Below are 288,358 nucleotides of genomic sequence, written 5' to 3'. Positions count from 1 at the left end.
CTTGGCCCATTTAATCCTCACGGCCACTCTTCAAAATAAGTTTTGACGAGTCCTTTGAGTGAGCAAGGAAACCGGGGTGCAGAGAGGTGGAGTAACTTGCCAAAAATGACACAGCAAATAGCAGAACTGTGACTTGAATGCAGGCCAGCTGCAGTTCCAGGCCAAGATCCTAAGCCCTCTGCTCCTGGGACACAGACAGCCCTGCTGTTTTGCCAGGAGCAGCGTCGTACAGCTCCCTCTGCTCACCTACCCCCTCCTGCACACTCGGGATCAAGGTTGACAGGATCCAGATGGCACAGGCAGGTCTAATGAGATGTGAAGGGTATTCCTCAAGGGGAGCCCAGAGTGGCTGGGAGAGAATCCCAGATTCTCATCCCCTACCCACTTGAGATGTCAAGAGCAAATGTTGTAGCCATGCATTAAAAACAGCGATGACAACAACAAAGCCAGCATTATTACTGACCTCTCCAATTCCAGTCCATATGTTGCTTAGACTAGAGTGACCTCAGGCCCCCTGGGTATGGCATGGGACTCTCCTGTGTATGCTCCCGATACACACAGTCAGAGCCCCCCATAAGCCATCCCCAGCGTCCATACAGCCAGCGTAACCTATAGGACCATCTTTCATGGATACTACTTGCTGTTTCCTCCAAAGCTGTCAGGAAGCATCTGTCAAGGCATTGAGTTTCACCTAGGAATTTCCATTTCCATTTGAAGAAATAATTCTTGAAATAAGACATGGACGCCATGGGGGGGCCTCCTGGAGTTTGGGCACAAGTGTGTGTTGCTTGTTAGAAAAGATTAAAAAAGAGCCAGGCCGTATCTCTGCACAAAACCAACCTTGCCTAGGCTGTTGCTCTATGAAGTTCAGGTATATTTATTTTTATTTTTATTTATTTTCCCTGCTTCTCTTTCCCTCTGTGCCTGATGCTAATATGAACATCTCTAACCCCCAAATCGAAAAGCTCCAGAATCTGAAACTTCTTGATGGCTAGCATAATGCCACAAGTGGAAAATTCCACATCTCACCTCACTGGGACAGGTTATAGTCAAAATGCAGATACACTGAAAATATTGTGTAAAATTACCTTCAGGTTCTATGTGTGTTTACAAAACAAATGAATTCTGTGTTTAGACTTGGCTTCTGCCTCTAGGATATCTCATTATATCTCATTATGCAGAGGCAGATATTCTAAAATCCAAAATCCAAAAGGCTTCTGGTCTTAAGCACTTTGGATAAGGGAGACACTGCCTAAGAAGACTTCAGGTTGGTGACAGTCCTGGAAGTCTCCCTGAGGCAGAAAGTTTTACAGTAAATGAGGAACAGCCACCTTTATCAGATATCTATTTCTGAAAGCCTGACATTGGCAGGAGAACTCGACAAAGGCAAAGACCTGTGTTGGCTCTGACAGAAGTACGTTCTGAAAAGTTAATATCACACCAGAGACAGTTTATTTTAAAGGCAAGTTGAAACAGACCTGCTACCCTGCAGACTTGAATGCAACAAATGAAATGCAAACTAAGCTCAGCTCCTGCAAGACCCATTGAAACTGCCCTCCTATAAAGGTGAGCTGTGTCCCAGCCTTCAAGGGTGGGTTTTTGTTTGTCTGATTGTTTGTAGTACTGAGGGTTGAAACCAGGGCTTTGAGCATACTTTAAGCTCTACTATTGCGCTACATCACCAGCCCTTTTTAAATTTTATTTTAAGACAGGGTCTCACTAAGTTGTCCATGCTGGCCTCAAACTTGAGATTCTCCTGCCTCAGCCTCCCCAGTAACTACAATTATAGGCATATGCCATGCACCAGGCTTCAAGGGTAAGTTTTGAAGAGAAAGTATTTTAAAGAATTGCAGAACATTACTGTGACTTTGAGTCAGGTTGGATATTAGGACATATCAATTAAATAAAATAACATCAACACTAGAGCTAAATTGAAATGCAAATTCCATTGTGTTATCAACCATTGCAATGACTCATCCTACATGTCTTCAAAAAAGTTATATTTAAATAAAACTGCATATTTCATTTTATTTCTTAGGTATTTTTTATTTTTAGTTGATCTGTAGTTTTACATATTTATGGAGTACAGTGTATTTCAATACATGTATATAACGTGCAATAATCAAATCAGGGTAATTAGCTTATCCATCATCTCAAACATTTATCATTTCTTTGTATTGAGAATATTCAAAATCCTCTCCACTAGCTATTTTGAAATGTACAAATTAATTGTTGTCAGCCATAGTTAGCTTACTGTGCTATAAAACATTTTCTCCTATCCAATTGCATTCTTGTACCTATTAACCATCTTCTCTCCATCCTCCTCCCCACACTCTTCCCAGAAAATTGAATGTTTTAAAACCACAAGATGAAGGGTTTGACTTTCTTGTTCAGTCACCCAAAATGTATTACAACACTATCTCAGAATAATGAAATAGCATTTCAGAAGTGTAACGTAATAGTGTTAAAGTTAGTGGGGTATGCAGGTTTTTGTGTCTCCTTAGGATTTGTTCTTCCTCAAAACTACTGCCAATAAGCTACTCCTAGAGGTGTCTGAGAGATAACTTTTCTATTTTTAAAAAAGAAATAACATGTTTCATAAGGTATTATTATGATTATTTGCAAGGAGACTCTATTGATGATCACCATCTCTTTTTCCTCTCATTTTCCCCAGCCAAAAAAAAGAAAAAATGAAAATTTTAAATTCAAGATTTAGTCACAGGAACTTAAGATCTTATGCCAGCAAAAAGGCAAATAGAAAGAATGTTCCTTTGCCTTCCTTCGTTCAATTAAAGAAAACAACTGTTGTGAAATATTCACAGGATACTTACAGTGTGATTAAGCCATGATTTCTAAGTGAGTCTAATATTTTAGAAAAAAAATTAAAACAAGATAAAAGAAATCCTGCGTAGCTGCCTACTATTTCCCCCATGGGTCACTTTATTATGAAAGAAAGGATGGCTCATTTTTCAGGCTGACTACAGCTAAAAAACACACCTGGTCAGAGTGCACCTGGACAAAGCCAAATCCATGAGTTTTGCTTTGTTTTGATTTCATTGAAGATAACATGCAAACCAAAAAAAAACCCAAAAAACAAAACAAAAAAAACCGCACACATCACAGGTGCCCAGCTGAATGAATTTTCACAGACTGAATCTACCCATTTAACCAGGACATAACCAGCATCCTAAAAGGTCCTCACTCTACCTTCCAGTCACTGCCCATCTCCTGGGATAACCAATATCCTATTTGTATAAGTGAAATCACAGAGTACATTGTGTCTGGCTTTTCCATGCAATGTTATGTCTGCGAGATTCGTCTATATTGTTGTGTGTACTTATAGACGGTTGATTCTCTCTGTTGGCTGGTATTCCATGGGGTGAATATCCCACAATTTATTTATCCATTCTCCGGCTGATAGACATTTGGTCAGCTTCCAGCGTGAAGCTGTTATAAAGAGCCAGCTGCTTGAGTGTTGTACATTGGTTCCAGTGTCCTGGGGCCCAGGGTTGCTAATTTGCGTGAATGCATTATGAAGCTGTTTGAAACAGCATCGGCTCTTTAGGTCTGGATGGCTTTGTCATCTTGTTCTTCTGCCGACAGATGCAGAGCTTACATGCAAAAGCCACAGCTCTCCACCTGTGAAAACTGACTCATGTTTTCATGGGGGAAAAAAAAAAGAAGTGTTTTTTTTTTTTTTTTTTTTTTTTAAAGATCAGCAACTGAGAACAGAAGTTAGTATTGTTTGCATTATCTTGGAGATGTGAGCAGCTGACCACAGGGAATTTGGATCAGAGATAATAAGGTAACTTATTTTATTGAAGCAGGGCACAGCCCAACAGCACTTGAACAAGGAACAGGCCTTGCCTGGGGAAGTTGAAGAAAGCAAGAGCAGAGAGGTGACATGGTATTGGAAGAAACTGACCTGGAGGAAATCCATCCCACCCAGGATGCAAATTATCCTTCAATGGGCTGTGGGTTCAAAACGAGGGCAAAAAGCCAAGATTCTTCATAAACAAAAATCACCAGCTTAATTTTTCCCTGCAAAAAAGTATTCTCCTCCTTGGGCCCCCACGGGGATGCTGCCTGCTGGGGTTTTCCGTTAGTTCTCCTTCTCGTCTGTGAAACGGGGTGATTGTCATACCCTAGCAGGGCCAAAAGTATTGGGAACACGGATCAAAAGTTGTACCCCTCTCGGCCACCAAGTGCTATGCTTTAGCCATGAACTATATAACATGGAACTGAGGGCTCAAATGCTTCAGTGGTTTAGAACGTGAGGAGTCGGAGGAAAGTCAGAATATCGACAGATTATTCCTTTGGAAAATCCAAATGAAAAGTAAGTGACATGGGACAGAGCAGGAGAATGAGTGGGGGAGAGAACAGGGTGCTCTGAGGACCGTGGGGGGCAAGATCAAAGGCAGACAGAGCTGTGCACAGAGCTGTCCACCTCTGTCTTCTGCTGGCTCCGTTCCATGTGTATCAGACTCTGGTTACCAAGGGGAAGGCTCTGTCCTGGAATATCCTTGCCTGCCCAGATAAACCCATCCGCCGAGGCGCTCCACCACTTGTCTGGGTTAGCAAAGTGGGGCCTGGGGTCTCAGGATGTGGGTGCCCTAAGACAGTCACTGCAGGTGGGGATAATAAGTGTGGACAGAAGACAAAGGACAATATTATCCTTGGGAATAGATGACAGGTCACACAATGAAGCTTTGAGTTCCAGGAACTTAAGCTTTGTGGCTGCAGCTGCAGCGCCTGGGGAGGGAGGCAGCCCCAACCCCATAAGAGGCTGCAGGAAACAGGGAAAGATCGAGAATACTTGAGCAGAAAAGAAAAAAAACCACCCCAGCTCAGCTGGTCTCTCCACTTCAGTAGGAGCCTGCAGCTCTTCTGCCTGTTGGAATCCCATCCCCAGTCCTAGTAATACTTCACACTTCCTCATGCATGATGTTTTCTGGTCCAATACAACTTACTTCATCCCAATGTTAAAGAGATAAGGGGACTGTCATCAGACCTATCACCAAAGAGCTATAGCAAGCCTGGAGTATTCAATGACTGGCTGATGGGTGAAGAGTCACAGTCCAAGGTCCAGGCTGCATGGCCGTGCTCATCAGGCCACACCTTCCAGAAGAATGAACTTGAGCTCCTGACTCAGACAAGTGTGGATGCCGGTCAAGTTCTGCACAGCCTGATCCTGGATTTAGAGGACACAAGCAGTGGCGACTCAGTCACAGTGTGGGAGGTTCGTCTCGTTATTTCCAGTCTGAGAATGCCAGGTGAACAGACTTGAGAGATGGTTAGGTGCTAGAATGAACAGGATTTGGTGACATGACACTCAGGAAACAGAAAAGTCAAGATGCCCTGGATTTCTGGTCTGTGGGTCTGCATGGATGGCCACACAATCACTGGCCAGTTGGCTTTGGAAGTCATCCTTAGTTATGGAGACTAACAAACCAGATTTCAGGAGTCATCATCCACTTATTTTGTGAACAAACATTGCATTAGCTTTCCATCACTGTAACAAAATACCCGAGATGATCAACTTATAAAGAGAAAAGGGTTGTTTTGGCTCATGGGTTTTGGAGGTTTCAGTCCATGATTCACCAACTCCCTCGTTCTGAGCTTGTGTTAAGGCAGATATCATGGCGGCTTGCATGGCATTGTAAATTCTCAGTAGATATATTTTGAATCAAGATACAAAGTCATTATTTCTTGTAAACGTTAGTAATCAAAACATGTCACTCCTCTGCTTGAAAGCCACTGATGCTTTTCCATTGCATTTTGAGTTAAATTTGAACCCCCCTTGAGGCCTCCAGAACTACACAGGAGCAGGCCTCTGTGACCTTCACCTCCTTGTGACCTACTCATCCTCTTATCTCCAGCCTGTAACCACTCCACCTCTTGAACCCTTCAAGCTTGTTCCCATTGCAGGATCTGCACATTCCAGACAGACCTGAAATCCTCTTCCTCAAATGTCTCCTCTGCAGGGAGGGCCGTCCCCCAGCCCCCTGGCTGTCACTCTCTCACTGATTACCCTGGTGTGTTTTTCTTTGTTGTACTTATTATCTACAAACGACCTGATTAATTTGCCAGTGCTTGTTAACCATTCTCCTGGCCACATTTTATGTTGATTGTACAGGTAGATAAGTTATAAGGTCACAGCTGGGCCAGAGAACCGGCCAAGGGCCACTGAGTGAGGCGGGAGAGCAATGAACAGGTTTGTTTAGGAAATACTGGAGTACAGCCAACAGTCTGTGGGTAAACTGGGTAGGGAAGAGGACGACAGTGAAGGTGCGATCCAGGTCCTCATGGATGGCTGGGCCAATCACAACCAGAGAGGGCCCCAGGTGGACACAAGAATATAGCTCAGGCTTTCCACTTGCTGGGCTGGGGTGCATCTGAGGCAGGTAAGACAACCTGCCAAGCGTGCAGACAAAACCCGGGTTGGGCTCAGCAGAGGTGTGGGCTGCAGGAGGAATGTTGTGTACCCCTGTGTGGTACTGCCCCGTGGACATGGATGAGACAGAAGGCAGCATGGGGTGGCCCACGAGGAGATCCCCAAGGGAAGAACTGGGCAGGGATCCTGGTGGAATGAGGTCAACGCAGAATCAGAAGAGTAGAGAAAGAAAGTCAGGAATGTATAGGTCACAGTAGCCAAAGGCAAAGAGGAATTGTGTGGTGTGGGTGCTTGGCTCCCAAGATAGACTCTTTTGAGAGGTCCCACCAGCTCAGCCAGCCAGTGACCAACATAGAGATACGTGTTGGTCGGACTGCACAGAGACCCTTGGGCTCTTCAAGGGACCTCTTCCATAGACTTTCAAAGTATTTACTCACTTAGGGCTCACAAGACTCACATTACTTCCCCCTGCCCATTCTTCCAAGGAAGATACCAAGGCACAGAGAGAATTGACCATCTCACACAGCCATCAAGTAGAGGAACTAGAATTCAAGCCCAGGCAGTTTTGCCCCAGGGTCATAGTCTTTACCACCACACTGTGCCAACATTTCCACCCCTTTTAACCGGCTTCTTTTTTGATAGCAGGAAATTTGCAATTGCAAATTTTCATCATCAAAATGCCAACTTTCACAAATAAACATTTGTTTAAATGCTAGCTTTCCATGTAAACACAAGATATGAGGCAATCTCCTCTTTTTGACCATTTGGTTAAGATAATGATGTAGCCGGGCAGGGTGGCACACGCCTGTAATCCCAATGGCTCCAGAGGCTGAGGCTGGAGGATCGTGAGTTCAAAGCTTGTCTTAGCAAAAAGCGAGGCGCTAAGCCACTCAGTGAGACCCTGTCTCTAAATAAAATACAAAAAAAGGGCTGGGGATGTGGCTCAGTGGTCAAGTGCTCCTGAATTCAATCACTGGTACCAAAAACAAAAATAATGATGTAATTATTTTTAATTTTTTTGGTACCAGGGATTAATCTCAGGGGCACTTGACCACTGAGCCACATCCCCAGCCTTTTGTTTTTTGTGCCACCGTGCCCTGTGATAATGATGTAATTTATTTTTTTTAATTTTTTATTCTAGTTTGTTATATATGACAGCAGAATGCATTACAATTCATACGACACTTACAGAGCACAATTTCTCATATCTCTGGTTGTATACAAAGTATAGTCACACCATTCATGTCTTCATACATGTACTTAGGGTAATGATGTCCATCTCATTCCACCATCTTTTTACACCCCTTGCCTCAACCTCCTCTTCCCTCAACCTCCCCTGCCCACCCCTCTGCCCTATCTACAGTTCATCTAATCTTTCCATGCTCTCCCTCCCAACCCCACTATGAATCAGCCTCCTTTTATCAGAGAAAACATTCAGCAATTGGTTTTTTGGGATTGGCTGACTTCACTTAGCATTATCTTCTCCAACTCCATCCATTTACCTGCAAATGCCATGATTTTATTCTCTTTAATTGCTGAGTAATATTCCATTGTGTATATATACCACATTTTCTTTTAATGATGTAATTTTGATTCATTTTCACTTTCTTCCATCTTCCCAGAGAATTGCTTTATCACAGAATGGGGGAGTCCTTCAGCTCTGGGAGGCTTCATTGCAGCTTCTAAGGTAGGGATCCCTGCCTAGAAGATACTGGCCATTCAAGCCTTCTCCCCTCCCCAGCAGGGACAAGGATCCTGTAACCAGAGCACACTGGGACCATTCCTGGGGACATCACCTGCTCAGCAGCCTTCTCTGCCACAAGCATTTACACAGGCTGTCTGTCTCTCCAGACACAAACTTCTTGACTGGAGTCTAATCTGAGCCGGTTTCATTCTGAGCTGAGGGAGACAACACCCTAAATCAGAGAGTCACTCTGAGCTTTTCCTATGACCTTGAGAGTTTCTCCATGTGATTCCTTTTGGCATTTTTCAAACCATGCTTGCTTTCCAGTAATGTTGGTAAGCAACATTTCTTTGTTACCTTTCCCCCTTACAATTTCAGATGAGTTTTTTAGAAGTTGAAAACCTAGCCAGGCATGGTGGCACACACCTGTGATCCTAGTGCCTTGGGAGCCTGAGGCAGGAGGATCCCAAGTTCAAAGCCAGCCTCAGCAACTCAGGGAGGCTCTAAGCAATTTAGCGAGACCCTGTCTCAAAATAAAACATAAAGAGGGCTGGGGATGTGGCTAAGTGGTAAAGCACCCCTGGGTTCAATCCCTGGTACCAAAAAAAAAAAAAAAGGGTTGAAAGCCTGCATTTAAAATTTTGAAATCATCCTGACATGCAACCAATTCTTTCACAAAACTAAAGAGGAGTTTTTCTTTGGCCTTATAAAAACTCAGAGCAGCCAGCCTTGGAGTATATTTAGTAACTTTACATTCAAAGAATACTGCAGGAGTTGGCAAAAAGTCGTGTGTTTACTATGATGAACTATAAATGTGTTAAAAACATCAAATTGCTATTGTGCAGGCTTTCTTATAGTTTATAGGGACTTCCCTCGCTTTAGAAATGACACAGTTCATGGTAGAACTTCCTGTTTTAAAAACCACACAAACTCCCCACCCATTCCCCTTCCAACATTTCAACAATGTGATTACATAGTATTTTTATTTTCCTACTGTGATTGCCATTTGACGTTAACATTACCAAACTCTGACAAAGTCACAGGAATGCAGTCACACTGAGAGATACACACACTCAGGTTGTTTTTCCTTGCTTTGAAGTTCATAATTCAGTATTTTCAGTTGGGTTCATTGCATTCAGGATCTATATGGAAAATATACTCTCGTCCCATGATAAAAACCAAAGAGAAATATGTTTACCTTTTCAATATTTTGTGGGGTTTGCAAAAATGAAAGCAACTCCATTCTGCAACTGCATTCTGCACAGAAATCTGAATTTTGGTTGAGCTGACTAATTTCATCCCACACAGATTACTCCGCCATGTATTCTCAGCCACAAGCAAAACTGGCATGAAGAATGACGAATTCCCTCACATGAGGTGCGGCTGGGGCTTCACACACTTCCTTTGGGTCTATGTCCCAGATGATTCAGAACCACAACTCTGATTAGATGGCCCTTCCTCTGTGCGATTGCACCGAAGGCCCCAGAGGCAGAAAGACCTGGGTGCAAATTCTCATGCTATAGTTGACCCCTCTGAGCAGAAACTTTGTGAAGGGGCTTCTTTGTCTTTTTCCTCTTCTTCATCCCCCAGAGACAATCAACAAGCCATGCCAATGCTAGTATCACTCAGCTTTTCGCTGTCCTCAGGGCACATTCCGACTTGGCATCCACCATCCTTAGCCTCATCATAGACTACTATGTGATCTCCCTGCCTGCATATGAGTCTTTTTTAAAAAGCACAAGTGCTACAAAGCATGTTCTCACTTAAAGTCTCTCCGTGGCTGCCCATCACTAATAAGGTAGGACTGAGGGACCCCTTTATTGTCCTGAAGTGCCCCTCCATGACCTGGCCCTGCCTACTTTCCCAAGCTCCCCAACTGCACCAGCCACATCCAGAGATCACTCACAGCTTGAGACCAGCACATACAGACTTGTGCACTCTTCCTTGACTTGGCCCTCTGCACTCCTTCTAAGGAATTCCTCCTCTCTGTACGCTTGTCCCCCGATTCCTGAGTACAGTAGCCCCCTCCCACATTCTGCAGTTTCACCTTCCATGGTTTCAGTCATCCCGTCAACCAGGGTCTGAAAATATTAAATAGAATATTCTAGAAACACACAGATGATGAGTTTTAAATAACTATTATTACAATTTATGATTAAAACGGTTCTTTTTTATTAGTAGTTATTGTTGCCTAACTTATAAGTTAAACTGTATCATAGGTATATATGTCTAGGGGGAAAAAAAATAAACAGTTTTATACAGGATTCAGTACAATCTGTGGCTTCAAGCATCTGCACAGTGTCCTGAAATGTAAGTGGGGAACTACTGCATCACCAGGCCAGAGAGACCTGCTCTGCATCCTAGCCCTGCACAACCACCCCACTTTCCCCACCCCAGTGTCCCCAATTAACTACTTGCCGAGCTCTAAGAACATCATGCGAATGATACACTTGATGGAATTTTTCTCTGATTCTACTTATCTTCCAGGCCAAAATCCTTGCGGGTGAGGACAAGCCATATTTTTTTTTTCTACATCTTCAGCCCCTCCCCCTCACAGAATCTGTCACAACGTAGGTCTTTGGAGAATATTAGTTGGTGACCAGGTTGGGGCTCAAGGTGATTCTCAGCATACTGGATCTCAATCCACATCCTATAAGAACACCACTCAAGTTTCCACAAATATTTGATTCCAATTCCATTTTTTTTTAATTGCTAAATTACTTTGTATACTGTACTATAATAGATTCAAAATATGTTATTCACAACCATAGAATACACTGCATATCAGCAGGTTAAGTGTGTTGCAAAGATAAGTTATTTTTTGAAGATTTCTAAATAAACCTCCTATCATTTGCTGTTTACTTAAAGAGTATCCCAAGGTTGCAAGGCCAGTTGATTTTTTTTTTTTTTTTTTAGAAAAACAGTTAATTTATAATCCTTTATCTGTGCAAATTAAGAATTTCTCCTTACAATGTGACAAAAGCAAACTTCAGAAATAAACTGAGCCCTGAGGCTGGTGGCTTCTAGATAAAAACGTTTTTCCCATCACCCCAGTTTCTATTTTTTTTTTTCCATTTATTAAAACAGCCTGTAATTCACGTTGCTTGGCTTTATGATGTGTGAATACAGTAAGTTTGACTTTATAATGGGAATGTATACTAATAAAATGCACCTTTAGCCATTTGATACTTTAAGGATTTCTGTGTTATTTGAAAGATGGGTTTAGCCATTTCATTAAAAGTTTGAAAACTATTAGCCAAGAGGAAGGAGGGTCCTAGAGCTAAGACTGCCCGGAAATTTAACATTCATCGCCCAAGAAAACAAGGAAACTGCCTGGGGATTGGGCCCAGGAGCCAGGATGAGGAGCAGAAGAGAGCAGGAAGCAGCCCAGAGTCCCCTCTGAACATCCAGGATTCCTGACCTCAGAGGTCTGTAGGCAAGTGTTGTCACCTACCTCAAAGACTCTGCTCTGCAGCTGGGTAAGCCCTGAGTGACAGGTGCTGGAAGATGGGAAGACAGTCGGCAACCATCTCTCCAAATTCAGCAAGGGGGGTTGCAAAAGGACAGAGATCAGAGGAAACCAGGCGGAGCTCAGCAAGGAGGGGCAGTCCAGTGGCTGGGCCCCTCTGTCCTGAATTAGGAGACAGCACAGCGATCGCTTCCTTCAGTGGATGCAGTGCCAAACTGTCCCACTGAACTTTGTGACCTTCCCCCTGATACTTCTCGCTCATTTAACAAACAAAGAGGAGGCACCATGAACCTGGCTGGGCTCCCTCCTTGGGGGTTCTCCAGCCGTGCTTACCCAGGGATTCCCCTGCCCTAAAAAAGTCCTTCCCTTGATTCTGCTTTCCCCTCATGTTTCTGCCCCATCTTGTCCCTGAGCTTCATATGGAAACTTCTTGAAGGTAAGGGTACACTGGCCCTGGAGCCTCGTGTCACTTCCCCTCCTAACCTAAAGCACCTGGACTTCCCCTGCTGGACCAGTGACATGGTCCCGTCAAAGGTCAGGGCAACTTCCTGATGGAAAGCTCTGCAGCTTTCTGGAAGCCGAGCCCTCACTGCTCCCTCATCCCCATCTGCACCAGCAACAATCCCCCATCCTCCAGAGGCTCTCTGCTTTTTGACTTCATCTCTTTCTTCATCTACCTCTTCTGACCATCTCTGGGCTGTCTAAGGAGACTTTCCTACCTCTTCCTGTTCTCCGGAAGAAAGTGGCTGTATTAGTCGGCTAGGGCTGCTGTAACACAAGGTACCACAGACTTGGAGGCTTAAACGATTTCCTTTCTGACAATTGTGAAGAGGAAAGTCCAAGATCAAGGTGTCAGCTGGTTTGGTCTATTCGTTTATTTTCCATTGCTATAACAGAATACCCAAGACTGGGTAATTAGGAAAGAAAAGAGTTTAATTTAGCTCACAGATCTGGAGGTCCAAAAGCCTGACTCGGGCTTTTCTGCTTGTATCTGGTGAAGGTCTCATGGCAGATTGCGCCACAGTGGCCAGAGTACATGAGGAACAATAGGCATGACAAGATAGGAAGACAGAGAAATTCAAGGACCAGGCTTGGGCTTTTTCTAAGAACTCCCTCTCTCAGGAACTGACCAGAGTCCCAGGAGAACTACATGAATCCTTTCCCTGCTGAGCACCCCCAGTGACTTAGCCTCTCTCGTGAGGCCCCACCTCTTGAAGGTAGCACCACAACACCATCACACTTGGGATCAAGTGCTGGCAGCTTTTTGAAAAAAAAAAAAAAAAAACAGTCCCCCAATGAGCAGCTCCGTGGTCTGAAAGGGCCGGGAAACAGCCCAATGAGCATCACCGCAGAGGAGCCAATCAGTTGGCAGCTAGAAGTTTGCTGGGGCCGCTGTGAGCCAATCATCAGCTGGCAGCTGGAAGTTTGCTGGGGCCCATTCGGCTGTGGCTCTCAACAATCAAGCTTCCACGACTCTGGGGGTTCACTCACCACATCCACACCGGGGCAGTTGTTTCCTTCTGCGGTCTCTCTAATCGCCTTGTAGATGGCCCTCTTGTCCCCGTGTCCTCACAGAGTCCCACTATGTGTGCCAATCTCCTCTTCTTCTAAGGACATATTGGATTAGGACCCCCTAATAACCTTGTTATAACTTAATTACACCCCATAAAACCTTGTTTTTCTTTCCCAAATTAAAGTCACTTTCTGGGATACCTGGGGGTGAGGACTTCAGCATGTGAACTTTTGGGGTGCAGAAAAAACACGATTTAGTGCACAACCGTGGTTCTTCAGATTCAGTTCTTGACCCATTTTAAAGATTCTTCTTAGATGGGCACAGTGGCTCAAGCCTGGAATCCAGTGACTCAGGAAGCAGGGGAAATCTCAAATTTGAGACCAGACTGGGCAACTTAATAAAACCCTTTCTCAAAATGAAATAATAAGGGATAGGGAAGTAGCTCAACGGAAGAGCATTGGGTTCAATCCTCAGTACAGCAAAAAATGTAAATAAAGTTTCTTTCCTATACCTACTTCTAAAGCTGCATGTATATTATTATCAAATAAATGATTTTAGTGATTTTGTTTCTAATTATAAAAGTAATTGCAACTCATTAAAACCAAACAAAACACAATCCAAAGGTGTTTGAAGAAAAGGTTAATGAGATGATATGAATTCCCAACAACTAAGTATAGCTCAAAGTACTTGACTGAGCTCTCAGACCAAATTCCCAAGGCATTCTCAAGCATCTCCCCATGGCTGGCATTTCATAGGGCCCTCTCCCAAAACACCACTCTGCTTCTCATTTTCCATTCACCTAAATCCCCTACTACACTTTCAGTTTCCTCTCTCCTCTGTACAAGTCCAAGGTCAAATATTTTGTGGGTCCCCATCCAAGACTGACTAGTAACTTGTGAGACTTTGCTCAAAATTTGTGGGATTTCTTGTTCAAAATATATTTAGAGGGTCAAGAAAGTGACAGTAGAACATTAAACCAAGTGAGGGGCGCTTGTGTTGCGTGGCCCTCAAAGCCATCCCCATCCCCTTGGGATTAGGTAATACCCCCCATTCTCTGCGCCCCTTCTCCCAACCCTCCTGCCTCCCATTACTTTCCTCCCACCTCCATTCCTCATGCTCCGGGCTCTACAAGCCTGGATTTCCATGACAGCCTCCTGTGACCCCATGTCCGGCTCATCTTCCCCCTCCTACTCCATCCTACCCATCTGTGCCCCTGGGCCTCTGCTGAAAGCCCTTGGCATTTCCTCATTTCTTCCCAAACTGGGCACCTTCTCTGCAGCCAGCCTCCGAGGCTCCGGTTTCCTGCTTTGACTCCCACTCACTCCTCAACAGAACACAAAGCTCGTACTCCCTGACTATTGGCTTTCCCCGACTGGCCTCCACGCGACCCAATCTCCATCCTTTGAAGCCCTCCCCACCCCTGCTGTGTCATCAGAACCTCTCCAAGCCCTGCCTCTTCTGAGAAGTGTGTCCTGGTCTCTAACCTGGGTCTTCTATTAGGTCAGCCCCAGACATTCAGGGACCACGTGGAGCCATCCTTTCTCCATGCCAAACACCTGCTCAGGGATTATGTAGGTTCCATCATTTGTACCTTTAACACCCCACCAGGAAGGTCCCATCGCTGTCCCCCTGGGGGTTTAAAGGGGCTGTGTGAGTTGTGCAAGCCAAATGTATTGGCAAGTGATGAATGAGGGTTCAGACCCAGAAGTCTGGCTCAGTCTACGCCTGCTTTCTCTGTCTCCGCGTTCAGCCTTATTGTTGATATGCTGGAACCGAAAAGTCTGGAAACACAGAGTTAGCCCAGAAGATCCAACAACCAACAATATTATCTTATTTTTTTCCAGTACTGTGACCTTAGTATGACAATGACCTCTTTCTAAAGCAACAGACACTGGCTGGAGGTGTAGCTTAGTGCTAGAGTGCTTGCCTAGCGTGGACAAAGCCCTGGATTCCATCCCCAGCTCAAGGAAGGAAAGAAAGAAGCGAGGGAGGGAGGAAGGAAGGAAGGAGTCCTTAAATTCATATGTTAATAGATTTGGAGGTGGGGCCTCTGGGAAGTCAAACTGATTAGATGAGGTTATGAGGACAGCTTTGTAAGAAGAGGAAGAAAGAATGGAACTAGTAAGCTTGCTCCATCTCACCATGTGATACCCTCCACCAGGGCATGATACAGCAAAAGGCCTTTATCAGGTGCCAAGCAGATGCCATGACCCAAATCTTGGACTTGCCAACCTCAGAACCATGAGCAAAATGATTTCTATTCTTTATAAATTACCTGTCCTCAGGTATTTTGTTATTGCAATAGGAAACCATTTTTAAGACAGGACCCAGATGCAAATAGTTCTTATCTCTTAAACCCTTTCCTACCCAAGGAAGTAGTTCCCTGGTGATGCAGAGAGGAAACCAAGGGAGGTGCACCCAATCAATAAAAAAGAGAATGTAGATATTAAAGGGGCTGAGGTTGTGGCTCAGTGGCAGAGCGCTCGCCTAGCACCCATGAGGCCCTGGGTTTGACCCTCAGCACCACATAAAAAGATAAATAAATAAGGGGCTGGGGTTGTGGCTCAGCAGTAGAGCTCTTGCCTAGCACATGCGAGGTCCTGGGTTCAATCCTCAGCACCACTTAAAAATAAAAATAAAATAAAGGTGTTGTGTCCAACCAACTACAACTAAAAATAAATATTTTTTAAAAAGATAAATAAATAAAATAAAGGTATTGTGTCTATCTACAACTAAAAAATATATATCACAAAACGATCTTGTTAAAAATAATTTCAGTGTCAGGAAAATGTTCATTATACATTATCAAGCAAGGGAAAAGCAGATTTCAGAGCAGTATGTATAATAGGATCCCAGTCTTATATTTTTATAACTAAATAAATGAGTGCATTGTTTTACATAGAGAAACTTAAAAAAATGTATATTGTAAAAAGGAATACATACTTTTCCAAAGATATTCACCAAAATGTTTCCCATAGTTGGATGTAGGTGGCATTATTTGGGATGAAATTGCCTTATACACTCTAAAATGTATTTCAAGTAATTTTTAATTTGTCCTACAGTTAAGGCACATTACAGTTACAGGCACAATTAACAACATTAAGATATACTTCTTGGGGACATGTGCGTGAGTTGGAACCTCAGAGGCAAATCTACATGTGACCTGCAGGTCTCACTTCACATAGTTCCCACCCGTGGCAGCTGTTGGGAGCAACAGAAGAAAGAAGATGCCACCAACGGTCCCTCTCCTGTGGTCTGCAGGCATGTGAGCATCTCCTCTTGGTGGGAACTTGGTCAGGAGGGTACCACTTCCCCTTGGCCGGGAATTCCAGGGCTGATGTGGTGATGTGATTTGACATAAGAGGTTGTGATCCACGCAGAAGAAAACTGGGAATAGAGCAGAGTTCGGATGACTCACAGTCTTGTGCTCTCGCCACACTGCCCATGACAGAGGCAGGGGAAGGTGGCTCAGACGGGTCCTCCTGCCCCACTGGCTGGTGCCCCTCTCTCTGCGCTTCTTGCTCCTCCACTCCAAAGGTGCCTGATCCTAACCTCGTTTCAGCCCACTGCACTGCACCCTGGTAAGTTGGCGTGTCACTGGTATTCTGGAAATGCTGATTGAGTGCACCCATCTTCCCACTCTCCTTCTCCACCACCCTGATTCTCGGCACATCCCTGCTTAACAACTCCAGCCCCCTCCTATCCCGTGCTCGAAATCCAACCTCAGGGAATTAGAAGGATTCTGCCAAAAAGAACGCCATATTCCCACTCCTCCGGTGCTGGTTCCACACCCATTGCCACCAAAATACAAAACCACAAGTATCCAAAAAAAGTTCTTCAGCTTCAGATAAACAGAATGGGTGAGAAAAAGGCATGGACACAATGAAAGAAGACAGGAGGAAAGATATTGAGTCCATTTGCCCCGAAAACTGTGTCCCACTTGGCCCTGACCCTACCATCAGAATAGACACTTTTTCCTGTGCCCCAGCTGCTCATGAGCCTGGACTGCTCTCGTTCCTCCGTCTTCTTCTGGCCCATCCTTTCCCACAAAGCCTCCAAAGCTGCTCATGACAGAGTTTGTATTATGATTTCACTGCTCCTCTGTACGTATCTTATCTTCTCCCTGTTATGAAACTCTCTGAGAACTGAGACCACATTCCTGAATGTATCCAAGCATATCAGGTTTGGGACTGAGACCTGGGAAACATGCCCAGATCAACCCTTTGGTGCTGATATGACGATGGTTAAGGCCAATAATAATCTCTATCCTATAGGACTACCAGGAATAGTAAATGAGTCAATATATGTAATTAGTTATTTCTCAACCACTAACATCCCATCCTTCACAATACCTATCATGAGGCCTTTCATGTCATAGATATTCAATAAATATTTGTTGTCTGATTGATTGGGTTCCACTCTATTCCTCTCCAATTTCTCATCTCTGTGTCTCAGGTCAGTCCTTAGAAATATATTATGGAAGGTTTTAGATGTCATCCCTGATAGCCACAGTACATTAGAGATCAATATTACTAATTGTTTTTTAACAATCCATCTACCAAGAAGTCTAAATTTTTTTTTGTTGTTGTTGTTCCATAAGTTCCTGTTCCCAGAAAAAACTAACATGCCTTTTGATTTATTCAAAATTTCTCTCTCATTAAGACTCATATAGAGCCAGGTGAAGTGGTGCACACCTGTAATCCCAGACTCTCCAAGGATAAGGCAGGAGGATGGCAAATTCCAAGCCAGACTCAGCAACTCAGCGAGACCTTGTCTCAAAATAAAAAATAAAAAGGGATGGGATGTGGCTAAGTGGTTAAGTGGTTCAATTCCCAGTACCAAAAAAAAAAAAAAAGACTCCTACAGGACATGGTCACCCTCATTAGCCTAACACCCATTTCTTTCATTGCAAGGATTATTAATAAAATGTAATTGCATAAAGGTTATACAGGGTTTGAGAAAAGTCCATACCAACAAGTTTTCATGGAGAAGGATTATGCAAGCAACTTGTAGTCTCTTCCACAAAAGAGATTTAAGAGAATGCAGCTCTAGAATACTAAAACTAATAATTGAAAACTCCACACATTGGCCTGATGTGGTGGTACATGCCTGTAATCCCAGCAACTCAAGAGGCTGAGGCAGAAGGATCATGAGTTCAAAGCCAGCCACCAGCCTCAGCAACTTAGCAAGGCCCTAAGCAATTCAGTGAGACCCTATGTCTAAATAAAATACAAAACAGGGCTGGGGATGTGGCTCAGTGGTTAAGTAACCCCGGGGTTCAACCCCTAGTACCAAAAAAAAAAAAAAAAGAAAGAAAAGAAAAGAAAGAAAGAATAAAATGCTAACACCAACTCTTTGGAATACACCTGATGGAGTACTTATGGTAAAATTAGAGCCTTAATTATATGTACAAGAAAATGAAATAGTCTACAAATTAATGAGCTAGGAATTTAACTCACAAAGTTAGGGAAAAACAATGGTTATTTTAATGTTTGTGTTATGAATGTGACACTCATTGGGATCACACCCACATATACACAGGTATGTTTTCAGCTGCTGTGCAGACAATTTACAAGGAGCCTTCTGAGTTTTGCTGCAATTTTGCTGACTCAGCACTTGGCACCTGTTAGGTGTTCAGTAAATTCCCAATAAATGAATGAAAGAGTGAATGCCCAGAATCACATTTAAAAATGGATAAAATGATTTTTAAAAAACCACAAAATGAATAAAATGAATTTTCATATTGCATTTTGTTTAAATCAAATACTATTTGAAGTACTATCATTTCAAAATATAATCAACATGAACATCATTGAGCTATTTTACATTTTTTTTCATACTATGCCATTCAAGTATATTTTACACTCAAAGACATTTCACTTTGAATGATAAATTTTCATCAGACACACTTGAGCAGATTTTAGTTTTCATGAAATTTTAGCATTGAAAAGTATTTTCATGTACCCAACTTGTTGAAATTACTTAAAAGTTTTCCAATACTATAACTGAACTGAGTGTCAGTTTTTTTTAATTTAAATCTTTTAAATACCAAAGTTAACTAAAATTAAAAATTCAGTGCTTCAAGCATGCTAGCTATATTTTAAGTGTTCAATAGCCACAAGTGGCTGGATAATATCAGACAGTGTGGTCTAGTCCATATAAATATCATGCAGTTAGCCACAGTAGCACACACCTATAATCATAGCTACTGGGGAAGTTGAGACAGGAGGATTGCAAGTTCAAGGCCAGCCTTAGCAAATCAGTGAGACCCTGTCTCAAAATAAAAAGGACACAGAATCTAGCTTAGTGGTAGAAAGCCCTGGGTGCATTTCTGACTACCGCAAAAATAAACAAATAAAATTAATACATAAATATACATAAATAAATAAATATTCATGTAACCAGTCACTGTCCCTTCCAAAGTGTTCCACCTTGCCTCAGCTGTCATCTGGCCTATGTTAGGATATGGTACTTTCTATTTTGATTTCAATATAAAGCCACTTTCCTGCCTGATCTACTTACCGTTTGCAGAAGCAAAGTAGCCTCAGATTATCAAAGCACTCTCTCCCCTAAATAGTTTATGTTAGTTTCTACGTAACAATAACATTGGGCGTCCTATTTTCAAGAATTAGTAAACTACACTTCAGAAAATAATGGTAGCCCAATGTAGCTAAAACAGTAGGATAGTTTGCAAATAAATTCGCAGCACTGGACTTCGGAGAACACTAGCAAGACAGTGGGGAGAGTTCCCTGGTCAGTCCTCTCCCCAGCCTCCACATGGGATGTTAGGAAGGACAGCATTGCTCACTGAGTCGAGCAGCCCACCTCCCACCCACCCAGAACTTCCTGACAGGCCGGATGTCAACACACTAAGCCACCTGTCTCCGCCCTCCTCCACTTGGCTTGGTAAGAAAGGAGAGCTTCTTTTAGCTAAAGAAATTGAACACCCCAACAGGGCTTCTTCTTTTTTTTTTTTTTTTCTGCTCTAGCATAAAATCAAGAATTGCTGAGCCCCCAGGGGCTCCTCCTCAGACCTACCAGCTTGGGCAAAAAAAAAAAAAAAAACTCAAGAGAAATAGTTTAAAGGCCCCACTTCCGGTTTTGACACTGACTTGTTGGGTAAGTCTTCGTGGCTAAAATTCCAAAACAGAAACAATAAGGCCTCCCTACTTATCCCACCAACTATTTGTGAAGGCCAAAGAATACACATTCTATGTTAAAAAAAAAAAAAAAAAAAAAAAAACCTGGAAAAGCCAGCAGTACCTTACATACCTAAAGTATCATGTAAAATATACGAGTTTTTCAACACATGCCAGTAAAGACTGCAAAGGTAGGGAAGCCCAGAAGGCCTTCTTAATTCGTGTTGGGGATATAGATCGGAAAAACAAAAACTTTTTGGAGGGAAATTTGGCAGAATCTATCAAAATGTTAAATGTTTATACCCTTCAACGCGTAAATTCCATGTCTGAAGGTAACCCGAGAAATACTCACATGCCAAAAAAGATTTATGGGCCAGAATTTCTCTGCAGTGTGGTTTTAATAGCAAAAATTGAAACCTGCCTAGAGTTCTAAAGAGGTAATAAAGAGAACTGTGTGGCTGCTAGGGAGTGAGGGAGATCTACTTGCATCTATGTGAAAGGAGGCCATGGTATTGCATAGCTTTTTAAAAAGCAGATTACAGATAGAATAGATGAAAGAGGATAAATATACCACTTACTTGCATTAAAACTGTGGAAAAACATTAGTGAATATCTTCTTTCCACATGGACCTATGGTGTACTTGATACTTTTTACTTTACATTTCTACATTGTTTAAATTTTTACATCAAACATGTGTCATTCTTTAATAGGTAAAACAGTAAAAAAAAAAATATTTCCATCTTTAAAAGAAACAGGAAAGAAAAAAATATGCTAAATATGTGCTAGTTAATGGGAATTGGAAAGGATTGAAAAATTGGGTCTATTCCTTGAGGGTGTCACACAATAGACAAGTATGTTTAAAAGAACAAAGACTTTTCCTGTCCTCAAAAGAATTATCTTAGTTTTCTAAATCACTTGATAATTTTATCTTTAAATAATTAGATGAGACTTTCCACTATTTTAAAAGTTTTTGTAGTTTTTGAAGTCTCATCGTAGGTTTTACTTCAGTTTTTCCATTGCTCATTCAAGAAATATTTACCATACACCCCACAGCCGAGGCACGGTGCTATGTGTCATGAGGAAATAAGGGGATTTTTATCCAAATGGGAGTTTGCAGGGCAGTCTGATGGAAAAACACAAAAGTTGGTTTTGTTTGTTTTTGTTTTTAATGATACCTAGGATTAAACCCAGGTGTGCTTAACCGTCAAGCCACATCCCCAGCCCTATTTTTCCTTTTGAGACAGGGTCTAAGTTGCTCAGGGCCTCACTTGGTTGCTGAGACTGGCTTTGAACTTGTGATCCTCCTACCTCAGCCTCCTGGGTTTGGGGATCACAGGCATACACCACTGAACCCAGCAAGAGATTTTATAATTAACAATAATGCAAAAGAGAAAAAAATAATAATGCAAAAGAGAAATGACAGCACTTACCGTCAGAGATGGGCCAGATACAGGGATCTAGGGTTTCAGAGAGCATGCTCAGGAGACCAAAAACAGGCCAGAGGATGGAGCGTGTTGTGAAACAGATGCTTGGCCTGTTTTTGTGAAGGAATGGGTGAGATTTGGAAAGGCAAACATCACTTTCCAAAGTTAGAAATTAAATGAGAAATTAAGCAGCTCAGGCAAACTCTAAAGCTTATGGCTCTTGTTATTCTAGTGACCAAACCAACCTTTGCCACACACCACTTCTTTCTGTTGTTTCACCCAGGGGTGAGCACATGGACTTGATGTTCTTGGTGGCCTGACCCAAGGGTGGAACTTTGGAGCCCTTGGCTGATTTTCTGCAGTTACCCTAGCCCCTCACACCATAAAAGCTGTCACGGGATAAATTTTTCTGGTAATTGGAAACCTCTCAGCAAACCTGATCTCTGAACTGAATCAAAAGTCACTTTTGTGTGCAACCCACATGTGCCTCTGCACAATGGGGATGGGGGGGCAGCTCATGTTCACAAGGCCCAGACCCACAGCCAGGGTGACTAGTATGTGAGGAGCCACGGCTACCACCCAGCTGGACAGAATCAGCCCTTGAGCAAAAGTGTGCTGTGACCAGCAATTCTAACCATTTCATCCTAAATCCTTATTCTGACATTCTAGAATGTTCTTCAATAAAGACATTCATTTTCTCCCCTTTTTATTTATTCTTTAAACAATTTAAGGAAAGCTCGTGTGAAGGTCACCCTTTCCTCGGGTAATAAGGTGGAGTCCTGGTGAACAAGAGGAGCCAGTCAGAAGGCTGGCATCTTTGGCTGGGTAAAGCATCCTTCTAGCGAACAGTCTGGAAACCACCAGGACTGTGAGCAGCAGATGCTCATAGACACAATCAGCCAGGATGGTTCTCTTTCATTCTGTTCTGTAGACATTTATTAAGCAGTTAATAGGTACCAGACACAGGGATACAGAGATGAATGACCTGGTTCCTTAACCTCTAGGAGTCTGCAATCGGTGGAGGAGACACCACTGCAAATCATATTAATAGCTACCATTATAGGAGGCCTCCTTTGGGATAGGCACTGTGCTAGTGTGATTTTAATCATACGCTCTAAACCCTGCAAGACAGACTTTCTTGCTTCTTTCCAAACATGTAGAAGCAGAGGTCCAGGGCCGGCAGCCCCAGGGAGCACAGAGCAGGAGAGAACCCAGGTGGGGGTGGGAGGGGATCGGTCCCACAGGGGAGCAGGAAGAGCTGTGCAAGGCTTGCAGAGCAGCCAGGGAGCATACAGAAGCTGGGAATGCTGGGAGCCCAGGAAAGACAGCAGGAGGAGGCAGGTGGACAGGCAAGGAGCCTGGGGCTGAGAGATCTTAGGAACTGCAGCTTCAAGAAAATGACAGCACAGTGACTAAGAAAGGTTCCAGAGCGGCTTCCAGAGCCAAGATGGTTCGACTGCTGTCTTATTCAGCTCCTCCCTTCCCCTCTGTAGCTAACTGCACCTAAGTCAGCCATGTTGAAGCTTCAAGGGGACAGGCACCCGAAAGATGCAGAAGGAGCATGGCTCATTTATTTTCCTGGAAGGGTGATGCTTCAGATCCCCTAGGAGTGACCTGGCAGCATGAGTTCATATCATCAGAGTCCACGGTGTGTCTACTACACACCCAATAATACTCCAGGGGGAGAGTGTGGGTCTGTGAGCGGGTTGAATCTGCACTGGTCCAAGAAGTTTATTTACCTTTCCTTCCATTTCCTGAAAGTTATGCAGGTAGCCGCCAAACTGAACCTGCAACGGCGGACAAAGCACATTTCCTGTAGAGACCTATTTACTCATCTGTGTAATGTGCAGGGTTGGACTTGGTGATTTCCAAGGTGCCTCCCTGTTGTAAATATCCACAAGCCTATGTCAGCATTTCAAGAAGCAAGATGAATTTCTAAGTTCCTTTAACCCTTGCTTGATGGGCTACTTTTATTGCCATAGTCAAACTTTACAGGTGATAAAAAAAAAATTTATCCTAAGTCCTAAGGGTATTGACAGAATATGGACATAAGGACTTTTTAAAGATCTGAAGAGTAGTTGGTGTCAGAAGATCCAGGTTTTAATCCAGGTCCCATCCCTTTATCAGAACCATCTACATTTATCAATTGTAGGGAAACATCTTCCCATGTAAGGCTGTTGGAAGAATCATATAAGACGATAGATATAAAAGAATATTTTAAAAAGATAAGAAACCAGGCAAGTGTCCGTTAGGAATAGGATTTCCATTATTAAATTCTTATTGGGCCAAGATTTGGCAGATAGACCAAAAGAAAGAAATTATGGGTGAACACAGAGAAACCATAGATCATATAGATCAGGGCCTGATTATAGGTCAGAGCCCATCAATAGAGTCTGGGGAAGAGCTTGCTGATAAAATAAGAATCAATGAAAGGGAGCTTTGATTCACTCAAGGAGAAGGGAGGGAGCATCTGAGAGCAGCACCAAGGACTTCAGCTTTCTGGAAAGAAACCCATCAAGCAGGTTCTTCTTTTTTTATTATTATTTATGAGTGCATTGTGGTTATACACAATATTGGGGTTCATTTGGACATGGTTTTATAAGCATGGAATATAATTTGCTCCCTTTCAGTCTCCCCATACTCTCCCATGTCCTCTTCTTCTCCATCTCCCTGTTCCCTTTTTTCTATTCTATTGATCTTTCTTCTGTTTATCTACAGTTTTTTAAATTAGTGCATTTATGAATACAGGTAAAGGTGGAGTTCGCTGTGGTATATTCCTGTAGAAGTTCGGTCAGGTTCCCTCTTTAGGTAAAGGAATCTCTCCCTGCTGGAAACCGAGCACTGGTCAGCCAGTCTTGGAGTTCATGCTCCTTCTCAAGTTGCGCCCTTTGGGATCATCTGGCTGCCCCAGTCATGACATTTAAGGATGAGGAAACAGGCCAAGGAAGGTGAGATGACTAACCTGGGGTGTCAGGAATGAAAGCATACACAGGGGACCTTGGGAAGGGAGTCCCACCAGAGAGGGAGGGAGAGAATCAGAGGCATCTTCTGAGTTGGGACCTGGCACTGTGCAGAAGATCTCACTGAATTCTAAAGGGGCTGACTGGATCCCACCAGGAAAGGATTTTTACCGCAAAGATTAGATTACAAGGCAAATTGCTCTTACATAAGAAGCAGGCTGGAGCCAACAGGATATGTAGCTTAAATTGTGTCAAGCTAGGTTCAATGATATAGATAGGACTTTAGGCATTACCTACATTTATACCGCACCCATAGATACCTTATGTTATGGTGAAGCAACTTCTTACTCTAAGTGGTTTCCCCGGGTGTAGGATATGCAAGGCAGCCACTAACAACTGATTTGGTGTAGTCATGCCCATTAGAGTAGTGGAAATCATTATTGTTGTTGTTATGTCATTATGGCCATTATTTATACAGGAACTTCCAAGGGTTGCACTTTGTGCTATTATCTACGTGACCTCCCATCTACACAATAGCCCAGTCATGTACATATTTGCAGATAAGTCTACTGAGGCTCAGCCTGGTTAGGTAATTTGCCTGAGGTCACACAGCTGTTAAGTGTCTGAGCCAAGACTTAATCCCAATTATGCCTGATTCCAAAGTCCAGACAATGCTCCTCTCACTTCTTCATGCTGTTCTGGGCCACAGTGACAGCAGAAAAGCAACTGCAAGAGCCAGAACCCTGGACAATCCCTGTATCAAAATCATTAAATCAATCAAAAGTTTAAACTTACACTCAGCAAGCAAAGTCATCGTTTCTGCAATGTACCTAACCACTGTTCCGTTTAGTTTAAGACACCACTTACTACATTCACCACAGAGAACGCATGTGCCAAGGAAGAAAGAATCCCTTTAGCCCAGGAACTCATAGTTCAGGAGGATGCATGTGTGTAGGGTAGAGAGCACGCCACAGAAATATATTTGTTCTCAGGCAACATTGGCTGAGTCGATTCAATCTGCACTTTTGAGCATCAACACATACTAAATTCTGTATACACTACCTGGGAATGAGTGATTTCTTCACGAGACCTATGGGTGACATGTGAAAAGGCAGTGTCATTAAACATGACTAATGCTTATTAAGTGTCTTGGGACTCCTTTTAAAGATAATCTCTATTAGCTGACTTAATAATCTCATCCAGCTGGACTGTTCAGAGAAATGACTCAAACAAGCCCTATTTTTATAATATAACTTAGGGGTCTCAAAGAGAAGTAAAGAAATAAAAGAACTCAAGTGATAAGCTTGGAGACACAAATCAGTTTTTAGGTAAAGTGAAAAGGAATTTACTGGCCCAAGACACAGCAGTCAAAGCTGTCTCCCTGTTGCTACCATAAGGAGGCCAGAGGCACGTGCCATGGGTGGTGGCTTCTCTTTTTGTTTCCAATGGCCCTTCCATTGTCCCTTCACAAATACCAGGGATCTGGGAAGATGGGGAAGTTCTCAGAGAGGTGGCCAGCAAGCTAAATTGGAAACATCTAGTGAGAAAGGCCTGTAGGGTATATTGAATCTTAGAGTCACTCGCCCTATTTTGGGGAACTCTGCCTTTCCAAAATATCCATCAAGATACCATCTCACTCCAGTAAGATTGGCAGCCATTATGAAGTCAAACAACAACAAGTGCTGGAGAGGATGTGGGGAAAGGGTACACTTGTACATTGCTGGTGGGACTGCAAACTAGTGCGGCCAATCTGGAAAGCAGTATGGAGATTCCTGGGAAAGCTGGGAATGGAACCACCATTTGACCCAGCTATTGCCCTTCTTGGACTATTCCCTGAAGACCTTAAAAGAGCGTACTACAGGGATACTGCTACATCCATGTTCACAATTGCTAGACTGTGGAACCAACCCAGATGCCCTTCAATAGATGAATGGATAAAAAAAAATGTGGCATTTATACACCATGGAGTATTACACAGCACTAAAAAATGACAAAATCATAGAACTTGCAGGGAAATGGATGGCACTAGAGCAGATTATGCTTAGTGAAGCTAGCCAATCCCTAGAAAACAAATGCCAAATGTCTTCTTTGATATAATGAGAGCAACTAAGAACAGGGCAGGGAGGAAGAGCAGGAAGAAAAGATTAACATTAAACAGATACATGAGGTGGGATGGAAAGGGAGAGAAAAGGGAAATTGCATGGTAATGGAGGGAGAACCTCATTGTTATACAAAATTACATATAAGAGGTTGTGAGGGGAATGGGAAAATAAACAAGGAGAGAAATGAATTACAGTGGATGGGGTAGAGAGAGAAGATGGGAGGGGAGGGGAGGGGAGGGAGGGGGGATAGTAGAGGATAGGAAAGGTAGCAGAATACAACAGTTACTAATAGGGCATTATGTAAAAACGTGGATGTGTAACCGATGTGATTCTGCAATCTGTATTTGGGGTAAAATTGGGAGTTCATAACCAACTTGAATCTAATGTATGAAATATGATATGTCAAGAGCTTTATAATGTTTTGAACAACCAATAAAAAAAAATTAAAAAAAAAGAAAAGAAATGCTGGGCGCAGGGGCACATGCCTGTAATCCCAGCAACTTGGGAGGCTGAGGTAGAAGGATTGTAAGTTCAAAATCAGACTCAGCAACGGTGAGGTGCTAAGCAACTCAGTGAGACCCTGTGTCTAAATAAAATATAAAACAAGGCTGGGGATGTGGCTCAGTGGTCGAGTGCCCCTGTGTTCAACCCCTGGTTCCCCCCACAACCACCAAAAAGAAAGAAAGAAAGAAAGAAAAATGATAACTATCATCTGTTACTTACTACTATGGTTCAGAAGTAGTTTGTTCCCCAGGGATTCATGTATTGGAAACTTGGTCCCAGTGTGGCAATATTGAGAGGTGATGGAACACTTAAGAGGTGGGGCCTAGTGGGAGACATTGAGGTCATTGGGAGCATCACCTCAGAAGGGATTAATGCTGGTCTTGAGGAATGATTTAGTTCTCATGAGAGTGATTTTTTTTTTTTTTTAGGTAAGACTGACAGCTCCTGGCTCAGGCTTCCTATCTCACCACATGATCTCATCTGTATTGTGCTCTCGTCTTCCTTGAGGCCCTATCAGTCAAGCAGACCCTGGTGCCATACTCTTGAACCTCCAGAGCTTTGAGCTAAACAACTCTTTTTCTTTATAAAGTTCCAACCTCAGCTATTTTGTCATAACAACAGAAAATGTACTAATACACCTACTTCCTCTATTTGCAACACATTGAGTCAATGAATGTCGGGTATGGTAGATGTATGTGCTGATAGTTGCAATACTTGGGAGGCTGAAGCAGGACGGTCACGTGAGCCTAGAAGTTGGAGGCCAGGCTGGGTAACACAACAAGATTCCAGGAAAAAAAAATTTTTTAAAAAGCCAGTGAGGTTTAAAAACTATTAATAAGAAGAAATTCGACCCGGAATCTGGACTGTTTGTTTACATTTACCACTTCAGTTTTCCCTCTTTATTCCCCAAACCCAGCCCTAGAAAATGTTCTGCAAATGGCAAACCCTCTGAAAGTGCTGAGAACTGACTGCTTTGCAATGAGGTCATCATCTACCCTTCAGTCACTCACATCCTAGATGGCTTCCTGTCATCCAACTTCCATGTTTAAAGACCTTCCTCATCATCAGAACTTCAGATTCACTTAGAAAGTCCTCTAGAAGGACATCTAGTTAAATATGGTAAAGCAAGTCCTGTATTTACCTCTACTGCCTCCAAAAGCTTCACTAGAATACCAGACATGGAATTTAAACAGGTGGGTAAAAGGTCACAGAACACGAGAGGAAAGGACAGCAACAGAGTTTGAAACCTAGAAATCACAGGGGTTTGTGCTAATGGCTCTGTACCCTTGAGAAAGATGAAATCTCAACTGGCCAAGGAGTAATTTTAGAAGTAGGTGGATTTGTGCAGAATAAAATCAGAAAGTCTCAAGAATTAGAGGAACTAGGTGCCTTTAAGAGTAGAAGTCCATGCCAGCCACGGTGGTGCCTGGCAGCTCTTAACTGTGAGATCCTCAACAACTTAAAGAGGCCATGTCTCAAAATAAAATAGAAAGGACTCTGGCTGTAACTCAGTAGTAAAGTACTATTGGATTTGATCACACACACACACACACACACACACACACACACACACGTAGAGGTCCAAGTGAGACTGAAAACAGATATATTGAACTGGGAACAGTGGTGCAGCACACCTGTAATCCCAGCAGCTCAGGAGGCTGAGACAGTAGGGTTGTGAGTTCAAAGGCAGCTTCAGCAACATAGAGAGGCCCTAAGCTACTCAGCAAGACCCTGTCTATAAATAAAATGTTTTAAAAAGGGTTGGGGATGTGACTCAGTGGTTAAGTGCCCCCTGGGTTCAAACCCCAGTACCAAAACAAACAACAAAAGAAAAAAAAGACCCAGATATATTGTTTCAAGGTCATTTAAAGAATCAGTTATATCTGAATTTCACATCTACCCTCATACTGTGGGTAACTACCCCACCACACTGAAAGAAGAGACTGGGCCAGAAAAGAAATGCATGACGATCCTCAGCTACCGGTTCAGATTATAGCCCAAAGGACAGCAGGAACAGTTAAGAATGGTGTTGTCAGGGCTGAGGCTGCAGCTCAGTGGTAAAGTGCTTGCCTTGTATGTGTGAGGCACTGGGTTCAATCCCCGGCACCACATAAATATAAATAAAGATACTATGTGTTCATCCACAACTAAATAAACATTTAAAAAATCTAGAGACTAGTATCAACATTTAAAAAAAAAGAAGAATGGAAAAAGAATGGTGTCACAACAGACACTAGTATGGCAATATGTAAATCAATGGATGTGTAACTGATGTGATTCTGCAATCTGTGTATGGGGTGAAGGTGGGAGTTCATAACCCACTTGAATCAAAGTGTGGAATATGATATGTCAAGAAATTTGTAATGTTTTGAACAACCCACAATAAAAAATAAAAAAAAAAAAAGAATGGTGTCGTCATACCAAATACAGGGTGAAGGTCAACCCTTGGGAGAGTGACATCTCTCATCTCTCCCCAGTCTGGTTCCAGAAACACAAATAACCAGCAAATAGGCACTGCCTCCCTAACAGAAACAACCTGCCTGAGCGAAAACACCTACCTCACTGAATGGCAGCTCTTAACTGTGAATGGGTAGCTGAGGATCACCATGCGTTTCATTTGAGACAGGCTCTGATAAACCACAAGGGTTAAAGTAAAAGAAACATGGGGGTTTGCAGGGGGAGAGAAAAATAGGCAAAGAGCAGAAGAAAACAAATACAGTTAATATCCTTAGAGAGATAAGGAAAGATATTGCATCCAAGAGACGAGAATAAGAGGTTATAAATGAAATTTTGACAAGGGACCTCTTAGGAATTAAGAACATGAGACCAGATCTATGGAAGTCCATAAAAGAAGAAAAAAAGCTGGAAAAAGATTTCTAAAATATTAGTGAATCAATCCAGATGCTCTGATATCTGGAAGAGAATTCAAGAATGAAAGAACAGAGAAGCCAAGAAAGGAAATAAAACAAACCATCTGCATACAAGACAATTTCCTGGGAAGGAAGGATGTGCATTTGTACGTGGAGAGGGCTCACCAAGTGCCCAGAGACATGGAAAGAACCATTCCAGGTCACAAGAAATTTCAGAACACCAATGACAAACAGAAGAGAAAAGAAAGGATTGGCATTGTGGCTCAGTGGTAGAGCACTTGCCTCGCGTGTGTGAGGTACTGGGTTCAATCCTCAGCACCACATTAAAAAAAAAAAAAAAAAAAATATATATATATATATATATATATATATGTATATGTATATTATATATATATATGTATATGTATATTATATATATATATGTATATGGAAAAAAGAATGGTGTTGTCATATGAAAATATATATATATATATATATATATATATTTAAAAAATAAGACACAAAGCTTTGAGGAAAGACTAGGAATACGGGTGGATCAAATTGATTGTAAGTGAACACTAGAAGACAATAATCATACACCTTTAACCAGCTGTGGGAAATGATTTCAAAACTAAAATTCTACGACCAACAAAACATCAGTCACGGTGAGGGTAAAACAGAATTCCAAAAACTTTATCTTACTTTCTCTCTATTTTTCTTAAAATAGAGAGAGGTGGTCTCTATTTGGATGAGGGAATGGTCCAAGCAGAGGCAAGCCTGGCATCCAAGAACAGCTCCCAGCTGTGGATGGGGCTGTCCTGGGTGACAGTGAGCACAGGCTGAAACAGGAGCACAGAGGGTTACAGGAAGAGTGGCCCCAAGAGGAGGAGCAATTTACATTTGGGGAGATTTAAAAGAATGGAGATAAATTAGCAATTGGCACATAAAAACATAAATAGAAAAATTAAGATGGTTATTATTCTGATAGAAAAGCAAAAAAAAAAAAAGTCCAGTGAGAAAGAAAATGTAGTTAATTACAGTATTCCACATGGCTAAGCTTTTAATAATATTTCCATAGTCAAAGTAATACAAATATTATTGACTAAAAGTAGAATAGACTTAGATTAGAAGGGAAATTGTGATGTATGAGAGCAATTGTTTTCTTATGCAGAAGGAAGAGAAAAGATTAAAGTAGAAAAAATAAAGAAAATAGCAACATAAGCAAGTTCTTGAAACAATATGAAAGCAAAAATCAAAATAAACTCAAAATAAACTGTTAACCTCGTGGGAACTGGGTACTTTCTAAGAGGGAATCAGGAGTGGAAAGGCTAGCACAGGGCTGCTACTTTTTGTTACAAATTTGGAAAACAACTGCACATTTTTATGTGTATGTACAATCCTAAAAATTAAGAACTTCTGAAAGAAGATAAGGCTTCCGGCCATGTTCAGGTGCCTGGAGATACGAGCCCATTGAGCAATAATGCAGGATCTGACGCATATCCAAATCCCCCATCCCTCCGGACACAGCCACCCACAAGTCCCCAGGGTGGAGCTTTAGGTCTCTTTGGGGACTCCAGCCTGCCTGGTTCCTCCTACAAAATTGTTCTAGAGGTCACTAGGGATAGATTGATTTTTCTTTGGTGGTTTATTCCCAGTGACCAAAATACAAACTACAGCTACAGTACTATCTTGTTCAGCATGTGAGAGCCATGCATAGGTTGCCAGGCTAATTAACTAAATGTTATATTTAGCTGGGAAGATAACATAGCCCTAATGTTTAGATTTATCAAAACAAATTCCAGATGGCACACAAGCCATAGAAAAAGGGACCATCTGGTAAGCAAAAGCAGGGTTCTTTTTTTTTTTTTTTTTTCAGGTGAAAGGTAATAAATGTCACAACTTCCTAAGGTGAAAATATATTTTATTTGCTGCTGCAACTGAAAAAGCAATCCTGAGCCTCACATCTTATCTATGCCAATTTAAATACCTGTGCCATTATGCTCTTTCAAGTAACTGAATGTTAAATATATATGTATATATGAGTATATATTATATATAAGTATATATATATACATATATATATAAGTATATATATATTAAATTCATATATATATATATATATATATATATATATATATTGTAAGGTTTCAGTGTATTCCTGTTAAAAGTATATTGTGTAGTGACAGCTGTAGGCATTAATAAAAACCATTTAACAGACTCTACAATTACACAATTCCTTGAGCATATAAACCAATAAAAATGGAAATGATTTTTTCCAAAATGATTTAAGATATTGCTGCCATTTTTTATTTAGCTCAGCAGTGGTATTTATAGTGCATTTTCTGTTTGACAGGATGTTTCTTACACATATTTTCTTCTCTCCCCATTCCCACTGCTCCCTCTGAGACAAATCATTCCATGCCTGTATTTATTCACTAGATTCCCACCCTCCCCCGCCCCCACCCCCTGGCCCCACTTGCACACAACTGCCAGCTTAATCTTCTTTAAACATTGCTCTGTTTATATAACTTTGCAGCTTAAAAAACAGTCAATACCTCTCCAATGTCCAGAAGATAATGTGCAGGCTTCCTCTCACTGACATCCCCACTTTCTCACCTTGGCTTCTCAATGTGACACCCCCTCCTCCCATCCCCCCCACCCCCCCACCCCCCGCCGCCCCATTTTAGGCTGCAGCCAGGCTACCATCCCCAGGAACTGGAGGTGGAGTTTCTCTCTGCTGGGTCTAACAATCTTTTCCCCAAGGATCTGGACCCTGCTCTGTCGACTCTGCTGTGCTGAATTCAAGATGCCTCACTTAGCAGTGCTGTGTCCACACGGAGGTTTCCTGGTTGGGGCCACCTCCAGGTCAGCTTCTGGCAGTGATCATCAGCCCAGATTTTATGTGATGAGGAAGGCTGGTCACCCTGGGTGGTAGGCTAAATAATGCCCCTCCCACGGCCATCAAAAGTAGGCCCACGTCTGAATCCCCTGAATATGTTACCTTAGAAGTCAAGAGGCATTGTGCTAAAATTAAGATCTTGAGATGGAGAGTATCTGGATTATTCTGGTGGCCTCAAAGGAATCATAAGAGTCCTTTTGAGAGGGAGGCATGAAGGTTAGAGTCAGAGAAGGTGATTTGAAGACAGAAGCAGAGTTCAGAGAGAGAGAGATTTTGGAAATGCTAACCTGCAGGCTTGAGGAAAAGGTGCATGAATTCAGGCAGCCTCTAGAAGCTGGGAAAATCAAGAAACAAATCCTCCTCTACAACCTTGAAAGGAACTAGCTCTTCCCACACCTTAACTTAAGCCTAAACTCCTGACCTCCAGAAGTGTAAGGGAGTTCATTTGTGTTGTTTTTAAGCCATTGAATTTGTGTACCAGTAGGAAACTAACACAATTTCTTTGCATACGCTCCTGGTTCCTTGCCTAGCAATCCTAATTTATGTCCTCTGTGGGCTCACGATGAACTTCCACCAGGCTTTGAGGCTGAGACAGGTAAAAGTTAAAACCTGTCCATCCAACACATTCACCACAGTCACATGTGACCATTTATACTTTAATTGGACTATAATAAAGCATTAAGTTCCTCTGTTATACCAACCACATTTTAAGTGTCAACAAACACACGTGGCTAGTGGCTACTGAACTTGACAGTGAAGATACAGGATAACCCCACCATCATGGAAAGTTCTATTGGACAGCGCTGGTTAGAATGAAATGCTGTGTACCATCAGTTTTTATAAACTATGAGCCCATTCAAATGTGTTAAATGAAATCTCTAGCGGAAGTCAAGTGTGTTGTAGAAATTCAGAAGAGCTTTGTATGTCTTACTCTCGTGGGGGGAGTGCATGGTGATGTTTTGGGGTCTTTAGTATGGGTTAGCTCAGGAGTGGCATTTTAAAGCCCTTGAAACATCTGGCTTGCTTGCTCCCTAGTGTGGTAGATCCGGGCTCACTAAACAGGGCTTTGTGTGACTGATGTGAGCACGTGTGAGCGACTGAGCACCCTGGAACGCTCACTGTCCCTGGATGGTTCTCATCTGAGGTAGGGAGGGGCCTCCTAGGCAGCCTGCAGGGCTTGGATTTGGCCCTTGGTTGGACTGCATGCAGCCTGGCCTCAGAGAGCCCTTCTGGAGTGTAGTATTGCTCAGGAAGTCTTCCCTGTCAGTAAGAGGTTACATTCTTCACTATGTTCTTCTATGTCCCAAAGTTTTTATTTAAAAAATTCTTTAATTCAACAAGAAATCTGTTGGTGTATGGGATGTGAGGTAGGAATCTAGTTCTGCATTGAATAGCAAATGTCCTATCATTCCCCCCCCCCCAACTAATTTGAAATGCCACTTGGGTGACATAATAAATTTCTCCACATAAATGGATGTTTTTCCACTTATCTCTCCCTACATAGCCATTACCCTGCTTTAATTGCGACAGCCTTGCAGTTTATTTTGTTATCAAGCAGGGCAGTACCTCTCTCATTATCCTTATTTTTCAATCTTTTATCTGTTCTTGTTCATTTCCTCTTACTGGTGCACTGTAGAATTAGTTTATTAAGTTTTCCTAAATGTCCAAATGGAATTTGCATGGGAATTCACAGGCTAATGAGACAATTGACATTTTAACAATATTGGGTCTCTTGGTTTATGAACAAGGTTCTCTGTTCCATTTATCTAGCTTACGCTTCTTTAAAGTTTAATATTTGTCTTTATTTCATTGTGAGTCAATTTAAAAGTATTTGTTGTGGCAGATGTGAAAGTGTCCATTTTTCCCATGAAGTCTTAAAGTACTTAATGCTAGTATAAGGGAAAACTACCATTTGTCTGAGTGTGTGTTTCAGTTAGATTTTTAGTTGCGGTGACCAAATTATCTGCCAAGAACAACTTGGAGGTGGGAAAGTTTATTAGAAGCTCATGATTTCAGAGGTCTCAGTCCACAGAGAGCTGACTCTGTCGCTCTGGGCCAGAGGAGAGGGGAGGGGCCCAGCAGAGGAAAAGTGCTCAGCTCCAGGCAGAGTCCAGAAGCAAAGACTGGAGGGATGGGGGGAGGGACCAGAGGGAAGATGCATCTTCCAGAGCACCTCCAGCGACCTGCCTCCTGCCTACAGCTACCACCCAGTTAACACAGGAGCTTTTGCAGGGACACCTCAATCCAAACCATAACAGGATTGGTCTTACTGAAACTTCTCTTTTTATGGTGTTTTTGTTTTGTTTTGTTTCTGTAAACTCTCTCGGATTTTTCTAGAATGTCATACCACCTACAAATCAAGACAGCTTTTCCTTTTTTTATTCCTGGTGTCTTCACCTCCTCTCTCTGCTTGCATTGCTTTAACTTTCTCGAGTATCCAACATGATTTATGTAATAGTGGCAAAAACAAGTCTTCTTGACACTTAATAGGAACACTTCCATTAACTCACCATTAAGGATAATGTTTATTGAAGGATATTCATTTCTTTTTTAAATTTGCTCAGAGAGGTTGAAATTTAGTCAGAATATTGTTTTACACTTGAGATAATTTTATTGCTTTTCTTCTTTAAATTGTAAATTTTGAATTACAGTAAGATATTTCGTATCATTGAACAACTTAAAATCCTGGAACAAACCTTACTTGGCCAGTTATATTAGAATTAGTGTTTAAACATGCAGATAAATTCCATTTGTCAGTATTTCATTTGAACTCCCATTTTAGGATTTTTGCGTCTATTTATTTGTCCAACTACAACTTTTTAAGTTATAGCTGGACACAATACCTTTATTTTATTTATTTTTATGTGGTGCTGAGAATTGAACCCAGCGACTGACATATGCTAGGCGAGTGCCCTACTCCTGAGCCACAACTCCAGCCCTGCATCTGTATTTTTAAGTGATGTTTCTTCATAGGTTTCTTTTTAGCCCATTTATTTTGAGTTTTGTCTCGTCAGGGTTATGCTAGCCTTATAGAATGACGAGGGAAGTTACCACACTTTTCAGGTCTGGAATCTTTATATATCCTGAGGGTCCGGAGGAACTTTCCTGTAGCTGAGACAAAGAGCTTTTTAAACATAGATTTTTTTCACTAATTTTAGTAGTAGTTTGTCTATTGTGGTTTTCTACTTCTTTAAGTCACTTTTGGCTCCATTGTTCGGAGCAGCATTAGTCACAATGGCCAAAAGATGGAAACAATCCAGATGTCCATCAACAGAAGAATGGAAAACAAAACGTAGGATAGACACACAATGGGACTTATTTATCCATAAAAAGGAATGAGGTTCTGCTACATGCTATGACATGAATAAACTGTGAGGACATGCTTACTGAAATAAGGCAGTCACAAAAATACAAATGAGTATATAGGTCTATATATTTGAAATAACTAGAACAGGCGAATATGTGGAGATAGAAAGTAGATTAGAGGTAACAAGAGTCTGGGAAGACAGGAATGGAGGATTATTGCTTAATGGTTACAGAATTTCTGTTGGGGATGATGGAAAGGTTGGGAAATAGTGGTGATGGTTGCACAATAGTGTGAATTAATGCTACCAAATTGTACACTTAAAGTAGTTAAAATGGCACATTTTATATTGTGCCTATTTTATCACAGTAAAAAATTTAGATCCACATAAAGTAGTTTTTGTTTTTGAAAAGGTCACTTTCAGTAATGTACATCTTCCATTTCATCTACAAGTTTAAAATTATTGGTATGAATTTATAGTTTATCCCTTTTCTTAATTTTATGTATTTGCATATCATTTCTTTTTGGTCATTCAGGTCACCAAAAGCAAGTTTATCCCCATTTTTCACCTCAAGAAACAGTTTTTGATTTTATTGATTAAATATTCTAATTTCTTTCTTTTTAATTAATTCCTCCTAATAACTGTATACATTTCTTTTTCAAGAATTATTCCATTGTATTCTTAGTTCCTTTTTTTTCGGTGTGTGTGTGGGGGTCCTATTACCTTCACTGTCCTTCTTTTCAAAAGAGTTAATGATTTTAGTTAAAATTTCATTTTTAATTGTGGAAAGTAAGCATGACTTTTTTAAATTTACAGGCTGATTGTTTGCTTGTTTTCTTTTTGGCTGCCACTTTGCTATTTCTCCTTTCTAACTTTACTACCTTGTGGCCAGAGACTATACAGCAATGTGTGTCATATGTGATTTGTACTTTGGCAACTATACTGAAATTTTCTATGTGGCCTAATGAATAGAATCTTTTATGAGTGTTCTGAGGTCAACTGAAAAGAATGTATGTGATGTATATGTATGAACATGCAAATATTTATATGGATGTGCATAAATAAATAAATAAATAAATGCATTCTAACAGTTACTAATGTTATTCAAATATTCCATATACATACAAAAATTCTCTTTTTAATCTGTAAATTTCTAAGAAAGATCTGGGTTAAAGGGTTCCAGTAACATTTTTTAATTATCAATGTTTTTTGCATATTTGTATATTAAAGGTACATAGAGGACAAAGGTTTATAACAATGACCTTTTATGAAGTATCTTTTCTCATTTTATCTAATGCTTCTAATTTAAATCCTATTTTTTCCTGACTTTAAGAGTGCCATCCTAATCGTCTTTATTTTAGATCTTTATTAATTTTAAGGTACGTGGATTTAAAAATCAAATAATTTTATGAGAGTTAAAACAAAATAAACTCTTGACCTTGCCCCTTCCACCGTTGATTTCCTCTCCCTAGAAGCAATCGCCTACTACCTTGTTTTTTCCAATAATTGCATCCATATTTCTAAATGATAATTTTTCCCACTACTATCTCTCAGTTCTCAATTTTAGATTTCATCTATTTCCTGTTGTGGAATATTATTATTTCTCTCTCCCTCTCTTTAAATTTTTTAGTTATAGGTGGACACAATGTCTTTGTTTTACTTTATGTGGTACTGAGGATCAAACCCAGTGCCTCACACGTGTTAGGCGAGCGCTCTACCTCTGAGCCCCAACCCGGCCCTATTTCTCTCTATTATGTGATCCCACCTCAGGGCCTCCTGCATTGCTGTCCTCCTCGGATTCAATTCTGTTACCCTCATCCTGGGTGTCCCCTTGATCTATCTCCTGTGTTGGATTCTGTAGTTGATCCCATACCTTTCTTTTTCTTGGTTTACTCTCTTGTTTTGGTAGGTGGTGTCCAACTTTCTCAGGACAGGATAGATGAGGGTGACCTGTCTGAAAATGTCTTTTTTCTACTCTTCATTTGAATGGTAGTTTGCAGGTGTCTGTAGATTTCTATGTTGGAAATCATGTTGCCACAGGATTTGGAAGGCAATGCCAGTTCTGGTCTTGTTCTTAAGACACTAATGACAATCGGACTCCTGTTACTTTGTCTATGACTTGTTGGTTTCCAGGAGGCTTTCAGGATCTTCTCTCCTGAGAGCTATGAAACCTCAAAGTGAGTTGCCTCAGTACGGATTTCTTTCCAGGCATTATTCTGGGCCTTATTGGACTCTCCATTTAGAAACTTGTGTATTTTATGGCTTGGAGATCTGTTCAATTGTGGACTTGATAATGTCTTCTCCTTTGTTCTTTCTGGAACCCACTAAACTGATGCTCTATTATTTCTAATCCATTTAAAATTTTTAAAAACTTTTTTTTCAGTTGTTGATGGACCTTTATTATTCATTTATTTATATCTTGTGCTGAGAATCAAACCCAGTGTCTCACACACATGAGGTAAGTGTTCTACCACTGAGCCACAACCCCAGCCTTCTTTTTAGTCTATTTTCATCTTTCTTTTATATATATGTAAATGTATATGCATATATTTAAACATATATACATTTGTATATATGTGTGTATACACACACGCAGGTGTATATAAAAGGACATTTTAATTCTTATCCTTAGAAACTATAAAGACTATACAAGATTTAGAAATGAGACTGGCCAAAGAAGAATCATGCATTCTTATGCCTTTTCTTTTGTCTGATCACTCACAAATATAATGTTATCAGCTATGAATGTCAGTGCTTGTTGCCTCACATTATTTTTATCCATACATTCTCTGTAGTCTACTTTCTCTTCCACTTGAATCCATTCTATCCTCCACATTCACTTGAATGCAAGACCCCTTTTTTTCACATACTGATATGCCACTTCTCTAAGGCCTGGCTGGAACACTGTTACTCTGTGCAATGTTTTTTTTGTTTTTTTTTTTTTTTTCCATTAAGTACCAAGGATCTTTATTCTCAGTTCTGAAATGAAGTCCATGACTCAGATAATATGCCACTGTTTGAAAAAAAGAGATCCCACCAACTTCACTGTATCATTAGTTATTAGAGAAAATAGCCTGACTGAATTTTTCCCTTCCACCTGTCTCATGACAGGGTCCTGACCCACTTGCTCAAGTAACTGCACATAATTCAAAGATCTTTCAAGAACCACACTGTTGACTATTTCTGACTTGTATCTATAACACAGATCTTGGAAACCTGGCTTCTATTTTTTTTTTCTTACAATCTTTTCGTTTTGAGGCTTTTCCTTATATGCTTACTCACGTATATGATTGCACTTTTAAATTAATTAAATCATGTGTATTATCACATTTTTAATTCCTGAGGCCATTTTTGAATATTCCTAATCTTTATTCATAGACACAATTATCTTCTCTCTTTTACTTTTTTGGTCCTGGGGATTGAACCCGGAGTCTCATTCACGTTAAACATGAGTTCTACCACTAGTTCTACCAGTTATATGCCTAGCCATCTTTTCATTCTCCAAATTTCATTTTCTCTTTTGTTATTTTTTTGATTACTGCTTTTATGTGGAAACTTTCCTCAATTACCTGTCAATCCTTAGATGACCCTTTATAATTAGGAGTAAGTCACTTAAAGCATAAGGGGGGAAAACCTTATTGGAAGCTGCTTTCTGAGGGGTGTGGCTTGTTCCCTAGTGAATTTACTGTAAGGAGGTCTGGCTGGGCAGTGTAGTTGGGGAAAGCCAACCATCAATGTTTGAATGTCTTTGCTCTTAAGTTACTAAGATACTTTAGAAAAGGGGCTCTCTATTGCCTGGAAGTAACAGTGCAGACTAGCAGCATTCTTGGAGTCACGTGAAGGGAAAGGACCTGGAATCTCATAGTTCCTAATATGCGGCATTTCCTTTAACTCTACTATGTTCACTATAGTCCTTCATTCCTGTCCTGAGGCTGGAGTCCAATGTTGCTCTAGTTCCTTCTCTCCCTGGTCTTTTGTGCTCCCATTAGAGCTTAAACTCGTCATATATGGACTTTCCAACAATAATCCCATTTTTAGCTTCACATCCACTCTATCCTCCATATTCAGAATGCTTCCCATGCTGAGTCTTTCTGGTGGATTGTGCCACAAGGCTGCCTACTTCTACTTCCACCACTGCCAAACAGGTATCAGTATTTTCCGGTCATTTAATCATTCACCAAATAGATTACTTTCCCCAGCTAGTGTAGATTTTCCAAGATATATATATATATATATATACATATATATTAGTTGTAGGTGGACACGATACCTTTATTTTATTTATTTATTTTTTAATGCGGTGCTGAGGATTAAACCAAGTGCCTCACGCCTGCTAGGCAAGCACTCTACCACTGAGCCACAACCCCAGCCCCCTTTTTCCAAGATTTTGTTGCAGTTCTTTGTCCTGATGAGTTTATGCCTATTAAAAAAAATCCCATTACTGTATCATTAGTGGGTGGGGAGGGAGTGGGAACATCTTCAATCCATCATGTTTAACTCAGTGTTCTGTGCTTATTTTCATTAGTATTTTCTTATTCTACCTTTACTTGTTCCTGCATTTGGAAACTTTAAACCATAATTTTGTTTCAGGTGTTTTACATACTAATAATAATAGCTAACATTAAGCACCATTTGCTAGGCACTTACCACATTATATATATATTTTCACACACACACACACATGTATTGGAGAACAGGTACTATACATGCATTATATGATTTATTACTCACAACAACAGTATTAAAAAGGTAGCAAATACTATTAATATGCTTTCTTAAAAATCCTTAATAGGGGAACTGGGGTTGTAGCTTAGAGGTAGAGTGCTCGTCTAGCATGTGTGAGGTGCTGGGTTTGGTCCTCAGCACCATATAAAAATAAAGGTATTGTGTCTACCTATAACTAAATAATAAATATTTTTAAAAATCCTTAATAGGTGGTGGACCCAAGAGGGAGAGCCAGAATCTGTTCTACTGTACTAATGACTGTACTACTAGTAATGGCAACTTAATTTTTTCTTTAATCCTGTAGACTCTTTGTCCTCTAATAGGAGAATTTCAGCCCTTCATACTCAATGGGATCAATAACATGCACGAATGTGTTCTTACTAACTATGGCAAATTGTACTATTTCTAGCAATCATTCACTCTTTTCTAATGTGAATTGAGCTGCTATTTATAGCATTGATGTGGCCATATCATTATCTTATGTTGATTTTAAGCCCTTTGGATATATACCAAGGAAGTGGTTCCATTCCAAGTTTTCTGAGGAATCTCTATACTGCTTTCTGCTTTCCATAGTGGTTGTTCAAATTTGCAGTCCCACCAGTAAGATATGAGTGTATTGAATTGCTTTTGTGACCCTGAATTTAAACAGAAGTTTTCTTGTTCTAGTTTTGCCAACAATGCAATCCTTTTTTTTTTTAAAGAGGGAGTGAGAGAGAGAATTTTAATATTTATTTTTTAGTATTTGGCGGACACAACATCTTTGTTTGTATGTGGTGCTGAGGATCGAACCCGGGCCGCACACATGCCAGGCGAGCGCGCTACCGCTTGAGCCACATCCCCAGCCCACCAACAATGCAATCCTATCCACTTTCTATCTTCTAAGAATCCCTCAAATTTCTGGACTATGGAAGCTTCTTTCTTATTTGCTTTGTTATCTTATGTTTTAATTATTCCTGTAATAAAGAGCAGGATAAAAATTTGTCTTCAGTTCTTCCATGAGCCAACTTCATTCAGCTCTCTCTACTTCATCTTAAAAACACATTGTCTCTAAAACAAAGTGGGGAAAGAGAACAAGTATCTTTGTGGAGAAAATTGCTTCCTCAAAGTCACTTCTGATTGCTTCCCGGAGGATACTTTAACATCTGTCTCACAGTCCACTTCTAGTGAAGACTGATGCTTGGCCAAACCAGCTAATTCCATTTTTTGAGTTATTTTCACATTTTTCATTTTAGTATTGCTTTTCACTTGTCCCCCTTCCCCAACCCATCTATCCCTTATTTCAAAAGTGCAGAATTGCCACATAGTCTAATTTCTCTTATATAGAAAATTGTCTAAGAAACTTATTGCATTAAAATGTTAGGAATTTAATATATTTAATAATATAGTTTCCATACCAGTAATATATAAGTAGTTCCCTCTAGGGGGAGATATATTCTAAGACCCTCAACGAATGCCTGAAACCTCACATAGTACAAGGCCTTTATATACTGTATTTTTCATCTATATCTATATATCTACATATCTATATACCTACATATAGAATTACATATATAGATATATACATATATAGATACACAGATATACATATACAGGTATACACATATATTAAAAAGCTTAATTCATCAATTAGGCCCAGTAAGAGATTAACAACAATAACAATAGAACAGTTACAGCAGTATAATAATAAAGGTTATGTGATTGTGGTTTCTCTCTTGGAAGTGTCAAGACAATTATTAATATTTTTCAACTGTTGTTTACCATGGATAACTACAATTGTGGAAAGCAATACTGGGGATAAGGGAGTATACTTTGTATACTTTGGAAGATGATGAATGAAGGTAAACAGTGCTCATTCTAAAGGGCCAATCAGTAATGGTGGCATTCCAGATATTTCAGAGAGAGAGGTCTTCAATGTACAATTGCAGACTATTTGCAAAGCCACTTTGCTTATTCATAAAATTAGCATTGCCTTCTACAGACAGAATTCTTTAGCAGCTCTGACCAAGTCTGCAAGGTGAGCTATTGACAATCACCTTTGTTTTCTGCTTAGTCCTTTGTAGTTAATGATAATGATGATTATGATTTTTGAGTAAAAGTCAGTGCATCCCTCTGGAGATTTCTTGGGGGTGGCACCTTTGGGATGGTGGAAGTCTTCGTGAGTGGGTGTGCAAAAGAGGTATTTTGAATACACTTTGGACTTTTCTCCAGAAATGGCACAAAGACAAGCTCAGTTTCCACAAATCTCATTCCCTGCTCAGTGACCCGCCCTCATAGGAATTTACTTGGTTTAGGGGAAGGAAATAATCCCACTCTGCACAGCTGTGTCTGGGAGAATTCATTAGCATGGAAATGTTCAACTCACTAAGCAGTGTCAACTCACCAGGTGTGCACCTGACACGGGTTAATTATTTCAAATTATGCCTCCCAATTATTGGATCCCCCTCCTTTACCCTGGATGGCATTATCTTAACAACTTGTCCAGATTCCACATCTTCCCTGCAACTTTTGACTTTTTAGCTACTCACTCCTACACTTAAGCCCATCCTGTCCATTTCAAAAATTTGTTCTTCAACTCAAGTCAGTCTTCTCATCTTCACTTCCCAGGGGTAGGGTGAAAGAGTGCCCTCATTTGCCCAAGACCTTCCCAATTTATGCCAGTTTTTCTGAGGTCAAATCTGATTTATCTTTTGGTCTAGACTTCATTTTTTAACTAAATACTGTTATTAAGCTAGGTTGGGTCTGCTATAACTGTGCCTTGTACTTCTAGCTGCATAGGGTGTGAACCTATGTGCAGTGAACAGAGCTCTCATCTTATCATGTGCTTAAGTCTGGCGGATGACCCTGTGCTGACGGGCTGTATTTAATGCCTCATTTTCAAGGATGGTTTATAGGCCAGCATCCTGAAAACACAAAGTGTACAGAGAAAAAAAAAATGGCTGGGGACAGCTAATTTCTCCTAATCTTGGAGACAGTGGGGAACATATCCAGTGTTCTTGCCCTTGCCATTCACTGCGTCCCAGCCAGGTTTGTTGTGGCCCATAATGATCACTGAGATATCATTGTCAGGGTCAATGGAAAATTATAGCATAGATGTATGTCAATATGTACAGGATCTAGAGGTCGAACAGTCCTCCAGAGGGTTAAGAAAATATTTTGAACACTTGCATAGTGGACTTGTGATTTATAGTGTAAATATATACAGAAATATTTCTACCCCTTTATATCAGTTTATCTATAAATCTACAACTATTTATTTTGAGAAATACAATGAGCATTTGCACTGCATTTGGCGGGGTTAAGGAAGAAAACATGTATGTATAATGAAAAGGAAATACCAGGCTTCCATTGTTCTGAATGTTGATGTTGGATCTATAACACCACACTAAATACGTGTTGACATTTACCAACCACCATAGGGATCCTACTGATTTCACTAATCAGATAATAACCAAATGACATATGTCTGCTGAGGAAGCATCAGCACCTACTTGGAAAGGAGTAGATACTTTAAAGATCACTATGCCCCAAAACAACGATTGACCCTGTGAAATGCAGAAGATATACATTACCTATGACCTTAAAAACCCATGAGTTTTCACTTAGATCCAATAACTGTTCTAAGTTCATTTCATGAGTGAAAAGTGACAAATAATTGTTAACAGATTGACTTCATTCATTGAAGAAACCTTTTAATATTTTTAAATGATTCCAGTTAATATCTACAAATAAGACTTAAATATAGAAAAAACCCATACTCTAGTAATGATTGTCTTTGTTTGTCCCAACTAATTGAACCAATGAAATCAAAATATGGTTTTTGAAAGTTCATTATGTCAAGAGTGAAAAATCTGCCGTTGTTCATGCACTGTGAATTCAGATTAAAATTTTAGCATTGAGATAAAAATACTTGTAGTGAGATTTTTGTGGTTAGAAATAATACTCTGATAGCTTGGAGCACAAATATATAGCATAACTGTCTCCAAACAAACTGTGATATTCTACCAATAGAAATGAAGCTATAGTATAGTTTAGTAAAGTAGCTATATTTCAGAGTACAGAAATATTCTCCTATGTGGACAGTTAGAAGAAATAAATTACAGTTCTTTGTGTCATGACACTGACATTGGAGGAAATCCATTTGCATGGAATAACATTTATTCCTTTATTATTAGTGCTAGGCATTGAACCCATGGACTTATACATGCCAAGTATGAGCTTTACCATGCATAGAGGAATTTTGAGAAAGCCTATGATTTCCTATCATCTAAATTTGGTGAAACATTTAAAACGACCATAAATACAGACAACTTTATTGACAAATGTAATCTTATTAAAATATTTATTGAAAAAAGTGCTCTGGGGGCTGGGGTTGTGGCTCAGTGGTAGAGCATTTGCCTAGCATGTGCGAGGCCCTGGGTTCGATCCTCAGGACCACATAAAAACAAATAAAGAAAATAAAGGTATTGTGTTCAACTACAACTAAAAATTAAATATTTAAAAAAAAAGAAAAAAGTTCTCTGAATGAAGCAAAAGAATATTAAATGGGAGATTATTTAATGCCTATCTGTTTCATTGTGGGAAAAAAAAAGTGGACTTGGGAATATTCTCCATTAATATATATTTTTGTGCTCATCAAATCTCCCAGTTCTCTCCCTGAGAAATCCACCCTCAGTTCAACCTCTCTCCTCTCTCCAGTCCTCAGTTCTTACCAGCCACACGCAATCAGTCCATTTTGCTCTTGGGTCCCCTCTGCTGAACATGGCCTCTTGCGCTGATAAACTAGCAAGATGTCTGAAGACCAGGTACCTTCTTTAGTGTTCACTAGATCCTTGGGGGAGTCAAATGATGCATGTATAGTTCACTTAGTCCATTTTCTGTTGCTATATCAGACCACCACAAACTGGTTAATTCATGAAGAATGGAGGTTTATTTAGTCAGTAGAGGCTAGCAGGTCCAAGCTAACGGCTTGGCTTCTAGTGAGCACCATTTTGCTGTATTATGACAGGGTAGAGGACATCAAGTGGCCAGACAGAACAAGCTTGCTAGAGAAAGCTCACTTTTAAAACAAAACCACTCCTGTGATTACCCATTCATTCATTAATGGGTCAATTCATTCATTAGCCAGGCCTGATGACCCAATCACCTCACAAACACTCCACCTTTCAAATATCATGAACATATGACTTTGGGGATGACACTTACAGAACATGAAATCTGAGGACTATATTCAAACCATAGTAGTTGCTCTGCTGTTGCTTCCCTCTCGGACCTATCACTCCTTCATCTTTTCTTCTACTGGGACACTGGGTCAGATCAGTATGGCTACTGGCTAAGCAAAGCAAATGTCCAATGAAGAAGCAAACTGTCCCTACCTCCTTCCTTGAAGGCACTTCAAACACTATAAGTGGATTTCTTGGAGAGCCTCCCCTTCCCCTTAGCTTTGGGAGGGGAAAGGGCTCCTTCCTCCAGCCCAACACAGACATACCCCATGAAAAAAAAAGAAATAGTATTTATTCATAAACACCACTCCTGCATGTCTGCTTGAGTCAGGGTAGGGAAGGCGGTCAGCCCTGTAAGAAGATGGGGGCCCCGACTGCTGAAGTCTATCGGAGGCTCCTGAACTCACGATGTTCCTTGGTCCTCAGCCTGGGGACCTTGCCTGTAATTCTGGATAACAGGAAACATTTCAAGAAAATTCCACTAATAAGCTACATGATATTTTTCCTGAAAATAAGTTGCCTTATTCATGAGCTGCTGGTAGATCTTACTCTTCTTGCTTGTCAACTCCAAGCATTTCTCCTGTTAGCCCTAGCCGTGGCATGGGTTTAAATTTCCAAGCACATGAGCTGTATCTTAGACCCTGTTCTGCAATGTGTTATGCTTGGGCCAATTACTTGACTACTTTCAACCTATTTCCCCATTTGTAAAATAGGCATTATAATAGTTCTACCTGATAGGATCATTTATCAATCAAATAGTGCCTTTCATGCCAAAGACTTAGCAGAACATCTTGCATGAGAGGTTGTGTTTGGGCAAAGAGTGGGGAGCCAAGAGTGGAAGGTAGGGGTTTCCCTTCTTCCAAGCTCATTTGCTCCAAGTTGGACTTAATCAGTAGTTTTTTGTGTTTGTTGTTATATTTCGAATTTTTAAGATAATAGATGCCCAGTTATCACGACCATGGTTAGGGTATCATAAAAATGTACAAGAGAAGGAAAGAACGCTGTGAAAGGAGTGCTAACCTGTTCAAGATGCTGATGTGACGTGGAAGGTAATATGAACATGGTATCTCTCTCAATTGGCAGCCTCCTTGCCATGTAGGGGCAGAACCTGTTTCTTTTCTTTTTTAAAAAAAAACATTTTTGTTTTTTAGTTGTAGTTGGACACAATTATTTTATTTTATTTTTTTGTGGTGCTGAGGATTGAACCCAGTGCCCTGCACATGCTAGGTGAGCGCTCTACTACTGAACCACAACCTCAGCCCCCCCAGAACTTGTTTCTTTACTCATCCTTCTAAGGTCATAGACTGACCATGCTTCTGCTTTGGCACTCATTGTGCTGAGTTATTACTAATATTTATTTATATTAACAGCAGATCTAGAAAAGATCTCAAACAATATTTAGAGTTAATAAGAATTAATTGATAAGAATCATTTAAATTATTTGATTCAATTAAACTAGGTCTGATCTCCTTTATGGTTTCCTAATATTCTTTTAGGGAAACTTTTAAACCTACAGAAAACTTGAAAGCATGGTACAATATGCACTCATATAATTTGCTTATTTCTTTGTCCACATGTATGGTTTTGGAAGAGCCACCTGAAAACCGTGAACATTGTGACTCTTAACCATACTTTAATTACTTAAGAAGGACTTTCTCATACATGTTGTGCATCTCTCATTCAAAATCCAAAATATGAAATACTCCAAAATCTGAAACATTTTGAGTGCTAACATGATGCCAGAAGTAGAAAATTCCATGTGATAAAATTTTGTTTCATGCACAGAATTATTTAAAATATTGCATAAAAATTTCCTTCAGGCTATGTGTATAAGATGTAAATGAAACATACATGAATTTCATGTTTGGACTTGGAACTCATGCATAAGATATCTTGTTATATACATGCAAATATTCCAAAATCCAAAACAATTTAAAATGCTTCTGGCCCCAAGTGTTGTGAATGAGGGAAACCCATTGTACTGTTATTTCACTACAGAAAATTAACAATAGTTCCATACTATCATCTACAGTGTGATTTTCTCATGTCCCAGTTGTCTTGACAATGGCTTTTTTTCTTTTTCTTTTGGTACCAGGGATTGAACCCAGAGGCACTTAACCACTTGAGCTACATCCCCAGCCCTTTTTAACATTTTATTTAGAGACAGGGTCTCGTTGAGCTGCTTAGGACCTCACTAACTTGCTGAGGCTGGCTTTGAACTCCCAATCTTCCTGCCTCCACTTCCCAAGCCACTGGGATTATAGGCATGTGCCACAGCACCTGGCGACAATGGCTTTGATAGCTGTAATATTTCAAACAGGGTCTAATTAAGGTTCCAAAATTTTACTTGGTCATTACCTCTCTTTAGTCTTTTTATCTAGAATATTTCCCATAGTTTTTTTTTTTTTTAATTATCTGGAGAGATCCAGCCACTGGTAGGCATATCTGTTCATATCCCAGATTCTGGATTTATTTCCTCATGTAATCATTTAACTTTTTCCTCTATCCCCTATATTTCTTGTAAACTGGAGGCTCAGTTTTACATGCATGATTGGTTCATGATGTTTCCTTTTCTTTTTTCCTTCAAGAAGACCTCAATCCCCTCTTTTTATTGGCCAAGAAATGAAGGTGCAAGCAAGAATTTGGAAACAGGCTGTGTACACGTTTTTGGGTTTTATTTATTTTTATTTTTATTTTTTTGATTCTTTTATCTTTTTTATTGATTTTTTTAAAAAAATAAATGACAGCAGGCTGTGTACACGTTTTTGGGTTTTAAAGTCAGAAGATCTGAATTGAAAATAAGTCCTACTTGAATATTTGTTCAATTGGCTTTATCTTGTTGAAGTTTATTTTCCTCTGGCGGGGGGAAAGTTAGAGGGCTGAGGACATAGCTCAGTTGGTGGAGTGCTTGCCTTGCATGCACAAGGCACTGGGTTCAATCCCCACTGCCACACACACACAAAGTTAGAAATGATGCTCCCTAGAATGTTTTTGGTTCAGGTTTAAATATCCATTTTTACATTATTAATGCGGTGATCTTGGACTTAGGAATTCCAATCTCCTTTCTCTTAATTTGGGGTTCTTCGAAATTACTATCTTTGAATTTACTATATTGATTCCTATCAAACACTTAACAGTGCTTGTTCTCCTTCCTTCCTTTTTTTTTTTTTTTTTTTTTTTTTTTTGTTGTTGTTGTGCTGGGGATTGAACTCAGGGCCTGGTGTGTTTGTTTTAATTGATATAATACTTTAAAGTATATATTATGATAAATTTTATATTTGTATATAACCCACCAGCCAAATGAAGCTGTGGAACACATTAGCAGGGTCTAGCTAACCCAATGACTTTACTATTGCTAAATTTAGATTGAAAAAGCACACCTCTATAGTGTCACCTGATATGTAAAATGAAAGGCAGTTCCAAAGTTCCATCACACTGTAGAATTAGAAAAGTCAGCAAAACAGTGTTGCTATAATATTGCTATTTTGGCATGCTCTTCTCTGGAGCCATCTATGTAGGAACACCATGCAAACATTTTAATGTTAATTAAGCATGTTTTATTATGTACAAATTTCAAAATAAAATATGAAAGTGCCTGTGTTCCTGCACTTTATCACTCACCCCTCTGAGTCAGCTTCATGGTCCAACATAACATTCTCTTCTGGGTGCCAATTGTAGTCACTTTTTAGGCACAGAAAGCACCAAATTCCAATAGCAGCCATGTCCCCAGAGACCTTGGCTGTAAACTTACTTCTTTTAGGAATTGTCTTGTGCTTCTTATTTCTCCCCTGCTTGAATATTGCGCAAAATAAAGTGGGTATTTGGTAAAGTTTAAGTTGTCTGTGAATGTGTGTAACATACGATAACACATCTGAAATGAACAGGCATATCTGGAAATACTCTTTATTTTGTTCTCCATCTTCAGCAGAGTAATTGCACCTCACACCCTGCAACCCTCCCTGCCTTTCTTTTTTCAACACTGCAGAAGGTTCATGAACCACGCCTGGGGTTGGACCTTGTTTGCCTTTGTTCAGACCAACAAACTGGGCATTGTCTTTGCACAGTCAGTCAGAGCTCTAAATAGTGGTCAAGAATGTGTAACCAGACATGTAATTACCAAGAGTGCCCTTTTCCAGACCCCATTTCAACTAAGTGCATTCCCCTCATTTCTCAAATTTGCCAGGCTTGTCGGTTTCTCAAGATTTCAGGCCCAAAGGCTTGGGACCATCTGTGTCTGGGATAGTATCTATTATGTGACTGGAATTCAGCAAATGTTGAAAAATAATTTCTTGTTGAGCAAGTTCAGAGGATCCTTAATATAATGCTGAGTATTTCCACTTGTCAAGCGGGAGGATCTCTGACAGAAAGTCTCTGTTCTTCAGAAGAGAGCCTGAAGGACAGTAGACCGTGCTTGGGGCTTCTCTGCATGGAGGGATGCGGGCTTGAGTGAGTCACTTTGCTTAAATCTGAGACTCTCTCTCTGCAAAATGCTGATGGTTATGAAGCTGCACCATTCCAAGGCTTTGATGAGGATTAGAGGAAGCAATGGGCAGAAAAACACCTATCAAAACTGTCCTGTCATGTCATGGCATTTCCACTGCTATGGTTCCTCGTGCTTCTCAGGGGCCATGGACCTACAGTTGTGAGCTGGGCAGGCAGTGCAGAGCACTGATGTGGTCTCTTCTGTTCTAACACCTTCTCTACCAGACTGAGGGTCCTCCCTGGACCCCAGTGGGAGACATCAGGTTGCTGCCTCTAAGGTATGTCTTAAGAAGTGACAAATGTTCTACATTCCCCAGGACATCTCCCTTGAGAGCTGCACTGGAGCCTGGAGTCCCCACCTTTAAACCTTCTCTACTTATAACTTAGCAGAACTTTTTGGAAGGAGTTTGACAAAATATACTAGGAATGTTACAAATGTTCATAGTCTTTGTTATGGTTTATAGATATATGGTGTCCCCCAAAAGGTCATATGTGAGGCAATGAAGGAAAGTTTAGAATTGAAATGATTGGGTGAAGAGAGTTTAACCCAGACAGTGAATTAATGATCTGATAGGGATTACCTGAGTGGTAACTGAAGGTGGGTAGGGTATGGCTGGGTGCATGCCTTGAAGATCTATATTTTATCCCTGGTGAGTACAGTATCTCTCTTTCTCTGCTTCTTGGTGCAATGTCCGGAGCTACTCTCCCCCATCACACTTTTCTGTCATGGTGTCTGTGCCTTGCATTGAGCTTCAAGGAATGGAGTTGGCCATTTATGGAGTGAGACTTCTGAAACTGTGAGGTTTGTGGAAACAAACCTTTCCTCTTCTAATTGTACTTGTGATGTCTTTTGGTTCACAGCACCAAAAAAGCTGACTAAAAAAATCTTTGAATCTACAATTTTAAAAAATATTTATTTATTTTTTTAGTTGTAGTTGGATACAATACCTTTATTTTACTTATTTATTTTTTATTTTTTTATTAATTGTTCAAAACATTACAAAGATCTTGACATATACTTATTTATTTTTTATGTAGTGCTGAGGATGGAACCCAGGGCCTCGCCCATGCTAGGTAAGCACTCTACTGCTGAGCCACAACCCCAGCCCTGAACCTACAATTTTATTTCAAGAATTTATTTTAGGAAATTACCATACTTCCCTCTCTTGCCTTTGGAGAATACATTCCAAGACCCCTCAGTGGATGCCTGCAGTGCTGGATAGTACTGAACCGTATGTATGCTAAGTTCTTCCCATACTACATGGCTAATGAATGGGCAGTATCTAGAGTGTGGTTTGCTGGTTGAAGGAATGATTTGTGTCCCAAGTGGGACTCATGGCAATAGCAGAATATTTTATTATGCTATTCAGAATAGCAAAATTTTAAATTTATGAATTATTTATTTCTAGAATTTTCCATTTAACATTTTTGAATTTCGGTTGACTGCAGGTAACTGAAACTCATGAAATTAATGGGTAGGTAAGGGGAGGCTACTACAATAACCTGTATGCTGATTAGAAACAACCTACTACCCAAAGCCACAGGACTGGTAAAATACGATATAGTCAATCAACCTATTAAAAATTAGGTTGTGGGCTGGAGTTGTTGCTCAGTGGTAGAGCGCTTACCTTGCATGCGTAAAGAACTGGGTTTGATCCTCAACACCACATAAAAATAAATAAATAAAATAAAGATATTATGTCCATCTATAATTAAAAAATATTTTAAAAATTAGGTTGTACATGTACAATCAGAAAAATGAGAAATTATACTCCATTTATGTATATCAAAGTGCATAAATGTATTCTACTAACATGTATAACTAATTAAAACAAATTAAAAAAATTTTAAATGCTTTTTGAAACCTTCACATTTGTGTAATTGTTAAAAAATGGTAAGATTACTTCCACTTTTCTTTTTTCTAATGGAAAATGTAATTATATATTTTATTTGAAAAACCTTAAATATCGAAAACAATAAAAGAAGTGGAAGAAAAAAATTAGGTTGTAACAGGTTATTTAATGATGTAGAATGTTAGCAAATATGAAGTGAAAAAGAAGCAGGCCACCAAATCAAACAATTTCTGTTACATTTATAAATAAATAAATAAGCATGCTTAGGGGAAAAACTGAAAATGTATTAAATGTTAGTGATTGTTAGTAAGGATTATAGGTGAGTTTTATTTTTATTTTATGTTTTTCTGCATTTTGTTTAATAATGTGTATTATTTTTATAATCAGAAGGATTTTTTTTAATATGCCTCCTTCAAGTTAAGGAATTGAATCTTTTCACCAAGGCTTAGTTAAAATGCACAAGTTACCTAAAACTTAACAGTTAAAAGCATGGGTTGCCCAAATGGATCTGGTCTTTAATCCCAGATTTGCTATTATTTAAGGTGCAATCAGAGCCAAATTACTTAATGTCTCTAAGCCTTGGTTTTTCTCCTCCACGAAACAGTAATTATGGAAGTATTTGTTACACAGTGTGAGATAAAATGCTTGGTACAATCCCCAGCACGTGGTAAGCACCCAATAAATGGGAACAGCTACCACATTCTTCTATGAGTACCTCATGGATGTCAGTGTAGGTGGTGTGTCAGTTGACAGTCATCCTTGATGTATACAGGGATTAGTTCCACGACACCCTCCCTTAGCATACCAAAATCCGCAGATGCTCAAGTTTGTGTATAAAACAGCTAAGGATTTGTAAAGAATTTATGCACATCCTCCAATGTACTTTATTTTTTATTTTTTTGAGAGAGAGAGTTTCCCAATATTTTTATTTTTTAGTTTTTGGCGGACACAACATCCCTGTATGTGGTGCTGAGATTTGAACCCGGGCCGCACACATACCAGGCAAGCGCGCTACCGCTTGAGCCACATCCCCAGCCCCTCCAATGTACTTTAAATCATCTCTAGATTACTTTTACCTAATAGAACATGCGTGCTATGTAAATAGGTGTTATATTGTATCATGTAGGGAATAATGATAAGAAAAGTCTATTCTTTCCATATAGATGCAATCCTTTCCCCACCCCAAATGCTTTCAATCCACAGTTGTATCCACAGATATGGCTGAAGATAGGAGGGGCTGACTATAATTTCTGGCTGCCTTCTTATAAGACAGATGAGGAGTTGGGAGTGGGAGAGGGTGGGGATTCTACAAGACCCTGGGCTGGTGAGCATCCTCTCTCCTGGTTGAGTCAATTCTGCTCAAAGTCTTGTGCACTAAGTTGGGGAGATGAGATACTTTTGTATCCCAACAAAATTCCTGTAAGGAAAAACTGCCCCACTTTAAGTTTTCTGACATATAATGTTCAGAGTAGCCAAATATCAGTGGCTAGAAGAACAACAAATTCTAATTTCCTGACTTGTAAGCAGTAAAGTTTCATAGTATTAACATAGCTTTGCATTTAATTTCCTTAGCTTTTTGACACAAACAAAGCATTCCCAACAAGAAAATAAAAGGGGGGATAAAAGCACAATGGAATATGCATGCCAATCTGAAGATATCACTGACATTCTCATTAAAAAAAATGAATGCATGTAACAAGAGAAATAAATATTTTCACTTGCAAAGCATGCAGCAGTAATATAGCCATATTCAGGGATTATAAAGACAGTCAAGCTTGCTTTATCTTTGTCATGCCATAGTTCTTTTTTTTATATTATTATGTTAAGCATTTCTGTCAAATTTAGCAAAAGGCATCATTCTTCCAAAAAATAAAATAAACATACTTAGGTCTCAATATTAAAACAAAAACAAAACCAAAAAAACCTATTTCTAGCTTTTCCATGAGAAATAGTCACAAAACATAGTTCAGAGCCAGACATCATTTTAAAACATTAGCTAATTCACAAATACCCCAATCATACTGGAGATTACTCAATGCTGAAAAAATATTCCTTTTGGCAAAATCAACTTCTATTTCAATCCATTTCTACCTTAGTCTTCTTTTTCCCATATTAGTCTCTTCCCTGTCATGTTATGTCTGTAAAAAGATCTAAGAAATTTTTTACAATTTAATTTTAAAGACACTCTTTATAAATGACTTGCAGACTGTAGTTACTTATTTAAAAAGTCAATCTAGTTGGGATATGGCTCTTTCCTGGTATGTAAAATACACTTTCCTGGTTTTTTTAATATACTTTCCTGGTATGTAAAAAAAAGAAAGAAAGAAAAAGAAAAAGAAAGATTTGTAAGTTTTGTTGGGTGTGGTGGCATATGCCTGTAATACTAGCAGGAGGATCAAAGTTCCAGGTCGGCCTCATCAACTTAATGAGGCCCTAAGCAACTCAAGAGACCCTGTATCCAAAAGAAAAAGAAAATGCAAAAAGTGTTTTTGGGGATGTAGCTCAACAGTAAAGTGCCCCAAAAACAGAAACAAAAAGTCATTTCAATGTAAATAGAAGCAACTTGCAACTCATACTTAGAAGAGAGTTTGTGTAATTTTTTTTTTATTTTGATAGATTAACAACAAATATATGTGTCTAAGAAATACACCTTAGATAACAAGGAGGGTGACAGGACAGGAGGTGAGGGGGATCATAGCAAAAACTACAAAACTGACACTTTCCTAAACTACCCATGTGCTAAAATGTTGAAACCACTACATTAGGGCAAGAAAGACTAATGGTCTGCAACTTCTGTAAGAAACATCAAAACTGTTAAATTACTCTTACAAGTTGACTTGTGGCTTCTCTACCCTCTCAAAAAAGATATGGAGAAATCCTAACCCCCAGGATCTCAGAATGTGACCTCACCTGGAAACAGAGTTGTTGTAGATGTACCTGGTAAAGATGTCCTCATGCTGGAATAGGGGCCCTCCCTCCAGGATGCCTGGAGCCCTCACATGGAGCCTTGCAGGAAGACGCAGACACACAGGGGGGACATCAGAGCATGAGTAAGGCTGAGACTGGCGTGAACAGCTGCAAGCCAAGGGACAGCAGAGACTGTCCCAAACACCAGAAGGGGGAAGAGGCAGGGCAGCCTCCCCATCTTGACCCCAGCCTTCCGGTCCCAGGATAGTGAGACAATCCAGTTGTTGGCTGAAGTCCCCAGTTCATGGTGCTTTGTTAGAGTAGCCCTAGAAAATGGTGATTATTCAATTTCTTATTTTATTTTTAAATTAATTTTTTAATATCACAAGATATGTTCATAGAGAAAATTCCCAGGACCCATATCTTAAAAGGAGGAAAAAAAAACTTGAAATTTTGTTAGCCAACACCTACTAAAATTTGCTGTAATTCTTCCCATTATTTTTCCTATGACTAGTTTTTAAGTTTTAAATAACTATGTCATAATTTCAGATAAATTTCATATAGTGACATTTTAAATTGATATCATAATACACATTTTCTATGTGACTACAAACTTTTTAGACATCTTTTTAACTTTTCAGTGAAATCAGTGTTGCCAAGATTATTGTCTGGCAATTTTATTTTATAATTCTACTAAATCTAAGGAATTTAAAAATGCTTTTGATTATCTGATCAATTCTCTAAATTGTGCTTCGTGAGAAACAAGAGGTAGACTATTTTATTTAAAAAAAAATGTTCATAGACCCTATGACTTAGTCCATTTTTTATTGCTGTAACAGAATGCCTGGACCTAGGTAATTTACAAACAAGAGAGGCTGATTTAGCTCACAGTTCTGGAGGCTGGAAGTCCAAAACCAGGTGGCTACATCTGCTCAGCTTTTGATGAGGGCCTTGTGCTGCTTTAAAGCCATGGCAGAAAAGCTCATGGACAAGTGGGTATACAAGAGGATCAAAGGGGGCTGGATGCTTCACAGCTACTCACTCTTGCCACAACCAACCTACTCTCTTGGGAACTACATTCATCCTTTCATAAGGGTGAACCCCCCAGGGGCTGGGGATGTGGCTCAAGCAGTAGCGGGCTCGCCTGGCATGCGTGCAGCCCGGGTTCGATCCTCAGCACCACATACAAACAAAGATGTTGTATCTGCTGAAAACTAAGAAATAAATATTTTTAAAAATTCTCTCTCTCCCCCCTCTCTCTTTTTTTTTCTTTAAAAAAAAATTCTCTCTCAAAGAAAAAAAAAGGGTGAAGCCCCCATAGCCCCAATGACTCCTTAAGGCCCCACCATCTCTCAAAACCGTTACATTGGCAATGAAATAGCAACATGAGTTTTGATAGGGACAAACATAGACTGAGGTCACAGCTCACTTCAGATCTATGCATTACATGAGAGTAAAGAACCAGATAATCAACACATAGTTAGTCTCATGAAAACAGACTGGGTGATCTAACCATTCTGACAGTTTAGTTTCTGGTAAAACCAAATCCAGAGCTCAGCCCAGGTTCCCTGATTGCCACTTCTGAATCATTTCTTTTTTTCTTCTTCTTCAATATTTTCAGTTGTAAGACGTAATATCTTTATTATTTTTATGTGGTGCTGAGAATTGAACCCAGTGCCTCATACGTGTGAGGCTAGCACTCCACCGCTGAGCTACAAGTGGAGCCCTACATCATTTCTTTATCTCTGCTTAAGTCATAGCAGTGATCCCAAAAGTGTTTATAAAGTGCAGCCTAGTTTTGAACTGAGAAATACATTTAATAAATAGCTGTGTCATGTGATTATGGAAATCTTTGATGTCAAGTGTACTTTAACTCAGGATTTCCCAACTTCTCTTGGCAGTGGAAATCTCATCTTAGAAACATATTACTCATATTCCTAACTTATACAACACGTAAAAGCAGAACTTGTGTGGTGGAAGGAGGGAGGTACAGGCAGTGAGCTTAGCAGTACTAACTTCCCAGAAATCCCTTGGAATAGTCAGGAAGCCATGAACCATCTCCAGGGAACCTAGAGCTCTAAGGAACACAGTTTTCATCCACTCTGCATAGAATGGAGGTGCAGAAAAGGACTTTCTCAGAGGTCTGACATGTTGAAAGGATGGTTTTAAAAATTGTTCTGAACTTTTTTTTTCTCCAGGCTACTGGTTCTCTCTTTCTTTCGATCACCTGCCCTGTTCCTTATTCCTGGAAATAGTAAAATAAGTGGTGACAATTACAAGTGGCCCATGTTGAATCCATATCCAGATCTTCAATCTTCAGTTCTTCTTCCTGTCAGCTAGCACCCCACTTCTCTGCATTTTCTTCTTTCTATAGAACTAAAGAGCTAAGCTTTGATTCTAAAGATTATGCTTGTGTAGTGCTTCTCCACAAGGACCATTTCATATCTAAATACATTCTTTTTTTCTTAAGCTACACAGCTAATAGTGATAAGTTCTAATGCAATAAAAGATGGAATTTGGTGAGAATGAGTGGCCCTTCCTTTTGTGATTCTAAGTGCATTTCTGGGAGACTTGTCTCCATCCATTTATACTTACTTGTCTCACACCACCCTTTCCCAAAATCTTCCCCCCCTCAACTCCCAAATAACCCCAGGACCTATCTGAAGCCAAGAATAGACAAGGCCAGGTGATCTAAGTCAGTCATAGCTGGCATCTTGACCTGATTCTGACTATGTTTTTAAGCTAGTTGGTCACAGAATGTAGATATGGAAAAGAAGATAAAAATGATACTTGTGTTTATTCAAAATAACAGGAAATTCACAAATACAACATTTATAGTTCATTGTTTATTATTGGTATGTCACTACTTAATCTTTTGATATAGGACATATTTTAGAAGGTTTGAGACTGGAATCATTCTAATTACCTGAGAAGTGCAAATCGATAGCACTAGTGAGCTTGTAGTAATGCTAATGGAGCCTTGTGGTTCATTCATTTTTAAAGGGATAAACTTGATTATGATTAAATCTCCTCTTCAATGATGCATATGGGCCAGGATCTGATACTTTGCATTTGAACTCATGATTCTACTTCAGTTGTGACATATTAAATGCTGGAGCATAAGAGAGGTACCCTGTCCCTCTACTTCCTGGGATGTATCTACACAGGCTGAGGATATAAATATCTGAGGAAGTATAAATAAAAGTCTACATCTTCTCAGCTAACAGGTCTGAGCTCCTGATTCCTTTCACTTAACCACTTACCAACACCAGACATCCCTGACAACTCTTAGCATCCCCACCCAGCTTTTCCCAACCACTTTCTATGGCTGCCATCTTGGTTTCTAAAGCTAGGGTTATCTCTGACCCAAATTTTGAAGCCCCAAGAGGATCTTGCAAATAAAGGACTTTTTTGCAATTCAACTTCACTTAAGCAATCCTGACATAGAAATATAAAGGGGCACTGATGCCCTAAAAGGTTTAAAATAGTTATTATTCTGTATTTTTAAAAAATGTTTACAAAAACCTTTTCTACAAAAAAAGATACTATGGATTGAAATTTGATTGTTATTGTGGCTTTCTTGGAAGGTAGGTCCTCATTAGGAGGGATTTAAGGCCTTTCTAGAGTTCACTCTTCTTCAGTTTGGATTAGTAAGCCTGAGGACTGGTTGTTATAAAGTGAGACAACCTCTTGTGTTTTGTCCCTTCTGTATACATTTGCTTGCGCTTCTGCTTTCAGGCAGGAGTTGAAATAGCATGAGGTCCTTGCTGGTGCCAAGCTCTTAGGACTTCCCAGTGTCTAGAACTGTGAGCCAATATATCTCTTTTCTTTAAAAATTACCCAGCCTCTAGTAACAAAAATGGCATGGTATTGGCACCAAAATAGACTTGTAGACCAATAGTACAGAATAGAGGACAGAGAGACAATCTCCCATAAACACAGTTATCTCATACTAGACAAAGGCCCCAAAAACATACATTGGAGAAAAGATAGCCTCTTCAACAAACGGTGCTGGGAAAGCTGGAAATCTATATGCAGCAAAATGAAATTAAACCCTTGTCTCTCACCATGCACAAAACTCAACTCAAAGTGGATCAAGGACCTAGGCATTAGACCAGAGATCCTGCGCCTAATAGAAGAAAAAGTAGGCCAAAATCTTCATCATGTTGGATTAAGCCCCAACTTCCTTAACAAGATTCCTAAAGCATAAGAAATAAAATCAAGAATCAATAAATGGGATGGATTTAAACTAAAAAGCTTCTTCTCAGCAAAAGAAACAATCAATTAGGTGATAGCCTATAGAATGGGAGCAAATTTTTACCCCCAGAGCACTAATCTCTAGGGTACATAAAGAACTCAAAAAACTTAACACCAAAAAACCAAGTAACCCAATCAATCATTGGGCTAAGGAACTGAAATGACACTTCTAAGAAGAAGCTATACAATCAATCAATAAACATATGAAAAAATGCTCAACATCTCTAGTAATTAGAGAAATGCAAATCAAAACTACTCTGATTCCATCTCATACAAGTCAGAATGGCAGTTATTAAGAATACAAACAACAATAAGCATTGGCAAGGATGTGGGGGAAAAGGCACACTCATACATTGCTGGTGGAACTGCAAATTGGTGCAACCAATCTGGAAAGCAGTATGGAGATTCCTTAGCAAACTTAGAACTACCGTTTGACCCTGGTATCCCACTTCTTGGTCTATACCCAAAGGACTTACAAACAGCATACTACAGGGACACAGCCACATCAATGTTTATAGCAGCACAATTCACAGTAGCTATACTGTGGAACCAACCTAGATGCTCTTCAATAGATAAATGTATAAAGGAACTGTGGTATATATACACAATGGGATATTGCTCAGCATTAAAAGAAAATAAAATTATGGCATTTGCAAGTAAATGGATGGAATTGGAGAATATCATGCTAATCGAAGTAAGCCATTCCCCAAAATACCAAAGGCTGAATGTTTTCTCTGATAAGTGAATGCTGATCCATAATGGATGGGGGCATGGAATGAGTGGAGAAACTTTAGATTGGGCAAAGGGAGGGAGTGGAGGGGAGGGGAAATAGAGGTAGGAAAGATGGTGGAATGAGGCAGACATCACTACCCTAGGTACATGTATGATTGACTCTACTTTGTGTACAACCAGAGAAGTAAAAAATTGTGCTCCATTTGTATACTATGAATCAAAATGCATTCTTTTGTCATGTATGACTAATTAAAATAAATAAATAAATTACCCAGTTTTAAGTATTTTGTTACAGTAAAGGAAAACAAACTGAGATAACAAACAGGTCCACATAAAATGTATCTATAAGTAAGCTAGGACTTCTAGCCCTACTGCCCACAGTAATAACCTACTGATTAACATATTCATTAGCACATCTCTGTTCCATTTTTCACTTTCCTCCCTTCTTCACTGTGCTTTCAGGGATGATCTCTCAAATAAACTATCAAAACCAAATTATTATCTTAGGATCTGCCTTTGAGAGACCTGAGCTCAGATAACTTCCTCATCAGAGATGTGGCAACACCCACAGTTTTGAACCGGTAGCAAGGATCTTGCTCCTGGGCCACTTCTTCTTTTTTTGCCCTTTGATCTGCCTTCTGCATCCCCCGCCTTCTACCATGTTAGGCACTAGAGAAGTTGCTTCCTTTTAATTCAACTGGTATACTAGTTTAAAAGATTTTTATACTCTCCTCCAAAGCTCAAAGATGGCTTTGAAAGTGTGGAAGCCTGCTGCCCAATATATAGTATTCCCCTTGTGCCATTAATAATCTCCATCCCTCATCCACCCTAGCTAAGAGGTATACATGATTATAGGGCTGAGACCAGGGTGATATAAATTAGTGTCTGCAAGGCTCTAAGAGGATCTGCCAATCATTTCATCCAATCCCTAATCTCACTTTAGAAAACTGAGGGGCCAAGAGAGTTAGCATTTGTTCAACACCTTGTCCATCAGAGAATGAGAACTCAGAGGTCTGACTCTTAAGCCTATGCTTCTCCTCTCTGAGCTTTTTCACATCAACCATCTCTCCCCTTGTTTAATTAATTCCCCTTGCTCACTAATACTTTGATCACTTACTTCCAGTTTGCCTAGTCCTTAATGACCCCGAACATTCAAGTCATATCCGTGCAGTCCTCTGCTCTCCTTATCCTCTGTTTTGTGGTTAAAAATCCATTTCCCCAAATATTATTGTAACAAAGAAAAAAACTAGGAAACAAATGATGAACAAGGGTCATCACTGTCAACCTTACATTCCTGTGTCATTAAGCTCCCTCTAGAACTCCTATGCCTGAGTGTAAGAGGACTGCCAGCCCTTCCTACCCCTACAAGATAGGCATTCATTTCCTTGGCTTCCTCAGCTCAGGGGCAGCATAACTGTTGCTGTGGTTGAATACATCCTCCACAATTCGTGTTGGAAATGAAATTCCCAACCAAGAATGTTAAGAGGTGGGTCCTTTAAGAGGTGATTACATCTTGAGAGCTCTGTCTTCGTGAATGGGCTAATGTGGGGAGCCTCTCTGAATGACCCATACCTTCCATCCTGAAGCAAGAGGCTCTGCCCATCACTACATTTCGTGGTGACTTGGGCGTTGTTCCAGCCCAGGAAGTAGAAGGCATGTCTTCAGGAGCTACATTCACCTATTTCTTTGTACTACTTACTACCCCTTTGCCCTGTTTGGGATAGAATGTTCCATGGAAACGCCCTTTGTGTGTCCCCTTCTCTCACTTGGCCTTTGGGTGTGGCCTTCCTAGCTGTTAGTCAACCTGCTGACAGCAGACATCACAAAGCTAGACTCAACCCCCTGAAACTTGACCCCTGGCTTCATTTGAATGGCTTCTCCTCATGGGCTCATGGGCTCTCTCTCTCTTTCTGCGAACCCTTAAGGTCAGGAGAGCCTTCATAGGACCCAAAGAAAAAGGCATCTCTGTCTCTAGTGTGATTATTTCGTGCAGCCCAGTTCACCTGGAGTGACCCTGAGTGTTTTAGTCGTGAGGAACACAACAGGCTGATATCACAGGAGTGGATTGTTACTGTGGGAGTGGGTTCCTGATAAAAGTTATGTGTTTGGACCCTTCTTCCCATCTCTGTTTCTCTCTGCCATACACTTGTGGGTGTACACAGAAACACACACACACACTCTCTCTCTCTCCTTTCTGCCTTCTACTATCAGATGATATAGTAAGAAGGTCCTTGCCAGATGAGGGCCCCTTGAACTTGGGGTTTTGTCCTCTACAACTGAAAGAAATGTCTCTGTTCTTTATTGGTGACCCAGTCTCGGGTATTCTATTATGGTAGTACAAAATAAACCACGACAAATGCTACTCTAGTCCTTAGTGACCAGAGAACTTGTTGATGTGACTGATAGTCTGGATTCTGTTTTCAACCCCTGACCTCAGTTTGTCTCCACTTAAACTGTCTCAATTATGTTACAGTTTGGATCTTAAGTGTCCCTCAAAGACCCATATGTTAAGGATCCCAGGGTGTGCCATTCAGAAGTGGTAGAAACTGTAAGAGGTGGGGTCTAGTGTCAACTCTTATGGCATTGGGGTGTCCCTTGTTCCAGTCAGCTTTTTTGATGCTAAGACTAAAAGACATGACAAGAAATATCAGAGGAAGAAAAGTCTAGGGGCTCACAGCTTCAGAAGTTCCAGTCCATAGAGAACCAATTTCATAGCTATGGGCCCAAGGTGAGGCAGAATATCATGGCAGAAGCGTGTGGTAGAGGAAAGCAGCCCAGGACATGGCCAGCAGGAATCAGAGAGGGGGTGGGGTGGGGGAGACTGGGAGAGGGAGAGGGAGAGATCAGGTAGGGGGGGGGGGGTGAGAGTGTTCCGATTACCCTGGACAAAATATAAACCCTTAAAGCAAACCCCCAGTGACCGACTTCTTGCAGTCACACCCTATCTGCCTATAATTACCACCCAGTTAATCAATATCAGTGGATGAATGCTCTGATGATGTTAAGGCTCTCATAACCCAATTATTTCACTTCTGAAAATTCTTAATTGTTTCACACATTAACTTTTGGGGAATACCTTGTATCTAAACATATGTACCAGCCCTTGAAGGGGATAGTGGAATCCTACTCCTCAGCTTCCAGCTGCCATGAGATGAATGATTTTGCTCCAATCATGTGTTTGCTTGCCACAGGCCCAAAAGAAACAGGACCAAACAATCATGTACTCAAACCTCCACATCTCTGAGCCAGAAATAAGCCTTTTCGTTTTAAAAGCCAAGTATTTCAGGGACTTGTTACAGTGAAAGAAAGTTGAGTAACACACACTGTCTTTCAGGGTTCTCTGAACTGAGTCCTCTGTCCAGGGTGGGCAGTCTTTTCATTCCTTTTCTATTTTTTTCATTCTTTGCCCAAGCAAGCTATTCCCCACTCCTCTCCCCTGGTCTAAAATGCCAAATTAGTATTTATTTTCCAATATATCAACTACCTTGATTATCTTTTTGGATGGCTTTGTGTCCTCAAATAGATTCTTAAGAACAAGGTCCTTTCTGGCATTGTGTACCACAGGCTTGTTACACACTGAGTTTGTCCCTGCAACCCCACTGTGCATGTGTTGAAGCTCTAACCTCTCATGTGATTATCTGGAGACAGGGCCTTTAAGGAAGTAATAAAGGCTGGACTAGGTCATAAGGATAAAGCCACTACGGATAGCATTGGTACCCTTATAGGAAGAGATACCAGCAAGTGCATCCCTGTCTCCTTGAGTATGCACCAAGGAAAAGTCATATATGTATGTAGGGAGCAGGTGGCTGTGTGCAAGCCAGGAAGAGAACTTTCATCCAAAACGGAATGGTACATAGCTTTGATCTTGAACTTTTAAACTCCAGAACTGCAAGAAAATAAATATCTGTTACAGCAGCCCCCCTTATCTGTATCTGGGATACTTTCTAAGATTCCCGGTGAACTCCTGAAACCATATGTACATATGTACATGTTAGTACATATGTACTAACCCTACATATACTATGTTCTTACCCTAAACACACATACTTATGATAAAGTTTAATTTATAAGTTAAGCACAATAAGAAATTAATAACAACAATAAAGGAGAACAATTATAACAAGTAAGATTTATAAAATTTATTTCTGGAGTTTTCCATTTAATATATTCAGACCACAGTTGAGCTCAGATAACTGAACCTCAGAAAGTGAAATCATGAATAAGGTGGAGGGGGGTACTATATTTAAGCCACCCAGAATATGGTATTTTGCTATGGCAGCCTGATCTAATACATGGCTGTTCACTGAAAACACAGACCCTACCCTTGGAGCTGGAGTGGACTTTCAAGGTGGGCAGGTATCTACTATTCTACTGTGAAAAGTGTACTACCTTTAGTTTGCTGTTCAAACCTTCCTTCTTCACTACTTCTCAGCAATCCCCATCTTTACCCCTGCTGAGAACAACATCTTGCAATTGTGAACAAGTCTTTCACCTCCTTGTCTGTGCCACCTTCTGGCACACCATCAGAGATCAAGTCTTAGAGAATCCACCATCCCCAGACCTCTTGCATTCCCTGTCACCAGGTCTTATTACCTTGGCCTAAGTTCTTATTTCTGACTTGTTCTTATCTCTAGTTTTCATCTAGTATACAGAAGAGGAAATAGATGCTCAGAAATTAAGCAACATGAGCAAGGTTGCACAACTGACAAATAATAGAATGAGCATTCAAATCCAGTTCAGTTTTGCCCCACATCCAGCATACTTAACATCAGACCTGTTTAGTGTTCTTTCCATCTTGCTCAGATTTACAGTGTTTGGCCTTGTTGTCTGGCTATTTATGAAACTGCTGTATGCTCATTATCAGAGTGCAAGCTCTCTGAGGACAGACTTGTGTTGTTCTTCCTAATATCCTGGGCAATGGCTAAGCCAAAGGCTTGTACTGTTCTTTGAGACCAGTTTCTGACTCAAAAGTGAGAAATAAGTGTTTCAGTGATTATATGGGAAAAAGATACTTGAGGGCAGGGTGATTTAGAGAAACTCTATAGAAGAGATAGTTCTGAGCTGGGCTTGAGGTGACAGAACTTGAGAGAAAGAGGGGTGGTCTGAGGTGGGTCATGCCATGGGTTTAGTGTTGACCCAGTAGAAGGAGCTCCCTGGGGGGGGGGGGGCGTGGGGCTGGCACTTCTGTATGGGGACCCACTGTGCACAATGAGCAAGTTACTTAATTTTTTTAGATATTGGTTTTCTAACGTGTAAAGTGAGAAAGATAAGAGTACCAGTAGATTAATGTGAAAAATAATGAGGTAATATGTGTACCTAGTATTAACAGTAAACACTATTAAAATATTAATAATATGGTCTGAAAGTTCATAAGTGCACCAGTCTAGTTCTCTAAGTAAATTATTTAACCTGTATTCATAGTCAATTTCATTGCTGTTGATGGATAAAAATAAAAATTACTTGGAAGCATTAATAAATATATAGAAACATTCTGGTTACAGCGATTTTCCTAATCTGTGACTAGTAGGAGTCTTACAAGAGAGTCTCATGTCAAAAATCCTAGGAACTAAACTGTCAGGAAGAAGGAGAGTGCAACACATATTTTGGGTAGAGCAGATTAACATGGCTATATCAGACTTAGATTTTGGAAACAGATGGCCAAGACGCAATGCCTGCTCCCCTTCCAGGTTATGCTTTTAAGGATTTGGGTTCATTCTTTTATCTTCCAGTAGTACTTTAGTTTCCTTATCCCAGCGCAGTAAATTGGATGATGTACAAAAAAACCCCTCAAGAATTGGCAGTTAATAATGACAATGAAAGTGTGATCTTTGTGAAACCCAGTTATGAAAGGCCTTGGCTTTTCATCCCGGTGGGACCCCGTACTCAGCCTATGTTCCTGTAACAGCAAGGTTAGTTTCCTTTGCGAACTTGTCAGAAATGCACGTTCTCAGGCCCATTCAAGACCTCCAGAATCTGAGCCTGGGGGTGGGACTGCTTTTACAAAACCTCCTGGTGATTCTTCTTTAACACCTGCTGTCAAGTCATAGGCAGCCAATGGAAATTTTTGGCTGATGCAGGAATGTGATAGAGAAGACTCTGATTAAACAGATTGCCCAGGTACTGACTAGCTTCCCAGGTTGCCGGAAGAAGCCTGTTTGTTGACCCTTAGTGACCTCCAGGTACAAAACACGGGTTAGTGCTTGCGACCCCAAACACAGTGCTCACGCTCTGAACGCTGTCAGAAACGGCCGGGCAGCCAAGCGACACTCAGCGAAGCCCGGGTAACTACAACCCTGTCACAAACGTAGCCTGGAAAAGAGAAAGGAAGAGAAAACGGTGTAGGCAAACCGGAAACGGGGGTCTTCAGGGCACTCCGCCTGGAGGTGGTGGGGGATGGGGAGAGGTGGTGTGGGGAGGGAGGGAACACCCGGCTCGCCCCCTCCGCGGCCGGGCAGGGCGCGACACACCCCTCCCGGCGGGGGGGGGGAACCCCAGGGGCCGTCGCCTCCAGCTTTGGGGTCCGGCTCAACGTTCTCGCATTCATTGTTAGTGCGAGCCTGGGCGTTTCCTCAGCCCGAGCACCTCCCTGGGGGAAATCCCGCCCGCCGTACCCCGGGCCCGGCGTCTCGGGAGCGCGGAGCGGGCCGGGCGCCGAGGCCCCACCCCGGGCGCCGGGCGTCGAGTCCCGGCCGCTGCCCGCCGCCCGGCCATTGTTCGGGCCCCACCCCTGATGAATATTCACGCCGCGCGGGCGCCTCGCCCCGCGCCTCCCCGCCGGGGCTTCGGGGCGTGAGTGCGTTTCCGCCCGTTTTTCCTGCCGGAGAAGGAAAGGGGGAGCTGTTTTCTCTCTCCTCAGAATATATTTTTGGTGTCCCGTTTCTCCTCCTCCCGCGCCGCCGCCGCCCCCTCCCTCCCCGCCTCCCCGCCCGCCTCCGCCTCCGCCTCCCGGGTTATCTTTGTCTCGCTGCCTCGCGCTCACTCGCTCAACTCTCGGCGGCGCCGCGGCCCCTCGCTCCGGGCCCGTCCTCGAGGCGCGCGGGGCGCGGGCGCCGGGGCCTGAGGCGGCGGGCGACGCCCGGGGGGCCTACCGGCCCGCGCCATGGTGTGAGCGCCGTCGCCGCGCACGCTCCGCCCGCCCTCCGCGCGGCCCGGCGGCCGAGAGCCGCGAGCGGCCGAGAGCGCGGCCGTCCCGCCGCCGCCGCCCCCGGCCCCGCGAGGAGAGTCCCGGCCGGCCCGGCTGCGCGCGAGCAGCGCCGTCGGCGGCCTGGCCCCGGCCGACTCCGCAGGGCCACAGAGAGATTTATCGTTAGCATTTGTTTTGGGGGTAGCCAACAGGAAAAATGGCGAACGACTCCCCTGCAAAAAGTCTGGTGGACATCGACCTCTCCTCCCTGCGGGTGAGTGGGCCCGCGCGGGCAGCGGGCAGCGGGACCGCGCCCTGGCTGGCCGGGCGCTCGGGCGGCGCCGTGGGCAGAGCCGCGGGCGCGGCGGCCCTTTGTCTGCCGTTCGGCGAGTGCGGGGACCCGGGCGCGACCCTCGGCGCGGCCGCCGCCCCCGCGCACGGGGGCCGAGTGGGGCGAAGCCCACCTCTTTTGTCACCGCCCTTTCTCTCCAATTGCCCCGTCTATTGATTCATTTTGGGTCTCTTATAAATGCTATCCTCTCCCCTCCTTTCTCTCCAGGACCCTGCTGGGATTTTTGAGCTGGTGGAAGTGGTTGGAAATGGCACCTATGGACAAGTCTATAAGGTCGGTGTGGGGCGCCTTCTTTGTTTCCCGTGGCATGTTGAAACTTCTTGTTGGGGGACGAGGGAGAGGGTGAGAAATCCGCTGCTGACTGGAGGCCACGCCACTTGGCTGAAGTTGGGAAAGGGGTTTCGCCTTGCATCCCCTTGCTTTTTAAACATCGAGTTTGTATTCACACTGGCCTTAAAAGACCTCATTTCCTGGCTTTGAGATAAGGAAATAAGCTACACAGTTAGGCATGCAGTTTAATTCAGCAAAATGGAAAAGGATTCCCCCCCCCCACCCCAAGACAACCTGATTTTTTTTTTTTTTTCTTTTGCTCCAAATCTGACTTCCTGAGTTGTGTGTCAATTAAAATTCAGGATAGGCAGGCCTTGTCTATGATTATCCTAAACCACTGTCTTGGCTTCCTTGAAAATTGTCAAGAAAATTGTCGTGTTTCTTCGTTTTGAGTGCTTGCCAAGTGCTCAAGGTGGGGAGTTTGGTGTTACCTGGGACTACTTCATAACAACTTTGGCTATCTTACCTTCTACTGATGGAAACATATTTTGGGGAAGCAGGGAGGAGTGTATGTTTGGGCAACAGGAGCAGGAAGAATTACAGTGTGGGGATTATAAAGTATGAATTCCAGGAATAACCTGTTTGACAGCTGTGTAATTGAAACAGAGATGAGGGAGAGCGGGGAGGAGAGAGGATGCCCTGGTTTCACACCCACCCCAGGTCTTTCTCTTTCTTTACATACATTCTTTGTATTTATATTTTATCACCCCCCCCCCCCCCATGAAACTAGAATCTGGACACTGTGAGTCTGCACTGAGTAGCTGACACCTGATGTGACTAACAGTGTGTTGTTCATTTTTATCCAGTGCACATTCTGGAGATTATGAAAGAGCTGTAGGTGAGGCAGGCACAGGCCTTGAAAATTCAAAACAATGTTAAATTCTCTCTGTCTCGGTTTATTTTCTTATTGCTAAACGTTTTCTGAAAGTTATCTGCACTGGGGGAGTTTTCTAGCTGTTAAGAGTGGGTACAAGGTTGGGCTTGAGAAAAATTATCTTATGAAGCAGGGCTTTGTGGTTCATTGAAGAATTGTCATTGTCTCATTCAAAAGGGGGGGAGTTGGAGGGCTTACTGTATACTTTGTCTTAGGCCAAGTGAAGTGTGGATCTTATTGTCTCCTTTCTGCTTTATGAATAGGCCTTATCTATCACTTGAACATTTCTCCCCAGCCCCAACTTCCCCTGGTCTGGGCAACTACTGACTGGCCTGTGGTCTGAACTTGAGTCCGTATTCTTAGGTGATCTCAAGTGAATTAGCATGTGTTTTGTTGGTTAACTGTTGGGGCTGGGGCCAGATTTTTGAATTTGAAAAGAAGCCCTGTTAGCTCTTCCTGCTGGGCTCAACAGAATTTGGAAGGCTTTGGAAAATTTTGGAAAAGATTGTGTTGCAACTCACTGAGTGACTGGTAACTGGCTTAAAGACATTTTCCCCAGCCCCAATGTTTGCCTAACCACCAGGCAGTTTTTTTTTTTTTTTTTTTTTTTCCCTAACCCAGTTTTTCTGGCCAAATCTAAGTGGTGAGTATACTCTTCCAAGTGAGTTAGCCAAAGCTTGTTTTTGACCTGGTTACACAGTAGTTGGATTGTTTGTATATTCCTCGGTCAGCATATGTGTTAAGGGCAGTGAAGTAAGTTAGAAGGCTGGAGCCCTTTTTGAAACCATAAGAAAAAGGAAAGAATAAAACCCCAGTGTGGATTAATTGGTTTTAAGAGATGGGTGCTCTTTATGGTAACAGCTTGGGCAGGTTCATTGTTGTTTCCCCTTCTCATTTCCTCTTTCCTTCCTTGTCCTTTACTGCTCAGGCTATTGAAAGAGATTTACTGAGACTACATTTGGGAAGTATTTGGGATAGTGACAATGACAATAGTGCTCTGACTACAAAGTCTGCACATTTGAGTAGAAATTCTTTAATTATGCAAACCTCCAAGGAGTTATAAAAATCTGTGCAGTTGCATATAATCCAGAATAAAGTAGTACTTGAGATTTTGCTGGTTAATTTTACCATTTTGGAAATTTTCAGATATGCACAAAGAGAATTACAGTTCAGTTTAGCGGTTATCAATCCATGACTGACCTGTTTCATCTGTATCTTCCTCCCCTCCTTTATTCATTTGTTTATTTTTGTGGTGCTGGGGATTGAACCCAGGGCCTGTGCATGAAAGGCAAGCACTTTACCAACTGATCTATATCCCCAGCCCTCCTCCCCTCCTTTATTTTAAGGTCAACCGCAGGTACTATTTTACCCTTAAATACTTCAGTTCATTTATTTTTTTCTTTTAACATAACCACAATGTCATTATCACATTTAGAAAATATCAAATATCCAGCATTAATATTTTCCTAATTGTCTTAAACATGTCCTGGTACTTGTTAATATCACAAGAAGTTCTTCGATGATTATGAACTGGTACATGGAACTTTAATCTACTGTCTTCAGTAGAGACAAACATCTCTGATTTCTTTTTAAATGTATAATTTCTAGAGTCATTTACCATTATGCATAGGGGTTTATTTAGGATTTTTGTTGGCTGATTGGTTTGGGAATTAGATTTTTAACACTTGAGTTAACTTATAGCATTTAATTTATTACTAAATTTTTTTTCAGAAAAACATTGTCAGGTAAAACACCTGTAAGCTGAACAACCTGTAGTACTGATGTATTTCAGTGTTAAAGTTTCTACATTTTTGTTTTTTTCAGTGATGGGTTGCTTATTTTGAGGGGACTGTAATTTATATGGAGTAAATGAGTCGAGAGTTTCTGAGTTTTGATATGTTCTATGAAAAGTACATTTTGGGGGGTTAGTGTCTAGTTTTTAAATTACCTCTGAAAAAATGGTAAATGGTTGGGTGTATTTAATGGCATAAAACTTTTATCTTAAAAAATAGTCGAAAAGCATTATATTCTGTTCAGAGAGGTTTATTTCTAGCTTTATGTTTTTAAGGGCTCATAGGAAAGGATACTCAAAAATTAAAAAAAATTTATGGGTTTGAGAGTATAGCTCAGTGGTAGACAACTTGCCTAGCACTTCCTAGGTCCTGGGTTGATCCCCAGTACAAATATCCCCCAATTTTTTTTGTGAATTTATGTCAGAATATTACATTCAGAGTATCATATAAAAGAAGTGTCTGTGGCACAGTGGTCTGTATGTCTGTTTACTGATTCCCCAGGTTGAATAAATAGAATTTCATTTTTTTTATGAGTGATGACATGACAAATTAAAGCCAGAAATAAATCAAATTTGTTTTCATGTTGTTTGGATTTTATTGTTTAAGTATTTGTTTCACCATTTTTTGGTTTTCTTGGTAATTACTGCTATTTTGTGTTTTGTGGGCATATGGCCAGACTTGGAAGGAAAATTCTGAATCTTGAAAGGACTGCAGTGAGGGGTCAAGGGGGAAATCCATTAATAGTAGTTGTTACAGAGTTTAGAATTCAGCACGTGAAGTGTCTGAAATCAGGGCTTGTTCAAGGAAGGGATGATAGATTTTATGTATGTAAGATGGAACATGTCTGACCCTATCTGTCCTTGGAGGAAAGGTACTGGTAGACCTTGGAGGTTGAGCAGTAGGGTACTCTCAACCCAGAGACCTTGGTGGTAAGGGGAGCTAACTGTGAGAGCCTCGTCCTCCAGCCACTGTGCTAATGCTGTACTCCTCAGTTAAGAAAGGCAGGGAGGGGAGGGTGTGCCTGAGAAGGCCTGAGTTACCTTTGGGAATGGCAGGAGGTTTAAGGAGTAGGGGGAGTCTCAAGAAGGCATTATTTGTGCTGGAGTTGAGGAGGACATCATTCTTTAAACACCGAGGAGCTACTGAAAGGTTTCATTGTTTTTGAGCCAGACCCAGTGGCAGTGGAGCAGTCTGTAATCCCAGCTCCTCAGGAGGGTGAGGCAGGAGGATTTCAAGTTTAAGGCCAGCATGGGAATTTAGGGAGCACCTCTCTCAAGATGATGATAATGATGACGATTAATAAAAGGGTTGGGGATGTAGTTCAGAGGTAGAGGACTTGCCTAGCATGCCTGAGACCCCAGGTTTAGTCCCTAGCACCACTGGAGGTAAGAAAGGGTATGTTAGAATTGGAAATCCCTGGGAGTAGGGGATTTGAGTAGATGATGTTTTGGAAGGAGCAGGTAAGGTAGCTGGCAATGGTCCAGAAAGAGGAGGTGAAGGTTGAGTTAGGGTAGTAGTGGCTGTGATGGTAAAGAGGAGGTGAGGTTGTGGCAGATACTTGGGAAACCCTCTTTGTTAGATTTAAGTTGCTGAATCCCCTTATTCTCTGCAGGCTTTGGTATGTCTCTTCAATGAGTACACTGCTCACTAGATAGGAGGAACCTTGTGATTAGCAAGGTGAAAGTGCTAAAATTTGATTGCTCAGTGGTATAATGCCATATAAACTATCTGGCTTTTAAAAATCATTACTTTTAACATTTTGGAGCAAGCACTTGAACCTTTGTGAGGGATTCTCTAAATATTATCTTTTAAATGTAGCATCTCTTGTGTTTAATTGGAGGTGAGGACATCCATTGGAGCAATGTGAATTCTGTAGAACTAGATGTTTTCATTAGAAGGAGGGTTGTGTCAGCTGATCTGCTGCTGAGTGGCATGTTCAGACTTGTTCTGATATCTGGATTTCCTTCACGCTAGAAAGATCCTGGACTTCGGTAAGGTGGGAGAAAGCCACCCTGTTGAACAAGTATTGATGTGAAGCTATTAAAGATTATCAAACTCACACTTCCCAAAGCTGTTTTCACTAAATCAGGAAGCTTTTACAGAAAATCCAACCACCCCTGCTGATATTGGGTTTTATTGCTTGAAACTTTGTAATAAATATGTATTCATTTGCATACCTGTAAGTATTATATAGATGTGTATTTTTACTTATTATAATCCAGAAATATTATCCACATACTTGTGGTACAGTGTATGTGTTCACAGGTTCACAGATTGAGCCTTGAGGAGTAGAGAGACATTTTTGAAATTTTTTGAAATAATGCATCCTACTTTTTTTTTTTTTTGGCACTGGTAATCAAACCCAGGGGAACTTTACTACCTAGCTACATTTTCAGTTCTTTAAAAAAATTGTTTTTGTTTCAAGATAGGGTTTCATGAAGTTGCTGAGGCTGGCCTGGAACTTGAGAGGTCTTCCTGCCTCAGCCTTCTGAGTTGATGTGATTACAGGTGTGTATCACCACACCCAGCTTGCATATTACTTTTGAAATAATATATCACTGAACAGGTGTGTTGAGCTAAAGAATAAGGAGTTTTATTCCCAGGAAACTAAATATTGTAAGTTGAGTATGTTTTACCTTATGGAGAGATATTTTAATATATAAATTTCACATATGCTCTTTTATTTTGTTTCTTTGCTTTTATTAGCAAATACTTGCCTAACAGATACGAGCAAGTACCTGCTTGCCACTCTTAATATCAAATATTTCCATCTCTTTCTCAGTTGTATTAAGTTTATGATGCCTGGGCTTCCTATTATTACTATCAGCGCTTTAATCTTTTCAATTATTTAAAAAAATTGGCAGATTGCAATAGAATATTTAAATAATTGCCAAATATCCTCCTTTTCAGAAATATAGGATGTCCAGGCATTGAGGTCAGAACTGTGATGAGAAGTGAGCCACAACCATGGGGTTACCTGGCAGGTTCATTCCTAGGTATTGGGTAAAGTGTATTAGGACATTCAAGGTGAAATGTACGAAAGTGCAGACTGCTAAAATTCTCAAAATCCCACTATTCATTTAGAATATGTAATAATTTTAAGGATTGAGACAATTTTAGGTCATTTCTTTAGCTTTTGAGTCAGTATTTAAATTTTTTTTTCTATCATAAATAGATGGATAGTGGGTGATCATGGTTCATTATATAATGAGTATTTGCAAGTAGGTATTTTGAAAATTTATTATAAATAGATTTTTCACTAATTGAGTTTGGCTAGTTTGAATTATCAGTGTTAAAGTATTGTGCCACTTTAATATCTAATTTGGGGACTGTTCCTTGATTATCAGTGTAGAAATTCCCAAGTACTTATTTAACTTGTAGAAGTTGACAGTTGATTGACTTTAATATGATATTACAAGATATGAGTCCAAGTAATTGTTTTGTATGTATGGAAGGATGGCTAGGAAGAGAATGGAGGATAGGGTAATGTGTTATCAGTGGCAGTGTGGCAGCAATATGTTCTTGGTCTGTATAATGTTATATCATGACTTTTCAAACATAGTATCTTTTGTTATGAGACTGATCTAGGGATAAAGACTACTGGCATTATGCAGAAGAATAGCTACCTTTTAGGTTAAATAATAAAGCAATGTAGGTTGGGAGGTACTTGTAAGAATTTCAGAGGAAAAGGTGAGAATGGTAAGTTTTAGGACTTTTCAAATTCAAAAACTGGGAACTTAAAAACCTTGGTAGCATTATAAGGAATTTAGAAAACTAAATTGGGGGAGGCAGTGAAAAACAACCATTTGGGCTGGCTTCATCTAACAAGTACTAACTGTGTGTTACCAATGCTAGGCCTGTTGTGAGTATTTGTATGTCATGATGAACAAAACAGGTGAAAATCTACGCTCATGGAATGCTAGAAATTCAGGGGAATGGACACAAAATGCCAAAAATGTAGTATCAACTGTAAATCCTGTGTTGTCTACATTTCCCAGGTCCTCCACTCAGCCCACTTAAAATCAGACACAAAGAATTCTCCAGCACATCAAATGGCATGCTGCATGTGCTCTTTTTAAGTCTGAGTGACTCAGCCTCAGCAGAGTTTTCTTTATGTTAAAATTTAGTGAAACAAAGCACAAGAAAATTTAAATGAAAAAGTAGACATACAGAATACTAGCTTAAATTTTTTTTTTTATCATTAGAGCTAAAAGGTACAATGTTATCCTGTCAGTTTGCTATAAAAGTTTTTACACATTTAACTCTTAATTTCTGAAATGATCTCGCTGTGTAACCCAGTCAGTAGACCACACTCTGAGATGCTCTGAACTGGCAAGATTGATTTGGATTGCTTAGTAAGCTTGAGTTGGTGCAATAGCAAGCTGGAGAATTTGGGGCTCTTGTCCATGCCCATCACTTGATTCATCTACCATTGAGAAGCAGGGAGACAGAGCAGGTGTGCTTAGTGGCCAAATGTCTTTGACTCTGGACGGTATAACTGGGCTAAATGTGGACAAGTTATGCTATTTCAAGTAATTAAAAGAAAAAAAAACCTACCCTTTTACATTGTAATTTAAAAACCTCTTATTTTAGCTAAATGATGAGTACAGCCTTAAAAAACTTAACTGAAGTTATGCATGCACATACTTAACAGGTGATACCAAAATGCTCATTTCAGAACTTGAATTTATCCTATTCCCCAGAGGCATCTATTTTTGATGCTTTTAGCTGCCACATCTTATTTTTACTGCCATATATCTACATTATGAGCTTATATCACTATTTTTCAATTTATCAGTTTTGTACATTTATTGACTTTCTGCAGCAGTAGTTAATTCTTGTTGAACTACTGTAGTTCAATAGTAGTTGGATATTTGGCTTCTATACTTCCCTTAAATGAGTTTGTCATAATTTTGGGTTAATATAATAGTTGTTTATATTATCATAACTATGGAGATACCATTTATATGAGCCAAACAGTTGAATATTATTACATTTCCTTATTTAAATAGCACCCCTTCTCATTATTTTACGTTTGTGTTTGCTTGTTTTTGCCTCTTAGATGCCCTAGAAGATAAATCAAATGGCTAGCAAAATTCAGCCTCTCTTAACAATTTTTCCTAATGCTAAATATGTCAGATAATTTATTGTTTCTGATACCATGTTGATTTGAATTTTTCCACCCTGGAGATAACCTTACAACTGGGTAGGTGTGATTACCCTGGACCTGGTGTATAGTTGTTGTCATGGAACTTCACTGTTCTTGGATACCACAGTTTTTTTTTTTTTTTTTTTTTATCAATAGCACATCCTCCAGTAGCTTTTTTTTTTTGGGTGGGGGGTACCAGGGATTGAACTCAGGGGCACTCTACCACTGAGCCACATCCCCAGCCCTATTTTATATTTCATTTAGAGATAGGGTCTCACTGAGTTGTTTAGCCTCACTTTTTGCTGAGGCTGATTTTGAACTCATAATCCTCCTGTCTCAGCCTCCCATGCCCAGCCTCCAGTAGCTTTTTAAGAAAATTATGGGATGTGAAGGTTTTAGGTCCTTTGTAAATCCTAAAAACAGGCCGTAAATCCCTGTTTTTTAATCTTGTATTCAACACTTTGCTCCATGTCTTCTCATCTAGAGCATCACTTCTTTCATCTCTACAGGGACTAAAGTTCTGAATTCCCAGGGATGTAGAGTGATGTGGGATAGTCACTAGATTGAGATAGAGAAAGGGGTGCAAACTTGTACCAATTCTCCTGATTTTAGCCTTCAACCTCACTTGATATTGGTTGTTTCCAAATGATGATTTTCTCATCATTCTAGGGGCAAACTGCCTCACTCTTTGGTGGTGTTCTCAGTAGCACTTAGATTGTAACATTTTCTTCTTTACTAAGTCACTTACTGCTCTGTCTACATTTTAGCTGTTCAACCTGGTAAAAATGATCTCTGCTGCCATCTTTTTTTATCTGTTTTTTGGTTTACCTTATAGTTTTTATGGGAATTAAATCCCATGACCAATGTGATCAGTCCATCATGTTTAACTAGAAGTTGTATCTTTTTAAACTTATGGTTTTACTTAGACATTTTTCTTTTCATCCAGGACAATAATAATAGAAACAACATCAACAACAAAAATGGAACAGATCATCACCTTTGTGCTGACTCTTAATTTGGGATTTGCAGGCCCAGGAGATAAGATGAGGGAGGAGAGAGGCAAGAGATAAAGTGGTGTTGTGCTATATTACTTTAAAGACACAAAGGAATTTGGCAGGTTTTTTTTTTAAATATAAGGCAGCTTATATTATTGATATATATATATATATATATATATATATATATATATATATATATATATATATATATTATATGCCATGAAATTCACCATTCACCACAAAGCATTCTTAGAACATTTTGATCATCTCAGTAGGATCCTCCTACCCATTTACAGTTAATCCCCATTGTAACCTGAAGCCCCAGGCAATCACTAATTATTCTGTTTCTAGAAAGTTACCTTTTCTGAACATTTTATTTAAATGGAATTAGTGTAGTCTCTCCCATGTAATTTTTTTTTTCACTTCATACATTGTAATATTCATCCATGTAGCAGTGTGGAGGTTTGTTTCTGTTACATAGTAGTGTTACAGGTATGAGTGTGCCACATTTTGTCTGTATGTTTACCAGTTGATGGGCATTGGAGTTGTTTCTACTATTTGTCTTTTGTGAATTCAAAAGGTGTTTTTAAGTTTTTTAAATTTTATTTTACTAGAACATTATAATTATACATACTTTTGGGGTTCCTTTTGGTATAATTATACATATAAGAATTTGATTTCAGTCCTAATTCCCGTTCCCTTTTCCTCTCTTCCTCCCTCCTCCTTTTCTCCCCATTCTACTTATTTTCCTTTCTTTGATTGGTATTTTTACATACATATACAAGTGAAATTCCTTTTGGTTTTTTGTACATTTCTATATGTTATATAACATGATTCAGTTAGATTCATTCTGTATTTCTTTCCCCTCCCTCCCTTTTCATTCTTTTTCATTGATCTTCCCTATGTCTTTTATGAAATCTGATCCCCTTCCCAACTGCCTTCTTTCCCTTATTTTTCCCTAGTTTCTTCATATGAGAGAAAACATTTGACTCCTGATTTTCTAAGTCTGGCTTATTTCACTTAGCATGATTTTCTTTATTTCCATCCGATTACCAGGAGAATCCATTATTTCTTCTTTATGGATGAGTAAAACTCCATTGTGTGTGTGTGTGTGTGTGTGTGTGTGTGTGTGTGTATGTATGTATGTATCAGATTTTCGTAATCCATATACCAAGGAGTAGGATAGCTGGGTTGTATGGTAGTTCCATTTCTAGTTTTTTGAGGAGCCTCCATACTACTTTCCAAAGTGGTTGTAATAATTTACAGTCTTACCAGCAGTGTATGATGTGGCTCAGTGGTAGAGTGCTCACCTAGCATGCATGAAGCCCTGGGTTCGATCCTCAGCACCACATAAATGTAAAATAAAAATATTGTGTCCACCTAAAACTTAAGAATAAATATTTCCTAGCCAGAATTTATTTTTCATATTCTTCATTTTTAAAATTTTATTTTTATGTGGTGCTGGGGATAGAACCCAGTACCTCATGCATGCTAGGCGAGCACTCTACCACTGAGCCACAACCCCAGCCCTATTTTTCATATTCTTAATAATTGCCATTTTGGCTAGAGTGAGATGAAATCTTAATGTAGTTTTGATTTGCATTTCTCTGATTGCTAGAGATGTTGAACATTTTTTTACTATATTTATTGGTTATTAATTAGTTATTTCCTTTGAGAAATTTCTGTTTAGTTGTTTTTCCCACTTATTGATTGGGTGTTTTTTTTTTTTTTGTTATTGAGATTTTTCTGAAGGTGTTTTTGCCTTGCATCACAGTCTTGTTCAGAAAAGCTACCTGATGGTGCTGTGTGCTGGAGCAAAGACCAGGAATTTATCTGCCTGTGTCTTCTCATTTCTCATCAGTTTAACCAAACATCTAGTTCTGGTGGCTGTTTGGATCAGAGCTTTACCTTCCCTATTCTGGCTGTTTTTCATCACTATGAGCTTAAGTCATTTCTTTAAATATGAGTCCATTTTCTTTCTTATCATCATAAAGACAGTTTACTATTAGTGAGGTTACTGATATTAGTAACTGGGTCAAATTAGTTTTTCCTTCTCACTAATTGTTGGGGATTCCATTATGTGATAGCTATATGTGATATGCCATGTGAGTTTCCCTTTATCCCCAGCAGAAGCTTTTGAAACACCAGAATTTAAAAATACAACAAGGGCTGGGGTTGTGGCTCAGCGGTAGAGCGCTCGCCTAGCATGCATGAGGCACTGGGTTCGATCCTCAACACCATATAAAAATAAAAAATAAAGATATTGTATCCACCTACAACTAAAAAAATAAATATTAAAAAATAAAAACACAACAAAACAAAATCTATTCTCTTTGGTCAGAGAATGTATTCCAAGTTAAATAAATGCCTTGCCGTGTTACATGGGGAAATGAGTTTACTCATATTAATTTGCTTAAAGTGTATCTTCAAAATATTTTTGTCATATTTTCTAAAATCCTTCTATGATTTTTTTTCAAGTAGTAAATTAACATTCAGATAATATCTAGTTAAGTTTAATAATTGTTTACTTTTTGCGAATTCTTGAGCTTGAGAGTATTCTTACCTGCTTATGACAGTAAAAGAATACCAATTGACTACCAGATCCCTGCTTCAGTTTTTGGGATTGTCTTTGTGTAATTGATGTGTAATTTTATGACTTCAATTTTGAGATCTCCAGTCAAAGGGTGCATTATCTGAATTAAGGTTTTGCATTAAGGCAAATACAGTTTATTGGGGATCCCCAGTTAGACACAGAGTATTGCCTGAAATTGTGCATTCAAGTGGCAACATAATTCTTTGGGTGTATTCATTCACTTAATAGGACTTGTTTCAAATTCTAGGGCCTTTCTTTTTTTTTTTTTTAATATTTATTCTTAAGTTTTAGGTGGACACAATATCTTTATTTTACATTTATGTGGTGCTGAGGATCGAACCCAGGGCTTCATGCATGCTAGGTGAGCACTCTACCACTGAGCCACAATCCTAGCCCCTAGGCCCTTTCTGGTTTGAATTTGGTGTATTAGAGCATCACAATTCTCTGGCTCTATGTGCATGTGTTCTCATTCATTCTTTTTTTAAAATTTTTAATTTTAGTTGTCCATGGACCTTTATTTTATTTTATATGAGGTGCTGAGAATCGAACCCAGTACCTCACACATGCTAGGCAGGTGCTCTACCACTGAGCTACAGCCCCAGCCCTCTCATTCATTCTATGTGTGTGTGTGTGTGTGTGTGTGTGTGTGTGTATATATATATATATATATATATATATATATATATATATATATATATATATATATATATATAAATCCCTTATCATATATATGGTTCACACACTTATTTTCTTAATCCATGGGCTGATTTTTCATTTTGTTAACTCTTTTTGAGAGAGAGAGAGAGAGAGAGAGAGAATTTTAATATTTATTTTTTAGTTTTCTGCGGACACAACATCTTTGTATGTGGTGCTGAGGATCGAACCCGGCCGCACGCATGCCAGGCGAGCGCACTACCGCTTGAGCCACATCCCCAGCCCCTCTCATTCATTCTTATTGGTCCCTCCTTTGATTTTCAGAAGGAAAAAATGAAAACAAAACTTTTGGGTATATAGTCCTTTTACTCAGCAGTATTTGAGGGCTTAGTATCTGGTTTTTTGATTCATTGTCAGCAGCTGCTTTAAGCCTATTTGGTAGGCAAGATTTCTCTTATTCGTTTATTACTGAACTACTTAATGCATGTGTAATGTGTGCCAGGCACCATTTGGTGACAATGGACAAGAAAGGCAGTCAGCTTGTGCCTTTGTGTAGCATAAGCCCAATGTGTAAGGCAGAAAACGAACAAACAGTTTAAGAGGATGGTATTGCAGATGGGGAAGAGCTGGGGCCTGTGTGGGCATACAACATGATAGCTAAACAGATCTGATAAAGAAGATGAGATGGCACACAACTTTGATGTGCTGGGAGGCATAGATGTGTGAGGAGAAACAGTCTCTTCAGTTTTAGAAGAAGCCATTGATCCTATGACTCATCATCTTGGTTAATACAAGATGGGGGAGGTTTGTTCCATTGATTATGGTGATTGACTGAATTTAGTTTGCCTTGATACAGCTGTGTGCCTTGCCTCCAACATCTGCTGTTTTGAATCTCCTGTATCACTTGAGAGTTACCAGCTTATTCATTTAGCAAAATATGTCTGTCAGAGGAAAGTGGAGGAGGAGCCCTCATGTCCCAGACCTCAGAAAGTCCTTTGAACAGTGTCTGAAATGATACCTGGTGAATGGATGGCCTCAAGTAGATCATATCTGCCCTATAAATGGGAGTTTGCTTTGTTCAGCTCCTGGTCCCCATGACCTTAGGGCTGGAAAGGACCTCTGTAAAATGGAAACATTGGTGTACAGGTTTGTGATATTCAGGTAGTTTTTAGACATTTCTATACTTCGAGTTTTGGAAGGAAATGATTAAAAGATTATTTGCTCTGTATAGTAGGGGCATCACTTGATGGGGACACTAGAAGTGTGTCATTAGTCAATATCATCAATTATATGAACATCATAGAGTGTTTACACAAACTAAGATAGCTGCAGTGTCAGTAGGTGATAGAACTTACAGAACTACCTTTATACGTGTGGTCCTTTATTGACTGAAATGTTATGCAGTGCATGACTATATTTGCTTTATGAAGATGTGAACAAAAGAGCTGTCACATTTTATCTTTAAAATACGGTAGCTTTTAAATTTTCTTTTTCTGAACCTACTAATTAAAGTGGTTTTGTGGGCCTTTTTAAAAAGAAAAAATTGAAAATAATTAGAGTAAATATTTTTAATCCTTCTCTAATCTTAATGGAAAACAGGATTTTTTAATTTTGAGTGCTATCCTTCAAAGTATAAAATTCTTTTTGGTTTATTTTGCTTAAATAGGACTGTTTTAGTCATTAACTTCCAAGATTGAATTAGACATTTCATATTAGTTTACTACTCAACTAGCTGAAAATATATTCATTCTTATTGTTACATGAAAATTTTAATGCTAAATTTTATACAGGACATGTTTTTCTGGCTCTGTGAGGAGTTGCTCTCATTGGCAGTCTTCCTTTTTACACTTCTTTGTGATTGAATTTTTTCTCATTTTATTTGATCCCTTTTACTGACTTGTGTATAACTTACTTGGTAGGTTTCTTTAGGTTTTGTAGTACACATCTTTAAGTTATGGTCTACCTTCAAATGATACATACTTCATGTGTAAGAAACTTACAGTAGTATTCTTCTATTTGTACCCATTTGACTGTGTATTTTGGCATATAGTTTTACTTTCATATGTGCTCTAACTCCCAAAATATATTTGTTTCAACAGTCAACAATTTTTTTAAAAACAATTTGAACAGTAAATTAAAGAAAGCTAATATTTGTATTCATATGATCAGCATTTCTAGTGCTTCTCATTTTTTGTATAGATCCATATTTCTTCTTCCTTTAGGTCTTTTGGCAATTTAGGTCTGCTGGCAACAAATTCTTTCAGCTTTGGTATATCTGAAAATATCCCCTTCCCCCGCTATCATTTTTGAAAGACATTTTTGTTGGGTGTAGAATTCTAGGCTAACATTTTTTTCTTTTGGTATTTTGGTTATTCTACTTTATTCTCACTTGTTTTGCTGCTATTGAGAAGACTCCTGTTAATCCTTGTTTTGTTCCTTTGTATGTACATGTCATTATTTTCTGACTGCTTTTAGGACTTCCTTTATCCTTGATTTTGAGTGATTTGATTATGCCATACTTTGTACTTTTTCCCCCATTTTTTAAATTTAGTTTTTAGTGGACACAGTATCTTTATTTTATTTTTATGTGGTGCTGAGGATTGAACCCAGTGCCTCATGCATGCTAGGTGAGCACTCTACCAGTGAGCCACAACCCCAGCCCTCCCCCGGTTTTTTTGTGCTTGTGGTTTCTGAGCTTCTTGGATCTGTGGATTCACTGGTTTCATCAAGATTTTCCCCCTACCCCATATTCCCTCTGCCTAGGCTTTGGGACTCCCATTATGTACATATGTGTTAGACCCCTTGAAGTTGTGAGCCCCTCACAGCTCACTGATAACACTTTTGGGGGAAAAAAAACCTCTTTGAGCTTCATTTTGGATAGTTTCTATTGCTCCTCATTTGTTTTTTCTTCAGTGCTGACTTTGCCAAGTAATCCCATCCTGCATATTTTTCTTCTCAGTGTATTTTTATCTCTAGAAATCTGATTTGGGTCTTTAAAAATATTTTTCCAGGATTTACATTTTCTTTCTACTTAGCTTTTTGAAAATATGGAATATGTTACAATAGCTGCTTTAATGTCCTTGTCTGTAATGCTAATGTGTCAATTTTGCATTGTTTCAGCTAATTGTTCTCATTATTGGTTATGCATCTCCGTGTAGTAATCCTTTAAAGGATGCCATTTATTATTAATTTTACCTTGTTTAGATTCCATACTTTTTTTTTTTTTGGTACCGGGATTGAACTCAGGGGCAATCAACCACTGAGCCACATCCTCATCCTATTTTGTATTTTATTTAGAAAAGGGTCTCATTAGTTGTGATTTACATTTCTCTGGTAACTAATGATGCTGAGCGCCTTTCTCCTTGCTGAGGCTGGTTTTGAACTCAGGGTCCTCCTGTCTCTGCCTTCCAAGACACTGGGATTATAGGCGTGAACCACTGTGCCCGTCCCAGTACATATTTTTGAGCTTTGTTCTGGGATGCATTTAAGTTACACAGAAATAATTTGTTTCTTTCAGGTCTTTTATGATTTTTGTTAAGTAGATCTGAAGCAGTCCGTGGTCAGTCTACCATGAACTGTTCCCCATTGCTCATGCAAGACCTTTCTGACTATTCTTAATTTCCTGGCTCTTATGAGTTATTACAGTTGGTCTGGTTTGAACAGGCACTGTTTGCTTCCTTGTGTGAACACCAGCTCTGCTCTATCTAGTCCTTTTGAATGTGTAGTTTTTCTTCAGACTTGGGTATTTTTCTTACATGTGTGTACTGACCAGCGCTTTGGCTGAGTACACAGGGGCTTCTCTTCAGAGTTCCAGATTTCTTTTCTGTGCCACTTTTGTCTCTTGACTGAAACTCTTAACTGCCTTGATCTACCCAGACTCTCAGCTGCTTCTCCTTAGCTAAGGGAGTCTGCTGGGTTCTATGTTTCTTCTTCCTGTGCCATGACCTGAGAACTCTGTAAAGTGCTTAAGTTTAGGCAGGTTATGTTTCAGGGGTCACTATCTTTTCATTGCTTGATGTCGAGTTTCTTGAACACCACCCATTCATCAATTTGTGTGGGTTTGTTTTGGTTGTTTCAAGTGGAAAGGTGAATCAGTCCCTGTTAACTACATCCTGACTGGAAGTGCAGGCCCAGTGCCAATAGCAGTCTGTTTCTAATTTACCACTCATTAACAATGACAAACTGTAAAATTAGCCCTCCCCTTTTTAAGTGGGGGTTATGAGAATGTAAGAGAGCAACCATAGCTTTTAAAGGAAACATTAAAAAAAATTTATTGATTTTTTTTTTTTTTAATTAAGATTTCAAACACCACAATATTCACCAATTTAAAGCATACAATTCAGTTGTTTTTAGTGTATTCACAGAGTTGTGCAACCATAGCAGCAGTTTTAAATTTTTTTATCCCCAAGCTTCAATCCTCCTATCACTCTTTTCTCTCCTCTTCCTGCCCCAGTTATGGGCTACCACTAATCTGCTTTCTGTCTTTGTAGAAATATCTGCTTATTATAGATATTTGTAGTTATTGTAGATATTTCACATAAAAGTTTTGTGATTGGCTTCTTTTACTTAGTGTAATTTTTTTTTTTTTTTTTTTGGTACCAGGGATTGAACTCAGGGGCACTTGACCACTGAACCACATCCCAGCCCTTTTTTGTATTTTATTTAGAGAAAGGGTTTCACTGAGTTGCTAAGCACCTTGCCATTGCTGAGGCTGGTTTTGAACTCTTGATTCTCCTGTCTCAGCCTCCTGAGCTGCTGGGATTACAGGCGTGTGCAACCACGTTTTATTTTTATCATTGAATAATATTCTGTTGTGTGTTTAAATAGTACATTATATTGATTCATTAGTTGATGGACATGAGGGTCATGTTGACTTTGGATCTGTTTGGCATAGTGCTGCTATGAAACTTTGCATAAAAGTTTTTGTGTGGGCTATGTTGGGTTTATATGTAGGAGTGGGATTGCTGAGTTATATGATAACTCTGACCTTTTGAGGAGCTATTAGAGTGTATTTCAAAGTGGTAGTACTATATACATTCCCACCAGCAGTAAATGAAATTTTAAATTTCTTTACATCTTGCCAACACTTGTAATTATCTGTCATTTTCATTATAGCCTTGTAGTGGGTGTGGAGTGTTCTCTCATTTTAGTGTTTGTGATTTGCATTTAACTAATGATGTAACTAATGATGCTGAGAATCTTTTTATTTGCTTGTTTCAAACTTGGTTTGGAATCTTGGAATCTTTGGTTCCAAGATTCAAATCTTGGAACACTAAGATTTGAATCTTTTCTTTGGGACTCCCCCCCTCCCCATTTTTTTACCCATTATTTAAATAGGGTGAAATTGGGAGTGGTAGTACATACCTGTAATCCCAGCTATTGTTTTTTTTTTTTGTTTGTTTGTTTGTTTTTGGGGGGGGGTGTGGGAATTGAACTCAGGGGCACTCAACCATTGAGCCACATCCCCAGCTCTATTTTGTATTTTATTTAGAGACAGGGTCTCACTGAATTGCTTAGCACCTCACTTTTGCAGAGGCTGGCTTTAAATTGGTGATCCTCCTGTCTCAGCCTCCTGAGCCGCTGGGATTATAGTCATGTGCCACTGTGCCTGGCTAATCCCAGCTACTGGGGAGGCTGAGACAGGAGGATCTCTAGTGTGAGGCCAGCCTGGGTATTTGAGGTTTTGATTTGCAAAACTTTCCTCCCATTCTGTTACTTTTTTTTTTTTTTCACTTTCTTCATGGTATAATTTCAAGCACAAACATTTTTAATTTTGATATTCAATTTATCTTTCTTTTGTTTGTGCATTTGGTGTCATATCTAAGAAACTACTTCCTGATCCAAGGTTATGAAAATTTAGTCCTGTTTTCTAGTTTTAGCTTTTACATTTAGTCCTTCTATCCTTTTTTTTTTTGTTTTAGTACTGGCAATTGAACCCAGCGACACTTGACCGCTGAGTCACATTCTCAGCCCTTTTTTAAATATATTTTTTAGAGATAGGGTCTCACTGAGTTCATGCTAAGTTGCTGAGGCTGGCTTCTTGTTGAATTGCTTTAGCATACTTGTCAAAAACCAATTAAGTTTGAATGTGAAGGTTTCTGGATTCCTTAGTTTTTGAAGTTTTTATACTCTTCTATTCCATAGGTCTCTATGTCTATCCTATGCCATTATCACACTATCTTAATTATCACACTATCTTAATTTAACTAATGATGTAACTAATGATGCTGTAAGTTTGAAGTTAGGAAGTTTGAGCTTTCCCGTGAGGTTCTTCAAAACAACTTGTTGATTTTGCTCATCTTGATACTAAAGGCTGACATTAATATATACTTTCAAGGACCAGTATTTTTGCAGTTGCCCTAAGTTTTATGAACTGATACTTAGACTCCTTTTGCAATTAAAATTTTTACTGTTTTGCAAACTAATGTCTGTTTATACTTATGTACATATCATGCATAGGAAAGGTTCCCATATATTTGTAAGGGAGCATCTAAAGACATTCCCAAATCCTCTTCTCTCTGCAGATGGGTCAAGGAATAATTTAATAATATGATGTTTTCAGAGTCTTAGTGATCCTAACAGTTAAGGACCATATGATACAGAGGAAGAAAAAATAAAAGATCTAAAGAATGGAAACCACACCAAGATATCTACATGCAAAAAAAATCTGTCTAAATGATTTTATGATTTCTTATGAAAGTAGCATGGTAAAAAAAAATGTCTCCAGGATATGTACAAATTATATACCAAGATAACAAACCTGTCATTATCACAGAATACAGTGAATTTTAAGGAAGATGGAAGATTCTGGCCTTGGAATATTAAGAAATTGCTTTGAATTTCAAGAGCTGATTAATCAAAAATTTTTGTTTAAACAAAATCTTTATTTTGCTTGAAACATTTTAGCTCAGAGGAAGAATGAATTTTTTGCATTTTCAGTATTCCAGTTTAACAGTGATAAATGAAAAAGTTCTTAATCACCTATCATCTGACCCTACCAAAAATAAAACTCAAGGTGCTTTCCATTTCATTTACAATCCTGAAACTCAGCTGGCCTTAGGACAAGAATAAGTTGTATAGTATCTTTGTCTTGGAACCTCATTCATACAATATAGATAAACCTCAAATCCAATCCAGAGCATTACTTCAAGGAACAGTGTGATTTTAATACACTTTCAATGTGTGATAGTGCTACATCAAACTCTGGCAAAAAAATGTATCTGCTATTTGTTCTAGAGACTATAAGCCCCACCTATAGAATTCTTTAGTCACAGAAATGGGACTGAAATCCCCCCATTCCTAGCTAATTAAAAAAAAAAATGACTTGCCACTCAATACTTCTATAAATTCCTTAAACTTTTTGCTCTTCAGAGAATGTGATGAAAATATGTAGCCTCAAGAACAACAAGTGATGTGAACTCTATGCCTATACATTTGTGCTTGGGCTACCATAATGGAATGGCGCAGACTGAGGACCTTCAACAACAGATTTCATTTTCTTACATTTATAGAGGCTGGAAATCAAGGTTGAGGCCACGGCAGGTTTGGTTTCTCCTGAGGCCACTATCTTGGACTTGTGGAGAGCCACCTTCTTGTTTTGTATGGCATGGGTTTTGCTCTTCACATGCCTCCACAGTATCTTTCAGGATGATTCAGATTTCCTTCTCCTATAGGGACACTAGTCAAAATGGATTAGGTCCCTTGTTTTAATAATAGAGTCCCATGCATGCCAGGCATGTGCTTTGTCCCTGAGCTATACCCTAGCTCCCAGACCCTCATTTTAACTTAGTCACCTTTTTAAAAAGCCCTGTCTCTTAAGTACTGCCACATTCTGAGGTACTTGGGGCTAGAACTTCCACATATGAATTTTGGAAGCTTTAGTCCATAACATACAAAATATTTTTCCTACTGAAGATATAGAAAATGATTATGCTCTAGAGTATTAATGATTTTAACACTTGATAAATCTGGAACTTTATTTTTAAGAAATAAAAAAATACAGAGAGTCTTCTAACCAAATGCATGTTCATTCAACACAAAATACTGTTATAGATGATAGAGATAACAAAATTGGCGCGCACACACATACACAAAGGGTTAAACTCCGTATTTTCATGTGGTTGAGGAACACCAGAAAATAAATGCATTAGATGGGGATAGTTGCCTATTTCAGTCATCTTTTGCTGAGTAACAGATCCACCCCCCTCCCCAACTTAGTGGCTGAATACAGGCTTTATTTTGTTTGCTGATGATTTTGTAGGTCAACACTTGGATTGGGGCTGTTCTCAGCATGGTGGTTCTGGTGTCTCCTAGGGCCCCTCAAACAGCTGACTTCATCTGGTAGTTAACTGGGGGTTGCATAGTGTAAGGGGCTGGTAAACTTCTTAGGCACCTTGGCCGGCCTTTCTTTGTCTTGTCATAATTTTCTCTTTCTGGCCTTTCTTCCTTTTATTCTTTTAGAATTTATTCTATTTTAGTTTTTTTGTGGTAATGGAGATCAAACTCAGGTTTCTCACATGCCAGGCAACTAAGTGCTCTACTGCTGAGCCACATCTCATATCTTTCTTTTGTCCTTTATTTAGGAGTTTTAAAGGGGTTTTGAATATTGTGGGAGATTCCATTTTGGGGGATAGAATTTGAGACACAATGTTGACCTTTTAAAATACCTTTATATTACAAAAAGTTCTAGTTACCAAATGCATTCACTATTACCAAGTGTTCTGTTTTAGGGCTGGAGTTAGGATTTTTCACCCATTAATTTGGATAGGGTAATAATAGCAGAATGGTTAAGTACATCATAAACTTTGCCTTGGCTTTAGGATTGTCTCAGTTCTCTTCTGGCAGTGCTAGACCTGCTTTTCTTAGCTCAACAGGAAATGAGAGTAGGGCTGGGCAGGGGAAATCATGCATATCCAACTTTCAGTGTGCAGGCTTCTCATTGGTTTTCTAGGACAGTAAATCAAGTTTGTCTTCTTCCCCAAAATGTTGATTACTAAGGGGAAATGAGATATAGCTACAGGTAAACTAACTAGTTTGTGCCTGCTGCTTATGTGTCAGAAAATGAAGTGTAAAGATGTTTGATTTCTTAGGATGAATAAAATAAGTGATGATTTGAGGTTCAAGTGCCTCAGCTTAAGGCTGTCATAGAATAACTAACTCTTAATTTCTTTATTGTAGGGGAAAGAACAAACTCTTGGCTTGGATCAGCCAGTTATTTTGAAAACTCATAACCTTCTCTCATTAGAGGAGAAGTTGACTGGGACTCCATTGCAGGTGGATTTTCAGTGTCAGTGGGTGGCATGTGAAAGTGTCTGGTGTTCCATGTGCAGTGCACAAGACACAGGTTTGCAAATGGAAGGTGTTCCACAGCAATAATTTTGATGAGTTTAGAAAAGAATCAAGATATGTAGTAAGTGCAGTGAGGACTCAGCAGCCTTTGGTAATGTGTTTAGATGAATTAACAAGAGTTGGAGAGATGAAGACTTAGAAGAGAAAAATGCTAATACTGGAGGCTAGACTGATTTGTAGGAGTTTGGGAATCTATATGCTTTATTTGAATTACTGAAGAAGATATTAGTAGGAAGGGAGAAATCAGGAGAGCTTCAGGCCCAGGATGACAAAGGAAAGAGGAGAGCCAGGGCACTAAGGATGGATGAGAGGCAGAGGAGGTGATGGGAGGAGCACATGTTGCTACCATGAAGCTTTCCTTTTGCTCTAGTTTTGAGTCAACTTTCAAGTTTATCACACTTTAGTGTGCACTTGAATCAACTGGAGAGCTTGTTAAAATGCAGATTCTGATTCAGCATGTCTACAGTGGGGTCTGGGATTCTGAATTTCTAATATTCTTCAGGGTGATGTTAAAGTAATTCCACACTTTGAATACTAAGAGTGTAGTGGGGCCAAGAAGTTAGAGAAGGAAAGAGTATTGGTAGTTTGCAGCTGACTGAGGTGTTTCATTAGAACACAGCTGTTAGGGTGTCTTATTTGGACTAGGATTATGTTATCTCTTTAAAGTGTCTTGTGTATCTGTACAGTCAAGATGATGATTTTGTGAACAGATTGTAACTTTCAGATTACTAGAATCTGGAATACAGATTCTAGTCTTTCTGGGAATCACAGGGTAAATTTATGTAGGTTAGGGTGTTAGGAAGTTGACAGATGGGGAAAGAGAGACTTTGTGGTTTGGTCAGGACTAGGGTCACAGACATGTGGGATCTCCCTTTGGCCCTTGTATGCTCTGTCTCTGTCTTTCTCACTGTCTGGGTTGAAAGGCAGTACAATGAAGTACTGCTACCTCCTTGCCATCCAGTTTGATGATTTGGTGACATGACAATATCATATACTGATGATGATCCTCATGATCCTTTTTGGTGTGTTGTGCATATGCTGGCATAGAACTAAAGTGTTTGAGAGAGTAGTAGGTCAGGTGCCAGGGTGGCCTAAGCTGTGGCAGTAAGTTTCTAGTAAAAACAGATGAGGCCATTGTGGTGTTGTGGAGAAGACTATAGACTCACACAGCAGGCTGTCAGACAACAGCTGTGTTTTGAGTCAGGAGAGGGGAAAAGTGGGCAGGTGTAAATGTAATCAAGTGGGTAACTTGGGAAAGACTCTTAGGCATGTTTTCTGGTTCTTGATTACATGCTCTCTCTTGCATCTAGCAAAAGAAGCAATAAAAAATGTCATTGTTGGAATAGAAAATTCAAAGCCAGACTGAGGAGTTCTGAAAAAGAGAGCAAGGAATGGAAGGTAGGAAGAGCTTAAAGAGCTGAAGTAGTTGAGAAGGAAGCAAGTTAAAAATCAGTCTTGGAGGAGATCTGCACAATGCAGTTGTGTTTAAGTGTATGTGTCTTTTGGGGATGGAGGGTAAGGCCATTTGTTTTTAAGTTAAATTGCTGGAACTGTAGAATGATAATTCTGGAAGAAACTCCAGAAAGCCTTTATTCACCCCCTCATTTGGCTAGAAAAGAGCCCCAAAAACCTAGTGAGGTGGAGGGACTGATTGAAGATATTTGCAGCTATACAGTGAACTATGGACTTTCACATTTTTGCCTCAAATGACTTGATGTCTACCCTGGCTTTCTCTCATTCATTTTTAAAAAATATACTTTCCTTGAGTTTCTTTCATGTGCAGGCACAGTAATAAACTTAAAAAAAAAACAACAACATCATTTTCCTTTTATTTTTTAGATTGTGCTTTCTGAAAGTTTAATTAATCTTTTTGTTCCTTTTTTTTTTTGATGGGGGAATAATTACTAGATTTATCTTTTGTAGACCTTAATTTAACTTTAAAAACAAGTTCAAGTATGGCTGATTTTGGGCCAAGTTGATACTACCAGTCTTTAAAGAATAAATTTTTTAATACTCCATTTTCCTATAATTCACGTTTTATAATTTGGCTTTTAAAACATTGTACTCTAGCTGAATTGCATTTAGACTCATAGAATTTTTACTAGCATTAATTTCTATGGTAGAATATGTAAGTAGTCTCTGACATTTGAAAACGAGAGAGGATTAAAACTTGATTGATACTAGAATTTGTCAGTATCTCACGGAAGACAGTGATATGGAGGTATTTTGAGAATTCAAAATATACTTCTGAATGACTTTGGAGAGATGCAGGTTTTTCCTCTAGACCTCTGTTTAAAAAAAAATTCCGGAGAGGAAATTGCCCAGACTTTGTGAACTCTAGGGATGGCTGATTGGGCAGGGAAAGAAGACTCTGGCAGAGATAATGTATGGAATATCTGAATATTGCGTTAAGGGTGGTGTGTTGACTTTTTAAAAAAAAATTTAGTTGACCCACTGGTTCAGAGGAGGTGGTAATTGATACTGAATTCAAGAATTGTCATAAAGATAAGGTAACTATCCTTCCACTTTCTCTAGTAAATTGTAGATATTTAGAGCAGAATCCTCACTACTCCCCACAAAACCCCCAAATCCAATAAAAGTTAGACACAGTGATCTTGCTATCAGCTGATAGCAACTTTCTGGCTTAATTTTATTCCCTCTTTCTGCACCTGGTCAACAGAGTTCCTGCTGTGACCTTCCTGTGGACTTTGAGGCTGTTAACTGTTGTGAGGGAGATAGAAGTGGTGGGAAATCTGAAGGAAAAATCATGGCAGAAGTTCTCAACTGGGTATACTTTAGAATCTTCTCAAGGAGCCTGAAATCTTCTTAAGGAGCCTGAAATCTTCAGCCTAAAGTAGCAAGTCCCAGCCTTGCATGCACATCACAGTCATCTGAGAGATAAGAGAGAAATTGATGCCTATGCTATAACCCCAGGAAATCAGACTTGATTATTCTAGGGTGCTACCCAGGCATTGGGATTTTTTTTTTTGGGGGGGGGGGTACTAGGGAGGGGCACTCAGCCAGTGAGCCACATCTCCAGTCCTATTTTTTATTTTATTTAGAGACAGGGTCTCATTGAGTTGCTGAGGCTGGCTTTGAGCTTTTGATCCTCCTGCCTTAGCTTCCTGAGCCCCTGGGATTACAGGTGTGTGCCACTGTGCTCCTCTGCATTAGGATTTTTAAAAGGTGCTTGCTCTGTGGTGCATGCAAGCTTCAAAACCATTGAGTTTTGGATGACAGCTGTCCAGTTAATACCTGAAACTGATGGTATTGAATTTGGAAGTTCTTTTGCACTATTTCCTCTCCTTTTCTTTTACCTTTATTTATTTTTTTATATTTATTATTTTTTACTTGTAGTTGGACACATTATCTTTTTCATTCTTATGTGGTGCTGAGGATCGAACCCAGGGCCTCACACATGCTAGGTGAGCGCTCTACCGCCGAGCCACAATCCCAGTCCCTTACCTTTATTTTTTATAACCCAGTTTTGGAAAACACAACATTTAGTACATTGTGGGAATTTATCTCTTGAGAAAGAGGTAAATATAGGTCTGCTCCACTCCCCATCCCTGTCCTCAAATGGAAAGGTTATGAATTACTGTTGATTTTCTATCTGACTTAAAGTTTTCAACTAGGTGTTTTATTGGAGGTTCTTCCTTTGTATTTTGTTAATTTTCAGAGTTTGTAAAGATTTCATCTCACATATACAACTTTGTATGTAATTTTATTGGAGAGTATTTCCCAGAGGATATCTGTTACTTTTGGAGGAAGAGGAGAAGAAACCTAAGAAAAATGGGCTTTAGATAAGCACAGAAGGTAGATAAAGTAGGTTCTCATTTTTTTTAAGTTTTTGCATAGTATCTGGAGAACTGTCAGAATCACTGTATTCTGTTGGAATTGACTTGAGAAGTCTGTTCCCTGCTTGTGTGCCTCTAGTGGTTGAGCCCCTGGCCAGAACCCAGATGAATTCTCAGTGAGGATGAGCAAAGCTGGAGGTTTCACCTTACACGTGGCAATGATTTTTTCCAAAATTTGAAGAATTAACCATTTATTTTTAAACTTTTTATTGCCAGCTTTTTTTTTCCCCCCTTGGAGAGAAATTGAGAAGAAAATGTAAATTGGCCTGGTGGAGTTAAGAAATTGTAACTGGAGAAGGAGTATGTGGGTTAATTTATTCTGACTTCCTGCCCAGGCTCAGAAAGCCCTCTCACAGCATCTCTGGCCAGTCATTTGTCCTTTTCCTAGGGACAGGAGCTAATGGTCACTATTAGGTACATCACTCAAAGCAGTGTTGTCTGACATTTTCTTCCCTGTAACTTCTGCCCTAGTTAAGTAATGACTAGCCAGATTATGAAGACATTGGTCATGATACCCTAAGTCTTCTTAGCATTAACTGAGTATCTTTAGTTTTTTATTTCGAATATTTGACACATCTCATTGTGTCTTATATTATACCTTTGGAAGTGCCCCAGTTTGATAATGATGCATTCAGAAACCTGTGGTACTTGGGATGGACATAGTGTTCCAGCTCTCCATCTAGTATGTGATGTCTTGTATACTTGCTTGACAGATTACAGATTCTGGATCAGTCCAAGAAAATAGGTAACAGGCTGAGCCATCAGGTTAGTGAGTGGTGTAGCATCAAGGGCTGGGAGGGGCTCCCTCATTGGAACATTGGCAGATCAATTATCTTGAACCAATCTGCTTATCTCTTTGGACTCAGTTTTCTTCTCTGCAAAAGGAAGGATGGACCAGTCTGAGCCCGTTCATTTCTCAAGTGTTGAGTGCATTCAAAAGGTTTTTGAAACCTCTAGTACAGGATTTCATTAGAAGGCAATTAATATTTACAGAGCACCTGGTTTCACTCACAGGCTAACCCTAGACAGTGTTTTAGGTCTTCACTGGTTTCTTAGTTTTTGGTATTTTTCCACATTCAAAAAGATGCTGTTTGGAGGGAATGAAAACAATATCAGTTTTGAGCTTAGGACTTAAGGAATAGTTCTTTCACAGCTGTGGGAGATTGGCTCAGAGAGCAAATTTGTTACAAACAAATTGATCCCAGTACTCTACTCAGGCCTATGGATGAGGCCTAGAAATCTTTTTTTTTTTTTTAAAACCTTTGAAAATAATTAGCAATGTTTGGGAAGTACTAGTTTCAATAGTGTTCATTTCTATAGAGTGAAGTCTTTTTATGTAACATGGCATGTACCTGGGATTTACTTCAAAATAGCTTCATTTCAGAATAGCATAAGGGAGGAGGTAGGTCAGAGTAAGGATGAAATAGGACTGTCCATGCATTGATAATTATTCAAGCTGGTGATAATAATTTAAGCTAGTACTTCTTCACTACCGTGAATTATTACCATTCTGCCACCTTTTCCATCTTTGTGGTGTGTTTGAAGTTTTCCAGACTAAAAAGATAGGCCAAAAAAAGTGGTATTTTGAAACATTTTACTTCTGCCTAATGTTTTTATTTTGTAGACATAAAATAGTCAGTGATAAGGTATGGAGGAGCATGCTCATCTCATTTAAAACAGACTCAAATCAGATCCCTCACATGAATAAGCCTCTACCTCAGTCTCTACCTCAGCATCTGCTGTGTTAAGTGTAGGGCTGGTCATCACCCTTTTGGCTTCAGGTCTATAAGATACCATGAAAAGAGGGATTCTCTCATACAATGCCCTTTTCCTGAATCAGCATCTCAACACACTTAGGGTATGAAAGGAAAACTCTGGTGGGTGGTGATTGTGGTTGAAGATTTAGGGAGGAGCCAGGATGCCTGTGTAATATTCACACATGGCATGTAGCATTCTTTAGGACCTAAATAGTTGTAGAGTCTCTTTCTTCAGTCTCATCTTCCCCCTATAACATATTTGTTTGTGGCCACCTCATATTTCTTTGGTGGAAGTCTAGATAAAAGCTGGAGTTCACTGAATTTCTGGTGACCTGTGTGTGGGATCTTTGATGTGTAGTGGTTTTTTTTTTTTAGCTTGTGAAGATGAAGTAGTCAGATCAATTTAATATTAGAGTGGCAACTTTGAGAGTTTTGAAACCGTACTAACTTCAGGGATTCAGCATTATAAAAGGTCTTTAGGCTTATGTTTATTTCTAGTGATTCAAGGACTTTGGAGGAATTATGATGACTACTTTTGAATATGTGTAGGGTTTAAAAACCCATGAAAGCATCTCTTTATGGTCACGGGTTATGTGGGTAGGCAGGTGGATGTGGACATTATGCCACAGAAAACTTTTGCTACTTAATTGAATTTATGAGCCTTTCTCCTTGAGTATTTTTTATTTTAAATATTTTTTTAGTTGTAGATGAACACAGTATCTTTATTTTAATTTATTTTATGTAGTGCTGAGGATCAAACCCAGGGCCTTATGTGTGCAAGGCAAACAGTCTACCACTGAGCTTCAGCCCCAGCACTCCCCTTTATTAGTATTTTAGTTTTGATTTTTATTGTTGACAAAAACCACTTAATATTAGTTAAGCATCAGCTGATATTAGCTACTCATCTTGGAGTTTATCACAGGCCTTTTCAGGTTCTTAGTCACTTTTCCACTCCTGCAGCTGGCGTAGGTCAACTGATACTTTCTATGCCATCACGAAGACCTCAAGCTTTACTTAGAACATAAACGACTTTATGTTGGAGTTAAAGAGCCTTAGTTGTCAGAATTATAGATTATGTTTCTTTTTTTTTCTTTTAAATTTTTTTTAATATTTTCTAAGTTGTCAATGGATCTTTTATTTTATTTATTTATAAGTGGTGCTGAGGATCAGACACAGGGCCTCACACATCTCAGGCAAGTGTTCTACCACTGAGCCACAACTCCAGCTCCTTATGTTTCTTTAACTACATAGGAAAGAGGAAGATGTTTTTGAATGGTTTGGCTGGATTGTTTCATGTGAGATGGAAGAGGAATTCAGTTTGACTTCATAACTTTTTAATGATGTGTGTTAGGGTAGTCTACAAATGATCTGTAGAAATACACACTTAAGACAGTTAGCATTTACTCTTGTACCAACCATCTTCTAAAAGAAAAAGATCTACTTCTGTAAAACTCAGTGGACCTTTATTTTAAAGGTCCTATGACAGTTTACTCCCCCCAGGAAATCCAAGAAATTAATACATGCTTTTTTTTTTTTATCTTTTATCTAGCAGTATAAAGAACCTTGTATAGTCACTAGATTGTCTCTTAATTGTAAATGCAGAACTCCTTAAAGATAAATCCAAATGCTATAAAGGAAGCAATAGATGAAAGCAGAGCAGCTGAAAGAGTTAAAGCTGAGTTGTGTGTGTGTGTGTATGTGTGTGTGTGTGTGTGTATGTATGTCCCTCCCTCTATATCCTTTTCTTCCCTTCCAGGTCTTCCCTAAAAATATGCTTGGTGTTGTGGAAGATATTATATTCAGGAAATATATTTTTTGTTTATTATTATGTGTACAATATCTTGTCCTCAAATTTTTCATAAAACTATTTTTGTCAGACATAACTTAGCAATAGCAAATACATAGCTGCGAGTCTATTTTAGACTCTAAATTTTTTTTTTTTTGCAAATACATATAAGTCAGTTTGCACGAAAGAGAGACAGGAGATGCCCAGTTGTCTCTTGGTTTGGCATTTGGTGCTAGTGTTAAAATTGTAAAATAGGAATGGGGGTGTAGCTCCGTGGTAGAGCATTTAGTTAGCATGGACAATGGACAAAGTCCAGGGTTCCATCCCAGCACCACCAAAAAAGGGGGGGGGGGACAATGAAGACACCAAATAAGGAGCGCATTTAGCACTCCAGGTAGGAATGTGTGGAAGTAGAAAGGTAGAAGTTTGTTACACTGCGTCCCCCCCCACACACATAAATAACTAAGGGAATAACCAGAGTTGGTAACATTAAGATTATAGCTCAAATAATCTGATGCTGAAACTGCACACTTAGAAGTAATGACTGTGAGTGATGCTGAGTTCAATCTCTGGTACCCAAGGTGGGGAAAAAGAGTCTTAGAGAAGTAATGGCTGTATATTGTAATAACCTAGGGAGCTTTCATCCCAAAATTCAAATCAATAGGGAAGGTTAGGGGTATATTCATGTATCACCACTTAAATTTTATAGTTAACATTTTAATAGTTTATTTTCTCACCTAAGTATCTGCCTATCAGTCTGTCTTGTTTTTTTTAAAAGGCATTTTAAAATAAGTTGTGGAAATCAGTACTCTTTACCTTGAAATGTTTCAACTTTAATGTTATCAAATAGAGTACAGTGTTTATTAGAACATTTTCTTTTAGGGGAAAAATGTACATGTAATGAAATATACAAATCTTAATGAGTTTTGACAGTGCAAACACTTGTGTAACTCGAACCCTCATTAGAATATAGAACATCACCATCACATCTGGGAACTTTAAAAAACTTAATTTAATCTTTGGTCCCCAATGATTAATCTGGGATGAGGTCCAGGGATGGCATTTTAAAAGTGAATCCTTCATTTGATATTAATGTGCAACTGTGTTTGGATACTGTTGCTCTAGATACTCCTGAATCTTGTAGTATGTGAAATAAATTGATTTATATTTGGAAACTTGGAAAAATTAAGAACTGAATCATTCTATAACATGAAAAACTGGTGAATATTTCACAAAAGTTAAACTTTTAGGAATTTAAAGATGCTATAAAGGAAGCAACAGATGAAAGCAGAGCAGGTTAAAGAGTTAAAGCTGAATTATGTGTGTGTGTGTGTGTGTGTGTGTGTGTGTGTGTGTGTGTCTCCCTCCCTCTCTGTACTTTTCTTTCCTTCCAGGTCTTCCCTAAAAATGTGCTTGATATTGTAGAAGACATTATATTGAGGAAATATATTTTTTGTTTACTATTATGTTTACAATCTCTTGTCCTCAAATTTTTCATAAAGTAACCAAGCAAGTAGCATTTCTCCATTTGTGGGGTGCAGTTGACCAGTGGGTAGTATAACCCAACTATTGGGTAATTAATTGAACAGGAAATAAAGGGCATCACATGTACTATGAAACCTTTATTTACACGTATGTATATTGGGTAGTGTTTTTAATTGTACTATCTTAAGTTACAATAAAGATAGTTTGAAAACTCCTTATCTGGGAGATTCTAGGTTTGCTTTAGTGAAAGTTAGGAATGGTTAATAAATAAACTAAATTTTTAGGTATTTCTTTTGAAATTAACATTTCATTAGTTTTTTTAGCTTTATTGTACACTGATATCTGTGGTGTTGTTTTTAGTTGTATTCTGTTAGTGTTAGGTCTCGCGGTGGCTACACCCATCAAGGTAATTCTTCCTGCCCACCTTTGACTAGCAAGTCTTCTTCTGTCTGACTTTTTCTCTGTTGGCAAAGTGTTTCCTGTCTTGTGGGTAATTTAAACTAGTTTTGAGGAAAGGTTTAGTTCTTGGCACCTCCTACAGCCTGTAGCTGGCACAGCATCAGATGGCATACAGAGAACAGATGATCTGAGGTGGCGAGAAACTGTTCTCATTTCTCTTCCAGCAGCTCCCTGGGGCCCTTGTGAGTATGTCTTCTCTGGAGAGACATGGACTGTGTTCAGGGGACCTTCCTTTAAAATTTGTCTGGCCCTAGAACACTTGCAAAGGGGGACTTTTAATACGTTTGGATTCTCTTCTGAAACCCCTTTTTCCCCATGTTTTTAAAATTGTTTTTATCATTTGAAATGCCCATATTTTCTTTCAGATTTAAAGAATAGTGTGATAGATGGTCCATTTGGGGATTATATTCATGGCTTAAAATTACTTTTCCTGTTTTTCTCCTGTTGTGAGAGATTTTGTGGTATATTTATGAATCTGAGATAGAAAGGTGTGTTGAATTGAATGGTAGTTGTCTTAAGTTTGTTTTTTGCTGCTATAATAGAGTACCTGAGACTGGGTAATTTATAAAGAATAGAAATTTATTTGTTTGGCTCAAAGTCCTGGAAGCTAGAAGTTCAGGAGCATGGCACTGGTATCTGGTGAGGACCTTTGTATTATATTATCCCATTGGAAAAGGGCAAGCAAATCCAGAAGACAAGAGAATGGGGCCCTTATTGTTGGAATGTGGTTTTTCCCTAAGGGTTTGTGTGTTTGGAAGCATGGTATGATGTTGAGAGGTGGTGGAATCTGTAAGAGGTGGAATCTAGTGGAAGCTGGTCCCATCATTGAGGAAACTGCCCTTGAAAGGACTTAATTTAGTTCTCTTGAGACTCTGCTTAGTTTTTTGCAAGAAGTTTATTATAAAAAAAAGCCAGACCGCCCCCTCCCTTCTGTTTGGCTTGGTGTATCACCATGTGATTTTTCCCCTTTCATATATTCCCACCATGATACCATCCATATGATGAAGTTGGGGGGCTCTTTCTAGAGCTGAACAGGTCATCAGTGTGAAGTTCTTCAACCTTTAGTATTGTGAACTAAAATATTACACCCCCCCACCCCCACCCCTGCTGCTTTTGAAACAAATTATCCAGCCTCAGGTATATTGTTTTAGCAGTGGACTAATATAAGGGACTCAACATACCCTTTTATCAGGAACCCACTCTTGCAATAATGACATTAATCCATTCTAGAGAGTAGAACTCTTAAGATCTAATCACCTGTCCCAGCTCTCAAAACTGTTGCTGAAATACTTGCTCTTCTTTTCACTTCCCCTCCCTCCTTTTTTTGGATGGTGATTGGGAACAGTTTTTCAGTTTGTGTAGGCTACAGCATAAGTCAATCCTGGCTGGTTAGCACAACTGCAAAGAGACACCTGACTAATAAGGGAGAGTGGTAGAAGGAGCTGACTGCTCACTCACCCACTGTGGTTTGGTGCTCTTGCTTATTATTGACTCCAGAACTCTGACTGCCGAATGTGTAGTGGTTATCCAGAACCCCAAAACACAGTGAAATGATTTTTACTAGGGTTGAGGATACTTTCTGGATTTTTATTTTGAGACTACCATAATTTTTTTCATACTGGGGACTGAACCCAGGGACACTTTCCCACTGAGCTACATCCCCAGCAATTTTTAATTTATTTTGAAACTGGGTCTCAGCAAGTTATTTAGCCCTTGCTGAGTTCCTAAGGCTGACTTCAGATCCTCCTGCCTCAGCCTCCCAGTTTTTGGGATTGCAGGCATGTGCTGCCAAACCTGGCTTGAGACCACCATCAATTCTTATATGTCAATTTCTATCAAATTACTTCAGCTCAATAGCATATAATAGGAATTTTACTTTAATTTGAATTGGACAGTAGTTTTTGTTGTTGTTTTTTAATTTCAAAGCAAAGAACAGAAAATAACGTCTTCTAAAAACAAAATGATATGATACCCAAGGGGGCAGGGTGAAGGGAAAGGAGTTTCAAAATGAAATGTTCCTGATTTTTATTCACTCTAGATTCCTTTTAAATGCAAAAGTTTTGGTTCCTGGTAGTGGATTTTACCTCACCTACACTTCTACAAATGACTAGGAAAATTATTAAAAATCCCATAATTTTGTTTGGATTTATAATATCATGATGCTTTCTGTAATTTTAACTGTTCTTTAGAACTGAGGAGGGAAAGCTGGTTCTGTAGTTTTCTGTGGTAATTATACTAAAACCGGCATTGAATGAGTAGATGCAGATTTTAATATAATTTATTATTATTTTTAAACTCAGAGGTGAAATAGGCTCAGTGAACCCACAAAAAGTAGCTGCTATATGATTTAGCATGGCTCTAGGGCTGAAGTAACCCATGCACTGTTCCTTCATAAACTTTCAGAACGTGTTTATGTTGACTTTATTTCTTTGAGAACTGATTACCTCTTGAGAGTGTAATCTAGATTGGTTTGTGTGGACTGGGGCTGCAGAAAAACAGCAGGTGACCTTCTCAGAGAAAGTGGCTTTACCATCTTGAGGAGAATAAGATGTAGCTGTTCAGAAAATGGGATATTATAAAATTCAGAGGCACTTTTGACTTTGCCTGTTCATCTCCCACATGCAGCTGCATCTCCCCTCTTCTGCTGTGCTGACAGAAAGGAAAGGCAGCTTTGCTAGTCATCTGCCTGCATCCAGCCAAATGTTATATGCTGGTGGACTTGGAAGGATGAAAGTATAGCCGTCGTCCCTCATGTGTTTAGGGTTTAGCGGCTGTCCTCTCACTCTGAGTCCGTGACACTTGACCTCTATTCCTTTGTTACATCTTAAAAAGTCTTTTAGGTGTCTTTTCAGACAGTTGAAACCAACAATTTATCTGTGTCATGAAATGACTAATGAGCTACCATGAACTAAAAAGCCAACCTCTGTCCTTTGCATGCTCTTGGATTCCCTGGCCTGGGCCTGTGTCTGCAGGAGTAGGAAAGCAGCCAAGAACAGATTTGTAGTTTGCACCTGCACCTCTGTGACTGAAGAGGGATGTGAGGCTGTTGCTGATGGGGTGCAAGAGTGGTAAGAAAAGACCCAACTTTTTAGGGAAATGAGGAAAGGGAAGGGGATGTTAAGAAACCACTGAGCCCAAGGCATATAAGACCCACTGCTCCATTATCCTCTTGGGGCCCAGAGAGGGTCAAGGTCTTAGCAAGTTGGTGTCAAGTCCAGAATGAGAATTTGGGTCTTTTTGAAGGCTGACAACTTGACTGTTAGGTGCAGCACTTGATGTTGAGGGAGTAGAGGAGTTAAGAGGAAGTGAGGTGATTGGCTTGAAAGGCCAGAAGGCCAAGTGTATGGAGCCTGCATGGGGCAGTGGGACAAAAACGAATTTTGGAACCAGACAGATCCATCCTGCTTTACTTTGAAGATAAACTGCCATGTGTGCAGATAGCCTTGTATAATGCTAGCCCAGGGTTTCCTTCTTTTGGGCTCTCTAGCTCTGGAACATCTGTTCTGTTGGAGGAGAGACCTCATTGTTAGAGGAAGAACACAGATTTGGCTTCTGAGTTTCTAATCCAATTCCACTTTCACATACTGGCCATGCGACTTTGAAATGTCATGGACTTTGCTCCCTGAGCCACCCAGTGGGCTCAGCAATCTTGACCTCAAAAGCTGAGGGCAGGGTGGGGTTGTGTTAGTGCATACATCTAGCAGAGTATGTGGCAGCTGGTCCACACTGTATACATGTGATGAAGTATCTGATAAGAATTCTTCATTTTCTTTCTATTATTATTTAGATTATTGATAGAAAAAAAATCCTCAGAGTGGGTAGAGATTATTGTCCATCATAGAGGGTCATAGAGGGTATCATGGTGTAGTTTCTGTGATAGGAAGAAAGATTGATGTTGTGAAATGATTTTTAGTTGAAAATCTTCAAATTTAAATATTAAAGAAAATAGTGACTTGGTTAAATGTTTCGGGGGACCCCCATTTTTTCTTTACATTGTATAGGTAATAATCAACTTCTACAAAGTTTACTATTATATTAAAAAAAAAAACTGGGCGAAAAACTTCACAGATAAATCTGAGGCACATTATTATCTATATTGTTGTGTTGAGTATAATTTAGTATGAACATCAGGTAGTTTACTTAAGGTTGTAATCAGCTTTATTACATAACAAACCTAAATTTTAATACACTCACTTTTCATTTCCATTCTTTAGTATCTGCAGTGACATGCTGGTTCAGCAGCATTAGTTTACATACAGTGTTTGGTTGTTACCCATTCATTCATGCACACCCTGGAGACCTCATGCTCCTGGGCTGCTCTCTGAGAACTACTCTTGTCTTCCCCACACTTCTGCCTGTGTATGTCTGGGAGGCCTTTGGCTGACTGCTTTGTCTTGCAGCCAGCTCTTCTCCCCTGCCTGCCTTCTGTTGCTACTTCGTATGAGAGAGGTTCAGGCGACAGAAGTTCTGGATCTGTCTGTGCCATGTATGTGCTGTCCAGCAGCATGATCTCCTTTGCTGTTTTCTGATTGAAGCTTTAGCCTGCATGGGGGAGGGGTTGTGAAGGAGAAAAGGCTCCTGAGAAAAGGGCTCAGAGGTCCTCAGCATCTTGGACTCTTAGAGAATTGCTGAGAGTAGTTGAGTTTATTTGGTAGATGTGTTGGGGCTAGGAGTCAGGAAAGAGCTAAGCTCAGTTAGCAAACATTTGGGCTTATGGACTAGATGTTAAATTTCCTTTGTCCAGCACCAAAGCTCTTTGTTTTCCCTTGGTAGAAGGCTTAACATGTAGATGTACAGTATAGTGACTTGAGTTTTAGTTGCTCAGACCCCTGTTGTGATGGCAAGCATGAGTTAGACTAGAAAGAAGCAAAGCTCTAACTCTAGAGCAGAAAGGAAGGTAGAGCGTACATGAGGGGCAATCTTGCAAGGGCAAATGGCATTACATACAGCAAACTTCTGGACTAGTTATTTTTGCCAAGGCTAGCCCTGTTTTTATTCATCCCTGTACAAAACAGGCAGAAGTTATCAGAGAACAAAGGTCTTCTTTTTTTGGATGGTATCTGAGCAGCGTGCTTCTTGAACAGCTCAGTCAGGGCACCAAGTAGATGCCACCTGCTTTCATTTGATCTCAAGAGGGTTTCCTGTTGAGATCAAATGAAAAAGTCTGTGGGTTTTGGAGTAAACACTTCTCAGAATATCCCAAGTCATTTCAGTCATTTGTTGGGGTAAGCCAAGCCCAAGAGCCAGTGAGGCCAGAGATTCTCTGTCAAACTAAGGAATTCAGCCTTCCTCCTGAAGCTGCAGGGTGAAAGGTGTGAAGCAGGAGAGAGGGAGATAACTTGGTAGTTGGAAAGACCAATCCAGCAGAGTGGGGAGGGTGGTGTGGAACAGTGTGACTGAAGACAAGTTTGGTTGCTGCTGGAATAGGAGCCAGAAATTGAAATAGGCATGGAAGTGGACCAAGGATGTAAATGAGAGTGGTGATAAAATCTGCTGTTCACAGGTGTTTTATTCTACAAAAACAAATTGAACCAAATACTTTGAAAGCTAAAATGGTAGACTTGCTGCCACTGCTGCTGTGTGCAGGATCCATTCCCATTTGTTTTCTCACGGTTCGCTATAGTAGCCTTCATTCTTCCTAGCTTCCACTTTTCTTTTCTTTTTTTTTTTTTTTAAGAGAGAGAGAATTTTTTTTTAAAATATTTATTTTTTAGTTTTTCGGCAGACACAACATCTTTGTTTGTATGTGGTGCTGAGGATCGAACCCAGGCCGCATGCATGCCAGGCGTTCACGCTACCGCTTGAGCCACATCCCCAGCCCCTAGCTTCCACTTCTGATATGTCCCCTACCATAAGCTCTAGGATCTATTCAGAACAGTAACCTGATCATGTCACTCCTTCAGCAGTCACCCACTACTCATATGACAAAGGTCAAACTCTTTTAACACTCTTGTAGTTTAGGCCCACCTGTCATGTGGTCCCCTTTTCTCTCTTGCTGCTGCCTTTTTGACCTTTTGTCAGGTCTGCTTGCCTAGCTCCTGCCTGCCAGGAACTTAAGGTTTCTGTAGAGCCCTCCCTGACTTGTCAGGTGGGTCTGGTTGTGAATACAAGCCCTTTTACCACTTTGTTTCTTCTTGTCTTATCACTTGGTACACAGTTGCCTTTGTGCAATCTCTGAGGGCTCACTACCCTGTCCTCTGACTTATCACAGTTCCTGGCATACAGATGAATTCAGTTTAGCCTATTATAACAATTCACTCTGTTGCTGAGTTTCACTCATCCAAAAATGTTTTATTTAGTATATCTTTGTTTCACATACTTGAGTCCCTTTTCAATGTGCCCTCTAGTTCCCTGTTTTAACTTTGTAATACTCCTCACAGTTTTCTGTTAATTTCTTAATCCTTCCTGCTGGAAAATAATTTCTAGGGATTCAGTTGGTGCTCCTGATACATATTGTACTTTGTACTTCGTGGATAATTAACCGTTTGTTGACTGAAAGCATTTGAGAATGATATTCATTAAATTAAAATAATTGAAACCCTGGTGGAAAAGAGTTCATCAGTTTGTCTCCTTCCTTATTTCTTTTTTGCCGTCTTTGAACAGGCCATTTCTACTATCACCGTATTGCATGCTTGCTATGCTATCATGAGCTGTCCACACACAGGAAAGAGGGGGCTGTTGGGCAATTTGGAGTTTTGATTACGAACAATTAGTCATTATGACAAATTAGTGAAATGCAGATGATAAAGCTGCTAGTAAAATTTAATCTGGTAAAATTATTTGTCATCTGAAAGAGCTGCCATTCTGACATTTAAAATATCTGTTATATTTCTGTTGGGGCTAGAGCTTTGGTTTCTGCGTCAGTAATAAGCAGCCACCCTTACTTCTGTAATGAGGCTTATGTCCCCTTTTTAATTTTTAAAAATATATCTTATTTTAGTTGTAGATGAACACAGTATCTTTATTTTTATTTATTTATTTTTTAATGTGGTGTTGAGGATCGAACCCAGGGCCTCATGCATGTGAGGCAAGTGCTCTACCACTGAACTACAAACTCAAGCCCCTTTTTAAATTTTTTTAAAATTACATCATGTTGTTTATATGGTTCCAAAGAACTTTTGAATGCACGTTATCTCTTCAGATACTTAAATTAGTTAGAACTTAATGTTTTTTTTTTTTTTTTTTTTGCTATTACTAATTGTTGTCTCATTTGATGGGTCACAGTGTAAGATTGGGAGAAGAGACAGGCCTGGAGTGGTCTGGAGGTAAGACTGGGGAGTGTTTCATTAAACCTGCTGATGATTGCACACAGTAGAGAGATAATATGCATTTCCTTTCTCTGCCACTCCTTTGAATTGCTCAAGGCCAGGATTCTGTCTGGAACAGGTGACTCAGATGAAAGTAAGTTTGAAAAGGAAAAGAGCTATCATTTTCTGGTTGCTCATTGTTATTCAGGGCCCAAATGATACCCCTTCCCCTTTCCCCCAGTTCTCTTCTTCCTTCTTGCTCTCTCATGTGAACTCCTGACTCCTTTAACTTTCTTGCTGCACTTTTTTAGTTTGCCAGGAATGAATGAAAAGGAAAGGAATGTCAGGAATTAATATTTGATGGTCACTTGCTCTATGACAGGCTCTGCAGTTATTATTTTGAACTTCAGAGAGGTTATCTAACATGCTAGCATCATCCTGCTAGTAGATGGCAGTGCTGTGGTTGAACTAGGAGAAATTGTCTTAAAAGACAGCAACAGTTACACACCTCTTCCTCCTACCCAAAGAGGATGCTCCTTTTACTTCTTTGAAATCACTAAAATACATTTCTAGGTAAAGGCTGGCGTGCGTCAAACAATAAGGATCTTTATAAATCTTGATTTTTCTTTCAATCCATCAAATGAGAAAATCAGGAAACTAGTTTCTGAGTAGAAACTGACTTTAACTTCTTCTTTTTTTTTTTTTTTTCTTGTGTGGTGCTGGGGATTGAACCCAAAGTCTCCACATGCTAGGCAAATGCCATTCTGGATGAACACTGAGCCTAGTCTGAAAGATAGTACTGCCTTAGGCATGATATGTTGAGAAAGAAATTCCTTTAGTCAGTACTAGAATTAACACAAAAAAGCATGAGGATGTCTTTTTAAATATGGGGCAATTAAAGTCAGTTTGGGTTGAACAAAATTCATAATAGTTGCTTCTTAGAGCAATATAGTGTTTTGAGATTTGTAGAATGAAAGAAATAGGGTAATGATCAACAGAAGAGTTTTTGTCTCAGTTGGTTTTGTTGTTGATGGTGTTTGTTTGTTTTAAGCATGTTGAATCTTATTCCCTCATCATTCTTGTGCTTTGTAGTGCTCTAACCAGACTCAGGTGTAGCCCCCTTTGTAGCTGGTGATCACATTTTTTGCCCTCCTTGCTTTCTGGGTTCCTGTGCTTTGATCTCTGAAGCTTAGGAAAAATATAGTGGAGATATAGATCACTGTCTCATTGTCACCAAATTGTTGGCAACCTTGGGAAAGAGACTGGTTCTGAGAGTTCATTTTTTTTGAGCTGCCAATTACAGTAGTGCTTATTTCATGAGGTGATTGTGAGTTAAATAAAATAGTGTTGGTAAAGACAAATGGTACAGTAAATGCCATTATTGCTAGCCATCATTATTTCTTGGTTGCTCTGGTAGGGTAATTTGCTTTATTCTTCTATTCAGCATTTGAGAATGATATTCATATTCTTTTCAGCATGTGTGTCTATGGTTTCATTGTAATTCTTGTAAAGCAGAATCCATGACTTAAGAGATAGGACAGGAGTTGAAATCACTGATAGTTTCATGACTTGTTCCATGAATAGCTCTGCTGTGGACTCCTCAAAATTGTCAGGCGGAGCTTTCCTTCCTTGCATGTGCAATAAGAGAGAGAAGTAGTTCCTGAAGGTGTTATTTTTGTTGTCTTCAGGTTACAGTATGGATGACCCCAAAAGTAAAAGCCTTTATGAAGATGTTTTAAATAGTATATAAATGTAAATACCAATCTCCATGTGTAGGAGTCCTGAAGAATTTTTTTCCTGAAATATCACTTGATTCTAAGGGTTTAAAAATTCTTTTTGGTGATAATTCAGTGTAATTTAAACAGAACATTTATTTCTATAATAGTTGGTATGTTGTGGCTCTGGGGTATTGGTAGTTGTAATATACATTTCTTGGAGGTGGCTGCTGCTTTTTCAATCTGCTCTCTTGGTGTCTTATAGAACCAGGACTTATTGTACATACTTACTTTTTAAATTTTGTTGATTAAAGGTTGAAAAAAAATTAGCCCTACTCTGGAAACTTGTTTCCTTTACAGTTGGTAGATAAGAAAATTTTCAGTGATCTCTAAGCCCTGGAAATTAATTCAGAATTTACTCAGGTTAGAGATAATTATTTCTTAGTTCAGCTCACTTTGATAAGTCAGCTGTCTTGGGGCAGCCAGCCTTGGGGCCACCAGAAGGGCTCCTGCCTGTTAATCTGAAAATGAAGAAGACCATGTAAATGTTTTGTTAAAGTAGTCAACCCTCCTCCCTCCTTATATGTGAGACTGTGACCCTTCCTATGCTGTTGGGGAGGCTTCCCATTATTTTATACTAAGGGGAAGTATAAGGAGGAAGAGTTGAAGCTTTTGAGCATTTGGATTATAAGCTAAAGGCCCATGCATGCAGATTTCGAGTATTCTGGCAGGCTGGAAATTCCTATTGAACCTCCAGTAAAACATCTGCTTTCTTTGGATTCAAGATGATTTATATGTTTGTCTCCTCCCCTATCATAATTTAATCGCCCATATTGTATAGTTGTGCCTCTAAATTATTACATAAACCTGGAGCCCTCTACAAATAAGGGCATATACTATCTGCAGTAGAGTCAAACTTGAAGCAGTGCTTTTAAAAAAAAAAAAGTTATTTTTTAGTTGTAGTTTGACACAATACCTTTATTTTGTTTACTTATTTTTATGTGGTGCTGAGAAGGGAACCCAGGGCCTCCCATATGCTAGGTGAGCAAGCTACCGCTGAGCCACAACTCCAGCCAGAAGCAGTGTTTTTTGACCTTGATGTTTGCAGTTACTATTCTTTTCAAGCACACTAAAAGACAGAAAGGAATGTTGACATTCAGATGGGCAAAATAAATATTTGAAAGGTAGGTTTTAGTCTTCTTAATTTGCACTGGCAGCATAAGCAAAGCTCTTCCGTAATCTCTTTGAAAAGAACCTTATTTTTAGAGTAAGGGAAGGAAACAAGTCTGTTCAGAAAACCTTGCTAAGTTTTGTGGAAGTATCTCCTTTTCTGTAGCTAATATTAATAGCAGCACTGGTTACAGTCAACATTTGGGAGTTTGTAAGCCAGATTTTGTACCTTAAAGTTCCTCCATTAATCATTCCCATTGTTAGTATGATGAGACTGAAGCTTATAGAGGTCATTTTTCTCACTTAGGCCATAAAGAATTAAGAAGTGGATCTGAGAGTCAAATCCAGCTTTGAGCTGTTTCAGGACTCATTTAACACTAACATATTATAAACAGGTAATTTTGACTTTGTAACAGGTATTTTTCTCCCTTAGGGATATCATAGACTGTCTTAATGAGGGGTTCCTTGCCCATGCTAAATTAAATCAAGGGCATTTTACTCTGTGCCTTCCTCCCCCTTCCATTACTCAGTTTTAGTTTTTAATGAGATCAATTTTGATATGATTGACCTAAACAAAAGTTCTATGGACTTTTCAATTTTTATGAGTGTGAGAAGGTGTACTGGGACTAAATAGTTCAGAACTGCTGACCTAGGCTTTGGTGTTAGCAAGTCCTGGCTTTAAGTCCCTATTCTAGTTTTAGCTATGGGCTCTTGTGAGGATTATTTTTTTGATCCTCAGTGCCCTTATTTAAAAAATGGAATTAGTAGTAGTAACTAACAGTGTTGTGAGGATTAGGATTAAATAAAACAGTACATGCCAAGTGTTTCTCTAAGGGCTGGACACTATAAATGCGATTGCTACTGTGCTAGGTGGTGGGGATGCACAGATGAGTATTGTTCTACCAATCTTCAAAGAGTTTACATCATTTTGATAATAGTCAGACATGTCAACAGTTAGGGGTTTGTAGAGGAAATGAAGAGCCCTCACTAGTGTAGAAGTTCTAAGAAGAGGGCTTAGCTTGGAAAAGGTTGTCACCAAAGGCATTGGAGAATTGTGGGAACTGGCCCTGGGCCTCACATGCTCCAGTGGGTCTTGCCATCTGAGCAAGAGGAAGAATTGAAAGGGACCCTTCAAAGTACCGTGCTTTTGGGTTGGGTCCAGCCTGACTTTAGAGGAGGAGTGTCATTCTGCAGTGAATCTGAGACTACTCTGAGACCTCAAGTCACTTGTGATATCTTTTAGAGGCCTCCTAGGCAGGTACCAGCAGGTTCTGACCTTGATTTATTCAGGCATATTGAGGAGGCAGCAGCACAAACTGATTGGTAACCTAGGGAGTGTCTCTTCTCATCAGTGACCTCTTTGGTGTTGTTTTCTTTAAGCCTTTTAAAATAAATTGCTTCTTTCATCCTCCTCAGCTTCCTGTGCCACACTGCCTGCCATCCTCCCTTTACTTTCTTCTCTTTAGCACTCTTTACTACTTTGTCATCCAACTTGAGGAGGTTTCTTAAAAGTAAGTGTGTGCCAAAGAACCTGAAGCCCCTTTAATTTAATGCTAACTTTGGCCTGAATGCAGTAAGTAAAAACTAAAGCTAGTTAGTGCTCCTTTCCTGCTTTCTCTGGTCTACCTTCATTGCACAGAAAAACTCCTGTTGCTGGTTGTTTTTCAGCAGGTAGAGCTGAGCACTCCAGAGGCCTTGCTTAGTAGCCTTCTTTCTGCAATGCATGGTAGGAGGGGCTAGCAGATAGGGGAACAGGATCATTTACTATTCTGCATGTGGATGTATCAGTCCTAATTGCATTTTCTGGAGAAAGAAGGGTGATGATTCATATTGCCCTGATGAAAGAGAGGGGTAAGAGCTAGTTTTCACCTTTTCCCCAAATGTCAGTTATAATTTAGAATATATTGTCCTCTGAAAGGACAAACCAATTTTTTTTTTAAAAAGAATTTAAATTCTAAAGTGAAGTGAACAATCTAACAAGCAGCCCTCTCCCCTTATAAATGAGGGTTTCTTTACTTTAGAGATTATTATAAATACTGTGTACATTCAAGTTTTTACTTAGCCTCAAGTTTTCTGCTTGGGGGCTGGTGAGGTTAATCCAGTCATTCTGAAATGAGAATGTTTGGGCTGAGTGAGCTGTGAAAACCCCATGTGGAGTTGCACGTGCCTAATAATCCCAGTGGCTCCTCCTATAATCCCAGTGGCTCAGGAATTTGATATTGGAGGATCAGGAGTTCAAAGCCAGCCTCAACAATTTAGCAAGACCCTGACTTAAAATAAGATACAAAAAGGTTTTGGAATGTGGCTCAGTGGTTAAGTGCCCCTGGGTTTGATCCTTAGTACCAAAAAAAAAAAAAAAAAAGAAAAAAAAAAATCCATGTGAGCATATTTTGGGGGAGGTTTGGAAGGGGGTGCTCACTGCCTCAGTTTTCATTTGCTTGTACAATGTGCATACTGATCATTTATGTTGATAAATGCTTCTCTTTTCTTTATTTGGGGTCTTTTTTTTTTTTCTTTTTAGGGCTTACATGTCATAAGTAATATTTCTAACATGGTGAAAATAACAGAAAAGTTTTTCTGTCAGAACTGTGACCCTTGTCTCAGTGACTGACTTACAGAGAAGAAGAATATTTATTTGTTACTACTTTTTGGATCAAGTGTTTATTAAGGTCCCCATTCTTAACAATAATAACTCTTTCCCATAAATATGTTACGTGTTCCTTATCATTTAACAGGGCTACCTAGAGCTCTTCAGGTGGCCTTGAATTTCGCTGACATGATGTTGCTTTTTCTGTTCTGTCCTCTTTACCTCAGACATGATAGTCATGTCTCACATTTTAAACCAACCCCAGAAGCAGTTAATATTTGAAGGAAGGAAAATGTGTTGAAGGTAGAGATTACCTGGTTTTCTTAAGATTCTAGTTTTTTTTTTTCTGCCTTAACTCTGAGAAATCTGTTAGAAGACCGAGTTTAAAACTTAATGAAATTTGTCTTAGCATGGTAAGACATTATAGAGTCTCGAGCAGCACTGTCCAGTAGAACTATGGTGAAAGGCCACATGTAATGTAAACTTTTCTATTGTATGTATATAAATATGAAAAGAAACAGTTGAAATTAATTTTAATATATATTTAGCTCATAGCCAAACTATTACTACTTCGTCATATCATTTAACAAATACATTAATCAGGCATTTACATTCTTTGCTATCTCTGTTGGGACTTGCCACCTTCCAAGTACCCAGTAGCCACATGTAGACTCACCAGATTTAGAGTTTGATTTTTTTTTCTGTCTCCAAAGTATATATTTTTATTTTTATTTTATTTTTTTTGTTTTAATTAGTTACACATGACAGTACAGTACAGTGATCTTGACATATCATGCATTTGAATCAGATGGGGTATAATTTCTCATTTTTTTGAGTGTATAGGTTGCAGAATCACATTGGTCATGCAGTCACGTATATACATATAGCAATAATAAAGTCTGTTTTATTCTGTTGTCCTTCCTTTCCCCCCTTTAGGCTTGTACAGCAGAGGCAGAATGCTCAGTAGTTCCAGCCGGTGATTGTGAAAACAGTTTAGTAGCCCCTTGAGTCTGAAGTGTTATGTAGGACTCAGACAAGAATGGGTAATTTCTTAAGGATCCTTTGTTAGTTTGGCAGATATTTATTGGGCACCTTTCCAGGAATTCAAATCCATGAAATAAATGGCCTCTGCCTTCCCTCATTGAACAGATAGTATGGTGGGGAAAATGGATGCAAAACAGATAACTCCTCAATAGGTGTTTTATTGGACATGTCTTGTGAGAAATGGTTAGGAGGAGCTGTCTCTGTGTGATTGTCCTAGTTTGATGTCGTGGGTTTGAAGTTTCTGTGTATGGTACTGTCAAATGAAGATGTTTCTGGGATTCCTTTAAAATAGGTTAGGAGGGAGCTGGGTGAAACTAGGAGAATGAGTAGGAGAGAAGGGAAGTAGGAGGAAGAGACATAGAGAGGAGGGTGGTAAGAGAGAAGGGGAGGAGAGAGACGAGGTTAACACACTTACAACTGACTCAGATCCCTTTACACTTAATACCATGTACTGGGTTTGTTGTACCTACAGTGAGTCTTTATTATTGTCTTAGACAGTACGTGTTACATTTACTTACAAATTGGAGTTGCTGTTCTAATTTATTTTTGCTTCAGTTTGGTCCCAGAGGAGCTAGCACAGTGCTCATTAGCCAGAAGGAAGTGTCAGCTGCCATTCCACTGCTTTCTTATCAACCAATATTTTATATTTTAGTTCTTATCTGCGTAGGACAGGTGACCTCAGTGGCTGCAGAATGAGCCATGAGAGAATGTTCCCTAAGAGTGCTGTAGAGCAGTGCTTTACAAAAGCTTGTGGCCTTTCAGTTTCCTATTTGATTTTGTTATGTTTTCCTTCTGAACCTCCTCTTCTTTCTAGGATTTGTAAAGTGGATTAGAACTAATTTTATATTGATATTAGAAGTTTTATGACATATACATGGATAAATGAAGTCCAAGTACCAAAAACACAGTCTGTGAATGAAAGATTTCTTGAAATTTAGTGAAAACAGCATAGGAATACACTTGACCTCACAGTTTTAAATTTCTCAGATTGTATTCACAGTGTGCCAGCTTGTCTCTTATTGAACAGTTCGTTTCTCAGTGATTCATGTTCTTATCTGAAAGGTGTCATTATCTCATTAGTCCAACTTCATGTTGGTTCATTCTTGGCTGGGGAGAGGTTGTCACTCCCTATATTAATCTGCATTTTCTCATGTTCTTATTCACTTATCACCTAGCCTGTTTTCTGTTGATCACAGTTGACAGGCTTGTGCCTTCTGCCCAATGTCACTTGAAATTAAGAAGTTTCAGGGTGAAGGAGGAGGAAAAGAAGATGATTTAGACAGTGCATGGAGCCAGGCACTATGCTAGTATTTTCATGGGCAAAGATTTGTTTGAGGTAATGTCATATTCCCATTGAGCTGAAGAGAACACTGGAAGTTTAGCAAGGTTAAACTACCTGCCTGTGGTCATATAGCTGGAAGGTGCTAGGTTGAAGTTCAGGTTCATTCCACTGTACTGTACCAAGAGTTTTTACTAGCCTTATCCATATTTCACTTCATTATCACTGCTGGCTCATCCCGTTTGTGCTCACAAACGGGGCTCAGAGGACTGCTGTGTTTCTCCTGGTGCCAGGCACTGACTGCAGGGAACATTGGCACCCTTATGCAGATGGAGTCATGGCATTCCAGGGCAGACTCAGACCGCAGGACAATGCCAGTTCTGTTTTCATTGCAGATTCAATAATAGTAACAATAGCCAGCATGCCATGAGTTGTGGAGCATAACTGTATGCACACTATTTCATTTAATCCTTCGAATTAACGCAGTCAAGGCAAGTGGTATTTTGATGTCCATTTTTTAGGTAATGAATCAGAGGCCTAGAGGTTTTTGTGCAAGTTGCCTGAGACTATGTAGAACCTAGTCTACATTCGACTTTAACTTATTCTCAAGTTTGCCTGTGGTTAAATCACTTTCACTCTTGTCCCCTCAAATGCCCACACCCATCCCTCTTCTCTTCCCTCCTCAATAGAACCTTTTTCAAAGAAAATCTTTGTTTGAAATAAAACCTTTTGAAATTGCCTTTGGCATTTTGAACATAAACATTCTCATTGTGCTGTTGGAGGAGGCTGTGGAAATGCATTCCTGGGAGGTCTTAGCAGCCTTTTTTATTTTTTATTTGGTTGAGGTGCTAGAATATGAGAAATCAAGTTAATAATATCCCAAGGCCTCAAAGCCCCATCTAGCTCCAATTTATGAAACATAGCAATAAGGATTTCAACAAGTCCACTTTTAGCACTTTTGTGATACTCTTCCAAACCATTTTTGTCTGCAAATATTCACTGAATTTTGTTTAGCCCAATAAGAACATTTTCAACCTCTAGTCTTATATAGAAGACAATTTCCAGCAATATTCATAATAGATATTGCCAGCATACTAAAAGGTTTTGGTGATTGCTTTTAGTTATTTATGCCCTTTTTACAAAGTTACCTCAATCTTGTGGCTGAAAAAGTTAAACCTCCTTGGTATGAGAGACTTTTTAGTGTTGGCTTCTTTGCTCATGCTACTTGGGGTTTTCTTTTTATTCTTTTAAAATATTTTTAGTTATAGATGAACACAATAACTTTATTTTGTTTATTTTTTTTAATGTGGTTCTGAGGACTGAACTCAGTGCCTCACACGTGTGAGGTAAGTGCTCTACCACTGAGCCACAAACTCAGCCCCCTACTTGGGGTTTTCTGCTTGAGCTTTGGAGGAGCCACTTAAAGCATAGCTCTCTCCATTACGTCTGTCTAGAAGGTTGAAACACCAGCCCTTGGGGTTTGGATTATTACTGACTATTTCCAGTAACAGTGAAGCAGACAGATTCCCAGTATGATTGACCAGCCCAGCCAGCATGGCATTGCGTTTGTTTTTCAGTGTGAGATGTTTATCCATGCTGTCTTCATCTTCTCTTTGTGTTAATGTGAAATGCTTTCAAGGGAGGGAGACTTCATCTGCAGGATGTCCTCTTAATGGTGAATATGTTTTCATATTTCACATTGCTGATAAGATTTGAAGCTGGTTGCTGGCCTTTTCTGTGGGAAATCACTATCTAGGTGTGAGTTGTGTCATTCTTTTTTCACTATATGTTTGTGGTTGTTGATGTAACTTCATTAAGCCGAGTGAAGTAAATTGAAGCCCTGGGAAAATGCTGCCAGGGAATGTACTTGCCGTATTGATGGTGCTAAAAGCAACAACTTCTCAGTCCTCAGCAGCTTCATGTTGGAAAGGGAGGTAGAAGGGGAGGAAGGAGTATGAGGCTGAGGGGAAGGGCCCTGTAGTGCCAGCAGTGACCACAGAAGCCCAGTGAGTTTTGCTGTCTCACTAGAGGGAATTAACAGGGTGTGATTAAGGGTATTTGTTTTTATTTATTTGTGCCTTGTTCTAGGAAGAATTTAAAACAAATATTATCCAGTATAACATATTGAAGTAATGAAATAATTTTAAGTGCCTGGGCAGCTGCTTTTACATTTCATATGCACGGCTAAGCAAAGTTAATGAGGAATTGTCCTGGTGCTAGATTTTGGAATTTTGTCCAAGAATGACAAAATTTGTCATTTTGGTACCCTCCCCCTTTCTTTGTTAGATCAGAGTGAAAATGTCTTGTATTCTGGGCTAAAATTTCTTAAAGATTTTTTTTTTTTTGATTTCCTAGTAAAGAGCCTTTGTCTATTTTGCAGGCTTTGAATTCACATGACCAGTGCTAGAGAATAAATAGCTGCTTAAACACAGCAAAAGGGAAGCCTGGTCCATCTTCTTGATCCTTTTGTACTATTTACTTTCCACCTCAGTCTCTTCCATTATTTCCAACCCCAGGATGAACTCTTAAGGAATAAAAGTTCATGCAAATTAGTGCAAGGCTTGAGATATCCATTTAAAAGGACAGAAATTCCAGAAAAGGATGCCTCTAGTATCATCTCTGAGTGAGAGTTTCTGGTCTTTCTGTAGTTTTGTATCCTCCTTCCCTCCCTTGCCCTGCCCTGCCCTGCCTTGCCTTGCCCTGCCTTGCCCTGCCCTGCCCCTTTTATTATATGGAGTAGACTATTGAAATTGGTAGCTGAATTAGGCCAGACCCTTCCCCCTGTCAAATACACCTGGGGTTGCTGTACAGGGCAGTTTGTACTTTGTTTTTATCTCCTGCCTTTGTTTTCACTAGTAAGTGCATGTCTATATGTCTTTTAACCAGAATTTTGGTGCAGACAGGGAAACTAGTCGTAGCCTGAATCCTCGCTTACAAATTTCTCTGAGTTCTTTTGCTTTCTTTATTGGCCACTCTTCTGGAAGTTGTGTATTAGCAGTCAGTATGTCCAGTTTTCCAGACACATTTTCTCTGCATTGGCCTTCTCTTTTTCTTTTCAAGCGGTTTTAGATATTTATTTCATATATAGACTCTCATATACAGTTTGCATTTTTGACAGTGAATTTTTTTTCAATCAAAATAATATGAAAGGTCTTAAACTGAGTTGTATAGCTTAAGCTAGGTAGTGAATCTCTGCTTTGTCATCAGTCTTTGAGAAATATTTGATTACAGCACATTCTTAGTTTATATTCCTTTTCTATAGTAGGAAAAAGGTATTAAAATACAATTTGACATTTTTCTTGGGAGGGAAAATATTTGCCATTATGAATAATTTGAACCATAAATATATGCACAAGGTGACCACTCCTGGCACTTTTTCTTATTTTACTTGGGTAGGCACGAGCAAATCCAAGTAGTACTACTTTTCTCTTTGCTTCATTTGGTAGCTATTTTTATATCCTTTATTTGTGGTTATGAAGCTTCTTTATATTCTTTAATTGAAAAAAGATGATACAGACAGATTTAAGGACACTTCACCAATGGCATCTTACTCTACATTTAAATGTTTATGTTGACCAGTTGCAGTAAAGCATACAGTCCCAGGTTTTAGGAGTGCAGCCACTCTCCTTTGATGACCCTGGATGATTCCATAGCATTGCTTTAGACATTTTCTGTCTTAGGAGAAAGGATGCATCTAGTCTAAAGAAGAAAATAAGATTTTTGAGAAATTTGTCAGAAATCAGGAATATAGGCATTAAAAATAATCAAACACTGGGCAGCATGTTCTCGGAATTAAGCAGAAATTGATCTCTTGGGTACTTGACACTATTTAAGAAGGGTTACCTTTTCACTTTAGGTTCTTGTTTTAGTTTTCAATAGACTACAGAGGCTCATTAAATTAGGTTAGATTTCTATATGAAAAAGTTTGCTTCCTTTGGTTTCCTTTGGCATTTTTCTCCTAGAAAGAGCTCTTACCAGTTTTCCTTTTCTTGAAGGAGTCTTGCATGACACCATCTCCTTGGCATTTCCTCTGAATTTGTGAGCAAAAGGAAGGGATTATTTCATAATATAAGAGAAAGTTAATGGAGCTATTTCTTTAACTGTACCTCCTCCTTTTTTATTTTATTTTTTTAAGATTTAGGCTATATTTCAGTGTCTTTCATAGTCTCATACTATTTAGGTTCTGAAGCTGGATCTTAGATATACTGAGACATTTATATATAAATTAGATACAGTGTTTTACTTAAAAAATGAAGTGGTGGGAGAAATAGAAGTAAGATACTGTTTCTTAAAATAATATGAAAATTTTTTTATTTTAGCTAGAAGTGGAATGTTTAAACATGTTAGCAGTTAGATAAAGAAGACTAGACCGAATCCAAAGAACCAACTTTTATCTTTAGAACTTTAACTCCTGGGAACAAAATGTTTAGGCAACAATAGCTAGACTTTTAAATAGAACATTTGTGTTTTATGAACTTGCTATAGAGGTTAAATGTACTATATGGAGGCACTCTGGGTTTTACATAAAGGAAATACTTCATATTTAAGATTATATAGATTAGGGTTTTAGGGTTTGTTGTTATTAGATATATTTTTTCCTCATGGCTTTTTGTTTTTATGATTTTGTAGATTGTGCTGACAATGGCATTTGACCTTTTCCAGTGGCTTGGACCCTGTCTATCACTTCTAGATGTGTGTGTGCTGGCCTCATACTAGGTGCTAGGGATATAGGAAGGAGTCGGGCCCTGCCCTGAGGATCCTCTCACTTTGTAGACAGGTAATTAAATTACAGTGAGAATGGGCATCCTGAAGAGAAAGCACTTAATTTTCACTTGGCCACCTCTGCTTCCTGAACTGAGTTCAAGTAGCACTGGTACCGACTCTGAGCATCCAGAGTCTGGGCAGCTGTGGCTGGAGACTGATTGATAGAACCTGATGGAATCTCAGGTCAGTGCCTCAACAGGTCTGTAAGCTTGGGCAACTTATTTAACCCTTCTCAGTTAATTTCCTTGTTTGGAAAAAATAGTACTAGGAACACCTGCGTATCAGGCTTGTTTTCTGTATTAGAAAACATATGATGGAAAGTGAATTGACTTTTAGCTAAGCATTCTGTACGTGGTGTTATGATCCTGTTGATAACCTCTGGCATCAGGAATTGTGTACCAAACATTTAAAGATACCTCACTTTAAATACCTTGAAGAACTTCTTACTGTGAGTATAGAATCTGGCAAATTGCCAAGCCATGATAAGCTGCTCATTCCACCTTGGCTTCACCTTGGCAACAAATCCATGGCTGGCACAGGTAGTGTAGTTGTCCCCTTCCCTGCTCACCTCTGGGCAATGAAGTTTTTCCCTTACAGTGTCTTAAAATTCCTGGGATTTAGAATGCCAGAGGAGTTTTCAAAGGAGACGCTTCTGAATAGAACCTCTGTCCAGCCCAGGCCCTCATACTCCCATTCAACCCTGAGTACAGAAGTACTTTTGATACCATCTGCTGAGTTGTCAGCTCTTGTGGAGGTAAAACGGCTAAAGTGGCACGGGGGGATTATTAAGGGCACAAACATCTAAATGGGAGCTCTTTAACAAAAGTCTGGCACTGAACAGAGTTTCCTCATTCTAAATTACTGTGAAGGTTCCCCCACCCCCAAGCATGTGTTGCACAAAGCTGTACTGTTGTCTCACTGGGGCTAGCAGAGGGCTGTGAGGCTCTCTGACTTTATACAGTCCCCTCCTCCTTCGCTTTTTAGTGCTTGGCCCTCCCTGTGTGGGTGTAATTGGAACTGGGAGAGGAAAGGATTATAGAAAGCAATAGTATGCTTTTTGCTAGTTGCCAGCAGCTGTTTTGGACCAGTGGGGGGCTGGGATGTTGTGTGTGCCATTTGAATGGCACCCTTTTTAGAACGGTGACATCTGATTATTGGTTGATAAGTAACTAGATAATAGGAATGCATGGCCAAGTAGCATACAGGCAAAAGGTCTAGACCACAGCCTCACTCTTCTTCCTTACTTGCCCCTTCTCTGACCTGTGGTGTGGCATCTGTGTAGGGAGCATAAATCTACTTCGCATTACCACACAGCTCTAGGAAAGAATCCTATAGGAAGACAAGAAGCAGAATTTCTGTCACGCTTACTCTTACTTTCTACTCTAGTCAGTGGATAAGGCTCTCAGGCTGCTGTAAAGTTGGATGGAAATGGTTCACTTGGCCAAGAGTAAAAGCACAACTCGGTTATGACCACTTTACAAGTCACCACCACAGTATCAGGTAACTTCTTATACTGTTACACATATACTTGTATCATTTTATTTTGTGCTTTGTCTTGGTGACTGTGATTTTTCTAGTGCTTTGGAGGCCACTTTGGCCAGTTAATTTCTTTTCGATTGCAGAATAACCAGAATTGTTATGAGAATGTGAAAAAAAATGTGTACAAGTCCTCCAAAGGAAATAAGAGTAAAGTAAGGTTTTCAAAAGATTTTAAATCTACCAGTACTTCTGGTGCAGAACTCCTTAGCATTCATGGGTTCTAGACTATACAACACTTCAGTGAGAGAGAGAGAGAGAGAGAGAGAGAGAGAGAGAGGGAGGAACCAATGTGAAAAGTGTCTTGTCAAGAGTTTTTGGGAGAAGTAGTTAATAGAATTCTAGTGTAAATGCTTCTGTAAAATAGGGTTATTTTCTAATTTTGGAAACTTACTTTAACCTGAAAAGAACTCTCTTGATGCATTTAGAACATAATCTGACTTAAAGAAAAACAAACAAAAATCCAATGTGCCAGCACAAGGCTGAGAATGGAGAGAGGGCAGGTGAGGAAGAGAAGGGCTAGGCTGCATGCCTCTGAGGTGTGCTGTTAACAAAAGGTGCTGCTTTGCCTGAGCAGATGGGAATTGATTCTGGTTCTGTTACATTTTTTTGTTCTGTAGGGTGGAGCAGTTAATGACATGACTTTACTATGTGGGAAGTCTGTGTGGGTTTACTGTTCATTAAAGAGGGTTTATTTAACACATTTACAGATGTTTAGTCAAATAAGAGAACATGTAGGATTTTAAAAAATTTGTGTGTGTGTGTGTAGTGTAAACCTATGCATATAAAATATGAGTGTTGTGCATATATAGCTTTGTACTGCAGTATCATGAATACAGATGTTTCTGAAAAATTGTACACAAATTGAACCTTATTTTTAAATTTGTAATTCATCTTATTAGAATGGCCATCATACTTGTCAGATGACTTGGATTTAACCCTAGTTTTGATACTTACTGTTTCTGAATCTTTGCCTTTGAGCTCAAATTCCCATTTGTAAACTGAGAAGGAGAACATTTTAGTCCTGCCTGTGTCCCAGGAGTTGTTAACAGTGATCTACTGTGTGAATATATATGGAAAAGCCTATTTACAAAGTATATAATGGCTTACAAGATGGCATACTATGTATTTTGCATTTTTAAATGCATTTTAATGGAGTCCAAAGAATTAGTTATAGGGAAAGTTTTGTAGTGTTATTTATCTGAATAATTGTATCTGCTTTAAAACTCCTAGATTTTTCTAAAGCATACTCTGTACCTGAATTACTGTAGACTTCTCACTTTCTGGTTACATTTGTCACTCATAATCTAGGCTAATATAACTAAGACCCTGACCTCTTCCTCATTCTGTGGTTCCTCTGACCTCCCCGCCTCTCCCCCCAATTCATATTGCCCTTTTTTTTTTTTCTTGCATTCTTTTTTTATTTATAAATGTATCTGCAGGAATCCTAAATACTTTAAAGTAAAATAATTTAGATTTAAATACTTATTTTCCCACTTAAGTTTAGGACCACTAAAGTTGGATCACTGAAGTTTCCCACTTAAGTTGGACCACCTGACATGAAACCCATTGCAGTACTGTGAAGGCATAAACCATAATCCATGAAATGGTTCAAATAAACGTTAATCAGAATAACTAAGGTAACTTGTGGCTAAGAGAAACAAATTACAACACAGGTAGCACAAATGAATAATCAGATAAATACAAAATATACTGGGAAGGTTTGTTGTAGAAAAAGTTAATTTTTTTTTTTTTTAAAGTAAGTATGTGAATGTAGTCTGAGTATTGGATAATATGGGGGTTGTTATTTTCTTTTAGCTATGATATAGGCTTGGGTATACTGCCATCTATATTTAGAAAGAAGGTATTAAGATGTCTATATTTTGAAATATTCATTCTTTGTAGGAGAAACATTTAAATAATGTCAGAATGATAACAAATATTGAATCTAGGCATTAGCTACTCAGATACTTACTCTATTTAGGATCATTCCTTTCACTCCTCTGTGCACTTTGAAATTTCAGTTAAAAATAAACGAAAGTTATCTTCGTTTCTGAAATAATTGCTCAATGAGTAAAGATCCAGGGCTGGGGTTGTGGCTCAGTGGTAGAGAGCTTGACTAGCATGTGTGAGGCACTGGGTTCGAACCTCAGCACCACATAAAAATAAATAAATAAAACAATATAAAGGTATTGTGTCCATAAACAACTAAATATATATATATATATATATATATATATATATATATATATATATATTATATATATAAAATGTAGATCCATATGAATTTCTATTTCTCAAAAGATATTTCTTTGTACTACTGATTTTTTTTTTTTGTTACTGGGAATTGAACCCCAGGGGTGCTCTGTCACTGGGCTATATCTCCAGCTCTGTCCCTTGAGACAGGGTTTCCTAAGTTGTCTAGGCTGGCCTTGTGCACCTTCCTATCCTTCTTCCTCCCGAATAGCTGAGATTATAGTCCTGTACCTCTGGGGCCTGATGCCATACTGATATTTTGCCTCTTTTCAGCTTTCTTGTTGAGTCTTTAATAACAAAAAGTTACATGCTGCACTCTGAGACCAAGGTAGTTGGGAAGTGCTTGATGGCTCTTGTTGGCCCTGGCTGTCTCACAGATGCACTTTTTTGTTTACCACATTTAATGGACCCTTATCCTTAACAGCTTCTGGGAAAACTTTCTTCCTCACCTGGTAAATTGTACTGGTGAGGCTATCCACTCTTTCTGTTATATAAGAATCTTTGAAATTATGGAAAAATAAACTTACTGGAATGATTTCCTCTCTTTCAGAGAGAGGCCTGGACAGGGGAAAGCTGGGTGATCATGAGGTTTAGTGGGAAAGTTGCCATTGCTCTAGAAGTTATGTCACTTAGCCAGATGGATTTGATTTTTGCCTGTGACAGGTTCAATCTTAAATGCCTTAAAGTGCACTGTGGAAGGACTCTGAAGCAGCCCCTGGTTCACAGTCTTTGTGGCATGACCTGGGTCTCTTTAAAGTGACTTTATGAAAGTTTGAATTACATATGTAACTTGAATCAATTGGGTAGTTTTGAAGGAAATAAAACTTAGGCCTCCATTTTTCAGCCATATGCAAATTTATTGCCTTGTTGTCTAAGAGTTGTTCCCCCCACCCCCTCCTGTTTCCCCCCTCATCCCCCCTCCCATCTCCCCCCTCATCCCCCCTCCCATCTCCCCCCCTCAGCACCCCCTCTCTCCCTACCCCGTCTCCTCCCATTTCCCCCTCCCTGTTTCCACCATCCCCCCCCATTCCCCCTTCCTTTCATACTTTTTTTTTTTTTAATATTTATTTTTCAGTTTTTTGGCGGACACAACATCTTTGTTTGTATGTGGTGCTGAGGATCGACCCGGGCCGCACACATGCCAGGCCAGCGCGCTACCACTTGAGCCACATCCCCAGCCCTCTCCTCATGGTTTTCTTAAAAAAAGAAAAATTGGGTGTTTTTCCTAACTTGTTTCTAGCTTTGATGTCTTTATGCTCATTTTCTTTTTTTTTTTTATTATAACATTACAAAGCTCTTGACATATCATATTTCATACATTTGATTCAAGTGGTTTACGAACTCCCATTTTTACCCCTTATACAGATTGCAGAATCACATCGGTTACACATCCACGTTTTTACATAGTGCCATATTAGTGACTGTTGTATTCTGCTGCCTTTCCTATCCTCTACTATCCCCCCTCCCCTCCCCTCCCATCTTCTCTCTCTACCCCATCTACTGTAATTCATTTCTCTCTCTTGTTTTTTTTCCCCCTTTCCTCTCACTTCCTCTTATATGTAATTTTGTATAACAATGAGGGTCTCCTTCCATTTCCATGCAGTTTCCCTTCTCTCTCCCTTTCCCTCCCACCTCTCATCCCTGTTTAATGTTAATCTTTTTCTCACGCTCTTCCTCCCTGCTCTGTTCTTAGTTGCTCTCCTTATATCAAAGACATTTGGCATTTGTTTTTTAGGGATTGGCTAGCTTCACTTAGCATAATCTGCTCTAATGCCATCCATTTCCCTGCAAATGCCATGATTTTGTCATTTTTTAGTGCTGAGTAATACTCCATTGTGTATAAATGCCACATTTTTTAATCCATTCATCTATTGAAGGGCATCTAGGTTGGTTCCACAGTCTAGTTATTGTGAATTGTACTGCTATGAACATTGATGTAGCAGTATCCCTATAGTATGCTCTTTTAAGGTCTTCAGGGAATAGTCCGAGAAGGGCAATAGCTGGGTCAAATGGTGGTTCCATTCCCAGCTTTCCCAGGAATCTCCATACTGCTTTCCAAATTGGCTGTACCAATTTGCAGTCCCACCAGCAATGTACAAGTGTATCCTTTTCCCCACATCCTCGCCAGCACTTGTTGTTATTTGACTTCATAATGGCTGCCAATCTTACTGGAGTGAGATGGTATCTTAGGGTGGTTTTGATTTGCATTTCTCTGACTGCTAGAGATGGTGAGCATTTTTTCATGTACTTGTTGATTGATTGTATGTCCTCCTCTGAGAAGTGTCTGTTCAGGTCCTTGGCCCATTTGTTGATTGGGTTATTTGTTCTCTTATTGTCTAATTTTTTGAGTTCTTTGTATACTCTGGATATTAGGGCTCTGTCTGAAGTGTGAGGAGTAAAAATTTGTTCCCAGGATGTAGGCTCCCTATTTACCTCTCTCATTGTTTCTCTTGCTGAGAAAAAACTTAGTAAACTAGTTTGAGTAAGTCCCATTTGTTGATTCTTGTTTTTAACTCTTGTGCTGTGGGTGTCCTATTAAGGAATTTGGAGCCCGACCCCACAATATGTAGATTGGAGCGAACTTTTTCTTGTATCAGACACAGAGTCTCTGTTTTGATATCAAGCTCCTTGATCCATTTTGGGTTAACTTTTGTGCATGGTGAGAGAAAGGGATTCAGATTCATTTTGTTGCATATGGATTTCCAGTTTTCCCAGCACCATTTGTTGAAGATGCTGGGAAAACTTTCTCCATTGCATGCTTTTAGCCCCTTTGTCAAATATAAGATAATTGTAATTTTGTGGATTGGTCTCTGTGTCCTCTATTCTGTATCACTGGTCCACCCGCCTGTTTTGGTACCAGTACTATGCTGTTTTTGTTACTATTGCTCTATAGTATAGTTTGAAGTCTGGTATCGCTATACTGCCTGAATCACTCTTCCTGCTTAGAATTGCTTTTGCTATTCTGGGTCTTTTATTTTTCCATATGAATTTCATGATTGCTTTATCTATTTCTACAAGAAATGCCGTTGGGATTTTGATTGGCATTGCATTAAACCTATAGAGAACTTTTGGTAATGTCGCCATTTTGATATGATGTTAGTTCTGCCTATCTTCTAAGATCTTCTTCTATTTCTCTCTTTAGGATTCTGTAGTTTTCATTGTATAAATCTTTCACCTCTTTTGTTAGATTAATTCCCAAGTATTTTATTTTTTTTGAGGATATTGTGAATGGGGTGGTTTTCCTCATTTCCATTTCAGAAGATTTGTTGCTGATATACAGGAATGCCTTTGATTTATGAGTGTTGATTTTATATCCTGCCACTTTGCTGAATTCATTTATTAGCTCTAGTAGTTTCTTTGTAGACCCTTTTGGGTCTGCTAGGTATAGAATCATGTCACTGCAAATAGTGATAATTTAAGTTCTTCTTTTCCTATCTTTATGCCTTTAATTTCTTTCGTCTGTCTAATTGCTCTGGCCAGTATTTCGAGAACTATATTGAATAGAAGTGGTGAGAGAGGGCATCCCTGTCTTGTTCCAGATTTTAGAGGGAATGCCTTCAATTTTTCTCCATTTGGAATGATGCTAGCCTGAGGCTTAGCATAGATAGCTTTTACAATGTTGAGGTAAGTTCCTGTTATCCCTAGTTTTTCTAATGTTTTGAACATAAAGGGATGCTGTACTTTGTCGAATGTTTTTCTGTGTCTATCGAAATGATCATATGGTTCTTATCTTTAAGTCTGTTGATGTGGTGAATAACATTTATTGATTTCCGTATATTGAACCAGCCTTGCATCCCAGGGATGAATCCTACTTGATCATGGTGCACAATTTTTTTGATATGTTTTTTTATCTGATTCATCAGAATTTTATTGAGGATTTTTGCATCTAGGTGCATTAGAGATATTGGTCTGTAGTTTTCTTTCTTTGAAGTGTCTTTGTCTGGTTTCAGGATCAGGGTGATGTTGGCCTCATAGAATGAATTTGGAAGAGCTCCCTCTTTTTCTGTTTCCTGAAATAACTTGAAAGTATTGGTATTAATTCTTCTTTAAAGGTTTTGTAAAACTCCGCTGTATACCCATCCGGTCCTGGGCTTTTCTTGGTAGTCTTTTGATGGCTTCTTCTATTTCCTCCATTGTTATTGGTCTGTTTAAATTGTGTGTATCCTCCTGACTCAATCTGCGCAAACCATATGATTTAAGAAATTTATCGATGTCTTCACTATCTTCTATTTTATTGGAATATAGAGTTTCAAAATAATTTCTAATTATCTTCTGTATTTCTGTAGTGTCTGTTGTGATATTGCCTTTTTCATCCTGTATGTTAGTAATTTGAGTTCTCTCTCTTCTTCTCTCCCTTAGCATGGCTAAGGGTCTGTCGATCTTATTTATTTTTTTAAAGAACCAACTTTTAGTTTTGTCAATTTATTCAATAATTTCTTTTGTTTCAATTTCGTTGATTTCCACTCTGATTTTAATTATTTCTTGCCTTCTGCTACATTAGCTGTTGTTTTGCTCTTCCTTTTCTAGGGTTTTGAGATGAAATGTGAGCTCATTTATTTGTTGGTTTTTTATTTTTTGGAGGAATGAACTCCAGGCAATAAATTTCCCTCTTAAAACTGCTTTCATTGTGTCCCATAGATTCTGATATGTTGTGTCTGTATTTTCATTTATCTCTAAGAATTTTTTGATTTCCTCCTTTATGTCTTCTGTAACCCATTGATCATTCAGTAACATATTGTTCATTTTCCAGGTGATGCAGGATTTTTCCTTCCATCTTTTATCATTGATTTCCAGTTTCATTCCATTATGATCAGATAAGATGCATGGTATTATCTCCACACCTTTATATTTACTAAGGGTTGCCCTATGGCATAATATATGGTCTATCTTTGAGAAGGATCCATGTGCTGCTGAGAAAAACGTATATCCACCTGATGATGGTTGATATATTCTATATATGTCGGTTAAGTCTAGGTTATTGATTGTGTTATTGAGTTCTATAGTTTCTTTATTCAACTTTTGTTTGGAGGATCTGTCCAGTGGTGAGAGAGGTGTGTTGAAGTCACCCATAATTATTGTGTTGTGGTCTATTTGATTCTTGAACTTGAGGAGAATTTGTTTTATGAACGTTGCAGCACCATTATTTGGTGCATACATATTGATAATTGTTATGTCTTGTTGGTGAATGGTTCCTTTTAACAGTATATAGTGTCCTTCTTTATCCCTTTTGATTAACTTAGGTTTGAAGTTGATTTTATTCGATATAGCTATGGCCACTCCCGCTTGCTTCTGAGGACCATGTAAGTGGTATGATTTTTCCCAACCTTTCACCTTCAGCCTGTGTATGTCTTTTCCTATCATATGAGTCTCCTGAAGGCAGCATATTGTTGGATCTGTTTTTTTAATCCAAGTTTCTAGCCTATGTCGCTTGATTGGTGAGTTTAAGCCATTAACGTTTAGGGTTACTATTGACATATGGTTTGTACTTCCAGTCATGTTTATTTATTTATTTTAATTTGGCTTGTTTTTCCTCTTTGATTATTTTTCCCCCCTGTACTGAGTTACCTCCCACTGTTGGTTTTGTGTGCTGTTTTTCATTTCCTCCTCTTGTAATGTTTTGCTCAAAATGCTTTGCAGTACTGGTTTTCTGGCTGCGAATTCTTTTAACTTTTGTTTATCATGAAATATTTTAATTTCATTGTCAAACCTGAAGCTTAATTTTGCTGGATACAATATTCTTGGTTGGAATCCATTATCTTTCAGCATTTGAAATACATTGTTCCAGGATCTTCTCGCTTTCAACGTCTGTGATGAAAAATCAGCTGTTAACCTAATTGGTTTACCCCTGAATGTAATCTGCCTCCTTTGTCTGGTAGCTTTTAATATTCTCTCCTTATTCTGTATGTTGGATATCTTCATAATAATGTGTCTTGGAGTTGGTCTATTACGGTTTTGTATGTTTGGGGTCCTGTAGGCTTCCAGGATTTGGCAATCCATTCCATCTTTCGTGTCTGGAAAGTTTTCTAAAATTATTTCATTCAACAGATTGCACATTCCTTTGGTTTGGACCTCTATACCTTCCTCTATCCCAATGACTCTTAAGTTTGTTTTTTTTATGACATCCCATATCTCTTGGATGTTTTGCTCGTGGTTTCTTACCAGCCTTTCTGCATTGAGTATACTCTTTTCGAGTTGACATACTTTGTCTTCATTATCTGATGTTCTGACTTCTACTTGATCTAGTCTACTTGTAATATTCTCATTTGAGTTTTTGATTTGGTTTATGATTTCCTGCATTTCTAGGATTACTGTTTGTTTTCTTTTTTAAATCTCTATCTCCTGGTAGAGTTGATTTTTTGCTTCTTGAATCTGTTTATGTAATTCATTTTCAAAGTATTCTTTCATTGTTTGGACTTGCTGTCTAATGAATTCTTTAAGATTTCATTCCATCTGAGTCACGTATGCCTTGAGTTCTTTATCTGTCTAGTTTTCTGATATCTCTAGGTTCTCCTGTTCTATCGCTGAACTTGCTGCGATGGGGTCTGATCTGTCAGAAGCTGGTGATGGTGACGTCAGCTCACCAATATGGTGGCCGCTGGCTTCCTCAGTGGGGTATCTGGTGTGGAGGGCCAATCTGGACTGTTTCTCTCCCCCGTCTCAAATCCAGAACTCAGCCTGGAGCACTGTGAGGGCACAGTTGGCAGGACCCCACAGAATCTGTAGCACCATTTCTCTGCGTTGCTGGCCCGTCGGCTCTCAGGCTCCGGCTGCGGGGCGGGCCGCTGATCAATCAGCCTGAATCTCCTGGCGCACGGTTCACTCATGATTGAGCGGCAGTAACTGATCCTCAGGTGTTGAAATTCTTCCTCTAGGTTTTAGTGCACCCCAATTTTGCTGGACATTCCTAACAAGATAGCTTCTGGCCGTTCTAAACTCGCTAATCACCTGCGCGGTGACGCGGTACACGGGGGTGTCGCACTCTATTCGCTGCCATCCGCTCATTATCCTTTATGTTTCCTCTACTAGGAAATAATTTTTTTCAAACTCTGTTGGGTTGCATAGGTTGAGACAACTTTCTACTATTGAGAGATTTATTAACAATAAAAAGGGGACAATGGGCAAATGGTCCAGTTTAGTGAAAAAGCTGCAATGATTTATTTTGGACTCGCCTTAGGAAGGGTAAATGAAGAGCCAGGCATGCTTTGCAAATATGTTATCTCCCTGGAAGTCATCATTTAACCTGGTTTTTATTAGAATTTTTTCCATTAGTTCAAAATTGTAAAGTTTATCACTTTTCCCTTAAATGGGATTTCCCCAAGCTATTCAGTTGTAATTGAGTTTCAGAGGGAGCCTTTAAACATTAAGGCTCTCCCTGTGGCAGCTTGTTTTGGTGTCTTTGTGCTGTGATATGTTATCTCCAGAATGGCTGTGACTTTTAACTTTCAACCCTAATCTTTTCTTATGAACCTCTGTCTCACCTTTGGTGAAGTGTCTGTCTCTTTAATCTACCCCAGTACCCTCAGGGGCAAAGAGAAGTTCTCATACTTGGCTCCAGATTGCTCTCCTCTGAAAGAGGGATGTTTCTCTATAACTTGCATTGAAGTGGCATGTATGGTAGGTTAGTGGTCTCAATCTTCAATTAAGCAGGAAATTTGCTTTAATAATTGCTGTGACAGCTTGGCTTGGTAATGCCTGGCTTACAGTGAGGTGAAATGCACTGTTACTTAGACCAGTTATTTTTTTTTCACTTGTCCACAAATAAAACCGATTTTTAGTTTTGGTGGCTTAGTATCAGTTGGCACGGTTGTTCTTAATTGTTTGTATACTTCCTCTTTACATGTGGCTTATTACTATCATTTACTTAAGCTGCATTATGATTATCTTGCACCTTAATCATAGTAGTATTTTAATACTATAAAGAGTAGGGAGCCTGTAGTGACCTTTTGGATTTCTCATCCAGTTACGGGTTGTACTTTGTCCCTTTCCGAAAGATTTTGATCTGTTTCCTTTATATTTGACTCCATTGGGCTTGGGAGTTATCTGATCATCACCATGGATGTTTTTTCTTTTAATAGTAGTCATTGCTTTTAGCAAAGAATACAGTGTTGGGTTAGAAAAGACAAAGTTAGCCTTTCAAGGAGAAAGAGTCCTTGGGCGGTTTATAACTGTCTTTAGTGTTAATATTTGGCTTAGGTTTGTGCATTTTAGATATAGTCCTGATATTTTAATTTTGCACATTTTCTCCTAACTTTAGTATAAACCACATAATCCATTTCTTTTCTGTGCAGAATTTGAGGTAGTGCTGCGCACCTCTGTTGTTTGCCCCCATTGCCCTCAATCTGTGGAATGGGTTTTTCCTGTTAGTGGACCAGCAGAAGGTAGGGTTGGATTAGGTGATCACATAGAATTGTTCCATGGCAAAAGGGTGTTTCCAGTCAGTGTCATTGATGTTGGTGCTTCTCAGCCTAAGGGTTTAAGAGCTACTAGTTAGTGTTGGGTGGGAAGATACCCTCTTTTGGCCCTTTCTTGCAGTGTTGCTACTGCTTTGCAACAGACGGCACAAATGTTTAATTTGCTCTCATGTTCTAGTTCTCAGTGAACATAGGATGTCTGTGGCCACAGTTGGTTTAAGTGTGTTCAAATTCTTCTAATTTAAAGCCATAATGTGATTTGATTGTAAAGGTAAAAGGGAGAAGAATCTGTGAGGGTCTAACATTTTATTTATGTACTCATTTTTTGATTTTAAGATGAGCAAGAAAATCTTTGTCTTTTGCTTTTACCAAAATCTTGTGCTCATATTTGTTATATAGTTTCTGAATCTTAAAGCATTAAGTTACTTTCTTCAGAGAGGTAGAATGTGTTTCAGCTCCTTTCATAATACTTGTACATCTCTGCTGCAAGAATTAGAAGTCATCAGAACAGGTCCCTGCCTCCTGTTGCTTAGAGACCTTAGTGGTTGTTAAATGAAGGCACAGAGGGGTGACCATGGCAGGTAGAATTTTAGAAAGAAATAAGGATAAGTTAATGGGAATGGTAGAGAATGGGACAGTTATTTACACTTTTGTGGCTTGTACTTTCATAGTTTATTTGAAATGAACTGGGTTCTCATATGTTTGTTATTGTGATTCTCATCACATACGTTTGCAGTCATGATTTTGAGCTTCATGTTGGGTGTTGTGCATCTAAAATGAAGAAGTCTCGTGGAAATTGGGGATGAACAACAACCCTATTAGCTGATTCATTTCAGTGAGATAGTATTGTTTTTTATTAATTGGTTATATCAGCAAAATAATATTTCATAAACATTTAATAGGAGGATAAACTCATCACTCATATCCTCAGTTACTAAGTTTTGGAAAAAATATATTAATATACTGTGTAGCTTGAACCTTCAAATAATATAATTTAAAATAGTACTAGGTTTAAATTTCACAGAACATTACATTTTTGTTCACTCTAATTTTTTATAGAATGATAACATCACGTAAAACTCTGTGGTAGTGCATATGATGTGATCAACTACAGCTTGTCTTCCACCTCGCCTCATTTCTAAAATAAATGGGTCTTCATGTTCCAGTATTCTTCTTGCCTAATTTCTGTTGGATTGAATTGAGAAGCCAACCTGAGATTCTTGGAATTACTGCTGTTGTCTTGTATGGCAGCCTGCTGAAGGACCCACAGTTACCCCAACAGATAGCTGGGTAGACAACTGTCACCATGTGGAACCAGATTGTGGTCAGGATCCAGCTGAACTTGAGTTGCAGAAATAGTTCCCATGCTGTCCCCCTCACCCCACTTGCTAGGTTTTAGGCTTTCCCTGATCAGTTCCTTCAATTACCCTTAAAACTTAAAAAAACACTTTGGACCTACTTACAGCACCATGGCACCTTTCCTCTATCCGTTTTTCTTAGGCCCAGGTCTTTTAAGTGTACCAACTACCTTCCCTTTTGTCATTGCTTATTTACATATCTCCCTGTGAGCCAAATTCCCTGGTTGATTTCATGACTTCCACTATATTTTTAACTGTGTGGACCACGCAGAATGTAGATAAGTAGTTGAGTTGTACAGGACTGCCAGCAGTTAAAGCACCACTGCTTTCTCCTCATTCACATGCTGAGTTGAGCTGCATGTGCTTCAGAATTGTCAAATCATTCAAAGAAGTGGAGACTATAGTGAGAAGATTCCCAGTCTACCCTGCTCACGGTTTATTTTTTAGATAGAAGCAAAATCCCTACACCGTTTTAGAGTAAGCTTGTTTACTTAAAATTGATGGTTGAAATATAACTGCTGATGGCCTGGATGCTGAAGTCCATGTTGGGTTAGCCAGGTTTCTCTGGGCCTTTCATGTCTCCCTCAGAATATCAAGTTTTCCTGTCTCTGTGCTGAGATTGCTATGTTAGGATTTAAAAGTCTGTGGGCTCAGTATGCATTGAAAGGATGTGCCTATATAAACATTGTTGCCCTTGGCCTCTACTTGGGCATGACCCCAGATGAAGAGGATTGGAGGTCTGTGGACTTGAAACCACCTAAAATCATTCAGAAACAAATTCTTTGTATTTTATTCCCTGGAAGAGCAAATTGTCTCCCTTGGGCTGACAGTCTTGTGTCCCCCATTTTAAACAAACCTTGTCTCTGAAGTTGGAGTTCACACACGTGAAAAAAGATATTTAATAAAATTTCTTTAGACTGTGTGAACTTTAGTTAACGTTATCAAAATTCTTCAAGTATCAACTTAGGAACACAACTACTGATTTAAAGGAGATATAGCTATTGAAATGTTTATCTGAACATAAATTTTGTTCCTTTTTCAATTGTGAACCGTTGTGATGTCCGTTTCAAAGACCTGAATGAGATTATTTTGCGTGTGCATTCAAGAAAGTATTATTATTTTTTAAATGTTGCTACTGATTTTTCTGTTATCCACCTAATCAGTAATAATAGTGTGCTTCACTTTCAGCATTAAATGGGACAAGTAGTGAATAAATCAAATCTTAATGAGGTCCTGTTTGGCAATCATGTTGCCTAGTGTTTTCATCTGTTTTACATAATGTGAAGAATTGTTTCTGCAGTCACAGTAATTATCTCACCTTGTACTGTCCACTGCACTAGATTCCTCACACATGGAGTGTCAGTCCTCATCTTCATTGAGGCTCAGGTGTCTAGGAGGAGAAGGTGTTACTACCATCCCTGGATTCCAGCCCAGGTGATTTACCACTTTATGTGAATACTCTGCTTTGATTTATCTGACTGAATAGTTTCTTTGCATTGGGTTTTCATAAAGTGTCTTAGAATACACCTGTATGTTGGTATAGGGTAGTGCTTGTGAATGTCATCAACTTTGAGACCCTTTATAGTTCTTTGCTGCACACCTTCCACCATCTAGCACTTCCTCCTTGACTGTAGCACCATGTAGGGATTATGCTTATCCTGGCTTTGATATTTTCCCAATTGAAGATCCCAAATCTATTGGAGACTCTGAATTACAAGTGTCTTGAATGACAGTGTGATAAGAATAGGAAATTAGAGGGCAGCAGGCGGGGGCAGGGAAGGAAGATAATGCTAACAAAGCAAAATCCCTAAGAGGATGTGTCTGTCTGAGGGGCCCCTCACTGAGCAAACAGAAAAAGTCTCAAGGGCCCAGGCACCTCCTAGGTTTTTGAATCACTGCTGCTTCCCTTTAGTTTTTTATTTTTATTTTATTAAAAATTATTGTAAAATTGACCTGAGTTTTCTTTTTATTACAGTCTGTATGGAGTTTTAACACATGTTTACAGATTGATGAAACCATAGAATACCAAATAGTCCATTACCCAAACACATCTATGTGTGCTTTCCTGGAGTTCAGATTTGGAAGGAATGTCTTGAGTGTGGGAGAGGCTTGGGCTCCCTGTAGGTGGGACTATTTCAAGACCCAGAAAGAGCTTTGGAGGAGCTGAGGCATGGTGGAATATGGGCAACCCCTCAGAACTTCTCCAGAGGCCTGTAGTTCACTCCCAGACAGGCTTCAGATCTTTCCAGCTAGGTGTTCTTATTTACTTTATCATATTTCTATTTTGCTTATTTATCATTTTAATGGAGAACTTACTAATGAACTAACTTAACTTCCTTTCTGTTGGTTGAAGGCATTCATGGGTTTTGTAATAGTATTTTAGGACTTCACAATTAATCTTAACCCCCCAGGTTTTCTGTGTATTGTTGACTCAGTGGTTTTGCAGGGCCACACTATACAGTGTAGCAGGTTGAGTTACTGGGGAACTTTGGCCTGTACCCATAAGGAATAATAAGAGTGTCTGGCTCTGGAGAGGAGAAGCCCTATTCACCCTAGAGGCAAGTGAATCAATTCTTGGGTCATTTTTGGCCACCTTCATTTTATTGTGTTTCTTATAAAGAATATGTACCTCACTAAGTTTATACTTGAATGGTCTGTTGAAGTTGGAGAACTGCCTAGGTGGACTTGCCTGGAAGCCTCTGAGAAGTTAAGATCACCTGGGAGGTTGTAAGATTGTGCCTCCTATTTGAGATTGTTTGTCTGTATTTACAAATTGCTGAATAGATTATTCAAACAAGCACCGATTGGCTCCTTGATTATTCATTGAAAAACCATTTGCTGATTACATACTGCTTGCAGGCCTGGGCTAGTGCTGGGGCTGGGAACTTAGAAGCTAGTAATTAGTGATTTGCCATCTGGGGTGTTTTTTTTTTTTTTTTTCCCCTTCTTCCTTCTTAAAAAAGAAAAAGAAAAAAATCTTGCTGCTTGATGAAGAGAGGATGACCATACCTCCTTTTGCCCAAGGAAGCCTTGGTTCACAACCGCTGTCCTTGTGTACTTATTATTAGTGCCATTTGCTTTCAAACATTCTGTTTGCATGGTGGATTAGTGTGGCCACCCCAAGGGGTAAAGAGATTGAGTACTTGTTTGGCATTTACCAGTCATTGTTTATGTTGGAGTATTCTGGCCTCTGCTCCTTGGGCTTCTCCGAGAACACAGTCAGGGCAACACCTGTTTGTTTTCACAAGTCCAGGAGATAACCATACATTTTATTAGCTGCAGTATAATGCTGAACTTACTGTAACATGTGATCCACAGTAGTGTTGTTTTGGGGGGCTTGCAATTTTTTTTGGAGGAATTTGGGTTTGTGTTATGTATCCTGAAGCCTATGACGTTATTCCCCATGGGGCTAGGGTTACAGATATTTTGAATTATTCGTGGGGGAAATTAAGATGCCCAATCCCCACTTCTAGGGATTTTGATCCAGTAGACCTGGGTGAGACCCAAGCATATTTAATTTGAGACAAAGAAAAATCACCCAACAACAACAACAAAAATCTCTTCCAGTGTCTGTCAGTTGTGGTTTGAAGAACCATAGTTATTCTCCAGTGGAGAACACTGGGCCTGTGCCTGGCAAGTGCATATGCCAGCATTCTGATGGAGTTGTGGGGTAGTGCTGAGATCTGCTGTCACCTCAAGGTGAGTGACTGTCCATCTTGGCTCTACACGTTGTTTTTTTGGGCCTAGCCTGGAGATGTAGCTTTAACAAGTTCGTTTTTTAAGAGAAATTAGAAATCTGGATTTTAAAAATGTGCAACTTCCAGATTTTTGGAATATTCAATTAAAAAAAAAAAGGCAGAATGCAGCCTCCACCCTTATAAAAAGTACTATGGGAACTCTGATGTCCAATTTAGTCAGTGTATTACCAGGGAGAATAACCCTGTTTTTAGTGTCTAGAGAGTGGTTTCTGACTGTAGAACTCAAAGAAAGTATCTTAATAAGATGCCACAGTAATTTGAAATGGGAGAACTGCAACCTATAACAAACTGATAGAGGCCATTTTTAATATGGCTCTATTAATAGTTTTTGTTAGTATTATTCAGTAGTTGAAATGTGTAACCTCATAGCCTTCGTAAATTGTAATATACAACGATGTGCACTATAAATTAAGAATTTTATTGTTAAGTTAACCATCCCCCCTCCCCACTTTCTTTTTCTATTGTCTGTTTCTATTGTCTGTACAGGATGAAGGGAGATACTGCTTTCTTTGCAGTTAGAAAATGCTCTGTCAGTATGGAATTCAGATCTTAACCTTGAGTGTGAATTTTACTTGATAGATGACTACTGAAGAACAAATATATAGTCAGGCTGTGGATTGGAGAAATGGGGCAGATCCTTTTTTTTTTTTTTTAAAACCTGTGCTTTTTGCCTTTTGTAGCCTTTTCTGTATAACCCAACATTGAGCTTTGCCAGAGGTGGTAGCCAGTGTTGGCTGGACATGTCTGGAGACGGACCCAGCCTGTTTGCACAGCTGCCTGCAGCGCTGGGTTGTCCTTTGGGCTCTGTCTACTGCTGACGAGAGAATGGAGCCACATCACCATAGTTGAAACTTTTTTTTCTCTAAGCCAGAGAGTTGAGTTCTCTTGAGTGCATTTGTGATGATTAAAGTGATGTTTCAATATTGGGATTATGCTATGGATATAATTCCAAAACAGATGTACCTGTGAAGTTACAAGGGAGAAATGTAGAGAAACTTCTTGGGTGAAGAGAGGGGAACTCTACAGAATAGTTTTGTCTTTCATTCTGAGTCAGTGGTTGCCATTATGATGAAGGTTTTTATTCAAATTCACTGAATCATTTTTTTTTTCTTTGTCGAATGCCTTCTGAGGTCATGTGCTCTGGCTGGCTTCATGATTGTTGGCATGGTATAGCTGTGTCTGTTACTTTTTTGTTGCATCTTGGGTTCCATAGCTGATCAGTAGGGAAGCCCATCCACATTGGCATCCCGAGCAGTTCCTTCCCATTGGTCAGTTAGTTACCTTTTATTTGGTGTTAATTAAGTTAGCTTCAGGAGTATTGTGACAGTCATAATGACTGAATTTCAGATTTATCATGATCAGATTTACTAGGTAAGTACTTATCTGTTGAGTGTCACATGCTGTGTCTCATAGTATCTAAAATATAAGAACTTTATAATAAGTTTGCATAAAGAATGGTGAGGGTTTTTTTTTTTTTTTTTCATGCTGTTAAGTGTTCTTTTGCTGTTTTAAACTAAAATTGCTGAACCTGCGGTCAGTTGGGCTTTTCAAGTGAGGGGAAGGAAAGATGATTGCATGTAGGCAGTAAATGTTAGTGATAGCTGCTGTAGGATGTGACATTTCCACTGTTTTAGATTTAATAAGAATACTTTCCAGTGCCTTCTTTTTCTCTATTGAAAGAATGTACACACTAATAAACCTTTTTTCTTTCCTTGTATTTTTCTGGACCCTTTACCATTGTTGCTTTTAGATTTGCCAGTCTTCTGCTTCAAACATAGTTCCTCATACTTGATATTATAGGTCAGACTGCAGGGCTATTGCCTCCCTTGAAAAGCACACTGATCTTTTTCAGGCAGCTTTACCAGGTATCTTTAAAAAGTAGCTGCCCTTTCCTCTCACCTAACCCATTGCAAAGCCAAATCTACTCTTACCCCGCTTCAAGGAATTACTCATAAATGCTTGGGACAGTATTTCTTCTCTTGCACCCTTTCATTGTGTGTTCATCCTAACTCTCTACACTTCTATAATACAGAGGTGATTTTTGATTCAGTGATAGCTCATTTAACTGAGTCTTAGCTTGCTGCCTGCTCCCTCCCTCCATCAGTTCTAGAACACAGTTCTGTAAATGACAGAACAAGCAGGCAGAGCCCAGATGACAGGACCCTTTGTACTGCGTGGTGTAATATTCCCTGAGGCTGTCACTTAATTGCAAGGATTGAAATTGATGTTCATAGTGATTTTTTTTGAGCCATTAAGAAAAGCATCTTTAATGTATTCAAGATTTTAGGGTTTAGAAAGATTTTTATCTAGATTGGCTCCTTAAAAAGGAAAAGAAAGATTTGTTGCATAATTTACTTATCTGCTCATTCATCTGTGCAAAATGATGACTCATTTATTGGGGACTGGGTGGTAGCATTAGGTTAACTCATCATATTGTCCATTTTTGACTTTTCCTTTTTATCATTAGTCTACCCATTCACTGTGATTGAGGCATAGTTTTCCAGATGTAGCTCCAACCCAAGGAAGGTATAGTTTTGTATCAAGGCTATTAATTTTAAACTCTTGAGGGAATAAAGCTCTGTCTTATTAAATCACAAGTCCTGACTGATTTTATAACACATATTCCTGTTCTTTATTTATCTACCTGCTGATCCATGACCCTGGTCAGGGAAGGGAGGGCCAGTAGATAAGTAGATGTTGATTTTAATAAGAAGTAGTAGTCACAAGGATGAACTGTGTAAAATATGACCTTACTTCAGACATGTTCTGCATTTTGGAGGCCAGTGATTAGAACAGCACAGGGATCAGTGGGCTCATCTTGCCTTATTCCTGATTTGTTGCAGGGAGATGTTTAGAAAACCAAGCTCTTTCCCCAAGTGCTCTAAGCAGACTCTCTCCTATGTTAATGACATGGATCCTTATCTTAGACAGCTCATGGAGTGCTGTCTGGATAATATGTCTTCCCCCTTCAGTAATTTTGGATTTTTCATAGACTCTTCCTGGAAAACAGCACTCATGAGTGAGGCTTGTGGTTTTGGTGTTTACAATTCAGAACCAGTTAAGCAGGTCTTTGCCCCTTTGGGGTCGATGGAAAGAGTGGTCAGCAGATTGCCTGGTATTGAACTCATGCCATTTACCACATGCTTATGGAGGTTCCATATTTGCTATAAAAATAAGGAAATTCAGAAGGGGGAGTGGATTGGAATTTTCAAGTTGAGCTATGAGTATTCTGGGTAAAGAATTAATAGGCCAGTTTTGGTTTAACTATGAGGTATGAATTATGGTAGCTTTCTGGGTTTGCATTCTCATGTGTAAAATCACCTTTTTATTGAACCATACTTGCCTATATTTTGAACTCCTGAAGTCCTGTAACTTCAGGGAAAGAGTTAGGTGTTTTTCCAGATCCCATAGTTGTCCTTCTTTAGAATTTACCTGGTATGAATCTAACATTCACATACCCCAAATCCCCAGATTATATTTAAAAATTGGATATATTGTTGTATTGTTTTTTTTTGTACCAGGGGTAGAACCCAGGGATTCTTAACTACTGAACAACACCCCCAGCTCTTATTTGTATTTTATTTAGAGACAGGGTTTCACTGAGTTGCTTAGAGCCTTGATAAGTTTCTGAGGCTAGGTTTTGAACTCGCGATCCTCCTGCCTCAACCTCTTGAGCTGCTAGGATTATAGGCATGCTCCACTGTGCTTGGCCTGCATATTTTGTTTTAATTAATACTCCATAGTCTGAAGGGGAGATGAGAATTTGTATTTGGCCATTTTCATTCAGTCTTGAGGAAGTAATTCCCAAACCTAGAGTACATGTGAAATTACTAGACTCTGATTTTTAAAAGTCTGGATTTCTGTATTCTACTTACATAATACTTAGATTGGGTCTAGAATGGAAGTTTGCAACATGGATGAAAGTAAGTGATTTTGGTATTGGACTTGACTTGTTCACTAGAGAAAGTTAACCACCACTCCTGTAAACTTCTTCCTTCTAAAATACAAACACCCCTAAATCAACAAAACACCACTAAAAAGTTAAGGAACAATGATCAAGAAACATATTTTCCAAGTTGGATGAGAATGAGAAGCAACCAGGCTAATTCCCCTCTTGAAACAGGTGCACACCCTACACACTAGGTAGAATCTCTTCTTCCAGTGTTGTGAGAGATAGTATCTTCTTGGTTAAGTGTAGTGTATGAGAACCTCCACATGTCCCTCCTTGTCCTCAGAGAGGTGATTTGGTTGTGTTACACTTCTAGTTAGCATCTTTAATGTATTCATTGTATTCTCCCTTTTTCTCCTGGCCTGTTGCTTCCTGCATTACTGTCCTCTTCTAGAAATTAGGAAGGACTGCAAATTTTGAGGGATCCATGTCCTGTCCTTTGATGATCTTCAAGTAATGTCTCCTTAATAGTCCCTTTGGCCCTTCCTGTCAAAATAGCACTGTCATGTTTCCTAGGTGTTTCTGTGCCTGGACACATAGTGTGTTTCTTCAGATAATGTCCTTTGTATGTGTGCTTGCACTTAAACACTCCTCCAAATTACAAGCTCCTTGAAGGCTGGTGCCTTGTTTTATCACCTTGCAAATGTAGGGCATATCCTTTGCATTGGTGAAATGCAGTTGGTTTTCAGCTTGATGAGATTTGCATTAGTAGGTTTTGCTGGTAAGCAAACATAAAGCCAATTTCAGGAAGTTAATCTCTGAAGTTTTTTGTTTCTGATTAAATTCAGCAAAAAAGCAGTTTGATCTCTAGTACTCATTGAAGAACAATTTATGATGGGCTAAAGGTGGGAGCAAACAAAAGCCCCTTATCAGTTTTAGAAAGCCATGGATGTGTGACTCTGAATGTACTCATATATGTCTTTGGGTTCCCTGAGGAATTCCTGTGGGGTGTTTCTTTATCATAGAAGGTTCAGGCCAGGGGTTGAAAATATATTTATATTGTTGGTTAAGATAATGTCATGTTGATAAAATATTTGTAGAATAGTTTACTTGGCAGTTCCTATATAAGTTGGTTAAATAGGACATTGTGCCATTTCTATGTAAGAGCCTAGTATAGGGAATAGATCTGGGTATGAATCTTGGGTTGGTTAACCTAACCCTCTCCAAGCTTTGGTTTCTCCATTTTATAAGATGAAGACAGTGATAACTTATTGAGTTGTGTGAAGAGTACAGATTTTACATGGAGAATGTTTGCTCATTAAATGTCACAAGTGGGCCTTCGTGGTGCCTGTATTCTATTCTTCCAGCTCTGTCTCAGTATGTAGTGCTTTCAGGTAACAAGGCCAGGCCCACTTGTCATTTAGGCTTAAATGTGCCTCCCTCTGGGCTGTTGAGGGAGGAAGACATTTTTATTCCTAAGTTATGTGTTCACTTACCTTACATAGTGTCATAGTAGAATTTCCTTCTGTATTATCCTATTCCATTTTCTCTCTGCTAAATGAGCCACCAGAGCTTTATGATTTATGAGGAAGGACTAGCTTTAGGTAGAAAGCACTTTGAACAGAAACAGTGCTACATTGCAGTGCACTTCCTTGTTAAGGTGTGAGGGGAGGATACTTGAGGGAAGGCTGAAGGATGAGTGCTAAAACTACTTGATGGAGTAGTTAGTATGGGACTGTTGGCGGGATCATCCTTTAGGATTGGAGTCCTAAATGAAGGGCTTTCATTCTTGGGTTCAGTAACATCTTCTTTATGTTTCCTCTTAGTGTGAACGAAACCTCCAGCATTTGCTTCTTTTTTTTTTTTTTATAATTTTTTATTGTTGGCTGTTCAAAACATTACATAGTTCTTGATATATCATATTTCACACTTTGATTCAAGTGGGTTATGAGATCCCATTTTTACCCCATATACAGATTGCAGAATCACATCAGTTACACATCCATTGATTTACATATTGCCATACTAGTGTCTGTTGTGTTCTGCTGCCTTTCCTATCCTCTACTATCCCCCCTCCCCTCCCCTCCCCTCCCCTCTTCTCTCTCTGCCCCCTCTACTGACATTCATTTGTCCCCCTTGTATTATTTTTCCCTTTCCCCTCACTTCCTCTTGTATGTACTTTTGTATAACTCTGAGGGTCTCCTTCCATTTCCATGCAATTTCCCTTCTCTCTCCCTTTCCTTCCCACCTCTCATCCCTGTTTAATGTTAATCTTCTTCTCATGCTCTTTGACCCTACTCTGTTCTTAGTTACTCTCCTTATATCAAAGAAGACATTTGGCATTTGTTTTTTAGGGATTGGCTAGCTTCACTTAGCATAATCTGCTCTAATGCCATCCATTTCCCTGTAAATTCTATGATTTTGTCATTTTTTAATGCAGAGTAATACTCCATTGTGTATAAATGCCACATTTTTTTTATCCATTCATCTATTGAAGGGCATCTAGGTTGGTTCCACAGTCTTGCTATTGTGAATTGTGAATTGTGCTGCTATGAACATCGATGTAGCAGTGTTCCTGTAGCATGCTCTTTTTAGGTCTTTAGGGAATAGACCGAGAAGGGGAATAGCTGGGTCAAATGGTGGCTCCATTCCCAGCTTTCCAAGAAATCTCCATACTGCTTTCCAAATTGGCTGCACCAATTTGCAGTCCCACCAGCTGTGTACAAGTGTACCCTTTTCCCCACATCCTCGCCAGCACTTGTTGTTGTTTGACTTCATAATGGCTGCCAATCTAACTGGAGTGAGATGGTATCTTAGGGTGGTTTTGATTTGCATTTCTCTGACTGCTAGAGATGGTGAGCATTTTTTCATGTACTTGTTGATTGATTGTATGTCCTCCTCTGAGAAGTGTCTGTTCAGGTCCTTGGCCCATTTGTTGATTGTCCAGCATTTGCTTCTTGATGGACATATTTAATCATCATATATATTTTAATGGAGTTATCTAATACTTGGTGAATTAGAGGATTTAAGAAGATGGGGACATTGCTATGTTTTTCTCTTGAGATTTAAAAGCTTCTCTTAAATGCTGTTCCCTCTGCCTGTAGGCTCCTTTGAGGGCCTGGGACAGACTTCAGTGGAGGCAGAAAAGCTGCCACAGTGCCTGCATGTTAAAACCACGTGGCATTATTTATCCTGGAACATGTGTATTTGCAAGTGCAAGGTGGCAATTTTGACTTGGTTAGAAATACTAAGAAGAGTTGAAAAATATACCATTTTCTTTAGTTTGGAACTCTGCCAAAAAGTTTTCTTCCTAAAAAAGAAACATTCATTTTCTCAAAATTTAAAAACTAAAAATGAATCAAAAGCCATGAAGACTGCTTGATGAGGTGGGTGATCTGGTTACTGTGAGCCTGCCAGACTTTCACGAAATAGTACTGATGGAGTCAAAACTTTTAAGTCTAGATCTTATTATGTCTCCCTTTGAAAGCATAGAATGGAAATAACTTAAGCTGTGTCTTTAAAAACAAAACAGTTGATAGTAGCAATTTGACAAGTTGGTAGAAAACAGCGGGAGTTCATCTGTTGCTTTTCATGTAATCATTGCTGCCATTGTACCTCTGGGCATATAACTTTTTTAATAATAAAATTGGTTCACAGTTTCTCACCTGTGGACTAGGTTAAGGACTTGCTTTGTTGCCCTCCTAGAGATTTTCAGAATTCATTGAAAAAGTACATATGAACCGTATTTGGAGACTTTTCATTAAGTGTTTCATAAATGCATTAATGTTTACATGGTATCACTTAAATAAAGCAAGCCAAGAACCTTTAATTCCTGCTGTCTGGCATTTTATAACTCTGGATGGGCCATCTGCTACTGGATAATAGGACAAGAAAGTTGAGTTCATAATGGATGTGTTAGGTATGCATACTTACTACTGAAAAAGTCATTTTCTGTTGTATTTTAGAATGTGTACGTACAAGAGAGAGAGAAAGACCCTGTTACTACTTAGTGCACAATCAGTCACTCCATGTGCTAGTTAGATGTTTCAGTGACACAGTGCTGGATCCCAAGTCAGGTAATGGAGTGTGATCATTGTTCATCTGTAGAGAGCAATACTGTGGAGGTTAAAATGGGGTGATGTAATATATGTACAGCCTGAAACTTCAGTGTATCCTTAAATTGCCAGCACATTGAAGTCTGTTATGTTTATTTTTTCTTCAGGCAGGCAGTACAGAGGAGGGCCATGCATTATAGATAATGGGATGCCAGGAGAGGCATGGGTATAGTCTTCCGCAATGGGTGGGTCAACCAGATTGGGCACATTTGTTTGTAGCTCATCCTTGGGTTGGAGGCAGTCAGTAAACTCTCTTTTGGGTAGTGTTGAGTAAATCACAGATATATTTTTATCCTTTAAAAATGTTTTGGTTGTAGACTTCTAGGCTCATAATTATGATAGTAATATTTAGTAATTTAGTCTGAGCTTTATTTTGGGCGGGGGTCAGGCTGTTTTGCTGGCCATTTTGTTTACTTTACACAAAGGTGCTCTAGTTCACTTTGATAAATTATGACTTGTGGTTTCAAATTTATAGGTTTGCTTTTTTCTCCCTAGTAATTAGAATAGCATGCTATGTTAGTGCACCATAGCTGCCTCTGTTATTGGCCATGCTTCCAAAAATTACAAATGGTCCTAAATTGACAAGGTGCAAGGTAGTTGGAATCTTGGGGGTTGGGGGGTTGGGAAAGAATTGGCCATGGGCCTTTTATGAGAGGGACAAGGACACTCAGCTGAGATCTCACTGTGTGCTAGGCCAGAATGGCCAGGCTTTCCATACTCTCCTCTACTTCATCTATAGCCTGGGCACCAGGCATCTGAACACATTGAGTTTTGTAGCAGTATTAGGAAGTTCATGAAAGTTAAGCAGCTTCCCTAAGGAAATATAGTGATGGCTTGAGGAGGAAGGAGAGGCACCTGAATCCCATATTCTTTTTTCACTAGTACTTTTATTGTTTCTTAGAAAGGAAGGAGCAGGATTATTAGGTTTCTTGATGTGAATTTAAATTTAAAAGTGGGACCTAATTTGGAGACCTAGTGTGTATTAACAAAGATTAATGCCTTTGCATGATCTTACTTTTGTCATCAAAATAATTGATTCATTACTAGGTCCTAACTTATAATTCCTTAGTAAGGAAAATTCATGTTCTATATTAAGCAAATGCTGAGTGAATTCACAAATCTGAGCTTTTTATGCCACTGTCAAACTGCTAAGATTTGAGAGTACACACTTGCATTTCTTGAGTTCAGGCATAGAGGAAAGCCCAGATGATTTTCTAGTTGCTCCTTATCGTGATGTCTATGCTAACTTATTTGGAGAAAGAGAGAGAGAAAGAACGATAACCACTAAACAAACATCTGGAGAGGATTTTCATAGACCCTTGGATTTTTTTGACTGTAGGGATCTTAAGCGTTACCTTGTCAGAACAACCCCACATACATTCCCAGCGTTGTGTAACTACCTCTCAAAAAGAATGGGTCTGGGGCTGGGGATGTGGCTCAAGCCGTAGTGCGCTTGCCTCGCATGCTTTTGGCCCGGGTTCCATCCTCAGCACCACATACAAAACAAAGATATTGTGTCCGATGAAAACTAAAAAATAAATATTAAAAAAATTCTCTCTCTCTCTCTCTCTCTCTCTCTCTCTCTCTCTCTCTCTCTCTCTCTTAAAAAAAGAAAAAAGAATGGGACTGGGGTTGTGTGTAGCCCAGCGGTAGAGCACTCGCCTAGCCCGTGTGAGGACCTTGGTTTGATCCTCAGCACCACATATAAATAAATAAATAAAATAAATGTTAAAAAAGAAAAAAAAGAAGGAAAGCTAGGGCAACTCATGTGACATTTTCCCCCATCTCTTGATTTCTGTTAGTGAGAAGTTTGCTTTAGTCATTTGGAAATAAACCCACTGAGGTTTTGAGAGCTGATGTATTGAGATGATCTTTTTATCCCTTACATGGAAGGTATCAGAGGATTATTTAGTACGATATCCTCTTAAGTTCTGCTCTTTCTTCTTGGAAATAAGTAAATCATAATTTGGCTTCATGATTCAGTTGCCATAGTCATAGGAGCTGTGTGATATTGTGATCGGTTGAGGGCATCAGTGTCTGGCCACATTTTTTCCTGGGTTGTGCTTGACCACTGACCACATGCCATGCCTTTTTCTTTGCACCTCGATTGTACACCACAACCTTATGCTGCAACCAACACTGTTGTTCCACTGTTAGATCGGCACCCAAGGCCCACCCATCTGGGACTTGCCAGGTCACAGTTACTGAGAGTACTGGTTATCTTTCAATGTCATTTTCATGTAGTTGCTTTTTCCAAGTTTTAACTTGAGTTCTTGCATAAGTTCTCCAGGATAAATGGAGAATTTTCCTCAGGTTTGAAATAAAAAATTCACTACTGTCTTCATCTTGAGACCACAGAGAGACAGCCTCTTGGGATTTCTTTCTGTTTTGCATTTGTTGTGGAACCATTTCTGTTGAGTCTTTTCAGGTATTTGGTTGGCTCTAAGTATAACTCTTATGAATATTAAAAAATAAGTATTAGGAGTTCACCAGGAAAAAATGGCAGGTCTCTATTTCTGACATAAAAACAAGTGTCTGGGCTTTTGATCTTTTTTATTTATTTATTTTTTTAATTTTCCATGTGGAGTGTTAAAAAGGAAAAAGTAGTCAACCTATTGTGTTGAAGCATGTTATTTAAGTTGCTTGATTATAGTGATATGCAAATTAAATATAGATGCACCACTTTTTAAAAGAAAGTGAAGAAGGAAGGAATTAATGCTTTTATCAGAATTCATTTGTTCTATTTGATGTCTTTTTAAAAAGTGATTGTTTATATTAGAAACTCTTTACTATTGGAAAGCATAAGACTGTTTCATCACTTTTAATTAATAAGCAAAACACAGAAGATTTGTTGAAAAATTTAACCATTCTGTTTTAATGACTGTGCAAAACTGTGCTGATCAATCTTTTCTTGGTTTCCCAGGGTCGACATGTTAAAACGGGTCAGCTGGCAGCCATCAAAGTTATGGATGTCACAGAGGTAAGACTGGATCACATATTTTAAAGGAAAACCCACCAACATAAGAGTATTGTTCTGTTTGAAGATTCTGATTACTGAAACAAATTGCCCTGGTGTGACATTGTGAGTTCATAGATCTTGTAGCAGACCTGGTGACTTAAATTGTTCCAAATGGTTCCTTTAGATAGTAGCATTTGCTTAAACACACACACACACACACACACACACACACACACACACACGAGTGATGTCATCTTTGGCAACATATAATGGACCATAATTGGAAACATCTTCTGTAATGGAAAAGAAAAGATTTGAGAAGGGATCATGGAAGTCACATGAACAAGAAGATGGAGGGGTGTGGGATGGGGAAAAGCTTCTCTAGGGTATTAGGCCACATTTGTATCATTTCTTTTATTTTTAACATGGGGGAAGAAAACAGAACCAGCCAAGTTCCCAGAGGTTGGAAAACAGAAACATCTGTTAGAATGCTGAGCAGATTGTTGGCAAAATTTAGTAGCAAAAAATAGTTATTGGGATGGTCGCATGAGGATTTACTGTGCAGCTTTAGGTGGGAAAGAGGAGAATTTAACTCAAACAAAAAGAGTGTGTGTATGTCCCTGTCCCTGTGAGTGTAAGAGACAGGATCTCACTGAGTTGCTTAGCACCTCGCTTTTGCTGAGGCTAACTTTGAACTTGGGATCCTCCTGCCTCTGCCTCCCAAGTGGCTAGGATTACAGGCATGTGCTGTTGTGCCTGGCTTAAATTATTTTTATCTGTACACTCATATTGCTTCTGGTTTGCCTAATATCAACAGGATTGAACACTGGATCTCATAGATTCTATAAAGAATTAACTAGCAGCTTTAGCAATTTAGAATAGCTTTAAATCAAGCCTAATTCCTCAAATCTGGGGTCTTCTAAAAGTGATGATTGCTAATAAACTGATTTGTTCGGTGTGCTCTCCAGTAATCTGGAGAGTCCTGTGGCTGCCTCCCACTATGCTGATCTTCACATCATGAAGTGTTTTCTGGGGCTGGGGATGTGGCTCAAGTGGTAGCGCGCTTGCCTGGCATGTGTGCGGCCCGGGTTCGATCCTCATGCACCACATACAAACAAAGATGTTGTGTCCGCCGATACTTGAAAAATAAATATTAAAAAGTTTTTAAAAAAATGAAGTGTTTTCTTTTTTTTTCATCAAGGAGGATACTAGAGACAAACAAACAGACAAAAAAGCGAAAAATGCTGTTGCTTGGTGAATAATCTAAAAGTTCTCTAGCAAATTGTGATAAGGACTATTGTGTTGAGTTACAGTGGTACTGTCTTGGCATGCAGCTCAATGGGAAATTAGATATTTTCCAGTTAAATATGGTTTTAAGATTATTTTAAAGAGTGTGAAGAGCAGTAAATTCTTATTGTAATTTAAGTACAGTAGTTGAGTTATTTATGAAGTGCCATCTCTATGCCTGGAATGATCATTGGTACCTTCCTGTGAAAATCTCTGTTTTAGTCAGCAATTTTGCTGCTGTGACTAAACTAGCACAATTATAGGGGAGGAAAAGTTTACTTGAGGGCTTATGGTTTCAGAGGTCTTAGTCCATAGAAGGCTGGCTGCATTTTCAGGGCTGGAGGTGAGGCTGAGCATAATGGCTGGAGAGTGTGGAGGGAGGGAAGCAGCTCACATCTTGGTGATCAGAAAGCAGAGAGAGACTCCAGTCTCCAGATACAAAATATATACCCCATAGCAATGCCCCCAGTGAACCACTTTCTCCACCCACACCCCACCTGCCTCCAGTTACCACTCAGTTAATCTCATTAGGGATTAATTCACTGATTAGGAGGATATAACCTAATCATTTCTCCTCCAAACCTTCTTGCATTGTCTCACAGTGAGCTTTTGGGGGACACCACATCTAGACCATAACAGTCTCCATTCATGTCATGGTATATATTTTACTGCCTTGAGAAATGGTGGCACTAGAGCCTGCATTCCCCCCCCCCCCCCCCCCCCCCATATTTATTGACTTACTTCTTGCCCTGTTTACTGGCAGACTTGTGGGTACCATTTTAAATGTAAGCTTTGGAGTTTTAATGAATTGAGAGTTAAGTTTCTTTCCTAGGGTGCCTTTAGCCTATGCTGCTGCTTCTAACACTGCTGTCGTGGCCAGCCAGTGAATGCCCTCTTTTACATCTCAGGTATAACCCAGTAGGCCCGAAGCCTGTAAGCTGGCTCTGATTAAAAATGTGCAATACATAGTAGTCAGTGTGGAAAAAAAGTGTGAAATGTATGAGAGTATAAAGAAAAAAGTAGTTGCTTATATTTCCCTGCCTTGTGACAGTCTTTAGTGGTGCTTTGGTGTATTTTCTTTGGACCATATCTCTGAGTGTAGCTGTAAAGTACTTCATATTTGCATGTGTAATAGATGGTTTTGCATTTCATGTCTCCTTAGATTCCCTCCTCCCCTTATGAGCTGGAGATCAAACCTAGGTCCTTATGCATGTGAGCTAGGCAAGTGTTCTACCACTGAGCTACAGCTGAGCTGTCTACAAAAAGTATTTCCTTACCTTATTTTAAGACAGTGTTGGGCAAATGGATAATACAAGTATTTTCAGTACTCCTTTTTTAAAAAAAAAATAATGGAAAACTCATGTGCTCAGGTGAAATGAAAACCAGATGGTGACTTTTTAAAAAAACAACAACAATTAAAAAAAAAAAAAAAAAAAACCCAAAACCCAAACCCAGTCAACCTTTTAGCATATTGGCCTTTCAGTGATGCTTCTTGTGTGCTGTTTTTCATGCAGTGACCTCTGCCATAACCTGTGGCTCAGGAAAGACCCAGAGTAAATCTTGATTATGTTTAGAGGACCATGTGCAGCTGGCAGCTGGGAAAACATGCCTATCCTCCATGGCAAGGGCTCCCTGGCTGTTCTTGTGAAGTTGTAGGCCTTGGTCTGACTGGGAAAGAGATTTTACAGCTGATGCTCGTGGTTATAATTCCAGCAGGAGGGGCTGTTGGTAAGGATTTGCATGATGAAGGAGGATTCTGCTTGGTTTTTTGATTTCCACTCAGTTTCCTCTTAGGAGCAAAAAGATACAAATACTTATTCTTGGTGGTGGGGGGTAGGGATCAAAAACTTGTTCTGACTCAAGTGAAATAGAGAGGCAGTTAGCAGGCTCAGAAGGCAAGAAGATTTGCAGGCGTGGGAAGTTGAATGGCAGCTAACTTCCCAGCAGTTAGCTGTTGGCAGTGTAAATGAGCTGAGCTCTCTGGAACTGACTTCAATTGAATGCAAAAATGTGATCCCTCTTCACTAGCTCAGTTATGTGAAAAATCTGGAAACATAACCAATTGAGAATTCAGATTCCACTTTGGAGCGAGGTGACATGAGACCTTAGTAGCAAACTTAGGGGTCTAGAAGTGAGGCATTTATTTGTAGATGTATGGATCTCTTCACATTTCCTTTTGTTCTTCACTGGTATTAAGAATTGACTAGGACTAGGGTTGTAGCTCAGTGGTAGAGCACTCAGCAGCACATTTAAACAAATAAAGGTCCATCGACAACTAAAAAATTATTTAAAAAAAAAGAATTGACTAGGATTTTTAAGGATTGTTTTGAAGGAAAGCATGTCTTTTGATTGGCTTTTGGGATAAGTTTAAGGAGCCAGTTAGCAATACATTCAGACTGGATGATACTAGCACAACAGGTCTGTAATGTGTGTTTTGTTTAATTATAGATTCACAGGAATTTGCAGAAAAATGTGTAAGAAAGTCCCATGTGCCCTTCACCCAGTTTACTCCATTGATAGTATCTTGCATAACTGTAGTACATTATCATATTTGGAGTACATGCATAAAACAAAGCAGAGCCGGTGATTGCTTTTATAAACTAAGGGTTTCACCGGGACTCCAAATTAGGCTGCTTCATTACACTTTGTTTGCCTGTATGTCTTAGGGCGAATACAGACCTGGAAACCAACTTTGGTTCAGTCCGCAGAGCCTATTTAGATTTCCTCAGTTAAACATGTACTCATTTGTGATATGTTTTGAGGGATAGTTGAATTGGTCATTTATATTCTTTTTGTTTGTTTGTTTGTTTGTTATGGGGGGGAGGATACTGGGGATTGAACTCAGGGGCTCTCAACCACTGAGCCACATCCCCAGCCCTGCTTTTTTTATTTAGAGACAGGGTCTACATTGAGCTGTTGAGTGCCTTGCTTTTTGATGAGGCTGGCTTTGAACTTGTGATCCTCCTGTCTCAACCTCCCAAGCTGCTGGGATTATTGGCCTGTACCACTGAGCCCAGCAGTAATTTATATTCTTGATAGTTTTTTCATTTCAGTTCTTATGTCTTAATGTTAAACATTTATTATACATAAATGGCTCTTATATTGTTCCTTTTACTTTTGAGTTAACATTACTTTCAGTTAACCTCTAAGATTAAAAACGTGAATTAACTAGACATTAATGGTGCCTATTTGGGGTTCATAAACTCTTTGAGTAAGGCATGTCTGTAAGGATAGAATTTTATTTTGTGTTTCAATAACATTTCCCCAGCTTTTTATTATGAAAATTTTCATAATTATAGAACTGTTGAAATAATAAACACTCTCTACACTTTACTTGAATTCAACAATTGTTAAAATTTAGTTTGAGATGTATGTGTTATATATGTTGTTGTTAAAATTACCAGTACCATCATGATACTTAATTTGTAAATACTTAAACCTGCCTTCTTAAAATAGACATTCTTTACATAATCATAATTCCAGAAGTTCATTCTAATATTCAGTCTACATTCAGATATCCTTGATTGTGCCAAAAATATTTTTATAGCTAAGTTTTTGAATCACAGTCTGATCCAGGTTTGTGCATTTCATTTGGTTATTTTTTTTAAAACTCATTTTTAAGCTAGTAATGATTCTTAGTAACCCCCTTGCCCCGGCCTCCCCACCTTTTGTGTGTGTTAAAGAAATGGACTTTTGGGAGAGCCCAGCCAATTGTTTTGCAAAATATCCTGCATTTTGGATTTGTCTAATAGTTTACTCATGTTACATTTTAACTTGTTCCTTTTTCTCCTGTATTCCTGTAAACTGGAAATTAGGTTGAGAGGCATGACTGGATGCAGAATAACTATTATTTGTCAAGAACACCTCATTGGTGATTTTAGGTATTATATATTTTTAATTATCAGGGACTTATCAATTCTAGTTCCACTGTTAGTGAAGCCAAGTTTGAATGTTTGGTTGAAGAGGTGAGTACTAGGTTTTTCCACTATAGAGGTGCATCATTTGCTTTAATTTCCAGAGTGATACATTAGCATGGTGTGGATATTCTGTTCACTCAAAGCCTTTTAACTAATGGTTTTAGCAGTTTTTTGATGACCCTTGCCTGGGTAAGTTACTATTGCAAAAGGATGATTTTTCCTGTTTTCTGTATGTATTAGCATCACCCATTTGGACCTATTCCACCCTCTCCTGTCTTTTCTCTTTCCCTGGATATTGCTATTAGACATGAGCAGTTTTGTTCATTCAATGTATTAACTCAATTACAGTTGTTGTTTTTGTTGTTATTATTATTATTATATAGTCACATTTTACCAAATTAGGCAGTGGATTCTTTGACTGGTCCCAGTGGGTTCCCAGTAGAATCTGTAGCCTTTTAAGTAGATTAATTTTGAGTACTACCTTGTGTTTTGATAAAATAGATCATTGAAGCTCACCTGCTACAAAGGGAAATCTCTTGTTCTGAGGAGCCTTACTTCTGCTTAATAAGAAATGTAGACACCAATATCTGAATCTCCTTTGCTACACAGGTATTACTGCTTCTAGGCCCTTTGAATTATGAAATACACTTTTTCTAAAAACTATTTTTCTCTTAATTTCTTTCTTATCTATCTCCTGTGTTTGTTTTTTCTTTTAGAAAAAAATTGATTTCTAATAAAAATAATTTGCTCATTTAGGCTTCAGTGAACATAAAGTCATTTCAGAATTACAGTAACAGTTACTACTCAAAATATACATGGAGTAAAGTTTACCATTTCTCTAAAGTTCTCTTTACCATTAGAATGTTTTCTGTTAAGGAGATTTATAGATTCCTGTGTTCAAAAGTAGCATGAGATCCTTCTTTTTTTCCTGTATGGTTTATTGATTTATTATGTAACTGGTTTTAGTTTCTACAGATTTAATTACAGGGTTTGTTTTTTCTATGATTTAACTTTTGAATGTATAAACTATTTACATAGTTCAGAAGTCAAAATTATATAAAAAGGTACCCATTTTGGAAAATAGCTTTTAAAAATTTGGACTAGATTACTTGGATGATGGACCACCTTGCACCCAAGTTTTGTCATGCCTACATTTGTATTGTTTCCTTTGGCTAAAGCAGGGTGCTGAACATTCTTGGGTTAATGGAGAAAGAAAAGAGGCAAACTGTGTGCGTGTGTGTCAAATGGTAATGAAGTGGTGCTCTGTAGTATGATGTTTCATTGGGGTTCGTTACCAGTGATAGGGAGAGCTGCATGCAGTCCAGTCTCCTGGCCAGCCCAGTGGTTGTTCCTCTACTGTGTCTCAGCTACCCTGGTAAAAGACTGTGTTGAATAATAGCAGTGGATTCAAAGTTTGGTTTGTTGGACCAACAGTGGTAGCAAGCACCTGACGTTAGAAATGCACTGATTCAGGTTCTTCCCCACAGTACTGCATCAGAAACTTAGGGTAGAGGCAGCCCTCTATGGGAATCTGATATATCCAGCGTTGAAAACCCTGCCTTCATGGAACTCAGGAAAGAGGCCACTCCCTCCTACTTGCAAATAAAGCATTCCAGGAGTACCTGTTAGAACCCAGATTTTTTTTTTTTTAAGAGAATAAAAACAGTTTAATTTTGTCAATTTCAAAACACTGACTTGTTTTGGCAAGGGAAATCAAGTACTTATAAAAGAAAGCCATACAGTAACAACGACAAAAGTAGTACAGCAGTTTAGATAAACCTATCATTAGTAATAAGCAAACCTTGTGTGAATATCAAGATTCCCCTTAACTTCATTACTAACACATTCTTGGAAGTGAAGTTGTACAAAGTTTATGTTTGTTTTCTCCAAAGATATTCTCCTGGGTAATGAGTCTTCCTCATTTTTAATCCCTTGGGACTAGATTATCGTGCCTAACACCGATTAAGCATTAAGCCACAGTTAAGTATTGATTAGATTATTATCCCCTACAACTGGGGTTCTTATTCATATAGGAGCTTCAGCGTCACCTAGAGATCATTTCACAATTATGTCGGTTTCCAGAGAAAAGGATTCAGTTAAGCCCCAGACTCCATGTAGCTATTCTTTAAAAACTAAGCATTCTGAAATAAAAATCCAACTGTTAAAACCCACACATACAACTTATAATATACAGTCGGATTTGTATGCACTAATAGAAGTTGCTATTTTAAAACAAGTACAAAAGTCAATCTAGGATTTAAGATAGGTACCTAGTTTCTTCTTCAACAGAAAGAAATCATAGCAAAACACTTTTGAAAATCCTCAAGAATTGACTTATCTTGCATAACAAGTGGCACCTAAACCTAGAATTGACATACAGTTTTTCCCAGTGCTAGCAAGAGTATTCGACTTTACATCTATGTGATTAACAAAAACTAGAATTAACAGCAGATGAGCCACAAGAATGAAAGAGAAGGATAATGTCAATCACTTTTTCAAATTAAACAATGAGGTTATTATATGATCAGTGTCACTCAGTCAAGCACCTATCCTGCATAGTAAGCCATGCTTAGGACCATAAAAGTAACATTCTTAAGACTCAAGTGTATCCAGCTTATAGACTGGTTGAGGGCAAAAAGTGTATTTTACTCACTTTAAGATGCCTCTAACACTTAACTGGCACATGGAAGTTTCTAGCCATTAAAAGAATTAAACTCACCCCTTTAGTATATTCTTATTTCACCAATTAATTATTTCTAGTTATAAGAATAATGAAAACCCTGTTATTTAAATATCAAGTGGGTGAAGAAAAGCTTATTTCAGGTGGATATCTGATTTGAACCTTAGTTACTTACTAGCTATGTGACTAGATAAGTAATTTAACCTCTCTCTGTAACTGTTACCTCATTCATAAAATGGAGTTAATACTCAAAGGGCTTAGAAAGTGTTCGATATATAGTAATGGTTATGGTTATGACTTAATTATTATCAGTAGCAGATATATGCAAAGTAAGCCTTTTAAAATGTCAAAACCCAATAGGTCATTTACAAATGTAGTGGTTAAGAGAACACTAGCGAACCAAATGACCTGGATTCTGACTCCAACTCTGCCACATATGAAATTAGGTGTTCTCCCCTCTTAGCATCTGTACCCTTGTTTTCTGATTCAAAATAGAGATACAATTGCACCTACTTCCTACACTTGTTTTAAATTAGTTAATACAAGTTATTATTTCAGATAGTTATAACACACTGATAACTATGAAAACATGAGTTTTCTTTTAGGTTTGGTTCATGTTCGATTTTGGGTAAAGTTCTCAAATATCCTCAAAACAGATGTACTGTAGTCATTTTATTTGATGGGAGTGGTACAATTACCTGTGGCTCCAAACACCAATCATTTTGGAGTTCCACTTTTTAAATTTTTGTTGTTTAATAGCCCTACTTATGACCATAATGGTTGGTACAAATAAAAATTATAACAAAAGACAAAGGGTAAGAATATTTGATTGGTTTAAGAATCGCCATACTAAAAATCCAAACTGAAGGAAAAAAATTTAAATTCTATGGCTTGTTCAAACACACTATTAAAGGTTCAAAGTATTCCAGTAATTATCATTTCAATAAAATATTAGTGAAGAATATAGATATATCTTAATATCTGTCTTTGAGGACTTCAGATGACAATTTCAAAGTAGGTGAAGGAAAACACAAAAACCATACTGATACCAATGGTTAACTTTACTCTTTAAGAGGAAGGTTAAAAGAAAAGCAACCCCTTCAGAATTGTCCCCTCAGTAAAACTGTTTGGATCTGGGAATATTTCTAAAAAGTTTCACATGTGGTATATCAAACCACAAACAAGTTAAAATTTTCTATAGGTTGGATCAGCCATGTCCCAGAAACACTGGTTCTCCAATTTGGAAATTGTTTTATATCAAGACTCAGTCTTATATAATTCTTTATAATAGTTAGAACAAGAGAAAACCTGGTATTAACTAAGATTGCTAGACTGGAAATAACAGTTAAAAAACAAAACAAAACCTGTTCATGTGAATTACACACTGATATTAAAAAGGCAGTAGTAACTTTAGTAATTATTAAGAGTGACATGTGCCAGAGGCCTGTTCAAAGCCACACAGTTAACCCCTGTCATCCTCAAAAATATCTAGAAACTTAAGATTTGTTTTTACTGTTGGCATCCTAGTGTCTAGAACAGTGCCTGGAGATCTATTAGACACACAAGAATTTATTGTTAATATATAACAAATACCCATCTAATAAAGACACATGGATAAATCTGCTTAGAGCTAGAATTGTAATTGAAGCATTTCTCCTCAGTGGTCACTCTCTACCATTATGTTATTGCCTCTCTAGAGTTTTAAAATCACCATTAAAGTAGTGTCAGCAGAGGGTATCACCTTATTAATCCGTTTCAGCACCGTAGTCTGTACTTTTCATCTGGCTCCTCAGTGTCTCCGGGTGTGCTCACAGGTCACAGGCGCCTCTTCACTACTGCCACGTATCAGTCTGCCATCGCCACCATTGCGAGCACAGGATGAATCCAGAACCCAGATTTTTGATTCCCAACTTACTATAGTTATGAGAATATTTATTTAAACACCAGAACCTAATAAAACCTATTCAGTAATCAACCAGTTTTCACCTTTCTAAAGTTTGTTTTAGTAGATCAGTCAAAACTTTTTTTTGGTCTTAAGACTAAAATGTTGTGGACTGACAATCCTAGGCATGTTGTTTAGGGACAGAAAAATATTGGGTATGTTGTCTGTTGGATCATGGGAACTGGGCAGTTGGCAGATTTTGTTGAGCATCTTCTACATTCTTAGGATTATGCTATGTGAGCAAATCTGTAAAAACCTGGTTTATGCCTAAAATATCCAGGTAAAAACCCAGCCTCTGCCTTTAATTTTATTGGAAAGGCAAGAGTCACACTCCAGGTCTTGAATGCCACACAGTGTGCATCACTTCAGGTAGACAGATATTTGAATACCTCTGAGGTAAGGACCCACAGATGGCAGGACACCTTATTCCTAGCAAAAGAGTAAAACCAGAATACTCAGGTAAAAAAGCAAAGCTCTGTAAAGCTTAACAATTTTACCATTTTGCAGTTGAAGGGGAACACAGTGTAAAGAATGTGCTGTTCTAGACTGAGAATAAGAACAAAAGGGAGGAGGGAGAGATCTTTGTGGACTGTGTGACCTATTGTTCCTTCTGATTATTCCTCAGAAGCCAGTCAAATGCTGCAGACCTTGTAGCTTGATACTGGCTTCTTCCAGTTCTGCCAATTGGTGGCACTTTCTCCCTGCCCTTCCGTGTTTCTGACAGAGTCGCCAAAGGACTATCCAGGAGAGTCTCCCTCCCTCCCTCCCTCCCTCCCTCCCTCCCTCCCTCCCTCCCTCCCTCTCTCTCTCTCTCTCTCTCTCTCTCTCTCTCTCTCTCTCTCTCTCTCTCGTCAAAGTATACGTACGCTGTCCACCCCATATTCTTTCTCACTTTATCTTCTATTTTTAAAGTGAACTACCTTCTGTCTCTTAACTACTTGAGCAAAATTGGTGTGCCAAGTTTGTGGAAAGCTCTGTTTCTTTATTGGGTATTACCTTCGAGAGTTTCAATCTGACTTAAATGATGTGCAACCCAGTTTTGAGAATGTCTGGTGTAGAGTGATAGAAACACAGTGACCTTTTAAGAGGGAGAAGCAGCATGGCTATCACGTTAGCCATAGTACACTGCGTTAGTTTGGTGTGGAACTGGAGTTTAGTGCACTTCTAGTCGGCTTTCCCATTACTGTCACCAAAGACCCAAGCAGCACAACCATAGAGGAGGAAGGTTTAGGGGCCCACGGTTTCAAAGGGCTCAGTCCATAGACAGCCAAGCCTGTCCCTCAGGGCTGGAGGCGAGGCAGAACATCGTGGGGAAGAGTGTGGCTCACATGTTGATCAAGCAGCAGAGACAGACAGACTCCACTCTCCAGATACAAATATATACACCAAAGCCATGCCCCAGTTCCCACCTCCTCCAGCCACGCCTTACCACTTCAGTAACCTCTCATTTAATTCCCGTCAGGGGTTTAATCCACGGATTAGGTTAGGACTATAACCTGATGCTTTCTCCTCCAAACCTTGCATTGTCTCACACGTGAACTTTTGGGGGACGCCTCACATCCAAACCATAACAGTGTACACATCAGTTTTTGAGAGTAAGGTTAACATCTCTCTTTTAAGAAAAATTTTTTTTTAGTTGTAGATGACACAATATCTTTAATTCTTTTTTATGTGGTGCTGAGGATTGAACCCAGTGCCTCACACCTGCTAGGAAAGTGCTCTACCACGGAGCCACAACCCCAAGCCCCAAACATCTCTTCATCTAGATGAAAGAACAAATTCTGGGAATTTATACCAATGTTTTTCTGATTGTAAAGCTGATTCTTTGTTCTATCTTTCTATCTCTAAAAATAATAGCTAATTTAAGATTAAATTTGAACTGTTAAAAAATAGGTACTTGTTAAGATGTTTTAAAAATAGCTGAACTGGCATTGATGCCATAGTAAAATCTGAAGGACTATATAATTTGTTTTAGGTAGGGATAGAATGTGATTTTATTTTCTGTTAATTCATTCTAACTTAAGATTGCAATTGAGACTTAAACAACATGGAATTCCTTCCTGGATATTCTTATGTAGTTAATTAGTAAGCAGAGGAAGATAAGTTAGCTGTTCACCCAAGATATATTGTTTTGTGAAGTTTAAGAACCTTCATTTTATTTATGGATGATTGCAATTGGAATTTAAAGAGGTGGTTGACCTACCATAGCTTACTGCCAGAATGGAGTCCCAGTCTTATTTTCTTTATGCTGTGGTGTTTCCCAGTTCACTATAGGAACATAGCAGGGGTGTTTGGTGTTTGTATTTACATTTTAAAAGCAGTGGTTCCTAACAAGGTGCAATGTTGTGTAAGTACTAGGCACTCACATCTTGGATGAATTAAATAGAATGCTCCAAATTTGGTGATGGTATTTGGGTCACTCTGAGAAAACACATAATAGACATTAAATATTGATTTCTTTGTCCATGAAAATTATAATTGATATAATTATTGCAGAGAATTTGGAGATATGATCACTTTTTATACTATTCTCTTTTTTTGTAATCATACAAAATAAAAATGCTAGCAGTAATAAATAATAGCAAGATATGCTTTTATTTACTTTCATACTTAAATATCATCCCTCTGGAAAGAAATTATTAGGGAGCTGGGCGCAGTGGCTCACGCCTATAATCCCAGTGGTTTGGGAGGCTGAGACAGGAGGCTTGAGAGTTGAAAGCCAGTCTCAGCAAGAGCAAGACACTGAACAACTCAGTGAGACCCTGTCTCTAAATAAAACCAAAACAGGGCTGGGGATGTGACTCAGTGGTTGAGTGCCCCTGAGTTCAGTCCCTGGAACCAAAAAAAAAAAAAAAAGAAAAAAGAAAGAAATCATTAGGAATTAGAAAGAACAAATACATTTCTAGGTTTTAAAGCATTTCTAGAGTAATCACTGAACTATCTTTTAACCTTTTTCTCCTCTTTCCTATGAACATAAATTTAGGGTCCATACATCTCTTCCAAGGTGAATTATAGTTTATAAGTCTCATAGAAAATTTGCCTCATTATTGAATAGTCATGTCCTGATTTTACCCCAAAATAGGAATACATCCTTTATTAAACTACGGCCTAGAATTAAACTTAAAGCTTCAGTTTCCTCATTCATAAAATGAGGCTTTTTACCTTTTAGGCTTTTGTCAGAATGAAAATGACAGTATCTAGCATATTATTTTTTACATTGTGAATATATGAGTTTCCTTGCTCACTTCTTCTCATTAAAGATATTAAAATATCACTTTTGCTGAAAAAAACCTCAAGGCCCCTAGATACTTTCCTCTGCTACTTTCTCTTATGACACACACTCCTACCCCCCAACCTCCTTCCTCTCAATGCAGCTTTCTTTCCTGTCAGATGGCTTCTTTATCCCCCCTGTGGCCCTTTGGTCTAAAAGGAAGAACTGGCTATAGAGATAGATTAAAATTTGGTACTACAGGATGAAGCAGCATTATCTCTCTGGTCTTTGTGAAAACAATTGCTCCCACAGCTCCAGCTGATCTTCTCCCTTATGCATCTTTAACTCAACATGGTCTTCCTTAATGATGGTTTGAGTGACTAATAAGAACCATGTTTGTTATTTTTATTTTTATTATTATTTTTTTGTGTGAAAATGCTTTTTAGTGCCCTAGTTTGTAGAATGGGGTAGCAGGGTGTTAGGATAGCTGTCAGTTTTATTCAGTCAGCTAGACAAAAATCATGGGACAGTGGTAACATTTAGACCAAAGGGCCTTCTTCACAGTGCAGTCTTACAAGTTTCTTTAAGTTATGTTAACCTGCTACCTTATAAGTGATCATAGGTTCTAGTTATTTTCCTTAGTATGTTTTTATTGTCACCATTAAGAGGATGGAAAAGCATATCCATTGCTCCTAATGTTTCTGGTCGGGCCAGAGTAACTGAAGACGATTGTGGTGTGGGTGCTCTGTGTGTGTGTGTGTGTGTGTGTGTGTGTTCGTTCTTTGACTTAGGACTTGCTGTCTTCCTGTCTGTGCAGGGATCATGTATTTTCCTTCTACCCACAAGTCTATGGCTGGGCCACTCTAATCCAGCAGAATTCAAAGATGAATGTAGCTCCAGGGAGGTCATCCCATATAAAGAATACTTTCTTCACAACTCTTCATTCTGGCTTAAAAGTTCAAGGTTGTTTGGGCCTTTGAATTTTACTGGTTAGTTCTACTCATTTAGATGGCAGAAAGTTGAGTCCCCAAAACAAGTTAATATGGTACACTATGACTTTTGTGATTCCTACATTATAGATCAGTTAAGCTGTTGGAACAGAAAGTTTAAGCAACCTCTGGAATAAGTTTAAATTTTTCTATGAATTAGCTATTGTAAGAAGAAAATACAGATAAGTGAAAAAAATAATTTCATAATTCATCATTTGGTTTAATTGCTTTAGTTGTGTGTGTGTGGTGTGTGTGTTCTTTGACTTAGGAACTAAGTTAAATATACAATGTTAGTGTATATTCTTAGTTTCATATAGAGATTACATTTATATTTGCAAATATATTTAAAAACTTTTAGAAATGATAAAAAGCCTTATTAAAAATAATGTACTCATCTAGAAAATCGGAAAAATGGGACAGATATTCCCTTCCATAATGCCCTGCCCCCAGGCTAACTACTGGTTGACTTTTGAGTGTGTTTTCAGTCTTCTGTGAAGTAAAGCTATTAGTCACTCAAGAAACCTCCAGTTGAACATGTGCTTGTCTGTGTGGTTGCATTTAATTTAAAAGTCAATTTGTATTTATTCCAAGAAGATTTTCTCAAATAATTCAGAAGATGAATTTCTTAACTTTGCCTAGTCTCAAATATATAGTTTTCTTAACTTTTTAAAGTTACCACTTCATAGTACACTTCTGTTTTTGAGCTTGTAGTATGTATATATTCTGTATTCATGTAGTGTTACTTCTTCTGTCCATACACCTGGACAGGACAGTGTAACCTTTAGATTGTAAACTACTAAAGAACAGATCAGTTTAAGTAACTTCATAGTACTGAACAAAAGTGTTTATTATTTTTAGTTGTTCTTTCATATTGGCTTACAAGATCTTGAAAGGTAGACTATTCACTATACATACTGGGATTTGAATCGATATGTTTTTCTTGTCAGATAGTTCTTAGATGACAAGATTTTTGTCATAATCTTCATTAATTCATTTGACTATAAATAAAACAAGAAAGCCATTTGTGATTTAAGTCTTATAATAACTGTTTGAAATTCACATTTTGAAACTTCTTGATAGAGTCTGTATATTTCTGGTGATACTTAAATATTAGTTAGGTACTGTTTTACATATCATGCTACTTCATTCAGCAGCCTGGCCTATCTGTGACCAGTGGATACAGATGTGGGGTTACCTGTTTGTGAGACAGCACCAACTTCAAAAACATCTGGTCTTAGGGGCTGGGGATATAGCTCAGTTTGGTAGAGTGCTTACCTCACATGCGCAAGGCCCTAGGTTCAATCACTAGCACCACCAAAACAAACAAACAAAAAATCTGGTCTAAGAATATAATTCTCTTCTGCAACTATATGAAAATTATTTGGAACATAATGAAATAATGACAGTTACAGTTAGAAGACAAATGATTCAAAAGCCCAAGATTATTTTCTGAGCAGTTGTGAAGATTTCTGTGAATTGGAAGTAGCTCTGTCTTATTTGAGCACACATCACATAGCCCAGTGCCTGTGCATCCATACTGTGGGTATGTTATTTTCCTTCATTCTAAGTTGAAGGAATAGCTGGTTTGGAATAATAGGTAGCAAAACCAGCAGTGAAATCTTTAGCCAAACCTTGAGAGTAAATTTGGTTCAGATCTCACAAGGAATGCTGTGTCTAAGGTGCTTTTCTTTTCTCTCTTATCTTCTTCTCCTCTCTTCTTGAACCCAGGGGAGATTAACCCCTGAGCCACAACCCTGACCCTTTTTATGTTTTATTTTGCCAAGATCTGAGTTACTCAGAGCCTCTCTATGTTGCTTTGGCTAGCTATCCTGGAACTTGTGATTTTCCTGCTTCAACATCCCAAGTCTCTGGGATTACAGGCATGCATCTTTGAGTCTGGTTTTGGGATGCAGCTTCTTAAGTAGCCGCTATACATTTTGAAGGAATGTTTAGAAAAGATGCCATAGTATCACCGCATTTTTATGTGTATGTAATAATTTCATTGGACTTTATATAATGTTAATTTATATACTTATTAGAAATTTATGTATTAAAATTAACGTACACACATTGTTGACATATAAGCAGTTCACTGCATTGACTTTTGTACTGGACATGGTAGGGGATTCTTCCTTCTGAACTGGTAATTATTTTTATAACATCTGAAAAACTTCAGAATACATTTAAAAGCAGAATTATCCCTAGAATTTGTTGTTTATAATATTTCTTAAGATTTTATGATCCCCTGCCCCAAATTATTAAGGATGTCAGTCTTCAAGGAAATTAACCATTGAGAAATTCTAGTTCTCAATTGCAAAATCAGCTTACCTCTTTACACTGTACTCTTTAGCTTAATTGGCATATGTTTTTCTTTCCTTTTGATTTTGCGGTTTTACCTTTAAAGTTGTAAGCCTTAGGGAACCATAAGTTTTAAACTCACTTCCCCTTCTGTATCTAATTTTAGTTAGAAAAACTGATAAACCCAATTAATTCTGTAAACAGAAATTATAGTGCTTTTGTATGTCGTTGTTTTCATTTTTTATTAGAGAACTATGCATAGTTTTGGGGTTTATTTTGACAAAATCATACATGTGAAGCGTTTGATTTCAATCCCCATACTCCTCTTTCGCCACTCCTCCTCCTCTACTAAACTTCCTTGCTTCTACATATACATAAACGTGAAATTCCCTTTGGTTCTTTTCCATAAGAATATAACATGAATTTATTAAATTCATTCTTCAAATTTCTTCCCTGCTTTCCTCCCTCACTCTCCTCCTACTCCACTGATCTTCCCTGTTTCTTTAAGTTGTGTGTCAGTTTTTAGCCTTAGGCTTAGTATTCTTCAGAGAGACTAGGTGCTGAGTATATACCAGTGTGTAAATGTCCATGCACAAGAGAGCACCTTATACATAAAGCTGATAGATTCAGAGGTGAGGCTACAAGCCTCTAGTAAGAAAAGAGGATATTTTCTTGATATCCTTTATAGATGTATTTTATTAATAGCATAGTTAGTCTGGGCTTAAGAATGTGCATGTACTTTCTCTGGTGCCTGGGTTTGCTTGCATCATTCTGTGTGCTGTGGATCCTCATTTGGATTGCTTTGATGCTCTCTCTTCCCAGAGTTCTTTTCTTCCTATAAGATCTGCCCAAGTGCACCTTGAATGTTTTTTCCTTATCCTCTGGTTGCCCTTGCAGCTGGTTGCCCTTGCCTGTTTCCTTTTCCTTGTGCTTTGTAGTCTCTGTCAGTGTTAACCCAGTTGTTTCTTTTAGTAGCTAGCCATTTCCCTGTCCAGTGCCTGTTCTCTAGCTCTAGGGCACAGTGCATGCTGTGAATGATATGTACTTGCAAATCACATGTGTTGAACCAATGGATGGGTGAATGGACAAGCTCTGAAAAGGCTGTTAAGGAGAGTGGCATAACCACTTCTTAGCCTTTATTTTTTGAGTAATGTCAGATGGTAGATTTGGTGGTTTGTATTGGTGGTTGGAGGTAAATGAGTTGGACAGGTCTCAATGAGAGTATCCTTTGTGCTTATTTGAATTGGTAAATGACCTTTAAGGGTCTTTACTGAAGCATTTATTTCAGCATGTAACTAAATGGCCTAAATTTTGGACTGTATAAATCCATATATATTTTTGGAGGGGAGATACTATTTGAGACTTACTTTGTGTTTGTTTTTATGATGGTGATGGGTTTATTTTTCCTTTGTTGAAGAAGTCCAATTCCCCTGCCCCATTACTCTGAAGATAGGCATGTAGTAGTTGATGGTCCTCTTTTTGGCAACTACATTTTTTTCCTTACCCTCTCTAAGAATTTTATTTTTAAAAAATTGGTCCGACTTGGCCAGCCTCAGGAGATTGATTCCAGGCAATCTCTGACCATATGTTTTATTTCATGTCATTCAGAGTGGCAGGAGATGAGAATCCCAGGAGAGGGAGGACTATGTTGTTCTTTAGGGAGTGGCATCACTTGACTGCTGGTGGACAGAGAGCAGCTGTGGTGTCTTGAGGTCCTCTTCCCAGATTTCTCCCACTGCCTCCATTCTGCCTCCTCATAGTACTCACACTCCAGAATGGAGGGAATGCATTTAAGGAAAAGTTTTATATCGAGTTAATGAGTTATTTGTAGATTAAAAATGATTTATCACAATTTTGTGAAATGTGTAAGCAGTAGATTAACCTACAGTGCCGTATAATGAATGATTAATAGCAAGAAATTGTGTTCTGATCTAAAAAAAGAAATTCACTTTTTCGCTTTTTCTGAATAATCAGTATGCAGCTTGCTTATGGTGCTGGATGGGATGGTGGGATAGTAGGTGAATTTATTATAAAAAGGTTTAAGAAACAGGTTTAAGCTAGGATAGCACCATTTATGTTTATAAAATTTGTAGAAGTTTAACTTCTGTTTGTTTATTTCAATTGGATCACATCAGTCCTCTATTATTGACTTCCCTTATAAAATCTGAAAAACACTTCTTATGCAATAAAATTTCACATTTGTAAATAGTAGTCCTGTATACCTTCTAAAATCATTCAAATGAAACATAATTTTCTCAAAAAATACAGAGAATTCAATATTAGAATGTTTCCCAGAATGCACCCACGCGGGTTGCTGCAGGATGAGTGTCCATTGTCTTGGTGGTGGTGATGTTACTGCCGGTTACCAGTGAGAGTTCTGCTTTCTCACATGTTGAAGTATAACATTAGAGAAGCATGCCAAGATAAGCATATAAAGCAGGGTTTATTTAAAAGGAGGTAACATAGACTTCTTGGGGTGGGGAGGAAGAAAGGGACCATAGCTGGTATCCTGGTATCCCCAGAAGTGAGGGTGTTCTGCCTTTGTATAAATCCTAGGCTTCCCTCTTTCTCCTACTCTATTCCCCTTATCTCTCTCCTTCCTGGGTATGGGACTAGGCCCAGCAAATGCTTGGTGTGATGGCCAAAAGGTGAGAAGCAGATGCTCTGGAGGGGCCAAGGTGGCCTGAACTGGGCAGGAAGAGGGTCTAATTACAACTCTCTGTAGCTAGGGACAATCCCTGAGACAGGTTACTTAGCAACAGGTTGGAACAGGGGCAGGTTATCTTGATAAGGGTGGAGGAAGGGCTCTGAAGGAATCAACATTTCAATCCCTATATCCTCTGGATCAGACCCTTGCCTATCTGCCTAATTCTGGCTTTAGCAACACTTTCCTCTAATGCAGTTGAGGAATGTCAGTCTCAGCAGCAGATTGTCTTACTCCCAGTTGAATCACATGTGAAAGATAATTGGTTCTTTCCTTGCCAGTCATCTTGATATCTATGAACTTTCCACATCTTTTTATGTTTTTCCAGGAGGAACATCAGTAGTGTTGTATGTATTAGCGTTCATGTATGAATGGAGGTGATAACATAAGTAGTTAGGACACACATTGCGGATCATTCTTGAGTCATAAACCCAACCTAAATATAGCAGTTGGGAAGAAAATAGATTACTCTGCTGTTGGCAATTTTGGCACCTGGCATCCTTGCTCAGACCTCTTAGCTCATCACAGCAGCAAGATTGTAAGCCTGCCTGTCATTTAATTGATTGCTTCTCTATTCACTGTTGCTAACAGGAAGGGGGATGCAGGGGTTCATATCACCTGAGTTAACTGGGGCTGGCTTTTCTACAGGCAGCTTCAGGAACAGTTTGTATTTGGGATTATTCAGTTAATAAAGTAGCCGAGATAGTTATAATTCATTTTCCAAAAATCATAATGTGTGTTCACCATATGCTAGGCTCTCAGAAGGTCTTTGCATGTTACCTAAATCTGCGACCCTGGGTTGTGTTTTACCTGCTAAGAGCTGATTAGAGTTCCATGAGGTATTGTCTTCATCCCATATATAAGTAAACTGAGGTTCTGGGATTCTCTTGTTTTGTTTTGAAAATAAATCCAGTTTATTGGTGTTCTGGTGTATACAGTGGAACATGTTTAATATAGCAAGCACTGCTGGGCTACTGAGATAAACAAAACAAGGCCGTGTCACTTCTTGGGACTTGCTTTTTTGTAGAGAAGGGCCATAAAAGGCAATCATCTGTCTGAATTCACGTGGTTTTTATGCTTCTGCACTTTTTCTTTTTTTTTAAAGAGAGAGAGAGAGAGAGAGAGAGAATTTTTAAAATATTTATTTAGTTTTCGGCGGACACAACATCTTTGTTTTGTTTTGTTTTGTATGTAGTGCTGAGGATTGAACCTGGGCCGCACGCATGCCAGGCGAGCGCGCTACCGCTTGAGCCACATCCCCAGCCTGCTTCTGTACTTTTTCATTTGCCTTTCTAGGTTCTTCTGAAGCCCGAGATTTGTAGTTGGCATGGCTGTGGTGTATGTATAGTTGGAATTGGAGTGAGCTGGGCGGGGGCACATTTTTTGAATTTCTGTGCACCCAACTAGACTTTTCCAAGGAGGACCCACTTTTACACATGGGCTTTAACTGAATATTCTGGTTTGTTTCAGAGCAAACTCCCTCTTGGCTTTTGTTAGGTCAGTTTGCATGACTAGTTTGCAAATGGTGCCCTGTAGGGATCAGGTTGTTTTCCAGGGGAGGATTTTAGTGCTTTTCTCCACGTGATCATTATTCTGTTTCATCTTTTTTCCTTTTTTAAATCATCTACTGTGGTATATCATGAAATGCTACCAGAATAATACATAAAGTAGGATTTGAGGTAGTTTAAGAAGATAGAAATGAAGACAAGAAAAATAAGAGAAGAAAAAGAAAACATGAGACATCAAAAAATCTTTGCTTGGCCACTATTTGTGAAGTGAGACTTAAAAGAAGATAAATGTTATGTAAATACTGGTCAGCTGTGCCCCCACCCAACACTTATCCAAGTATGGGCTATAGAAAATAGTTTTTTGACATTGTCTATATTTTTGATTTAGGCATAACTTTAGGATTTTTTAAAATTAAACAAATTATTTTAATAATATGATTAAAAATGATGACTTTGCATATTAATTTTATTGAAGTGTTTTTTTTTTCCTACATGTGATTTAGTTTTTCAGAGATTATGATTATAGTCTTTTAGTGGTAGGAAAGTAGGAACAGATGACCTATCTGTTAAGTTTTTACCCTGCCACCCTGGGTTGAGTAATTGAAGCATTTGTAAATCTAAGTTGTTGCTTTCCAAATGCACTGGGTTCTGATTTAATGGACAATATAAAATAATTTGAGCCTAGAGTTCCTTTGTGAACATACTGACTACCAGTAGAGGTGTAGATTGTAGGCTGTTTAATGGTTTTGTCTGTTATTCTATCCTTTGGATTATATTTGGTTGATCCCTGTCCCTCTTCCCATGAATGTATGTTTTAGCTTCTTTGTTCTAACTGAGTGGTTTTTGTTTTCAGTTTCTGCTGGGTTATTACTAAACACTTGGGCTTCTTTTTTTTTTTAATATTTATTTTTTGGGGTAGATGGACACAACACAAAGCATTTTATTTTTTTTATGTGGTGCTGAGGATCGAACCCAGCGCCTCGCACGTGTTAGGCAAGTGCTCTACCGCTAAGCCACAACTCCAGTCACTATGTTTTAGCTTCTTTGAATGCCTGTTAATTTTAAGTTAGGTGCCAGGCATTATGAATTTTACCTCACTAGATATATCTTACATTTTATAATATTCTTGACCTTTGTTCTGGAATACAGTCAGTCATTTGGGAATAGTTTAATTCTTTTAAAATTTATTTAAAAAAAAATCAGATCAGCATGTGGTCTAAGGCTAATTTGCCCCACTATTGAGTGCTCTCCCTAATGTTATATGAACAATGCATTTTTCCCCATCCCTGTGAGCACTGGTATACTGTTCTATGGACTCCTTTCAGGATTCAACTCTTTGCCTGGCTATATGTGGTTTTCTCAGAGGTGAAGATGCTATAACTGATGGAGCTATACTGAATCTTCAAGGCAGATTCTCAGATCTTTGCCTTACTTGCTTTCTGTGAAGCTCTTTGGAATTCTGTCCTGTACCTGTAGTTGATGTGGTCTCTCCAGAGACTCAGCTCTATCTTCTTAACTCATAGACTCCTTTGGACTGTAGTTGAGTTTCTTTTCTCTGGACTGTAGCCTGGAATCTCTTCTAAGAGGTAATAAGCGGGGCAACCTCTCAGGGAGCACTGTCCTGCATTGCCTGATATTCTAAACTCTTTTCATATGTTTGGTTAATTTTACTTGTTTAAGTAGGAGGTTAAATCATTTGGCCCTTGATAGTTTATCTTGGCCGGGAGTAAAAGTTTCTTCATTCTTTTTTATTGATCACTCTTTTTGGAGCCTGGCCTTGATCTAATTCACCATGTCAAGTATGCAAGCAGGTGCATATTTGTGCACAGATGGGGTCAGTATGAAATGCAGAAACAGGTATTGCTTAAAACACTGTCTTCAGAGCTGTGGTCAGATGTTGCCATTGCTTACTTGGAGCTGGATTTAGGGTTTAAACAACACTGTTCTGTGTGCATATTATTAGTTTCCTACTTGTACTGTAGGAAGTTTCATGGAGTTTGCTTCTGGCTTAGACAAGGGTCTGCAAGGAGTGAGGCCAGGTGCTGCTTCAGGGACCCTCTGGCAGGTCAGGAAAATGAAGACAGAGTACAACAATGTTCCACTTACCCTCTTCTTCTGTTCCAAGAATGACATAAACCTACAAAGAGCTGATTTTAAGAAGTTGTGGGTCTGGATTGGTACAAATATGAAGAAATAACCCTAAGGCCAAGGTCAGAACCATTTGGTACAGTTTAACCAACAAGGCTCTAGTTTATCAGGCTCTTTTGCACCTCTGACCATTGGTGGAGTAGTCTTATCAGAGGGATAGCAGTGACCCTAGAGTAGCAAGGGACAGAGGAGAGGCAGACTGTGGGAGATGCCAAAAAGATTTGCATTCTTATGGGCGTATACCTCTTCTGATCTAACTCTATATTTATTTTTCCTAAATTAGGAAACTAGCCATGATAATTGTACAGAATTGTAAAGTTAAAGAAGAAACTATCTATAGAAATAATCTTTGGAAGCTTTTCTTATTTTCCCCTGTGTATTCATTAAAATATGTTATGTAGTTGTCTAAACATACGCAGACTTGCATTGATTGTAATTGGCAAAATGTTGATGTCAGGGACATACTCTTGTTATCTACAGAGTGTTTTAGATTTTGCTTCCTTTTTCCATTTCATAATAAAGAATTTTGGATCTCAAAAAGTTTGAGTACAATCAAGGTTTTTGGTAGGGTATTTTGGCACTAGTATGTATGGTATTTGGCACAAGTTGTATTGTTGAAGATACTTGAACCCATGGTGTTTTACCTTATATATTGGGACTTGACTTGATTTCTGCAGGTTAATAACATGAAACTTTGAAGTTTCTTTTAGAGCCTAGAGAAAATAGCAATCTGCCATATTTCGCTTTATTGTTTAAGATTGCCATATTGAGCTTTTTGGTGTTGGTGGGTGGTGGTGGGCTAAGGCAGAGGTGTATTGTGGTTTCTTGGAAGCAGCAGTCTCATGATTGTCTATGAGTGTGTGAAGTAGTGGGAAATGGAATAAGTTGTATTTACCATGCTGCATCATTCAGTTTATCTAAAGTCTTCCCCTGTTCTTCTAGGTGAATGTTGTTATGTAATTTTCTGTTATCAAGTTTTTGGATACCAACTGAGTGATAGAATTATATTGAAATAAAAAAAAAAAAAAAAAAAAAAAAAAAAAAAAAAGAATTATATTGAAATAGAAGAGGTAAACTTTGTAGAAGATGAAGGAGATGCAGAGGACTCTTTGAAAACTTTGTTCTATCTTAAAAAAAAATTGTGTATTGTGCGTTTAGACAAAAAAGATGGAAAACAGTTTTAGGGCTTCAGGACCTTATGTTTTGACTTTGGAATTCCAGAAGAAATTCATTGATTCAGTATCAGATACAGAGCATGTCTCCCTGCAGTGTAATTCAGTATAGCCAAGTTAAAGAACCAGCATAAGTATTCATCATCACATGAATGGATAAAGAAAATGTCACACACACACACACACACACACACACACACACAATGGAGTTTTATTCAGCTATAAAGAAGAATGAAGCCAGTGGTGGTGGCGCTTGCCTGTAATTCCAGCAGCTCCTGAGGCTGAGACTGGAGGATCCTGAGTTCAAAAGCAAACCTCAGCAAAAGCAAGGCTCTAAGCAACTCAGTGAGACTCTGTCTCTAAATAAAACACAAAAATAGGGCTGGGGAATGTGGCTCAGTGGTCAAGTGCCCCTGAGTTCAATCCCTGGTACCAAAAAAAAAAAAAAAAAAAAAGAAGAAGAAGAAGAATGAAAGTATGACATATGCAGGAACTGTAGAGCACTGTGTTAAGCAAATGAGCAAAGAGACAGACCAGAAAATCAAGGGACTTGTGTGTTCTCCCTTGTGAAAGCTAGAGAGAAGAAAGGGGGTGGTTTGATCCTGTGAAATTAGAAAGGAGACCAGTGGAGTGGAAGAAGGGGACTGGGAGGCGAGGTATAGGAGAATGAAATTTATTAAATTATGTACATATACAAATAATAGTGACATTATGTATAATTTAAGAAATAGAGCCTTTTAGTTTGAAGTGTGTTCCAAACACTGCTTTTTTTGAGCATGCTGTCTTGAATGTATATGATTTCTATTTTGGCTTTGTTAGATTTGCAATTTTCCTATTGGGATTTTATTCTGGGACTAATTGCCCTTTGGGTTGGGATCTTGTCATTCCTTCCTTTTATCCAAATCCTCTAACCTTAAGTTTGTTCTAGAATCTATCCTGCGTAGTTTCTTCATATATGTTTAGTTGAATAGTCAGTGAATTTAAGTTGCATAAAGTTTTCATGTGTTTAAATAAAAAAAAACTGCAGTCATAAAGAAGAGCTTAATAGTAGTTTTCTAAAACAATCTGTAAAACTGATTTTCAGAAATAGGTATTTTCATTAAATGTACATTTAGTTGTACATTTTGGTACAGAAATCTGCCAGTTGTATATCTCATTTTTACAGCCCTCTCTCCAACTAATACAGTAAAAATCAATTGCCCTTTCCTATTTGTTCACCTGTCCCTGAGTGATACTTAGTTCTGTAAAGTACGGAAGCTAGGTGGTAAGATGATTAGCTCAGATAATTTTCCTGGTCCTGTTGAATCCTAGGATGTGAAGTTTAACTTATATGAAGTTTGCCTATCTGCACAGCTACCTAGATCAGTGGAATGAGAGAATTTAGGTAACTAGAGTCTAATCCTCATTTTGAGGGAACATTAAAAAACAAAGAACAAAATGCTAATAATATGCATGGCTGTGTGCTGAGATGGTGGAGTGGGCATGACTTGTCATATGACTCATTCACAAACCCAATGCTCCTTGTGAAAATTACCACTATGCAGATGTTCTCCCCTCCCCCATCCTCTTAACCGCCAGGTGAGGCAACTGAAAACTTCATCCACTAATTCATTCCAGCCAGAGACAAAGACCTGTTTTTTTTTTTTTCCTGTGAGAGTTGGCTTCCACTTCCAAAATGCTAATTGGCATCAGCTGCATTCAAACACCACGGAGGCTGGGGGCGGGGCGGGGTGGGGGCTTGGGGGAGGCAAGCAGCTGCCTCACAGAAAAAAACAGAAGGAAGTCTTCCTTTCTTTCCCAGAAGACCTCCCTGTCAGGTCACCCTGTTCTTTTCCTTTTTTTCTTCTCTTTTCTTTTTTTAGTTTTTTTTTCTTCCATTTGTGTAAGATGTGGCCCCCTAAAGAAGAAAGATTGTGAAAGGTCACAATAATTTGCACTCTGACAATACAAAATATATAAAGCCATGTAATTTTGCCAATCCAATTTTCTTTTCATATGTGGGATTTGTTATTGTTTTTACTTTTCAGTTCTAGCCAGTCCCAAGTTTGTTTAGTGTAGTATCTTCTTTAGCTAAATAAGCTGTTTGTTTTGGTGGTAATGGTAGTGTTACTGCCCGTTACCAGTGGAAGTTCCTTTCCCCATAGGTTGAAGTTGGAATACCCGAGAAATGCTAAGGCAAGTGTAGAAAGCAAATTTTATTTAAAGAAAATATTAACACTTCGGGGTCCCAGAGCTGGGTGTCCATGAGAGGGATGAATCTTGTTTTTCACTTTACAGGTTTTCTGTCTTTTTATCCCACCCATGCAGCAAAAAGGTAGGAAAGGAGCAATTCAGGGATACCTATCCCCATTTTACAGGGGAGCAGTCCAGGGAATACTCATTAATAATTCCCCACTGGGAGGAACTGTCCCTCTGGAGGCAGGTGACTTTGGCCTTGAGTGACGGGGAAGGGGATGTGTCCTAAAGGCATTAACATTTCAAAATCCCAGGGTCATTGACTTTGGCCAAGAATGTAGGGGATGTATCCTGCAGTATTAGCATTTTCTTTCCCTTTGAAGCAGCTTCCATCTTCCTGATCTGACCATCTGTCTACACTAACTGCCTGACCTATGTCTTGCTTCATTGGTACATACTATGTAGTGTTAGCCTGAGACCACCAAACTTCTGTATTTCACCTTGTTGCCACGGCATTAATGTATATATTCACAAGTGTTCTGTGTATCTTAATCTTGCACCAAATACAGTTTAGTCATAAATATTCTTTAATACCAGCAAAAAAATATGCTTTATATAATGGTTATATCCCACCCACCCCCATTTGGCATAAATTTTGCAACAATTCCAAAGGGAGACTGGAACTCAGAAGTTGGTTCAACGTAAAATATTGTATATTTAGTTATAATTAGGATTCCAGTTGTAGTTGGCTTAGAGCCATTGGGCAGATTCTGTATTTCTGATTTTTTTTTCCCTCCAGGAGTGGGCATTCATAATTAGACAGTGAATGACAGTTAGTGGTGCTAAATGTCCTTTTATTTCATGTCTTTTATTTTAAAATCATAAAAGAGGGAATGTTCAAAGTATCTGTATACATTATCCTAAACCAATAATTTTGAGAGGAGAATGTGCTTCAGAATTTGACTCCTCAAGACCTGGGAAATAGTTTTGAAAGAGACATTGGTCTGATCACTATATTTCTAGATGATATTTGAATGGTTCAGTCTTGTTAAAAAAGCTATTGTCCTACTTGATTGCATTTAAGTTGTTCTTATGTTTCATTGATTCCAAGGTGCAGCCCAGTTCTGAAGATGTTACAGTGTGAGTCCTATGGTTCCTGATGCATCATGGTTTCATTACATAAAGTAATGGTGTGTCTCTATCAGTTAAATATGCCCCAAGATACTCTGCCAGCCATTTTTACCAATATTTATATTCGGTCTGTGGGAGCACCAGCATGGTACTGAATCCTTAAGCACTCCAAAATGTGTGCTTGATTTCTGTCTCATTGGGATATGAAAACATCAAGTGACCTGGAAGCCCTCCAGTCTTCGTAGAGTGGTGAATAAATTAGATCCTGGAAGACTCTGATTTGTGTCACTAAAAGAAAAAAATTCATTGAAAAAATTCATCAAAAATGTCATGATCCTTATTGATCAGGTTTCTCATGGGTAGTCTTTTTTTTTGGAGGGGATTGAACTCAGGGGCACTCGACCACTGAGCCACATCTCCAGCCCTATTTTGTATTTTAGAGACAGGGTCTCACTGAGTTGCTTATTGCCTTGCTTTTAGTGAGCTGGTTGTTTCCTTCCTTCCTTCCTTCCTTCCTTCCTTCCTTCCTTCCTTCCTTCCTTCCTTCCTTCCTCCCTCCCTCCCTCCCTCCCTCCCTCCCTCCCTCCCTTCCTCCCTCCCTCCCTCCCTCCCTCCCTTCCTTCCTTCCTCATGGTGTCATTAAAAAAATACCTTTGTTTGTTTATTTTTATGTGGAGGCTGTTTTTGAACTCGCTGTCCTCCTGTCTCAGCCTCCCAAGCCACTGGGATTACGAGCATGCTCCACTGCACCTGGCTTCTCATAGATGCTCTTGAACAGCATTTACTTTTTGTCAAGAAGTGAAATGTGTTGGCAGAGTATGAGAGGAACAGTGACCCTGGTAATAGTTTCACTAGGAGTAGGCATGAAGGGAAGAAGGGGTAAGGAATAGGACAAAACAAGCCTCTGTAATCCAATAAATTCATAAAGTATGCAAAGTAATCAGCTGGCCGATCTTTCTACTAAGACAAAATTAAAATTAATATTTTGACTTTTTTCCTTTTATAGTGCAATATTGCTCTTTTTTGTGTTTGTGAAAGCTTATAGGTTACTGATTTTGAATAAGAATAGAAAAATCAAACCTTTCTGATCAGCTGCCTGCAGTAAATGAATATTTGGGTCAGTGAGCCCTTTCAATAGGGGCATAAAGGGCATTCAGTAGGAATCTGATTGTGGTTTTTGACATGTTCTAATTTTTTTTTAAGAACCTTTCTGTCTTGACAGGATCTCCTTAGGGTTGTCCTGGACTGTTTCCTACTTGGACCAAGTAGGTGGCTTTTCTAGAGCAAGTTGTGGAGAGTTCAGAGCAAACAGACTCAATATGCCCCCTGCCAATGAGCAGGGACATTACTGTATTATGTCCATCATTCTTGATGTATGAATGTGAGTGCGTAGAAAAAGCACAAGTAAATCTTTTGATGAATTGGACTTTCTGGTTTTCTTTGGGGTCTGCTTCCTGGTACTGTTAATAAAAATCACCACCCTGTTCTGTTTTAGTATAAGATTCCTTTTGAAGAAAGATCTTAAACAGGTCTGTTTTTCTATATTGGCCAATCTAAATACTGGTTTTGTTTGTTATTAAGACACTTTTATTGAGTATTTTCTTTTTCATTGCTCCTTTCAGCATGGCAGTATTTAAATCACAGATGGAAGGTTTTCCTATGTGTGGGGTTAGAATGAGAATTATTTTGTAGACTGTACTTTTGGCCATGTGATTTCTGTTGCTGTATTGGTAGTTATCATCTATAAATGCTCTAAGGCACTGTGTTTATGGAATATACTCTTATAATATTTACACCAAGCAGGAAAGCTACCATTTTGAGAATCAATACTTTAGGGTGACTACATGTCTTATTCTGCTTGGTTTCCAAAGCAGTAATGCACAACTGGATTATTTATTATTTATTTTCCTTTTCCCATTTCTTCTCATCATTAATGTCTAATTAATGATATTGACAGGACCTTCCTTCATTCTTCCTTCCTGCCTCCCTCCCTGCTTTGCCTCATCCCTCCCCTTCTCTCCCCTCCCCTCAGGCACTTAACCTCTCAACCACATCTCGTTTTATTTTGAGGTAGAGTGTTGCTTAGTTGCTTTGACCTTGCAATCCTCCTGTTTCAGCCTCCTGAGTCCCTTGAATTACAGGCATGTGCCACCACACCCAGCTGAGCTTTCATCTAATATATATATATATATATATATATATATATATATATATATATATTTGTTATAACCTTTATTTTTTTTTAATTTTTAATATTTATTTTATTTTTTTTAGTATTTGGTGGACACAACATCTTGGTTTGTATGTGGTGCTGAGGATCGAACCCGGGCCGCACGCATGCCAGGCGAGCGCGCTACCGCTTGAGCCACATCCCCAGCCCCATCTAAAATATATTTATAAACCGAATTTCCTTAGGTTCTGGTAGGCTAAAGCTGTAGGCATCTTCAAATTGTTGTGTGTGCACATATATGCTTGTTTATGAGTGTGTGCTCTGTTGCCTTTTGTTGCATGTGTACACATGTACCTAGACTATTCACAACCTCTAAGTTGTCCCTGGCTGGAATTTCTTCCCTAGGTGTATGTAAGAGAAAAGTGAAGACCACAGGCTTCTTAGCTCTCATCTTTCATAAGAACAGTTTTTTTTTTTTTCTTCCAGATTTATACCACCATTTGTTTCCTTCATTCCCCTAACCCTCCATCTCACCCAAAGTCATCTTTTCTTCCATTGCTTATCTTATTTTAATAAGAGAATACGGGAAAGCCAAGTTTGAAACCCTGAGAATGAAGCAATCTTTTGTTTCTTGAGGGACAGAGAACTTTAGCTTCTTTTGTTATTGCATATGTGGGGGGAAAATAAAGTCCCCTATATCATTCAAAAGCTGTGTGTTGTTTTTTCCTCCCCCCTCTCTTAAGGATGAAGAAGAAGAAATCAAACTGGAGATAAACATGCTGAAGAAATATTCTCATCATAGAAATATTGCAACATATTATGGTGCTTTCATTAAAAAGAGCCCCCCAGGACACGATGACCAACTCTGGGTAGGCATGTGTTTCTGAGTATTTTGTGGGCTTTTCTTTGTGGTGTATTCTTAAGCGCATTAAGAATTGTGCCAGGGTAGACCAGAAACAATGGAATTCCAAGAAGAAAACATAGGATCAGCACTCTAGTGTATCAGGCACAGGCAATGGCTTTCTCAATATAACAAGCAAAGGAAATAATGCACAGAGTTAATAAATGAAATGTATCAAATTAAAAAGTTTCTGCACAGCAAAGGGAACAACTGGGAATGAGAAGAACAAACCCACAGAATGGGAGAATTTTTTTTTTTTTTTTAAAGAGAGAGAATTTTTTAATATTTATTTTTTAGTTTTCGGAGGACACAACATCGTTGTTTGTATGTGGTGCTGAGGATCGAACCCGGGCTGCACACATGCCAGGCGAGCGCGCTACCGCTTGAGCCACATCCCCAGCCCAGGGGGAAAATTTTTGCCAGCTATACTTCTGACAGAGGACTAATGTCTAGAATATATAAAGAACTCAAAAAACTTCACACTAAAAAACCAAATAACCCAATTAATAAATGTGCAAACAAATTAAACAGATACTTCTCAAAAGAAGAAATACAGATGGCTAACAAATATGAAATAATGTTAAACATCATTAGTAATTTTTGGGGAAACACAAATCAAAACTACACCGAGATTTTCTCTCATGCCAAGTAAGAATGGTAATCATCAAGAATACAAACAATAGCTGGGTGCAGCTGCGCACACCTGTAATCCCAGTAGCTAAGGCAGCTGAGGTAGGAGTTTAAAGCCAGCATCAGCAAAAGCAAGGTGCTAAGCAACTCAGTGAGACATTGTCTCTAAATAAAATACAAAATAGGGCTGGGGTTATGGCTCAGTGGTTGAGTGCCCATGAGTTCAATCCCTGGTGGGCCCCCCACCCAATCCCCCAGAGAGGGAGTGGGTTAGGGGAGAGAAACAACAGAGGAAAAGGGACCAAGGGGTGGGAGATAAGGAAGCAAGGGAAAGTGCTGGGGAATATATTGGCCAAATTATATTGTAGTATTGTGTGCATGTACCAATATGTAACATTATTATTTACAACTATAATCACCAACAAAAAATATGGATAAAAAGAACTTGGCAAGGGACAGGAATGAAAAGCAAAGAAAGGTCAGTAGCTGGTGGATTCTAAATGCTTCCTTGGCCTTTGTTGTTGAAGATAAACTAAATGTTTACTTTGCTGTTGATTTCACACATTGCATGAAAAAAAGTTAGCTTTGTCATTCAGGAACAAATTGGCATCTTCCAGGATGAATGTGACCATATAATAGCAAGGAAATTAGGATCTTGGAAGAAAAATAATAAGAATTTTATGTGGGAGCCAGTTGATATGAAAACTCAGTGAATTTCTTCTTTTGTTTGTAACTACCTGGAAGTGAGGCAAAGAATATAAGAAAATTTTTGTCAAACAAGAATTAATGATAATACTTAATTTAAAAACGGTAAATATTTAGGAAAATTTCTGAAATCAACACTTTGTAGCCTTATATCTTCATGAAGACATTTTTATTCAAGATGATGTTTCACATTAGTTAGAAGGGAAAAAATACTCTTATTATCTAACTTCAGTCATTAAACTTTTAGAATAGTTAATTTCTGTTTATATACAAATAAGCTGTAATCATTTTTCAATCAGATATAAATACTGCATTAAAATTATGTAATTTCTAAAAAATAGCATTATCCTTTTAAATTAAACCCAGTTGATACAAAATGATTTAATAATGATAAAGTATGAAAAATAGAACATGTTTGAAATTAAAATGAGAAAGAATGTAAGGGCGCACTTGAATCCGATTTCTGATAATTGGGCAGTGATAAAGAACAAATGGCACTTTTGTGCCCACATGCTTAGAAGAGGCATCTTGGCTGGTACATGCCATAGAGTGTTAGGCATTCCCAGTCTGTCAGACCACATGTGCAGAGTGAATACACAGGGGCATGGAATGAGCTGTCATTAACTTGTATACCTCTAAAATGATCACATGCCTAAGTGTCCAGGAAAGGGAGTGAATGGAACTGCATTTCCTCACTTCTCTGCAAGGTAAGTGTACTGAAAGCTGGTGTGTTAATCACAATGTGTCTTGTCTGCCCTGTAGCTTGTTATGGAGTTCTGTGGGGCTGGGTCCATCACAGACCTTGTGAAGAACACCAAAGGAAACACACTCAAAGAAGACTGGATTGCTTACATCTCCAGAGAGATTCTGAGGGTAAGGAAAGCAGGAGCTACTGTGCCTCACTGGTGATCTTGTATTTACATTTGCATTTTCCTAGCTCCAATGTTGTCTTTGCATTAGTTATGCCTATCAGATAATTCTATTTTTGACAACCTAGGTCTCCGTATAGCCATCTAGGTTTGGTGGTTTAAGCAGAAAGTATACTTTTTTGTGTGGGTGTGGCACTTGAACCCAAGGCCTTGTGCATGTGAGGCAAGCACTCTTCCAACTGAGCTATATCCCCAGCCCACCTAAAGAAAGTATACTTAAACAAAAAAATTTTAGTTTTTTATATCCACAGACTGTGCATGTGTGGATCAAAAATATTCAAAAAAAAAATTGCTTTGTACTGAGATTGTAGACTTATCATTACTCCCTAAATGGTAAAATAGCAAATTATTTATGTAGCTGTGATACTGTATTAGCTATTATAAATGATCTAGATGTGATTTAAAGTATATGGTAGAATGTGTGTAGGTTATATGAAGATACCATACCATTTTAAATAAGGGACTTGAGCATCCTTAGATTTTTGGTATAAGAAGGTGTTGAGGGATACCATGGCATAAGCATTCTTCCCTCCCACCTGGACACCCAGGGGCATCTGTAGTTTTTGTGTGTTTCTCCAAATTTGTGTTCAGACCTAATTGCAGTGGGAATTTCCTTTGGAGATTTAAAAGGAAATCAAGAGTGGAAGGAAGAGAAATAATCTCAAAACTGTTGGTTTTAAATGGCATCCTGTGCTTAATAAATCAAGGTTCATTGTGCTAAATGCTGGTTTCAAAATCATCTTGCAGACTTTGGCATTAGGTGATAGAATCTGTAACAGTATTTACAAAGACTAATTCTAATGTTTAATGTTATTTATAGCCAGTTGCAAAGCTGCCTAATGATCTTAGAGTAAGGTTTTGAACTGCTGTTTTAGCAGCAGTGGTTTCTTTAATAATAAACTCATTATGATACATTGGCAGAGGGTTTTTAGGATTTCATATTTTAAAGTTGTACGCAACTTACTAATAGGTGTCTTTTTTTATTCAGCCATTACCATGTTTCTTTCTACTTTAACCCTAAATTACAAACTTAAATTATTGATGCACTTTTATTTACCTACCATGTTTTAAAAATAAACACTGTGTTGTTAAAATGAAATCCAGTTCTTCTGCTTTCCCCACTAATTAAAAAAAAAAAAAAACTTTAAGTAGTAGTTATTTTATTTCTTTATATAGGTAAAGTCAGTAGCTTTACCTGTTAAGAAGAAACAAAATATAAGATTCATACAGGGCTACAGATTTAAAAACTGCCATATGGAATTCCTAAATAAATGTTTAATTTCTTTTTATTTAAATAGTCTACCAATAGGAAGTGCAGTGGTACACGGACCATATTTTTATAATCATATGCACATATCACTGTTAAAATATGAGTCTTTTATGGTTATTGTAGGAAGCAGAGCCTAAAAGTGAGAAGCTAATTAGCCTGTCCTACACAAGTGAAGGAATACAGTAAACAGCAGGCAGGATGAAACCATGGTTAAGAGGTTTTGATGGTGGAGTCAGTCACAACTGGGTTTGAGTCCTGCTGCTGCTTCTGCTCATTTACTGTGTACTTTCTGGGCATCACAGAGACCAACTATGAAATTACTATTGTTGGAATTAAATCAGTGTTCATGAAGCACTTACTGTATTCTGTGCATATGTGTTGTTACTATGTAGTTAGTATTCTCTGTTTGAACATGTATACAATATCTTTTTTGTGTATAATTCTATGATGTGGTTTCTTAAGCAGGGAATTATTAGCTTCTAGCATAATGTCCCAGATGTCAAAGACATCAAAGATAGTTTATATTTTTTTGTATGCCCAGCAAGCATTGTTTACCTGCCATGTATAATATGTACATTTAACTATCTTTCTACCATCAATCTCAGGCAGCATTGAAAAGAAACTGCATTTGTTTGTAGCTCCTAATCAACTTCAGTGTGATAGGCAAATGGACATCTTTTTGTGATGCTATAAATCTTTTCCATCTCTTGAGTGTCTAAAACAAGAACTTTCTTTCTTACTATCATCTAGAATGGGAGTTTTTCCTACAACAAAAGTTCAGATTAACTTAAAGCATACAAATGCCTTATGGAGAGTTAGTGTATCTCTTCTGGTATGTATTTGTTACAGGAGTTGCCAAGAGTTGGCTTTGGTAGAGAAAGTGGAATAGTAAGATGAAGATGAGGTTTCATGCAAAAGGAGGGCAACCACCACTGAACAGATAACCTGGTTTATCACAGACATGGTTGTGGGTAGCAGGTATCTGTAGTGACAGAACTTTTCCCTGTTCCTTAATAGATAAAAGATAATAGATTTAGGTGATATGTTGAGATCTTCTAAGGGGCAAGGGTTGGGAATATGTAGGCCTCAGCCCTCAGCAGAAGTGTTCTCTTAGGCCAACCCACTGAAACTCTCTGGACCACAAAGTTTACCAGCAAGCCAGTATGTTCTTTTTAGTGCACTTCCACATTTATATTCTGTGCAATAGTTTCATTTCATACGTAAATGTGAACCTAGAGCTTTCTGTAACCACTGCTGAGGAATATCCTTTGTTCTTTTCAGGAAAAATATTTCCTAGTTTTGAAACGTTGATTAGTTTCCTTGAACATGTGGTATTTACTGAGTATTTGGACTTGCTATCTCTGACTTATCTCTGCTGAGGAGAAGTAATTGTGGCCTGTCTTCTGGCAGGAGAAGAGTCACAAACAGTCCTGGGTACTTCATACAAAAAAAATGTATTCATTGTTCTGAATAATCATAACTCAAGTTAACATCATTACTGAGCTGTTAAGACACACCTTGAGCAGTTTCCCAAGCAGAAGTTGAGATCCCTTAGCAGTGTGTGGACAGGAAGATAGGCATGGTTCCATGTGCATTTATTTACTGCTGGCAATGAAACAAGATGTAGGCCTACAAGGGTTTGAGAAGATATGGATACTTAATGTTTGTTGCTAAGCCTGTGAAAGTATAAGAATGGGGTTTTGTAAGTTAGAGAACAAATTCATGTGAAGTAATAGAAGTAGACATTTTTGTCTCCTTGGCTCTTCCATGTCAAATCATGCTAACAGGACATATTTCCTTTCTATCTAACTAGGGCACTAAGGGACCATATATTTTTAGACATTTTTCTCTATTCAGTGCTTATTGGGATAATATGCACATCCCATGTTATAAAGAGTAAACAGCCATCAAATAAGGTATTTTATTTCATAGGCAGAATAATAAATGAATTTAGAGCCCCCCATGTTAGAAAAATTTATCTTCTACAGTGACTATTATATTTAATTCATATCCTACGAAGTAATGTTAATAACAAATCTCATAAAATAATCAAATCCTTATTCGTGATCTACCTTTTAAAAGTTTTTTTTTTTTTTTGTAGTTGTAAATGGACAACATACTTTCATTTATTTTTTATGTGGTGCTAAGGATTGAACCCAGTGCCTCACATGTGCGAGGCAAGTGTTCTACCACTGAGCTATAGCCCCAGCCCTGATCTACACTTTTCGATCAAGATGTTTCAGAGTATATAGGTTGCTGGTATCTTAAGGAGACAGGCTTCATATTTAGCTTCTCCAGTTAAGGATAAAACAAACAAATCAGTTGTGAGAATGATGGCTGCTATCTTTCAGACCATATTTGGATGCAGCATGTGGTTTTGTTCCTCTACTACCTCTCGAGAGACATGCTCTTGGGCTTCATTCCAGATAGAAGGTCATCAAAAAGTGCTATATGCCCAGTAGAGTTTGTTTTCTTGGGAAAGAAAGATATTTTAATTCAACACAAGGCTCTTTTCAGAATCATTTTACACTTTGGGTAGAGGTGGGATTGATGAACACTTAGCAGTTTGTCACTGTACAGTGGGAAGACAAGATGACATTTTATAACTAGATTTAAATCTGCTCTAGTCCTTTGTTTTTCTTTTGGGATTTGTCTAGTGCAAATATACCCATGGTCACCCACTGAAAGATAGACATTGGCGTGGGAAAGGAACCACCCTGTACACAAATAGCACAAATTATAGCAGAGAAACTGTAGATGGTAATCTAAAGTGTGTCTTAAAGGCACAGCTCACAAGTGCTCATGTTGCGGAGGGGAAAACTAGCTGGTTGAAGTTGTGGTTAGGTGGGTTTCTTCTATGTGATAGTATTGGTGTGTCTTCCTAGGTATGTGCTAAAGAAAATTTTATGTCCTAATTATGAACTTAACGAAACTTTTTGGATCACGTATACTTTGTTACAAAAGGTGTGTTGCTAGCTGTTTACTAACGGGGACAAAGAACTAAAATTCTAATCTGTCTGTCCTTTTCAGGGACTGGCACATCTTCACATTCACCATGTGATTCACCGGGATATCAAGGGCCAGAATGTGTTGCTTACGGAGAATGCAGAGGTGAAACTTGGTACGTGAGGGATGTGTGGCATACTTGCCCCTCAGGCAACTTGCTGCCCTGTTTACATTTAGCTAAAAGTTCATTTTTTTTTAATATTTATTTTTTAGTTTTTTAGGTGGATATGATATCTTTATTTTATTTTTATGTGGTGCTGAGGATCGAACCCAGTGCCTCACAGGTGCTAAGCGAACACTCTACCACTTAAGCTACAACCCAAGCTTCTAAAAGTTTATTCTTTTACCCATATTTTCTGTTTCTGTTCCTGTTCTTAAAAATGTGGGCCTGGGCTTACTGCTTAGCCAGGCTCCAACCTCCTTTCTCTTGGGCTTCTCCTCTGATTTGTTCTCTGTACAGAAGCCAACTGATTGAGACCGTGTCACATTCCTGCTTAAAGACCCTCAGTGGCTTCCTATTTTACTTTAGATAAAATACACTTGAACTCTGCTGGTCCATAAAAAGCCTTGTAGGAACTGGCTCCTACTATTTTCCCACCCCATTTTGTGAGCCTCTTTTATTTCCTTTCTCAATCACTGTTTTTTTCTCCCCACTTCTTAGAACTTGCCTCAGGGTTTTTGCACATACTGTTCCCCATTTGAAAGATTTAACCTCTATTTTGAAACTAAAAAGTTTTCTCCTCATCTGCAGGAGGCTTTATTTGGCTCTCTTATTTGTCTTGGGCTGTGTTTCTTTTTCCTTTCCCAGCACTGTTCACAATTTATAATTACATGATTATTTATTTTCTTGTATTTCTGTCTCCTTACCAGAATTCAAGATCTGAGAGTGTGTGACCAGGATTGTTTTGTTGTTTACCAGTATATTCTTACCCAGCACCTAGTATGTTGCCTCCAGGGTAGATTTTTACTAAATTTCTGCATGGATAGATAATTGAAGACTCTGGCCGTCCCAGAGATGGCTTTACAATGATTTTTAAAAAATATTATCTGTTTCCCTTAGCTGGATCTGAACTTCTTCCCATCTAGTTTCATATAATGGTTCTTTGAAGTTTTTTTAAAGTCTGTTAGAATTAATTTTTCTTTCATTGAAACATCATACAAACACTTTTTATCCTTATGCTCACAAGAATCTAGTCCATCTTCCTTTCAAAAACCTTGGCACAATAGTTGTACTTTAAAATTTTCATCCTTGCTTTGTTGTGTAGTGCCTGTATTTATTGATCACCTGTGGAGGACTAGTCTGCGTATTTGGAAACTCCCCTCAAAGCTAAGATAGGAAGCCCTTGAGTTGTCCTCACTTAATGATTTCAATGAACCTGTGTATATTGGCCTTCTGCTGCCAGGCCTATGATAGTCCCTCAGTAATTACTTAGTGATCAGTTGCTGTTGCTATCCAAATTGCTGTGAAGCTTGCTCAGACTTTCTGTGCTTACTTTGTGGCCCATGCTTCCCTGTCTTGAGCATTCAGTTAATGAGCCCACCCCCAGCCCAGTTGATTCCCAAGCATGTTCTGTAGACAGAATTGGAACCTTTGACACCAGTGAATTATCTCAGCAATTCATAGACTCGTTGGCATGAGCAGCTCCTACTCCTCTGTGCACTTCTTACTGGGGTCATGGCAGTTTGCAGGTAGTGATAATGTTGGTAGATACTGATGGACAGACATTCTGATGTGGACTTTCTGTCAACCCTGCCTCCCACCTGTGAAGTTCAGCAGAACTATTCTGAAGTTAAATTGGGCAGGAAGTAAAAGTCCCTCTGAAAACTCAACAGAAATCCCAAGTGCTTCTGGGGATGTTTTTTGTATATTCCCTATTCTCTTTATTTAGAGCAATGCTTTATTCTTTTCAAGAAAACCTTAATTCTGCTTAAAACAAAGAAGCTAAATCATTTGGAGTGTAGGTCATTTCTCCTTGGGACTTTTCTGAACCAGTACTCATTTATGGCAGTTGTGTTCTTTGAAAGCACTAGTAGTCATTGATGCAAAAGACCCTCTGCTGATCCTGGACCACGCCTCCCAGGAGTTTCCATATGGCAGAGGATCTTGCAGTCTTAATGACTTTGCTCTGGAAAGGGCACTCCTTTTGGAAGTGTCCTACTTTGAAGAGTTTTGCAGGTTCATCAAACAGTGCTATTTTAGTTTACTATGAAGATACCTTTTCCATCCAGTTTTTTCTTTGCATCTTAAATCATGTTCTACTTTTTCTTCCTTTTTCTGTCTTTCACAGTTGATTTTGGGGTGAGTGCTCAGCTGGACAGGACAGTTGGAAGGAGGAATACATTCATAGGCACCCCCTACTGGATGGCTCCTGAAGTTATCGCCTGTGATGAGAACCCAGACGCCACCTACGACTACAGAGTAAGAGGCACCTGCTTGGCTGGCCTTTGCTCAGTTGTAGGGGTGAATGGAGGTTGCTTATGTATTTCATACATACTTCTTAATTTCTCGAGGAAGACATGAGCCCCTGTTGTGGGCGCAAATTTTCCAGAACAGTGTTAAGTGACTTTTTTGTCCGTTTGCTTCACTAAGGATTGCACTTGTGTCAGACAGTATAGGCCACTGGGTATGTAGTACATGGAACTTTTCTTCATGAGTACATTAAAAGTTTTCTCCCATTTGTTATCCTTTTTAATTTGAGGAATTTCTTAAAATAAAATATATTTTTTAAATATTGTCAGAATGTGTAAGAGCTACATTTATAAAATTTTAGATTATTCTTGTTAAAAGAGTCTCATAGTTTTCATTTAGTATACAAATATATTGAGATTATTAGAGTGACCTTGAGGGACTTGAATCAATAATGCATTTGATCCAGGTATAAAAATCCATATTTGGTAATCAGACTTAGGTTGGCTATATTTACAAAAATTTATTTAAAAAAAAAAAAACTTAATTAAACAAACTGGAGTGGTTAATGTACCTGTTAGTGATATTCATCGTGAAGTTTGTCTTAACAGTCCCCAGTGTATTTCAGTATTTATTTTAAGTACCCAATTACTGAGGCTTAAATTAAATCAATGCAGCTGAGGAATTTTTATTGTTTCTTTTATATGGAGTTTTAAAAAATAGGTTACAGATTTTGTGACATTTTATTTTTTAATGTTATTGCATATCTCTTAAAATTAGAAACCATTTTTGAGTGTACTCAAAATATTATCATACCTAAGTGAATTCAAATAATTCCTTATACAGAGTTAATAATTGAAAATCTTAATTAAGATTATAGCTGATTTGTCCAAACCAGTATCCAGTGCAGGACAGGATGTATTTGGTTGTTTGGCCATTGAGTAGCTTTTAATTTAGAATGCATCCCCATTTTTATTCATGAACCTGACTTGCTTAAGACGTTGGGTCTATTGTAAAATGTTCTACTCTCTAGATTTGCCTGATGATTCCTATGTAATATGTGTTTCTTGTTTCCTGTCAACTGCAAAGGCTCAGTTATTGTCAAGGAAAGCTCACTTACAAGATGACCTCATAGGAGCTGGGGTACTTTGTGTTGCCTTATGCCAGGAAACCTACAGCCCTGCTTATGCCACCATTGACACTGCCAAAATGTCCTCTGGTTTAAGGCAGTAAGCCCTTTGCACCCTTGTAGTATGGAAAATTCCATAAAAGTAAGGGAGAAATTTGTAGGTCTATTCTTATTCTTGTATTCAAACATAATTACTTTGTAAGATAATTATAGGTTAATATTGGAAAACTTAAATTGAGCAACTTTGAGTAATTATATGATCATGATAGCATAAAAATGAAATGTATACTAATGGCAATAACTGTCTATATTTTTCTTTTTTAAAATAAGATTTGTTCTTCAGCCGGTGCTTATTGAGTATCTATCAGATATTAAAATGAACAAAACAAAAACACTCGCCCTTGTGGAATTTTGAGCAAGGAACAAAAGTTTAATTCAAAATTTAAAGTTAACATTTCAGGGGAATCAGGAAGAATAGAGTCCTTGCATACAAAGACAGTTTACTTCCATCTCTCCCTTGTTTGGTTTGAAGATGGAGTACAGAGGCCCCATAGTATGATTTGAATTAATGAATAAGTATTGATTTTATGAATAGTTTTAAGAATTTTGTAAAGAATGGCTTCTGTCCTTTAAACTTAAAATCTTAATTACATTTGAGGTGCTAACATAAAATATAAAAACAAACATAAATCTGATCCAGGAGTCTAGACATAATGCTTGTAAAGAAATGTGGGTGCACACTGAAGAGGAGAACATTCACTGAGCTGTTAGAGGGCTTTTACATCAATTATGTCTGTCTCGTTTACAGCGATGAGTGGTTTTAATCAGCTAATCTTTATTATTTTAGGTATCATCTGTTCACTCACTTGTAAGGTGTTCCTATAACTGTGTTTTCACTTTTAATATCCTGACAAGTTGTTTTGTACACTTGAAAGAAAGCCTTTATTTCAGTTGTGTGAATAGTCATAAGTGAGTTAATGGCTTTGCAGCTAATATGGCATACTGTTTTATTTTTGCAGAGTGATCTTTGGTCTTGTGGCATTACAGCCATTGAGATGGCAGAAGGTGCTCCCCGTAAGTAATTTTTCTTTACTTTTTAGCCCAGTTGTAGTATGTAACCTAAACTAGTTCCTAGGCTTCAAAGAGTAGTTTCATGTATAAAGTGATTCTTGGTGGAGGCATTTGTAAACATTATAAATGAAATTCTTGATAACCATTGTCCCTTATGGAGATCTCTTGGTATGTATAGGCTGTATTTTCTTTTTATTTAAGTAGAATTCACATGTGTAAGCTGAGATCACATCAATAACTGGTAATTTTTGGTTTTGCATTTTAAAGTTAATATCCAGTTAAACTGGTTCCTAACATGAAATTTTAGTATTACTTAAGTTTTGACTTAATAAATGGAGGCATTATTTTTATTTACAGAATTTTTTTGGAGGGGGGCGGATTATTCATGAAAATTTGTAGGAGTGTTTGCTTTTCCTTGGATTAAATCAATGAAAACTTTATAAAATTGAGAGTTTTGATCAGGGTTGGGATAGAATAACAGAAAAAAAAAAAAAAAGCCATATTTTCTGCTGGTTTCCCTAAAAGGGAAAGACAGTGTAACTGCCTGGTACATAGTTGCTGAATAAATATTTGTTGAATGAATGAAAAAATCATTGAAAACAAATTAGTTTGCAATACAGAAATAGATATCTGCTTTGAATACCAAATGTTCCTCATGTTTCTTTCTAAGGAATTGGGACAGGGAAATATTGCTTGATCCTTTGTCTCAGTTTTCTTTCACAATGGGAATACTATTGTCTGCGTCTCCACCCCCACATTCCCAGCTGCCTTATAAGAATCTCTTGAAGGTAAATTAACACATGAAAATGCACATTACCTATGGTGACATTAATGCATACATGTGTGCCGACCATCTTTATTGGAATGAGTGATTGTAGAGGTAGTAATAGCACAGAATTAGACAACTCCATTTTACTTCCACATTTTCACTCTTTCATAATAATACTAGCTATAACAATAGTCAGCAACATCTCTGAAGGGCTTAACTATCCTTACTCTGTTCCAGGCATTGTATGAAGGCCTTCCCAAGGTGTGTTCACAAGCAGTGCCTTGTTTAATCCTTATTAGAACAACCCTGTGAAAATACAACCATTTTCACTATAATCTTATGGATGGCTTAAAAAACATAAGTGTTTTTATCTTCTTTTAAGACTTTGAATTAATTTTTATCTTTGGTTCATGAGAACTGTCCAATGTCTGTTTGAAAGTGTATATTCTTCTTGTTGCTCTTGTCCTTTGTATATTTTATATTTTTAAATGAGAAATTCAAGGTATGCCCAGAGTTCCAAGCTAGATGTCTAGACAGCTTGACATGAAGCCTATTAATTGGGCAATTGGAACAGACCGTTTGGTGTTACTTATGAATGAGCCCTAGAAGTCAAGAATGAGTAAAATAAGTGCCATACTGACACGACCGTCTCCTCTCCCCAGCTCTCTGTGACATGCATCCAATGAGAGCACTGTTTCTCATTCCCAGAAACCCTCCTCCCCGGCTGAAGTCAAAAAAATGGTAAGCTATGTATGGATTTTTTGTTGTTGTTCTTTTCTTTCTTTTTTAAAATCGTATTGTTTCTTTTCAGTTTTACTTTCTTTTGAAGTAAAATTCTGGCCATTCTAATTTCAACCATTATAAAAGCCAAACACCAATTAAAAAAAATAAATTAATATTTTTAGTCCTTTTTTTTCTTGATAAATTCTCTTTACAAAATAGTGTCAGGTTATCATGTGAAACACCATAACGTGGTTTCTTTTTAATATTTAAAAAAATAAAATTAAATATATATTTAATATTTGCTTTTAAGTACAGTATACTTTTAAACATCTTTCCATTAAAACAGCAAAGCTATGTTGACTTGAAATCTCTCAGATGAAATAGGACTTTAAAATTAATGGACGAGTTTACTATAATTATTGTTATTAAGTGTTTTTTTGGCATGCTTGTTTTCATTCCAGAAGAACATAGTAACAGACCGGACCCCTCTCCTTGGCAGCCACCTTCCTTCCCTTCTTGCTTCTCTCCTGCATGTGTCCGACGAGACACTGATATCCCTGGGAGGGCTGTGATGACAGCCTTCCCTGAGGAAAGCCTTTAGAGTTTCAGTATTATGGGAGTATGTGTTTGGGTGAATTTTAAAATCTTAAAGGGAGGGGGCCAGGCCCAGATATTGCCGACCCCAACCCCAAGAGTTTTTTTTCACTTGTTCCTTCCTGAACTTTTTTTCTTGAATCTTTTTTTATCAGGTCTTGTCTACACTCAAGCTCCTCATACATATATGGGGGCCTTTCTTCCTTTCTCTGTTTTCCTTCCTGTTTCCTGGGCTTATCTATCTTTATTGATGCTTACCTACTGTGCTCTGCTGGTTCCCTCTTACCCCCAACCTTTCTTCTTTTTAAAACTATTCTTATTAGTTTTCCAGTTAATGTTTTTCCCTTAGGATTTTGTCTCTTCTGAAATATGCACAAAGTCTCCGAGTCTTCCATTCAGGATTTGTTCTATTCCTGTGTACTCTGCTCTTGATTGTTTGTTTTCTGATCTATTGCAGTTTTCTTTTCCCCTCTGGGGTATATACATGTACATACATTTTCACCCCAGCTTCCTTTGTGCTTCTCCCTTTCCTCACTTTTTGGGTTCTCACACATTTTACTCTTACTTCCCCATCTTTATTCTAGCTGGATTTTTCTCATTCTTTATGCAGTGTCTTTAACTGCATTGGATTCCAGATAACTGAGGCCATCTCATTCCATTTACCAGTTTTAGAGAGGTTGTCAAAGGCCACACAGTTGCAAAGATCTTAGCTTGATTGGTCCACTGTGTTAAGATATGATAACTTTTGGCATCATGGATAGGCAGCTCCAGGGACACCAAGTGTGTACAGTGGATATCACTTAGGAGTAAGGTAGGAGGTGGAGTAATAATTTTTTATCTAGCTCATCCTAAACCAAGTGATTCTTGTTTTTCTTTTTTCTTTTCCCTTTCATATTTTATTGAAGGGAATTTTTACTGGGAGGATTACTGAATTAATGCTCTGTCTTCAGGGTACCTCACACTCTGATTATTTTGTCCATTACTTGCAGTTTTGTGTACTATATGTACAATATACAATTATGTAAAAATATTGTGGTGTAGGTTGTCATCGGTAGAGATAAATGCTTCCTGGATTCTTTTCTTAACACCAGACTTCCATGTTCATCCATTCACACCACTGTTCTCATTTTACCCAGGTATTCTAAAGGGGTTAGAGGATTGCAGACATAAAACCTCCTTTCTTTGGGACTGCTATTTTGCTGTCTACCAGATGTAAATTTCTATTACTGTTTCTGGAGAAATGGTGATTAAAAAGATGATTAATAACCTCTCTTCCAGCAGAAGTGATTGTTGATTTTTAAAGAAAATATTATAGATTGTTGATTCCTGAATGTCGGTTGTTGTACACAAAAATTCCTTTGGAATCTTTTCACTCAGAACTCCAGTGTTTGGTCTGGGGAATGATTCATGTATTTGTATCTTTAATAAATTCCTTGAAATGATCCCCAAGGGCAGCAGGATTTAGGGATCTCTGAATTAGAGCATTCCATTTTATAATATTCTCTAAATTTCCCATGTTTCTCATTAAACACCTTCTTTGATGTTGAAGCCTTTCTCTGAGCCAATTCTAACATATTTCCGCATTCTTCTCCACTTTCATAGTAATCTCAGAAAATGACTTCTTATTCTCTGATATTTTTGCCCCTTTGTTCGTATTGTTCCTTCATGCTGTCTTTTCTCTCTCATCTTTGGCATATCAAACACCTGCTTTTTCTTGATGTCTAACCCACTGTAGTAGTTTTTGCTTTTTCTCTTCTGTAAGTTTGATTATATATCTGTTATTGGGCATACCTAAATTTTCTCTGTTTCTATGTACATTTCTTATAGAGCCTACCATAAACAAACACATATATAAATATTTGTTGAATTGAAAAAATAGTAAGTTTGAATGGAAATAAAAAATAATTAAAGTGATTCTTTAAAACAATGAAAGAAGTGAATTAATTTTTTAAATCACATTTCTAAAGACTGAATATTTCATTCATTCAACAAAAATTTATTATATACCTTTTGTGGTATGCCATGCTTAGAGTTTAGCATTGCTAATAAGTAAAAAAAAAAAAAAAGAGAGAGAGAACTGTTCCTGCCTGAACTATTTCAAACCAGTAAAGGAGACAGAAGCTTAAAAGTGTTCAGTATGTTAAGTGCAGATAACCCCAGAAAAGTCTCCTATCTTGGGGTATGTAGGATAAAATGTTGCCAGGAAAGACTTACCAAAAGACATGACAGGTGTGTCTCAAAACAGAGTGGGTGAGAGTATCTTAGCTAAGGGCAGGGCTGGAGAGTCTTTGTGAATAAGAGAAGACCAAGGTCAAGCTAAAAGTGGCTGATAGTAAGGGTGGCAAAGTCATTGCCCTCTCAAAACTGTCATTCCTACCTTTGTATATTAAGCCAAATGAAATCTGGTTGAAGTGTCAAATGAACAGGTGTAAGAGTCCCAGCATTTTGTCAGTGCAAGGCTTCTTTGCCCCTGTGTCTGTCCTCATCTTTTAGGTGTCAAGGTATCTGTCCTGTGTTTGACTTCATATTAGCAAAGACCTCCCCCCTATTCCTGCTTCTCCTACCCATGGCTTAGTGATTAGTGAGCAACATTAGATTTAAATCCAGTACATTTAAACCTGATTTCCTTCACAACGCTTTTTGTAGTGTGTTGTCAGTGATATGGTATAATTCTTTAAACTGTTAAAATCATGCTCCTGATCACCAAGAACCTGAGTTCCTATTTGCATTCTTGTATTGTTTCTGTGCATTTGCAGAATATTCATAGTGGATCCTGAAAATCTTTGTTTTCAAGTTTATAAGTTACTGATATTTTGGAACTTTGCTCTTTGTGGCAGAAATTTGATGATATTTTTCACTTCCTCTTACAGGTCAAAGAAATTTTTTAGTTTTATAGAAGGATGTCTAGTGAAGAATTACATGCAGCGGCCCTCCACAGAGCAGCTTTTGAAACATCCTTTTATAAGGGATCAACCAAATGAAAGGCAAGTTAGAATCCAACTTAAGGATCATATAGATCGAACCAGAAAGAAGAGAGGAGAAAAAGGTATTAAATCTGTTTTTATTTTCATCATTTAAAATTTTTCTTTTTAGGTTCTTGCCATTCCTTCCCTAGCTGTGAGGTGGTTCTCACTTGGCCACTTCTCAGATAGTTTGTCTCTGCTGTGCAGTACAGTGATCTGGCCTAGGATCTGAGCAGCCAGAGCTGTATGGTGTGTCCCAAGTTGACACCAGTTTGATTGGCATTGTGGTAGCTCAGCATGATGGGATGTTTTTCCTGTCTCTCCTTGGCAGCACCTCAGTGGCGCTATTTATTTTACTTCATATTGGATGTTCTTACAGTTTCCTTCACTTGGGGTTTTGGATCATCATCATGACAGTGTTCCCATATTATTCTCCTGCTCAGGAACCAGGGTTTCCTGCTGCTTTACTTTGCTACAGGTGGTATGCTTAGGCATGGTTCACTTTTCTCTTACTTCTGCACAACACAAACATTCTGTTATACGAGTTAATGAGGGTTCCCTTCTGTCTCAGCATCTTTGTTTTCTTTCTGTAAACCTACTGTGCCCACCTGCCTGGCGTGCCCCGTTTTCCTTCTGCCTAGCAAGGTACAGTGCATGCCTTATCTTTGGGCTCCTAGTGACTTTACACTAACCTCATAGAACAGCATTTGCATAACTGCATTCCATTCATGAAATTAAAAAAAATTTTTTTTAAAAATACATTTCAAGGTCAAAGAAGAAACTAAAGAGAGCAAGTCCAAGGCAAAAGAGAGTTAATCGGGGGCTGGGCTCATAGTTAAGTGCTTGCCTAGCATTCATGAGGTATCCTGGGCTTCAATTCCTAGCACTGCCAAAGAGAGAGAGCTGGTCAGAGTCATCCTGGAGCCTCTATGGAGCTTTTTGTTTGTTCATTTGCATCTTGGACAACTTAGATATTCTTTCTTAGTGAAGCCTTGATTGGTGTTCTTTTTCCCACTGATGTATTCAGTCATAAAAGTAATTAAGCTTTGTGTATAGAATTATGTGATTGTAACAAAGTGTGTGTATAGAATTATGTGATTGTAACAAAGTGAACTAAAAGTTGAAAACAAGTCTTTTTTTTTTTTTTTAACAGTTGACAGGGTAGCCCTATTTGTGGCAAATATTATTTTTATATTGGATGATTTTCCTGTTACTTAATCATAACAGCTAATATTCTTGCTGTGTACCAGGTGTTAATTAAGTACTTACCCTGGATCACCTCAAGTATCCCTCATCTTTTACATTTTGCCAATGTAAACAAGTAGTGCGCCTAACCTTTTTTTCTTAACTTTAAGTCACAACAGCTTATTTTCTTTTCACATTCACCTTCTACAAACCCTCAGCTTCTTGTTAGTAGTTACTGGTTTATAGTACAAAATTTTAAAAATAATGAAGTACTCATTTAAAAGATTCCAGTGATAATTTAGGTTGGAATTTCCCTTAGAGGGTGGCATGTATCTATCAGTCTATTAAAATTATGTAACTTGGGCTGGGGTTGTGGCTCAGCAGTAGAGCGCTCGCCTAGCGTGCGTGAGGCCCTGGGTTCGATCCTTAACACCATATAAAAATAAATAAATAAGCAAAATAAAGATATTATGTCTAACCAAAAAATAAATTTAAAAAAAATTATGTAACTTTGTCCAGAATAGAGAAGAACCAATGTCATATGTACAGATTGACAAATTGGTCTTAAACCATATTTTAAGTCCTTAGGCCTGTTTTTCTCACCAGGAAACTGATTTTCATCTTGTGTACCTGACAGAAAGCACAAGTGTATTTTTTTGTTGTTGTTTGTATGTAGACTTTTAAGTCTCTTCAGCCTCTGTGGTTTTGATTGCTCTTTGGAGTAAAATGGCTCACTGAAAGTTGAATACCGACATTTGTAATGGGACCAGTAAAATGGCCTACTACTTTTAGGAAAATGAAATAAAACCTGTGGAAGTGAAAATGAATTATTCATGTTGAAACTTTTGATTACAGTCTAGTCTTAAGTTGAGCAGCTTTTTTCCCCATCCATTTGCTATATTGTTTGGTTCGTTTTTCCCTGGTTTAGTTCTTATAAATTGTGGGAATATTTGATTTTGTTTTCTTACTACATAATGCTTCACTTTTTGTCCACCTAGCAAACCTTTCTCTCTGCTGTACTCCCAATGGATCTCCAGTATTTAAAAATAACCAAACAAATTTTCTTGGTTGTTTTGGTTAGTTTCAGTAGCTCAATCTGTTTCTTTTCAATTTTGACATCAGAATAAACTTCTGTGAATTTGCTGGTGCTCTAGTCACTTTGATTTTGTTCATCTGGAGCTCTTCTCAGCAAAACCTTCAAGGATTTTTATTTTGAATGAGGCAGAATCAGATCTTCCGTAAGGGGTTAGGCTACCCTACAGAATTGGCACTTTAAATGTGGGGATTTGTGTCTTTTCCTACCTCCCTTAGTGTCCTTCATACAAGTTGCTGTTTTCATAAATAACATGTTGTTTATCTTTTGTCATAATGCTCTTGGAGATGCTTGCATGTGTAGGCACATGTCCGGATATGAGCTGTCCCATTTGTCTTGTCCTTGTCTTCATAGATGAAACTGAATACGAGTACAGCGGGAGTGAGGAAGAAGAGGAGGAAGTGCCTGAACAGGAAGGAGAGCCAAGGTAAAGGCACAGCCTCTGTTCATAGACTGCACTTGGTGCTGATGCCAGGATTTTAGAAGGCTCATGGGTAATAGGAAGGAGTCTTAAATTACCTTGAAAGTGCCTTGCTATCTCCCATTTCTCTCTCTTTCTCTCTTTGACAGATTCCTATAAACATCTCATTACCCACTGTTGGTTTTTCTTCTTTTTTAAAACAAGGATTACACATTAATCCCTACCCAGTAACTTGGAATTGTGCATGGCTGTGTTGAACTTGGACAGGAGACTTTGTCCCTGCTATTTGTTGGTCCAGAAGGCACAGATAATGCAGGCCTTACACTGGGAAGATCAGTCCTACACTCAGTAAATTGTCCTGCTCATAAGGCCAATTTTATGTCTTCTGGAGCTCTTCTCAGCAAAATGTTCAAGGATATTTATTTTGAATGAGGTAGAATCATGGCCTGCATTGAAAAACTATGCAGTCTTTCCCCAAACCCCCCATCCCCCATTTTTTGCTCCTCTCACAAATGGGGTCACCAGCATTTGATTTCCTATGTTAGAGTGTGTTCTGCACTGATCCATTTTATGTTTTGATTTATTTTTGGCTTCCTACGGTGCAGTATACAAAGATTGAGGAGTTAAAACTGGTAAGGTGAACTTCATAAGAACATCAATCAAAGAGTAAAGGATTTTTGGATTTTAGCGATGTTTTTCCTGACACCCATTCATGACATCACTGCAGGAGCCATGTGTTTGAGAATGAGGGTTTGTTGAGAGAAGAGAATTTATTAAAGAAACAACATTTTGCTTTTTACTGTAGGAAAAGATTTGAATCTATTCTAAACTGAAAAGTTTAGAGGAGTTTGAACTGATTTCACGGGATATATAAAATTGTTTTGGGGTTGGAGAATGATTGAATAAGAGGTAATTGTAGGAGATTTGTTAGCTATGATATTTTGGATAGCATGGAAGGGGAGAAATAGAGAGGCTAGGATGGGCGCTGGTTAATTTATCTGCAATGGCTAATTCATGAGACCCATGGAGTTCAGCTGGTGACTTGAACACAAAAACTGGGGGAGGACATACATGACAGGACGTGGTAGTTGACAAGGTGAAGATAAAGGAACAGTTAGTACTGAAGACTGCCCTGATATTTTTGTTTACTGATGGAAAATAAGGGGCAAGACAGTGAAGTGAAGTTGCCTGTAACCTTTCATTTTACAGAGTTTGGATTAATAAGATAAGTATTTTGTCAAGCAAACATGTAGGATAGAATTTTTAAGATGCTCCTAAATGTAAAAGAAGATGTGGGACTATTGAGCTGTAAGTAACAGTCATTTCTATGGATGTTTTAATTTAACTTCTAGGGTCAGTTGGGGATTCCCATTAGGAATGAATTTAGAAAGGGATTAGGATACCAGAATTGCTACCTTTCCTAGAGGTCAGGGTAATGTGCACATACCCATGAAAGCCCTGCTTCCTCTTACAGTTCCATTGTCAACGTGCCTGGTGAGTCTACTCTCCGTCGGGATTTCCTGAGACTGCAACAGGAGAACAAGGAACGCTCTGAGGCTCTCCGGAGACAGCAACTATTGCAGGAGCAACAGCTCCGGGAGCAGGAAGAGTATAAAAGGCAGCTGCTGGCAGAGAGGCAGAAACGAATCGAGCAGCAGAAAGAACAGAGGCGGAGGCTAGAAGAGGTAGAAAATAAAAATGTCCACACTGGTCTTTTCTCTTTCATATTCACTTGGTTGCCAAGTACTCCAAGGCGTGTTGTCTGTAGCCCACTGAGATAATACCCATCCTCTGTGTAGCTTTTCAAAAACTTCTAAAGGAAAGCTTGTGCTTTGGACTGGCAGGCCTTCACATTTTTGAGGTCTTAGAAATGTTTTCCTTCCTTGTAAACTTTGAGGATCTGCCCTACAGTTACTCATCGACATATTGTGAGATGCAGAGCATTGGTGTCCCAGAGATGGCATCAGATGAGCTTTGTGCAGTGTTTCCATTGTGGTTAAGTTGGCTTGCTCAGGCTTGACCTGATTTCTTTTCCATTCTTGGCCTCTAGGTTCCAGTTTGTATGGTTACGTTTTTTGGAAACTTCAGACTTTTTCACATGAAAACATTTTTCTCTAAAAGCCTTAACTTACTTCAAAGGAGTATTTAAGTTACTCTTAGGTTGAGGATGTAGCTCAGTGTTGGTTTGCTTGTCTCACATGCATGAGGTCCTGGGTTCCATCCCCAGTACCATAAAAATAAACAAAAAGTGACTCTTAACTATACCTTTATATTTTTATATATATTTAAGTTAAGGGATGCAGAATATTTAAGAATAAAGAACACAGAATTTTAACATGAGATTAGTATGTCCTGTTAGGTAGAAGGACCTTTTGTATCGCCTGATCACTCATTAATATTCTTAACAGTGGTGTGTAATTACCTCCAGATTTTCATTTTTAATTCATGGAAACATATCATTCCTCTGTATTTTACTAGGTTAAAAGGATCTTTTGATTTTCTGTTTTGACTTCCTTTTGCTGTGTATTTCACAATCACAAATTTCCTTTTCATGATCATTTGTTTCTGTTTAATTCAAACATCTTATTGTTTTACCTTTATCTTTCTTCTTCAGAAAAAGAACAAAACCAGTAAAGTCATGAAGTGATGTTTTCCAGTAGAGTTCAATTTAAGTAACACATGTTGTTATTCAAGTTTTCTAGCAGTATATTTTGGCAGAGGGTCTTGTTTTATTTTGTGTGTTTGTAGTCTACATTCTGAAAACTGATTATAATTTGCCCCCTGATGAGAAACCAGCACCCCTCTTAACTATGGAGCTTGGAAATATTCAGCCAGGTCTTTTATCGAAAAACATAGGCCATACCTTCCTTTATATCAGCTTAGTGTTTATGTGATTCTTTTTGTAATTTATTTGCAAATCCCTTGTAAAATTTTGTTAAGGCTTTTCTCAGTATTCTCCAAACACAACAAATTCTGGATGGGTTTGGAAGTTTGTTCAAGTTGTACCTTGACCATTTGTACTTAGTATATTAGAAAAGCTACTTGAGATTCGGAACTGTGGCTATCTGTTTATAGATCTTTCTTTATGTGGTATTCTCCACTGTCCTTTGTAATCCTGGTTAGATTCTCCTTAAGCAGATCATACAGGTAACTTTGTTGGTGTTTAACTTGAAATGTGAAGGATCAGATCAGTTAGAGCTGTTCGTAGCACAGGCCTCAGAAATAACTTTATGTAGTCAATCAGTAGTGAGAGGATTTTCCATTATTCAGCCCTTGTGTGAGGTAGTCAGTTAAGGTTATGGTTCAAGGTGATAAACTGAAGTTTTAAGGTCATTTAGTTAGAGTTGTCTTCTAAAACAAGAGTTTTGTACTTTGCATGTTTCAGTTTGCCCTTTAACTTTAGAATCTCAATAAAAGTTCAAACTTAGTGTCATCTCTTTGTATCTCTTAATCAGGAATGGTGGAGATGGGCACTGAAAAGGGAAACATGGACATGAGTGGAATCCGCTTGTTTGGATTTTTGGTGATCTGGGTCCTAGAAGACTAACAGGAATATTTGAGTCATAAATGGTTTGGGGCCCTTTATTGACATTAGTGGTTCAGCTAAAACTCTTTGGAGAATAGATTCCTTATTTCATGAACCAAGTAGCTAAAGGTAGTCGATCTTACTCATAAGATAAATGACAACTAAAACTGAAAGGAGGCTGGGGATGTAGCATGCACAAGGCCCTGGGTTCAATCCCCAGAACCATAACTACCACCAAAAACAAACAAAGTTAAGTCAGAAATTGAGGCTAAGGAGAAACATAATGCAGATGTTCCTTTCCTTGCACTTGCCACAAAACCAGGCCCACTAGATCTGGGGGCTTCTCCTGCACCAACACACTCTTCTGCCCTCATAGCTTCCTGCATCTTTCAGAAGTATTTGTGATTAGCTGCCTGCTAATCAGGGCTGTTTGAGACCTGCTGTTGCTGGTGTCTGCTTCTTCCTCCTTGGTTCCCTTGTTTGTTAACTGTGTTTCTTTTGAAAGACCTTGCAAATATTTTGGAGTCTGTTTTCCAGAAAATGAAATTTTTGTTTTCAGTTTTCCTTGATGGTTTTGGATGGTCCTACAAGGAAAAGTGGAGAATGCTGAGCTCACACAGACAAGTTCATTCTGGAAGTCCCACCAACTGTTCCTTTCTGTTCCTCAATAGCCTCCATGTATTTGATGATGATCCCTGTGTCTCTCTCCTTTGGACCCACTCATAAATGTTTTATTTACTCTGGATATATCATCTAGATTAAAAATTCCCGCCAAATAATGATCTCCCTGCATGCAAAAGTTTTAACATTACTAATACTACTTTTTGTATTTAGAGCATTATCATGCAAAGGCAGAGAACTTTGTCAGTGGCTAATTTTTTAAAAAATAAATATTTATTTTTTAGGTGTAGGTGGACACAACACAATGCCTTTTCATTATGTGGTGCTGAGGATCAAACCCGGGTCCCGCCCATATGAGGCGAGCGCTCTACCACTGAGCCACAATCCCAGCCCCTAATTTTTTTTTTTAGGTAAAAATTGTTTGTATGCTAGCCTTTCTCCCAATCTAATAGTTACTCATTTGTTTTTCAGGAGAAATGAAATCTATTTCATTGTTATCCCATATTTTTTTGTGTGTCTTTTTTCATTGAGTCAGATTTGGTACCCATCACCTATTCCTCCTTACATACATGCTGGTTAGCCTGTTTTCCTCATTGTTTATCTTAAGTTTAATAAAAAATATTGAAATGGTGTCCTAGAGAAAGCCTGATCCGCAAGCTAAGATAAGCTTACATTAGTTTTACTTGGGGTATGATTTTGAACCTGTTATGTGTATAACTAAAAATCATGTCTGCTGGTTTGTATGTCTTTATTTTGATCTGATGGAGACAGATTATTAAAAGAAAAAGAAAAGTTTCTAGAGATGATTTGTTTTTAGTAAGCCTTGTGCCCTCATAATAGTATATTCTTTAAAAAATTTTAATCAAACTGTACAAAAATTATGTTAATCTAAATTTGTATTTGATGTTTCTAGATCTTATCCTTTAGAAAAAATTTCCAGCTGGGGATATAGCAAAGTTGGTAGAGTGCTTGCCCCACATGCACAAGGCCCTGGGTTCAATCCCCAGCACCTCAGAAATAAATAAATAAATAAATCCCCAAATTTTCAATCCCATTTCAGTCACATTCTCGTGAGATGAAGACCATATATACTCTGAAGACTTAAAATATTTGCCATTGAGGTCAAGCGAGGAACTTCACTTATTGATCTGTGGATCACTTTTTCTACTATTTGTGTATCTTTTCTATTTTAGAAGACTGCTAATATGATACTTAAATCCTCCTGCCTCACATCCTTTCTGTGGGTATTATAAGATAATCTCCTGCCTTTATGATCTTTCCTTGCAAAGTGTATAGCACTGGAATCTCAGGTGTCACTGTGATTTTAGAGAATCTGCTTCCCTGAAGTGAAGGGTAAAGGAAGTATGTGCACTTCTAAGGTTATAGTTTGGTGAAAGTGAGAGAAATTAAAAACAAAGGCAAGAAGGAGAAAAAAATATTTTCTTTGTGAAATGGGTTTACTATCAGTTATAAGTTTTAGCACTAGCAAAACCATGTTTTTCCGTAAAAATTAAGAAACTATACCTTGTATTTGTTTTATGTTTCTTGACTCTGAAACCTTAGAAGGAAGGCTTTGAACTTCTTTACCTCAAGGACTTTCCAGCAGTGATTCATGAATTTTAAAGAAAGAGAAAACATTTCTTCATTTTACATTGCCTACAGAAAAGGCCTTTGTTTTACAAATCATTAGAATCTAACACCAGGAGTACTGTGTTGGCACAGTGCTACTTTTTCACAGTTCCAACTTTAATATATGCAGTAATTCTAGTGACCAAGCAGCCAGTGACCCTATGGCTAATGCCTTGATTTATGTCAAGTCAGTGACTCAGTAGTTGTTTTTGCAAATTCTTGTTTTTAAGAACATCTTTAAAAGTTCTTAAAAGTTCTCTTGGCACCTAGCCTAGTGGTTGGTTAAATTTTTCAGAGTTAGTTTAATTCAGCAAATATTATTTGTTGTCTCAAGATGGAGAAGAGTTGTCTTTGGGGAGAAGAGAAGCAAGTAGTTTCTCCACCATGGCTTCATCAGAACTTGTATATTAAGAAAAAAAAAAAATCAAGCATTTTTAGTATATGTGTGCAGTGATGTGACCTCAAACCTTTAGAAATAGCTGAATCTGAAGAATGGCTTGGTCTATTGAAGTTTACTAGTTTCCATTAAAGCAAGTAAATCCAGGGGAGTATATTTAAATGGGCCTTATTTTCAGTGTGACTTAGAAAAAGTTTTCAGAATTATGAGATGAAAGCATTGCTTTAAATACCAAACTAGAAAGGGAACTTGAATAATTAAAGCATTGCAGGAAAAGTACATATTTACTTAGGCATGCTTGGGAAAATTTAAGTAATAAGGAAATCTTTTTATAATTTAAGAGACTTGGAAATCACTTTATAGCATCATTCAGTTTTTCAATTTGTTTGATTTTTGTTTAAAAGAAAAAAATGATTTAAGAACATAATGACATCAGTTTGCAAAATCTTCAAAGGATTATAACATGTTTATTATTTTTAGTAGGATAACCTGAAAAGATGTATTCATTAGATTCCCTAGGGTTTTGTTATTTGAAATGACAGGCATATGGTTAATTCCCTAAGGATTGATGTTGATGGTGTATGTTTCATTTTTGGCTGTTTCGAGCTTGTAATGCAGGAAGCCAGGTTTTTGTGATAATTATTCAGATAAATTTAATGTAGGTTTTCTTACTTTAATGGTTCCTGACTGTGCCTGTATCCTGATGTGCCCCTCTCCCCCTGCAATGGAGAGTTTGTTCTCATTAGAGTGGCTTTGTGATTGATAGTTTGAATTTTTGCTCCTGTTCCAATCTACACTTTGAAAAATCAGAGCATAATGTGGGAAGAGGAGTAAGTAACCATAATGTGCTTTGCCCATTGGCCTTGTCAGCAGGTTGGTCTCCTAGCCAGGATTTGCTGAGTAGGCTAATCTTGGGAAATAGGACACTTTCCACGTTGCCTTATGAATTTTTCTAATGTATGTAACTTACTTACCATAAGACTTAGAGGAGAGGGCCTGCTTCTAATTCATCTTCGTGTACCCATGGGACTTAATTAGTAAGTATTTTTTCAAATAGGTAAGTCAATCATTCATAGTCCTGTGTGTATCTCTAGAAAGGGTCCATTCAGATTTATTCCTGTTTGAAAGTGGACCCTTGGACTTCAAAGCTCGAATTTGAGTCCCAAAGCCACTCAGAATACTTCAAAGGACTTTGTATGATACCCTGAGACATAGAGTGTGTTGCTGAAGCATGAGGCATTATGCAGAGCAACAGTTAATGTTCAGGCCTTTGTGCACTTACTTGGTGACCTTGAAAAGATTGCTTTAGTAGTCGATTGGATTTCTTGAATCTTTTATTACTCTAACTACCAAGTATTGGGTAAAATCACAGCAGTCTTTGTTTTGGATGTCATATGCTTGGTGTGAGGGTGAGATTTAATTAGGAAAAATAAAAGTAATGCACAGGCTGAGGGAGTAGCTCCTTGTTAGAGTATAGGCTAGCATGTGTGAGGCCCTATAACTGATCTCCCCACAAAATAATGCATTCTTCTTGTGAAGATGATTTACAACAGGGGGAAAAATTGAAAAAAAATGATTCCTGCTTTCAAGCAATTTACTAAGGCCTTAAGATTTCACATGAAATTAAGAAGGAAAGGCCTTTTGGAAACTTTTGGTTGCTAATTGAGATTTTTTTAGATAGATTGTCCCTTTTTTTTTGAGATGTTGTTTGCTTCCTTTTTTTTAATGTCTTTTGAGTAAATAATAAATTTTAATTATTTTAGTTAACTGAATAAATATTTAGTTATATTGACTTTGAAAAACAATGGAACAGAAACTTTCATAGAGAAGTCCCTCTGAAATGACTGAAAAAGTAAAAAACAGCATAAACAACAGGGATTTTTTTAAAAAGCAGAAAAGAGACCTAATTGTGGAAATTAATGCATGGAAGAATGCTGATTCTTAGTACAAATCTTGGAAGAGTCAGAAGTGGGAAGCAGTAGGTGGGCTGAAAGCAGGATTTTTAAAAAATTTGTTTTAATTAGTTATATAGGACAGCAGAATGTATTTTGATTCATTGTACACAAATGGAGGAAAGCAGGATTTTTTTGAAGGTGGGGGAAATATAGAGAGAGGACAGCTAAGACTTCCCAGCCTGTGCAGCCAGGCCACTGTGCTCGTACCTCAGCAGGGCCACATGTATTCTCCCTGGGAAAGTGAGCAAAAGAAACTCAGAACATGGAGAAATCAGGCACAGCTGAGCATGCAAAGGGATGTACAGCAAAAAAGGCATTTAGTGAAAATCTCCTGATCAATGTGATTGCAAATGTGCTCACCTCACTCAGTCCCCAGGGTGCTGACAGTCACACTTATTACAAATGCCACCTATTTCAACCACATCCTTTCTTCAACTCCAGAAGAATATTGGGATGATTCCCAGAATATTGTGAAGATTCTTCTCTGGACCTTACTGGCCATTTGCAAGGAAATGAGGCTTCCATGAAATGATCATAGTTGCCAAATGTGGTCCACCTATTAACCCTTATGGTTTGCATTTTAGTGACTTTGGCATACTCACATTTTAGTAAGTATATAGCCAAGATTACAAACATTAAGAAAAGTCTTTAACATGAAAAATTTCAAAAAAAATACAAAAAGGAACTTAAAATAGGATGCACCTAATGCATATGCACATGCATTTATACAAAATCTTATCCTTAGAGAAAAGATTATTCATGAAACAGGATTATTTATGAAAAGAATTCTTCATTTAAAACTTAACTCAGAAAGGAGGGAGATACATTTGATTAATATAATTGATAATACAGAAGGTCCAACTTCTGTTTAATAGACATCCTAGAATTGAATATGATGGGAGAATGTACAGAAAGTAATTAAAACAAAGTTTCTAGAACTCAGTTTCTGGATTGAAAGATTCATCAGTTACATAGCACATGAGTGAAGAAAAGGACCATGTAAAGGAACATAGTCACTTGAAATTCTAGAAACTGAGGACGAAAAGAGGGTTCTAAAAGCTACATTTGGGAAGCAGTCAGTAGAGTAGGAAAGGGAAACTGGAATGGTCTTAGATTATTCAGGACGAGAAACTAAAAGATAACATTCTAACTCTGAGATTCTGAGGAGAAATTATTTCCTTAGCCAAAATTGTCAGTATATCATGAGAGGAAAGAAAGATTTTGAGACAGTTTTCACAGCCTTTACCTCTTCTGCACTCTTTCCCACGAGGCTGTTGGAGGATGTGTTCCAGCAAAATAAGAAAATCATAAGGGTTCTAGGTAACAGAGGATCCTATCCAGGAGAGTGTAAAATGATTCCCAGGAAGTTGATGGTCAGAAATATAGTTACTGAAGAAAAGTGAATAGTTTAGTGTATAGAGTGTATAGAGTCTTAATCTCTAAGATAAAAAATGACTAATTCTTCAACAATATTGAAAGGAGTTTTTTTAAAAAATGCAAGGCACTCAGTAATTTTATTATAGATCCAGTGAAAATCAAATAAAAAACAACATAAAAAAGAGGCAGTTAGTAGTAACTTCTGGAAAAAAATAAAAGGAAAGTTAGTCATACATGTCTTAGTCATGCATGTAGTTTTTACTTATCCAGAAATTGTCATACTGGATTGGAAATATGGACTGGATGGGGTAGTACAGTAGATGGTGTCTAAGGTAGAAAGTTATTTAAAAATAGCTCCATATGTGAGTTATTTACAAAGAAGGATGTGCTGGCAAGTGATAATTGTCAAGTTATATTGGTATATTGTGTACATGTACAAATGTGTAACAAATCCCATCATTAAGCACAACTATCATGCACCAATAAAAAAATGTGGAAAGAGGAAAAATAAAGGAAGATAGAAATAATGGGGGCAAATTTGAAAGCTTTAAAAATACTTATCCTTTTAGAGTAAGGATTGGGAGTTAGGGAAATAGGACAGCTTTTTTTGTTTGTTTGTTTTTGTTTTGTTTTGGTGTTGGGGATTGAACCAGGGACTTGTGCATGCAAGGCAAACACTCTACCAACTGAGCTATATCCCCAGCCTGGACAGCTTGTTTTTGACATAAGCTATATAGTCTGTCTCCTTTTGATATTTTAAAGTTTCTACTTAATATTTTTATTAAAAAATTTAGATGACAAATATGTTGGAAAAAATCCTTTGTGTTACTTTTTAAGAGCATTCTAAAGAACATTTTTTAAAAATTCTTTTTAGTTACATATGACAGTGTCTTTTGGCAGATTATACATACATAAAATGAACTTATTCTATTTAGGATCCCACTCTTGTGGTTTTACATGATGTGGAGTTACTCTGTTCTTATATTCAAATACAAGGGTAGGAAAGTTATGACTGTTTAATTCTACTATCTTTCCTATTCCCCGAAAACTCCCTTTCCTATGTTTTTCTTCGTCTAATCCAGTGGATTTCTATTATTCCCCTCCCCAACTTCCTTTGTTTTGAGTTAGAATTCACAATCAGAGAGAACATTTGGCCTTTGGTTTTTTAGCATTGGCTTATTTCACTTAGCAAGCAGGATATTCTCCAGTTCCATCCATTTACCAGCAAATACCATATTTCATTCTTCTTTATGGCTGAGTAGTATTCCATTATCTCTATATATCACATTTTCTTTATCCATTCATCTGTTCAAGGACACCTAGGTTGTTTCCATAGCTTGGCTATTGTGAATTGAGCTGCTGAAAACATTGATGTGATTGTGTCACTGTACTATGCTGATTTTAAGTCTTTTGGTTATAGACCAGAAAGTGGGATAACTGGGTCAAATGGTGGTTCCAAACAGCATTTAGTTAGAGGAAATAGTCAAGATTTCCTTTCATGCAGGTTGCCCTTCCCTTGGTGCACTTGGGAATAATCAAGAAAGTGGATTCTATACATTTTTTTTTTTTTTTTAATAGTGGGGGAACTTACTGTCCAGTGAAAGAATGAATGCTTTTACTTAAAGAGTCAAAGCACATTTGACCAGAGGGCATGTGTGAAGGACAGTAGGTGTCAGTAATTCAGACAGGGGTAGAAGGGGGAGAGGTAAGCATAGATGAAGAACTGAATTTTTCATCTTATTTCACTCAAAATTGAGTTTCACTTTAAAATGTCCAAATGTAGCTGGTGGCTATAACATTGAGCAGCACAGCTCTAGAGGCTACATAGCCAGCACATTTCTGAGACACACCAAACTGACACTATCGCCACAAACTTGATTTGGGAGACCGAGCGTAACTATAAATGTTTGAGGTAAAGTTGGGGGGATATTAGACGAAAAGGTGAAAAAAATCAGTTCTTCCTCTGTGCTGCTTATATTTCAGGGGCTCAGTGGCACTCAGTATTGATGACTAGGGCCATTAGTGACTATAGTATTGATCATTTCAGAAACAGAACATTCTCATTATCTCCAGGGAGTTCTGTTGGACAGTGCTGGCCAAGGGCCTGTCATTTTTCATATTCATGGGACAATTTGGTCAGTGTTAGACTCCATATTGAGCACCACACTCTCACTTCCCTATGTGAGAGAAACTGTTAGTTTAGGAGCTAGTGGCTGGCTCTAATGTTCTGTACTATAGGATTATATGGAGCAGTGATAAAGTGATTTTGGTGACTTGGTGCACCGTGTGCACCTGCTGACAGATGCAGGGTGGTATGTGGTCAAGGGCATCAGCTTTAGAGGCAAAATAGCTTTTACACCTGGTGGCTTGCTGCTGGTGACATTGGGCAAGTTATTTAACTTTCTAAACTGTTTTCTCATCTGTAGAGATGCAATAGAGATACTTACGGTTGTTATGAGAAGGATATTAGGTGAAGTAAATGAAATTTAAAAAGTCAAATACTGAGCACAGTGCCAGGTACTTAGTAGTAAGAAGGAGCTCAGTGGTTGCATTTTAAAATTCATAGTAATGATGATGGTGCCTGTTACTCTTGCTAATGTCATTTCTTCCTTTTCTGATACATGCTTCTTTTCTTCTCTTTTATTCCTTGGTGCCCTTCAATTGTCCTGTATCCTCCTTTATTCCTTTCCCTTATGTATTTTTCTTCTGACTTAATGGCCTCGAAGAACTGTTAATGACAGAGTAACCCCAAAATAAAGAATTTGTAGTTTTGTAATTGCTATGGTACAGTGAGCAGTGGGGATAATTGTTATTAAAACAAAATCAAAACCCTCAAAGTATTCACAGAAACATAGAATCTTTGATGAGTATTTATGCAAAGGCTGTTAGATACAGGGCTAAGGGGTTAAGTGTGGAAATAATTGCCCAGTAGAATTGGGATCTTTGAACTTCACTACATTGTCAGTAACTGACTGGTTAGCAAACTATTCTGGAAGACACAGCTGAAAGATCCCTGGTAATCACACATTTTTACTTATGCAGCAACAAAGGAGAGAGCGAGAAGCTAGAAGGCAGCAAGAACGTGAGCAGCGAAGGAGAGAACAAGAAGAAAAGAGGCGTCTAGAGGAATTGGAGAGAAGGCGTAAAGAGGAGGAGGAGAGGAGGCGTGCGGAAGAAGAGAAGAGGAGAGCGGAAAGAGAACAGGTGAGTCCAAGAGTGCTGCAGCCATTAATTTGTGAAGATTGTTACTTTGTAAAGCTGGGGGTTTGAGGTAAAATGTCCTCACATGTGTATGCTTATGCACATATACTATACACACACACTCAGAACGTCGGACATCTGAAAATGCTGAAGCACACGGAAGCATGCTAATAAGTTGAGTCTCTTGTCTAAAAAAAAAAAAAAGAAAAATCTTCTAGGGTATTACATCTTAGAAAATCCTTGAATCAGCTCAGTGGTCTCCAAAAAAATTCAGACTAAGTGAATATTTCATGTATCTGCTTATAAGTTGATATATACATAAAAAGCATTAAAAAAGTAACAACTTTGCATGGTTCAATTATAGGATTTTATTAATAGCATGGATAGCTGTATTTAGAAATTTTGTTTTGTGAACCACTTTTGTAAACAAAAATTGACTATGCCCAGCTTCCTTGCTTTTCTAATGTTTAAATTAATTGTTCTTTGTTTTGAACTTTGAATAAAGAAAATTATATGATGGGGACCGATTTAAATAATATTTGAAATTCACATTTAAAATACTTATAAACCATAGTGATAACTTCCAACTATGTCTAACGTACTGTCCTTGGTACTAATAATGTGCCTCTGGTTTTTTTTGGAGACTTGATCACTAATGTTTTCATAGGAATTTCAGTGCTACTCTTTTATGTATTACCGTATTGGCATTATTGATCATTTAACTATAGCGTTATATATGTGTCTGTGTGTGTTTTATTAACATTCTGGCCATGTATTTACCTGTGGGCTGCAAAGAGGAGGAAATACCAGCTTTTAAGAAATTACCTAGGAGCCCGGCATGGTGGCCCATGCCTAGAATCCCAGCAACTCAGGAGGCTGAGGCAGTAGGATCATGAGTTTGAAGCCCGCCTCAGGAAAAACAAGGCCCTAAGCAACTCAGTGAGACCCTGTCTCTAAATAAAGTACAAAATAGGTCTGTGGATGTGGCTCAGTGGTTGAGTGCTCCTTAGTTCAATCCCCAGTAACCCCCCCCCCCCCCCAAAAAAAAAAATAGCCTTCTTAGAGGAAAAAAAAATGAGGTGATCTCATTTTAATATGAAAATGATGTTATTGAAGGTTAAAAAATCAAATTAAAAAAAAGTTGAATTGGAAAATTAGATAACTAATAAGCCTAGTGATAATGAAGCATAGAGAAATATGGCAGTCAATAGGAAATAGAAGTAATGCCCATTGCATAGATATCTTTGGAGATCATGTAATTCCAGTTAGGTGGTAAGTCAACAAAATCCAAATATGAACCCTATAGCTGTGTGACCTGACTTTGCTCTCAGTTCTTTATGCTCTGTGTTTCCATCAATTACTTTCTGTTCCAGTTTACATATATATATATATATGGTTGTTGATAGACCTTTATTTTATTTATATGCAGTGCTGAAAGTCAAACCTAGTGCCTCACACATACTAGACAAGTGCTGTATCACTGAGCTACAACTCCAGCCCTATGTTTCAGTTTTTTAAGCGATCTGTATCCTCATTTCCTTATCTATAAAATGGAGCAATGATAGTGTGCCTATGAGAATTACATTAATTAATATTTTGAATAAAATTAAAACATTGCTATTAACTAAACATTTTGGTATTCAAATTGGAGCATTCATATTCATAAAATTTTATGTTCAATCTATAATATTAATAATTACTGTTAATTTAAGAAAAATACACTTAAGATATTTTAATTAAAATTAAGTTAAACTGCAGCATATCGATATAGATAGTGTTTTGATTATTGAAAAGTCAATAATTAACATCCTTATTTGATATTAATCCTTTTAAAAATCAGTTATTAAAATTATCACTTATGTGTATTGTACTTTGGACAAGAAGGTAATCAAAGACTAGTGTATCTTATTCTTTGAATGTATATGGTAGGGAATATTTTGAGAATCTGAAGACTCAAATTATTGGGACAAAATTTAGAGTGTGACTTTTAGAGTGCTACATGATATCCTAGTGTCCTACTCTATGGAAATAATTTCTAAAATAAGAAGTTTTTAACTAGTCTTTTGGGGAAAAATCCTATAATAGGTCATTTGAGAAATAAATCATCTTAAGGAAATATATTCACAATTTAGAATTCACTTGGTCAAATCTAGTATATCCTTCAATAAATACTTATCAGTTCCTAATACTGAATATCTACCTCATTATTCATTTTGTTTGATATATTAAATATGAAGACATTAAGAACCAACTTTAGCTGGGCATGGTGTTGCACACCTATAATCCCAGCGGCTCTGGAGACTGAGGCAAGAGGATAGGGAATTCAAAGACAGCCTCAGTAAATTATTGAGGCCCTAAGTAACTCAGTGAGACCCTATCTCTAAGTAAAATACAAAAAAGGGCTGGGGATGTGGGTTACTGGCTGAGTGCCCCTGAGTTCTGGGTTCAATCCCCGGTACACCCACCCCTTCTTCCCCCCCGCCAAAAAAATTACCTAGGGATAGTTCTCATAATTTGATAGTGACAGGAGAGTATGATGTTTACTGCATCATTAATTAGTAGTCATTAGATTTTGTAAATAGCAAGTATTCTGCAGTTCTTTTGAAAAAATTCTAAAACCAGCTTTGCTCTGCTTTTCTTGTTCTGTTGTAAAATAGGTTTTCCATGTTAACAGTGCTATAGGACACATTTCATTCCTAAGTGTGTCTATCTGTATACATTTGTTGTATTCTATATGTTCATTGTACATCAGGAGGACCTTTGTGGTTTGGATAAGATGTGATTTTTCTGTTTGTCCCTGTGGTTTAAAGACAGAAAACAAATAAGTATAATAACTTGATCTTTCAAGCTAGAATTTAATTCTGTTTTGTTCAAAAGAAGGAATGAGTTGGGAGACAGGTCCCTTTTCTCATTTAGATTGGGTAAGCCTGCATGACCATCGCAAAGGCAATTATTGGCATAGTGTGATCATGTAGGGTCAGGCATAAATGAAAGGGAATGATGCTCAAATCAGAACCAGGTACCTTTGCCAGTGACTTTATGGATAAGCACACACCCCCCCCCCCACACACACACACCCATTGGCTTTTTTTGCCTCTATGGATATTTACATATGTCATGATTTCTGTATTATCTTTGATTTTCTTAGCCAGAATTGTTGGTTAATTTAAACCTCCTTTCAGCCTATACCTATGACTATTTTTATTTTAAGGTATGTGCCATGAAAGAAGGAGATGGTCAGCTGTACACACTACAGAAATGTAACCGAGGTCCTGGTGTTGATCTCCAGCATCACAAAACAAAAACAAACATAACCTGAATTTTAGAATAAATTTCTCCGTATGTCCCTTAGTCTGTTCCCCTTCCAGGGTAGGCAGCCTTTTTCACTGTCAAAAAGGAAGGAAACTTCTTTTACTTAAAATGTCATTTGCTCTTCAGTGTTATTTCATAACTGTCTCCTATTTGAACCTTACACAAACATGAGAGTTGGGAGAAATCTTTGATGTTCATTTTTCAAGTGAAGTGACTGAAAAAAAAAAAAAGGAAGGTTGAGAGTGTATAGTAAGTCATAGAGCTGATCCCTCCTGGAAGAGGGATCAAGGCTTCGTGATCTCTTTTCCTAATAATAATATAATATGATATGATATGCACGCAACATTAAGATGCAGTCTTTCCCTCTTTACGTGATGTATTTTGGGTTCGTTTACCTGTTAGTTATTCTCTTCTTATAAAAGCCATCTTCATCCCTCACACACTCATACACACACACACACACACACACACACTTCTGCATGCATCATTTTGAAGAGCTTAGGCCTGTTTATTTGCAGAGAGTTGTCCAAGTCTGATGTTCCCAGACCATGGCTTTCAGAATAGAGTCTCCAGGTACCTTCTCTGAATTATCAGAGAAAGCATAAGTCATGTTTCTTTTATGTTAAACAGTTTTTGGTTTTAGGTTTCAAAAATTGACGAGCCATTCTTGTATTAAATCATAATTAATAAGCAGACTTTTATTAATTAGAACCTTCTGATTTTCCTAGTTTTAGTTTTTCTGGAGTCTATCATCTGTAAGAGGATGGCATCCTCTAAAGTTCTTCATTGTATATGATAGTGGTGTCCTAACAGAAACGCCTCAGTGACCTTCGTATATATCATTGGAATGTATAAAAGTCTTGGGATCTTACTGGTCAATTTGAAAATCTTGAGAAAATCCTTAGCAATAGAGTGTTTTTAGATTAGGTATTTATCACTGAGTGAATTATCACAAAGATGATTGGAGTGACAGTTCTTGGTGCTCCATGCAGGTTGATCTAATACTTTTCTTTTGGATAAATTGATTGCTGGGTAATTTCTGTGTGACAGGAGTATATCAGGCGACAGCTAGAAGAGGAGCAGCGGCACTTGGAAATCCTTCAGCAGCAGCTGCTCCAGGAGCAGGCCATGTTACTGGTAACGCCCCACCTCTGTCCTGTTCCCTAGCACTAGGACGTGTTTGTCCCTTCCCCAAGTTGTCAAGCTGTGGTGATTGCCAGATCTTTTTGGTTTTGCCTTGGGCAGCCAGGCTCAAATGGAGACATCCTTTATGGTCAGACTGCTTGGGTACAGTGCAAGGTGGCTTTTATTTATTCATTTACTTCCCATTAGTAAGTCACTGTTAGGTAGTAACTGTTCTTGTTTAGTAGCTACACAAGGTGTTGAACAGGACTTGACATTCAGCGAACATGCAGCTTATGCTGTAGGATTTATACCTAGTATACACACTACTGAAATCAACATTAAATTGAATTCTCTCATGCTCTCCAATGATGTTATACTTAACAAGAGCCATCATATTTCTCCACAGGTAATATTCTGTTTAAGATCCCAGCCATTTTGCTGTGTTATAAAACAAGAGGGAGGCCAGGGGATTGTCTTGGTGGGGGGGGGGGGGGGGAAGTCAAGCACAAATCCAGAGAAGAGGCGAGCTCTCCAGTGTCCCATAGATTTAGTGTTATCCTCTCCCTCTCCAAGGAGTGCCGATGGCGGGAGATGGAGGAGCACCGGCAGGCAGAGAGGCTCCAGAGGCAGTTGCAACAAGAACAAGCATATCTCCTGTCTCTACAGCATGACCACAGGAGGCCGCATCCGCAGCTCCCGCAGCAGCAGCCGCTGGCACAACAGGAAAGGAGCAAACCCAGCTACCACACCCCAGAGCCCAAGTCCCACTATGAGCCTGCTGACAGAACTCGTGAGGTATCTTCCTTCTTGCTTGCTTAGACATTGGTCCTGCTCTGGAAAGTAATCTACTGACTGTTCGGAGTAGTACAGTGTTAATGGTGGAATAAGTCTTCTTAAGATCAGCTGATAGTCCACCTTTATTTTCTAGCTGCTAGAGGATGTAAATGTCCAAGCTCTCCTATCTGGTTTGTGCTTTTTCTATAAAGGACCAGGGTACCTTAGTTAACAGATCTTAAGAATTGAAAGCTAAACTAAGTGAAGATTGATTTTATGCAGAATCATTCTCTAAAATGTAAACAAGAGAAATGGTAGTCTTGGTTTACTGTTTCTCCACAACTAATACCAGGAGGAAGAGTGCCTTTAGGCCTGTATGTTACTGAATCAACTGATACTTCTGGGCTAAACCGAACCTCGCATTGGATGCAGCAAAGTACACCCTGTTCTGGGTTGTTGGGCAGGTGGGACTGGTTTGTTTCCACAAGTTGAGTTCCTTCCTGCCTGTAGGTGGCATCCTTCCGCTGTTGTCTGTTCTCAGAAGTAGCAGTTCTAACAAGTGTTGTGCTTGGTCTGAAAGTGTTACGCTCTTTATTTTTTGAGGAATGAAATGGCTCTGTCTGAAATGCCTTTATTTTCTGAGGAATGAAATATGTTTTGGATTCCTGATGATAGTCTTTAATCTGTTGGGTTAGTTGGTTTTGACAGATTTTTTCCCTCTAGCTTATCATTATGTATAATCCTAAAGCCCTGGGCACAGAGATCTTAGAGGCTGCAGTGCTTAATTTTTATTTTCATAAGTACTTTTCCTAAGTCAAATCCCAGCCCTGCTCTATCTGCCTTTTTTTTTTTTTTTGCCATCTTTTTTTTTTTTTTTTTTTGCGTTTCTCTTTTCATATAGCTGAGGGAAAAAAATATCAGAAAGTTTCTTTTTAGAGTTCTTCCACTTTCAGACTTTCTTTGACATCTCTGCTTTTCCCTACTAACACAGAGTTATGTCTTCTAATTCTCTGCTGCAGGTGGAAGATAGATTTAGGAAAACTAACCACAGCTCCCCTGAGGCCCAGTCTAAGCAGACAGGCAGAGTATTGGAGCCACCAGTGCCTTCTCGATCAGAGTCTTTTTCCAATGGCAACTCCGAGTCTGTGCATCCTGCCCTGCAGAGACCAGCGGAGCCGCAGGTAGCAACAGCCAGCTTTTCCGTGGTGGAGGAAACTTGTGTGGCTCGCTGGGCCTTGGGCCTTCTTATAACAGCCACCCTTAGTTTGTTACTAAGTGACAAACTTTAAAAAAAAAAGAAAAAGAAAAAAAAAAGATAAGCAAGAGTCTCTAATTGATAGGAAAAAAGGAAACCTTTTTTTAAAGGATTTTGGTTGAACTTAGTAAGGATATTTAGAGTCAGTAATTTCTTTTTCTTGCCTTCCCTCAGATATGAAATGCCTCCTTCTCTTTCTAAAACAAGAAGACTTTTTAGTTTAGTTTTTAGAAGGTTAATATTATAAGCACATGAAGAGAAGAACCAGAACCTTTTCTCCCAAGCATTTTAAAAGTGTTTGCTATGTGACCCCTGGCTCCTACCCATTGCTTTGAGTGGACCTTAAGGAGCCAGTGATATTCCTGAAATTCTGTGCAGATGTTTTTGTCTAAATATGCATGTATTTCTTGAAAAGGGCCTTTTATCAGATTCTCAAAAGGTTCAAGATCCCTTTGATTTATGATACAGCAGATTGGGCATGAATTTCTCTAAAGGAGGCCATCTAGGCCATTCTGCCTTTTCTGGGTGAGGGAGCACCTTTGGTCTGAGTGTATATGGTTAAAGAGAAAAGCTGCAGCTGGGTGCAGTAGTGCATACCTGTAATTCTGATCCTTGCATGAGGCAAAATGTATTCCAAGCCCTTTTTATTTTTTTACTTTCAGACAGTCTAGTGGTTGAGGCTTCTAGGATCAGAAGTTTGAGGCCAGCCTCAACTACTTAGACTGTCTGAAAGTAAAAAATAAAAAGGGCTGGGAATGCATTCCTTGCCTAGCATGTTGGAAGCCCTGGGTTTAATATCAAGTTGCTATGCTGTAGAACAGCAAAAATTTCCTAGGCCAGAGATCTCAGAGAGCCCTGAAACACTTATTTTGCTATCTCCCTGAAAATAGCTGACATTTAGACATTTCTCCCTTGGTACTGTGGAATCCAAAATGTTGGGAACTCAGGTTCCTAAGCCTGGGTGTCCTTGTCAGGGGGATTTGTGTGTGTAGGGGACAAAAGTTTGTGTTCTTGAGACAGAAGTAGCAGTAATGTTCTGAAAAACACATTTACTTGATAGCTTTAGAGTGATACACAGTAAATAATCTCCTTGAACAATGCGGGGGAACTGCAGCCAGGAGGAGTTAACAAAAAGAAAGAAGAATACAACTGAGGCAAAGACAGTGGTGTGTGGGTGAGGAGGATTTACATGGGATCAACAGAGGAGCTGGCCTGTCTGCAAGGAGAATAAGGGATGAAAAGGAAAAGACAGGAAAGAGGAAAACAGAGGTAAAAGAAGAGGGGCAAGTCGACTAGGTTAGATGGTACTTTAACAACTTGGCACTTTCCCAGCACAGATAGATTTGAAGAGTAGAAAATAAAAGCTTTTCAGTTCTGGAAATTAGGCTTAACACAAATGGAAAATCTGTTTGGCCCCTAACAGTATAATATAGGAGTTCCTGAGTTATTTCATGTTTAGTTTAATTATTGAATAGTTACTTCATGATTAATTAACTGTATGGAAATACTCCTTTCTTCCTATTTTGAAGTTGATTTTGGCTGAAGCAAATACCTATGACGCATTCTTAGGGGGAGAATTTACTCATGTGGGGCTCTTTTAAACCCTATTATTGATTGTAATTTCAGGTAAAAATTTTATTTGTATGCTTTCCCCTGAAAATCTCAAACATGTTAGAAGTCTGGGATTAACCAATAATTGGGATTATTTTAAGCTTACCTGTAAATTATAGATATTGTACACATGGAACTAACTCTACATCTTATTTATACTTGAGAGGTTAAACAAGTTGTGATTTGGTATTTTCTGTTTTCATTAAATACATTGAGAAAATAGATATGTAGCTAGAATTATGTAAGTTGAATGTGGAACAATTATTTTTAAAGAATGAGGTTTATATTTAGTGAAAATATTTTATGGGTTTTATCAGAGACTGTTTTCCTACTCTAAAAGTACCCAGATAAACTCAGCTGACAAGTATTTGTCACAATTCTCGAATTGCCAAGAGGAGTATTCTAATAGCAGACATTTTAGGGATTTCCCTAGTACTAAATGTTCTTAAAGAAATCACATTCTTCTTTTTAGAACTAGTGTGAAGGTGTATGAGTATTTTAAGCCCTGGGAAGAAATAAGAAAAATTGTTGATAAATTTGCAAAGTTGGCTTTTTTTTTTTTTTTTTTTTTAAGTTATAGTCTTTCAAAACAGGTGGTGGGGTTGTCTTTGCTCATTCAGTGTGTTGTATTGTTACTTGGTCTGAAATCTCAACACTGCCAGGTGGTATGAGGAGGACAGTAGGTGGGTTTGCCTAAACAGTGTTTATCTTGAGATCTATTTTCTGCCTTTCTTTGCCTCTCTAGTATCTGCTTTGACATCAATATGCATGTAGTCCATTGCCCCACTTCAGGCCTATAAATCTTGACATTTACTGCTATCTGTAACATTTGTCTGGATAGTAGGAGTTTTCCTTATTAAATGTACATTTGTTCTTTCAACATACTGTTTTCCCCAGATCACGTTTTCATTTAGACCTGTAACTGATTTATTGCCCTGTTACCTTGTATTATACTGCCCCAACTTGCATTCCACTTTTGCCAGTTCCTACTTTGGATTTGGTATTGACCAGAAAAGCCAGTTTTATGCAGAACGCATTGAATGTTTTGTGTTTTGTTTTCTTGTAAGGTACAGTGGTCCCACCTGGCATCTCTCAAGAACAATGTTTCCCCTGTCTCGCGATCCCATTCCTTCAGTGACCCTTCTCCTCCCAAATTTGCACACCACCATCTTCGTTCTCAGGACCCATGTCCACCTTCCCGCAGTGAGGTGCTCAGTCAGAGCTCTGACTCTAAGTCAGAGGTACCTGACCCCACCCAAAAGGCTTGGTCTAGATCAGACAGTGACGAGGTGCCTCCAAGGGTAAGGAGCAGAAAGACAGATGTATGCTGCTTTTTCCTTTTTATTATTTTAAAAATATTTATTTTAATAATGGTTATGGTGATTTCACCAGAATTAAAGGGGCAATGAAATTTCAAAGGAGCCTTTTACCGTGGGGAACAAGTTTTATAATTAGGCAGTTATATTTAGTCAGTGGCCAATTAGCTTTTTTTGCTGTTGTTAACTCTGTACTTAAACATAAGAAAGCAAAATTTGATTCAGAGAAGACTCTAAAGAATATGGTTCTAGAACAAATAGAATCATAATTCATAGGTTTATAAGAGGCTATACAACATTATTTTAAAATTGACCAATATCAAAACTTTCAGAAAAGGTCTTCTAATGAAGATTAACATGCAAATCTCAATGAAAATGTTTTTCTTTTTCAAAATTTAGGTTTTTTTATTTTTATTTTTGGATGGTGGGGGTAATTACTTAATGGTACAATTAAACAAAAGGGCACATTTTAGTGTAATTTTCTTCCAGTTGGAATTTGCTTCTTCTGAATATTTCCTTGCTTCTTGCCAATCTTTGCTTTCTGCTGATCGATTTGAAGACCATTATTTGATTTCCTTGAACTTGTTTTCCTGATTCTCATGTTATCTCAGCAAAGTGCTCTTGTATGTCCCCTGCCAGCAGCTTTAGTCTAAACATCATTTAATTGTTGCAGGAGCACAGCAGGGCCGTTTGTCCTGGCTCCTTAGATGCTTTTGGCTAAACCAGTGAAGGACCAGAGGAAGATTAGGGAGGGAGTGAGTGGGTTGATGACTATCTTAAAAATACATTTGGTAGGGAGATCTTTGTTCTCCACCTCAGGTTTTCTATAGTTTAACTGCTGTATTTTCTACCTAAAGGTTCCTGTGAGAACAACATCTCGCTCCCCTGTTCTGTCCCGTCGGGATTCCCCACTGCAGGGCAGTGGACAGCAAAATAGCCAAGCAGGGCAGAGAAACTCCACCAGGTAAAAGAAGAGTGCATTTCTCCTATAGTTTTATGTTGTCTGTTTTAATAAGAACACAAACATTGATATTCTCAGGCAAAGAGATTTAAATATATGTAGATCTACACAGATAGATCTATATAAATATTTATTCACAAACATGAATAACATCAACTTGATCTAGAGTAAAAAGAGGGTTGGAATCTGGGTGTGTATTGTAGTAATTTTGAAGTTAAAACTAACTGACCCTGATTAAAAGGAGGAACTGTCAGAAGAGAAAGAAGTTCTAAGAGATATGTAATCTATGGAGTTTTCTATCCAAAGAAAGTTTTAAGTCCTGTGGAATAGTGTAGAAATCATAGATAGGCAACTAAAGATAGCCAATGGTTATTTGACAGTCTAGTGAATTAACCAAATAATACGGCTTTCTGGTTCTAAAGCACCAGTGTAGTAGCTGTTAGCTATGTGTGGCTTGTTAAATTTGAATTTAACTTAGTTAAAATGAAATAAAACTAATACATCATTTCCTTAGTTGGATCAGCAACCTTTCAAGTGCTCTGTAGCTACATGTAGCTAGGGGCTAGAATACTACACAGCTCAGATGTAGAACAGTTTCATCACTGCAGAAAGCTTCTTGACCAGCATTATGCTAGGTGAGAGATTTTGTTGAGTGTTTTATAACTGGTCATTACTGAGCCTTTCTAAGGCTGGCCTTTTGCATGTGCCCAGCCTTGGTATAACTTGAAGTGGGGAGATGGATAATAACCAAGGATCTTCAGAGAACCCGTAGTATTTATGATCAGAGAGGGCTGTGGTGTTCTGTGACTGTGTCTGTGTTATGAATTCTTTACCCAGCAAATGTGTGCTCTGAGTCTGTCTGGTTATGGCGGGAAATCCATCCCAGCCTGTGCTTTCAGTAATATTCCCCAAACAGCTCAGTTAAAGAAGTGTACTTTGAAAGTTTAGGGTATGAGAGCTGCAATGGATAGGAGAGAGCACACTAGATCCAAGAGATAAGTGTGTTTATAATTATATAAGTAAAGTTTTTCATAATATTAAGACTTGAATTAAATTTGCAATGACAGAAGTAGTGATGTTTCTAGACTGAACAGTCACATTTTGTTTCAGACCTGAATGAGGAGTTTAGGGGTTTTAAGAATAGGAATTAGCTAGCATTTTTGGTTGGTTAAGATATCCAAGATAAAATCCATGAATAAAGTCACTACAACTTTTGGAGAATTTAATGTGAAATGTTGTCTAAGGCTGTTCTCTCATCCCTACTTTTCACAATTCAGGCATATGATTGTCATTTGGTACTATGTCTTGGGATGATGCATTAGCTGTTGTCTTTTCTTTCTAACAGCAGTATTGAGCCCAGGCTCCTGTGGGAGAGAGTGGAGAAGCTGGTGCCCAGGCCAGGCAGTGGCAGCTCCTCAGGGTCCAGCAATTCAGGATCCCAGCCCGGGTCCCACCCTGGGTCTCAGAGCGGCTCTGGGGAACGCTTCAGAGTGAGATGTAGGCTGCTTCTCCTTTGCTCTTTCCTTGTGAACAACCCTGGGCTATGATCATTATATCGAAAGGCTTTCATTTGTTTTTAAAAAAAGAAGAAAGATAAGAAAAATCTATGGTTTGCATGTCATGAAACAGTGCCTTAGTATAGGTTGCTAATGACAAAAATAGACATCATAATTTAATCACAGAGCTAAATTTTGAGAGCTTTACACGTGTTTATCACTGACAGCACTTTACAATTGAATGTGATTAACTGACTTGTCCAACATAACTAAATGTCTAAGCTGCCATTTGAACCCCTTTCTTCCAATATGAGCTCCAGGGCCATTGCTCTCCCCAGTATTATTGATGATTATTATTGATGATATCATAGTAGTGAAAACTGCCTCCACTGTGTTCTTGACGTAAGGTATTAATTTGGTGCATACATTCAGTAGTGTATGCTGATGGAGAATTCTGAATAAGGCATTAGAAAGATACCAGACTGCCTTCGGATCTCCCTTTTGCCCTGAGTTCAGACCTTGCATGAGTGGGGCTAATAGAAGTGGGCAGTAGAAAAGGGGGAGAAACTGAAGACTGTGTGAGTTGGGACAGCTCAGTGACATACATCTTATGTTTATATGTGTCTTTCTTGTCTCTTTTGAACTTAACAGCATCATCCAAGTCTGAAGGCTCTCCATCTCAGCGCCTTGAAAATGCAGCAAAAAAACCTGAAGATAAAAAGGAAGTGTTTAGACCTGTCAAGCCTGCTGTAAGGATTGCATAAAATGAGTCTTGCTTACTTTAGACTTAAGTGAGATCTTTCTATTAAAAATATGGTTGAGGGGCTCAGGGTATAGCTCAGTGGCAGGGCCATGTGTTTAGTATGCACAAGGCCCTGGACTGGATTTTCAGCTGTTCATGCGCACACTCACATGCACACACAGTGTTTGAGAGGCCTGCAATTTTTTCTTTTGAGCTCTTCCCAGATGTGAGGAATTGCACTGTCTTATACCCAGATACAGTTGTGCTTCTCCCTTAGGCATTTATTTCCTATGTAATGTCCTCAGTATAGAATGAAGTCTGTTTTCTAGTGTTTCAACTGTACACTTTGTGTTCAGTCATCTTTACAAAGAAACACAGAACAAAGTGTAGTTTTTACTTAATTAAATTTCATTTTAAGAAAAGCCTTTATATTGCTTTGCTTGGCATTAACTTCACTTATTCTTCATGACTTGATCATTGACAGTGCTGGTTTTTAGACTAAATTTGTTTGATTCACCTTCCTAAACTCATTGGCTGCTTAAATTCTGGCTTTCAGTCCCTGGGATGATGATGGCTGGGACTGCTCCACGTACTTCCCCTGTGCTCCCTGTCTCATTCACTGGCCATGTAACTATGGGGGTGTGGTGGAGTTTCAGATCTGTTTAAGTTTTGTTTTCCTGCTTCAACTGATTTCTGTACTTCTTCCCCATACCCTTCTTTCTGCCATGTTCCCTCTTCTGTGTACTCTTCATCAATGATGGCTTCTTGGACTCCATGAAACTGCTGCTGTCCTGAAGGGCGAAGTGGTAAGCCCTGTCTCTGAAGAGCTCAGCCTCAGAGCCAGCTTTCCGAACGACTCTAACTAGCTCACCTTTGAGCTACATTCCTTCTCCTTCCTCACCTTGCCTTTTTGATCTTTTCTAGGAGATAAAAGCCTTAAACTTAATGACTTCAGCTTTGTTAATGCACAAAACATGCTTCATGCATCTAGTATTATTTAATATAGCTTTTTAAGCAACTATAAAAGGCTACATACAACTTGTAATCACAACAGTTAAGTAGACTCATAGCCCTACTCTTGATCCCTGTTCAGAAGCTTAAGCGCAAAGATAAGAAACATATTCTCATCAGTAGGAAGGAAGAAAACTAAGTTGGAACTACTAAAAATAAAAAAATAAAAAAAAAAAACAGCTACATGGCCTGCTTTAAAAACAAAACAAAATACTCCTTTAAAATTCCCAAGTAAAAAGATAAAATTTGGACTCGCATAAAAATGTGGAGTATAAATGTAGTAATCAACTCTTAAAAATTAGATTGAGAGGCTGGGTGTGGTGGCACGCATGTCTGTAATCCCAGCATCTTGGGAGGCTGAGACAGGAGGATCGTGAGTTCAAAGCCAGCTTCAGCAAAAGTGAGGTGCCAAGCAACTCAGTGAGACCCTGTCTCTAAATAAAATACAAAATAGGGCAGGAGATAATGGCTCTGTGGTTGAGTGCCCCAGAGTTCTATTCTCTGCAAAAGGACTCCTCCCTTGCAAAAAAAATTACATTAAGAAATTTGAGGGCTGGGGTTGTGGCTCAGTCGTAGAGCATTTGCCTAGCATGTGTGATGCACTGGGTTCGATTCTCAGCACCTTGTATAAATAAGTGAACAAAATAGAGGCCTATCAACAACTAAAAATTTTTTTAAAGATATGAATATTAAAATGTCTATAAAAAAGTCTAGATTAAAGTGTAATGAAGCCCTTTTTGAATAAATTTTAATATGGATTTTTTTTTTTCTTTCTTTCTGTTCACTTTCGCTAGTGGTATGAATGGGGAAATGTGGGTAAGGCTGGGAAAAGGGGTTAGTGGGAAGCCTGCCCTGTTTGCCTTCCTGCCCACAGCACATGAGAGAGGTCATTGCTTTCTCTCTTCATAGTTGTGAACTTTTTTCAGAAATGCGGCAAGTTACTAACAGGAAAATATCACACTGGTCCTCACTTCAACTCTCATTTTTCTGTTGGCTTGAAAATTTTTTAAAAATTGGAGGAAAAATTTAAATAAAAACCTGCTTTAACTAGAAGCTTGCTCTCTGGATTGTCCCCTTAAAAGAACATTTTTGTCATATATGTAGATGTCTTTATAACAGAGATCAACGATCTTTCTGTGTACATTGGTTGATCTGGAGTTTTGCCTTATATCTGAAAACAACAAAAAAATACAGTCATCTTATTATAAGCAGATTTTTACATTGTTGTAAGATTCGAATTGTCTGCAACATTCTTAACTTTTTTTGTTCTTTTCTATTTTTTAGTCTATTTTTATTTCTTTCCCTTTCATATCAAAAATTACAAAAACTTAACTTTGTATGAAACTGGCAAATAGAAAATTAGTTTTATAAAACTGACATTGTGACTGTTCATTGAGATTTAAAATGAAAAACCTCTGTCTTTTGTGTTTTCTTACCACCTTCCCCATTTTGCCTAACTCACTCTTTTCTGCCCTGTGCATTAGGATCTGACTGCATTGGCCAAAGAGCTTCGAGCAGTGGAAGATGTGCGGCCACCTCACAAGGTGACGGACTACTCTTCCTCCAGTGAGGAGTCAGGGACCACCGATGAGGAGGATGACGACGTGGAACAGGAGGGGGCTGACGAGTCCACCTCAGGACCAGAGGACACCAGAGCAGCGTCAGTCCTTAGCATATTTTAGGATGGTCTTCCCAGTGGCAACCAGACAGTTTTCCCCAACTTATTAATGCTCATAGACTCTGTGAGCATTAATATGTAGTTTCACTGCTTAAGCAGCAAACAGCTTTTGGGCTTTCCCCCTTTATCTCTGTATGTGTGCATGTCAGTGCCTCCCTCAACATCCCAACATATGCTTTATTTTTTTTCTTTAATGATTTGATAAAAAGGAAATTTCAGTTGAATAACAAATTAACTATAAGAACTCCTTCTAACTTTTTGCTCATGCAAAAATGCACAGCAGGAGAATTCTTTGTTGAAGGGACAAAGCTAAACTCTTGCTTTCCTTCAGTAGACTTTATACTGTAGCCTTATCTCACGTTTTGACTTTTGAGAAGGTAAAAATTCTAAATAGGATATCTTCGACTTGTGGGAATAGAGTCCTTCACTTCTGGATTTTGTCTCCTTAGGTCATCTCTGAATTTGAGCAATGGTGAAACAGAATCTGTGAAAACCATGATTGTCCATGATGATGTAGAAAGTGAACCAGCCATGACCCCATCCAAGGAGGGCACGTTGATTGTCCGCCAGGTACCATTATCCTCCTTGTCAGAGGCTAAGCTTCTCCTATAGTCATTAACCCACTTGCTCATTCACTCACTCATGCTGTTTCTGCATCATCATCTGTTTTCATGTTAACAAGACCCTGAGAGTAGTGTGTCTGGGGCTAGGGAGGCAGGTGTGTGCTGCATGCCACAAAGGTAGCCGGTAGTCCTCCACCGCACATTGCTGCTCCTCTGCATGCCTGTGGCAGCCCTCATCCAAGCACCACGCTGAGTCTCACAGTCTGTGTCTGAGCAGTAGAAAAGTCATAGGGTGTCAAAGAGTAAGGGCACAAACCTTGAATGAGTAAGGGCACAGACCTTGAGAAGGAGTGGACAAGGTGGGTGGGATGAACCTCGTTCCAGTCCCGTGGAGCCTTGGGCACATGGGTCAGGAGGTCTCTCTTCTGTGCTCCAGAATATTAGTTTTCCCACTAGGTGAAGAATTAAATGTGTACCACCAGATGTGCTCAGTTTGGATCGCTGTGTCGTACAACTCTCTGTTCATTCTTAGCTTAGACCTTCTTCATCCAAGTGATATGCTCCTCACTGAAACAGGACAGGGCACCCTGCTAGTCTTTGGGACTTGCCTCAGTGTGTTTCATGCTACGGCAATGCATTTGGATGGAAAGTAGAAGGAACGTGGAAAAGACCAGGGAAGCCACCGGGTACTCTAAAGAACTTTAGACAAAGATTTACAAAGAACAAAAGGGGTAGTAGTCTTGTAAGAAGTGAGTGCCCTGCGTGGAACAGATGGAAGAATCAACTGCTAGAGCTGTGTGGCCACCAGAGGAGGCACTTTGAATTCTGTTGGCTCAGCTTAGGCATTTGGTGAGCAAGTGTGAGCAAGTCCGGCTAATTTCCTTGGTTTTCCCTTGGTATTTTAACAGAGTTTGAAAAGTCACACAGCACCTAAAACAAAGCAGTTATCAGTAGGGTCGTAGGCAATGTCAGCAGCGCTTGAGCGAGACCAGTGTGCCTGTTTTTTCTACAGAGTACAGTTGACCAAAAGCGTGCCAGCCATCATGAGAGCAATGGCTTTGCCGGTCGCATTCACCTCTTGCCAGATCTCTTACAGCAAAGCCATTCCTCCTCCACTTCCTCCACCTCCTCCTCCCCATCCTCCAGCCAGCCGACACCCACCATGTCCCCACAGACACCCCAGGACAAGCTCACTGCTAATGAGGTATGTCTCACACCACAGCTGGCTGCTTTCCTGGGGTTAGACCAGCACTGCCTAGGAGCTAGTTTGCAAAGGAGACCTTTCCGACACCCTCTTCCCTTCCCTTCCCTTGCTTTCTTCTGTCACCTACCCTCTTCCCCAACCCCCAAGTAACATGTTTCAGATCTGAATACAAATCCCTTAACCCTAGATTGATTTCCCTCCAAACTTGCCAGTTCACTATTTACTTTCTCTAGATAAGTATAGTTGCATGGCTTTCTTTATTCAGTTTATTTTCTTTTAAATCTAAATAAATGATTGCTGTGTTCTCAGATCCATTATGTATTTGGCATGAAATTCTCATAGTCATTTGTGGAAACTTCCCTTTTCATTCTTTTTATGCAGTAAATATAGTATAGGAAAATTTGGTTAAGCAGACTAGGCCTTACCTGAGGGAACTGGTTATCTTGTGAAGGAATCTCCTTCAAACAGGCCTGGATTGTTTTCTTTTTGCTGGGAGGGTGGGGGTTGTTGGTTGGTATTCTTACTTGTTTTTACCAGCCCTTTTCAAAGGCTTTTCTTTCCTTGAAATTCACAGTTACTCAAAGTGTTATAGAAGGCCAAATGCTTTTGGGGGAAACATAGAAAATTAGGATGTTAAGCAAGGACAAAGGAGAGTGAGAGCTTCTAATTTAAGACTTTGTATGGGAAATCCTGTGTGTGTGGTGTGGCTGTGCTACTTGGTCTGGGTGCTAGCTGGGTGATTCTTTGCACTTTGAACAGAATCAGGCTAAGTGCAGTTACAGAGTACACCTTGAGCAACCGTGTAAATAAGTAATTTGACTTCACAGGAGATTAGGTTTAAATGCATTTACCTAAGAATTCAGGGAAGTTGAACTAACATGTAGCTTCAGCCAGTCTCATTAATATAAACACTTACCTGACTGCTGCTCCTATTTTCATTCCTTTGTTAGAAAGAATTAGAAAAATCTTCTCCCTGAGGAGGAGGCTCAGCATCCGATTGGCCACCAGCTGGGTTGGCCACTGACTCATGGGGCAGGAGGAAAGACTGTGAGGTGCCACCTGTGTCAGGTGGGGAGCTCAGGAAAGCCTGGGCTATAAGAATGGTGACTTTAGATGCCCAAAGAGGGAGTGAAATGATAAAGCACAAAAGCACTTGATCAGACATGTTCTTTTTTGCTCCTGGGATGTGTATCTCACCTATACTTGCATTCCTCCTTATATTTTACACTTTGCACCATTTTACTGTATTTTACTATAACCCTTAACTCACTAAACTGGCAAGTTTATTTTCCTGTTTGTTTTGTTTTTAATTGTCATTACATTTTCACTTAACAATTGTTTCACTTCCTTTGTGGGTTTTTTTTTGGCGGTGGAGGGGGTCTTAAGTTACATTATTAACCAAAACACTAGTGTTCCTAAAAGATGGAAAGGATATGCCTTATTTCATCATTAGCACCTTTCACTAATGAGCCTGTTTGGTGTGGATTTAATGATGATGCGCCTAAAATGATGGCAGCCAAAGCTTCTGTAACTTTCTGGCAAGAGGCTCCATTTAAAATAAATAAAACAAAATTAAGGTTTGCCAGATTTCCAGCATAGATTAATTGGACTTTAATAGGCAGGGGAATACATTTGGAAATTAGTGAATTGAAATTAACATTTCAGGCCTCTATTAGGAGTTTACATTATAATTATTTAATTTAAATAAAAACAGGAGCATGAAATATAGATTTTATTATTAGCTTGTGGCATGGCTCCCTAGGTGCACATCTCTGAAAGAGATGGGATTTCCCCACTGGCTGCAGGCGAAAACATCTGTTCAGGGGTATGCCTGCCCACATGGAGGCTCACTGCAGTATGTCTGTGGGAAGTTTTGTCTGTAGGGTTTGGATTGGGAAATAGTGCAGTATACCAAAGTAGACTTAAATATGTGTGGGGCTTTTTGTTGTTGTTGTTGGTGGTGGTGGTGGTTTTTATGTTCACTTTTAAAATGTCATTTGTATTAATGAAATTGAAATTTACATTGCAGACACAGTCCGCTAGTAGCACACTCCAGAAACACAAATCTTCCTCCTCCTTTACACCTTTTATAGACCCCAGATTACTACAGATTTCTCCATCTAGTGGGACAACAGTGACTTCTGTGGGTAAGTATAGCAGCAGTAAGAAAGTAGCTGACAAAAGAGACTTGTTCACTTAGTGTTGATCTTTCAAGTGGCTTAGGCACAGCAGGAGGGTTGTGCACAGGGCCAGGCCTTGGGTGCAGAAACCTCCCAGCTCCCTTGCATTGCCTTAACTCACAGGGAACTGCGTAGGCATTTACTTTTTCTGTTTGCATTTCTTACAAAAACATTTTTTTCTTGACATAGTATCATTTATGGCGTATGAATATTTACTTGAGGTATAGTGAGAGAGGAAGGAAGGCATGGTTGTGGATGTGTATACAAAAAATAATTTCAATCATACTGTGTTTCAGTGGGATTTTCCTGTGATGGAATGAGACCAGAAGCCATAAGGCAAGATCCTACACGGAAGGGCTCAGTGGTCAATGTTAACCCCACCAATACTAGGCCACAGAGTGACACCCCTGAGATTCGCAAATACAAGAAGAGGTTTAACTCAGAGATTCTATGTGCCGCCTTATGGGGTAGGTATCTTTCTGTTACTCTGCCTCTTGCTTTTATTCTGGAGAGTGGTCAGGTCTTTAGAGAATTACTATTTTTCATAGTTGGGTGATTTTTTTTTTTAAAGGGTTGGCAGCTTCTATGATTTTTCTACTGAGTGCATTGATAGGCAGAGAGAGTCCCTATGCACTTGTGGTTGTTTCAGCAGTCAAATGCTAGAACACCAGTGTGAAGAACAGTAAAGAGAGAGCATTTGGTCCGCACTTACAAGAATGAAAAAGTTCATTGAGTTGCTTTCCTTTAAATATTTCAATTCCTCTTTCTGTCTTGTTCTCTGTGCTTTGGACTGACATCCAAATAAGACTTTTAAAAGTTGTCTGCAGCAGGAAGGGACTGTTGAACCGGCTGGCCTGTGGAATCCCTGCCGTGTTTGTGTAGCATCCTCCAAACTAAAGATACTGTGAGAGGGTATCTGTGATTGATTGGCTGCATGGACACATCTGCCTCTTCAAATTCTGAAACTTGCCTTCCTGCCAACTCTGATCCTGTACTTGTCCTAAACCTGCCATCCAGGCATATACTTTAATTTAATTCTTCAGTTGACTATTTTTAATAATGAGTCTACTTCTACCCAGAAAAATGCCTTACTTTCTTGGTGTTTGTACATATAGATGCTTGAAGACATGGAATCCATGGGTTTGAGGTCCACACCTGTCCCATAAACAGTCTTGTTTCTTGAATGCTAGCAGCCACTGCATTCCTCAGGTTACTGAATCGGCTCTCTTCTCCTCACCCACTCTGGTCTCTGGCATACTTAGCCACTCTCCTTCCTGATGCTTCATAGGAAAAACAGTTGGGGCTGACATAAGGGCTTCCACTTTCATCTTTCAAACCTCAAAAGTGTTTCTGCTTCCTTTTGTTGAGGAAGGGGGCCTCCTCATTCCTCCTTATCTACCTTCTTTTTATTTAGTCTTTCCTTGACTTCTCACCCTGTTCATAAGCTCCTACTTGTCTGCTCACCCAAGGTTTTGGGGAGAGTTGATATCCATTGTAGGTATACCTATTTTCTTTTTTATACCTTGAGATCTGGATTTCTGGCCTTGTAACTACTGGAAAAGTATTCTGAAAACTCTAATAATATATAATTGCTTTTTTCTTTATTAATCACATAGTTTAGTAAAGGTAAGAATAACTCTTTGGGGATTGTAGGCATTATGGAAGCACCTGACACAGCATCATCACCAGCACATGGATGTCACATGATGTCAGTTGCCACCATTTCAGGGAGTGGAGTTTCATCATTTTCTTTCATATTAAAGGATTTCATTGAGAGCATTTGTGTCCCCAAAAAACTATTAACATTACCTATATACAGTATAGCGATAGTGTGAAATAAATCAATACTTTTCAAAGTAGTAATCCGTGTTTATCGTGCTGCATTATTTTTATTCTGAATAGTTGTGTTTGGGAGTAGTCTTATTCTTAACTTTATGTTTCACTTGTGCCCTAGAGAGTGCTGAACCCCATTCTGAGTTCTGAACCCCATTCTGTATACCATCAGCTGAATTTTTATTAGTTAAAAATGAGACTTCTGAAATCTTTCTTTTCCTGATTAACTCCTTCAGGACTTCTAAGAAAATTCAACAGTATCTTAGGACATTTTTTCTTTTTTCCTTTTTTTTTTTTTTTAATGCACTGAAACTTCACATTTTATCATCATGTTAAAAGAACAGATAGGGAGATGAATTAACATTGAAATACGTTTGTGTAAATAAGTGTGTTGAGATGCTTTGGGGATTGGTGTACCTCAGGGATGGGTTTTTTAAAACTGCTGTGACTGTGATCTAAGTCACCTCCTCAGTTAAAAAGGAACCTCTGAAAGATTTAGATTCAGAAAAATTAAAATATGTGCTATGGGTGCTATAGCCCCACAAGAAAAATTTCAGAATATATTATAGGTGGTATTATTTTTGAATGGTAAAATGCACACACAAGTTATTTTTTTGCATTTCCTAAATGCTAGCAACAAACATTCTTCTGTAATCATCTTATGAATGACTCATAAATTGCTATAAATTGCTTTGTATTTCTTATATATAAATGTGTATTTAATAGTGTGTGTGTGTGTGTGTGTGATCATCTTGAGTATCTAGGTCTATAGGTGCTGTGATTTTTTCCCAGTTTGAAGCCAGGTTTATTTTAGCACATTTTGAATATGATTATTTTCTGTTGTGTTCATAATGAATTGTCTGCACTTACCTTTAACATGATAGTTTATCTCAGAACCTAAATGAAATTTTAAATCATGAGACGTAGAACTGTTAGGCATTTCTCCCATCAACCTACACAGGATTCCTATGAACACAGTTGCAATTCTTAGTAAACTACTGTGTGAACAATTAAAATGATTACAGGAAGGAACTCTTAACATTGGCATTAAAAGATTTACTTATATCTAAAAGTTGAAGTTAAAAATGTATTATTATTAAATATTATTAAATCATGTAGTTCAGATTTTTTCTTAAGGCCTTCAATTTTCAAGATTGCTACTTTCAAGGTTGCTACTTTCCAATGGCTGTGCACTTTAAGTAATATAATAGAGAATTAAAAGGTAGGATATAAGTGCCAAAATATCAGCAGTTTTTAATGGCTATGAAAGATTTTTTTCAGCTTTATCTTTTATTCCTTTTTTCTTTCCCACTGTAAAATCTTGTGATTTCTACTTATGTGCTGCTTATTTTATTTTATTGTTTTAAGTGGAGTACATGTTTATTTTGGACTCAGTTTCAGAAGTTCAGTCCATGACCATTTAATTCCATAGGGCATGGCCCAAAGCAAGGCAGAAATGTCATGGCAGAAGGACAAGGTTGGGGAGTTGCCACTCTATGTGCTACTTATTTTTGAAAACCACAAATAATTTATTTCTTGATATGATTCATGTTTTCGGTAGACTACCATATTCTTGACAGAAGTATTTTGTTTTTCACTTTTAAGCTACTTGATAAGGAAAATATCTAAATGTCCTATATAATTTAGCCTTCAGAATGGGCTCTGTTTGGCATCAGCTCTATCAGAGAATGTTTGTCTTTTGTGCAGAGAAGTTTAAAGCTATTTAGAATTGACTCACCTAGGCATGTGGAAGAAATAAGTCTAATAAATTTTGTCTTATTTAGTCAGGGTAACATGGTCAACCTCACAAGTAAAATTATATGAAAATAAGTGGAGTATACTTCATGGAATAAATATTAATTTTTCTTATTGACATTTTTTTTTCAAATTGAACAGCAACTTTTTCTATTAAGTCACTCTAATATTTATATGATTTCTATTAAACAAGAACTCACAAACTCTAATTTAATGCCATGAGGTTATGTAATATCAGTATCATCCATAGTGATACTGCCTATTATGGGAGCACCTGCTTAAATGAATTAAAGTAAAATACCCAGTTTCTAAGTTACATGAGCTACATTTCAAATATTTTTAAAATTAATTATTTATTTCAATTAGGTATATATGACAGCAGAATGCATTTTGATTCATTGTACTGCAGCACAACTTTTCATTTCTATGGTTGTACAAGATGTAGCATCACACCATATGTGCAGTTATACATTTACCTATGGTAATGATGTCCATCTCATTCTACCATCTTTCCTGCCCCCATGGCCCCTCCCTACCCCTCCCTCCCCTTCACCCCATCAAAGTTCCGTCATTTTTCCCATACACATGTGTTCCCCCCACTCCCCATTATGGATCAGCATCCACTTATCAGAGAGAACATTAACCTTTGGTTTTGGGGGATTGGCTTACTTCACTTAGCATGATATTCTCCAACTCTATCCATTTACCTGAAGATATGCAGTTTCTTTATCCATTCATCTTTTGAGAGGCATCTAGGTTGCTTCCACAGTTTAGCTATTATGAATTGTGTTGCTATGAACATTGATGTGGCTGTTTACTGTAGTATGCTGATTTTAAGTCCTTTGGGATAGACCGAGGAGTGGGATAGCAGGGTCAAATGGTGGTTCCATTTCAAGTTTTCTAAGGAATCTCCATACTGCTTTCCAGACTGCACCAATTTGCAGTCCCACCAGCAATGTATGAATGTGTCTTTTCCCCCACATCCTCGTCAACACCTATTGTGGTCTGTATTCTTGATAACTGTCATTCTGACTGGTGTGGGATGAAATCTTAGTTTCGATTTGTATTTCTCTAGTTACTAGAGATTTTGAACGTTTTTTCATATATTTGTTGATCGAATGTATATCTTCTGAGAAATGTCTGTTCAGATCCTTAGCCCATTTATTGATTGGGTTGTTTGTTTTTTTGGTGTTAAATATTTTGAGTTCTTTATATGTCCTGGAGATTAGTGCTCTATCTGACATGTGTGTGGCAAAAATTTGCTCCCAAAATGTAGGCTCTCTCTTCACTTCATTGATTGTTTCTTTTGCTGAGAAGAAGCTTTTCAGTTTGTATCCATCCCATTTATTCATTTTGATTTTATTTCTTGTACTGTAGGAGTCTTGTTTAGGAAGTCGGGGCCTAATCCAACATGATGAAGATTCAGGCTGACTTTTTCCTCTATTAGGCACAGGGTCTCTGATCTAATTCCTAGTTCCTTGATCCACTTTGAGTTGAGTTTTGTGCATGGTGAGAGATAGGGGTTTAATTTCATTTGGGTGCATATGGCTTTCCAGTTTTCCCAGCCCATTTGTTGAAAAGGCTATCTTTTTTACAATGTATGTTTTTGGTGTCTTTGTCTAGTAGGAGATGAATGTATTTATGTGGGTTTGTCTCTGTGTCTTCTATTCTGTACCGTTGGTCTACATACCTCTTTTGGTGCCAATACCATGCTGTTTTTGTTAATATAGCTTTGTAGTATAGTTTAAGGTCTAGTATTATGATGCATCTTGCTTCACTCTTCTTGATAAGGATTGCTTTGAATATTCTGGGTCTCTTATTTTTCCAAAAGAATTTCATGATTGTTTTTTCTATTTCTATAAGGAATGATGATGGGATTTTAATTGGAATCACACTGAACCTGTGTAGCGCTTTGGGTAGTATGGCCATTTTGACAATATTAATTTTGCCTATCCAAGAGCATGGGAGATCTTTCCATCTTTGAAGGTCTGCTTCAATTTCTTTCTTTAGTGTTCTGTAGTTTTCACTGTAGAAGTCTTTCACCTCTTTTGTTAAATTGATTCCCAAGGTTTTTTGTTGTTGTTTTGTTTTGTTTGAGGCTATTGTGAATGGGGTAGTTTTCCTACTTTCTCTAGAGGATTCATCACTGATGTATAGAAATGCATTTAATTTATGGGTATTGATTTTTATATCCTGTTATTTTGCTGAATTCATTAATTATAAAAGTTTTCTGGTGGAGTTTTTTGGATCCTCTATATTGTCAACAAATAATGATAGTTTTGAGTTCTTCTTTTCCTATTTGTATCCCTTTAATTTCTTTCATCTAATTGCTCTGGCTAGAGATTTAAGGACTATGTTGAATAGAAGTGGTGAAAGAGGGCATCTCTCTTGTTCCAGTTTTTAGAGGTAATGCTTCCAATTTTTTGCCATTTAGATTGATGTTGCCACATGTGATTGATTAGTCACATGTGACCATTGTCTGGTAGACAATGCAGACAAAAAGCATTTATATCACTGTAGAAAGGTTTTTTTTGGACAGTCTAGCTTGGTATTTTCTGTAAGAAGATTATGGATGATAGAAGAAACTGGGTGATCTTTTGTGGGGGTCATTCACTTTTAAGTTTCACTCTAAATCCCAGCCTTCTGCTTTTCCCCAAATTTCTGAGGTTTTCTTGAAGTTTTTTGAAGCTATTGATATTCTGCCAGGCTCTAAAAACTGTATTTTAAAAGATCACACTGGGTAGGAAGCACCTGTGGAAGGGTGGAGTTGTGTGTGCATGATGCTCTTAGAGTTGTACACTATTCCCGTAGGGCAAGATGGAGACATATATTGTGTGCTGAATAGATTTTCAGTTGTGTACTTACATCAGGTCGTACTATTATCAGGAACTATAAATATTTCTGGCACTCATAAGGATTTTTTTTTTTTTTTTTTTTTTGAGGTCTCCAGGTGTGGTGGTGTGATAGTTTAACCTGTGGTGCTTTGGCTTGTTCCTGTTATCCTTGAGTGCTTGGCAGTGTCAGTCACTGCCATTCTCACTTGAGTTTAGGTTAACAGTGATGGTAATTATGAATGTAAATTCTAGGCTCCCGTCTTTCCAGTTTCCTCAAAGGATTCTTGGGTAGATTACTATCCATCAGATGTTGGCATAATACCTACCTGAGCAGGAACAGAGCTGTGAGGAAGCTCTGGGAGGCTGTTCTCTCATTGCTGTCACAATTATTCATTTCATATTCGCTGAAAATAGGGTGTGTGTGAACTTGCCATGATACTCTTCCCTGCTATTCCATCTCCCTGATAGTGTTGACTGAGCAAATACTTTACAAAAGCACAAATACTTTATTCCTTATCTCAATGAATTTATTACCCAACAAAGTTGATCACTGCAAGCATATATGTTCCTAGTTCCCTCAGAGTATAAGATAATTGGTGCTATATGTTACAGAGGTGGTTTAGACAATGAAATTTCTATAGCAAGGAAGCAGGAACATTTTTGAAAATAAGAGAATGATAAAGAGGGAGAACTATGGTGGTTCAAGGACAAGAAGTCTTGAATGCCAGCCTAAGGCTTTTGAAAATTCTTCTCCATAGAGTGTGTGGGTTTTAAAGGTACAATCTGACTCAGTGGGTAATTTTAGGAAGATGAGAATTGATTTAATGTGCAGTCAAGAGAAAGTCTTAATAGTCTGAATTAAGATCTCTGTCCATCTATTACAAGGTTGCCAAAGCCTGAACTGGAGTGAGAACAAAGGATAGGGAAAGGAAAGGAGAGCAGAGGAGGCCTTACCAGGATTTGGTGCCTAATTTGGCTAGTTTTGCAAAATGGAGACGCTGGTTTCAATTGAAATCTGTGTCAGGTGGAAAAGCAGGCAGATAGAACAAGGAGGTACAGTGTGGAATAGGAGTTATTGGTTCAGAGAAACTGCTCATGCACAGGTGGGTATGTATGTTATCATCCAGATAACAACAGCAGGGTCTCCGTTTTAACAAGCAGAGCAAGTTTGTCAAATGGAAGGGGATGTCCCACTGCAGCACAGGAGTAGGAAGTACGTGGTCAGAAAGTTAGAATGGGTCCTAGGGAAAGTTCCCAATATTTTAATATTCTTAAGAGATGGAGAAACAAGGGAACTGGGTACAGTTGTGTCTTGATGCCTGTGGAGAAGGATCTTAAGAAAAGCTTAAACTGAGCATAAACGTAGACTCATAAGCTGATAAGGAGTTGAGGGAACCTGTATCTATATAAAATTCATCCCAGAAGGTTGCCAGTGAAGATAAAGAAAGCATGAAGACACCATGCTGTCAGGTGAAGGATTGTTTAAGTATCTCATGTGGCCAGTTAGATATAGATCTGTAAAGCCACAGAGATAGTGAGCTCCTAACATTCGTGAGGAATTAAAGAACTGGAAGTAGATGAGCTATGAAAGAAATTGAGTGGGTGAGGCACCCCTGTTCTTCCCCTTATATCCTTTCTCATAGCCAAGTATTGTCCCTATTACTCCTATACAGTGATGGAAGTTTGGTTGCTATTATAGGCATTTCTTTTTCTTGATGAATTAAGGAAACTTCTTGTTTTCCAAGTAGGTAATATTACCGTCTCCTTACAATCCGGCTCTTTGCTAAGCACAGCATAAAATTTAGGCTTTTCTGTGTCCATGAAACAGGAGTGAATTTGCTTGTGGGCACAGAGAGTGGCCTGATGCTGCTGGACAGAAGTGGCCAAGGGAAGGTATATCCTCTGATCAATCGAAGACGGTTTCAGCAAATGGATGTACTCGAGGGCTTAAATGTCTTGGTGACAATATCTGGTAAGTCTGTTTAGTAAAGCAGAATCTAAGACACTGTTTACATTTTAACGTTATGTGCTAAATCTTAGCACATTTCCTGATGTACTGATTAAAAGAGATATAACTATATTGCAGATTTACAGTAATGTGAGAGAAGATGTACACAGCTTTGACACACCTATTTTCCCCTATTAACATATTTTATTAGTGTGGTACATTTTGTACACTTTATTATGTAATAATAATTCATTAGTATTAACTAAACATAGAGTTTATATTAGGAAAAACATTTTGTGTGGTTTATTTTTTAGTGGTTTTGACAAACATGTGATGACATGTGTATTAGTCAGCTTTGCATTGCTGTGACCAAAATACCTGACAAGAACAACTTAGAGGGCAGGAAATTTTTGTTTGAGGCATGCATTTCAGAGCTTTTTAGTCCATGGTCAACCTACTCCATTGTTCTGGGTCCAAGGTGAGGCAGAACATTGTAGTACAAGGGAGTGGCAGAGGGAAGCTGCTCAGCTCATGGCTGTGGTGGACCAGAGGGAAAGGCAGAGGTAAGATACATTCTAAGGCTATACCCCCCAGTAATCTACTTTAGTCACACTCTACCTGCTGCTATTACCACTCAGTAGTCCATTCATGTTATGAATCCATGTAGTGAATTAATCTACTGATCAGATTACAGGTGTCATAAGCTAATGATTTCATCTCTGAACATTCTTAAATTACCTAACACACAAATTTTGGGGGTAAAATATCCCAACCCAAACAACCCATATCTGGTATTATTGTACCTTTTAGACTAGTTTAAGTTCCCTAAAACCCCTCATTCATCCTTCCTCTTGAGGCCTTGGCCATAAGTGATCTATTGTTATCATGGCTTTTCCTTTTTAAGGATGACATATAATTATAATCATGTAGTATGTAGTTGTGTATAACTTGATAACTTCACTTATTAAAAGACATTTTGGTTGCTTCCAGGCTTTGGCAATTATGTATAAAATTGCCGTATAAATATTTGTGTGCAACTCTTTGCATGGACATAAGCTTTCACCTTGTGTGTTTTGTAAACACAAGTACAACTAACTAGGACACATGGAAAGACTATATTTAGCTTTGTAAGAAACTACCAGGCTGCCTTCCAAAGCAGCTGTATCATTTTTGCATCCCACAGGCAATGAATAAGAGTTTCTCTTGCTCCACATTCCCTTAGAATTCAGCATTGTCAGTATTTTAGATTTTAGAGGTACTGATAGGATAGCACTACAAGTGTTATCTTGTTTTAATTTGTGGTTTCCTAGTGATATATAGTGTTGAACTTCTTTAGGCCATTTGGTAACTGGGATGCTTTTTTCCTATTGTTGAGTTTTAAGAATTCTTAGAATAATTTGGATAGAAGTTTTTTTTTCCATATTTTTTCTTTATTGATGCATTATAGTATACATAATGGTGAGATTTGTCATGTTATACATGCACACAGTATAACCATATAATTTGGCCAATATCATTCCCCAGTGGATAGAAATCTTTATCAAATAAGTGTTTTTTAAATATTTTCTTCCTGCCTATAGCTTATCTGCTCATTCTCTTGAGCATTGTCCTTTGCAGATGTTTTAAATTTTAATGAAGCCCAACTTATAATTTTTTTCTTTTATGTATTATGCTTTTGGTGTTTTATCTAAAATTATCGTCGAATCCAAGGTTTTTTAAAAAAGTGCTTTCTCCATTGAATTGTCTTTGTTCCTTCATTAAAGATTTGTTCACAGTGATTGTGTGGGTCTATTTGGGGATATTCATTTTGTTCCACATGATCTCTTTGTTGTCAGCCTCATTGTCTTGATTCCTGTAGATGTGCAGTATAAGTCAGGAATTGTCTACTCTTAACTTTAAAAAAAAAAAAAAAACATTATGTTGACTGCATTGTCTCTCCATTTAAATTTTAGAGTCAGTTTAACAGAATAACTTGCTGTGATTTTCATTAGAATTACATTAAATCTGTAGATGAGGTTGGGAAGAACTGACAGCTTGATAATGTTGGGTCTTCCTGTCCATGAACATGGAATCTCTCTCCATTTATTTGATTCCTTGAAACTTTTTATCAGAATTTTACTGTTTTCCTCAAATAGATCTCAAAAAGGTTTATTTTATTAGATTTATACCTGTTTCATTTTGGTACTAATGTAAATGACATTTTTAATTTCAAATTATACTTACTGTTGCTAGTATGTAGGGAAATAATTGACTTTTGTGTAATAAGCTTATATCCTGCAACTTCACTATAATTGTTTGATAGTTTGAGGAATTTTTTGTTTGTGGGTTGTTTTGTCTTGATTTTTGCTGATTCTTTGGTATTTTTTTACTCATAAACAAACATAGTAATTTTGTTTCTTCCTTCTCAATTCTTATTTATTTCCCTTGGTTTTGGACTTACGGCATTAGGTTGGATACCCAATATTATGTCTAGTAAGAGATGTGAGAGGAGTTCTTCTCCCCATATTTCTAAATATCAGAGGAGAATCATCTAGTTTCTAACCATTAAGACTGATGTGCTTTATTAAACTGAGGCAGTTCCCTTCTGTTTTCCCAAGAGTTTTTTCCAATGAGTATGTTTTGATTTTGTTTGATATGATAGCTCCTGTTTTTTCCTCTAGTCTGTTGGCAGTGTGTAGCTGCCCTTGCTTATCGTCAATTTTTGTTGCTTGTAGCCATAGTTGGTTCCCCTTTGTCCCTATGTGTGACTGTGCCACAGTTTATTTACTCATTTTGGCATTGATAGAAAGATTTATGTTGTTTCCTCTCTGGAGGCTCTTGTGCACACATTTGTTGATGTATTGGGATATTCAAAAAACTCATTATTTGAGAAGAGAAGGCATTGTACTTTAGGTAGGGCATGCATATATTTTAGATTAATAGATAATGCCCAACTCTTCAGAATTACTCAGCAGTAGTTTATGAAGTTTCTAGTTGCTCCACACTTTGCCTGACCTTTTAATTCTAGACATTCTGATACGTGTTTTAAAATTTTATTTCATGGTTTTAATGTACTTTCAGCTATTAACTGCAAGCACCTTTGTGAAGTATATGAGCCTATTCTAGTTCTTGCCTGGTTTTTCTATATGGTTATCTCTATTTGATTTATAGGAGTTTATTACATAATCTAGATATCAGCTATTCAAGTGGTTTGCATCTTCCCCCAGTTGCGTGGGGGATTGATTTAATCCCTGTGCTTATCTGTCAAATTGAAAAAACAGCTACTTTAGAGAGTTTTGAGGGACAGATGGTGTAATACATGTGAAAGCATATTATAAGCTTTATTGGTTGTGTTGTTGTACAGGTGTGAGGAGAAGTAAGCAAGCAGTTACTTCAGCAGGTCACACCAGCTGAGTGTCCCCTAATTCAGTTCATTTCTGAAAGTATCTACTGGAAGTGGCATCACATCGCACACAGATTGAAGGCTCATTTGTACAAGACCCTCTATCCTATATCTCCTTTAGACACCAGTTACAAATCCAGGACCCAAGAACTTGTTATAAATTGGGCTTTCAACAACCCGCTCCTTGGGTTTGATTGATTTTTCTGGCAAACAGAACTCAGAGAAAGATGTTTGCTGTATATTACAAAGGATACAGATGCAGAAATGCATAGTGTGAGGTAAAAAAGAAAGGTCACAAGACTTCCGGGCACTTTTTTATGAAACATGTGGCTCCTTTTTGGTATTTGTTTAAGCATACCATTTCTCAGGAATCTCCAGTGTGTTCAGCTATCTAGAAGTTCATCTGAGCTCTGTGCTTTTAAAGAACCTTTATTACATAGGCATGATTGACTTCATTGGACAGTGAAGATGAACTTAACCTTCACCCACTCTTCCCTCCCTGGATGGTGGGGGTAGAGCTAAAGGCCCCAACTTCTAATTCTGCAGTGGTCTTCCTGATGGCCATCCCAATTCTGAAGCTACCCAGGGGCTGCCAGCCTCTAGCCAGTTATCAACACCCAAATAGACACATTATCACTTTGAAGATTCTAAGGAATTTGCCAGGAAACAGGGACAGTATGTATTTCACAATGTCACAGTATTCCTACTGGTTTAATGGTAACTATCCATCTATATAAGTGTGAGTTCATTATTTTTAAACCTTTCCTTTTAGCCATGCAATATACCCATTGATAATTATGTAGGAGGTTCAAAAGCCCACCTGAAGAGCTTTTAAATTGAATCTCTGGTAACACTTAGATGCAAAATAATCTCTTGGAAATGATATTTGGTATTCATAGAAGTTTCTTTCATTTGCTATTGTTATTGATGATACCTGTTTATATTTATTTTGCTAGGCAAAAAGGATAAGTTACGTGTCTACTATTTGTCCTGGTTAAGAAATAAAATACTTCACAATGATCCCGAAGTTGAAAAGAAGCAAGGGTGGACAACCGTAGGTGATTTGGAAGGATGTGTACATTATAAAGTTGGTAAGTTCCAGTGGGGGCCTAAGTGTTTTGTTTTTTCCAGAGATGAATTAGGGTTAAGTTTATAATTAGGGTTTAAGTTTATAATTATGTATTCTTTGAAACTTGCTTCTGAAACGTGTGGCTCCTTTTGATATTCTGTTTTGAAGGCTTCTTCTAATCTTGAATTCTTATTTAGACATCGTATTACTGCCTCGTGTACCTATGAGCTTAACAGTTTGTTCCCTCGGCTTGCTCTGTCCTTAGTCTCCGCCCCCCCCAACCAAGATGCGATTCAAAGTAATTTCTTTAAGGAAGCCTTGCCAAATGAAAGCCAGTTGACATGGAGTCCTTCTTATATACCAACTCATTCTTCATTTAGAGGATTGTAGGTCCTTGACATCAATGATAGAACACTTGGGTGATCCATATAGAGTCGTGGCTTATTGTTTTTAATTAAGTGCACTGCACAACGCTGCCATGCTCGTAATTAGCAAACGCTTCTAGTTGGCCAGTCCATGTTTCATGGGAACTGATTGTTGTCCCCACTCCTGCCCCTTTTGGTATGTAGGCATTGATTTTTATGAAGTGAAATCTTTTTTTGTTTTTTCTCCCATATTTTTTATTAGTATATTATTGTTATACATATTGATGGGATTTGTTGTTACATATTTGTACACGCACACATAATAACAATATAATTTGGCCAATATCACTCCCCAGCACTTTCCCCCTCCCTTCCTCCCCTGTTCCTTTCCTCTACTCTAATGTTCTCACCTTGATTTGGAATTTCATTTTCACCATTTAAAAAAAAAAAAGATGACGATGATATAAGGAAGAACCATTAAATGATTATGTGAGTGAAAAATACATCCAAGGAGAAGGAGTTGGTGTTAAAAGGAAAAGAATAGAAAAAAGGATCTGGTGTATATAAAAAAAATTCCATGATAAAGACCAGTAACACATCATATGCAAATGTCTTACTGGCTCTGTAGAGAAAGATGCCTAGATAGGTCTGATTAGACAAGGTATCAAGAGAGTCTGCCTGTCCTATTGAGCTTTTATTACCTATCTATCTATTTTTCTTTAGAATTTTTTTTATAATTTTTTAATTTGTTTTAATTAGTTACACATGACAGTACAATGATCTTGACATACCATACATTGAATCAGATGGGATATAATTTCTCATTTTTCTGAGTGTACAGGTTGCAGAATCACATTGGTCATGCAGTCACGTATATACACACAGCAATAATAATAATCTGTTTTATTCTGCTGTCCTTCCTTTACCCTCTTCCCCTCCCCTCCCTAATCTGACACAATGAAGTGAAATCTTACAGGAACAAAACCAAAGTCAATTTTTTATTATATATGAAAAGGGGAAATAATGGACCTTAGCCAAGGCAAAGTTTTATGGGAATAATAATATATTCTAATGGATTTGAAACAGGAGGTTGGTCTAGGACTGATTAACATTAGGAATTCATTGAACATTGATCTCTGCTTGCATGTTTTTTGTTTTCTGTGCTTATGCAGGTGCATACTATACTGAGTCCCTTTGTTCCCATAATATAATATGGGAACATAATATAATATATATAATAAAACATAATATAATATAATAATGTCAGGCATATTATGATACTTGACACTGCAAAGTTTCTGCAGTCTATCTAAAACACCCAGCTCATTGGTTAATAATGATTCCAGAGATACAGAGATAGTATTATTTCTTTGGTGTAGATTTGAGGACGAGGGTTCTCTGTGTTGTGTTTTTATGATGTACTTTTATTTGTTGAGGTATAACTAAAGGCTGAATTTAATGAACTTCTCATAACAGCTCAATTAAACATGAATAGATTATCCTACAGGGGAGCTAGAGGCAATAGTGTTATATTATACTGGGATTTTCATCAGAACAAAACAATAGTCTTAAAGCCTGCTGTTCTTACAGAATGAATCACAAGATATTTTCTGGAGATAAGTATAAATAACACCATTCATTCATTAACTTGAATATAGTTGCCACCAAGAACAGGGGGCTGTTTTAGAATAACAAACTGCATGGTACTGGCCTAAAAACATAGCCGAATAGTACAGAATAGAAGACACAGAGACAAGCCTCTGTTGATCCTCAACAAAGGTGCCAAAAACATACACTGGAGAAAAGAACCTCTTTAAGACAAATTGTAATGGAAAAATTGGTTAACCCTATATGGAAGAATGATATCAGAACCTTATTTCTCACTCTGCACAAAAATCCACTCAAAATGGATTAAAAGCCTAGGAGTTAGACCAGAAAATGTAAGGTCAGCACTCCAGTCTTTAGGTACAGATGATGACTTTCTCAATAGGACTGCTGAAATAATGCCAAGAGAGTTAATAAATGGAATGAAGTCAAATTAAAAGGCTTCTGCACAACAAAGGAAACCACTCGCAATTTGGAGAGAGAACCTATGGAATGGGAGAAAAATCTTTTCTAGCTACTCTTCTGACAGAGGATTAATATATAGAATATATAAAAAAAAAAACTCCAAAAACATCACACCAAAAAAACAAATAGCCCAATTAATAAATGGGCAAATGAACTAAATGGATACTTCTCAAAAGAAGAAATATAGATGGTCAACAAATAATATGAAAAAATGTTCAACATCATTAGTAATTAGAGAAAAACAAATAAAAACTACACTAAGGTTTTATCTCTTACCAGTCAAAATGGCAGTCATCAAGAATACAAACAATAATAAATGGTGGAGAGGATGTGGAGACCAAGGAGCATTTACACTGTTGTTAGGACCATAAATTAGTAGAACCACTATGGAAATGGGTATGGCGCTTCCTCGGAAAACTATGCATGAAATTACCATATGATCCAGCTATATATCACTCCTCAGTATTTATCTTGAAAATTAAAAGTCATTATAGTACAGTGATACATGCATACTTATGTTCATAGCAGCATAATTCACAACAGCCAAACTATGGAACCAGCCCAGGTGTCCATCAGCTGATGAAAGGATAAAGAAAATGTGGTATATAGACATAATGGAATTTGTGTAGCCATAAATAAAATGAAATTATGTCATATTCAGGGAAATGGATGGGTATAGAGACCATTATGATAAGCAAAATAAGCCAAACTCAGAAGGTGAAGGGTCGAATGTTTTCTTTCATATGTGGAAGTTAGAGACAAAAAGGAAGCCAGGCTTGGTGGTAATCCCAGCATCTCAGAAGGATGAGGCAGAAGATCACAGGTTTGAAGACAACCTCAGCAACTTAATGAGACCATGATTCAAAATAAAAGGGCTGGAGAAGTGTCTTAGTGATTAAGCACCCTTGGATTCCATTCCTGGTACCCCACACCCACATTCCCACTACCCTCCATAAAAAGAGGAAAAAGGAAAAGAAAGGTGGAAGGAGTGGGGAGCTCATGAAAATCAAAGGGGAGATTAGTAGAGGAAAGGAACAAAGTGGGGAAGAGGAAAGGAAAGAGGGAGGGGGGAAGTTCTGGGCAGTGATATTGGACAAATGATATTGTGTGTGTGTACCAATATGTAACATCAGATCCCATCACTATAATGCACCAATAAAAAATGTAGAAAGAGAAAAAAAGGAACAGTTTATTTCGATTAATTTTAAAGTTTATTTAGATAATTAAAATTAAGTCAACCTTGAAATTTAATTCCTCTGTTATTCTAGTACATTCTAATTGCCTAGTAGACATTTTTGGCTAGTATCTGTCTGCCATTGGTAGTACAGACAAAGCATTTCCAACATTTCAGAATATGCTTTTAAACAGGGCTGGTTTGGATAATCTCTTATAATCCTTTTGTCTTAAAGTTAATGACTTAACTCAGGTGATCATACATGGAGTTTAATAAAGAAAAGGTATCAAGTTAACAAGTACCCCTTCATGCACAAAGAATCACATAATAATTTGATGTAAAGTAGCTTATATAGAAGCCACCAGTGTATCTGCATCAGAGTACTAAATCGTGTGTAGTCTTGGACCTATGTGAAGTAACCAAAGCAACTATGGAAAGGTTGCAGGTTTTCTTTGGGGTTGAAAAGAGATGCATTTTGGCACTTCTTTTCTGATGTAGAACTTGGTAGAATTCTAGAAATAATTATCACTGTAGATGAGGAAATGACCTGGAGTGATAAGTTCATCTTGTGCACAGATTCTTCTATTAATAGAATTCACGACTCAGAAGTATTTTGGTTTAACTTCTTGTTCCTCAGTCTGTGAGAGCCCATGTGGAACTTGAGGAAAGTAGCATGGAAGACTTGACTTCTTTTTATGTGATTCTGGAGTCTCTAGACTGATTAACTGTCATTATCCTTATGAAGCAATGCTAAGCCTTAAGGACTTTTAAGATCCTATGCCTGGCATTGTCCTTGATAATACAATATTTGGACTCTATGAAGATTAGGAACATTAGTGAAAACATTCACTAATAGTATCCAAACTATTGGAATTGAATCCAATACAACATTTAAAGAAAGGTGGGAAAACATGGATTATACATTAAAGAATTTGGGAAAGGAAAGTGTATAGCTTGATGTCTATCTGAATTTGCCCCTTTCCTGGTTTGGATGGAATCAATGGAATACATATGTATAAGATTTGTAGAAGTTAGAGTTCTGTGTTGATACTGATAATGTGCCTCTCTTTTTTTTTATATTTGTTTTTCAGTAAAATATGAAAGGATCAAATTTCTTGTAATAGCTTTGAAGAGTTCTGTGGAAGTCTATGCGTGGGCCCCTAAGCCATATCACAAATTCATGGCCTTTAAGGTAATAACAGCAAGTACATTTAAAAATAGCACCAGCCATCCAAGCTGCAACCAAGAGCCGGGGATCAGTTTTAAAAATCTGAGCAGTTAAAATTAGCACTATAAAGCTGTGTGCTAATAGACAGCCATAAGAGAGGCCATTTCTAACGTAATGTAATAAGCTTAGTCAACTGTTTTCTAAGCCCTCAGTAACTGATGTGTTAGTACAGTAACAGGAAAAGACAAAATACCTCTTCCACCCTCCATTAAAGACATGGATGCATATAAAGATCAAACAGTTCTAAAGCATAGCTGTTGACCAGAGTACTAATTAAAATTATTAATATTGTGTATTATGCATTAAGTGGGAAAAATAAAAAATAAGTATAATATGGTTCTGTTTTAATTAAATTCTAAAAATGCAGTTAAACATCCAAACTTTAAAATAAGATGTTTTTGCCATTTTACAAGTACAGTTTCAGAAAGGTAAATGAATGAGCACTATGTTTTAAAATTAGGACTGTTTCCACTTGTGAGTTCACACATACTGTCATGTAACTAACTGATCACAGATATACCTCTGGTGGTTATATTTGTTTGTTTTTGAGGTGTGGATTTGAACCTAGTGCTTCACACATGCTAGACAAGACCTTTATCATTGAGCTATACTACCAGCCCTGGTGGTTAGGTTTCTAAGGTATGAATAAATTTTTAGTGGACTACAGTCTTTATTTAAATACAGTTTTTTAGAAATAATCTATGGAAGATTAGCAATCATTTTTTATTTGTATTCTTAATAATTCTTTCATAACTTAGTTTATACTAAATATAAATGTATGAATAAGAATACTGTCTTGGACCATTTTAGCACAGGTCAAGAAATTAAGAAATTTTCGACCCAAATAATTATAGTAAAATAGTTTTGATATATTTTATTGGAGGGGTAAATTTTAGTTATTTGGAAATTTTATATTTTTGATTGCTTGTGTGTGATTACCTAGTGAAGCAGGATAAATGAGGCTATTATGTTGGTTTAATAAATAAATTCTAGTGTTATTGAATAAAGATAACCCATTATGAAATGACATCAATTTCTGTGATCTGGTCTTTATACTAATTGCTTTTTTAAAATATTACCTTTTTTATATCTGTTTCATCTTCATCCCAGTCCTGTGAGCTATTAGTGCTAATGTTAATGAAGAGCTAAAGCCAGGCACTACATATATGCTGTGCAGTAGTACATCATAGCCTTTCGTCACCCTATCAGTCTTAGTCATAAAATTTCAGCAGGAGTCTTTATAGTGCACATATTGGTAAGGGTGACAGCGTTGGTCAGATTCTCAGCACATGATTCTCTACAGCTCCTCTCTTCACCACCCGCATTTGAGTAGAGCTATTATGCTGCAGAAAGTCCTGTTTCACTTTACACGTTTTTCTTATCACGACTAGATAGAAAGTGACAGTGCAGAATGCTTGGACTGGGTAGGAGAGATTGAGGACATAATTTCCCAGATGGAAAACTATGTTGTTGCCTCACTACCTGGACTGAGTACCTTGGTTCCTGCTTCTCTAGTGTCATCTGAGAGGTGTAAGTTCTATTTCACCTTATTGTTTCTTTCTTCGTTATTTCTTTGTAGTCATTTGGAGAATTGGTACATAAGCCATTACTAGTGGATCTCACTGTTGAGGAAGGCCAGAGGTTGAAAGTGATCTATGGATCCAGTGCTGGATTCCATGCTGTTGATGTGGATTCAGGATCAGTCTATGACATTTATCTACCAACACATGTAAGAAAGAACCCACACTCTATGGTTGGTTGACTGGCTTCATTTTGTTTTGACTTTTTCCTTTTACTCTGCTTAGTGAACTAACACAGCAGGGTTTCCTCATTTCCCCTTGATGTGGGGGTGAGTATTTAAGTTATATACCATTTTTATTAGCTCCATGCTCTGAGAAAAGTGGAAATATCCTTTTCTGGCTCTCTGAAGCCCTGCTGAAAACTTCTCAGCCCTTGCTTTGACTAACATGGGGTGAATTTGGGTGATTGCTGGCAGACCAGAACACTTATGGGATGGGAGAGGTTCTCAAATGGAGCCTACTACTCAAATGAGTTTCAGGGGCCTGAGGAAATGTGTCAGTGGAGTATATGACCTGTAAACAGTAGACTTGGGATACATGTCACATGGATTTTCCAGAATGTTACCTCTTTCGTATATATGTCACCAGGGATATGGTACCAGTGCACTCACTAGGCAGTCTTATTGACCACTGTGACAGTGCTGGAAATAGCTACATACATGCTTCCCTGTGCTCTATTGCTCTTCTCTAGATCCAATGTAGCATCAAACCCCATGCAATTATTATCCTCCCTAACACTGATGGGATGGAGCTTCTGGTGTGCTATGAAGATGAGGGGGTTTATGTGAACACATATGGAAGGATCACCAAGGATGTGGTTCTGCAGTGGGGAGAGATGCCGACATCTGTAGGTACGTAGCACCTGGGATTGGGAGCATTTATGAAAGTGGAGTCTTTTCTAAGACTGCATCTATTTCTCATACTAATTTTGCATTTAGTGGAGTTGTTGGCAATAGGAGTGAAAGAGTGGAAAGTTAGATTGTAAACCATGGAAATAGGATAATCATAGATCTGTTTTAGAACAAACTCCCAAGTAATTTGTATGGTGGTGGGGGTGGGGAGGATAGGGTACTGGGGATTTTACCTAGGCACACTAGGCTAGGCAAGCACTGTGCCTCTGAACTATACCTCCAGCCCAGCTCATACATACTGTTTAAAAACTGTTATCACAGTCTCTCATTTAATCCTTGAGACTTCCAGAGAAAATCGGCATGTTTTGTTTTGTTTTAACTGCTTTGTGGGAAGTATATATAGAGAGAAAACTTACTCTTGAGTAGCTCTGCCATAACTAGAAGCACTGTTGGCACTCAGGAACAGAGGCTGATATGGAAGTTTTAGTAGCTTTGTGTTTATACTCCGGACTGTCCTGGTTTTGTTGCAGTGAAGTCCCTATATCTGTCTACTCAAAGTTTCTGATCCTTACCTTCTCTCATGACTGGAATGATAAAAACATGCACTAAAGCTCTGCATTTGGTGGGCCATTTCTGAAGATAAGCATAAGGGAAATTAGTTCAGCAGAGGTAGATTAGAGGTTACAGAATCCTTAAAAACAAAATCTTCAAGTACTAGGGCTTTAGGGGTATGTTTGAGTGTGTGTACATACATGTACATATATATCACATAAGATTGTTTTCTTACCTTTAACAATTTGTATTTTCCCCTCCCTGAAAGCATATATTCGGTCCAATCAGACAATGGGCTGGGGCGAGAAGGCCATAGAGATCCGATCTGTGGAAACTGGTCACTTGGATGGTGTGTTTATGCACAAAAGGGCTCAGAGACTAAAATTCTTATGTGAACGCAATGACAAGGTAATGTTACCTTATGTTATTGGCTTTCTTTCAGTTTGTATTTTTTTTTTTTAGCAGTGGTGTGTTTTCCATGGAGTTTGGTGATGGACTACAATTTTGATAGATTCTGAAGTAAATTAAATTAATTAAAGAAATTTTTCAATGTCGTGTTTGGGGTATGTTTGTATGGTTTGGAGGGCTGGAAGGTACTGAAAGGCCTGGTAACTGCACCTTCTCTTTCTTTTGCAGGTGTTCTTTGCCTCTGTTCGGTCTGGTGGCAGCAGTCAGGTTTATTTCATGACATTAGGCAGGACTTCTCTTCTGAGCTGGTAGAAGCAGTGTGATCTGGGGATTGCTGATCTCTAAAGTCTTCAGGATCCTGAGAACTTGGAATTCCTTGCAACTGGAGCTTGGAGCTGCACCGGTGTAGCCAGGACAGTTGTGTGTGCAGGCCTCACGTGTTGGTCCTCTCTCCCTTCCTTCCTACTCCTCTCTTTGACAGTTTATTCCTGTTTTTTTCTTTTCCCCTCTTAAAAATAAATCAAGGCTGCATTGCAGCTGGTGCTGTTCAGATTCTACCATCGGTGCTAGAAGTGTTTGGGGTTGAGCATCAGACTGGAAAGAACCCCTTTCCTACAGCTCCAGAATTCCTTGTCTCTGAATAACTCTGTCCTATGGGTGTCTGAAGGTGGCGACAATGAACACGCCATCAGTTTTGTTGGCAGTGGGCACAAGGAGGTGAAAAGTGGTGGTGTAAGGAGCAGTTTGCTGAAGCAGAGAGCAGATTTAATATAGTAACATTAACAATGTATTTAATGACATTTCTTTTTTTGTAATGTGACAATATGTGGACAAAGAAGAAGGTGCAGGTCTAAGAAGTTAATATTTATAAAATGTGAAAGACACAGTTACTAGGATAACTTTTTTTTGTGGGTGGGGTTTGGGGTGGGGTGGGTTAAGGGGTCCCATTTTGTTTCTTTGAATTTTTGGGGGGGAGGGTGTCCTGGCCAAGAATTCAGTCGTTTTTCTGTGTACCAAGTTTTGCCTAAATCATGTGCAAATGGTTCTAAAAAAAGAAAAAAGAAAAAGAGAATGTGTGCATTTTGTATTAACGGCCAGAACTTTGTTGTGTGACAGTATTAGCACTGCCTCAGTTAAAGGTTTAATTTTTGTTTAAACCTAGAAGTGCAACAACCGTTTTACCACAGTCTGCACTTGCAGAAGAAAAAAAAATTCAACCTACATGTTTATTTTTTTGCCTACCTCATTGTTTTTAATGCATTGAGAGGTGATTTAGTTTGTTTTTGGAGGAAAACATTAATGTTTAATTTAATCTTAATACCAAAACTATCAGATTGAGGTTTGTTATTTTTGTCAGAAATCTAAGCAGATGCAAGAAAAACTGTCCATGATGGTGGGAAATAATCCTGTGGCTGATGCAGTTTGCTTTCTAAGCTTAGAAAGCAGAATGCTTTATTTTCATGAGATTCCCCGTTAGTGGTTGAAGGGCAACTGTTGCCTGCAACACATGAGATGTGTTTGTTTTCCATTGGGGGTCTGGTAGCAGACAGGTGGTCATGTTAGAGTAGTCACACAAACTGTTTAGTGTTTCAGGAACCGTTTCTTGGGGGTGAGGATATGTCCCTTTTCTAAAAATGCGATGCACTAAAACTATTTTAAGAATGTAGTTAATTCTACTTATTCATAAAGATGGCATCTTCCTGTGTTTTAGGTGTAATTTGGAAGCCCTGGCTCTTGTCTTCTCACTTGCTCTCTTGTTCTCTGTTTTTTAAACTAATTTTACTTTATGAATATGTTCGTGACATTTGTAATAAATGTCTTGAGTAATGATTTGTTTCATGGCTTCCTGGTCATCTCTCCATTCCTCTAAGGATGCTCGTGTCTTGGTGTAGGAACAGTGCTCAGAGCCATGGCTCTGCTGTCTTGCTTCCTCTGGTGTTCAAGTGGGAATATTACATGATAGCTGCTCTGTTCTTCATTACCCAGACAGAAGCATGATATTTGTAGGCTTGATCTTCCTTTCTGGTTTTCTTTTATAACATGAAAATGGGGGCTGTTTTCTCTTTCCTCCAAAATGTAACAGTTGCCTGCACCTATTTGCCAAGCCTCTGCCCAGCTTCCCTCTCATTTGACATTTATTCTAACAGCTCTCATTCTCATCCTCCTGGTCAGTATTTTTCCCAAAGGCTCTTCTTTAAACCACAAAAATCTGGTTAAAAAGAAAGAAAATGCATCTGCTCCCAAACACAGAAGAAGTACACAGATGTACATACCCATAAGGACTAGATAAGTTGAGAAAGCCTTACTTTCTTAGAAGGACGAGGAGATGGAAATGGGTTTTTCCATGATGTGACTTGTAGTGCTAATGGCCAAAGCAGGAAGAACTGGTCCTTATCTGTTGGTTAATCTAGTTAACCCAGAGAAGGGTGAAGAATTAATCCCACCAGTGAAAGGAACTTGAAGTAGGCCAGATTCTATCACCAAAGGACTTCAGTCAGAATCAGATTCCTGATTTGATCTTCTCTCTACATTTAGGCTTTTCAATAGGTGGAAGATGCCAAGGTAAACACACCTGTCCAGAGGAGAAGGAATGGTTTAGTTGATTACAGCCCCTTCCTTGGCCTTTAGAGAGCTATGAAAGATGGGCAGATATCTAAGTGATATTTGGCACATGATGCAAATAGTATCTCATTGGAATTTGGAGTGTTTAGAACTTTGCCTCAGGAGGGTGTGTGAATGGGGGTCTAACCTCCTGTCAGCTCTGCCTGTGCTGCTGGCACAGCCCAGGCACCCCCTGGGCACTCTCTTAGTATTTGAGTTGAGCATAGTTAAATCCATCGTCAGCTTGATTTGCTGAAGTAGGACAGCTGTTTGTCTTTGTGGGATGGGTTCCTGGAGTGGGCTTCTTGGCCTCATCACCTTATGAACCAAATTGAGTTGCGACAGTTTAATGCAGAAGTCAGTGAGATTCCTTCATAAAAGATTGTGAGCTATTGAAATCTCAAGATTCTTTTAGGGAAGGAATTATTCCCCCCTCCCTTCCACAGAAGTGCCAATGTGGGGATTTTGCAGAAGCAAACAGTATTCAATTGATATATCACATGTGGAATGTGGAACTATTTTGGGAATGCTCTTCAAAACAAGAAAAGCCCAGGTGTGTCCAGGTGTAGCCAGAGCTTCAATAGAACCTTTTTGTAAATCAGAATAACCCTTTTTGTACTGAGTACAGTGTTTTTACTTTTTTATCATGCACATTTTATGTTGGAGAAAATGTTTACAAAAATGGTTTTGTTATACTAATGTGCATCACATATTTATGGTTTATTTTTAATGATTTTTATGGATATGTAGGTTTTTGACTTAGTTGTAGACACTTACGGTGATTTATAATCCCTAATTTTGCCAATTATAAGTTTGCTAAGTAGTAATAAAAATGACAGATGGCATTAAATTCACTAATCATGAAGCTGCAGTGCAGACTGGTGGCAAGTACATGGCCTTTTTTTTTTTTTTTTCCAGTACAGTGCTAACTTGTCTACTGTGTATTGAGAATTATTGTTGTCCCCATACCCCCTTTTCCTCTTAAAAATAAAGAAAAATGACACCTTATTTTATGTGGCATGAGTTTCAAATACCTTCTGATGCTTCAGAAATTTCCCTTGTGTGAGCACCCTGTTTTATGTGTAACTCTCCCTCTCACCACCCTCCAGCTGTGTCAGAGTTGGCTTCCAAATATGCTGTCTCCAGCAGCCCTGATGATCACCAGCACAAGTTATAAGAGTAACAGATGTTTGCATGAAGGTCTCAGAAATAGATGAAGAGCTGTCCATCCTCAGTTTTCTGAAGTCAAAATGGGATAAAGCTGATTCTTAAGAAATAAGTTTGGATTTTTGCAAGTCTGAACTGAATTGAAAAGTAAAATAATATGATATTTTGTACCCAGTAGTACAGTTAAAGTAGCCTTTCTGAATTTGACATATAAATAGCAGATGTAATGTGGTGGCTGAACATGAGCTCATCCATGCCCTGTGGGTCTGCCAGGTACAATTTCTCACCAACAGTCTGTGCCTTCAAGGCAGTGCATACTACATCAACCACTTATAAACACTTTGTGCTTAGAAATGACATACTAGAAATGTCATTTCTCTAAGTTTAAAATCAAAATTAAATATCCATGCCACCAGATGAGTAAAATTCACAAATATTATTGCCCCAACAGGATGCCCTATGCTCTTGCTCTTCTTGTCCTACTTGATGTTTGTTGCAGCTGGTATAGAGGTTTTTTTGATACTGCTGTGGTGTCCTCCTGTTCCATCTTTCCACTGGTTTGGTTGAGATTTCACTTAAAGCAGCCAGAATCAAATCAGTCCCATAGCTAACACCTGCTCTATACTTTGGCATCACATTCAAAGATGCAGTAAAATTGCTGCTTTGTACCACTTTAAAAAATACTTTAGGAGAAGTAGCTGTAATGTTTTAAAAAGTAAAATTGTTGGGGAAAGTAATTACTACGTTTTCTTAAGCAAGAGGAGTGAGTGCTCTTGTATGAGGTTCTCATACCTGGTCTCTCCCTTCATCTTAAGGTCGATCATACTGTGTGTGCTTCAGTCTTTCAGAAACTCCCATCTTTGGGCTGCCCTAACTTACCTGTGCATGTCCTGTCCTGTGCCCTGATGACTTGGCGTGGTGTTCTTTTGTCACTGTTTCTTGTATGTGCATATGTTATTTCTCAGATCCAATAACCAATGAGTCCAGAATTTGTGCTCTGCCCCTCAGAAAACTAGCACACAAACATTTTGTTCATGTTTTGTCAATGAACATGAAATAAAAACTGGGGTTAATCCAAGAGAAACTGCCCTGCCATGCAGCATGGGGCTGGTAAGGTAGAAAGCTGAGCCAACCAGCCAGGAGGGATGTGGAGCACCACTAGGCTGGGCTCTAGACTGACCTCTCTATACTCCAGTTGGAATTTGGGTTGTTTGGTAACACTGCAAGGGTTCCATTCCTGATTCCAGTCTTCGATAGCTTGCGTCCAGAGATTGTGCATTTGATATTTACCTCAATCTAAAAATCTGATAGGGTGTACCTCCCAGGATATTTGGGGATGGATGTGGATAGAGCAAGGATCCTGCATCGTCAAATTTGCCAGAACCCAAACCTGACTACATCCCTTTGAAACCGGTATCAAGTGAATTTTTACAGTCTATGATACTCAATAATTTCTTGATGTTTGTAAATAGCTTTACTGAGATATAATTCCCATAGTACAGTTCATCCACCTAAGGTACAGAGTTGTGCATCCATCACTGCCATAATTCACAAATCTTACTGCCCCAACAGGATACCCTACGCCCTTGCTCTTATCCTCTGATCTTCCAACCCTCTCCCCCACAGCTTTAGCCGACCTTAAACTTCCTTGGCATTGTTACGGATTTGCCTCTGGAGACCACACTTCACTGTGTTCCTCTGTGACTGGCTTCTTAGCACCATGCTTTTTATAGTTCATCCACATCGTCCCGTGTGTCAGTATCTTTTTTTTTTTTTACACTTGGTTCTTAATCTGTGTCACTGGTATCTGCCTTCAGTTTTAGGGCCAGCTGTTTCACTGACTGCTCATGAGTTCCTCACCTTTAAGCAAAAGCTGAAGTTAATCTTTCATCCCTCAGTTGCGAAACAGTCCAAAAGCAGCCGCAGAAATAGGTTCCTACCAAGGTACATTGTCATTTGGAGCTTGTTGAAACCCAGGGCTTGCCTCCCTCAAACAGTTTGAATGTCAGGCTCATGATAGGTCAGGTCCAGGGACTCAAGAATTGGAATGCAGACCATTTGGGGAGCCTCCAACCACACCAAGCTAGGGCTGGTGGGCACACTCTCTGTGTTTGAAGATTAGATATGCAGGTTCTCCCAGTTAAATGCGCTTGCTCCTGGGAAGAGACCTCAGGGCTGGCTTGCTTCCTTTTCTCATGCTGGATAGGTGCATGCACCTGTCTGTTTCAAAAGGATCCTCCTGTCCTGTGCCCTGTTTTATTGGCATCAAGGATGCTTCCTCAGTGTTGCCTCCCAGGAGGCCTTGTGTACCACTCCCACCCCCACTGCAGGGTTCATGGTTGCGTAAGTGTGGGAGCTAGTAAACTTCTGGGAAGTTAGTGGCACTTTGGTCAGTTGAACAAGTTGAGCAACCCTCTGTGTACTAGGCAGTCTTAAGGTATGGTGATCCTGTGAGAAACAGGAGGGCACTAATGGGTAACTAAAACGATGCTTAGTGTATTAAGGATAAAGCAAAGCCTCTTGCTGTGGCTCATATGCAGAAGATTCATAATTTTTAGCTAGAACAGCATGTAGCTGCCCGAAAAGCTGATGAGAGTTTGGACTTTGTATAAAACAAGTGAGAGATGATAGGTCACACTTGGATACACTTACACTGAGAGCTAGACCAACTGCAACCTCATCATAGGAGAGCAGTCCTGCTGGAAAGGACACTATAAACTAGTTCTGATAAAGATTGGGTGAAAGAAATAACAAATAATTAGTAAATGTAGTTATGTAAATCCCTAAATATAGTCAGCTGAGAACTCCAGAGCTTTGGGGATAGTAATAATGACAGTGATGGTGATGGGATTGTGTGCATTTGCTGTGCACCAGACACCAAGCTGAAGGTTTTACACACATTCTCAGCCTGAGGAAGAGATTCGGTGTACCCCCTGTTGGCTTAATTTATTTGGGAGAGGCATCAAGTGGCAGAGCTAGAAAGAGTGTGTAGAGCTTACAGGGCAGCATCGGCCTGATACAAAAGGAGCAATCAGCTGTCCAGCAGGGTCAAAAAGACAACCCCGATGGCTGGCCAGGCCCATCCCATTGAGGTAGGCTCGTTGGGATGTAGGGTCTGAGATTCCTCCAGCATCTGCCTACCTGACCGGAATCTGTATGAGGTTTATAAAAAGGAGGAAAATGGTCTATGAACCACTCAAGAATATTTTGAATCTCTATACAAAATGGCTTTGCTATTCCTTGTAAATGTGAATGGACTTGAGCAAATGGGGATTCAGACAACAGTTTCTGGGTGCAGAAGTGAGCAAGATAGAGGACCGGCTCCAGGACCATGAGCTCCCTCCCTCTCCAGGGCCTCTCTGTAGAACACTTTGTACATTTGACATCTGGTTCCCAGTGGTGTGGCTAACTCCCTGACAAATTCCTCACTGTAACCAAGTTGGGAATTCTTAAGACTTTCCACCACAGAAAGTGGGCAGACCCTGCTGGATATGAAATCAGGCAATGTTGTCCTCTTGGCCCTGGAGAGCTTTCTTATTTAGCAACCCTCTGGGCTGCAGAAGATGATGACCACCTGTTCCCAGATTTCCAACCTGAATTAAACATGAATGCCAGTATATACAGCAAATGAAAGTAATTTATAATGCTCTTTTATTTTTTTAACTGCTTTTATTTTTAAAATACATGACAGCGGAATGCATCACAATTCTTATTGCACATATCAAACACAGTTTTTCATATCTCTCTATAAAGTATGTTCACACCAATTCATATCTTCATACATGTACTTTGGATAATGATGTCCATCACATTCCACCATCCTTGCTACCCCCCTGCCCCCTCCCTTCCCCTCCCGCCCCTTTACCCTATCTAGAGTTTGCTCCCTCTCCCTACCCCACTATGAGTCAGTCACCCACCTTATATCAGAGAAAGCATTCGCCATTTGTTTTTTTGGGATTGGCTAACTTCACTTAGCATTATCTAATCCAGTTGCATCCCATTTACCTGCAAATGCCATGATTTTATTCTCTTTTATTGCTGAGTAATATTCCATTGTGTATATATGCCACATTTTTTTAATCCACTCATCTACTGAAGAGCATCTAGGTTGGTTCCACAGTTTAGCTATTGTGAATTGTGCTGCTCTAAACATTGATGTGTCTGTGTCCCTGTAGTATGCTGTTTTTAAATCCTTTGGGTATAGACCGAGGAGAGGGATAGCTGGGTCAAATGGTGGTTCCATTCTAAGTTTTCCAAGGAATCTCCATACTGCTTTCCATATTGGCTGCACCAATTTCAGTCCCATAAGCAATGTATGAGTGTGCCTTTCCCCCCACATCCTCGCCAACACTTATTGTTGTTTGTCTTCATAATGGCTGCCATTCTGACTGGAGTGAGATGGTATCTTAGAGTAGTTTTGATTTGTATTTCTCTAATTGCTAGAGATGACGAACATTTTTTCATATATTTGTTGATTGGTTGAATATCCTTTTGTCTTATATTAGACAAAGGCACCAAAAACATGCACTGGAGAAAAGATAGCCTCTTCAATAAATGCTGCTGGGAAAACTGGAAATCCATATGCAACAAAATGAAATTAAACTCCTATCTCACCATGCACAAAACTCAACTCAAAGTGGATCAAGGACTTAGGAATTAAACCAGAGACTCTCCGTCTAATAGAAGAAAAAGTAGGCCCTAATCTTCATCATGTGGGATTAGGCCCCAACTTCCTTAATAAGACTCCTATAGCATAAGAATTAAAACCAAGAATCAATAAATGGGATGGACTCAAACTAAAAAGTTTCTTCTCAGCAAAAGAAACAATCTGTGAGGTGAATAGAGGACCTACATCTTGGAAGCAAATTTTTACCCCTCACTCATCAGATAGGGCACTAATCTCTAGGGTATGTAAAGAACTCAAAAAGCTAAAAACCAAATAACCCAATCAATAAATGGGCCAAAGATATAATTCTTTGAAGGTCAAACAATGAGAATAGATAATGCCATGCTTTGGAGTGTGGAGAATATCTCTGTTGGCAGCAAATTTGCTTTTTTAGTTCTGTAATGAGAAAATTATGTTGCTCACAGGTATATGATCGTAATTTTTAAATAGTTAATATTCTAAGATAAGAACCTAAAAAATGTAAGAAGTCCATAATGTTGGGGTACTTTTAAAAATTGTAATTGTGAATGCTTATTAATTGTACAAATGAACGGTTCCACTGACATTTCCATATAGGCACACATTGTGCTTTGATCACACCCACTTTCCCTTCTCTCTGCTTCCCCTTCTGCCTCCCCACTGTCCCTAGTCCCCTTCCCGTCTCCAGAAAGTCCCTTTTCCACTCTCAGATCTTCTTGTTTCCTTTTATCCCCCGCCCCCCCCACTTTCCATATATGAGAGAAAGCATGCAATACTTATCTTTCTGTGTCAGGGTTATTTCAGTTAACACAATGTTGCTGTGGTTCTATATATTTTCCTGAAAATGACATGATTTTAGTCATCTTTATGGCTGAACAATGCCCATTTTGTGTGTGTGTATGTGTGTGTATACACCATATTTTCTTTTTCCATTTATCTGTTGATGATCACCTAGACTGATTGCATATCTGATAAAAGTTTCTTCTCAGAAATACCTGTAAACCCATGTTTATTGTGAATAGTGCCACAATAAACATGGGTTTACAGGTATCTCTTTTGTATGCTGACTTCACTTTCTTCAGGTATATACCCAGAAGTGGTTTAGTTGGTTTATATTTATCTCATCTTAGTTTTTTGAGGAATCTTCATACTCTTTCCAAAGTGACTGTGCTAATTTACATTCCCACCAACAGTGTATAAGGGTTCCTTTATCTCCATATCCTCTCCAATGTTTTTTTTATTTTGTTGATAGTAGCCATTCCAAGATGGAATTTCAATGTAGTATAGATTTCTATTTTCTCATTAGCTAAAGATGTTGAGCTTTTTTTTTTTTTTTTTTCATATTTTTGTTGGCCATTTGTTTGAGAGGACAACATATAGAATGGAAGATCTTTGCCAGCTATTCATCTAACAAAGGATTAATAACCAGAATATATAAAGAACTCAAAGAATGTAAAAACAGAATAACATAATTTCAATCAATGGACAAGGAACTTGATACTTCTTGGAATACTTTTTAGTGATTCAAGGGTAGCAGGAAAAACTTATAAGTTGTACACAAAAATAGATCAACTTGGCAACACAAGCCATAATTTTTGTTGGTCTCTAGTTTGACATATTACATTCATTTAAAAGTTGTTAATATATTACACTCAGCTTATATGTTCAAAAATAATATTTCCAACCCAAACATTTTATAAAATGGGATAATCTGCATTTTTTTTCTACAAAGACTTTGGACTTGAATGTGTATATTACATAACTGCATCTTAATTCCCACCAGACGTAATCTGCACGATAGACGCTTGTGGCTGATGGCTACCATCTTGCTAAAGGCCTTATAGACACTGCCATAAGTCTTTTGTGGCAAATATTGTCAACATCATACTGAGCTCTTCAAAGTTAAACCTTCAGGGCATCATTCTAGAATTTATTAATGGAGGATCCAGGACTAGGACTTGGTTGGCTAATACCAGTGGCTGTCTTTTCTATATCTCAGTGCTTATGGGGTGGGGTGGGGTGGGGTGGTTCTGATCTATTTCATTCATTCACATTTTCATTAAAAATGTGGATTTTAGAAAACCATTTTTTTCCCAACAAACTTTTGTTCTGGATGTATTAACAGAAACATGCAAAAATCTAAGGTGGGCAGAGGCATGATTTGCAGACTTCATTTTTCCCTATAAGGTGAACACAACACATTTTAACACTGATCTGTCTTTTCCCAGGCTCTTCTTCATTTCTTCAAGGCTGCAGGGAATGTGGGTGTCCACCAAGGTGCCCCACATACAGTCCCAAGATGTATGGTCTAAACAGCCAGGTGCCCACTTTTCCTGAGAAAGGTGGTGTTTTAGACGGAAGGACCTGCCCACTGGGATGGCATTCGCCCAGGGACCCCTGAGTCACCTGGGAGAGCAAGTGAGGGCCTATCCTGTTGGGAAATGAAATTCTCAGAGACTTACATAGTTGTAGGGAAAATAAATACTGGTCCCTGCCATTGTATAAATGTGAAAGAAAGAATGGAGAAAACACCCACATGACAGAAACTGAGAAATGCCATGGGAGCTGGATAACGTGTCCTCACAGCTCATTTATATGTAACCTAGTCACTAACAAGATTCTGAATGTTGTTCTGAATCAACCTGTACAGTTCTAAAAGTTCAGATTATGACCTGGGAGTCCGGGTCAGAATCTCTCTGGTTGGTGTCAAAGGACAACTCTTCTCTTAATTCACACTCTTCCTGGTTTCTGGTGAGCTGGCTGCAGGTGTATCTTGCCATGATGCAATCTACCAGAAGTAATGCCTTCCTGTTATGTAGGCCTGAGCTCATCTTAGATGACCTTCCTCCAAAGTTGGATAATCAAGTTCAACTATTTGAGATTATTTTTTAACCAACATAAAACTGCACATGAGCCAGGCGTGGTGGCACACACCTATAATCCCAGTGACTCAAGAGGCTGAGGCAGGTGGATTGCAAGTTTGAGGTTAACCTCAGTAACTTGGTGAGAACCTGTCTCAAAAAAAAGGCACTGGGGATGTGGCTCAGTGGTAAAGTGCCTCTGGTTTGGATCCTGAGTACGAAAAAGGGGGGAAAAAACATGAAATATCTGCATCCAAATAAGTGTCTCCTGATCTATATGCATAACGTCATTTATCTATTCAATAAATATTGACAAACTATGATGCTTTGTACAGGCCTCTGTGCATCACAACTGATGTTAACCATAAAAAGTGAGGGAAAAAGTTCTGATTTTAGCTCAGATTCATCCTGAGAAAAGAAGGAACAGTACATAGAGATCCTGAGGGAACACCAAGAAGGGTGCAATGCTAGGCTCAGGTGAGACAGACATTGTATAGGTGTGAACACATAGGTATTCAACCCTGGAGCATGCATCAGACTTCATTTTTCCCTATAAGGTGACTTTGTTAGAGCAGGTGACGGATTCCCCAGATGACTGATTCTCAAGGTCTAAAGTGGAACCCAGAAAATATGCATTTGTAACAAGTTTCCAGATGGTATTGACACTACTGGTCTGGAGACTGCACTTTGGTATCAAATGGAAATTGTTATTAAAAATAGGAAAATTGGGGCTTTGGATAATGCACTGAGAGAAGCATGTTATGAGGTAAGCTCAAGATCAGAGAGACAGAAAACTGGTGGGGAAGAGAAGTCAGGCCAGAGGGGAGAGAAGCTGACACGGAACCTGGTTTATTATTTTGTAATATGCACATTTATTGGTATGAGGTGTTTTACTCTTGCAGCTGGGAGAGATAGTAGGACAGCTCCTGTTGGTTCCCACCAGAGTAAATGACAAGTTTTCAGAACCAAAGCAAGTTTCCAGCCACTTGGAAGACATCTTCACAGCCAAGACTTCTGTTTAAGAAAATGGGCCACCTGGGGAAGTTTGGTAGGGAAAGGCAAAATAGGGTTCTGTTGTGGAATGACTTGTGTACCCCCACCAATATTAATTGAAGCCTTAATCCGCAATGTGACTGTACTTGGAGATAAGGGCTTTTAAAAAGTTGTTCTAATTAGTTGTACATTACAGTAGAATGAATTTTGATACATACATGGAGTATAAATTCTCATTCTTCTGGTTGTACATGATGTAGAATCACACCTGTCATGTAATCATATATGTACATAGGGTAATAATGTTCAATTCTTTCTACTATCCTTCCTATCCCCACACCCTCTACCTTCCTGTCACTCCCTTCTGCCTAGTCCAAAGTACCTCTATTCTTCCCTAATCTCCCCCCCCCCACGCCCCTCATTGTAAATTAGTATCCGCATATCAGAGAAAATATTCAGCCTTTGGTTTTTGGGGATTGGTTTATTTTGCTTAGCATGATATTCTCCAGCAGCATCCATCTATCTTCAAATGCTATAATTTCTTTAAGGCTGAATAATATTCCATTGTGTATATGCACATTTTTTAGTCCATTCATCTGAGGAAGGGCATCCAGGTAGGTTCCATAGCTTAGCTATTATGAATTGAGCTGCTGTAAACATTGATGTGACTGCATCACTATCATATGCTGATTTTAAGTCCTTTGGATATAGACCGAGGAGTGGGATAGCTGGGTCAAATGGTGGTTCCATTCCAAGTTTTCTGAGGAATCTCCATACTATTTCCCACAATGATTGCACCAATTTTGGCAAGGATGTGGGGAAAAGAAGACAGGAGTGGACCACACAAAGGGAAGTGAGAGAGGACACAGCAAGACGGCAGGTGACTGCAAGCCAGGGAGAGAGGGCTGAAGAGAAATCAACCTGCTGGCACCTTCCTCTTAGATTTACAGGCTCCACAACTGTAAAATAATGAATTTCTGTTGTTTTGGCCACCCTGTCTGTGGGACGTTGTTTCAGCAAGTAGAGCAGAATGATGGTGTCCAACCAAGGAGAGAGGGTGAGTTTCCTGAAGCTGGTGCAGGGGACGAGTTTGGGAGAAGGTTCTGCTGGTTGAGAACTGCCTCCAGGTGATAAGGCCTCTGAGGAGCTGGCATGTCGTGGGAAATATAGTCACAGGAGGCAGAGCCTCAGGTCACAGAGCCCACGGATAAGAACAGTGAGCATCTCCTTGGGCCAAGGGCTCCAGGCCTACCGTCTATGTCCAGATGACTCCTAAGCCCCAAGGGTCCTAGTACAATCATACAGAGAAGTAGCCATCCGTCCAAAACTGCACGGATTGGATGTGTCAACATTTTAACCAGTGGTGGCTGGGAGCTAGTTGGCTTCAGTTTCTGAAAATAATGTCTATTTCTTGCATTGACTATTGTGGAGCAAATCTAGATCAAGTGCACAATTTGTAAATAAGTAACGGGCTAAGTTTATAACACTTTAAAATATCTTATAGTGGAAGAATTTAGGTATATGTGAAAATAGTAGAAGAATGGACTTGTTTCTATCACCCTGTTCAGTTATCGCCACCTGTGGCTAACCATTTGATTTATTCTCTCACCCCTCGTCCCTCATGGATTAGTTTGAAGCAATCCCTAGATATTACAACAGTTTATCCATGAATGTTTCAGTATCCTTTCCAAATTCACTAAAATTATCACATCAAAATCTAATGAAAGTTTTATTTTATCAAATATTCAGTTTTCAAATGTCCCTGGTTGTCTCATAGTGTTTTTGAAAAACAGTGTATTTGAGTCAAGATCTAAATGAATGCAACACATTGAGGGCGGTTGGTAGGTCCCCTCTCTTTGAAAAGTCAGGATTACCAGTGCTCAAGTGGTCTCAAGCTTTGGTCAGCAGCAGCCTCTTCACACTGGATGCTGGGTATTTTAGATACGATGGTAGTGGTCTTTGGTAGTTTTCTTGCCTTCTGGTGTGATAAGTTTCTAAGTTCTTTTTGTTCATTTCCCACCCCAAGCCCTGGAATCAGCTATTTCTCTAGGACTCTGGGTTTAGAGTGGTTATACCACCAGCTTGGTAAATATTTCATTTTGTCTTAGATTTTTATGGGTTGCTTTTCAATTTAATTTTGTTTTATAATTATATAAAATATTAAGTCAAATCTGCAGAAGAAAATCTAGCCAAAGTTCCAGTTTCCCTCCCTTCTCCACCAGTGTCTTCCTTACCTCGGCAAGTAACTATTCTTCATTTTCAACTTATCTTTCCAATTTAAAAGAACATATAAACAAATGAGTTTGTATTTTTCTATTCTTTTGCTGACCTCACTTACCGCCTCCTTTCTTATCTCATTAATAATGGCCCAGAGATCACTCCATAGCCTCTTAAAGATACTTTACATTTCTTTTAAAAACAGCTTTATTGGGAGCTGGGGTTGTGGCTCAATGGTAGAGCACTTGTCTTACACTGGGTATGATCCTCAGCACCACATAAAATAAATAAGTAAAACAAAGGTATTGTGTCCCATGTTCAACTAAAAAAAAAATAAAAATAAACAGCTTTATTGAGGTTTAACTTTTATAGACCTCACAAGTATGATTTCATCTTACTCCAGTCAGAATGGCAATTATCAAGAATACAGCAATAATAAGTGTAGTGAGGATGTGGGGGAAAAGGTACACTCATACATTGATGGTGGGACTGCAAATTGGTGCAACCAATCTGGAAAGCAGTATGGAAATTTCTCAGAAAACTTGGAATGGAACCACCATTTGACCCAGCTATCCCATTCCTCGGTTTATACCCAAAGGAGTTAAAATCAGCATTTGATAGTGATGCAGTCATATCAGTGTTATAGCAACTCAATTCACAATAGCTAAACTATGGAAACAACCTAGATGCCCTACAATAGATGAATGGATAAAGAAACTGTGGTATCTATACAAACTGGAATATTACTCAATATTAAAAGAGAATAAAATTATGGCATTTGCAGGTAAAGGGAAGGAGTTAGAGAATATCACACTAAGCGAAGTAAGCCAGTCCCCAAAACCAAAGGCCAGATGTTCTTTCTGATATGATAGGTGGATGCTGATCCATAGTGTGTGTATGGGGGGGTTGACATGGGAAGAATGGAGGAACTTTAATTGGGCAAAGGGAGGGTGAGGAGGGTAGGGGCAATGAGGGCAGGAAAGATGGTGGAATGAGATGGACATTATTACCCTAGGTACATGTACGACAGCACATATTGTGTGATGCTACATCGTGTACAACCAGAGAAATGAAAAGTGCTTCATTTGTGTACAATGAATCAAAATGAATTAATAAATAAAAATTTTTAAGCTAAGAAGCTAGAAAATGAAGCAGAGCTTTTGGTAGTCTGTGAGTCTTAAAATCTCGTTAGTGGCCCACTAAATAAGAGAGCCCTATCTTTTTACTAGTACCTTCTTACAAAGGCTTACCCTAAGAGTAAGGGCCAATCAAGAAAAGGCTGGTCCTTCTCAAAAACTAAAACCCAACTTTGAATTAGACCCTAGTAGTAGTCATTCCTTTCTAACTACTTTCCAAGAAACAGATTCTTTGTGGGGGAAAAAAAAAACATAATTTTGGTAAACCTCAAATTTTGTCTCAATTTTTTATACACATGCCTGGCATGAAATAAGAGATGACCAGGCATCCCAAGGAATGGGCAAAAATAAGCCAGTTTAAAAAAAAAAAAAAAACTATAGAAAGAAACAGGTGATGCAGATACTGGAGTTGCATTGGATCATTTTATCATGTTCAATGCAAGACAAAATTTCTGCAGAACTGTAATCAATTAAATCAAATCAAATGGATATTTGATAACAGGAAAAACTTAAAAACTCATGGATGTGAAGTGAAAAGACAACCCACAGAATGGGAGGAAATATTTGCAAGTCATATATCTGATAAGAGGTTAATATGTAGACTATATAACAACCCAATAACACAAAACTAACCCTATGAAATCATGATTGAAGGTCTTGAATTGACATTTTTCCAAAGAAGATACACAAGTAGCCAAGAAAGCACATAAAAAGACGCTCGAACATCACTCATCATAAGGAAAGCACAAATCAAAACTATACTAAGCTAATACCTCTTGCTCATTAGGATGGCTATTTTCAAACAAACAACAGGAAATACATTTTGGCAAGGATGTGGAGAAATTGGAACCCTTTTGCATAGTTGGTGGGAATGTAAATTTGTTCTACTGTAAAAATAAATTTTAAAAAATTGATAGACCTCTAGCCATACTAACCAATGAAAAAGAGAGAAGGAACATTACCAATATCAAGATAAGAGGAGAGGATATTACTACAGACCTTGCAGGTATTAGAAGAGTCAATAATCAACTCTTAGATGAAGTGGATTAATTTTTTGTAAGACAAAACTATAACACTCAGGAAGAAATATGACAGCATGAATCAACCTATTATCTGCTGAGGAAACTGAATTTGTAAACTATAAAACAGAACAACTACTAAGAAAACCAGTGCTCTCAAAACACTTTCAACAAGTTAAGATAGACTTGTATAGGAATACAAGAAAAGAAAGCAGGAATGAGAAACAGGACAGAAACAAAAAAACAAGTCATAGATAGCAGATAAAAGCCCTGGCATTATTTACCACCTTAAATGTAAATAAAAGTCCTGGTTGCCTCATGCATTTGGTATTGTCAGTGTTCTGTATTTTAGATATTTTCTCAGGCATGTAGTAGTATCTCATTGTCATTATGGTATTGTGTTTCTAATTTGGGGCTTCATATTTCATTTCAAAATAAAACATTAAAAAAAGGCTGGGGATGTGAAATCTGTAAGAACTCTATGCATCGTACCAATGTCAATCTCCCAGTAACTAGAAGGGTAAGGGGACCTCTCCACTGTTTTTTCAATTTCCAGTGAATCTATAATTAATTCAAAATAAAAGTTCTTTAAATCAATTATATTTCTGTTCAGCAGCAAAATCTCCAAAATAAAAATATAAATATGCCATTTATTATAGGTTTTAAAAAATCAAAATCCTAGAAATAATTTTAATAAAAACTGCAAAACTTCCACACTGACAACCTAAAGAATTTAAAGAATGAAAAAATGGGTTATTCTATATTTATCAATTGGAAGGTTTAAAAATGTTAATTTATTCTAAAATAATCTATATAGATTTAATATAATCCCAACTAAGATCCCAGAAGCCTTTTTGTTTTTGCAGCGGGAAAAGTGGCAAACTAAAGTATATGATAAGCAAATGACAGGAATTTTCAAGATAATAATGAGAAGAAAAGTTGGAATGTTTTCACTTCAGATATCAGGATTTATTATGAAGTAACAGTGAGGTATTGGTGCAAGAACAGGAAATTAACCAATCAATTAAAATAAAATTCAGAAATATGCATATGAGGCACTTAATGACAAAGGTCTAGAATGGTGGGGAAAAGAACTTTTTCAGTAAATGAAACTGGGTCATTTTATATCCATATATGAAAATACATATATTCAACCCTACCTCATATGGTACACAAAATCACTGTTGTTCTACATGTGAAAGGTTAAACAATAGCACTCCAGCAATACCCCTAAAGTATACTATAAAAGAATATCTTTTTTGAGTTTGGTGCAGGTAAACAATTTTTCAACAACAACAATACCATTGAATATTACTTGAGTCAGCTCTTTTTATAAGTTTTTATTCCTTTTTCATAGCACTGTCTTCTTGTTTTATGAATGTAGTATCTCCTCCATGGAGATATAAATTAGAATCTTTTAACTTGTGCTTTGTGACTGTCCAGCTTCACCTTTTTATTTGTTTACTGTTTCACACTCCTCCTATCTACATACATCTGATGATTATAGGACTGATTGCTTATGGGTGGCTGGTGTAAGTTTCCTCTCCTATTGCATAAGCAAGTTTGTTTCCTCATTAGGTCTGAATGGGAAAGCTGATGGGGAGCTTTGGGTACATGGCTAAATGGTAAGTCTTTGCTTGGAATCTCCTAAACACCTGGATTCTGATACAATGGGCCTATCCTTTGCCCAGGAATCTCCATTTCTCTAGAAGAGAATTTTATTTTTGTTTCTTCACTTAGAGATAAAGACTGGACTGCCAGTCTCTTGGAACCCATCATCTCTGGTTCTAAAGCCCTTGAGTCTCTCCAGGGAGACTTCTTCCCTGGCCCCCTGTATCCTTCTTTTGCATGTATCTTAGCCTAGCTCCCTTCACTTGACTTCTCCCAGGATAATATTCTAATCCCACTTTTCTCCTCCCAGAAGCATATTAAAAGCTCTCATCCACTGCAGACCAATCCCTGTATTCATTTCTTTTTGGATATATGCTTAATGGTAATAAGTGTGTGTTGGGGGGAATATGGTTTTAGTCTACTCTCTTGAAATGGAATCTTCTAGCTTATTCATCTTCTACATAACAGCTAAACTGAGCGTTTGCCAAAATTACAGCATTTGTCTTTTAGTTTATTTTCTGTTGCAATAATTGAATACTTGAGTCTGGATAACTTATAAAGAAAAAGAAAAGAGGTTTATTTTGGTTCATGATTTTGGAGGTTCAATAGAATGGTGCTCCATGGAGATATAAATTAGAATCTTTTAACTTATGCTTCCAACTAGCTACTGCGGAGGGTCTTAAGAAAAAAAGGAGAATGTAAGTGGACATATATGGAAGGAAGAGAAAGAAACTTGCTTTATAACAACCTGCTTTTGCATAGGAGTTAATCCCCTCATGAAAATGGAGTCCTAATTATTTCTTAAAGGTCCTACAATCTCTTAACACTGCCCTGTTGGTGAATTAAGCCTATACTCAAACCATAGCAGTGTTCTATTGACTACTAATAGAAACAGTATTACATAGAGATTTAAGGAGATTATGAGAAGTTTGACCAGTCTGATTCTGTGAATGAAAATTTTCACGTTCTTTTTGGAAAAAAAAAAAAAAAACATCAGCATTTCTTCATGCAAGATTGTTGAGTTGCGTCATATGATTCAGAACTGCAACTCCAGCATCTTGGTGTCCCAAATCCCTGGGGTGTTAAGATTTCATAATCTTAACAACTGATTGCTTTCCCCAGGGGTCAAGTGAATCCAAAACTACTTCAGGTTTCATCCACTGATGCCCCTGTACCTACATCCTTTTTAGGGCAAGAATACCAATTAGGCTTCAAAATATTCACAGAAAATTGCCAGCCCACCTATTCCCTTACCAGCTCTCTTATCCATTCCTCTGCCTGGAGCCAGACACATGGAATAGCAAAACCCTGGGCCCTCAGAGAGCCTGGCCCCGTGCACTTCTGACCAAATTCCAGGCCGAGGTAAAACACCCTGAGAGAAGAACATCTACAGCAATATTTTCTAGGTTGTTCCCTAGAACACCTACCACATGTTAATAGGTCTCTATGGGCAAAAGAAGTTCAGCCCTTTCATGAGAGCATGTCAGAGTGTCTAGGGGAAAAGTCTCAGTGGGACCAGCCTGTTTTACCTGGTTGAAACCAGCCTTTCCCTACAGGACAATTCTGGAAACTTTATTGAGAGGATTTCTAACAGAAACACATGTATGAAATACAGTTCTTCATTGTTACACAATGCTGTTGGGGAAAAAACAAGAAAACAAAACCAGAAACATCTCTTATGGAATTTATTGTCCAAAATGCTCCACGTAACAAGTGTCTCAGAATTTGTGTGCAAGGCTAGGGGGAGGGAGGAGGGACTGGGACACTTTTCCCTTTCTGCTGAGGGGAGCCATGTCCCTAGTTGTTCCCCTTTTGGCTCGAGGAAACTGTGAGTCAACAGCAAAGATATCAATCTGTGATTAGCATGTTGTTTTCCTTCCTCTTTCCATATTCTTACTGTTTTGATTTTATCTAGCTTTCTGTTAATAAACCACTGGGCAAACCATTTCAAAAACATCTAGGTGGGCTGAGGATGTGTCTCCAGGGCAGAGCTCAACCCCACCACTGCAAAACCAAACTTAGAAACAGTCAGGGTCTAAATGTGTTTCAGTGGGAAAATGTAACTAAAGCTTGCCCCTCCTATGATTATATTTAATGCCAATATACAGTGATGTAATGTCTAGGTGGTATAGAGTCGACAACACAAACACAAACATTGCACATGGTGACGAGTTCCTCAGACCTGGCTGATGGATTTGCATGACAAGGGTACCAAGTCTATACAAATGTTCAAAAGCCCATGAAAAGATTTTTAACATCATTGGTTTTTAAGGAATCATGATACCTTTCTCTGGGCATTTTTTTTTTCTGGGCAATTCTATAGTAACACATAACCTTAGTTTTCCTTTACCTGAAGACACCTTAATTCTCTCTTTCATCTTAAATAGATTCACTAAATATAGCTTTTTAAAAATTTTTTTCTTTTTATTTATACATGATAATAGAATGTGCTTTGACATATCAAACATACATGGAGTATAGCTTTCCACTTTTTGTGGTTGTACGTGATATGGAGTTACACTGGTCATGTATGAATATACAAAAGTAATGACTTTCCTATTTCCATCCCCCATGAATATAGTTCTTTTTTAAAAAATATTTTTAATTGTAAATAGACACAATACCTTTATTTATTTATCTTTATGTGGTGCTGAGGATCGAATTCAGGGCCTCTCATATGCTAGGGGAGCGTTCAACCACTGAGCCACCACCCCAGTCCGTGAATATAGTTCTTGATTGACCTTTCTTTACTTTCAGGACTCATTTAAAAATGTTTTATTCTTCTTTCTGACCTCAGTAGTTTCAGATGAGAAACCAGCAATCATTTAAATCATTTTTTTCCCTCTAGGCAATGGGTCACATTTCTTTCTTGTCTGGCATGCAGAAGGCCGTTGGTTTTATCTCCAACAGTGCAAAAATAAAATTGAAGGCAATGATAAAGATTATTTTTTGTCTTTAATTTTCAGAAGTTTAATTATTAAGTATATTGGTATGCATATTTTAAAACATTCTATTTGAGACCCACTCTGCTTCCTGAATCTCTAATTTTATGACTTGCACCAAATTGGGGGAATTTTTAACCCTTGTTTCTTTGAATAATTTTTAACCCCACAATCATAGTCCTCTCCTTCTAGGACAGTGAGCACATAGACGTTAGGTCCCTGAGACAGTTCTTTTTTTTTTTTAAGTTTATTTTCTCTTTGTTGTTCAGAGTAAGTGAATTCTATTTCATTGATCCTATCTGTGGTTACTTGTATTCTAATACTGAGCTCATCCAGTGAACTTTAAATTTCAGTTATTTTACTTTTCTTTATATGATTTCCCCTTGGTTATTTTGACAACTTTTATTTTGCTGAGAATTCATATTTTTTTCATTTATTCCAAGTGGATTTTTAATTGCTTGTTGAAGCAATTTTTATGATGGTAGTTTTACCCTAGGTCCACATGTGATTTATGTCCACATTGGCATCATTAAGTTGCAGTTTCCCTGGTTTTGGGTATGACAAGTGATTTTCTAATCTGGACATTGCAGATTATGTTAGGAGAGTACTGATCCTATTAAAATGTCTATTTTAGGAGGCCACTGCCATGTTTTGGTGTGGCGTTCAGGTTGTGGTCTACTTTTGTGGCAGTAATTCAGTTGACAGCTTAGTTGAGGCTTGGATTGGTCTTTCATTTTCTGGTTCCACTTTAGATCCCCACTAGTCCTTGACGGTCTTGCCCATAAGAACCCCAAGGGGCTTCTCTGGGGCCTTACCTGCAGGAATGGAAAAGGCTTCCCTTGACTTTTCCTTCAGCCACCAGGGGCTGGTGGGCTTCCTACTCTCTCTCTGTGCTCACTGAGATGGAGAGGGAAGTCTGTTGGGCCAACTGCTGTTGAGAGCCACAGACAAGTCAAGATGGCGCCTGGCACTTTGGCAAGAGGAGTGGTTTGAGAAGTAACGCCAGCGAGCCATTAAGATGATAGAGATTCCTTAATGACTGACTACTAGATTATGTCAATTAAGTTAAGCTGTGTGTAATCATTAAGATGATGAGGATTCCTTATTGGTTGGCTGCTGTATCTAGTTTATGTTAATTAAGTTAAGCTGGGTATTCAGTTATGTATATATACACCTCTCTGTCCTCTAATAAAGCGGCTCCCACTCCTGCTGTATCAACCTTCATAAGTTGCTCATCACCCCCCGTGAGTTTGCCCAGCCAGACTGCGGCAAACTGCCACTGGGCTGAGGGTGGGAGCCATGGACCTAGGGTGCTCTCTGGTGCTGGTGGAAGTTTGGGAGAATAGGAGCCTGCCAGTACCACGGGTGTGTGGCCAGGGATGGGTCCCTCCGCTTGGGCAGCCTCTGCTTCAGAAATTCACGGGCCTTGGTGTCAGTACCTGAGTGTGTTCTCGTCACAGTTGTGCTCCCACCTTTCCTCAGCCCTTTGGACAAACAGCACAGAAGTTTTCTGTTTTCGATCTCATTTTGCCTATGACTGTTGGCAGGTCTGGGTTACAGGTCTCTCCTGGGCCCATGCTGGGGGTACAGAGAAGATTAAGAAAAGAAAATCTGAGAACTCAAAATGGTGCTGTTCTTCAGGACCTGAGGTCCCTGTTCAGTTTGCCTCTTCCCCCCTTTTGATTGTTGAATCCTGTCCCTCATGATCAGTTGTACTTGAATTCAGTGGAAGGGGTAGGAGAAGTGGGAATAGACTGTTTTCTCAGAAATAGACTGTGACAGTGTTCCTATTAAGCGCTCCTACTGTGTGAGTGTGTGTGTGTGTGTGTGTGTGTGTGTGCTGGGGCTGGAGCCTGTTCCTCACACACACTAAGCACACACTCCACCTCTGAGCTTTTCCCCAGCCCTCTCCTATGCCTTTTAATGCAATTCCTTATTAAAGTATAACATACGTTTGAAAAAGTGAACATTCTATAGACAGAGCATGGTGGATTTCCCCAAACAGAGCACACCCATGGAACCAGCACTCAGATCAGGAAACTGGAACTTTCCGGCACCCCAGAAATCCCCTTGGGCCACTTCCAGTCACAACTCTCATACCCCACAGGTTAACTACCAGCCTCCTCCCCACACTATAGATTTTATTTTTCTTTGACCCTCATATAAATGGGATCGGATGATGGGTAATAATTTTCCTGCTTTCTTTCACTCCAGATTTTTTTTGTGAGATTCCCCCATATTGGTGTTTAGACTCATGGTTCATCCTTATTTCTGTACAGTAAGAAAAAGAACAAGAATAAAATAGGATTCGTCAATTCATCTTACTGCTAATAGACATTTAGGTTGTTTTCTACATCTTTGCCTCATGTATTTCTCTAGCATGTTGTTTTAGAATATAGGGTTATCCCTCAGTATCCAAGGGTGATTGGGTCCTAGACACCCATGGATACCAAAATCTATGGATGCTCAAGTCCCTTCTAAAAACTGGTGTAATATTTGCATAGAACCTACTTGTGTCTTCCCATATTCTTCAAATCATCTCTACATTACTTATAATACCTAATCCTATGTGAATAGTTGTTATACTGTCTATCTTGTTTATGGAATATTAACAAAGAAAAAAAAGTCTATTCAGAGCAGATGCAATTTTTAAAAATATCTCTGAACCATGGCTGGGTAAATCTGCAGATGAGGAACCCTCGGGCAAAGAAGACTGGCTGCACATATAAAAGCCTTTGTGACAGGCAAAACTGGGGTCCCCAAAGATGTCCGTGGAAACTGTGACTGTCACCTGGTGAAAGGGACTCTGCAGAAGTTTCTAAACTGAGGATCTTGAGACAGGGGGAGAGAATCCTGAATTACTTGGGTAAACCCACTGCAATCACAAGGTCCTCATGGGAGGGAGGCAGCAGGGGCAGAGGGGCAGAGCACCATGTGGAAAAGATTTGCTGCTGGCTCTGAAGAAGAACAGGACCTGCAGCAAGGAGCACAGCCGTGCCAATAGCACTTGGCAAAATAAATTTCAAGTTCCTGGTCTCCAAAACTGCAAAGTAATACACTTGTACAGTTTTCCACCACTAAGCTTGTGATAATTTGCTTTAGCAACAATAGAAAATGAACACAACCTTCTTAAAATTTGCCTTCATCATTAAATAATGCTTTCCTTGCTGTGTGAGTCCTATTAACCCGTAACCTTGGATCTCACCGTTTCTGATGTCAATCTGGTGACAGGGTTGCCAAGGCCACACTCACACATGAAGACACGTGCCCACCTCCAGGCTGCACTTGCAGTTGTTGGAGGAGGGTTTCCAGTGATCTATGTGGAGCGCAAAATGGACAAGAGTTGGGGTGCCTTACCCTGGCAGGAAAAAAAAAAGACTGAAAGCTCCAAATGAACCCCCCCCACACACACACACACAAATGCTCCTGTGTGTGCTGTGTGCTCAGCGAATGCAGGAAACGTAGTCTGGGGGTGGAATAGGTCTCCCATTCTTTTTCCAGGAAAAGAAAGTCAAACCTTGAAATCTCTGATTTCTCAAAACTGTTGAGGTCATGCTCATTGGCAAATGCATTTTACAACTTGGAGTTTTGCTTTGGACTCTTGGCTGTTTCCCAGAATTCCTCCCCCAGCAGGCCACTCCCATTTGGAAGGGGATTCCCGTGTGCATGGACAGCTTCCTGTCTCTGCAAAATGGTGAATGAGGAAGAGCAAGCAGCAAGACCACCTGTGCAAAACTTCTAGGGCGAAGGAAAAGCAGATTTCAAAGGGCTTTAAAATAAATGGCCTATCTGAGTCTGCTAACCATAAGAGGATCCCTTCTGGCTCTGCAGATCCTAACTTTTCCTCTCAGGTAGCCAGAGCAGAACGACTGGAATAGCTCCCTTGGAGCTTAGCAGGCACTGGCCATATCTGTCCTTTCGTTTCCTTTCTTACAATCGTTTCTCTCTCTTCTCTGGGCTAGAGGAGGCTAATGTCGGTCAGGGGTGAAGCACTTCCAAACACATGCAACTTTGTCCTTAGTGGTCAGAAGAAAGGGACCAAGACAAGGACACTGGGAGTAGGGGGCAGTGGATGCGGGTAAGAAATGGAGGGGCCAGGTGCCTGCCTTTCTGTTGCCCACACATCCCTGCCCCAACTCTGCACAATCAATGTGGCTTTATGGCCCCAAAGACTTAGAAATGGCAACCCCATTCTCTGACTCCTGTTTTTCTGCTCTAGATATTTGAAAGGAAAAGTTAGGACCTGCTGAGCCTAATTAACCAGATGATTACCTGGTTTGGACACCAAACCAGGCTGAAAAAAATAGAAATATGGTCAGATTTCCGACAATCACAAGCATTTCTTGGTTTTTTTTTTTTTTCTACACAACAAGATCTGTGCACCAATGGCCGCCCCTTCGCTTATTTCTCTCTTCGGTGGAGGTGAAGGGCGGGTGGCAGAGCTGTTTCTAGACCAGAAGTCCTCTACCTGGGAACATGGGGTCAGGGAAAAAGGTCCTGTCCCCCACCCCCAGCTTTCCTGTTTTCTGAGCACATGAATATTTACAAGTATGATAGTTGGTTCTTCCCTAACCTCAGTCTCTAAGGATGTTCTTCTCGTGTGACCCAGGACAACTGTGCCCAGGTGTCTTGTGCCAAGAGTGTACACATGCAGTGCACACGTACCTCTCACGCTCACACGGCATTTCTATTAACTCATTTAACTGTCATAATTCTGTGAAGTGGATTTTATCATGACCCCATTTTACAAGTGAGGGAAGTGAGGTACAGAAAAGTTAAGTGACTAAACTGGCAAGTGGCCGAGTTGGGGTCCCAAACCAGGTAGTTTGGCTTCTAATGAGTATTCACAGGGTCTGGGTTGGTCTGTGATGTGTGTATTCCTTGCTGCTGGTGCCACTCAGAAACTAATGCCGTGAAGACAGGTATCAAGTGGTAAAGCCTCAGACGACTCCCCCACCCTGCCCGCTGCCTGGCTAGTTGGCTTTGTGACCAGGAAGGGCGGAGGATGTTTGGAGGGAAAGGGGAAATTTGGAAGATCACCCCAATGGCTTTCTCATAAACTCCCCACTTCCTGATTCCTCTCTGGAGTCAGGCCAGCGGTAGGGACTGCCTGGGGGGGGTGGTGGCCTTGGTCCTGTGGGAGTTTGCTCCTTGGGTCAAATGAGAGTCTTGCGACCAGAGCCAAGAACCCTGTGGCAAGGAGAGTCTTCTGGTGGAGATCTTGGCCTCCCTGTGGGAGGACACACTGGTTTCCCTGGGTTCAAGTCCTGCCCACCTGTGGACAATGTATTTGAGACCTCTCTATCCCTAAGACCTGGGACGTAGAGGCTTTGCATCTGAAAAAGATGAATATTAAGTTTGACTCCAGGGCTGTGGGGTGTAGATCAGTGGTAGAACACTTGTCCAGCCATGCATGAGGTCCCAGGTTCAATGCCTGGCACCATGAAAAAATATTAATTTCACTCCAAATCTGCTCTAGGAACTGTACTAAGAATTTCTGTTAACTCATTTAATTGTCATAACCCTGTGAAGTAGATTTTATTATGATCCCATTTTACACAAGTGAGAGAAGTGAAGTACAGAAAAGTTTAGTGACTTTTATCTTAACTAAGCTAGCAAGTGGCAGAGTTGGGGTCCCAAACCAGGTAGTTTGGCTTCTAATGACTATTCATGGGGTCTGGGTTGGTCTATGATTTGAGTATTCTGTGCTGCTGGTGCCACTAGCCATGCACTAAAAAGGAAAGAAAAAAAAGTTGAACTCCCTTCATATTCAAAATTCCATGTAAATTAAATATAAAATATACAAATAAATAAAAATCATAAAAGAAAATTTAACCAACAGCATTTTACCCTTGTGATAGCGAAGACAATGGAATCCAAGTTGATAAATTCACAAGTATATTAGGAAAGACAGATGTATTTGACTAGATAAAATTTTCTGAGTAACAAATTATACTATAAATAAAGTTGTATTAGTCAACTTTCAATGACTATAGCATAATACTTGAGACAATCAACTTAAAAATAGGAAAGGTTTATTTTGGCTTACAGATTTACAGATTTCAGTCTATAATTAGTTGGCCCCTTGCTTTTGGGACTGTGGTAAGGCAGCACATATGGCAAAAGCATTGGGTGGACAAAGCCCATTCACTCATGGCCAGGAATGAAAGGAAGGGGAAGAGGCAAGGGCTGGGGTTCCAAGATCCCTTTTGAGGGCACTCCCCAATGACTGACAGGCCTCTCACTAGAACTCCCTCTTAAAGATCCATCCATCTCCCAATAGCATCATGGGCTTGGGGCATTTGAGGACACTTTTAAAAACCATAGCAGAAATTAACTGGGTAATAAGAAGTCAAATGGATAATGAAGAGAGGTGATTTTTAATACATATTGAAAGATTGCAAAAGAGCTTAAAAATTTAAGGAAAATTAGTAAACAAGAAATGGACAAACTATATGAATAGGCAATTCATATTCATAAAATCAAATAGAATGCTGATATAAAAAGGTGTAGAACTTCACTAAGTAGTCAGGGAAATGCAAATTAATACATGGCAACTAACAGAGATTAATTGATGAGAATCTGGGGAAAGGTCTCATATACCATTGGAAAAATGAATAGTGTAGCCTTTTGGGGGGAAAACAATATAGAAGTAGTTGTTAAAATTTAAAAAATGAAGATATGGAATCAATGTAAGTGTTCATCACTGGATGAATGGATAAAGAAGATGTGGTGTGCTCATATTTGTGACAATATGAATAAATCTAGGGGACATTATTGCATATGAAATAAGCCAGAAAGACAAGTTCTATATGACCTCTAATCTGTACAAGGCAAAAAGTTGAACTCATAGAAGTGGAGAATGGTGGCAACAAGGAGTTAGTGACATGGCTGGAAAGGTGTTATCAAAGGATACAATATGCAGTTATGAAGAGATCTATTGTACGACCTGGTGAAAGAGCTGATACCAATGCATTGTTTTCTTGAAAATTGCTGAGAGAGATTTTAAATGTTCTCACAATACACACATAAAAGATAAGTATTATTTTAGTCAGTTTTTTTTTTTAATTTTGTGACCAAAAGACCTGACAACAACATGTAGAGGAGGAAAAGTTTTATTTCAGGCTCATAGTTTTAGCGGTCTCATTCTATAGATGGCTGGCTCCATTGCTCTGGGCTGGAAGTGGAGCAGAATATCATGGCAGAAGAGCATGGTGGAGGAAAGCCCTCAGGACACGGCAACGGGAAGGAGGGAGGGAGGGAGAGAGAGAGAGAGAGAAAGGAAGGAAAAGAGGGAGGGAGGGAGGGAGGGGGTACTCCAATCACCTGGGACAAAATATACACCCCAGAGGCACACTCCCATGACCTACCTCCTCCAACCATATACTCTACCTGCCTACAGTTACCACCTACTTAATCCATATCAGTGGGTTAACCCACTGATTAGATTTCAACTCTCACAACACATTTCACCCCTGAATGTTCTTGCATTGTCTCACACGTGAGCTTTTGGGAGACACCACGTAATCCAAGTCATAACATTCTGCCCCTGGCCTCCAACGCAAAATACATTTAGTCCATTTCCAAGAGTTCCCACAATATTAATGGTTTCATCACTTTCCAGAAGTTCAAGTCTAAAATCTTCTGAGAATCAAGGCAAACTCTCAGCATGAAGCCCTGTAAAAATCGAAAGCAAGTTACATATATATACCGTATATAATGTAAACATGTCTGTTCCGAAAGGAGCATACAGGGGCATAGAAAGAAGGGATGGAACTGAAGCAAGACCAAAGTAAAGCAGGACAAACAAGTTTTGTAGCTTCATGTTTAGCATCTGGGGCACATGGCATCGTGATGTTCTCTCCAGAGGGCTAGTGTAGCTCCTCTCCAGTGACCTCACTGATTGCAGCCCACGTGGCCTCCTTTTGGCTTGTTCTGCTCCATTCCTTCAGCTTTCCCCAGTAGATATCCCACATGATTGGCATATTTTAATCAGCCACAGCCTCCATGACCCCCTAACACCAGCATCCTACACAGCCCCACGTGGTTGAGGCCCACTGCTACAACAACCTCTGAGTGCTGGGTGGCTGATCACAGTGAAATGAGTTCCTAGGAAACCTTCCCCCATGCAAGCAAAGTGTCCCCATGGTCTCCTCTCAAAGGATTTTTACTTTTACACTCTTAAGCCTCAGGTAAGTATGCCTTGCCAATTCCTGAGATGCCCTCAAGCCATCTTTTCTATTGTTTCTAGATAAATAAGTTAGAATTTCTTTAGTGGCTCTAATTCCTTTAACCGCACCTTTCTTGATGCCAGTTTCACTCACCTTTTTTTTTGGCCAAAATTCAGGTTTTTAGGAATCTTTCTGCTCCTGATCCTCACAGTAAACGTGGCTAAAAGCTGCCAACAATACTCATGTCATCTCTTAAATGCTGTGTTGGCTTGAAATTTCCTCCACCAGATCGATCAGTCCATCATCTTTAAATTCAGCCTCACAGAAAGTCTTAGTTCATGGGCAAGTATAGACAGTGGTTTTTTTTTTTTTTGCCAGAACATAACATGAATGGCCTCTACTTCAATTTCCAATGGAGTCCTCCTTCTCCTCTGAAACTTCATGAGCCCAGTCTTTATTATCCACATTCCTATTAGTATTCTGGTCTTCTGAGTTCCCACTAGAATTGGTGACTAAGATCCACTTGCAATATCCTTAAAGCTTTTCCTTTTTTTTTTGTACTAGGGATTAAACTTAGGGGCACTAAACCACTGAGCCATATCTCCAGCTCTATTTTGTATTTAATTTAAATATAGGGTCTCACTGAGTTGCTTGGTGCCTCACTAAGTTGCTGAGGCTGGCTTTGAACTTTTGATCCTCCTGTCTCAGTCTCCTGAGCCACTGGGATTACAGGCATGTGCCACCACACCCAGCAAGCTTTTCTATCTTGTACCTCTAAACTTTTCAAAATTCCTCCATCCACAATCCAGCTCCAAAGGCTTCTGAGCCACATGGTCAGGTTAGTCACAGCAAAACCCCCACTTTTTAGTATTGAATTCTGTCTAGTCAGCTTTTTCATCACTGTGATCAGAGAACCTGACAAGAATAACATAGAGGAGGAAGAGTTTCTTTTGGCTCATTGTTTCAGAGGTCTCAATCTATAGATGGCTGAATACATAGTTCTGGGCCCACAATGAGGTGGAACATCTTGGCAGAAGGGAATGGTGGAGGAAAGCAGTTCAGGACATGACAACAGGAAGGAGAGAGACAGAAAGAAAGAAAGAAAGAAAGAAAGAGAGAGAGAGAGAAATTTCCACTTACCAGGGACAAACTATAACCCCAAAGGCACATCCCTAATGACCCTCTTCTCTGGCCACACCCCACTTGCCTTTCAGTTAATACATTCAAGTGGATTAATTCACCAATCAGGTCAAGACTCTCATAATCTACTCATTTTGCCTCTGAACATTCTTGCATTGTCTCACACTTGGCCTTTTGAGGGAACATCACAGATTCAAACCATAACTAGTGTGTCAGATAATACATATGTTAATAAGCTCAATTTAGCCATTCTGCAATGTATATACACCATACTGGGCTGGGGATGTAGCTCAGTTGGTAGAGTGCTTGCCTCACATGTACAAGGCTCTGGGTTCAATCACCAGCATCACAAAAAATAATAATAAATAAAAACACCATGCCATGTATGACCAATATATAGGATTTTAATTTATCAACTAAAATAATATTTTAAAAACTTAAAATTGAAACAAACTTTCTTTTCAGAAATGTTACCCCCAGCACTTTATTCTATGAAAATAAAAGTGCCAAGACATAAGAATTTATGTATATAATTTGTTTTTTGGCTGAAAAGTGGTTGCAAGACCAATGCTGGTCTGTAGAATAAACTTTGTGCATCCAAATAATAGGACCCTATGCAGCCATTGAAAGCCTGAGTTAGACATAGAAGAGTGACTAGGAAATATTGCTATGATGTATTTTTTTTTAACTTTTTTTATTTTGGAATAATTGCAAAAACTTATGAAAGTTACAGAAGTGTCACAAACAATTCTCATATTCCCATTCACACATATTCTTCAGTTCTTAAAATTTTATTACACCCATGCCTCCCTCACCCTAGTAGCTAATAGATGATTTTTCATGAATCTTCTTTTAGCCTAAATATTTCCATATATATTCTTAAAAAATGTGGACATCTTCTTACATAACCATGACACAAGTGGCAAAGTTGAAAATGAGTGTTGGTGTGATACTTTTACTTAGTGCACAGAAAATTGTCCCACTGATGTCCTTTATAGAAAAAAAGAATTAGGTCTCTAGAATCAGATGCAGGATCAGCACAACCCAGAATGCACACTGCATGTCTTGTGTCTTCATTCCAGGACACGAGACACTTCCTCTGTCCTTTACTGTCTCTCTTGACCTTTTTTATGGTGCTGGAGATTGAACTCAGGGGCACTTGACCTCTGAGCCACATCCCCAGCCTTATTTTGTATTTTACTTAGAGACAGGATCTCACAAAGTTGCTTATTGTCTCAGTCACGATCCTCCTGCCTCAGCTCCCGAGCCGCTGGAATTACAGGTGTGTGCCACTGCACCCGGCTGACCTTCGTTTTTGAAAGATACAGATTAGCTATTCTGCAGGATGCTCTTCAGTTTGAGTGTACTTGATATTTCATCACAATTGTATGCTAATTATGTATCTTGGGCAGGTATATCACAAAAGGGAGGCTCACGTTGCTTTGTGCTTTGATGAATTAATTTTTTTAATATTTATTTTTTAGTTGTAGGTGGACACAATACCTTTATTTTATTTATTTTATGTGGTGCTGAGGATCAAACCCAGGGCCTTGCACATGCTAGGCAAATGCTTTACCACTGAGCCACAACCCCAGCCCCTTGATGTATTAATTTTTAAATCCAGGGGATTTTATTATATTCCCCAAATTATGCAATCATCACCATCACTTAATTTTAGAACATTTTCATCGTTTTAATAAGAAATTCCACAACCCCATAGTCTTTAGTCACCACCATCCAGTTACCTCATGCCCTCAGCTCTAGGCTTGCTGTTTCTATAAAACTTTGCTGAATTTGAACATTTCAGATAAATAAAAGCACAGTATGTTTTCTTGGCCTGTCTGGCATCTTTTGCTTAGCATGCTGTCTTCAAGTCTCATCTCGGTTGCAGTAGTATCTATGCTTTTTTTCCTTTTTTTTTCCTCAATAATGTGGATATGAAGTCCATTATATGGACATGTGATGTTCTATTTATTCATTCACCCATTGATAGGCATTTGTGATGTTTCTTCTCTTTGACGATTAGGAATGGTGCTGCTATGATCATTTGTGTATGAGATTCTGTGTGACTATTCCTTCATTTCTCTTGGGCATATACCTAGGAGTGGAATTGCTGGGTTTCATAGCAACTCTGTGTTTAAAATGATTGTGCTGTCAGGATTCTCTAGGGCAAGAGAATCAATAGAATTTGTATATATGCAGTAAGATTTGCTCTAGGCTCACAGAATTATGGAGACTGGCAAGCCCAAACTTTTAGTGTGGGTCAGCTGGTGGAGATCCAGCAGAGGAGATGGTGAGGGTGAATGTAAAGACCATGAGATGGAGAATTCTGTCTTCCTCGTGCAGGCCCATATTATTCTACTGAGACCTTCTACTGATTGGAGAAGGCTCACCACTTCAAGTTGCTTCATTTAAATTGTACAGATTTAAATGTAATTTTCATCCAAAAACACTCTCAGAAAAAAATGTGCAGAATAATGTTTGACCAACTATCTGAATGTGTCAATTTAACACATAAAAATTGTAATTATAAGGGTGTATTCCTAAGAGATGAAAGCAAGATGCAGAGAAAGGTATATAAATGAAGGCCACTTTCATAATAACCAAAATTCCTACTTATATTTGTCTACAGCTAAATGATCTCCAGGAAAGGTATTCAGGAATGCACGTGAATTTATTAGCTTTTGTTGCTGGAGTGGCATGCGAACAGCAGAAAGGAGGACTACATTTGTAAAATGCTGTATTTGTGTACGTAGTCCATTTGAACAGAATTTTATATGTGGATATGTGTGTATGTACATTCATGTATCTGAAAAGATAATCACTAAAAAGTTAACGTGTATAGGCGAATGTTGAATTTTTACTTTCCCTTTTAAAAATTATAGTTTTAAATGTCTTTGGTGATGATGATGATGATGATGATGATGATGATGATGATTGGTGCCAGGAATTGAACCCAGGGATGCTCAACCACTGAGCCACATCCCCAGCCCCTTTTACATTTTATTTAGAGGTAGGCTCTTGCTAAGTTACTTAGGGCCTTGCTAAGTTGCTGAGGCTGGCTTCGAACTTGTGATCCTTTTGCCTCAGCCACTCCAGCCACAGGGATCACAGGAGTACAACACAGTGCCTGGCTCAGTGCATGTTATTCATATGGTTAAAAAAAATCAACAAACCTATCTGGGTGCTAAGGAACTCACCTGTCATCCCAGTGACTTGGGAGGTTGAGGCAGGAGGATTGCAAGTTTGAGGCCAGGTTGGGCAACTTTCTGTGACACTCTCTCAAAATAAAAAATTATAAAGTGCTGGGAAAGTAGCTTACTAGTGGAGCACCCCTGGGGTCAATCCCTAATATTTCCAAAAAGAAAAAAAAAATCAACAAAACTCTCTTCATTGTAAAAATAGGCATTGAAGCCACGCCCGGGACCCTCCACTGTTTGGCATTTTGGGCTTGGTGCCCTGAATCTGATCCAGCATTTTAAGCCCTGCATATTTGTACTGTCAGCATGTTTCAGTGATGACTGGAAGTCCCCGGGGGGCTTCTGATGCCTCAAATGCAACTGGTAGCTTAAATGTAAATCCTTTCTGGCCAGAAATCAGGAGCTTGTACCATTGTTTCTCCTAAGAGGTGGGAAGGGGAGAGATCTTTGACGAGGTGATTTTGAAGGTCTGTTCCAACTTAAAGACATTAAATATCTGAGTCAATTCTAGAACTAGGAACAGCCCTGACTCTAGGGCTAACCCCAGCTGCCGAGGCCCAGGTCTGTTCTGAGGGTGCTCCATCAGGAGGCTGCTTGCTGCTCAGGGTAGCCAGGGGGAGTGAACCCAGGCGTGAAGAGGACCAGGTGCTGACATGAAACGTCAGGTGTCTTCTGATGTCCTGAGAGCCCCGCAGGAGCAGGGCACAAGGTGGTTTCCCCCTTACTGTGCCCCCATCCAGCTGGGTGCCTTGGGAAACCTGGGAGGCAGTGACATTGTTTGCCTAGACAGGAGGTGTGGGGTGATTGGCAGGTGCTGGCTAATGGTTTCTTATTGGGGTGATGAAAATGTTCATTTTCCTCTTCTCCCTCAAGGACTTCCTTGTGTCTACACCATTGTCTCTTTCCAACAACATGGTCTGGAAAGGGACAATAAGCCCAGTTTGGTTTCCACTGACACACAACAAAGGCTGGGCCACATAGGATCGCATGGTGGTTTATTTCATGCGTGATGTTTGCTTTTCCTGAAGCTGACAATGACTTTGTGTTTGTTTAGATTTCTACGAGTTTGCCATTAAGACTTTTCCTCCACCGAGGGCAAGGGAGGTCCATGCTATTCAGCACAGTTGGCCCAACCCTCCTCTGCCTTCTGTTCAGCCCTCTTTGTGGTTGAGGCCTCCCCTTTGCTCAGTCCACCAGTGCAGATGCTCTTTGGTCTGGAGACTCTGGCCAGCTGGTGTGGGCTGGGGTGGCCTCTCTTTGCAGGGCCTCTCATCCTGCAGCAGGCCAGGCTTGTTCGCATGGCTGAGGGAAAATGCTCAGCACCAGAGCAGGATCTGCAAAGGCCCCTTGAGCCTATGTTTGGAAATCATTTGTCATCCCTGCCACACTCTGTTGGTCAAAATTAGGAAGTTGTGTTATGATTTTTCGAAAGTTCTCCAAAAGCAAAATGGATGCACCAAAGCACGGAGGAAGGTTGCCATTCCTTTTGTGATATTCCTGCCAGAGGTTCACGATGTGGATCTGATCATGAGGACACATGAAAAGAACCCAAAGTGCAGGGCATCCTACAGAGTAGCTGGCCAGTCCTTCTCAAAAACTTCAGGGTCTTAGGGCTGGGATGTAGCTCAGCGATACAGCACTTGCCTAGCATGTGGGAGGCCCCGTGCTCAGTCCTCAGCACCAGAAAACAAAACAATAACGTCATGGTCTACAGAGACGGTTTTGATCAAAATAAATTACACGGGCAGCCCAGATTCAAGGGTGAGGAAATAGAGCTGTAAAATATTTGTAGGCCTTTAAATTTTTTTTTTTTAAATTTTTTATTGTTGGTTGTTCAAAACATTACAAATTTCTTGACATATCATATTTCTTTCTTTCTTTTTGCCATCTGTTAAAAAGTATATAGTACCTCTTTCTAGTGTTCTTCCTAGTTCTAGAAGAGCACAAATTCCAGTATTGACTTTAGTAGGGTACACAGGAAGTGAATGTTTTGAGTCCTTACGTGTCTATACTAACAATGTGACTTAGCATGGGGGCTGACCACACCAGATGGCCAACTATGTAACAGGGTGGGAGCTTTGGGTCATGCTGGTGGATGAGGATTGGACACTGAGGTCAGCCACATGGACGGACTGTGCCTGCAGAAGACAGCGCCAGGAAAAACTTTGGACATTGAAGCTCAGGTTGGCTTCCCTGCCGAGCAATACTCTATGTTGGCATCTGTCAACGCTGGGAAGGTAATGTACCTTGTCTCCTCAGTGTGTTACTCAAACAGAAACTGTGTTTTTGTTTGTTTGTTTCTTCCTTTTCTTGGACTCTGCCTGATGTTAATCAGAAACCTTTCCCTGTCAAAAACTGTAACTGTATATAGGACATCTTTCACTGAGTGCTGGGAGTCCTTCTAACAAATTGTTAAAGGGGAGAGTGGTTCTGGAAACCCCACGAACTTGCAATTGATGTCAGAAGTGCAGGAGGTCTCTTGGGGACAGTGTCCACTAACTTGGCATTGGGTGAGATTCTTGCAACACCCCCTTCCATTTTTTAAAAATTCTCTGATAAATATAAATAAGGAGGTGGTACATCTTCTCTGTTTTCTCCAAGGACATTCTAGGTTTTTTATAAAAAATACTCTTCTTGTTTCCTATTCCTTACCTCTTCAGTTTTCTGTGCATTTGTTTGTCATTTTTGGTTCCTCTTTCATGCTGGGCACTTTCCTGAAATGTCTGATGATTCATCACTGTTCATTCATGTTTAAGCCAAAGCATGAGAGAGGAGAATCAAAACTTTGAGCTTGTTGGCAGGGGGCTGCATTAGGGTAATCAGATTTTTGGTCGCCTTATTATTGAAGGACCTCCAAATCTGGGCACATTTTCTCCATGGATTTGAGACATGTCAGGTTTCTCACAACCCCTCTGATTTCTTGTGGTGGAGAAAAATAGACCTGGCCCAAGGAATTCTGGACCCTGAATTTTGTCTGAATCAGAAAAAGCTTCATTTCTCCTTCTGCCTTTGACTGGATTTTCACTGTCTTGGCATCCAGGAGTCTGGCACCTCCATAGTTCAGTTTTCATAGAGACCACACCTCTGACTGTTTCGAATTGTGGCTGCTGAACAGAAGACAGGTCTGCTCTTCTTTAATAGCATGCACTTCATTCAGCTCTTATTTCTACCACTACATGCTGCTCTCTGGTGGCTTCTACCCACGTCTTGTCACTTCCCTTCAGTCATTAAGCCAGGAAGTATGGTATTTATTGGGTTTGGAATGTTTTCAGGTACCAAATATTAAGTCAAGCATGGAGAAAGACAAAAACAACAGGCAACCCACCAGGATCTCTGCCCTAAGTCAAAGAATGATCTTCATGTGAACGGTTCCAGTGCTAAGTTGTGGTCCTATCTGCTACTAGAAGTCACAGCTATAGGAGTCACAGAGAGCAGAGAGTGTTTCTATCATGACATCAGGGAAGGGTTCCTGGGAGGAAGTAACATCTGCACCAACTAGTGAAGGTTGAGCAGGATTTCAGGAGGCCGTGATAGGCCTGGGACAGGGGAACAAGGAGTAGGAGAGAAAAGAGCCCACCAGTCCCCTTCCGTGTGTGTCCACACCTGATTTTTATCTTTGTAGCCAGGCCCACAGCTTAGACCTTGGCCCAGGTGTCTGCTTATGTTAGGACAGCTGGAACAGGCCCTAGGAAAAGGCCTCTTGGGGTCATCCCAAGAACAATTCTGCTGACCTGGCCCACTAGGCCCACTAGAGTGGCTACCTCTGCCACCTTCAGATCCCAGGTAATTGAAGTAATAGGCTCGCCACATCGTGTGATTTGGAAATTGGGAAGACACCATTGCCCCCACTGCAAATAACTCTCAATACCCACAAAGCTGGTGAATGGCACCTAGAACCCCAATGACCGTGTTTTCCAGTAGCAAAGGAGAAGCTTTTAGAAAAGGACTATGATGTCCTTTGGTCTTCCAAACCTAGACTCCTACCAACAATCTATAGTACAAAAAGGCTAGATGGGCACCAAGTACCATATTTCCCATATTTCCTTGAAAAGTGATTACTCTTGAGTCTCGGGGATTCCATTAACAGCTTTTCTTTTCATTTATAAAGTATATTCATGACAACAACCTAGATAATGGTGGTTAGTTGATCTGGTCTGGTCCTTAAGCAGAGTGCCCAGGCTTTCCAATTCATCTTCCTTTGGAGTTGCAGGGGTCTCAAATAGCTGATTATTTGTTGCTCATAAAAAGTAAAAATTCCTTTCTGGAAGTTTTTGCTTAGGCACAGGGGATTGGTGCTTCTAAAATTTGCAGCAACTATATTGGGCGCTATATTAGCCCTTTTCCTGTTGCAATAACAAAATAACTGAGGCTGGATACTTTAGAAAGAAAAGAGGTTTATTTAGCTCATAGTTCTAGAGATTTAAGAGCATGATGCTGACATTTGTCAGCTCTGGTGAAGACCTTCTGGCTCTGTCAGAACCTGGTGGATGATAGGAATAAATTCCAGGGCCAGCCTCCTTTTTTTGATAGCAACTTGCTCTTGTGGGAACAAAATGGGGTCTTGTGATAACTATATTAAGTCCTTCTGAAGGTGATGCTCCCCCACCCCGTGACCTAACCACCTTCCACTAGGTCCCAACTTTAATGGTCCCACCATCTCCTAACACTGTCAGTGTGGGTTTCAAGGGTCAGCCTCTGGACCTATAGGGCACACACTCCATCCATCTCCACCATAGCTGGTGACAACTCTAGGCGAGGGTTCGGGCAGCACATCCTGGTGACGTGCCCAGCCTTGGGCATTTGTTCAGGAGAATGAACAACCAATGTCAGAGGGGCACCAAACACGCCATGCTGTTTCTTCTACCTGCTCCTCCCTGTTGACCCCTCTTCCTCTTAAAAGCTCAACTTCCCTAGAAAGGTCAAGCATCCTGTTGGGAGGGTGAGTCTTGGCAGACCAAACAGGAGGTGGGTTTGCTTGATCCAGTGACCCCCTGCTACGTGGTAATGCTTTCTTTTCTGCCTACCTTGAAGGGCTGGATTTTTTTTTTTTTTTTTAATGATAGGGGCAGCGGTGGTTCCCAAGGAGGGGGATGTTCTGTCCTGCCATGGTCCCCAGAAAGTTCAGCCACTGGGGAGGGACCACTAGGATGTTTATGCCAAGCCTTCTGCCATCAATCTAGGCAGTGTCAGAGAACAGCATGGGGCTTGAGCAAGACAGGCAAGTGAGCAGGCAGGCCGCAGCTGCCAGGGCCTTTAACAGGAAGAGACCTGCTACCCAGGGTCATCTCTAAGGCCATCTTCCCTAGCCTCTCATTCAGCAGAAGAAGCGGTAGCACAGAGGCCATGACTTAGGTCTCAAGTCATCCTGAGCTTCTGACTCATCATATCCCTGACCCCTCCAGGTAAAGGCATCCTGCTGATGTTGCAGAAGCATAAGAGAGATGAACTCCCCCCACCCCCAACTCAGTCTGTTCAAGCAG

At 38.9% G+C, this 288,358-nt stretch overlaps 1 protein-coding gene and 1 pseudogene across 48 annotated transcripts; one reads left to right on the top strand and one right to left on the bottom strand.

Moving 5' to 3' along the window:
- Nucleotides 1–38,935: 38,935 nt before the first annotated feature.
- LOC114105377 (single-stranded DNA-binding protein, mitochondrial-like) lies at nt 38,936–46,653 on the bottom strand (annotated as a pseudogene).
- Nucleotides 46,654–67,612: 20,959 nt separating this feature from the next.
- Map4k4 (mitogen-activated protein kinase kinase kinase kinase 4) lies at nt 67,613–249,732 on the top strand. 48 transcript variants are annotated; one of them, XM_071601921.1, is made up of 32 exons: nt 67,613–67,815; nt 68,101–68,166; nt 147,029–147,085; nt 177,140–177,265; nt 179,395–179,505; nt 183,862–183,952; nt 186,126–186,256; nt 188,393–188,447; nt 189,876–189,954; nt 193,401–193,576; nt 196,126–196,198; nt 197,667–197,877; nt 208,740–208,901; nt 213,261–213,347; nt 214,002–214,130; nt 215,129–215,290; nt 218,043–218,276; nt 219,149–219,255; nt 220,601–220,749; nt 221,400–221,497; nt 223,986–224,161; nt 224,629–224,749; nt 225,755–225,946; nt 227,976–228,093; nt 228,423–228,593; nt 236,377–236,520; nt 240,835–240,969; nt 245,648–245,748; nt 247,364–247,537; nt 248,056–248,215; nt 249,036–249,175; nt 249,404–249,732. In XM_071601921.1, exons 1-32 carry the CDS (start codon nt 67,759–67,761, stop codon nt 249,485–249,487), a joined length of 4,077 nt encoding a protein of 1,358 aa, XP_071458022.1. In that variant the 5' UTR covers nt 67,613–67,758; the 3' UTR covers nt 249,488–249,732. The 48 variants fall into 48 exon arrangements, with proteins under 48 accessions (XP_071458022.1, XP_071458018.1, XP_027807611.1 ...); XM_071601917.1 differs by having other exon boundaries at nt 213,909–214,130; XM_027951810.2 differs by having other exon boundaries at nt 213,909–214,130; nt 220,598–220,749.
- Nucleotides 249,733–288,358: the final 38,626 nt, after the last annotated feature.

Source organism: Marmota flaviventris, chromosome 14, assembly GCF_047511675.1.
Source record: "Marmota flaviventris isolate mMarFla1 chromosome 14, mMarFla1.hap1, whole genome shotgun sequence".
Classification (NCBI taxonomy): domain Eukaryota; kingdom Metazoa; phylum Chordata; class Mammalia; order Rodentia; family Sciuridae; genus Marmota; species Marmota flaviventris.
Note: the sequence above shows the minus strand (reverse complement) of the source record. Positions and strands in the feature narration are given on the sequence as shown.

Excerpts from the sequence above, each read along its gene's own strand:
- Map4k4 (XM_027951810.2), top strand. The coding sequence starts at position 67,759 with ATGGCGAACGACTCCCCTGCAAAAAGTCTGGTGGACATCGACCTCTCC. Across the intron at positions 220,750-221,399 it reads GGAACGCTTCAGAGTGAGAT|CATCATCCAAGTCTGAAGGC; the intron begins GTAGGCTGCTTC and ends TGAACTTAACAG. Across the intron at positions 225,947-227,975 it reads ACAAGCTCACTGCTAATGAG|ACACAGTCCGCTAGTAGCAC; the intron begins GTATGTCTCACA and ends TTTACATTGCAG.